The sequence below is a fragment of the Prionailurus viverrinus genome, chromosome A2 (genome assembly GCF_022837055.1).
Source record: "Prionailurus viverrinus isolate Anna chromosome A2, UM_Priviv_1.0, whole genome shotgun sequence".
Classification (NCBI taxonomy): domain Eukaryota; kingdom Metazoa; phylum Chordata; class Mammalia; order Carnivora; family Felidae; genus Prionailurus; species Prionailurus viverrinus.
In genome coordinates, this window is record NC_062562.1 from 169,433,772 (window position 1) to 169,659,401 (window position 225,630).

The following is a 225,630-nucleotide window of genomic DNA, read 5'->3' on the forward strand; positions in this document are numbered from 1 at the left end:
TTTTTTGTGTTTATAGACATAAATATTGAGAAAATTTGTTCACATAAACAAATCAAAAAAAAATGGGATGAATGAGTTGCTCGGTCAGTTAAGTGTCCAACTCTTGGTGTCAGCTCAGGTCATGATCTTGTAGTTTGTGGGTTTGAGCCCCTTGTTGGGCTCTGTGCTGACAGTTCAGAACCTGCTTGGGATTCTCTGTCTCTCTCTCTATCTCTCTGCTCCCCTCCTGCTCTCTCTCAAAATAATAAATAAACTTAAAAAATGAAAAAATTAATAGTAATGACACTATTCCTTGAACATATTTTAGTTAAATGCCAAAAGTCACATACTGATCTATCATCAATTTTTTTCTTTACATTTTATATCTATGTATTTTTTATTTTTATTTTTTTTAAGTTTATTTATTTTTGAGACAGAGAGAGACAGAGCATGAACAGGGGAGGGTCAGAGAAAGAGGGAGACACAGAATCGGAAGCAGGCTCCAGGCTCTGAGCTGTTAGCACAGAGCCCGACGCGGGCTCGAACTCACAGACCGCGAGATCATGACCTGAGCTGAAGTCGGACACTTAACCGACTGAGCCACCCAGGCGCCCCTCTATGTATTTTTCAAAAATCCATCCATGAAAAAGGAGCCAGGTGTTGGTTTCCTACAGGGGGAATGTTCTCATGGAGGAACCTAAGGCTAAGCTGGCCCACGTCATTTCTTGTTCTTTAATGGATTCTGCGGTGCCACGCTTGTCCTGTCAGGTCCAGGAACCTCATTCAGTGAATGCAAAGTCCTCTTCGGACCGCCCGGCTTGTTGCTGAGCATCGTCAATCAAATCAAGGCCCTGCCGTCCCTCTGGACCTTGCTGTCCACTCCCCTGAAGCTTTGATTTTGTCAGATCCGCACAGACCCAGAGCTCTCTCTACCCCCATCAATTCTTTTATTTTAATTTGTATCAGCTAATAAGTTGATAGGGCTTTCCTTCAATTTTTGTTGAAAGCAAAGACTTGCAACACCTGAAATTCAAAATACATTTTTATCCAGTCACTTGGAGTCATTCACTTTCTTAGTTTCTAGAAAGTTTGCCAAAAATCTTTGCCCACATACATTCAGTCGCTATTCATTACAGTGTATTGTTTACTCTTTCATTTTAAAGGCGTTTTTGTTGATATTATTTTTTAACATAAAAGCTTTTATCTCCTGATTTACATATTTTTCCGTTGGAGTTTCCTCATCCATACAATGGGGGCAGGGATGGTCTGAGTGAGTGAAGCTCTGGGAGGCCATTCCCACAATGCATGAACGGGCCTTTCCTCAACAGAATGAATCCCAGGTCTCCTCCAAACCCCATACAACTTCACTCTGTCTTCAACCCTGTCGTGTGACACAGCCTCTGAACCCTCCTCTCCACCAGCCCTGTCTGCGCCTCCGTGTCAAGACTATGCCCTGTTCAGCCCCACATCCTAAGTCTGGCACTTTGTTTGTTTGTTTGTTTGTTTGTTTAGTAAGCTCCACGCCCAACGTGGGGCTTGAACTCACAACCTCAAGACCAATAGTCCCATGTTCTGCCTGAGATAGCCAGGCTCCCCCTGGCACATTTTAGATGTTTGAAGAAAATGTTTTCTGAATAAATGAACGAATGAGGTGTGAGGGTGATCTCCCTTCCCACGTGGTAAGGTTCTGAGGCCCCATGGCAAGGCAATATAAACTAAGGCTGAAGCTGTTTGGGACGGAACATATAGGCTAAAATAATATTTCAATAAAGGACCAGCTGTAAAATTCAGGGTTGTTTTTTTTTTAATTTTGTATTGGGCAAATAACACAAATCGCATTGTTCAAATTCAAAGGAAACCACTCTTACCTGAGTATCCTTCCAGAAAATTTCTGGAAGAAAACACAAAATTCGTCACTTCATTATAATATTTATAACCAGGAAAATAAGCTAAACGAGAGGACATCACTGGCTAGGAGCTTGAACATGGGGCTGATGAGAAGGAGCATTTCACGGTTGTTCTGGGTGGAGCAGAGTGCAGGGCCAGCCCTCAGAGCTGGACGCCCTCCAGCCCCTGAGTCACTGACTCCAAGAAAGAGGGAGGGTTCGTGACTAATCAAGAGGCAGCTGCAGAAACATTTCCTTCCTTTTTGTGGTTTTATACTATAGCGTCTCTGAAAGTAAAAGTTGAACTTGGGAAATGTGGATGTGGATATTTGAACAACAATTAAAGAAAAAGCAGAAGTCATTGGAAGCTCAGGGCCCACCCTTGCCCTCTACCCGTGGGAACTGGGCCAACAGGCCCCACAGGACACCTGCCGGGCCTGGATTGAGTGACCCCTTAGGGGAGCCCTAGGGGTGGCAGGGGACAGCTGGCTGCCCCTATGCGTGCTGTGAAAGCTCCTGGGTGCACATACGAAAAGAAGTATGAACCCCACCTCATACCATTCACAGAAATTCACTCAAAGTGGATCAGAGACCCCCATTAAAGCTAAAACCATAAAATGTCTATAGAGGGCGCCTGCGTGGCTCTGTCCTTTGGCGTCCCACTCTGGATCTCAGCTCAGGTCTTGATCTCAGGGGCATGACTTCAAGCCCCACGTTGGGCTCCATGCTGGGCCTGAAGCACGTGCTGGGCCTGTTATTAAAAAACAACAAACAAAAACTAAAGTGTCTATATATGTCTTTCCTCTTCCTTCTCCTTCTAAACAATGTCCCTGGAACAATTTGCTCTTCGGGAGACCCTGACCATCACCAAACCTTTCCTTGCAAGCCTTCAGTGCTTTCTCCTTGCTTTAGGAAAAACACCAGGGTGCCCGGCCCTTGCCTGCCTCCTCAGCCTGGGCTGCGCCCCTTTCTGACTTGTCCGTTCCTGGGGACCCCGCAGGATCCCTCACTCAGTGCCTTCACCCCACCTGCCTGAACCCTCCCTTCCCCCTCACTGCCCATGGCTCACATGCCCTGCAGAGCTCAGCTAGTGTAATTTCCTCCTAGACACAGAACTCTGCCCACAGCACACAGCATACAGTAGGAGCTCACTGAATGCATGATAGAATGTGTGTCCACGGGGCTTGGCAGTGACCCTACTGAGGCCCCTTGTGGAGCTGAAAGAGAAGTCAGACACACCCGGTGTCCAATTCGCAGGAGGAAAGGTGTCATCATGAGCAGGGCCCACCCTTTTGAGTGTCCCCAGGATGTCATTCACATTTGGCTAAATGTACCAGCAACTTCTATTAAACATGTGGCCCCTGACCCCTTAGTCAGGAACCAATGTCCGTTCCTTTCTTTCTTTCCTTTTAATATTTACTTATTTATTCAGTGAGAGAGAGAGAGCATGAGCAGGGGTGGGGCAGAGAGAGAGGGAGAGAGAGAAGCTGAAGCAGTTTCCTCGCTGTCAGCGGGGCTCGATCTCAGGAACCGTGAGATCATGACCTGAGCCGACACCAAGAGTCGGACACTTAACTGACTGAGCCACGCAGGCGCCCGATACATTTAATCTTTTTTTTAATGTTTATTTTTGAGAGGGGGGAAGGCAGAGAGAGAGGGAGACACAGAATCCGAAGCAGGCTCCAGGCTCCACACTGACAGCACAGAGTGGGACACGGGGCTCGAACTCATAAACCTCCAGATCGTGACCTGGGCCTCACGCTCAACCAACTGAGCCACCCAGGCACCCCACATTTAACCTTAATAACAATGATCTAAAAGTAATTATTTTGCTGTATTTATTTATTTATTTATTTATTTATTTATTTTAATTTGCTCATTTTTGAGAGGGGGGGGAGAGAGCAGGCACACGCCTGCGCGTGTGCTCAGGCAGGGAAGGGGCAGAAAGAGGAGGGCAGACGCAGGGTCTGAGGCAGGCTCTGCGCTGACAGCAGACAGCCCAACAGCCCGGCATGGGGCTCAAACCCACGAACCGCAAGATCATGACCCGAGCCGAAGTCGGACAACCGACCGACTGAGCCACCCAGGCGCCCCCATTTTGCTGTCTTTACATTCAACTGTGCTGGCTTAGAAATCACCTCGGTCCTTTCCTCATCCTGAGAAGTCTGTAGAACATGCCGGTGGGATCTGCCTATATTCTGGCCACGCTGGCTTCATAAGCAGCCCTGAGGCCGCGGGTAAACCATTTTCTCTGAGAGCCTGGTTCTCCTCCCGCGGAAGGAGAGGTAGCGCTAAGATCGCTAGTGGCTCCTTCCAGCTCTCAACTTGTACAAGATGTGCAGAAACTAAGGAAACGGCACATCAAACCTCTAAAAGCCTCAGCGTGTTGCCGTGGCTACGGTGCCGCCGCCCGGTGGGACTGAGGCCCCTGAGGTGAGAAAAGGCGTCCGTCAGCCTGCTGTCCAAGGACTGGCCAGGTGACCGCTAGCGGATTCCCATGTCGTATTTCCTTTCTCACATGAAGACACACACTTGAAGGGCAATTTTGGTCACAGTGCATGCTTCCACTCACTTCCTCCACTCCACACAGCTCTGAAAGATGAGATTTAAAAGAGGAAACAAAAAATGCATAGCTGTGCCCCATGGAGCATATGTGGAACAGGATCCTGAGGACATGGGTTTGCAGTCAGCAGACAGGCAGGTGCGTCCACAGGGCAAAAGGGCTCTGCGTGCACCACAGGGAACAGAGACCAGGTCTGGGCTCACTGCCCACAGCCAAGGGCCACCTGGACCTGTTTGTCCAGGAAAAGACGCTGACGAGCTCAGAAAGCTGGTACCTATGGCACAGTTAATAGGGAGCCACGGGCCAAGACGTAAGCTTGGGACCAGCAGCCACAGCAAGTCCCCTCTCACTTGGATGCAGGAGCCGTTGTCTCAGATCTCAAATATCGCCAAGGAGTGGGGTCTCGGAATGTCCTTTAAGACCTGCTCCGGACCAGGGATTAGGAGGGCAAAGATTGGGGAGGGGGTAGGATGAGCTTAGTTGCCCCCCAAATAATCAATATTCTGTAGACCATCTTCTCTGGCCTCAGTGCATTTAAATTAGTAACCAACACCAAAAAGGTAAGGGAAAACATTCTTGGACACTTAAAAATGTCCCGAGAAACTCGTGGAATAGAGTAAGTGGAGATTAGAACACACTTGGATCTAAACGGCAGGGAAGGTACTTACCACACTTGGGAAGTGAAGCTACAGCAGGTGTCGCTCGCTTCACTGAATAAATATAAACCTTTTAAAAGAAATACTGAAAATAAGTTCGATGTTGACTCTAGGAGCTAGGAAAAGAGCAGCTCAGGAAACCTGAGGTAGATAGAAAGGAAGCAAGCAGATTCTGATACAAAAATGAGAAACAGTTGATGTAATAAACTAAAAAGTAGGGTCTTTACAAAACCAATAAAGTAAACTGACTTCTAGTAGGGTTCCATAATCAAGAAAAAATAGAGGATACAAATAAATAATATTAGGGGCGCATGGGTGGCTCATTCAATTAAGCGTCTGACTTCAGCTCGGGTCATGATCTCACAGTTTGTGGGTTCGAGCTCCGTGTCGGGCTCTTTGCTGACAGCTCGGATCCTGGAGCCTGCTTCGGGTTCCGTGTCTCCCTCTCTCTCTGCCCCTCTCCCACTCATGCTCTGTTTCTGTCTCTGAAAAATAAATACATGTTAAAAAAAATTTTAGTAAAAAAACCAAATAAACAATATTAGGAAATTAAAAGAAAATGCAGCGATGATATAATAGAAATATTAAATTCATAAGAAATATTTTTGCAATAAATTTGAAAGCATAAAGTAGATACTCTTCAAAACTGATTTGGTAAGAAATAAACACATAAACTAACACAAAATTTTGAAACAAATTTTAATCGAAATCTCCCTATTCAAAAGGTAATGGTTCAGAAAATTTTATAGGCAAGTTTCACCAGCTTTTCAAGAAACAGATGATCGCTATCTATACAAATTGTTTCCGAGAACAGAACAAAAGGAAAAAGACTCACCTCACAGGACCACAATCCCAAATAAACCATGTGCACGCAAGCCTTGCCTCAGGCCCTGCTTTCAGGGGAACCTAGGCTCAAACTTGGTTTGAGATGATGATCTTGGAAGATCTAAACGTACCCACACATGCACATCCACACGTGGGTATGCAGACACATACGCACACATGTGTGACATGCACACACAAACACGCAAGTGCACACACACAATACACACGTATGCAGACACACGTATGCACATGCACGTGGCATGCACATACAAACACGTGTGTGCACACACAATACACATGTGTATGCACATGTGACATGTACATACAAATGTGTGTGTGCGTGTGCACATATAATACACAGGCGTATGCACACACACGACGTAGATACAAATGTGTGTGCATGCGCACACGCATAGTACACATATGTATGCACACACATGCATGTGACAGGCACATGCAAACACACATGGGCACACACATAATACACATGTGTGTGCAGATACACGTGCATGGCATTCACATACAAACACGCATGCGCAAAACAATACACGTGTGCAGAAACACGTACACACACGCATGTGAAATGCACATACAAACACACATGGGCACACACATAATACACATGTGTGTAAAGATATGTGTGCGTGGCATGCACAAACACGCGTGTGCACACACAATACACATATGTATGCACATGTGTGGTACATACAAACACGTGTGTGCATGCGCACACACAGTACCACATGTGTATGCAGACACATGCAGACACATGCACATGACACACAAACACGCATGTGTGCACATACATAATACCACGTGTGTGCAGACATGTGTATACACGTGCATGTGGCATGCACATACAAACACACGTGTGTGCACACACCCACAGTATACACATATCGGTACCACACACGCACGCACACACACATCACTCACAACCACACACATATGTGCATACATGCTCACAATCACACAGAACATAAATACATGTGTGCATACACAAAACACACACACACATGCATCTGCACACGTGTGTACACATGTACATATATATACACAACACACATGGATATATGCACACACACGCACACGTGCTCAAGTAATAGACATACCTGCACACACAACACGCACATACACCCATGTGCCCATGTACTGCCAGTGTACACACAACACACGTGTGCCCACTCACATGTGCATGCACGCACACTTTTGCACACATACTCGCACACACACTCGCGCATGTGCTGGCAAACGTATACGTTTGGCCGCTTCCTCACTGGCCTGCATACCGCCTTATACATAGTGTGTGTGCACATAAACATCGCTGGCTGGAGAGCATTATCACAGCCTGGCCTTCCTTTTGTGTTTTGAGAAAGTCAACAAGATGCTGCATAGGTTTACATTCTCAAAGAAGAGGAGTCCACGAGTGTACAACAAAAAGTTCCCCAAAGCTATTTCCTACACTTGACCAGAGAGAACGAGCAGACTTTGCTAGCTCCTGTGGCCTGAGAGCTCTCCTTTGCCGGGTCCAGACCCTCACGTTCAGGGAGTGGAACCAAACAGAAATGCAGTCACTTGTGTCCGGGACGAAATGGCGACGGTCGAGGCACGTAAAGGAAATGAAACCTAAGCTTACAAGAGTTGACAGCCCTTCTCAGAAACCAGTAGAAGACATTACCAGTTCCCGAAGGCCAAGTGTGTCCACACCATCTCTGGGCTTCCTTGCCCCCTGACTGAGCTTCCCTGATACAAATAAGAAAGAAGGCCACCAGGCAACTGCCGAAAAAGCCAAATCAGTGGCCCATTTACCTCATCAAAACCCCCGTGTCCGTGAGCAACTTGAGACTCACTGCGCCCGGGGCCTTGAGGTCCCCAGCTTGCAGGTCGAAAGCCTGGCAAAAACTCTTCTCCCTGCCTTGTTTTATTCAGTACGCAGAGTTTGGTTGTCGACAAGGGTGTCCGCACGTTAGGGGCGGTGTGACGGACACTTCACCACACTGTCTCTGGGCAAGGTTTTGGAAGAACCGTTGCATAGAAAGCGACCCGAGAAGCTTCTGGTGTTATGTTTTCTTTAAGTTACGCGTAGAGTTGAGGCTCATAACTGAGAGTCGAAGCAGCCTGTGCAGAACTGGACAAGCAAAAGGGAACCTTGGCCAAAGCGGACAGGTGCCTTCATATTGAGTATTTGTAAGAAAGAGGAAAGAGAATTCAACACGAGAGAAGCCAGTCTCCATCACCCTGAGATGAGGTTACACAGGGGGCCGCAGTTTTGGTTTTTTTGTTTTGCTGTGGTTTCTTTTTGTTTTATTTTGTGTGCGTTTTAGTTAGAGAACCGCCATTAAAAGCTCTCTCATTATGGACGCAAACCCGATCCACAGCACGATAGGATTGACCCTCCCCGTTTCATCCAGCGGGGTGTAGGTTCTAGGTAAGTGTGTGTTCTTACAAGACGGGACACTGAGGCCAGCCTGCACGGTGTGGCCCTTGACCCCGTCATCACGTTCGAGGAAAGCCCGCGCTGGGACAGCTCTGGTGTGACCTGGCTGGTCTGCGGTGTCCTCAGGTGCCATCATTTAAAGCACAGTGAGCCAGGCTTCAGAAAACGTGCGTGGCGGGTGCTGGTGGAGAGCACCCGGGTGCATCAGAGGTTCCCTCTGGGAAGAGTCGTGGAGGGAGGGAGGGCGGCTCTTTGGACCTAGAAGCCCCTCGCACCCGCAGGCCGGGACCCTCAGGCAGAAGGTGCCGGACGCGGACACATCTGTGGCAGGGCTGAGAGCGGGCTCCCACAGGCCGCGTGTGACGCTCCCGGCCGACCGAGTGTTCCCCCACTCTGTGTGGGACCTTCCAGTCCCCAAGGCCTGACCAAACCGTCTTAAGAGACGTCGCATCATCTTTCACAAACATAACGCGGAGTGGGAGAAGCCGGACGTGCCCACACGCCCACCGCGAGCTGGGAACCGACTGAGCCGATCTGTAGGCTGGGCCTCGGGTGGAGCCGCCTCGCGGGTGTGGCCGCATGGCGGGGGAAGGGGGGGGGGGCCAGGGCGATGCCCGTCTTCGCTGCGGCGCGGCTCACACAGGACTCCGCTTGTGAACAGTCCAGGCAGGACGGCGAGGGTTTGCGCACGTTTCTGTACGTATTTTATACCACGATGAACAAAAGTGAGAGCAAACTGTGTTGGGCTGTGGAGGCCGCGAATCCTCAGCAAGGCTGGGGGCCGGGGAGGGGGGTTGCTGGAAGCGACCCCCGGAGGAAGGCAGGGCAGGCAGCGGCCCGCATACCACCCCCCTCCCCAGGCGTGTGGGGAAGGCGTTGGCGCTCTTGTCCTTGGACAGACCGGGAGGGACACCACACCAGGAACTCAGGAAAGTCAGGCCGGTGGGGGCCGTGCCTTGGGAGCGCGTGTGACAAGACAGCGTAAGGCTGTGGCAGGCCTAAAGGGGGTGGCACCCATGCAGGCAGCAACCCTGGGGGACAGAGTGGCTACAGTGACACGTGCTTGCTGCCTGTCACGCGCCGGCCTCCGTGCTTGGCGGGTCCGGCCTCCTTTTTTCCTCTACACCACCTTCCACACAAGTACTATGGCCGTGCCTACTTTGCAGATGGGAAACTGGAGGCACAGAGACCTCTCTGACTTGCCCTAGGTCACACAGGGCCAGGAGTGGGGTCTGAACGTGGGCAGTCTCTGAGCCATGTTCCCAACCACTGGGCCGCATTCCTTTCCAGACTCAAGATACTTCGAGTACAGAGAGCAGGGATTATCCAAAGAAATCCATAAAATTACAGAGCGGTCATAAATAAATGCATGCAAACACGAAAAAGTGACATTAACTCCTTCAGTGCTTCTCAGAGGGCAGGCAGGCTAGCGACAATTTTTTAAAAAATTTTAAATCTGGGAGTGCCTGTTTTTCCAACATCTCTGAAGGACTGTTTTGTCCAACATGGGACACTTGGCTGCCAGGCTCCCTTCCAGCCCCTGTGTCCGCCCCCCCCAACCCCCCCGCACCGGCCTGCACCGCCTGTGGTGAGGACCAGCGGTTATCTTACAGAGGAGTCCTGCGCGAGAAGGGTCTCTCTCGCTCTCAGACTGTCCTGGACAGTTTGACCATGAAGTGCCTCGGCCAGACCCCCTCACGTGGATCTTACGTGGCATGCGTGGGTCTCCGTCCGGTTCGGGCAGAGTCTCCCAAGCGTTCTATCTGGCCCTGCTCGCCACCCCCCACCCCGAAACTCCCTCCTGCGGGCGTCTCTGTTCCCCATACATGGTCTGTTGGCCTGCCTCTAATCTGTTGATTGCTCAAATCTACTGTTGAATTCCTTTAGTAAGTTTGCATTTCATTTATTATAAACTCCAGAATTTCTATTTAGTCCTTTTAATAATCTCTCTCTTTCCTGATACTCTTTATTATTCTCACACTTGCCTTGACTTCGTTTCTTTGAGCATATTTGTAAGCTGATTCAAGGTCTCTGTCCACTTAGGCTCAACATCTGGGCTTCCCGAGGGACGGTTTCCACGGACTGCTCTCCCCCAATACAGCCCATCCTTTACCACTGCTTTTACACGTCTTACGGCTTTCTGTTGAAAACCGGACATCTAAAATAATAGTGTGACAACTCTGTAAACGAGATCCCTCTCCTTCGACTTTGTCTGGCTTAGCAACTTTCTTGGGGTAATTTTCCGAAAGCTGCCTTGTCACGTGCTGCCTCTGAGGTCTCTGCTCAGCTGGCCGTGTAGCTCAGCTAAGCACTGGGGACAGATTTCCTCAGATGTGTAGGGACCGGGCCCTCTCCGTGCACAGCTCTGCAGATGCCCCCCCCCCCCCCCCGCCTCCTGGTGCCCCAGGGATGCCGGGTTCTTCAAAGCCCTCTGTGCACATCTCATTTCCTAGACTTCTCTTTCAACTGTTTCGCCGACCTGGTACACTGCCCCCAGCAGCCGCATGGTGCAGAGCTGCCACTGATGGGTTTTGATACGGGTTTCCCAGGAGCCAGACGGGCCAACTGGCTCCCTGACGATGTGGCTTTCAGGGGCAGCTCTTAACTCACTCTGCGTCCTCCCTGCTTGGCCGCAGTTCCCACTGCTATTGTAGCCCCCAGGCCGCTGCATGACTTTTCCTCATTATATTTCCCTTTTTAAAGTGATCTCCACACCCAGTGTGGGGTTCGAACTCACGACCTGAGATCAGGAGTCACACACGCCGCCGACTGAGCCAGCCGGGCACCCCTCATTATCTTTTCTAGGAGCTACTAATCATGTATGAGACACAGAGATTTATGTTTTTATGACTGGCCTCTTATTAAATACTTGCTGGTAAGTTTTCAGGTTATTTTCTTAGGTTTTGCAGGTAGACAATCTTGTATTTGAAAATGACTTCTGGGGGCACCTGGGGGGCTCAGTTGGTTAAGCGGCCGACTTCAGCTCAGGTCATGATCTCGCGGTCTGTGAGTTTGAGCCCCCGTCAGGCTCTGTGCTGACAGCTCAGAGCCTGGAGCCTGTTTCAGATTCTGTGTGTGTCTCCCTCTCTCTCTGACCCTCCCCTGTTCATGCTCTGTCTCTCTCTCAAAAATAATAAATAAATGTTTAAAAAAAAAAAAAAGAAAGAAAGAAAATGACTTCTGGGGCGCTTAGGTGGCTCAGTCGATTTGGGTGTCTGACTTTGGCTCAGGTTATGATCTCACGGTTTGTGAGTTCGAGCCCCGCGTCCGGCTGTGTGCTGACTGCTCAGAGCCTGGAGCCTGCTTTGGATTCTGTCTCCCTCTCTCTCTGCCTCTCCCATACTTGTGCTCTTTCTCTCAAAAATAAAGTGTTAAAAAAAAAAAGAAAAAACACTTCCTCCGTACAAAACGTAACCTCTCTTTTCATATCACATTGCCCAGGGTTTCCAGAATAACACCAAAAAAGGCAGACCTCCTGGCTCCTTCCCTACGTTTGTGCTCAACTGTTGCTCAGATGATCATACTGTTGGCTTTTTGTTGCAGTGTTTTTCTTTTCCACATTTGTCAGTACCTTTCTCTTTAGACTTTACCAAAAACCGTCAATAGGTGTTTGTCTTTAAGTGGAAACGTAAGACAAATTAATGTTAAGGTTGTGCCAGACTTTAGCCTTAGTTTATTCAGCATCTGGTTGTTCACAGTGCTAAGCAACGAGAAAAAGATTTAGGTGACACCCTTACGATCTGTGCCCTTGAGAGCTGACAGCGCAGCCAGGAAATGGTTTTCAATAAAGCAGAACCACGGGCGCCTGGGTGGCTCAGCGGTTAAGTGTCAGTCTTTTGAGTTCGGCTCCAGTCGTGATCTCACCTTCGTGTCGGGCTCTTCGTTGACAACATGGAGCCTGCTTGGGATTCTCTCTCTGCCCCTCTCCCGTCCTTTCTATCTCTCAAAAATACACTGTAAAAAAGATAAAGCAAAGCACTGCAGTGATGCTAAGTCTATGACTGGAAGCAGCACGGTGCTGAGAGGCCTTGTAACTGGGGGCGGGGGGTGTTGGTCCGGGACACCCGGGGAAATCCACTCCAAGCCAGGAAGTGAAGGGCAGTGGGAGTCAGCTAGGCCAGGGGCAGGGGAAGGGCAGGTTTGGGGTACTGATGGGAAGGAGGGTGGGAAGTCTGTGGAACCGAGAGGAAGCGTCAGGGGTGAGCGGCACTGTGGAAGGAAATACGGCTGGGAAGGCCTCAGGGCGTGGTATGCTGGGGGGGGGGGGGCTTTATTCCAAGAGCAAGGGAGAATGGTAGTGAGTTGGAGACGTGTTTTAAAAGACCGCCCGGCCTGTGGCATGGAGGGTGCAGGGGGAGGGGCCACAGCTCCAGCGCTGGGGGTGGCAGGCAGCACGGGCAGGGCCGTGGGCTCCTAGCAAAGCGGACGTCTTCTCGACTTGAACCGAAGGGCCTGGGGTCTGCACGTGGGAGGAAGGCAGAGGGACGGCCGAGGTCTCCACCTCAAGCTCCCGGACAGACACCGGCAGCCGGACAGAAACACCGCGGGCCCCTCAGTGCAGAGGGCTAACAAGGAGGCGCTGTGTTGGCGGGTGTTGAGCCCAGCAGCAGAGTCTGCGTTGCAGACATCAACGGGACACCAAGTTGTCGACGGCTGTCAAGCAGAATGCGGAGTAAACATTAAAAGAGGGACTGGGACTAAAACTTGCGTCCGTCTGCATTTACGGTCTGGCTGGAGAACCGGAGGGCCAGGCGTGTGGCCGCGGGCGCCCCGCGGCAGGGGGGGCTCCTCCGGGGCCCCCCCTCCTGCCTCAGCCAGCCTCTCGTCCGCTCTTCTCAGGACTCCGCTTACAAAGCACACAAAAAAGACCGTCGTTTTCTACTCGCGATGGCCTTTCAGATGAGTGTTTTCAAGACTCCGAGTCCAAGGCGGGCAGAGAAGAGCCAAGATGGGAACAAGAGACGAGTATCAACGACCTGATGTTCCTTTGAAAATGAAAGAACTCACAAATAGCATGTATAAAGAATCTACTTTTCAAGTTATTTGACCACACGTTAAAAATTTCATTTCAAAAGACAAAGGAAAAACAAATCACAAGTGAGCTAACGTAAGAGTTTATTGAATAAATACATGCACTGTCATGTAAAATTAGTTGATCAAAAAGGACATTCTCTAATAACAATTAAAAAAAGCCCTCTGCTGTTTTCCATCTGCAGTGGCGGACAGCCCGAGTATAAACGCGCATATACACTGGTCTCCACTGAGCTTCGGTTCCTGAAGAAAAAGGGCTGGCCTCCTGACGAACACTATCTCGTAGCACAGAACAGAGTTGCTGTTGAGTACAGCAACGATCTGGAACTTGGAAACACCGGCGTCACACTTCCGTACGCTAAGGCACAGGAGAAGCAACCCACATGGACAAACAGAACTCAAATCTGTGTAAGTTAATTTTCCTCCCGTCGATTCGGCCCAATACAGAGAAGCTAACGTTCCCTTTTCCTAGACGAATCGGTCATTAAGGAGCAGGGATGCCGATCTGGGGACCCTGGAGTGCGGAGTCCGGCCGTGAGCGGAATTCTCAGTCCTTCCCACGGAATACCAGAGCTTCCCACTGACCGCTCATTTGGCCATGAAGGACAGAATCACGCCTGGAAAGGTTTTTTTGTTTTACGTCCCCAGAATCGTCCCTTTCCTTCTAAAGAGAAGGAAGCCCGCTGCCAAGGTCCATCTCCAGGCTCCTCTGTCCCTGCGGCACAAGGCGGGTGTCATGCTGCCACTGGCTTTGTACTCTTCCTTGTACTTATTTTGCCTAATTGCTTAGAGCGCTGCATAAGGCGAATACATACCGCAAGGTGAGCACAAGGCAAAACCCAGATGTTCAGGATGTTGGTAAAAATCACTGGTATTGTAACTTCCAGTGAGCAGTCGTTCACTTTTTATAGATTATGCCAGAGGCCCTTCAACAGACTCAACGGAAAAAAAATCTTCAATAAATCTAATACCATGGACCGACGACTGGGTTTATTAAGTAATTACCTGCCTTTATCGCGCTGCTGAAACACCACCGCAGTTAAATGTTTTGTGGGCACCAATATATTCATCCACTTCCTCCTGTACATTAACATGGGAAATGGTTTATAATGAGGCTTTATAGTGAAGTTCCATCAAGTAGGAAGCAGGGAGATGACACTGGTCTTTATGATTACATGAACTGTGTTGTGAGGCTATAGGCTCCATTATATATAAACCTCCGGTTTAAAGTGTGAACTAAGAGAAGGGTAAGATCTGTTGGCAGGCAGAAGTACGCAAGGTAACAGCCAGCATCCACCACAGGCACTTTGGTGTGTTTGGTCACACGGGCCGCCCACGAGTCCGTGGAGCGATTCACGGTAAGATCCCCAGTTTCAACCACAAAGCTCGATTTCCCCAATGTCCTCACACATGATTTCAGAATGTTCTGATAGCTAAGGACTCAGTTGCACCATACAGCTTAACATACTGAAAACTCTTTCTGAGTCCGTGCGTGTTTCTCACAGGCGTGCACGGCTTAGACGCTGCCACGGAGCCTCAACCCCCAAGAGGTCTGGGACTCGAGGATGTAAAACGTGCTTTTAGTAATCTAAACAGAAAAACATATTCCCAAACAAAAACTGTATAACGATATCCCAATACTGAGGTCAGTCATGGCATAAAGTGAGGAAACCCCGGAAACGGTTAATTACAATCACCAGCCGCCGTGCTGGAACCCTGTGGCCCCAACAGTGGCCTCTGTGTTGGGCAAAAGGAAGCCAACGCCACCTCAGGGGTTCTGTCAACGTATGATGTCACACTGACGGGTGAATGAATGAGCTGTTGGTTTTTAAAACAACTTCCTCCTTACCCAGATCCACCCCACAAACTTTATGGTGACCACGTGAGCCTGTCTCTGTCTTCACAGGCTGGGAAAACACTGAAAACTAACAAACCTTATGACCGACTATTTCACAATAGCCTAACTGCTAACACTGAAAATTTGGGTTGTATTTTAGGAAGTGTAACTGTGTATCTGCGTACTATTTCATGAATACATTCTATCAAGCAATTAAGACATTTCATGTAAGAAACTTCAAGTTAGTGCACCATGACGACATGACATCCTCTTAGTATTATGTATTACTCAGTTACACATTTTTCCTTAGAAGCACTTCATCTGACTTCTCAAAAATACATATTTATATTTATAAAAGTGGTAATATTTTGAATATTTTCTTCATTCGTGATGGGCAGAACTATACTTATTTAATATTTAGTCTTTCAGCTTTTCTTTTTAAAAAGAAAATACCACAAAATTGGTCACTGAGAACTTTTCCTGCGAAGACAAAATGATTATGTGTCATAAGAATTTAGTAAGTCTTAGAAAAAAAATATATTTCCTTAATCCATTTTCTTCAGAGTTCAAACCAGCAGGTAGAGATTATAAAAAATAGTCTATTTACATGGCAGAGTGTACCTCAGCGATGTACAAAACAAGGCAACAGTAAAGCATATACATAGATCTGCTTCCTCATCGATACAACAGACATACAGCCTTACGTGACACAGTAACTAACTACTACCCTATTATATGCTAGAATAACTGGCAAATACTACAGGAAATTAAACATATAAAATTTAATGATAATATTGGCCAAATATGCCTAAAACGTCAACATGTTTTATAAAACTATTAAGATATGTATAACTAAATACATTGAAATTATAAAAACAACATTGGTACGTCTGTGGGAGGGTGCGCTGCGAGCGCACGAAGGTGGCTGGCACGCCGGCGGGGCTCCTCGTGCCCGGCAGGGACTACGTCACCACGTGTGGTCTCGTGCCATCTTCTGTGAGGTCGTACCTAGGGGTGCATGGGCACATGACAAGAGACATGTGGTCAACCGGGGAAAGTGTTGTGGAATAGACACACGGGGCTCGTCCGTGCTGGGACACTCACCACTGGGTCCAGCCCTTGGCCAGTTCTTCGGACGCCAGACCGACCAGCACCTGTGGGTTAAATGACACCTGTAACGGCGGGTGGAGCCCCGATCTCTCTGACCTCCTGCTGCCTCGGTATGGAACCCACGGTGTTATTTTGAGTCTCTCTCTGTCAATGTTTTTGACCCTGATGACCCCCCATGAATGATATGGCGGATCACATCCAAGAGCTCTGCCCTGTATCCAGGTCTCTCAAAGTTCGGTTATGAAGAAGGATCAGTGCTGGTAATTTACAGGGATATCGGCTCACACTCCATTAGTGCCAGCACAGTGGATCCGGATTATGTGTAAGCGGGACAGAATTCAAAACTCCTCTTCCCTAACTCACCCTCTGTGTACATTTAATGTTAAAGAATATATAATCTTATGCAAGAGTTACATGTGAATTCTGACAAAGACCAGAATAAATTCAGAGAAATAAAGGCACTAATTTGTTAGAAAAAGAATAGTTGGTTAGTGGAGGAGGCAGAACTGCAAGAGAGTATTTTCCTTCATGTTTTCTTTCAATGTGACTCAACATTTCTTTAATTAAAAAATTAATCTTTTCTTCAACTATATGTTCACAGCATTTGTGTGAGTAACATGCCAATAATAGGATTATGTAAAAACAATGAAAATAAAGTAATTTTCAAAATGTACTCATATTTTAGATGACATGGCCTTTCATGGTCCACTATTTTATAAATAAGCATTAATCAGAGAGGAAGTCCCCCCCTTTCCATTGATTTAAGTATGGTCTAAAACAATGCCCTTTGGGTAAGTGCTTAATGTTTATAAGATACAGGAACCGATCACGGTTATTTTTTAAACTTACTTTGCCAAGAAGCCCTTTGTCTTTGGACAGGAAGCCACCACTGTTCTTTACTGCTACATCCAGTGTCCTCCTCTGTACTTCTGGTAATGAAACGCTGAAATCAAAGCTGACACGGGAAAAAGAGGACCTCCCTTAAATTTCCCCATAATGCTGTTGTATTCTCATTATAACCAAAAAACAACCTTTCTGCTTACGAGACAGTTCTAAATGTTATGTTGTTTTTTATTATAAAATTGAGTTCTGTTCAATGTTTGGATCTGGCATTTCATGAAGACTCAAAAACAATTTTTGTTTCCCTTATTTTGCAAACGTAACCGAAGACTCTGGCCTCCTAAGTATGTGAAAGGCCGTATGTAAGTGATAAATTACCGAATTCTACCCCTGAAACCAACACTGCATTAATATTACTAATTACTAACATTTAGTAACATGTCAACTAAAATTTAACTAAAAATTAAAAAAAAAATCAAATAAAACAACACTAAGTATGCGAAAGAGGGAGCTACTGCCTGTGGCTCCCTCATGTATAGGGACGGGTGTTCTTTGAAGGTCTGCCCTGACTCTTCCTAGTAGTTACAATGGGGGACTGTGGATGTAGGTAGGACCCACTGGTTTTCTCATCCAGGCCAAAAGACTAAAGAGCAGTGATTACAAAGCCGGGGTGAGTGAAATAAAGAAAAGTAGTATGTGATACAGCTTCATGGAAGGGAAAAGATCCGCAGTGCACTTTTTAATGGCCGAAGTCAGATGCTACAAACAAAAATGCCTCCAGGGAACCAAGTCCTCAACGCTGGCTGGAGTTCAGCCACTGTGAGTCAGGGTCTCTGGCAAACCAGAGGGCAGAGGGCCTAAGGCCTGGGAGGGATGTGGCCGGAATGCGACCAGCCTTCAGGGAGCTTCAGCAGCTAGAATCCCAGACTTGCAGGGGGCGCGGGGGGGGCGTTTCCAAATCCCTAACTTTGGCTGCAACTAAGTGAGAACACTGTCAAAATGTGCTCACACCAGGGACTGGTGCACACCTCCTGTCAGTTTCTGTCTGTGATTTAAAAAGAGTTGCTGGCGTGAACATATGGGAAACAACCAGTCCATTTAAAGATAAATGTAAACAAAAGTGACAGATATTCTGACACCCTTTGACTTTATGATTTCCCAAAATGCTGTTGGTTTTTTTTAGCTGTAGACACTGTAACGTAAGGTAACGAGTTTGCAGACTGAAGCTCTTAAGGGTAGCGCAAGGCCCCCGGAGGTCCTCGAGGTGCTCTCTGGAGATCAGCACCGATGGCAGAGGCAGATATGACCTCTACTAAGACAGACCATTAAAGGGATCTCCGAAAATGTTAGACAATAATGCCACTCTTTTCACTTTTTCATTGTTTTGGAAACTAGTTGATTTTTTTCAGAAGAATGTTGTATTTTAAGATGTCATAGACTTATTGTGATTTAAAATAAACTTAAAATATACTTATTGTTGAATTCTTAGTTTTTACTTATAAGTCAGAAAAATCAATAGATACAACCGCCCAGAATGGAAGTTCCGCGAGGTCCACAATCACTAGTTTCCCTTCCACAGTGTGCACAGCCTGAACCTACTATGTTTAGCCACTTCTAGACCAAGTTCAAAATGTTCATTTATTTATGTTAACAAGTCCGTGTGTGCTAATCTGGAGTTTTTTCACTGATACTTCCCAACAATGTGTTGGTTTAAATGCATTAGTCATTCAAAGGTATTGATCAAGCCTTTTTTAATTTCTGAATTCGACAGCCTACCCATCTTGAGTGAGCACCATACCTCTGGTCAAACACGGGGTTCAGTGTTTTCTTTGACACGTGTGTTTTTCTCCTTCCTGACCTCCTCTTGTCTGGTAACAAATACATGCGGACATAGGGGTCAGAGCCATCTTCAGAGAAGGCAATGAGATTTCTTACGACACAAACCAGAGAACACTCGATATTAGAATCTAGGAAAATGACCGTTAGCATCACGTTCAAACTTCCTACTTTGATTTATATTTACTTACACCACTGAGAAGCAGAAAGGAGCAAGTGAGTTTCTGTCCTCACCCTGTGCTAGCCTGTTGACGAACGCAACTTTCACCTCCGTTTCTTGAGCCCAGAGTTTGGGGGACATCCTGATACTTGCTCTGCTTTGAAAATGGAAGCTGTTGTTTCTAATGTCCAGCTTCTCCCAGTGGGAAGGGATGTGGTTGGCCTCACACCAAGGGAAACCCCATCCTCAGTGCTGCCAGGCTGCTCCCCCAACTCTCTGCCCTTCGTTCACCTAAACCTTTCACCTCCTTTGTGCAACCCATGCTGCTCTTCTCCTCGGACACCTGGTCTGAGCCAAACAGAGTCTGGGAGTTAATTATATGCAACCACTTCAAATTATTCACTTACCGATCAACCTGAAAATCTAGTTAGGGGACTATTTGCTGAGAGTCCTCTACAACAGTAATTATCTCACAGCAAGAATGTATAAGGTGCTCAATAAATAGGTTCAGAACTGAAGTCTACATTTATATAATTTCCTATGTTTCTAACAGCCTTTTATTATTTTTTTTAAGTTTATTTATTTACTTTGGGAGACAGAGAGAGAGAGAGAAAGAGAGTGAGAGAGATAGAACCCACATTTTTGAGAGACAGAGCATGAGCAGGGGAGGGGCAGAGAGAGAGGGAGACACAGAATCCAAAGCAGGCTCCAGGCTTTGAGCTGTCAGCACAGAGCCCAACATGAGGCTTGAACTCACAAACTGTGAGATCATGACCTGAGCCGAAATCAAGAGTCAAATGCTCAACCCAAGAGTCAAATGCTGAGCACCCCAGGCGCCCCTCTAACAGCCTTTAATAAGATCCAAATACTTATGCCGTACATTTATATCCTAACTACTACTGAGAGAAGTCACACAGAAGGGAAATAATTAGTTGGCTCCATAGCATCATCACTAATCAAAGACAAATTAAAGCAATGCTGCCAGCTCATGTTACACTTACTAAATCAGTACGCTGCACAATAAACTTCCTGATGGGGGCAGGAGAAGATACACCTGTACCCTGGGTACCAATGCCAGCTGGCACGTTCCAGAAACAGTTTTGAAAGACTATTGGCAATACCTGTCACGATCCCATCAACCTTTTGAGATCCTCCGAATTACTGACATAAACTTACTCCTGGAAATTTAATCTCAAAGAGACACTTCGAGAAAAATATGTTCATTACCATGTTACATGTAACTTGGACAATCTAAACATCCAGCAGTATGGAATGTTGTATAAACTGCAGTAGAGCAGTTCAAGATGTAGTACAGGGGCACCGGGTGGCTGAGTGGGCTAAGCATCCGACTCTTGATTTCGGCTCGGGTCACGATCTCACGGTTCGTGGGTTCCAGGCCCACCTCAGGCTCTGTGCCGACAGCGTGAAGCCTGCTTGGGACTCCGTCTCCCTCTCTCTCTGTCCTTCCCCTGCTCTCCCTCTCTCTCTCTCTCTCAAAACAAATAAAAATAAACTTAAAAAAAGGAGTGGATTACAAAGCAACCAAAATGTTTATGAACAGAAACAATGTCAAGAACAAAAAAAGAATGCAGCACTGAATACTAAGTCTGTAGTATAACATCATTACTTTGTCCTTCAAAAATGAAATGGGTTCATCTGTTTAGTGATGTCAGAGCTAACATTCGCCTCTCATCTAAAGCCCACCTGGGGGTTCCGGGGGCCCAGCTCACCTGCAGGAGTGCACGACCACCACAAGCTTGTTTCTCTGCGAGCTGTGTCGGATGGTCAGCTGGATCTGCCCCAGGGGCGACTGCCCCAGTGTCGTCCCACTGGGGAAACAAAGCAAGAGGTTATAGCTCTCCTCAGAACTGAACGGGAGTGAGTCAACTGGCACAAAAACAATCAAATTACCCACGGACTTGAGCATAATCTGGACTTCTATTAATCAACCAGTCAAACTCTTATCTCAAATAAGGTTTCAACATAACTTAATTATCCAGAACTGACAGCTTTCCCAGTGAGGGCCCATGGTAAAAAGGAGACTCAGGAAATGTCCTCATTACAAACATCGATTCTGTGGCCTCTGCAAAGCAACGTCTAGCCTGTAAGGACCCAACTCTACGTGTGCTCCCTCAAAGCCCCACGTGCACTGCTTGCCCTGATTTTCCCGGCAGCCTCTCTCAGGAAGCTTCTCTCTCAGGGTTGAAGCACAGACTCCCAAGCCCGCCAACGGTTGCCCTGGTGCAATGTCCCTCAAGATCATCGCGGCTACTCCCCAAATTTAGCTCCTGAGAGAAGTGCTTTCTTATTTAAAGTTCTATCTCCTCCTAGAGCAAGAGAGGAAGGGACTGACTGCTTTCTTCTGAACGCTGAACCTGAGAAAGTACGAAGGAGAGAGCATGCTGAGTGTGGGTCACATGCGTGTGACTTCCTCAACCCCCAGGAGTGCATTTCATCTCTGCCTCCGCTTCCTATGCCTCGACACACCTCTCGGAACAACAAACAGCAAGAACAGCTTCAAAGGGCCACTTCGTTCCTTCCACTGATGGGAAGAGGTTAACGTCTGAAGCTTATGATAACTGCAAGCTGTCTTCCTCCTTCTCTGAAGAGCCCAGGAGCACAAGTATGAATCCAAAGACTAGACAACACATGACCGGTGGTAGTAAGGGGGTACTGAGCGAACAGGACTTGTTCTTCCAACACAGACACAACCACGGCACGAAGAGCGAGCATCAGCTCTAGGTCCCGCCTCCTGGTCTGAGGACAGGCACACAGGGGCTCAGACCCTCTTCTATTCACCCCGAACCCCACTGCTTCTTGGTCCCTAGTCAGGTCCTAGAAATGGCAGGTTTATTTTAAAAGGCCAACACTCAGTGAGCAAAAGGGCAGGGACACCTCAGGTTCTTTTGGCTAACTCAAGACGACGTTAGCACGAGACGTGTGCTCTGATTGGACAAGGACAAAGGAGGGGTCTGGTTACTTCTCTAGCTGCCGCAGCCTCTGTCGAAGCTCCTGGGTGGCGATGGGCAGGGATATGTCTGAGGCTATGCTTGGAGTGGGCTCCTTAACGGAGATATGGCTGGGGGAGCAGGTGGCACTGGTCTGGAGGCTGGAGGAGCTCCTGCCCAGGTCGCGTGGGCCTTGGGGGCTGGCCTCCACAGGCTGGGCCCCCTCTTCCACGCCAGGCTTATCGCTGCCCCCGACGACTGGTGTGCACGGGGCTGTGCTGCCATCACCGGAGCCCGGCGATGCGGACGCGTGAGATCTGACAGATATTTCTCTCCCTTCTTTGGAAACAGAGGGTCGCTTTACTTGAGCTGAGTGTTGGTGGTCTGGGGACCTTTCTGGCTTTTCAAGGTGGAGTATCTGCAAGTGGAAATAAACACAAAATTAAAATCAGTGACACTAGAATGGCCTGGTATATGAATGGCTTTAGATATATTCACTTGCCAATGTCTATTTAAAACTTGGCAAAAACATTATAAACAGTCTAGTCTATATGTCCAGCTACTCTGTTATTGGAGTGATGCCACATTATAGTAAGTAGAAAAAGGAGGGGCACCTGGGTGGCTCAGTAGGTTGAGCACCCAACTTCAGCTCAGGTCTTGACCTCACAGTTCATGAGTTCGAGCCTCGCATCTGGCTCTGTGCTGAGAGCTCGGACCCTGGAGCCTGCTTCAGATTCTGTGTCTCCCTCTCTCTCTCTGCCCCTCCCTACTTGTGCTCTTTCTCGCTCTCAAAAACAAATAAAAACTTAAGAAATAAAAAAAATGACTTAGTTCTCATTTTTAGAAAAAAAAGAAGAGAAAGGAAAGTTTAAGTAATCAAAATTATCGCTTCCATGATGTAAACATAATTTCTCTTCAGCCTCTTCCGTTTGCGTGCATGCTTGCACAGCTGTGGGGGTGATGTCATTGTTGGGCGAGCCTGAGTCGTGCGCCCCCAAGAAAGGATGAGAGGTGAGGGCCCCCTCCCCAGTGGGCTACTGCACACACCCAGCATGAATGCCGGAACGGCCTTCATGTCTTTCGGCTTGTGTGAGCACGTGAGCCCTTCACTTCGCTGGCTTTTCACAGCCAGTGGTAAGGTGTGCAACATTCCACTGAACAAGAGCCCACACCCCAAAACCCTGCACTCCAGGGTTGCTGCAACAGTGTCAAGTTTCCCTCCTTGTAAAAAATAAAGCTGCAACAAACATCTTTATGTTCACGGCCTCTTTGCATTCTGTCTTCTTACTGAAGGTCAGATCTCCAGAGAACGGGTTCCTGGCCCAAGGGGCTCTATGACCCCATGGTCTGCAGACACTGCAGTCCTTTCTGCAGAAACTGCCTATCTCCAGAGTTGGAACCAAGTGCAAAGAGATCATGAACACTGAACCCTCCACAGACCGAGGTTGCTTGGATTTTTTAAAAAGTGGGTTCTTCATTTTAATTTGCATTTTATTTTATTTTAAACCAATGTTTATTTATTGAGAGAGCATGCATGCACATGAGTGCGGGAGAGGCAGAGAGAGACGGAGAGAGAGGGTCCAGAGAAGGCTCCGTGCTGACAGCAGTGAGCCCAGCGTGGGGCTAGAACCCACGAACCGTGAGGTCATGACCTGAGCTGAAACCAAGAGTCGACTGAGCCACCCAGGCGCCCCTTAATTTGCATTTTAAAAATTAGTGAGTTTTAGCATTTTCCAATCCATTTGCCAGTTTTATTTTGAACATTTCCTTAGGCACTCACAAGAGTCATTGTCTATTTTGTACAAAAAGTCTGTTTGTAATTTCTACCATCTTGAAGAACTGTATTAAATTTTCTGTCCTGAATGACCTTTGAGAATTTAGCCTGGCCTGCTCAAGCAATCTGGAAATACCAGCTGGGGCAAATGTCTAAGTCCAAGCCTCAATTCTCTCTCCCCTGAGCGCCTATAGTTGTCAGCAGTGGTTTCCTCGATCCCAGACAAGTGCCTCCCTGGCCCCAGGCTCGCAGCTATACCGCAGTCATCCTCCACGAGGGCCCATGCCCTTCACTACACTCTGGAGCAGCACCCAGGAGTCAGCCAGTCCCCCCCCCCCCACCCCCGTCCACTCCTGTAATCGCTGCACGAAACTCCAGTACCCTGAGGGCGATCTTCATCTTCAGAGTGCTGTTTGGACCTGAATTACTGAGTTGAAATCGCTGGTTCATGGTCATGTCATTGCTGGTAAGCAGCTGACTGAGAGGGATCTTCAGGTGCCCCAGAGAACACTGATGCTGTTCATCTTTGACCTGCGGAACACACAGAACACATTTAGCTCTGAAGGGTCAAGACAGAAAATGTAAAGGGGCGCCTGGGGGGCTCAGTCAGTTGTGCGCCGACTTGGGCTCAGGTCATGATTTCCCGGTCTGTGGGTTCGAGTCCCATGTCGGGCTCTGTGCTGACAGCTCAGAGCCTGGAGCCTGCTTCCAATTCTGTGTCTGTCTGTCTGTCTGTCTGTCTGTCTGTCTCTCTCTCTCTCTCTGCCCCTCCCCACCAGGCTTCCATCTCTACCTCAAAAATAAACATTAAAAGAAAAAAATACAAAAAAATGGAGAAATGTCCAAAATCAAGTCTTTTTTTTTTTTTTTTTTAAACTAGGCTCCATGCCCAGAGCGGAGCCTAACATGGGGCTTGAACTCAACCCTGAGATCAAGACCTGAACTGAGATCAAGAGTTGGTTGCTTAACTGAGTGAGCCACCCAGGCTCCTCCAAAACCCAGTCTTTAAAAAACATCTCAGCCATCTCTTTCTAAGTAGTGTTCTCATAAATGACGGACACAGTAGAAAACCTCTTAGAGACACAGAATGCTACAGTAAGTGAGGTTCCAACGAATCTCTCATTTCCTCATCGCACAGCTACAATGAGCACAAAAAAAGCACTGTGGGGTCACTTGGGGGGCCCAGCCAGTTAAGCATCTGACTTCTTTAAAAAATTTTTTTAATGTTTATTAATGTTTATTATAGGACATTAAAAAGACATTAAAGGGATATTCTAAATAATGTTGTTCCAAGGAACTCAACAATTTAGATGAAATAGATGAATTTCTTAAAAAACATAAACATCAGGGGTGCCTGGGGGCCTCAATTGGTTAAGCGTCTGACTTCAGCTCAGGTCATATCATCACAGTTCATGGGTTCAAGCCCCACGTCAGTCTCTGCTGACAGCTCAGAGTCTGGAGCCTGCTTCAGATTCTGTGTCTCCCTCTCTCTCTGCTCCTCCCCTGCTCTCACTCTGTCTCTCTCTCAAAAAAATAAACAATTTTTTTTTTAAAGCATAAACATCAAAAATCATGAAGAAAAAAAGAGATACCCTAGATAAATCCGTATCTACGAATGGAATATAATTTGTATTTAAATGCCTTCTCATGAAGAAAAGTACAGGCCTAGATGGCTTCACTGGTGAATTCTTGAAGCATGTGAGGAGAAAGCCCAATTCTACACAAACTCTTCTAGAAAAATGCAAAGAAGGGAGGAACATTCCCCAACTCATTCTAGGAGGACAGCATTACCCTGAGAAAAAAAACAAACTTACAGATTAGGATCCTTCATGACTAAGATACAAAAACTCAACAAAATGTTAGCAAGTTACATTGAATACATAAAAAGGATACTACATCACGACCAAGCGGAATTTATCCCCAAACAAAGGTCTGTAAGGTTTAACATTTGACAATCAACAATATAGTCCACCATGTTTACAAACATGAACATCATCTCAATAGTTATAGAAATAGTTATTGAAAATAGTTACAGAAATAGTTACAGAAAAGCCTTTGAGAAAATTCAACATCCATTCATGACAAAAACACGCAGCAAACTAGCAGTTGGAGTAGAAGGAAGCTTCCTAGACAACAGGCCTAATGGTGAAACCTCAAGGCTTTCCCCTTGAGGTCAGAAGGGAGGGGAAGAGGTCCACTCGCTCCAGAGGCCGGAGGGCCCAGCAGGGCAAGAGGAGGCAGGAAAAGGAAGTGAAAGGCACCCAGATCAGACACACAGAGGTAGAAGTGACATAATTAGCAGACAAGATGACTACCAGGTAGAAGACAATCCTAAAGTATTCACAAAAAGCTATGAGAATAATCAAATACAATAATATAATATCCACATACAAAAATCATTTGCATTTCTAGATACTAGTAATCAAAAGTTGAAAACTGAAAGAAAATTATATATCAAAAAGTATGAAATACTTAGGGATAAATCTGACAAAGATGTATCAATTATGGTGATGAGTCCATAAACTGTACTCTTTAAATCTGGGCACCTCTTTGTACGTTGGTTATATTTCAACAAATCTATTAAAAAAATGCAAATAAAATACCTCGACTTCAAGGTCCTGGCGCTTGGGATTGTGAATGAAGAAGGTGAAGTTTTCTTCCCACACAGGTTCATTGGTTTTGTACCGAATCTGAAAGAAATAACCAAGTATCAGCTCTGTGGTATTTTCTGTGGAAAAGGGCTACCAAGACTGTGGTTATTCATTTATTGTGTTTGGAAGCTTAGGACTGTAATTAAATCCCAAGACACTTATTTGCTGAGCATGTGCTGTGTGTTAATTGTGAAAAGTGTTCAAAGATGGAGACAGTCCAAAGCTTTTAGAGTGTGTCAGGGAAATTGACGGTTATGAAATCCCAACCTCTGAGCCCATCCCGATGACAAGAGTTTATCTGCTTGGTTTGGGCTTTGTTCTACTATTTTCCCAGGGACCACATAATGCTAGAAGTCAGGAAGCTTCCTAAATTGTGAGCATTTTAAAGCGAACAATGGCCTGTAACTGTAAATAATCCCTGAAATATTTTCTTTTAAATTAGGAAAGTGAAACACATTACAACAACAGCAATGCCCTCTGAATGCCACAGAATTGTGTTTGTTGAATTTTAAGGACTGCTGGTTATCTTTCAAACAAAATATTTATAGAGCATTCAAAGAAAACTTAGAAATTTATACCATGTCATTTATCCATGAAATCAAGCAAAAGCATATTATGTCATTTTTAAAATTTATTTTTTGAGAGGGAGAGAGACAGTGGGGGAGAGGAGTGGGGAGGGGAGAAGGGGGAGGGGGAGAGAGAAAGAGAGACAAACTGAGCTACCCAGGCACCCCCCTTTTTTTTGTTGTTGATATTTTTAAACTGTTTAAACAATACATTCGTTACCCAATAAAGCAGCTCGTTATCTGGGAACTAACTGATTTGAGAAAACGAGAGGAAGATATGGAAATCAATGCCTCACGCCTGCACTAGCAGCCCGCTGACAGTCCCCACCTAAGACCAGTAACAGTGACATCATAGGAAACCGGTCAGCACCTCCTCACCTTGCTCTCCTGGGCCTTGTGTCCAACTGACATCTGGACAAGAGGGTTTGGATTGCTGTTTATTTTCTTCCCTGACTATCCAAAAACAAACAAACAAACAAAAAATAAGACAAAATAAGTAAACATACATCTTGAACTGGGGCTTACTAAAAATGAAATTAGTGGCTCATATGAATAGTCCTTTCTAATTAATTCTGACACTTCAGTTACAGGGACTATCTGGGAACAATTTAACTGGAAAATAATTGCTGAGCATATCCAAAGCCATAATTGGGTCTACCATGAAATAAATTAAGAAAATTCCTATTTGCATATGATTTTTAAATGCTAAGGCCTTTTATTTTTAAAGCAAGCTAGTTTGGAAAAATGCAAACTTCTAAATATCTTTAATGCTAATTCCAGCTCTCAAAACTCATGTTACTAGGATAAGAAAATGAGTAAGTGCAGCAAATGGAAACAAAAGCATGAGGAAGGACAAACATCTGGAACATACACTTCTGAATAGCCCCCTGGTGGGAATAATAAACACACTACAAAGTATCAGAGACATATCTTCACATTTTTAACTTCATACCTTCTGTGCAAACATGTAGCTATCAGATATCACTTCTTGCTTACCAGCTCCTAAGTAATTCTGACTGGAAGAATAAACATCAATCTAGAACTGCATTAAATTAAGCAGATACAAATATAATGAGAGAAACTCAGGAATAAGAAAACAAATGGTGAGAAGCATACCTGAGCAGACAGGTGAGAGAACACAGTGGGACACAACATACATGGGACATGAGGTTTATTTCTAACTTAGCCCCACAAGAAGATGCAGTTAAATATCTGTGTTAGTGGGAATTAATTAGGTCACAAAAATGTTTTGTTGTTGTTGTTGTTAAACAATTTTAGAGTCAATCCTTAACACTACAGCAATGGTAGAAATAGGTGTCAAATTCATAGGATTATCGGAATATTATTAGCCCAAACATACGGTGATAATCTATTTTCTGGTTCATCTTTTTGGTGTGAATAAATTCTGCAAAACGAAATAAACACCATTAAAAAAGAAAACATCCAAGGTTATAAACTACTGTGGCAGAGAATACGAACTCTTCGCCTAAATCCTTCCTTTACCACTGGAACCTGGAGTTCTAGGTGGGCACGAGTCCTCTGCACATGAAAATTCTATTTCCCAACTTCCCTTCAATTGGGTGTGGCCAGGACCGGGGCTGGCCTCCAGTGAGGGCGCCCCCGCTTTGTGGAGCCACTTTGGCTGGAGGTGCTGAGCCGCGGGGCCAAGGCCAGGGTTCTGCTACGCTGGAGGGAATGAAATCGTCCTCTGATATAGCAGCTGCTTTGATACAGAAATTGCTTCTTAGCTAGGGTAAGTCACTTCATCTCTGAAAAAGCAGCTGTTTCACTCCTAAAGTTACTGTGCCTTATCAATTTTGAGACCCAATTTTTCTTTTTTTACCTTTCTAACATCTCTTGAAAAATTTATGGACCTGTTTCAGGGCGGATCCCAATTGGGACACAGTTGTTCTTGCCTTAACCAATTTATGTTGCTTCTATCTTCCTTTTGTTGTGTGCATGACATAATAAAAATCTGTATTTATCCTGAGTCTAAGAATTCTTCCAGTAGACACAAACACGATCAAACCTTAATGCAGCTTTTCTTTCTTAGTGGCACCTAAAATAATGGTGTATTTTTAAACGAATGATGTTCCAGATTCTATGAAAGACGTTAAATCGTTAAGTCTTGTACCACAATGCAGTAGTCAAAATGCATCAGCCCAGTCAGATACACAGGTATAATGAAAGTATGGGTTTTTATCTTATCTTTTAACATTTTACTTTTTAATTTTTTATATGAATTTTAAGTAGGCACCACAACCAACGTGGGGCTTGAACTCACGACCCTGAGATCAAGAGTCGCACGCTCTACTGAGCCAGCCAGGCATCCCGAAAATGTGAGTTTAAGTTAGACTGTCTTGAATTAAGTTTCAGTGGCTTACAACTGATTGTTGAGACCTACATGTTTCATCTATTTGAACTTTGGTTTTCACGTCTAAATAATGGCCACAATGCCATTTCCAAGGCCTTGCCGTTACACTTAAATGAAATGGTAAAATAACAATTAAAATGTACACGTTATGCTAGCTACACTGAGCACTTTTTACATGCGTGATCTTATTTAATTTAGTCGATACTCCTAAAAAGATCCTATCACTTCCAGTCTATAAGTAGCAGAGGACCGGACATCTCACTACAGGTTATACTGAGGAGTTGGGCAAGGCTGCAGTTCAAACCCAAACAGTCTGACTTAGAGCATTCATTGCAACCGTTTCATCTCGATGGTCAATGATCCCCAGACATCAAAGAAATGGTGAGGAAAGACTTGATCTAATCCCTTCCAGTGTTACTGGAGCGGTTACTTCAACTACTGTGCTGACCACTACTGCAAAGGAGTAACTCACTGCTGGGTCACACCTCATGGCCTCAGTACAGGTGAGGACTTAATACATTTACAGCGGAAAGCAGACATTTTGTCAGTCTTCTTCACTCAAAATTTAACTTCTTTTTCTAGATGAAGCTGATTCAAAACCATTCCTTCGGACAGAATTGTCTTGAGACCATTATATTTAAATCCCCCCCCCCGCCCCAATATTTGATCCTAAAATGTTCGAAAGAATCGGAAAAAAAATAATAAAACACTGTAAGTCATAGAAAACTTTTAACAATTTGGCCAGAAAATACATGTTCATGTTGTTTTAGGGAGTGGAGCTTAGTTTTCAATATACCTCATTTAATGAAACTTAAAGCTTCTCAAAAGATCTGTCACCCAAACCCAGCAGCACCAAAAGCCATTAGGTCACCGACTCAGACGGCCCTAACTCAGCATATTGGAAGAGGTGATTTCTAAATGGATAGTCACAGTGCACAAGGAATACCTTGAAATCATAATCTAAAGATTGGTTATGTTTTTAAATAGACCTTCTATTTCACCATTTTCACCAATTCAAATCCAATTAAAATGCAGAGGATTTAAAAGTACCTTAGATACTGCTGCCTGAGGCCAACAAAACAGAAGTCTAATTTACCATATTGGTACTTTATAAAATTTATCTTCAAAGCTGACTTAATTTCTTCTAACTACTAATTCTTGGGTAAACAAAAAAGGATCCAACTAGACAATTAATTACTATATTAGTATGGGAGGCAGTTTGTCAATAAACCCATGTGAGTTAAAATATCATCTCTTTCAATATGTTTCAATTAAGTTTTCAAAGGGAAACTATTAGTTTACCTTTAAAGCTTTCTGAACTGCAGACTTCTTCAAGACATCAGGGTTAAATTCTAATGGGTTACTCTTTCAAGTCAGAAGAAAATGAATATACCAAGGGTTAATAAAACATGCAATGAGGAGTTTATGTAAGGTTAATAATGACACGAAAATTTATGAGAACAAACAAAAAAATCTTTAAATGAAAACCACCAACAAGAATGACACAGTAAAAATCATTTGTAGCACATACAATTCTTCTTTATGCCCAAGATTTTATCTTAGGATAAACCTTTAATCTATAAATATCAAAATACATTTCCTCTGATTACTGTGATCCTTTACGATTACTGTTCTTTCACTCCCACCCCTCTTGTCTTTGGGATTTGAAAAAATCCAGGAGTGACACTTTAAGAAAGGGTTCTGTTTACTATTCTTAACCTGAATAAACTCATGAAGACGTCACCCACGACAACACTAAAGGTTTTATCTGACGTACAAGTGGATGGGCTCAAGATGCCCACGTGGCTCTCAAGCCAAATCACACCCCATACGAGCAGCTGACCCTTCCCTTGCTTCTGAACTTTACCTTCGTGCAAAACCACAGCAGAAGTGGGCCTTTTCCACTTCACTGCCATTCTCTCCCGAGTATCGAAGGCAGGGGCTGAACACTTTGTTTCAAAAGTGTATCCTGGCTTTAAAGTTCTATTATTACGGGTTTTATGTCCTAGTTTCATTGACTTTTTTTTTTTTTTCCCCATATCATTACTTTCTTGCCTTCAAGAGGACAAGGCAGAGCTGTCTGTAAGCTCCTTCAAGGACTGACATTTAACGTGGAAGATTTTATCATTTTGGTTGTAATTAATTTCAAATGACAAACTGCTTTTTGTTATGTTTTTTATTAAACAGCAGACATCATGGTGAAGAAAGATGGACAGCCAGCTTCCCAGCCTCCGGTGGCCATGGCAGGCTGGGCCAGATGAGAAGACGGAACATCCAGCCAAAAGGAATTCATGTGACATAAAGGCCAGACCACTGAGGCGGCCTGTGGAGCTCTAAACACTGGACCCACCAGACGGGCCAGGTGAGGCTGGGAACCACCGCCCTGACATGTGAGGACCGCCAACCCTCAGGTGTCACGGAAACCTCTGCTGAAGCTCACTTTGGGTAGGTGTGATGCACATCTCATTCTAACATGCACAACGAAAGCAAAAGTGAGGAGAGAGGCCGTGGTGTGGGTGGCAGAGCTAGAGAAGCGTTGTGAGATCGTGGGGGGCTGCACAGGCTCGAAAGAGAGACGGGCCAGATCACATGGGGACACTGGGAGGGGGCCAGCGTCGGCCCGGACGTCACGGCACCTTCCAGCCTCGGGCTGCTCCCCACAACTGGAGGCAGTAATAACCTGCGGTGTAGCCACCCGGACTTTTTAAAGATTTGTATTTTTACGTAATCCGACACCCGATGTGTGACTCGAACTCACAACCTTGAGATCAAGACTCACACGCTCCACTGACTGAGCCAGCCAGGTACACCCCCTTTTTGTTTTTAAAGACCTTAAAGTAATGCCACCTGTACTTTTTACAAGTGAAATGGCACCTTGCATCATCACACCCAGTGATCTTGCTACTGTGTACCAAGTATCCAATTTTACGGATACCAAGGAGGCAACAGTGTGAACACTCATCTCAGATAAACCCCATGGACAGCTCTGTGAACTCACAAACCTGAAGTGGTAACAACCTCACTCTACACTAGCATGGGGTAGACAGGAGGGGTCACAAGGCAGAGTTCAAAGCCCAGCTCTGGTACTGACTAGCTGTGATCTTGGGTCTCTAACCTCTGTCCCTCACACTCTCTGTGCTGCCTCAGCTTCCTTATCTGAAAAGTGATGTGATGGGGAGATTAAACAGGGTGGACAGGGAGAGCCCTTGGAAGGTGTTCAGCAAATGCGTGTTACTATGTAAGTCCCAGGTTCCCAGGTTGGAAAGCTGGCCACTGGAAGCCAGAGAACACCCTCGGCGCTCCAGGGTCACATTCAGCTCCAAATCTGATCAAAACAGGAGGGCAAAGTGCCCACAGTCTATATCGTCAAGAGACTGTTTCCACACGGGAGAAAGTCCTGTAGTGCCAAAGGTGCCCAGATGGCGGTAATGCGTGCATGGGGCTGCAAATTAAGTATCCTGAGTAGGGAGAAGGTACAAGACCAACGGGGCTGGCCTTTACCAGAAATACCAACAGTCTCAGCCTTTGGGGGAAAATTGAGAAAGCAATGATTTAACCTGACGATGAAATCCAATTTTCTTTAAAAAAGAAAAAAGGCAATCAAATCTGGTCAAATTAATCTCATAAAACACTGTGCTGATGCCTATGATTGAATCACTAAGCAGCACTACTGTATGATTTTGATAATGTGGGAGGGAAGTTGGTTTTGATAAGCTAGCAATGTCTTAGCTCAAGATCATAAAGCAATTAAAAAATCCTGACACAAGGTCAGAAATATTTCCCTTTAAAGAAAGCAATTACAGAATGAGAAAAGGTAACTTAGAAAAACCACTGCAGACTAACAGAGTTTATGCAGGAGGGTCGCACTGTTGTCCACAGCAGCTTACAACCGTCACTAAGAAACACCCAAAATATAAAGTCGTTTCTAACTCGAGAGTTACAGAGAATGTTTGCCAACACGTACCAGTGACCTCATCTTGACTTTGAAAACACCTCAAGTAGCAACAAGCAAGGAGAGTGAGGAAGGAGACCATGGTTACCATTTCCTACCCACGTGACTCTCAACAGCTCACCTAACCCATCAGGGTCTCGATGTCCCTCATGGATAAAATGGGGCAAAATACCTATTCTTCAACTTTTGCCCCACCCTTCTTTGATAAGAATACACTGAAAGTGCACGTGGAAACAGAAATGAAATCTCTTCGAGAGCACAAGCATTACTACCACTGTTAGATTCAAGGGCTGAAGAACTTTATGAATCTGACTAAGTTATTGAATTAAATCAGCCTAGAAAGAGTAACTTTCTAGACTAATGACTAAGCCATCGGTGACTTTCTTTGACCCTAAAGCAAGTAAAAACAACTGTCTGCTACAAGCACCAAGAACAGTAGTACCAGGAATCAGGGCCCCAGAGCAAGACCCCAGGAAACAGACGTAAGAAGATCAAAGTCAGCTTCCCAAATAAGTGGGTTAGAAATGCTCAGTTACCCTCTCCTGGATATTCTTTCAGTTCCTTAAAAGAAGCTGAATCATAAACTCAATGTATTTTGTTCTCCCTTAGGAGCTCTGGTGAAAAAGAGGAGAAGGCACGTTTCCAGGGCAACAGGTGGACATCCGTCTTCACTGACCATCCCCACAGGTACAGCTGGCACTTCAAGGAAGGCCAAGTTCTGACACTTCTGTGTTTCCTCAGGAGGGAAAAGGAGATCTAAGGACGTTTTCTGGAAGCTTGCAAATAAACATTTACGTCTCACATTGAGATGAACCCTCAGAAAATCGGCTTTAATTATTATGGTTTCATTTTCCCCTCAGAAGAATTTTTATCTTTATTTTTTTAAGGGCCAGTAGCAGCTTAGGAATGTCAGGATTCTTCACGACTCACCAGATTTGTTCATCTCATCATCAGATGTAGTCACCAAAGTTGGTTACAGCGGTGTTACTTTTACAAAACAAGCACAAAAGAAACACACGCACAGTAACTGAAATCATGCAAGAAAATTAAAAAAGCATGCCACATCATTCCACCATTGAATAGATGGCATTAGAAGTTCCAGCCCACATTCTAGCAGTCTCCATTAAAACAAAAGGAAGAAAGAACACTGGAGAACTCACAAATAGTGCTCTATAGACTGAGGTAGTATTTTCACAAAACACTAGTCCCGACGCTCGCCTCTCTTTTAAGTAGCCACACCCAAAGTTTCCCTCGTAGATACTCTTAGGAGAGTGGAAACAGGAGGAGAAAGCAAAGAATGGTGGACCGCGGTCAGTGAACGCACAAGAAGCACTAATAAACAGGATTGCAAAAGGCAGAGTCAAAGCATCCCACAGAAACGCAGGAGAACTGGTGGGCAAACGCTGTCGTTTAACTTAAACACCCGAGAGGGCAGCGGTTTTGCAAAGATCCTTTGCCTCTGACAGACAGAGCATACTTCATGCACAGAGTGCCATTTTAATAAAAGGTTAATAAATTCATTTTTGCTTTTGTTTTGCTTACGTGGTATTACTCAAATTTCAATTTAATGACAAAATACACACTTCGAAAGAGGCCTAATTCTTTCTTGCCAATTCACTTAATACTATTCTCCGTATCCTAAAATATATAACAAATTCACTTCCATCAGGCATTATAAAAGACTGTAAAACAAACATTACTGTGATTAAAAACCAAAAAGTTCTACTGTATGAGAAATTCTGCAGGAAGGTTAAATAACAACAAAACAACTTTCCCCAAATTGAGATCGTTAACGGAAAAAGTCAGAGTTCGAATTGGAAGACTGGCCAAAAGGTTAAGTAACATTTTAAGAAAAATTAAGAATTTATGAAGTTAAAATTAGCCAAGAAACCTTCACTGAAAGAAAGAGTACAGTTGCATATAATTACACAGTGTTCAACTACATCTTCCCAGTATAAAAACAGATCAATTGCATTTTGTCAAAAACCTTAACTAAAACACAGGGATGCACAAAGTACGTTTACTTTGCTTTGAGCTTAGTGCAAGTGAAGTGCAATTTTCAGAGCTTGGAAGGCACTGGAGGAGAAGTGGGGTGTGCACTCCGTGGGCTTCCGCGGGGAGGTGAGACGAGGACAGTCTGACGTGAGACACTTGGATGCAAACTGTGAAGGGCAGTAAACACTCTGCTTTCTCGTCTGTCTCCACCACGTCGATGCCAACAAGGAGAGGACACAGGGAGACTACATGCAAATGCGCCGGGATGGATGAGCACTTATTACAGGCTTAGCAGGGAAACAGCCTGCAAACCTCAACAGAACTGCTCTGGTGTTTAACACAGTGAAAGAAGGCAGGAATGACCATCCGCTGGGTATGGGAACTGGCACTCAAAAAAAGTGATCAAAACAATGTAACATTTATATAATGATCACGTTACCCTAAATAGTGGATTTAAAGTACGGTGGTGGAGGATCCCGTGAGACTTCACGCGAACAGAACGGTGGGATTTTTCTTCCCCACAGCTGTGGTCATTACCTATAAAAGCTGCACTTCACAGTGTTTTCTAAGAGCAAACAGTTCTGATGCAAACGAGCAGGGGCTCTCCCTCCGGGCCGCGGGAGCCAAGCGGGACAGGGCACCAGGGGCTCCAGCCAGCGCCTGTCCTACCGGGCTGCCCACCGGCCGTCCTGCCACGCCACAGCCAGAGTGGACTCTGGGGCCGTGGACAGAGCTGCTTTGTTTTATTCCCATGCCAGAGAAGACAATGTCCATCCTTAGGGAACTCCATTTTAATAATTAGTGATTTTCTACGGAGTATCTTCTTCCCTAACTACCAGGCACATCCTTTTCTTATGTAATGGAGATTTCTTCATAAAGCATGTCAGAGTAAAGATAACTCTGAACATTCTGGACAATCAGTAAGATGCAGAAACATAAATTACACTCATGAAGCAAATACACACTGACCCCTCCCCTCTGCTGTTCTCCTGGGAGCAACAGTGGTGACACGGTGTGGCTCAACACAAGATCTACTGCCAGAAAACGGGCACCCAAGGGAGCTCCCATGGCATTACCTACCGGAAGGTTCCTTGCTGAATCCAAATACAAGATCAGCAACGAAGAGGAAAGACCATCATTGGCTTGGTCTTTGTCAGCCCTGATGTCTGTCAGCACCTACGAGGAAAGGACAAAAAGCCTCAGCAGGTGTGTTTCCAGAAGATTTTAGAGTACTTCTACCTGATTATGTCTGTAATGCTCAAGAAAATAAGAAAGGTGGTGAAATAAACCATCCAATATATGCAACACAGAGAGAATGAAAACACTAAATATATTTTAATGACAATCTACACAAATCAGGGGCGACTGGGTGAGCGGTCAGTTGAGCCTCTGACTTTGGCTCAGGTCATGATCTCACGGCTTGTGAGTTCGAGCCCCTCGTCGGGCTCTGTGCCGACAGCTCAGAGCCTGAAGCCTGTTTCAGATTCTGTGTCTACCTCTCTCTCTCTGCCCCTCCCCCACTCATGCTCTGTGTCTGTCTCAGAAACATAAAAAAATTAAAAAAAAATTACACAAATCAATTAAATAAAGCACAGGTGATCTGCGGCTCGCCAAACCCCCAAAGTATATCAAGCATGAAACGTGAAGGTCTCGTAAAGCAGGTGGGAAGGACCTATAAATCCTTCTTTTAAAACATTCCGGTACCTTTAATTTACCCCTGATGCAACTGTAGTGACTTAGAGCACAATAATCAAAATCACTGCCGTAATTTTTGTAAGCCAAGTAGCCATGCAGTCTAGAGATTCTAATCTCAGCTGTCAGGGGAAACACTCCATCACGGCACCTTATCGAGGTTTGAAGCATTTGGCATCAACGTGAGCCACTCCAGTTTCAAGTGCAGCTTTCCTCTTGGGACCTCGTCCAGGGTGAACCACTGAGGAGAGAATGTGAACATTCACAACAGCTCTCCTGAGTCAGACTTTCCAGTCAAGCAGTTTCCACAAGTGTTACGAGCCGCTCCCTGGGAGGCACCGACTGTTTCTGATTACTGCTGAAGGACGGAGTCCTGCCCGATCTCTAATGAGCTGACGACCCCAGAGAGCAGCCGCTGGAGCCTGGCCAGGGAGGGTGCTGAAGGCTTCACTAACATTACCTCACTGAACCCTAACAAAATCATGGTGGAGTAAACACTGTTTTCATCCCTAATGGACACACAAGGATTCCAACGTGCTCCAGTCCTGTCCAGCACCATAGGGCTTCTATGTATGGACCTGAATAGACTTTATGGGCCAAGAGATAATACAACATGGATACCAAACACTGAATTTCAGTATCAAAGAAATTCACGTTTGTTTTTATTCACCACTATATACTTCTCAATAAAAGAGTATTCAGCTGTTTCAGCTTAAAAATCACAAAGCAATTAATCAAAGCTAGTCCCCAAATACTCGGCGTTAAGGGGCTGCCACGAGTGCACAGGAAGGAGCATGTGTTACTTTGGAACAGTGGATCTCAACATCTGTTTGCTTCCTTATGTCCTGCTTGTCCCAATCACACCCATCTTTTAGAAGCCATCTCAAAATTTTCCTCGCTTTTAACGCTTTTTATTCTGATGGCAACGTCCTGCTTGAAAGCAGTGTCTGCTTGTGAGTTCCCACTGCGTTTGTAGGCGGCGCCCACGTGACAATTTCTCCTCGACCGCACAGCCCTAGCTGTTGTACCTCCAGCGCCTCGAGAGCCCACGTTTAGGAAGCTTCTCACAGGCCTCTGCCCTGACTCCCAGAGTGTCGTGCTTGTACTCGTGAATTTCTAACATATGCTGGGCTCTCGATACATACCATCTGACTGGGCCGTCAAACTTCTTTCTTTTCACTTTGCTAACACTGAAGGGCCTAAGTTCTCAGTGTCTGTGAAGTGACCGTTCGGTTCTCGGAACACAGTGGGGACGGGCAGCAGGTCTGTCACTGGCCGTGAAATGGAACAAGAACTCAGAGAAAACTTACTTCATCTAGAAGGCGCTCCTTTTCAACTTCAATAAGATCAATCATAAGACTATGGAAATAACAACACAACAACTTTAGAATATAGAAACATACTTCTTAACACTGAAATAACCTTAAACACTTGTCTACGAAAAAGTACACGGACATGCATCAAAATGCTAGAGTTTATCAACAGACAGACTTCGTTCGGAAGCTTCCTCAGGTTTGTCTCAAAACTACGAAGGGAAGTAAGGGACAAGCGGGGGGTGAGTCTCTGGGAGGTCAGGACCCTCAGTCTGGCCAAGCCAGGATGACAGTTGTAAAAATGTGGTCTTCCCTATAATGTAGCTATTTACAGAATATGAAAACGCCAAAAATGTGTGGAAATATTCAGCCTTCCTGTCCGACAAGCTCTCTTTTGGTGCTGCCGTCTGTCTCTACAGCCTTCCCATCCTCACTCCTCAGCTCTGGACCATCAAGTATCTGGAGCCCACAGAGGCCTCTGGCTCAGTCATCTCCCAGAGCCCCTCCTTCCCCTAAACACCCTGCTCTACGGCAAAGTGTGGCACTCCCCCCGGAAGCCAGAGATGACGAGGGTGGGAGAAGTCCGCTCCTATTTTCGCTCGTAGCTACCCCTCCTCCTGCCCCTACCCCAGGTCAGACCCTCACAGCTCTTTCCTGGTCGATCACCGTAGTCCCCAGTCTCAGTCCCCGCCACTCTAAGCCACACGGTGGCTCTACTAAAATGCAAAATTGATCTGTTTACTGCCCTGCTTACAATATTTCAGTCGCCCCTTGTTAAACCAGCTCAGGAATGAATTCTGAAGTCACAGAATACACAGGTCATTCTTGATGAGGCTAAGCCTGTCCAAGGTCATCTATACCCGTATCTTGTTGGCCACAAGAAATTCAGCTAAATAATAAAGATTAGGTTTAGATGTGTTTTTCTAAAAGCCCATTTCTTCAGCTGTACTGGTTGTTCAATTTAAGTATACAAATCAGTATTTATTTTTCCAATGTGTAGGGCACAGTGTAAATTACTATCCCCCCTGCTCCCTAAAAAACTCGACAAACTGAAAACGTTTAAAACCTCATTTCTACACCCTAGAGGGGAGCTGCCTGTGCGGCGTGAAAGCCGGAGAGCTGCACTGGCCTTTGGGGCCACGCTCTGATGTGGCTTATGAGCACTTAAATGGGGCCGAGTACAACCACTGAAGCGAATTTCAAATTTTGTTTAGTTTTAATCAATTAATTTAAATAGCTACACACAGCTAGTGGTTGCTGTGATGGTCGTAGATGTAGAATTTTCCTTCTTATACTTAAATGTGAGAGAAATAAAACATACCTTGAGAAGTCTAAAGTGAAACAAATGTTGTATCTAAGAGCCACTTAACAGTACACGTTACATACACATACACCTACTTTTCAAGGCTGCGGTAGTTTTAAGTGTGACTACTGGGAAGAGTGTTCTCCTCGCCTCAGGGTTTACCTTCCTAAGAAGTCATCCTTGTCCGGGTCTTCGTCAAAGAGCTCAATCTCTAATTCCTGTCCGGGATGTTCATAGACTAAAGCCTGAAAAAATAACGAGTGGTAGTTATCTTACATTTTTACTGACGTCGGCACCTGCTGAATATGAGGATTATGGTAAAGAGCACCACACTAGTTTTCTCTTATTAAGTGGTTAAGCACTTACATTTGCTCATTGTCAAACCACATATGCTTCTCCGTGGGAGATCATTTTGAAACATCTGCCCACATAGTCTACCGTGTTTCCAGTTACCTGGGATTAGTCTCACCGAGTCAAATTCCACCGCTCAGGAAGGAGGTCACAAGACAGCACCCACAAACAGAACAGGTTAGCACACCTTACTAGCCCTGAAGTGGCTGTGTTCAAGTCCTGTTCTTGGGATAACTACTAGTGACCCACGTACCACCACTCAGAGATTAAGCCATCTGGCAACAGCCTGGACCGGAAGGATGGGAAGCTGGTGACGTATAAGCCACACAACGGTTCCAAGAACAATTCTGCAAAAATGTATCACTCCTTTACTCAAATTGTACTTCATGACGCAGCAATAACACCTTGACGAGCTTCTTTGGAGAAAACTTGGTCAAGTGAAGAAAAATATATTCCTACGACATTGTTACAACAGCGGTTCTAATGCTGGAATGAATAGTCAAGATCTCTTTTGGGTAAAGAAGTGAATGGCAATCACAAATCGGGTCCATCTGTATTTACTAACATGTAGAGATGTCCAGATGTATTAAATGAGAATTTACAAAATGATACATAACTAATCTCGTATTTGTATGTTTCCATATGTTAACCACATAAAACATTTTTCCCATGAAAAATATTCTGCCAATTATGTATTGCGATGGTTTAACGTCATCAAGGTTTAAAATTTATGTGTCGTTTATGTGTTGGCATGACAACAATATTGTGAGGAAGGGACAGAAAGGGGCAATGCTTTTTAAAGATGGGGAATTAAAGCAAAAAGGATTTAAAGTATCCTCTACACCAACCACACTCCTGTGTTAACAGGAGCGGACTCAGAATTTGGAGAAGCCAGGCGACACCACTGGGCACATCTTACCTCGTATACCTCGTTCCACTTCGGACTGAGGTTCTCTTTGATGACTTTGCTTTGGAAGATCTGGTTGCCGACTCGAATAATCCCATAGGGGTCCGACTTTCCCTTGACGAGTCCCTTAAGGTAAGTATCTTTCCCCTGAAGGTCCTGAGCTTCGATAAAATGTATCCTTAGGACACCCTGAGAGAAAAGGAGAACCCGTGGACTGTTCACTGGTTCACGTGACAGGGAACAACGCTGTGCACACTCACCGTCCTAAAAACAGGACGGAAGGGAACGAAACAAAGACCCTCCTGTCGTGTGGCAAAGCAGAAAGTAAACGTGGAGCACGCAGGTGGCAGCGCTGAGGAAAAACCAAAGCAGCACCAGGTGACGGCACTGGAGTGGTACTATTTTCAGTCAGGAGACCAGACCAGGGAGAACGAGGTGGGAGTCGGTGGCCCCACGGTGACACTGTGCTCCAGGAGCCTGAGGAGCCCGAGTCACAGAGCCTTACGGGTCACCAACACAGCCCTATGGTTCGGTGCTACAGTAATTGGTAACCAACAGAGGATGTCTCAGACGTGATACTAAGCCCTTCATATGCAATGATTACTTCCAGTTTTAGAACAATCCTATGAAATACAGTCGGCCTTGGAACCACATAGGTTTGAACTGTGCAGATCCACTCAAACGTGTTTTTTTTTTTTTTTTTTGAGAGAGAAAGAGGGTGCAAGTGAGCAAGGGGCAGAGAGAAAGGGAGGGAGAGAGGGAGGGAGGGAGGGGAAGAGGGAGAGAGAGAAAAGAGGGGCTCGAGCTCACCCAAAGCGGGACTGGAACTCACAGACTGTGAGATCATGACCTCAGCCAAAATCAGATGCTTAACCAACTGAGCCACGAGGCACCCAGGATTTTTTTCACTAAATACAGTAAAATGCCATGAATGTATTTTCTTTTCCTTATAATTTTCTTAGTAACATTTTCTTTTCTCTAGCTTACTTCATTATAAGAAAACAGAATAAAACACATAGAACATATAAAATACGTGTTAAATGCTCATGTTATCAGTACGGTATCTGGTCAACAGCAGGCTGTTGGTGCAGTTCTGGGGGAGTCAGAAATCATGCCGACTTTCTGCACAGGGGTCGGTGACCACACCCATGCTGTTCAAGGGTCAGCTGTATGTCATTAAATGTAGTTTATAGAGAAGAAACTGAAACTTTGAAATACGCATTTACTCATAGACTTTAAACACAGTTTTCTTTTCCTAAAATGTTGTTTAATAGGTAAAATAAAAAATATCCATTCACACTTCTTTCAAGGCAAACAATGGTGGTAAAGTTAACATGGAGCAGCATTCTCCTCTCTTTAAACAACCTTTTTTTTTTTTTTGTAGAATTTTTTGAATGTTTATTTATTTTTGAGAGAGAGACAGAGAGAACGAGCAGGGGAGGGGCAGAGAGAGAGGGAGACACAGAATCCGAAGCAGGCTCCAGGCTTCGAGCTGTCAGCACAGAACTCAACATGGGGTTTGAACCCATGAACCATGAGACCATGACCTGAGCCAAAGTCGGATGCTTAACTGACTGAGCCACCCAGGCGCCCCTTAAACAAACGCTTTTAAAATCACTGGGCAATATTCCTGACCCCATCAGCTAGGAAGACATGCATTTTTACAGATAAATACACTTTTAAAAACCTAGAGAATTTTCTGTTTACATTTTCATGTGTGTAAAGTTTAGATAATCTGGCAACATGTTTAAGTAGTGCTGGCTTTTAAACCCAAGGTTAAGGAAGGCTGGCTTTGGGCGCGGCTTCAGTACTCACCGTGCTCAGAGAATAAAAAGTATAAGACGCAAAGGAGCATGAGGATTTCTACATGGAAAAGAATTCTTGCATTTTCAGAGATGAAAATCGTAAATGAAAGAAAAATGACATTTCTCATATGTAGTGTTCCATTAAACCTGAATGCCCATGTTATAACTAGTTTGGGCACCAATTAGCTGGGGTGTTGGTACTTTTAAAAAAATATAAGAAAGCTTATAGGTGTTTGAGGATTTGTGCACTGTTACAGAGATCCAGTTAACTACAAAAATGTAGTTAACAAACACCAGGGAAAGGCTGTCTCCTTCCACTTCAGGAAGAACACTGAACACAACACCTCCACTGAAAGAGGGCCAATTCCACACCTTCTGTTGAGTAAAATCAACTTGGGGCGCCTGGGCGGCTCAGTCAAGTGTCTGACTTTGGTTCAGGTCACGATCTCACAGTTCATGGGTTCGAGCCCCGCATCGGGCTCTGTGCTGACAGCTCGGAGCCTGGAGCCTGCTTCAGATTGTGTCTCCCTCTCTCTCTGCCCCTCCCCTGCTCATGTTCTGGGTCTCTCTCTCTCTCTCAAAAATAAGTAAACATTAAAAAAAAAAATCTGCTGTCCTGTGTGCATCAGTATCACACTCATTACAGACAGGAGTGCAGACAGACTACACGGATGGGGGTAAGGACCAAGCAGGAAAAGCTCTGTGAAAATTAATTAAAGGAAACCTTTAGAATGGGGTCGGAGGCCAGCACTGGGGGTGGGGCTCAGGCACCACCACTCCACTGTCCACTGCAGACCCGACGGGAAGAGATGCACCTTCCACGTGATACTATTTTGCCAGCCCGGCAGGAGGAAGGAAGGTCTCCTCCTCCCCTGGTGACAGCTCAGCTCACGAGCAGCCACCACACTTCGGGCTCCCAGTTCACCCCTCCCGGCTCCCCCTTTCCTCTGTGAAAGGGCCTCCTCTCCTCTGTTCTGCAGAATCACCTGTGGTTTTGCCACAGCTTAATTGTCCCAGACGGCAATTCTCTGCTGTTCCTGAAGAAACCCATTTTTGCTGGTAAAATAACTGGGGGTTTTATCTTTAAGATTAACAGTTCTCACTAACCTGTGAGGGCCTATCCACTCCAAGCACGTGTCTGACCATTAGAGGGAATTCTAGGTCCTTGACCGGCAAGTTCTCAGTCGTGGGATGAGGCTGCTTAGTCTACTCAAATGAAGGTGACTCCAATATCTGTGACCTAACTCTGTGCTAGGCACCATCCCCAATTTATAGATGAAGAAATGAGGTCCACACATGCCAAGTAATACACCCCAAGACCAAAGCTGCTATTAAGCCCGAGGGCTGTGCTCTGAGACCCAGGCCTGCCTTCCCATTTCATCCAGGGCAGTTGGTAACAGCAGCACTGCTTCTGCCACGTTAACTTATTCGAGGACTCGAGATGACCATATTCTCATCTCTGAGAGAAAACGTGTACCAGTCATTACACGAAGTTCCCATCGCGTACTACGCTCTTAGATTCTGTTATTACAAATAGTATATGCTTTCTGAGATGACAACTAAGTTGTCACAGCTGTCCTTTAGGACTTGCAGAATAGCATTTGCAGGATTAAATCCCTATAAGCACCGTGGATGTTCACGGCTGAGGATTAAGAATTGCCCTGAAGTTTCTGTGGTGTACCTTAGCCAATCCCTCAAGAACCGTGACAGGCCAAACTATCACATCCAGATCCATGTGGCAAGGTCACTGCTAAGAGAACCACAGCAAGTTACAACACCCAAATATGCGATAGGCCGTCCCATATCTGCACCTAAGTGCTAACAGGGGCGCAGGCATACTTACCTTTGGTATAGGAAACCGCAACTGTGCTATTTGAACTTCACTGACAAGAGGAACGGTGATCCGATTGGGAAGCACCAGGTAGTTTGATATTATATCCAGAATGATGGTATCTGACAGACCACTGTTAGGAGGGCAATAAAAAAGAACAAACCAACTATCAGGCACATCGATAGTAGGTCTTGCCTTTAATAGCAAAGGTAAGCACAAACATGACCTAATATCCCATTTACAGGGCTGGAGTTGTCGAATTTCTCCAAAACAGTATTTAAAACAAGCATTTTAAGGCAGTAGCTGTGATATGGCTATGGTGACCATTATGTGGGATGTATACGTGTATGTACACAAACACGCACACACACACACACGTGTGTGTGTGTGTGTGTGTGTGTGCGCATGTATAGTTGAGATATATAGTTGAGTAGAGCTGAAAACACAAGGTAATATATTCTGGCTACATTTCATAATATTCTAAATGTTTCATACATTCTATGTAACTTTATCATTGACCTAATACTAAGATACATTACATTTTTTTAGCATATCTCAAACATCCACAAAAGTGCAGAGAATACCATAACAAACATCCATCTACTCATTCCATGTTTCTAACATTAAATTTCTCTCTCATTATATGTCCGTAGTTCCCAATGAAGTAGAAGAATTTACAGTTTATTCTCTTCACACTGTACTTGGGTACTCACCACTGTAATAATTTTGAATTAACTACTGCCCAGAGAACTCAGTAATATGTATAAAGCTGTGGAGGATAAAGAAACAAATGTACTTTTGATATATTTTTGCCTACTCTTTGGGATAAATTTGAGAATTAAGCAGTATGTATGTGACAACATTTTTGAAAGCGCATGTAAATGAAGTTTCATTTCTATGGAAGAACGCCTTTAACCAGAACTGAAAAGTTTTTAAGAGAGTTTTACTTCTTGCCAGGACTTTTCAGGTGTTACATTAACATAAATGTGTAAAGTAACCATACATATAAAAATAACCACTGGGACAGAGTGGAAGTCACTGTTGTTCAGTGAGTAATAAAAACCGAACGTTCACTGCAAGCTGGGCATCCAAATACAACGACGAGGCACAGCGCTTACCTTACTTAGAACATTTCCATTCATGATGGAAAAAGGACTGAAAACCCACAACCCCACAGACAACGCGGACAACAACTCTCTGAAAAGGTCGGCTAATCAGACGTTAACACGCCACAGAGACTCAGAGGGTTTCAGGCGGCAGACACCGGCTACGTGTTTGCTACGCAGCGGTGTGAGGCGGTCCTCGGGGCTTGGACGCCGGAGCACTTCTTACTCCAGGCATCCCCCACCCCCTCCAAAATACTGGTTTTGTTTCTGCTGAAAAAAATCTGCTGAAGCAGAGACCCCTTTGATGACGACTTGCTTTCAAGAATCCCCTAGCTGCTATGGTGGCAGGCTGACCGCCTCACCACCCGCCCAGCTGTGCAGACTCCGGCCCAGCACCCAGGAAAGCAGCAGAAGGCCCACCCTGGTGCCTCACCCCTGCTCTCCTTTCTATCCCCCTGTGCACATGTCCAGGCTCCTCCAGAATTTCCCGAGCTGCGGTGCTGCTCCCGGCTGCCCCTCTGCTTGTCCCGGCTGCTGTCACGATCTTGTCACACTGGAAGGGCTTCCTATCGTGTCCAGTCCTGTTTGTCCTTTGGAACTGCTGCCTCTTTACCTCACTTTTGTTTCTATCCCCCTGTAGGGCTCTTTGTTGGAACATGTGGGGATAGTCAAAATTTAAGCTGAAGCGCAGCAATTCAAGCATTATGATCTTATGATAACTTTCGTTTTCATAATCAATGAATACAGCATGTAGAGGTTCATTTTATAATGCTCAAGGCGAGATTTCATTATATTAGGTTCAAAGTTACTATTTACTTTTATAACATAAAATACAAAATATTATATAAATACAAAATACAAATACAGAATGTTGTATATTATATAAATTTTACAGAATTATGTATATTATATATATTATATATGAATACACAATTTTACTTAAAAAGATGTTTTTATATATTCCTTTTATACCATAGCTTTTTTTTTTTTTTTTTTGAGAGAGAGCATGTGAAAGGAAGAGAGGGGCAAAGGGAGGGAGAGAGAGAATCTTAAGTAGGCTCCATGCCCAGCACGGCGCCCGATGTGGGGCTCAATACCACGATTCTGGGATACGACCTGAGCCAAAATCAAGAGTTGGACGCTCGTGTCCCATGGCTTTGTTTCTGAATGGTATTTCCCTCTATACTTCTAATATACATGAGTATATATTTTTAATGATAAATGTATTTCTCTAAATACTAAGTATGTATTTTGTGTGTCTCATGCATAAGATTCTATACATAAAATAGTTAAAGCTATTACTATATAAAGAGAACCTATCTACATATAAAATCATTAATTAGGAGTGCCTGGGTGGTTCAATCATTTTGAGTGTCCAACTCTTGATTTTGGCTCTGGTCATGATCCCAGGGTTGTGGGATCGGGACCCATGTCAGGCTCTACACTGAGCGTGCAGCCTACGCAGGATTCAATCTCCCTCTGCCCCTCTCCCACACGCATGCTCTCTGACCAAAAAAAAAAAAAAAAAAAAAAATCATTAAATAAAATGGAGTATATGTATATATGTATCTCAATGTATACAGACATGTGTGTGATATAGATCTCCCTTTTTATTAAGTATTTTTTTAATGTTTATTTTTGAGAGAGAGAGACAGACAGACAGACAGACAGACACCACGCACCAGCAGGGGAGGGGCAGAGAGAGAGGAAGACACAGAACCCTAAGCAGGCTCCAGGCTCTGAGCTGTTAGCACAGAGCGTGATACAGGACTTGAACTCACGAACCATGAGACCATGGCCTGAGCTGAAGTCAGATGCTCAACCAACTGAGCCATCCAGGCACCTCTTATTTTTTAGTAGGCTCTACCCCCAACATGGGGCTTGAACTCACAACCCCAAGATCAAGAATCATGCTCTACTGACTGAGCCAGTCAGGTGCGCCTGTATCTCTCTTTTAAATAAATGATTTGGGACTGACTTCCCCCAGCTGCAGGCTTGCCAAGGCAAAACACGCCCTCTGGCTCACCCTGTAAGGCAACTAATATGATGCTATTTACAGGGTAGCTGCTTTGGACAAGGCTGTGTTTATTTCAGCCCTCCCAAGATATACAAAGGAGAACACATTTTCCACACTAAATGGCAACAGTGATCTGTTGTTTTGCTGGCTGCCTAGCATCTGTCCGCCTGGATGAGAGGTCTGGGGCAGGTTCTTCCATTGCTTGCCCCCAGCCCCTCACCCTGGTCCTCTCTTCCTCCTTTGGGAGCAGGCAGAAGACCTGGTCATCAGAATCACAGGATCTGTCCAAGGATGGGTGGACAAACAGAAATCAGCCCTGGAACTCGTGCTGGAACCAGCGGAAGGTTCTTTTTAGACTGAAGTTGCTAAGCATGAAGAACAGAGGAGCTGCGACTTCATAGCAAGAGCCTGCCTGATAACAAACCCATGCAGAGAACAGCAGACTCAAGATTGGGACAGAGAGCACTTAGGGCATCATTTGGACACCAAAACCTGCCTGACTTCATCCACACAATGCTCCAGCCTGCCCAGCGACAGGGGCTGGGAATGGGCCACTGGAAGTGGAGCTCCACGACAGGAGTGTGGCTGTTCTGTTCATAGCTACACTCCAGCACTAACAACAGTGGCTGGCTCATGGCAGGCACTCAATACTTACTGGTTGGATACACGAACAAGTTGTCTTAAAAAACAGTATTTATTTACTCATTTGCTTTATTTTTTAAGGTTTATTTATTTAAGCAATCTCTATACCCAATGTGGGGCTCGAACTCACAACCCCGAGATCCACAGTCACATGTTTCTCTGACAGCCAGCCAGGCGCCCCCTACTCATTTATTTACTTTTTTATTTAAGACCACTTGAGTTGGCTTTGCTGCTTGCAAACAAGAATCCTAATGAATACTTCAAGAACTCTTAAAGTTGTCTGTTCTTTGCAAAGATCTTTTAAAGTAACAGTATTTTCTAGATCCATAAAACCACAGTACCTAAAAAAGATTTTTATTATTAGGACTCACTTTATTATTATTATTTTTTAATGTTTACTTATTTTTGAGAGAGAGCAGAGAGACAGAGACAGAGCACAAGCAACGGAGGGGCAGAGAGAGGGGGAGACACAGAATCCAAAGCAGCTCCAGGTTCCGAGCTGTCAGGACAGAGCCCGACGCAGGGCTCGAACTCACAAGCCGTGAGATCATGACCTGAGCCGATGTCAGACTCAACCGACTGAGCCACCCAGGTGCCCCACTATGCCTCACTTTATTAAAGTCCTAACTTTTCCCTGATAATGAAACAAAATAAAGTTCTTTCCAATTACCATTTTAGGGGCATAAACAAACACACAGGAATAGAAAAAAAAAATTTTAATTTCTGAGTTATTTTAGAAAAAAAAACATTAAAACGTTATCTACCAGGAACATATGTAACTGTAACCAATAAGTGATATAGTGCAACCCTAAAATACAAAAGTAAACAGCAAAGGCAGGATTCTAGAACCTTCTGCTTGGCAACAACTAACAGGTTTGCCACAAACAGTTGCCTTCCATTAGATAAGACAGATGGCTGTGACCCAATGAGGAAGCCTTCATTTCCCTCACAGCAGGAATGTGCCCTTCACAGTTTCATAAGCTTGTTTTAGGCAAATTCCCTCATGTTTATAAAAAATTTTTTTAATGTTTATTTCTGAGACAGAGAGAGACAGAGCATGAGTGGGGGAGGGGCAGAGAGAGAGGGAGACACAGAATCTGAAGTGGGTTCCAGGCTCTGAGCTGTCAGCGCAGAGCCAGATGTGGGGCTCGAACCCATGAACTGTGAGATCATGACCTGAGCTGAAGTTGGATGCTTAACCAACTGAGCCACCCAGGTGCCCCAAATTCCCTCATGTTTTAAATGTGAGACTGCTGGGGCGCCTGGGTGGCGCAGTCGGTTAAGCGTCCGACTTCAGCCAGGTCACGATCTCGCGGTCCGTGAGTTCGAGCCCCACGTCAGGCTCTGGGCTGATGGCTCAGAGCCTGGAGCCTGTTTCCGATTCTGTGTCTCCCTCTCTCTCTGCCCCTCCCCCGTTCATGCTCTGTCTCTCTCTGTCTCAAAAATAAATAAATGTTAAAAAAAAAAAAAAATTTAAATGTGAGACTGCTACAGAGTAACGAAGGACTCCCAGGGACACAAGGCAGAAACTCCAGGTTTCTCAGCTCTCACACCCAGACTCCTGGGTGATACTACATGTTCCCAGGCCAGTGCCTACACCTGCCTTCCGGGAGGGGATGCTGGAGGAACGGAAGGCAGCAGCACAGCCTGAAAACAACCCAGAAGGCTAGTTTTATAATATATACTCATTTTTGAAGTTTCCTTTATTTTTCTGGGAAAATAATAAAAACCGAATTTAAAAATTAACTTACAAGTTATTAAAAGGCTGCTACTTTTCTAAAACACCAACACTTGGGGACTTGGGGCAGCTGGCTGGCTCAGTTGGTAGAGCATGTGACTCTTAATCTCAGGGTCATGAGTTCAAGCTCCACTTTGGACATGGAGCCTACTTAAAAAAAAAAAAAAGTAAAAAAATAAAAAAAACAAACCCACCAAAGCTGGAAAGATGCCTCATGTGAGTAAAAAGTGAAATGAAGGGTGAGGGACCCAGTCTAACACTCTCACCCACTCGCCTTTCACTCAGTTGGTCCCCATGCCTCAGACGCAGGTCTCAGGAATCTGAGTCTCTTCACCTGAGTCACATGTGAGAGCTTGTGAAAAGGCTCAGAGTCTGCCTTGGACACAGGCCTTACCCGTTCTGTGCTATTCCCATGACACTAGAACTGCACGTTACATCATAAACAAGCTAACCATAGGCCATGACATCATACTTACTTTAATCCAGGGATATCGAGAAGATTAGTCAGTCCTGTCCAATTAATTTCTATCAGCTGTTTTAAAAAAGAAAGGGCAAAAATATTAAGTATCCAGATTATTTCCAATTATCAAATCATACAGGTGTCTTTATAAACAAAATGAGGTAGTATGTAATACTGTCCTATACCTTACCTTGCTTTTCGCTTGGGAAAAATCAAAGCCACTGTCCTTTATTGGTACCTGGAGAATCATCTCTTTTTTTGTTTTGCTTTTAGATAATATCAGTTTCCTCCAGTAAAATCAAATAATAATTTATATAACTTTCCTATTGATGAGCCCTTAGAGTATTTATAATTTCTCTTTTATTATAAGTTATGATTCAGTGAAAATCTTACATACGTGTTCTTATAGCATATGTAGACTAGCATGTAAAACGTGAAAGTTTTGGTCAAAGATATACACTCATTTTTAAAAAAATTTTAGTTTTTGGGGCGCCTGGGTGGCTCAGTCGGTTGAGCGTCCGACTTCGGCTCAGGTCACGATCTCACGGTCCGTGAGTTCGAGCCCCGCGTCAGGCTCTGGGCTGATGGCTCAGAGCCTGGAGCCTGCTTCTGATTCTGTGTCTCCCTCTCTCTCTGCCCCTCCCCCGTTCATGCTCTGTCTCTCTCTGTCTCAAAAATAAATAAATGTTAAAAAAAATTTTTTTTTAATTTAAATTTTATTTTAGTTTAAATTCCTTTATTTAAAAAAATTTTTAAGTTTATTTTGAGAAAGAGAGGGAGCACGAGCAGGGTAAGGGCAGAGAGAGAGAGAGAATCCCAAGCAGGATCTGTGTTGTCAGCGCAGAGCCCGATGTGGGGCTCAATCCCACGAGTCGTGAGATCATGACCTAAACTGAAATTAAGAATCAGATGCTTAACTGAGCCACCCAGGTGCCCCAAAGATCTTTATTTTTTAAAAATAATCTCCATAGCCAATGTGGGGCTTGAACTCACATCCCCCAAATCAAGAGTCGCACACCCCACTGACTGAGCCAGCCAGGTGCCCCCATATGTTCATTTTTTGTTGACAGATGCTACCCAGTTGCCCTAAAGAAAAAAATGCTGTACTGATTTAAATTCCCACCCAAAATGTATAAAATGTTCTTTTTTTTACCCTCATCAAAAACTGACAGTAAAAGTCAGTACACCTGGTAGTTAAAAAAATGGTACTTTATCACTGTTTCAATTTGCATTTTCCTGATATTAGCGGAACACGTTCTATCCATTCATTACTTGTATCTTATTTTGCTCATTTTTCTAGTGGGTATTTGGGTATTTACTTAGAATAATTCTTACATAGTTGGCTAAGATAAGATTCCATTCAGGGGCGCCTGGTAGTTCAGTTAAGCTTCTGACTTCAGCTCAGGTCATGATCTCACAGCTTGTGGGTTCGAGCCCCACGTCGGGCTCTGCGCTGACAGCTCAGAGCCTGGAGCCTGCTTTGGATTCTGTGTCGCCCCCTTTCTCTCTCTGCCCCTCTCCCTCTCATGCTTTCTCTCTCTCAAAAGTAAAATAAAAACATTTAAAAAAAAAGATTCTGGGGGCGCCTGGGTGGCTCAGTCGGTTAAGTGTCCGACTTTGGCTCAGGTCATGATCTCACGGTCCGTGAGTTCGAGCCCCGCGTCAGGCTCTGTGCTGACCTCTCGGAGCCTGGAGCCTGTTTTGGATTCTGTGTCTCCCTCTCTTTCTGACCCTCCTCCATTCATGCTCTGTCTCTGTCTGAAAAATAAATAAGCATTAAAATTAAAAAAAAAAAAAGATTCCGTTTAGTGGATATAGACAGGTTAAAAAAAAAAAAAGCTTGATTAGAAACACTGACTTGTGCTTTATATTTGTGGAAGAAATACTATAAGAAATGGCATGATCTCAATTACCCATATAGCTGCAGCAATAAAACTTCTCAAATCCCTTTGAGAAGTGGATAGTTATAAACAAGTATGAACCAGAAGAGTCAAAAGTTTGTTTCGGACAGACCAAAACTTAAAAAAATTTAAGAAGTACTGAAAAACTATTTTTCAGAGTAAGAGAAATGAAATACAAATTTATTGCAACTACCAATATAAACTCATGCTGGCGCCTCCCCCACCCATCCCCTCATACTGGGTGCCCATCCCCCACCGAAAGAACAGGTGCAGAAGCAAATGGCAGTGGGGCAATGGGCAGTGGCCAGCGCCCTGATCATGACCTCTAAACACATTTTCCAAGGGATTCTGAAGAAACAGCTGATTCCAGACTAATGAGCCTGGGGCATGTTGTTCAATCAGAAAGCTTGGGAAACATCCAAAGATTAATGGGTCCCCTGGAAGCGACATTAAAACTAGAGATTATAGAGGCGCCTGGGTGGCACAGTCAGTTGACATCAGACTTCCGTTCAGGTCATGATCTCGCAGTTTGTGGGTTCGAGTCCCACGCTGGGCCCTGTGTTGACAGCTTGGAGCCTGCTTGGGTTTCTGTGTCTCCCTCTCTCTCTCTCTGCCCCTCCCCCGCTCACGCTCTGTCTCTCTCTCAAAAACAAATAAACATTAAAAAATATTTAAAAAAAAACTAGAGATTATAAAACATCATGACCCCTTACTCTCATGACCCCTGTCAAAACGATGAGATGGGGGCACCTGGGTGGCTTAGTCGGCTAAGCGGCCGACTTCAGCTCAGGTCATGATCTTGCGGTCCGTGAGTTCGAGCCCCGCATCGGGCTCTGTGCTGCCAGCTCAGAGCCTGGAGCCTGTTTCAGATTCTGTGTCGCCCTCTCTCTCACCCTCCCCTGTTCATGCTCTGTCTCTCCCTGTCTCAAAAATAAATAAAACGTTAAAAAAAAACCCAAAAAAACATGAGATGCATTTAAAGGTTACTCCAGCTCAGAGAAACAAAACACCAGGGAGGCAGGAACAGGATTCACGAAGGGCAGGATTCAGCTGGGTTTGAGAAGGGATGTGAATGCAAGAGACAAGCCCCCAGAAAGGGGCCCTTTCAAGGGCCTGAAGGACGGGCTGTCATATCCTTGAACACAGGGGAGATAGGGACAGGAAGAGCCCAGAGCCACAGAGGGGGAAGAAATGAGAGAGGGGAGGGAGAACCTGTGTGTGAGAAAATGAGCCCGTGACTTGTGAGCGATGTGTAAAAATGAGTGTTATCAGAGGGGCGCCTGGGCGGCTCAGTCGGTTAAGCGTCCGACTTCAGCTCAGGTCATGATCTCGCGGTGAGTTCGAGCCCCACGTCGGGCTCTGTGCTGCCAGCTAAGAGCCTGGAGCCTGTTTCAGATTCTGTGTCTCTCTCTCTCTCTCTCTCTCTCTCTCTCTCTCTCTCTCTGCCCCTCCTCTGCTTGCACTCTGTCTCTCTAAAAAAAAAAATAAACATTAAAAAGAATTTTTTTTAAATGAGTGTACCAGAGAATAAGTGTGTAAGAGAATTAACGTCTGTGTGAGAACAAGTGTATGCGCGAACACGAGAGCATATGAGAATATGTGTATGTGTAAGAATGAGTGTGAGAGAACAAGTGCATGAGAATGAATGTACATGTGAGAGAACTCCCTCATGTGAGAGTGTGAACACGTGAGAACGCGTGTGTGAGAACAAGCATGAGAACGAGCACGTGTGAGAGTGAATGTACCCAAGAACGAGTGAGTGTGAGAACGTGTGTGTGAGAACGAGTGTGAGAAAGAGTAAGCATGTCTGAGAACATGTAAGAATGAGCATGAGAATGAGTGTGAAAATGAGTGCACATGAGACCAAGTGTAAGTGTGGGAATGTGAGAACAAACACATGTAAGAATGAACATACGTGAGAACAAGTGAGTGTGAACACACGTTTGAGGCCATGTGTAAGAATGAGCATGTGGCAAGAAGTGTACATGCGAACGAGTGTGCGTGTATGTGAGAACGAGTGCAAGGTAATGAGCATGTGAGAGGACGAGTGCGTGAGAACAAGTGTGGGCGTGAAGGCACGTGTGAGTGTGAGGGCTGAGAAGGCAGCCACGAGAGGGCCGGGACCCAGGTCGCGGCCCCCACCCCGCCCCGCCCAGCCCCTGCCCTGGGACGACTAAGCTGTCTGGGAGAAATTCAAGAGCCAGTGGGGACGGATTTCCCAATCACTCTCTCGGGCTGCTGTCACTCTTCTGGGAGAAACGGGATCAGTAACGTGGTTCCGGTTCCACTGGAACGACACAAACCCATCTGCTCATGTCGTGAAAACCACAGACACGCCTTTCTCCTCGCTGCTTTTCCAGAAATGCAAGGTCTGATGGACGCAGTAAAACATACAGTCAACTGATTTCACACTTACTATTGCCAGTGTTCTAGCTGCACTAAGTTGTACAGTACAGACCACGAATCATCTGGGAAGCCTGGTAAAATACAGACTGGTGCCTCCCGCCCCTCTCCAGAGTTTTGCAGTTAGTCAGTTTTCACTGACGGTCAAGTCAAGAATGTTCTCCTTATTTTGTTACTCCTGGGACTTCCAGATTCCCCGAGGTGATGCTCTTTCCAGGATGTCGAAAACCGCAAAGAGCATCACTGTTGAATGTGCCAGACAGCGGAGGTGACAGGGCCACCAGCCCTTCCTTTTGGGAGACTCCGAGAGTGGCTGAGGTACCACAGGGCAACTGAGAGGTTCCAGCTAGATCCTGACTGTTAAAGGCCAGTTCAGGTGAGCCAGCGTAAATCCAGACACGGGGCATCTGCAACCCACTGTGGGCAGAGCAGTGCCTGTGTGCCGCAGAGACTGGGGAAAGCGTCTCTTGCAGGGGTGAGGCCAGGGAGGAAGCAGCTGCTTCAGGAGACACAAACGCCACCTTCCACTGTAAGGAAGAGAAGCCACTGGGAGGAGGGACACACAGCTGAAGGCTCACCGCAGCTGGGGGGCGAGAAGAAAACACACGCTGTGTCTTGAGGAGCACAGGACACCATCCCAGGCCCTGACCATTAGACCCTGTACTGCTGGAGGTAGGTGTGAGCACTCACTCCTGCATAAGATCCAGCAAAGACGCGCATGAGAAGGCGAGATCACTTGAAAGAGGGCCAGCCCCAAGACTCAGGACAGATGAGGGCAATGGGGAGCTCCCTCATCCCAACTACTGGGGGTAGGGCTAGACTATCCAAAGCAACAAAAGGTATCGAAGCAGAGATCCAAGAAGACACTCGGAGAACACCCGCCAGGACAAATACCCTCAAAGCTCCCAAGTGACTTGATGTGTGCTCTCAGTCTGGGACCCTCTCCTGTCCGGTGGACTCCAGTGGGCATGTCTGGCCAGCCCTTCCTTTCCACACAGGGCTGCAGGAATTGGCTTCCAGGAGCCTGATTCATACACTGCAACGTTCCTCCTCCCAGCTGGGCCAGGGGTCTGTATCTGACCCAGACGGAACAGGAAAGGGGAGCCAGGAAGGGGAGCACCGCCTCTTGAGTATACTGGCAGCCTTGTTTCTGGCCTGTGGACGGGAGGACCCGAGGAAGGTGGTCTCAGAGGGGAGAGAGCATGGAGCAAAGGCCTAACAGGCACGGACGAGAGTCACAAAGGCTTTCAAGCTCTGCATTCCAGTAGGTTTTGAGAGAGAAATACACACTAATTTCACTTAAATGAAGGCTTTCCTTTTTCCCCCTCCTTTAAGGGATCTCAGTTGCTGGAGTTGTAGCTAACAGGACTCAAGTTCTTCTCACAATCACTGTAAAAGGAAGATGTTATTTCCATTTTTACAGATGGAGAAATACAATCTGTGGTTCAAAGACTCAGGAAGTATGTATGCTGTCTGCTAGCTGGGAGGACCCTCTTAGGATAAACGCATTCTCAGCACCCCCCAGATCATCTCCTAGATTTACTCTAGGCTAATCTGTACCCCAGGGAAAGAAAGAACTGAGGATACCAAAGGGACCCTATGCGCACGTGCCTGAGGAAATTACAACAACAGTCGTGTTAGTGTGAGTGGCCAGCTCCCAGGACACGTGTCAGGGGGAGACACTGGCTTGTTCCAGCCCTTACCAGAACCTTCACTTAAGTTATTGTGTTTACCAAACCTCGACTTCCGCGGTTAAGACCCACCCGAATGCTAAACCTGAATGTAGGAAAATATTTGATTTCGTAAAAATCTGAGGACTTCCTATGCACCAGGCACCTACTGGCATTTAATCTTGTGAGGCAGTAGTTCCCATGTTACAGATGGGGACACACCCACTGACGTTTCATCTCCACATTTCAGATGGGGAAACCTGGGCTTACAGAGGTGAAACAAACCATGCAAAGCACACGGTCAGAAGAGGAAGACCAGGTGTGGAAGACCAGGCCGGAGGACACCCAAGTCTGTCACTTAACCACACCGCCTTCACTGTGCTCCAAAAAAGTTGGTCACTTTAGAAACTTTTAGTTCTTTTTTTTAAGCAGGTAGCACACCAACAAAACTAAACAAATCAACAAGAACAAAAATGTGCAAAGGTTTCATAAGAGTCTCTGGCATTATACTTTTATATCATCTGCTTAGTCAATCCCCCCCCCAATCTTTCTAGCTGTATTTTTCCTTGGGGTGACAAGGAGTTACTTGGCAGCTAGCAGTGAGTTCTGTACTCATATTTTCCAGTTGAAAATAACTGAAAAAAAAAAAAAAAATCCCTTCTCTCCAAAGCATATGTTTGGAGACTTTACTTGCCATATAAGGAAATGAATGATTCTGAACTTTTCACAGACTCCTCCATTTCTGACACTAAGATTTTGTTTGGAAGTTATATTACAACGTTATTTTTAAAGTTAATAACCCTATGAAAGATCCAACCTAAGGAAGAGTATTGCTAAGTTTTGAGGGAGATTTAAAGATATGGATTTCATTGTTTTCTGAACTGAAAAAAGGTCTTTCTTTTAATTGTTAAAAATTTCCTGTAAATTAAAAATACTTTGCCATCTGCTAAAGATTAGTTTTTTTATATTCATTAATGAAGAAAGTTTCTTAAACATAAAGGCTTTTAAATAACTGGTATGTAGAAAAAGCCCCATGAATTGTAAATCTTTTATAGAGCTCTTCATGTCTTAAAATTTTAAGAAACTGAATTTTAAGAGATTCCTTAATGCCTTTTTAATTTCACTGCGTGTTGTGTAGTTAAAATACATTAAAAATAAGCCCATTATTTAAGCGATAAAAAGCAAATCAGAACAGCAATTTTAGCAGCAACTTAAAGACACTTAACTCTTGTGTTTTTACATACAGAAAAAATACCACTTGTAGTCTAGTCTAAATAAACCCGTATTTTAAAAACCCAACAATAATTTGCATTAAGTTATTGAAATAAAATTATAAAAATTAACGTTTCCATTTTAAACTATACATGATGTTAATGGTACCTCCAGAAAGGACTCACAAAGGTAACAAAAGTGGCATATCATGGAAAGATATTTGAGAAACAGATGAATGCACCCATCAGACATTTACTAAACTGTATGGAGACAGATGGGGCCGTGGCTTTGAAAGAGTTAACAAGAAGTGTGCCAGAATTCACAGGGCAGTCCGGCATCAAAGGAACACAGGGAAAGCTGACCACCTTTGTCTCTGGAAAGGACACACAGGGATGAAGACAGTGTTCTGGGAGAAGGAAAAGACAACAGGAGGCAGTGAGAGATAATGGGGTTGGTGCTATTTGGATTATGATTCTGCCCTGAGGCTGGAAACTGGGATGCTCACCAGGGGCAGTGCCAGCAAAGGAGGCTGGAGAGAGACCCCACCTCTACCATGAGGACTGTGAGGGAGAGATGCTCCCTAGTGGGTCAACCTGCACCCTGGGAAGATACCCCAGTGGTGAAGTCTACGGAAGACAGGGCCAAGACAGGAAGCCAGTCAGAGGCTGCAGGAATCCAGGTAAGGAGGAGCCTTATAGGTAAGGACCACCCAGGTGAGGGGGAGGAGCCTTAGCAGTCAAAGGGAGGGGAAGAGGGAGTCTTTTTTTAAATTAATTTATTTATCTCGAGAGAGAGAAAGAACACGAGCAGGGAAGGGCAGAGGGGGAGAGAGAAAATCCCAACCAGGCTCCAGGCTCAGTGCAGAGCCTGCTTTGGGTCCTCGGTCCCCACCTCCCAAAACTAAACAAACCTTTAAAAATAAATAAATAAATAAATAAATAAATAAATAAATAAATACATACTACATAAAAAGTCTATTTTCGAATTTTCTGTAACAAACACTATTTTATAATCAGGAAAAAAGCTATTAAGAGATGAAGCCCTCCATTGAGAGCATTTTAAAGAGGTATGAACACAGAATTCATATGTCAGAAAAGGGAAAAGAGAGTGAAGGACAGACTATTTCTCTGCTTTACAGAGTCTTGCCAATGAATAGGAAAAATGAAATCAGCATCGACTTACTGGTTTCCTAAGGAAGAAGATAGACAAGGCTCCCACTAAGGGCATGTCTCCAATCAACGGTTCCAGGATCACCCGCATTGTACCATGAATCTAAATTCAAATGGGAAACCAAAACATGTCACAGAAGACAATTCCACAGGCCATTTACTGACTCAAGAAGGAGGACACATGATCGTCTTAGTGACTTCTGAGCATTTGACTTCAGGTTTCTCTCAAGAATAACCTACAAATAAAAAACTTAAACTTCAAAGAAATTCTCAGTTAATAAAAACTTCACAATTTTATTTTTGAATACAGCATAGGGAATTTTGGAAGACTATGAAACTTTAAAAACCTTACCTGTATACTTTGCACACCAGCTCTACAAAAATATCGCTTGATCTCCAAATCAATCTCACAGTTTCCTACAAAACTAGTAAAGAAAAAGTTCTGTATTACTATCTCTTAATCACCACAGATCTGCAAGGTCTACAATCTGAGTAAATGAGAGCAAAGCAACCAAAACCAGCCTGTAGGCAAACCTGAGACCCATATCTGAGTCTTTAATGCCTGGAACTGCACATGTCCCTGCTAGCAGACTTGACACCTGCCACACTGATTATACACATCACTTCTCAAAGTGCAATTTCTGGATCAGTTTCTTGATGGAATGTAGTTTTCACTCGTTTTGTAAACAACTGTTTTTGTTTAAGATATTAAAAAAGTTTATATTTCACCACAAGTAAATTTTGGACCCATGCTCTCTCCAGTTGTGAGAAAACTAACAGCAGTGCTCCAAGGCTCTGTGACATCAAAGGTTAGAAATGATACATCCACGTGGGGGGCACTCAATGATCAAGTCATGGCAAACATTAATACAAAACAAAACCACCAAAACAACAGCATTAATAGAGCATAGCACTGAATGTCAGGCTTGCATCTATTCCTAATAGGAGCAGGTTTCCTGTGGGGTCACTATGATCTGACTCCCACCCTCAACTCCCAAAGTAGCACGTCACGCTCCTGCTCTTGCCTGAGAACGTCTGCAGGAAGTTTGAGAAATGCTGGAAGGACGGTGCCTAAGAACACAAAATACTAATGAAAAACATCTGGGATGAATTCTTCTAACATTTATGTCCTGGTGTTAAAACCAGCACCAATAGATTCTTCTCACTGAACAGGATTCTGGATCTAGCTGGTCCAATCACCTGTTAAAAAACCATCCTGAGGGACGCCTGGGTAGATCAGTTGGTGAAGCTGACTTCGGCTCAGGGCATGAGCTCATGCTCCGTGAGTTCGAGCCTCCAGTCGGGTTCTGTGCTGACAGCTCAGAGCCTGAAACTGCTTTGGATTCTCTGTGTCCCCCTCTCTTTCTGCCCCTCCCCTGCTGGAGCTCTGTCTCTCTCTCAAAAATAAATAAACATTAAAAAAAAAAATCTTGAAACTTTCCTCTTCTTCACCCTAAGATATAATCACTTCATTTCCTAGTATCTGTCAATTACTCCTTCCCCATATCTACTGCCAATAATCTAATCAAGGTCTCAGTCTGGAACACACAAAAAAGTGGAATGCAGATTTTTTTAAGAAACATAAATATCTGAGCAGCATAATCTGCATCTGTCGTCATGGCTGCTAAAACCATGAAAGCCATGGGGCGCCTGGGTGGCTCAGTCGGTTGAGCATCCGACTTCAGCTCAGGTCACGATCTCACGGTCCGTGAGTTCGATCCCCGCGTCGGGCTCTGGGCTGATGGCTCAGAGCCTGGAGTCTGCTTCCGATTCTGTGTCTCCCTCTCTCTCTGCCCCTCCCCCGTTCATGCTCTGTCTCAAATATAAATAAACGTAAAAAAAAAACCAAAAAAAAAAAAAAAACCATGAAAGCCAGACTACATCTTCACAACGGCATCCATTAACTGATTCCTTCAAATGTTTAATAAATGCGTACGAAATGCTCCTCAGTGCTGGAACAAGAGAACTTTGTTCTCAAAGTTTCCATCCTCATGAAGCTCATTATCAGCCTAGCGGACCGTCCCAGGGCACAGCTGAGCTGAAGACCCAGCGGGCCTTCCTCTTTTATTCTACAGATGACAACAAGGTTTGCAGTAGTGTCTGGTATTTTAAAGATGTAGGTTTTCCATCAGATCATTAGAGGCAGTCAATGCTCCTTTCTAAAGTAAAGGTAATTGTTACCAACACTCTACATTTATTATATTCATACACTTTAAAAACTCAATGACGACATTATAAAAGGATCCTCAGTCAAGGATCAAAAAAAACAAAAGTGTGAAGCGTGTCTGTCAGTCGACACGCTTCAGCAGCTGCCCCTTGCACAGTGTGTTACCAGGCCTCACAGGGACACAGGAAGCCATGAGCACATTCACGAAGAATGAGGACAAGAACTAAAGAAAACCACCTTTATCTGCCAGGTGTGGTGCCTGCCCTCAATTAACGGTTTTCCCATTTTTTATCGTAGGAAAAGACATAGAACGTAAAATGTCCCATCTTAACCATTTTCAAGGGCAGTTCAGAGACGTTAAACACCTTCATCTTGTGCAACCATCACCACCACCATCTCCAGGACTCTCTTCATCTTGACAAACCCAAACTCTGTCCCATTAAACAACCTACCGTCTTCCCCTCGCCCACACCCTGGTACACGCCCTTCTACTTCCTGTCTCTATGAATGTAATCACACTAAGTACCTCATGTAAGCGGAATCCTACAGTATTTGTCTTTTTGTGACAGGCTTATTTCACATGGCAGAATGTCCTGATGGTTCATCCACGTTGTAGCATGTGTCAGAATTTCCTTGTAAGTTTTTTCATTTTTGGCTTTAGATGGTATTAGATAATTAGCTATATACTAAAGTCACCTGTTGATCTTTGTTTTAAGTTTTTATTTTAACCACCTGGTGCTCAGCGTGAAGGATTTCCTTTTTTTTTTTTTTAAGCTGAATAATATTCCATTGCATGTACAGACCACATTTTCCTTATCTATTCACTCATCAACGAACATCTGGGTTGCTTCCACATTTTAGCTACTGCGAATAGTGCTGGTGTGAACGTGGGTGTACAAATACTCTTTGAAACCTTGTTTTCAATTTTTTTGGGGTATAGACCCAGAAGTGGAATTGCTGGGTCTTATGGTAATTTTATGTTTAATTTTTTGAGGAATAGCTATTCTGTTTCAACAGCAATTCACCATTTTCGTTCCCACCAACAGTGCACAAGCGGTCCCGTTTCTCCACATCCTCGCCAACACTTGCTGTCTTCTGTTGTTTGATAGCAGCCATCCTAATGGGTGTGAGGTAGTATCTCACGGTTTTGATTTGCATTTCCCTGATTATCAATGAGAGGAACATCTTTTCACGTGTTTATTGTCCATTTGTATATCTTCTTTGGAGAAATGTCTATTCAAGACCTCTGTCCACTTTTGAATTGGGTTGTTTTTGCTATTGTTGAATTTTAGAAGTTCTTTATATATTCTAGATCTTAATCCCTTATCAGATATGTGATTATACGGACGGCACTAATTCTACAGATTGCTTTTAGTGTTGATTTTTAATAATATTAAGTTTCCCAAATGAGGAACATGCGCTGCTTCCATTTACTTATGTTTTCTGTAATTTCTCACAGCAATGTTTTGTAGTTTTCTTTGTACAAGTCTTTTACCTTGTCAGGTTATTCCTAAGTATTCTTTTTGATTCTAGTGTAAATGAGATTTTTCTCTTGATTTTTTTGGATTGTGCATGGTTAGCGTATAGAATGTAACCGATTTGTGTGTGTGTGCAGACTTTATATTCTGCTACTTTGCTAAATTTGTTTACTAATTCTAAAGAGGTTTTTTTGTGAATCCTTAGGGTTTTCTACATGAAAGATCGTATCACCTGTGAACAGAGACAATTTTACTTCTTCCACTCCAACCTGGATGCCTTTTCTTTTTCTTCTTACCTAGTGGCTCTGGATAGGACTTCCAGTGCCACGAAGTGGTGAATGTGGACGCACCTGCTCCTGGTCTTGGAAGAAAAGCTTGGTCTTGCACCACTGAGGATGATGTTTGCTGTTGGGTTCTCACATATGCCTTTTATTACACTGAAGTGGTTTTCTTCTGTTCTCAGTTTGTTGAGTGTTTTTATTATGAAAGAATATGGAATTTTGTCAAATGCTTCTTCTACATCAACAGAGATGGTCATTCATTCTGTTAATGCGGTACTTGGTTCATTTTCATATGTTGAACCATCCTTGCACCCTGGAAATAAATTCCACTTGGTCACAGTGTATAATTCTTTTAATATGTTGGTGAATTCACTTTGCTGGTATTTTGTTGAAGGTTTTGACATCAACGTTCATAAAGGATATGGGTCTGTAGTTTTCTTGTAGTGTGTTCAATTTTTTAAAGTTTAACATACTTACAATTCGCAATTATCTAGGCTATTAGGAATTAAGATGCAGAAAATAAATAAATGTGGGTCTTTAACAGTTTAGTCAAAATCCACCGGGGGTGCCTGGGTGGCTCAGTCGGTTAAGCTTCCGACTTCGGCTCAGGTCATGATCTCAGGGTTTATGAGTTTGAGCCCCGCGTCGGGCTCTGTGTCGACAGCTCGGAGCCTGGATCCTGTTTCGGATTCTGTGTCTCCCTCTCTCTCTGCCCCTCCCCCGCTCACACTCTGTCTCTCCCTCAAAAATAAACAAACAAACAAACAAAATCCACCAAACAGCAGGTAAGAAGAGTGCTCATTATAGCCTCCACTTTATGGGTCTAGCTAAGTAACATTATATGTCATTAACTATGACACAAACAGAAACTTACCTAATTTGAAGGTCCAAAATAATTTGCCTTTTGTCCACATTTTCAGTGTACACCTTCACACCATTGATCCTGAGTGGCTGAAACAAGAGGCAGCTTGTTTTAAAATGCAGGCAGGGTGAAAAATAAACCCAAATGGCAGACAGATGAGAACAAGCTTAGCCCCACGCTACAGGAATTACAGTTCTGCTTTCACAGTGTACTCGATGTTTCACTTTGGGCAACTTATGTAGCTTCCGTTCTTCCCTGTCCTCATCTGTGAAGTATGGGTCCTAGCGGGATCTATCTAACGAGGTTACCAGAAATCAAAGGACGTAAGGAAATGCGCCTGGCACACAGTGAGTGCTTAGTCAAGCCCCACGGCCCCTTGTTTCTCCCAGTTTACTTTGATCCTTTCCCTCTACTCTGTCCTTACGTGGTTTGAAACGTAACTTCCTTTCTGTTTTTTCTTCATGTCTTATAATTTTTCATTTCTTAGGATTTTCACCACGATGGAGCTTTTGAGTAAATAAAAAATACTGGCTGTAGGTATAATTTTAACACCTATTACCTGAGACAGAGACAGAATCACATGACTGTAAAAAGAAAAGGCAGATTATAATAAATGTCATATTTCAAGGGCCCAGCTGTAACACCACTTCCAAACCTTCTTCCATTTTATCACATTGAGATCACTTCTAGGAAAGTTTCTTAATCTCCCATTTGGGCATCAAACACTCAAGCTGAAGAAATACTTTAAGAGTACTACGCTTACTGAAGCAGCTCAGGTGCCCTAACATCTCACCCCTCAACTGGCTACGGGATTAAACTCTAAGTCTTCCCTACACTTCCTACTATCTTGGGTTCCCGGCCTTTCCCCCAATGATACTGGCTCAAACATGTACAGACTGTTGAATTACAAAGAACATGGTTCAACCCGCTATGTTGATGAGTGAAAATGGGGTATAGGTGGCTTAGGATCCTTAGCTTAAATGTCCGCATCAGGTAAGATTCCCTTAGTTTAGAGGTCTGCGTTGGGTGATAATCTCACAATCAGATTTAAAGTGCGTGTAATAGAAAATGAACATAATTCTCCCTAAAACAAACTCAGCTGGGATCAGAATTCTAACTCTCCACAAACACAGGCGTATTATCTGACATCAGGGGACTGGAAACCAGGGCCTGCAAGTTAAATTTAGCCTTTGGCTAAGAAAGATTTTTACATTTTTAAAGGGTTATAAAAGAAGTTGGGGGGGCGGGGAGAATATGCCTCAATGGCCCTTTACAAAAAAGTGTGCGATCCCGATCCCTGCTTCAAGTTCACACGGCACTCGACCGTGTAATCGTACTTTCCTATCTGCTGTGATCCTTTCAGGTCAGAGAAGGTAAATACTGAAGGGAAGTGTTATAAAGGTGTCCTGTGCAGGCACGTGTGCGCTCGAACAACAGGACTGAGCAGACCCCAGGCTTGTAACCTATTTGGAGACCTCACAGCCAAGAGGAAAAACAGCCCAGCACAACAAAGTCGCCTGCAGTGGAGACCCCAGATGCTGAGTAACAGCAGGTAAGATGGAGAGTTCTCTGTAGGCAGAAAATCACTTCTGATGGAGCAAGGTGACTGACGGCCTGGGAGTACAGGATGGGGATGAGCCTGGGGGCACTGATAAACACAACGCAGCCACCAGGTCACCAGGTCAGACACTCCTTGGCCACATTTATCAAATCCCTGAGGGGCTGAAGCACAGACATCTGACCTGCAGCATACGGTGACACTGTGCTCTCTGGCTCTACTGTATGTGCTCCAAATGTGTGTACGCCGTGTGTGCGGGTGTGTGCGTGTGTGTGTATGTGTGTGTGTTTAAAAATATTACTGAATTCTTGGGGCGCCTGGGTGGCGCAGTCGGTTAAGCGTCCGACTTCAGCCAGGTCACGATCTCGCGGTCCGTGAGTTCGAGCCCCGCGTCAGGCTCTGGGCTGATGGCTCAGAGCCTGGAGCCTGTTTCCGATTCTGTGTCTCCCTCTCTCTCTGCCCCTCCCCCATTCATGCTCTGTCTCTCTCTGTCCCCCAAAAAATAAATAAACGTTGAAAAAAAAAATTTTTAAAAATATTACTGAATTCTGAATTTTCATTAGGCATATAAAACAATGTTACCTTGGGAAGTACAACAGGAAAGTTATATGTCAATTACACCTCAATTAAAAAAATGTTACATTGAACTGTTACTAATCATTGTAAACACTGACTTACAAAAATAAAAAGGAAGCCTGCCATGAGCAACGAATTTACCTGTTGTCTTGAGGCTTTCACCAGAAGTAATACTAGGAATTAGGAGTTTTTCTTTGTATGATTCCAGTAACAAAATTTTTCTTTCCCTGCATCAATATAATTAATGTGATTCTACAAGCCTGGTGTTGGGAGTCCTTAATCGTTGTTTTTAAAGATCTTGAGGGAGTAAACATGTTAAGCTTGTTGTCGATTATTAAACTTTTAGTATGAACTCATATATCAAACTCCCTTTCCAACTAGATAAATTGTGAAAAACTGTGCAAAGGTAATTCTGACAGAAGGATGTGAGGTAGAAAGAAACGCTGGAACTGAGAGAAACCAACCAAGGAAACCGAACTGGCCAAAGACCACAGTGGAAGAATGAGGGCAAGTGAGGGCCTCACAAAAGACAAGGGAGGGCATCCCATGGGAGGCAGACCTGGGAGGAGCTGCAGAGACACCCTTCCAGAACTTCCCCAGGTTGCTTTCTAGAGCAATTTTCTCTAGAAAATAATTGGAAGTAGCTTAATATACTTTTAAGAGTTTTCACAGCAACGTGGGGGCGCCTGGGTGGCCAAGTCGGTTAAGTGTTGGACTCTTGATCTCAGTTCAGGTCATGATCTCATGGTTTCTTGGGTTTGAGCCCTGCGTCGGGCTCTGCACTGATGTTGCAGAGACTGCTTGGGATTCTGTCTCTCCTCCTTCTCTGACCTTCCCCGGCTTGTGCTTGCCCTCACTTTCAAAATAAATAAACTTAAAAAAAATTTTTTTTTAAGTGTTCATAGCACAAGTAAGAATACTTAAGAAGAAACTGACCTGCTGACCCACATCAACTTTTGTGAAACTAAAGGTGCTGAGGTGGGTGTTTGCTCCTCGCACAGCTGGCTCTATGGTTTCTCGAAACAACTTCTCTATAAACTGGCAAATAAAAGGCCACATGTGTTTTACGGTCTGTAAAGAAGAAAGAATTCGTATCAAACAAGATGCTATAACACATAAATAATAATGTACTTAAGTCATCATGAAAAATTATACCCCTACAGTTTACCAGCATTTTTGAAAATTAAAAGGGGGTGTCTCCTTTTGGTATGCAAAATCAACATGATCTGAACTTCAAAAATGTACAACAATAAACTACTGACCAACTAATATGTCTCAGGAATTATTCTGGTTAAGCATTCCGTTTAAGCATACCAGCACATTTAAAGTTGCTAAAAAAAAAAAAAAAAAAATCAAAAAACCCTGTGGTTTCAACTTATTGCTAAAAACGTAAAACCGTATAGGGCTTAATAAAACATTAAAGAGTTTTCTTTAATGATGGACTAACTTTTGGTGCTATAAAAGAATCATTAATCTACATTAGTTTTTACTCTATAGTTCTAAGGATACATAAAATATAGGGATAAAGGAGATCTACTTCAAAGTATGTGATCTTTAAAAATAACTTTTAAAATGATTACTAATCTATTATTAAATTTCTTGAGAATTAGTTCCCTTTTCTTAATATTTTCAAAAATGTTGCCTGTAATTATTATGAAATAGACTCGAGCACTAGCTAATCAGGAAAGTAGACACAGGCCAAATACACAACTATGAATATATCACTAATTTTTTCATGTTAAAGACACAGTTTTCACTATTTAGGAATGTATCAGTTATGACTCAATTTTGGGGGGAGCGGAAGCCAACCAAGTCCAAATGAGCTCACACATCGTCAACATCCAAATTCCCAAAAAGGGAAAGATGGCCCCTCACCCTCTAATCCCACGGACAATCTGGTATTCGGTATATTCTACTCTTACCTTATTTAGCCATTCTGCTCTCTCAGTGTCTGGAAAATGAACCTAAGAGAAACACACACACACATGACTTATTGACTCCCAACTGTTTATAAAATGTCACACAGGCTACTGAACACTCTTATTGTTCGCCTACTGTTCACGTAATGCGTCTTTACAACGCCCTGCTCTGAAGCGCGCACAACGGCTTCTGAGGAGACACTGAAATGTGTGACACTCCAGCTCTTTACATCCCAACAACACTTTGAGGCAGAAAAGTCTAATGACCACCAAGGCTACAGTCCCTTCTTTGAATCTGTGAGGCCCCACGGAGAGTGCACTGGAGTCCGGAACATCAGGGAGCGATTCCATACGATCTCCTCTGTAAGACACGGGCTTCTCCCTGCCATCGCCGGCACTGCCATCAGTCCTCCAGACATCCAGACTCCCAGCCTTCGAGAACCCACCTCTCCCTCCTGCCTTCCTCTTTTGGCCCAAACCAGCCGGCAGATGCGTTTCCTCATTTGGCTCCTCTCACACTATCTCCCAAATGAATACTGATTACAGTCCTCCACGAGTAGGGCCTGTATACTGGAGAGAATGAGCACTTGCAGAGACAGAAATAAACCTATTTAGAAAAAAGGTGGAAAAGTATTTTCTTTGCCATTAAAATAAAACCCCCTTGCAAAGGAAGGCTAAAGCTGTTTTGGTAGGGAGTTCTCCTCTGAGAAATGCTATGTACTCACTCCCTCAAAGAAAGAACAGCATACAGACCATACTAACACTCTGAAAATGGTATTTTTGGCTTAGATGTACAATGGGCCACAGGCAGCTTTATAAGGGTGACTGAGATGTGGTCAGAGAAATATTCTGATTTCTGGAACTGCCACGCTCACTTTCCTAAAGAAGACAGGCGCAGCAGTCAGTGAAACACAAACCCCGTACCCCATGCTATGGCTGAGAGGAGCTGGTCAGGGAATGTTCTGGTTGTGGGTGACAGGGGGGAAGATTCCCAAGAACACGGTTCTCTGAGAACCAGCCCCACCTGTCGTGCCTGGCCCTGAGGAATACATCACTGAATGGGGCCCAGCAGCAACTGGGTCCTTTTTGGAGGCCATGGTCACTGCACTGTCCCCGCCACACTGTTCCACAGGAGAGGCCATGGCAGGTTCTCCCTGTTCCTCTGTGTCCACAGGCTGGGGCTGCCCACTCCTTCTCACCACAGATTCAATGTGCCTGGACCATGATGGTGGGCTAGAAGGAACTGAAACAACATTTTCTACATCAGTCAGCTTGAATTCATTCTGGGACCAAACCGAAGGGATGGCAACTTTCCAGAATTAAGAAAAAGGACGACGCTCAAGAAGAGAGATTTGGCAAAGAGAAGTGTTGGCAAAGGTTGCTTAAATCCAGACGACATGTTGCCTGGAGAGGCCTATCTGACCCGAGTGGAACTGTAGTACCAAAGGGACTATACTTTCCGCCAAGAACTAAGACATTTGGGGCTGGCTGGGGAGGGTTGCAAGGCTTGCTAGACTGGGACTAGGGAACACGTGTAACTCATCCGCAGGCTGTATTCTGCCATTTCTTCACATTATAGCAAAGTAGACCAGGAATGCAACAGGTGGCTGCCATTCCAGAGTACCAGGCCTTCAGGCAGGTCTTCAGCTGTGGTCCAACGTAGCAATTTCTTGTGAGGTTACCTTCCCTTCTGCCCTTCCCCGCTGAATCCAACCAGCCACACTGGTGACAGAAAGGACCGAAAAGCACGTGCCGAGCACCTATTTGGGGACAGCCAGAACTACTTCACTGTAGATGTGTTCCTCCTTCTATATTTCTAAGTAAACGACACCATCAACAACACCCTCCGCAGGCCTGCCTCTTCTAGAGATGCTGTGACTACCTCCGCCCGCTTCCCAGGGAGGCTTGGCCTGGTTTCCCAGCTAAACTGCGTGGGGCTACCAGAGCTAAGGACTCACACACAGGAGCCGCGTTTCAATTACCTCACTCGAGACCATAAACTCCTACACGTTTATCAAACAGCAGATCAAAGACTTGCCTCAAATCCTATTTTGCTTTCCAGAGACATCTGTTTCTATTTAGAAAATTACTGAAATTAGTGTAAGTTCTTTGGGCTGTACTTTCATGTAAAATGTTATGCGAAGTGTAAAACCTCAATGTAGTGTTGGAATTAGTTTAAAATTCTTTTATCATTCCACGCTCAATAGAAATAACGACTATCCACGACAAGATGATCCTTAGGACCACGCGGGCTTATAGGTGACAGTGAGACTGGGGGGATGATGCTACGATGTCAATGAGAGGGGCGTGCACAGGCGGTCCATGGCATCAGTTCTACGAAGCCTGAACCGCTGCTCTGCTTCATGAAGAAATATTCCCAATGTCAAGTGTCCTTTGAAAACATTACAGCAAGATGAATTTAATCTGCTACTTAAGCATTCCTTTTACCTGTTTTCACATCTTTTCTTTGCTCCCGAATTTTACGAAGTGACAACACAAACTGTTCATTTATACCTCATCTCCAGTAAATAACTGAAACTCCATCTGTGAAAACAAGGCCCTTATCTGTTGTGGTCTTAGGCTGTGATGCCGACAATCAGCACCCACAACACACGTTGGAGCGCCCACCCTACCGAGAACATGGCAGGCTCGTGACAGGCTGGCACCAGCACCTCTATGCACAGACGGCCCATGTTCCTCAGTAACCAAGACACAGACGTCAGGTCCTGCCAGACACACCTGGGCCAGATGGGCCGCAGCCTTTTTCCGTGAGCAGGTGGTAGGCAGCCAGTTCCTTTGTGCTAACTGGTAGAGAGTCCCCTTACAAAGCCTACAAATCTCAGAGAAACGGTTTCTCTGCAGTTTAGTGCAAAGGTTTTCCTACTACTCCTCAGGGGTAAAATGTGTTTATAGTGATTCTTACTTTTTTTTTTACGATTCCTTAGTTTCTTTGAAAAACTGAATTTGTGCTAAGTTCTGAAACCCCATAAACAGGTATCCTAAGTACAATGCCTCACACAGAGAAAGCTTCGGCTAATCTAGATTTTCTACCCACTTCAAAGATGAGGGCCTTGTCTGGGAGTCCACATGCACAAGGCTGAGTGCATGCAAATCTGCAGGCCACACTACCAGACTTTCAGAGTCCACAAAACGAAGAAGGTTAAGATCATAGAATGAGGTGGTCGATAAGAACAAGCTCCCTTCAAAGCCTTTCATATAAAAGGTTCAGAGGAGCAGGTGAAGGAAGGCAGGTGTTGAAGACCTCGTCCTTGGATGGCTGAGGTAACAAATCTCCCTCCAACTGGGTTTCTGGGAAATCTGTGAGGGCACCATCACTCTTCACTCAAACCCAAGTACACTCAAAGTAACTGCCAGGGCAGTATCATGTGCTGCTGTGTGTGTGGCAGGTTCTGTGCTAAGCTATCAACGTATGTTACCTGAGTTCATTCTTACAACAATCTACACACAGGGACCATTAACTTCCCCGATATACAGGATAGCTACTGACTGGGGATAAAAAAAACCAGATTTGTCTGCCCCTGCTCCTGACTACTTTATTACTAAAGGATGTTGAAAGTGCTATGAAGACAGTTAATCCACAGTCTACTAAATTCTCAGCAGGACATACTCCAATCAAAGAGTAAAGCCTAAACCTCAGATTATATGCCTTAAATTGTATGAAGTACTGGGGCACCTGGGTGGCTTAGTCGGGGGAGCATCTGACTCTTGATTTCAGCTCGGGTCACGATCTTGCAGTGTGTGGACCAAGCTCCCTCTCTCTCTCTGACCCATCCCAACTTGTGCATGCGTCTGCATGCGCCCTCTCTCAAAATAAACTTTAAAAAAACTGCATGAAGTACTAAGTCAGAAGTAGAAAATTTTGTGTTTAATAGTGACCTACTCATCTAGACTCTAGAGGTCAAATACAGTACAAGTCCTGAAACAGCTGACAGCAAAGTTCAACAAGCATGATAGCAATTCACAATAAAACACGATTACCAGACCCACTATTTCTAAAACTAAGAAGCGAGCAATTTAAAGACTGTTTCTATTTAATATTTGCATGAAAGGGCCACGACACTTAAGTAGTAATGATAAAATTTCATATATGTATATTTACCCTTGTGACCCAGCAATCCCATTTCTAAGCAGTTGATTAAATGGGATAAATGACTTCTGCAAAAAAAAAAAAAAAAGTTCCAAAATGAAAACATATGCCTTTTCTAACATTGTTTGATTTCTCTAAGTTCACTGGTATTTCTCAAATTAGGTCTGCCAATGTGCTAGCAAATTCCTATTCATTCTGTCACACTTAAAGCCAGAGTAATGCTATAAAGCTATTGTTTCTTTCTTGCAAACACACACCAGTCCCACAAATTGCCTACAGAATTTACATTTATGTAATACTAAAGCTTCTCTACTCACCATCATGCACCAGGACAGAAATACAGGTTGACTGGTGTGAATTCTGGTTTTGTTACTGCATTTCTGTCCCTGTGCTAGTCTTTAATATACTTGCACATGTATAGACTGTTCTTGTTGAAGAAGAGGCTGAATGAAGCAGCCGGTTTTTGAGCAGTTACTTCTGGCTCTGGCCTGAGCTAGGGATACGACACAGACTTAGACATATGTCTGTCCTTGGGAAGCTCACAGCTGGTGGAGTGGACTGGCGTGGAAAGGTGTGACCACCAGTCCGTGAGAGAAGATCTGGGGGCCAGGGGAGGATCTGATGCTGCCTGGAAGAGTCCACCAGAGATATGGGAAGAACACAGCATGTGACATGGGTTTGGAAAAATTACTTGGGGTTTGCTATGCAAAGAAGAGCCTAGTCTAAGCAAAAATAATGGCATACACAATTTACTCTGGCTGGATTTGAAGATGGACAGAATGGTAAATGCTGAAGCTGAAAAACCAGGTCAGGAACAGCCTGAAATATTTTCTATGCCATGCAAAGGAGTGTTGATTTTATTCTACAGGCAATGAATGGGTCAACACTGGAATGGTCAGGAGAGAAATGATGGAAGATTAGCATTCGAGGAAACACTTTTGCAGTGCCCACAACGTATTCTGGAATTATCAGAAACAGTAGGCAGAGAAACAGCCGCACAAATAAGCCCTCAATACCAGTGAGCTGGCTGGCGCTGAACGTCAAGCCGTCTCCTTGTAGTAGAGTCATCCCAAGGCATTCAATCGTTGAGGTTTTTAATTTACGAGGGATTATTTCAAAGTGCCAAAAAAAATATATCAAAATTGAAGGAAGTCTGTTACTAAATTTTAATTCTATTTACTAAGTCAAAATCTGCTTCTCACTAATACATATTCATAAACATTTGCTTATGTTCTACCAAACAGAATTTAAAGTAGCAAAAACATCGAAGATAAAAACTGGGATATATAGAGAAAATAGAAAACATATCCCTAAACCACAGAGGAACCCATGAACATGTATCATTTGGTTTCAAACCTTACCTTTGAACTTAAAAAAAAAAAAAAAAAAAGCACAAAAAAGCCCTTAAATCTCCTTTATATAAGTCCAATTAAAAAATAAGTTTTCAGGGGCGCCTGGGTGGTGCAGTCGGTTAAGCGTCCGACTTCAGCCAGGTCACGATCTCGCGGTCCGTGAGTTCGAGCTCCGCGTCAGGCTCTGGGCTGATGGCTTGGAGCCTGGAGCCTGTTTCTGATTCTGTGTCTCCCTCTCTCTCTGCCCCTCCCCCATTCATGCTCTGTCTCTGTCCCAAAAATAAAAATAAAATAAAATAAAATAAAAAAAACACGTTGAAAAAAAAAGTTTTCATATTTGTTATTTATATTGTCTCTACAAACTAGAAATAATCATTGTATGATTACTTAAGTTTTGATTATATTTAAAAGTTGACACTACCCAAGAAATCTTTTTAATCTTACCTTTAAAAAGAACAAAGGCATATTTTAGATTCTAATATAATGTTGATATTACCAAAGTTGTTTTGCTTAAAAAAAAATTAAACCAAATATACAAAGACAGAACATTAATTGTGTGCCGGGAACTCTACAGACAGCCACCGTGTCTAACCCTCACCACACTTAGAACAATGAGTGGCTCCATCTAACAGACCATGAAATAGACTCACAGAGGATGACTAATTTGTTCAAAAGCAGGGGAACAGGCCAGAGGGAAGAGACCCAGACTTGAAGGTTGGAAAGTCCTCCCTGTTACACAGGCTGAAGCATAAGGGATGCAGCTGGCTGGAGCACACCTGAAGTTTTCTAACCAAATCATTTTCCCCATTTTTGAACATTAAAAACATAATATGGGCTAATGCTTGAAGTTAAATAAAAGGACTGTCTTTTTTCTTCAAACAGCTCTCCCCTTGAAGACAACGTTAATACTTAGCACTTGTATGGGACTTTACTGCTCAATCCAATGCCCGTAGAGGACTGAGTACCTGCAACTCCACAAAAGTACACCAGCGTATGGGGAATCCTTTTAAATTCCACTTGCATTAGCAACACTGAAACATGAAGTATATGTGCTGTTCACTCCTTCCTTTATTAAAAAAACGTCTAGAATAAAAATCAATACCTAGGAAAGTATGAAGATACATATCTATTACACTGGAAACGTGACTGACTTAATATTTTTAAGTAAAATTCAAAAGATAAATGGGGGCACCTGGGTGGCTCACTTAAGCATCGACTCTTGATTTTAGCCTTCAAGATCTCAGTTTGTGAGCTCGAGCCTGTGTTGGGTTCTGCACAGAGCCTGCTTATGATTCTCTCTCTCCCTCTCTCTCTCTGCCCCTCCCCAATTAGTGCAAGTGCTCTCTCTCTCTAAATAAACATAAAAAAAAAAAAAAAGACAAATGAATAAAGTGATTTTGGAAACCAAATGTCATTAAACTTCAAATAGTAAACTGGCCAATTAAGTTCACCAAACTCATTTATTCACATTCTTTCTCATCCTAAGAAGGATTTGAGCTTCCTCATCTCTGCATAGTCCTTTAGGCACTATCTCAACAAACAAACAAAAACCAACAGCAAAAACACACCCAACATAAAAAAACTCACCAAATTCTTACTTGGGGCAGTGACTGGTTCCAGTCAAAGAATTCTTTCACTATTTGCGGGAAAGGGTAAAGGAGTTTAGTCCACCTGGTACAGCTGTTCAGAGTGCGCCTTTGGAACCTGGGGGAGGTCCCAACCAGCACAAACCCAAGCAAGGCCTACCTCACCAGCCACCCAGCACAATGGAGCAAGAACCACCACCCAGGGACAATCCAAAAACACCAACCTTCCTACACCACGCAATGAGTTCTATAGACGTCTACAAATTGAAAAAACCTAAGCAGGAGTTTTATTTTCTTATCTAAAATTAACATCTCAAAAACCAGGGACAAATGGGGCAAGACTAGAACAGAACCACAGGTTCTAAGAAAACATGAGACACCTATACTTTATCCGTTGTATCACAAGAGAAACTGTTTTCAGGAAACCTTTTAAAGCAATCAGCACATACCTTTGCCTGGAAGTACTACACCACAGGTTTGCTTAAACAGACTTGACCTGCGTTCAAAGAGTTCATGAGCTGGGGAGACACTAAAAATCTTCAAATGTTCACTATTGTTTTGTCTGCATACTGATTAATCTTAAAATCAATACAAATGGAAAGAATCTTGCAGCAAGTTAAAATTACCCAGAAAAAGTCTGGTTAGCACACAAATCAACCAAAGGGAGTCTAAGGTTCCAAGGTACAGAATGACTTGGATTTGGAAATGCTATCAACGAAGGCACAAGTATGGGACGCCAGTGCAAGAGAGAGTGTCAGAAACTGTCCTCACTCGGGGTGCCTGGGTGGCGCAGTCGGTTAAGCGTCCGACTTCAGCCAGGTCACGATCTCGCGGTCCGGGAGTTCGAGCCCCGCGTCGGGCTCTGGGCTGATGGCTCGGAGCCTGGAGCCTGTTTCCGATTCTGTGTCTCCCTCTCGCTCTGCCCCGCCCCTGTTCATGCTCTGTCTCTCTCTGTCCCAAAAATAAATAAAAAACGTTGAAAAAAAAATTAAAAAAAAAAAAAAAAGAAACTGTCTTCACTCTCTTGACCTTGGATCAAGTGGACATTTACAATTCCCTCTATGCACTGCTTCCCTATCCTGACAGACCCAGCCAATAACCTGTGTATGGCCTACTGAGATAAAGTAGAGAGGACCTGGAGAAAAGAAAACCACTACAATTTCTAAATACTATATAATTATGATGAGAAAAAAGGCATTAGAGACAGTACTGAATACTCACATTGGACAAAACTTCCAAATGAAAGGATTTCAAATATTTTCAACTTTAAGTCATCTATCTTGCAGGGTTCTTATTACCTCTTCTTGGTAAACATATCAGTGAGGAGTTCTGAGCATTCTGGCAGATTGGCTGCTGAACTTATCAGTGAGAAAATGACTTAAATGTAAATTGGTACCAACATAAATTTGTGCCTCCAATCTTTCTATAAACTTCTTTACCTATTTTCCAGAAGGGTTATCATAAAAGCTACCTCTCTATATTTCCTCACAACCCCCCAGGTTTTTTTTTTTATTTTTTTCAACGTTTTTTAATTTATTTTTGGGACAGAGAGAGAGCATGAACGGGGGAGGGGCAGAGAGAGAGGGAGACACAGAATCGGAAACAGGCTCCAGGCTCCGAGCCATCAGCCCAGAGCCTGACGCGGGGCTCGAACTCACGGACCGCGAGATCGTGACCTGGCTGAAGTCGGACGCTTAACCGACTGCGCCACTCAGGCGCCCCACAACCCCCCAGTTCTAATCTGCCCTCTCCCACCTTCCCCAGAGGCTCAGTATGCATGCAGATCAGAAAAATTAGAGCCAAGAAATCTTAATAGTTTTTTTCTGAGATACTGGGATTCTTTCTCCTAATAGCTGCTTCTACAAAGAAAGTATTCAAGGTTAAAAACAAGAGAGGGGAATGTTTCTCTCAGAACCTGTCAATCCTGTAATAAAATGTTAAGAGTAGGGTCAAATTTCTCATTTGGATGGTAAAAAGAAATTGCACAAAATACCTCGGTTTATCTATTTCTAGTCCACATAAAAAGTAGGCAGTCAAACTCATTCATGCAGTAAATCCACAGTTGTACTTTTCTCAGTGGTTTGTGTCAGCTTTAGGTGGACTTTAATTACTGTGGATTTGATACACCAAAAAGAATGCTACAGTACAAAGACATTAAAATACTGTAACTGAGCTGGAAAACCCACCTGTTTAAAGGCCTTTTTCTACCAAGAAACATTTTCAAAATTCTCTCCTAGGTGCTTTTTGCATTAGCGAGAAATTTCACTAGGGACTGTAAGGAGCACTAATATTCCTTCAGGGCTTACCTGAGACCACAGGTGGTGACTATGACCGCTCCTTTATATGCTCACCACAAATCTATCAGGGTATATTTGTCGCTTTCCTCTGTGGTCTCAAACTCCAACAGTTCGAAGTAAGAACTGTCTGCTGACCAAAGGAAGGCTGGCTGAAACTCCAATGGAGAGCCACAGCATGGACCAAACCTCAGCTCCATGGTTTTGAGACTCTTCTGGCTCAAGTAATGGCAGAGTACATGAATGACCACTACCTATTTTTGTAGACCAGGAAACATTAAAATAAAAACTAAAAAGCTAGGTTTATCCCAGCACATCTTCTATAATCAAGCTGTCTAAATTATTTGAAAACCAGTTCTTATTTCTAATTCACTAAAAGAATAAATACTTTGAATGAGTTTTACTATGAGGCCTTCTGTAATTTCATATAGTATATCTGCCATGTTGGATGTACTATTCATTCATCCACTTATTTCTGAAGGGAGGCTTTCAATTTCAGTGCATGCACATAATGACAGGAAAATTTAAGCCAGGACTAATATTCAATGGTAGAATCTAAACAGGAACACTTTGTTCCTTCTACCCAGGAGAACAATTAGATAGAAATCCCTTCATCAAAATACTAATGTCAAGAGATTTACTTAATGCCTTACAGGGAAGATGCAGGTCTACGGATATTTTCCAAAGATTTGAAACATATTTCAATAAAATTCCAAAGTCATTTAGACATTCTTTCTTCAACTGCTCAAGAAAAGTCATATAAATTATGTCATAATCTTGATTCAGACTTGAGGTTCTGGCATAAATTACATCAATTTTGCAAATTAAAATGAGTCCAAGAATAGGAAACATGTCTTCTCATCTCCTTCACTAAACATTTAAGACAATCTGGCTGCTTTTGGTTTTAAATTCACATCAAATGCTACTATTCAAATTTATCTGCTTATGTTTTGACTGAAATGGACCAGAAGATAGATATGTAATTGTAGCACTGAATTAATTGCACATGTTCTATATACCAAGTGGAATCAACCCAGCTTTGTTCTACTATTAAAGAAAAAAAGGGGGCACCTGGTGGCTCAGTCAGTTAAGCATCTGACTTCAGCTCAGGTCATGATCTCACAGTTCATGAGTTTGAGCCCGGCATCCAGCTCTGTGCTGACAGCTCAGAGCCTGGAGCCTGCTTCAGATTCTGTGTTTCCCTCTCTCTCTCTGCTCCTCCCCTGATCATTCTCTCTCTCTCTCTCTCTCTCTCTCTCTCTCTCTCTCTCTCTCTCTCTCTCTCTCTCTCTCAAATAAAAAGAAAAAAAAAAACCAACAATAATAAGAAACTATAGGAGTCTGTGAAGTCACAGTCCCCCTTAAGTACAGAACTGACAGGAATACCAAACATCTACACAAACTCAGAAGTCACTTCATGTTTGAAAATTAACTATAAATTTTTCATTTTCAAGAAACTGGTTTATATATTTCTAAGAGCTTAATTTTATTCTCTCACACAGACAGTATATATTTGAAGAGTTATGAGAATGAAGTCACATATCCCAAATCTACCCATTTTCTCTCTTTACTCCTTTATTAGTATGCAATGGAGAACAGTAATCAGGCACTTGGAAACATTAGGGTTTGTTTCCTAAATATAACAATTTATTTTTACTACATGTTTGAAACCAAGATCCTGATACATGCCTATTTGTCATTAACTGTGATCGTGTAATACAGAAATACCTAAAAAACCCCAACACCACCTCCCCACACACACGCCTTCAATTTGGTGTTACAGTGATATCCCAGGGAGAAATATCATGGCTTACTCTATTGTTCTTTCTTTTCTGTACAAGAGGCTTAATGACAGGGAATCTCAGGGAAAAAATTACAAACGTTTTTGTACATCTTTCTTTCTTTCTTTCTTTCTTTCTTTCTCTCTCTCTCTCTCTCTTTCTTTCTTTCAGAGCAAGTGCGCATCTGTGCATGCCAAGTCAGGGAGGATAACAGGAAGAGTAAGAGAGAGAATCTTAAGCAGCCTCCACGCCCAGCACAAAGCCTGATACAGGGCTCAAACTCAGAAACCGTGACCTCATGAGCTGAGCTGAAATCAGGAGTCAGATGCCTAACTGACTGAGCCACCCAGGCACCCCTCTTCCCATCTCGTGATCATATCCTGGACTCTCCCCAAGTCTCCCTAGAAAACCCACTAGTTTATTCACTATATGTGCATCACTACATACAGAAATGATAATTAGATCACTTGTTCATGCACTATATATATGTAACTATATACAGAAACAATAACTAGATCCTAAGATCACCTTCAAGAATTTCTCCTTTTGGAATATTACAGACGTTGTAAAAAGCGCCAAAAGGCCCTGTGTGCACTTCACCCAGTTTCCCCAATGGGTGTATTCTAAACAACTATAGTGCCCCCTCAAAACCAGGAAGTGGATACGGCTTCTACCATTTATCTATCAATCACCCATCACCTCTCTCATTTTCTATCATCTATGTACCACCTCTCTATAACACAGGTCAAAGTCGCAAAAACCACACACTACCTGACTCTATTTACATGGGCTGTCCAGAGCAGGCAAGTCCATAGAGAAAAAAACCGGATCAGTGGTTGCCTAGGGCTCGTGGGAGAGATGTGGAGGGATGGGTATGGAGTTGAAGAGAGGACAAAGTCATTCTAAAACTAGACACTGGTGATGGTTCTATAATACTGTGCTATACTGAAAAGCAATGAAATGTACATTTTAAGTGGCTGAATTGCGTGGTATATGAACCGTATCCCAAATATAGCTGTTACAAAAGAGAAACAAACATACCATTCCCTAAAATACATACTGTGCTACCATACTTCATTTATTTTACTCAGATATTTCCCAAAATAATATCAAAACCAAGTAAGTAACCCCAGAGGCCTAGAGATAAATTAGTAGCCTGAGAGCTCCGTGTTGGTGGATTAACCAACAAACAAGGACACGTTAGTGGTCTACTGGCCCTAAAGGGCACCTGCCCCAATCGCTGGTGAAGAAGGAGCATACAGGGGCATGCCATTATGGGGACCAAATTATTTCTGTATTTAAAAACTTGTATATATGTCAGAACTGAAATATTTGGTGAGGCCATAAAGATACATGAATTTTTACTAGAGGACCCAATGCTTGTATCTCCCCAGAAAACCCCATTCTTCCACTCCCTCACCCCCTCACTCCTTCACCCTTTCACTCCCTCACCTCTTCAGTCCTCCAGTCCCTCACTGCCTCACCCCTCCAGTCCCTCGCAAATTCTCTCCCTCACCCCTTCACCCCTTCAGATCCTCCCCTCTTCACCCCTCCAGGCCCTCACTCTTTTACTCCCATCCACTGGTCCTGATTCATTTTTTATTTTTAAGTGCTTGCAGGGACCTGGCCGATCAATCACTGTACTCCCTCACCACTTTGCAGGTGAAGGATCTGAGCCCCATCCAGTTGGTGCCGGTCAGCAGCCACAGAGCTGGGGTCCACAGAGGACCGGCCTCTGACTCCGACTCCACACCCAGAGCAGCACCAGGCAAGCCCCCCTGAAGCGGTGCCCCCACACTGTTCTGTGGGGCAGCCAGACTCCCCACCCTTCCCTACACAAAAATGAGGCTCTCGTGAAAGTTTTAAAATCCATTTTTCTCCTCTACTTATAATTAAAATCCCCAGTGTCTCCAGCCTGTTCTTCTCCTGAAGCTATAAAATGTAAAACAAATGAAAGAGTGTTCATGACTCATAAAAACATAAATTCACTAAATGGTCACATTTATCAGGTACTTCCCAAGTCACTGAATTGCCAGATGCCATTTCATAGGTGAAGTACGTGAAGCCCAAACTAGAATTTTTCTAGAGCGGTTTACGTCAAGCTCTACTGCTTAAAATTTTACAAATGGCCTCATTTGTAATTTAGCCAGCTAGGCGCTAATAGTAACAGGATTTTCATTTAAAAAGGTTCCATGTTGGGGCACCTGGCTGGCTCAGTCAGCAGAGCATGCGACTCCTGACCTCAGGGTCATGAGTTCAAACCCCACGTTGGTCATGGAGACTACTTAAAATAAAAATTTAAAAAGTGTCATTTAGTATCCAAAATATTCAAATAACTTACAAAACTCAACACCCCCAAAAACAAATAATTAATTTTAAAAATGGGCAGAAGACATGAATACATATTTTTCCAGAGAAAACATATAGATGACCAAAAGAACCACGAAAAGATGTTCAACATCACTCACCATCAGGGAAATACAAACCAAACCCACAATGAGATACCACCTCACCCCTGTCAGAACGGCTAAAATTAACAACACAAGAAACAACAGGTGTTGGTGAGGATGAGGAGAAAGGGAAACTGAGTTACACTGTTGGTGGGAATGCAAACTGGTGCAGCCACTCTGGGAAACAGTATGGAGGTTCCTCAAAAAGTTAAAAATAGAACTACCTACGACCCAGCAAGAGCATTACTGGGTATTTACCCAAAGGACACAAAATACTGATTCGAAGAGATGCACACCCCCCGATGTTTTTAGCAGCATTAGCAGCAATGGCCAAATTACTGAAAAAGCCCAAATGTCCACTGACTAATGCATGGATACAGATGTGGTATATACATGCATATATTACATATAGAGTACGAGGTATATATTTATAATATATGCACACATATACACAATGGAATACTAAGCCATTAAAAAAAGAATGGAATCTTGCCGTTTACAACGTGCATTATGTTACATACGCTATACGGTACTATGCTAGGTGAAATAAGTCAGTCAGAGAAAGACAAATACCATATAATTTCATTCATATGTGGAATTTAAGAAACAAACCAAATAAACGTAGGGGGGAAAAGAGAGAGGAAAACCAAGTAACAGACTCTTAACTCCAGAGAACAAATTGATGGTTACCAAAGGGAGACGGGGATTAAGGAGGTACGGGCTGTGATGTGCACTGCGCGTTGTACGAAAAGTGTTGAACCACTGAATTCCACACCTCATACTAATATTACGCTGTATGTTAATTAACAGGCATTTAAATAAAAACTCGGGGGAGAAACCCATAGACATTTAAAATATTTACCTAAGGATACATTTTGAAACAAAATTACACAAAACGTGACACCTAATCCCTTTCTGCCGAATCTATTTTCCCATCCCACTTCCAAATCACACTCAGCAACAGAAAATATTTTCCTTCGAAATTTTATAGGGCAATCAATATATGAGGAGTTCACAAATCTAGTTTTCCTTATAAATAACGTTAGCTTAAAGCTGAGGAGTACCTTGAAGCAGACCGATTCTGCTGAGAACAATTAGAAACATGCTCGTGCACACGTGCTCACACTCACACATGCATATACATGCCAGAAGATACTGGAAATCTGCCAAGGCATGAAGGCCCAGAGGGGCCAACTTGCAGGGTAGAAGGCACTACGGTGGGGAGCCGACCTTCTGAGACTGTCTTCCCCCCCAGGGATGTGGTACAAGAGGTTGAGAAAGGGGCTGAGAAGCAGGGAAGCCACAGAGTTAACGCAAACACTACAAGACCAGAGAGACAAGAATCGGGAGAGCTGGGTCGGCTGAGCAACAGACTCCAGGATCTGAGATCCTCAGGAGGGGGAAGTGAGCTTATCTGACAGTTTCACCCGTGAGGTAGCTGCCAAACTCTTAAGCTACTCAGGGCAAGAAGCTAGCCTCTAGCAGGCAAAAGAGCTTGGCAGGCTCCTCATACTGAGGAAGCAAAACCGGGACTCTGAGGGTGACCGAAGAGGGACTCAGTCAACACTGCGTGTCTTCGGGGCTAAGCCTGAAAGCGGATGAGAGCAGACTAGATGAGAGCGGTCCGCAACTTGCCCTCGGGCTAACCCAGAACCTTGTTAGATTAAGCTGATCTGTTCCCACACTGCCCTAACTTAGAGGGTAGGGGGAACCCTCTCTGGAGGACAGGAACAGCATTCAGAGCTGGGATATACTGTACACATTTACAACCAGTTCTGAGATTGCCAACTTTGGGATGTAAATATTTCCAAACGGCCAATTTCAGGCTAAGAAAACTCACTAAATGTGGAGTTGGGAAGTTAGTTATCGTGGAAATGCAAACCAACCCACAATGAGACACTTCACATCTACCAGGACGGCTATAATCAAAAAGACAAAAAGTAGCAAGTGTTTGTGGGGCGCCTAGCTGACTCAGTCAGTGGAGTCTGTGAATCTTATCTTGGGAGTCTTGAGTTCGAGCCCCATGTTGGGCATGGAGATTACTTAAAAGAAAAAAATATTTTGTTAGTGCCCACTGGTGACGGTTAAAAGCTGAATAAAGACTAAAAACAAAAACACAAGTGTTGGCAGGTATGTAAGAGGAACTGGAACTTCTCCGCCCTGTTGGTGACAATGTAAAATGTTCCCATTATTGTAGAATCGTTCGGCAGTTTCTCAAAAACATGAGCCCAGCAATTGCACTTCTTGGTACACACCCTCCCCCTGCAAACTGACAACAGGTATTCAAATAAAAATTTGTACAGAAATGTTCACAGTGCCATTCACAATAGCCAAGAGACAGAAAAAACCCCAACGTTCATCAATGGATAGGATGATAAACAAACAGATAAACAAATTGTGGTAGGTCCATATAATGGAATATTATTCCCCATAGAAAGAAACGACACACACTGCAGGGTAGAATCTTTAAAATATTATGCTAAGTGAAACAAGCCAGACACAAAAAGTCACATATTGTAGGATTCCATTTTTAGGAAATATTCAGAACAGGGAAATCAGAGACAGAAGCAGTGGCTGCACAGGTGGGGGGACAGTGATGTAAATGTTTTGGGATCAGACAGAAGTGATAGGTGCACAACACTGTGAAGGAACTAAATGACACCGAATTATACATTTTTTAAAAGTTAATTTTGTTATTTGAATTTTATTGCAATCAAAATAAAGATAGGAATTATCAAGCCAGGAAAAACAAGGAGGAACCTTAGATACATATTGCTGAAGTGAAAGAGGCCAATCTAAAAAGGCCACATACAATATAATCCCAACCATTTGGCATTCTGGAGAAAGCAAAACAACAATAAAAAGACCAGTAACCACCTGGGGGTTTGGGAGAGGGAGGGAAAAACAGAGGGATTTTTAAGGTACAGAAGTTTTTCGGGCAGTGACTCCTAATTTAAAGTATTGATTTTAGGTAAATGAATCAACAGTTTCAGTAACTGTAACAAATATGCCACACTAATATCCTGGCTCCCAAGTATCCGGACATAGGTAGTGTTGTCAGCTCAGTAATGTCGCCCCCCCCCCCCCCCCCCCCCGCAAAGAGATATATGACGCAATCCCTAGAACCTGTGAACGTTGCCTTATGTGGCAAAAAAAGGACTTTCAGATGTGACAAATTAGGGATCCTAAATCGGGAAGAGTAGCCTAGATAATCCAGGTGGGCCCTAACACAATCATAGCATCCTTCCAGACGGCAATGTGATGATGGAAACAGCTGCTGGCTTTGAAGGCAGAGAGGGGGCCAGGAGCTCAGGAATGCAGCCCTAGAAGCTGGGAGCACAGCCCTGCTGACCCTTTGTCTCAGCCCATAGGGACTTGTGGCTTCCAGGCTTGTGGAAGATAAATTTGTGTTGTTTTAAACCACCAAGTCTGCAGTTATTTGTTATCGTGATGCCAGTGCAGGCGGCAAGCAAAGATGGGCTGTAACCCTTTCCCTCCTGCTCTGTTCACTATGAAATTACTATCTATAGGTGCTTCCTTTTAAACTACTTCATATGCATAGCAAGATTCAGTCCTTTATTTCCCCCAGTGTGAAACAGCAAGCTGACTCAAGCTATTACATAAAATCAACACTTTGTATTAAGTACTGGATAGATTTCATGATCTTTATATACATGAAAAAATAACTAGAAATTATATTGTCATTTACGGTTTGGATTACATTTGGGCTTTTCCTTTTAAAAACCCAGTACTCAGGGGTACCTGAGTGGCTCAGTCAGTTAAGCGTCCAACTTCGGCTCAGGTCATGATCTTGGCAGTTTGTGGGTTCAAGCCCCGCATCTGGCTCCGTGCTGACAGCTCAGAGCCTGGAGCCTGCTTCAGATTCCGTGTCTCACTCTCTGCCCCTTGCCGGCTAGCACTCTGTCTCTCTCAAAAAATAAATAAACATTAAAAAATAATAACAAAGAAAAAAAAAACCAGTACTCAGGTAGTTACTTAGAAATTGTTAACAGATCTTATGTACTCACTGCTGGGCATTTAAATATTTATAGCACAAATGAAATACATTAACAAACTCAGTAGGCAATTCACTTCAAATATTTACAATGGCAACATGGGCATTATGTAACAATTTACAAGCTGAGTGTAGAAAGTCCTAAGAAGACAAGCAATTGGTAGTTCACTGTTCCAAAAATTCACTGGATTTACAGAGTAAACTGTATAGAAATGCATTCTGCAAGACGCTATAGTGGAATATAAAAAGCCTTGTCTTCCAAGTCCTATGCTACACACAAGTACACCACAAAGCAGATTTAATTAAATGCTTTAACAAATACGTAAGTAAAGTTCAGGAAGAAAACAGAAGATAAGAGTATTACTCTGATCAATAATTTTAGCAATTTGATGCTGGTATCTCAGAATATGAGCAGCATAAATGAAAACCAGTATACCACATACTCCAGTGCAGTATTTATGGGATGAAGCAAGTTGGACATTCTCTTGTCACATCACTGGATTTATCTTGTACAGTTCTACCTTATTTTGGGAAACCTAAAACATCACCCCCGAGATGCAAACAGAAGGAAACAACGCCACAGATAATACAGGTTAAACTATTAGCTTAATTAATAAACTAAATTAATAATTCTGGGTCACTCCTGACCCAGAATAGGAATGCATTTTCGAATCCCCACTTTGGTCACTAACCAGCACGGTTTCACCAGAGGAAGGAAGGGAGTGCTAGAATGAACAAAGATTCCAAGATGACACTTCAGAATGGAACTACAGTATACACTGCATCAGGGCAGCTGCGGACGGAGGGAAAATTAATCTTGTCCTCAGGATAGTATTTAAGGAAGCAGCAGCAAGGATGAGGGTTAATAACATAGGTTCCTGGGCTACCATTTTAGGGATATACAGAAGACAGAAATTATAAGTAGCACTTCTGACCGTGAATAATAACAAAGCATTAAGGTAGATAAACTCCTAGCAACAAAAACAACAAACCGCAGTGAAACAGAAACAAAGAGAAACTCCAGGTCCCCTCTGCCCTCTTCTAGCTGACGTGGGGGAGAAGGTGGTAAGGTGGGTAAGAGGCCCGGCAGCAGGAAACTGGCAGCAACACCAGGGCTTCTAAAAGGGAGCATTGGGGCGCCTGGGTGGCGCAGTCGGTTAAGCGTCCGACTTCAGCCAGGTCACGATCTCGCGGTCCGTGAGTTCGAGTCCCGCGTCAGGCTCTGGGCTGATGGCTCAGAGCCTGGAGCCTGTTTCCGATTCTGTGTCTCCCTCTCTCTCTGCCCCTCCCCCGTTCATGCTCTGTCTCTCTCTGTCCCAAAAATAAATAAACGTTGAAAAAAAAATTAAAAAAAAAATAAAAGGGAGCATCAATCACTCAGATCACTAACTCAAGGGCAAAGGCACTGCTGGCCGCCACTGCCCTGCCAGGGCCAGCATGGCCCTCGGTCTTTCCTCATTCCAGCCTCATAACCACATCATGGGTTTTTGTTTCATGGCTCATTTCAATGTGTATCTAATGATGAGGAAACTAAGGTTCTAAAAGGTGTGACTGACTTCCCCAAGTGCACAGAGTCGGGAGGGGACTGGACTCAGACGGGAACCCAGAGCTACCAGGTCCAGAGCCTGCTTCTCCAGTGTGCACCTAAGCCACAATGCCATCACAAGGGAGACCGGTGCCATGAGGGCAGCCCATTCATCTGCCAGTGGCACACACCAGTCAGTGACCGAGGGCTGCCTAACACTGGTCACATGGCTAATGACACAAAGTCAATGACAATCCAGCAAGTCTCAGCAATCTCCAAGGAGCCATCATGACACTGTACTACGTGAAACCACTAATCCAGTTTAAAATATTCCTCCTGTTAACAAACTTTACTATCCCAACACAGCACAGAGAAAAAAAGCTAGTGAAGCTGAGACACCCCCCCCCCCCCCCATGTCCGGAGAATGCTTTTTTTCTGAAGGTTATTCACATAAGAGGGGATCTGGATGAATCAACTGTGCATTTGAACATCAACATCATTCAAAAATAAACACTGCCCTCCAAAGTCAGACTTTTGTCTATAAAATTATCATGCTACTCTCATGAGTTCAAAAACAGTTCATATTCTGGAACATATCTGGTAAATAGCTCAAGCAAATAATGTTTCAGAACCTGAAAAGAGCAGAATATTAAATACATCTCAAATTCTAGTTTTATTTTCTCAGTATGTAATATCTAACAATCTTGAATCCAGAATTTATCAAATACCATCTAAATAAAACACAGCATCCCCGTAAAATAGGTAATATTGCAATAACCAAAGACGTATTTTGAATAATGACATGATGTCCACAATGTAATGCTCAATGAAGGAGGATACAACACATACATGTATATCCATATACATCAGAGATTCAGAAAATCATCAAGAAGTTAGTAACGGTCCTCACTAGTTTGCAGGATGCAGGTGACTTTTTCCTCCTTACTCTTCTCCAAAGTTTGAAATGTTCTACAGTGAGGATGCCTTCTTCTATTAGAAAGATTATATGTTTATGAGAAACAAAGAAAAACATAATTGTGTATTCATTAAAAGTGGGTAAGAGAGGCACCTGGGTGGCTCAGTCGGCTGAGTGTCCCAAGTCTTGATCTCTGCTCAGGTCATGATCTCACAATCCGTGGGTTCGAGCTCCACGTCAGGCTCTGTGCTGAGTGTGCAGCCTGCTTGGGATTCTCTCTTCCCCTCTCTCTGCCCCTCCCCTGCTTACATTCTCTCCATATCTCCCCCAAAATAAATAAACTTAAAAAAAAATAGGTAAGAGGAACTTCACTTAGTGATTGAGCAAACAAAAAGAACTTTGAGTTCAACTACAATGACAGTTTTGCAAATAATAAAAAGGAAAACACAGTGTGAACTGTCGGATTAGTATTTCCACACTTGCTATTTGCGTGGCTGTCACCAATTCCCACATGTAGTCACCAGGACAGCACTGCTCCTGACACACAGAGTGCACTCAATATGTGTGCTGTTACTTTGCTCAGATACTCTGGTCTGCACACCCTGCTGTAATCCATCAGGTGCTGAACTGTGGGTTGCAGAGGTGTCCACCCTGAGTGATCATAAAACTGCCTTTTGCAAAGCAGGCAAAGACAGCAGAGCATAAAATTGGAAGTACAAGCATAGCTAGTTCAACAAACCCTAAATAAAGTTTTAGTCCTCATCAATAAAATCTTTGATTTTATTAAAGACTCTAGATGTTACCTTAGTAAATGTACAAAATGTTCTAAGTGGCGTAATTTTAAAAAAAAATGAACATAACACCCCACCAACAGAAAGACCTGAGAAAGGTCTGCCTTTCCTTTTTCCATACAAACTTAAGAGTCAAGAAAACTTAAATCCTAAACCACATTTTCCTGAACAAATGATTTTTAGTATGGCTCATCACAAAGAGAAAAATTTGCAATAACAATCCCATTCAAGGTTGTAATTTTCCATCAACTACTATTATGGGTGATTTGGAATTATGAATGATATTTTTAATATTTTTTTCCTGGATTAAGGAAACAAGTACCTATTACTTTCACTTAAAAAAAAAAAAACTACAAATGCATACTATGACTAAAACTAGGATCACATATACACCTGTATTCTTACCAATGGGTATATTCTTGAGTTTCTAAGGCCTGTCTTACTCACGTTTGTTTCTAGCACCTTAGCAGGAGCCCTGGAACATAAATGTTGGTTGAAGTTAATAAATGAATCCATACAGGCTCTTTTCTAATCCCCAGGCATAAATCAAGCTGCTTCCTTAAAATGTAATCTCTAGGAAAAATTCACAAAAATAAATGGGTTTCCTTAAAAAAAACAGGACTTTTTTAACGCAAGAAAAATAAATGAAAAAGGTCAGTGACAGGGAGAAACAGCACAAGAAAACTCACAAAGAAAACATGTTTAATGGAAAAGTGATGGCACACGAAAGAAACCACTGATACTGTTTATGTAAGAACTGTGCCCCACCCAATCCAAAAGAACACAAGGTGACTCATTACTTAAGCACAATAAGACCGTTAGAGAGAATGGTCTGTTCAAGGAAGGTGGGCTGCACTTCCAGCTCCCTCCAGGTGAAGTGCTCAACAACCCAACAATAATCTTGGCTTGTTCTGGCAGCTGAAGCAAGAAGAGAATTCCACTCCACTGCACAAGAGCTTCCATTTTCTGATTTCACAAGCTTGATTCTGAATACATCACTATCTCCCCTTCCTCCAATGCCAAAACACTCTGAGTCTCAAGAGCAGTATTTATATCTATGCCTAGCACAGGCTCCCTGTGAACTGGGAGATCTGCCCTGAGAACGGGGGACCCCGGCTGGAGCACATCTACTCCTCACCCCTGACCCCATAGCAACTGATGAGCCTCTACTGCCTTCCATCACCTTCCCATATAGCTCCCTCCAGATGGGACAGTCCAGGTGGGCTCTGATGTTCCCACCACAGGATATGCCTGATTTCCCACTTGGGCGCTGTTATCTTGCTATTCCCACAGAATATAATGCCATGCCCTTCTATTCTTAAATGTCCATAAATATGTCTATACGCATGTCTATATGCACCACTAAGCATGGCACTGGGGCCATCACATCCTGCCTCCTATCTACCCAAAAGATAGCACACACATAAAGGCAAGATGACCTCTTATATTTCTGCATATAATAGGTCCTCAGATCTTTAAAAAAAATTTTTTTTAACTTTATTGATTTATTTTTGAGATAGAGACAGAGTGTGAGTGTGGAAGGGGCAGAGAGAGAGAGGGAGACAGAATCCGAAGCAGGCTTCAGGCTCTGAGCTGTCAGCATGGCCCGATGCGGGGCTCCAACTCACGAACTGTGAGATCATGACCTGAGCCAAAGTCAGATACCCAACCGACTGAGCCACCCAGGTGCCCCCAGATCTTTAAATGGATAAAAGGAAATTCACCTGAGGCAGCACTGTGTCATGGATCTAAAAAAGGTAATGATTTAGCAAAATATAATAAAACGCAAAAGACCACAAAAAAATACATTCTAAAATCATGCTATGATAAAATGAATCTAATATACAACAAACCATTCTATACCCTAAAAGTCTTAAACATACATAAGTATGTATCAATACCTTGAATCAAAGGAGTTTAGAATAACAGAAAACCACACATTTAAGCTATTTATATCTTTGAAAGATGACTTCTATGTCATTCAATCAGAATTTATTTAGACATTCTGGTACCAACGTTTACAGTAACATTAGGGTCAAGGTAGTAACATTTACCTCCCTAGTTATCATTCTTAAGCCTACACTGTTCATCAAATATTCTCTAAAAATGCCTCCAAATTTAAGTTGGAACAATAATTTTTACAGCTGCAACAGTTTTACACTATATTGCACACCTGAAACTGATGTAACACTGTATGTTAACTAGAGTGGAATTAAAAAAACTGAATAAAATGTAGAGTCACAACACAGTTTTTAGTCGGAATTCCACAAGCAAGGATGTATGCATGGCTTACTCTGTATTGTAACTAATTTTCTTTTTCACTTATTTTTAAAAGTTTATTTTTTTGAAAAAGTATGTGAACAGGGGAGTGTGGCAGAGGGAGAGAGAGAACCCCACAGGCTCTATACCGCCAGCAGTGTGAAAAATCTAAATTATTTAGATAAATAGAGGCTTGAACCCACAAACTGTGAGATCATGACCTGAGCTGAAGTCAGACACTCAACCGACTGAGCCATGCAGACACCCTTATTTTTTTTTACTTTAGAGAGAGACAGTGTGTGTACAAGAGAGAGCAGGGGAGGGACAAAGGGTGAATCTTAAGCAGACTCCACGCAACCCTGGGATCATGACATGAGCAGAAATCAAGAGTCAGATGCTTAACAGACTGAGCCACCCAGGTGCCCCTGATACTCTTTAATAGCACTACTGAGATATAATGCACACACCACGCTGATATAGGAAACAAAGGCAAATGAAAAATTAAATTTCCTTACTGACTACAGCCCATTGACAAGTCCTTGAAACAGGTAGAGTGACATTCCTCTAGGAATTCAATGATGACACTTTGCTAAGGGCACAAGGTTATCTTAGCGGACTCCCCAGGATCCTGTAAGCCTACTCTAACATACAAAAATTCCTTTGGAAACCTCTTTTATCACCACCTTCCCCACCCCCCCCAAGATACATGTTGGCAATCAGCCTCCAAGCTCATATGGCCCAATGATGTACATCTGAAGGGTTTCAAGACTGAGTTTTTACTAACAGTAATAAACAACCTTTTCCTAACAGCAGCTAGCCCCTCAAGGTCCTGAAAACCTGTTTCCAAAATACCTCAGAGACTATCCCTAACCCCCTCCCAACCTGATGGCATATACTTAGTCACTCTTCATAACCCCAGTGAAGCTCTTTCTGCCCACAGGTCCTGTCCCTGTGTTTTAAAAAAACAAAAACAATCCCCCCCCCCCACAAAAAAAAACTCCACCTTTTGCACCAAAGACATTTCAAGAATTCTTTCTTGGCCGTCAGCTCCAGACACCTTTCCCCACCACTCTAAAACCGCATCAATACCATTTGCTCATTTAAAGTATACAATTCGGGGGTGCCTAGGTGGTTCAGGGGGTGATCTCACAGTTGTGGGTTAGAGCCCCAAATTGGGCTCGCTGCGGTCACTGTGGAGCAGATTAGGATCCTCTGTCCTCCTCTCTCGCTTCCACTCTCTCAAAAATAAAAATATTCAAAGTGTACAATTCAATGGTTTTTAGCATATTCACAATGTCTGTGATATTATTCGAAGTTAAATGTTGTGACCAATGTAGAGATCATGAAAACCTCCAGAAAAGACAGGTTCACTAGGCCTAACAAGAACACTATAGTTTTTCAAAACTGGTTCTTTGCAGGAGATCTGTATTTTATAAACATACTTAACACAATGTTAATATACTCCATATATTTCTAATTCCTATATTTATTCCTAGTTCAGTCCTAGCTCTATATTCTCCCATCTCACAATGTAAAGTGAAACTAATATTAGTCTAAAACAGAAGTATTATTAAAACCAGAGCATACAAGTTGATGAATGCATATACCTTAAATTTAAATCCATTATTCAGTTTCAACTAAAGAGATATTATTGCTTTATGTGTGCCACACTTGGGGCATTCTGTTCCCACTTGATGAAGCATTTAGTCCACATACTCGGAGCAAAGCAGTGTGCACAGTCCTCCTCTGTGAACAGCAGTGCCAGTATAAATTAAAAAACCCAAAGCAGCATCGCATCCCCATCACAGCCATCAGGAGGGCTCTAACATCTTTTCAAAGCACATCATCACTCTAGGATCTAAGTGCTAAAGTTGCAACCACAGTTTAAAATAGCTCAACTGTTGTTCCTGAATTAGCTACATGGACTATTTTGTTACAAATCTTCACCAAATTTTATTAAAGTCAAGGATTAACACTGAGAATAAAAACAAATACTTGCCGTTCCTTCACATGAGACCAAAGTGTCTTCTTTTCTCTTGTTCATTTGATCCTTGGCCTGTATGTACTCAGCTCTGGCTAGAGATCAACTCTGGACTTCCCAGAACTATGGGAAGCTGACACGACAGCTCTCCCCTCAAAAAGCCTAACAAGGAAGCCCAGTGCTTTAAATCTCAAATACCAAAGTATGAAAGTAATAAAAGACCAAGTGTCAAAAGAGTTAAGTAGTACTGTATATGATAGATTTGGGTCTCTCTCTCTCTTTTTTTAATGCTTATTTACTTTTCACACACACACACGACACACAACAAAATGAGAATGGGCCAGGGGCAGAGAGAGCGGGACACACAGAATCCGAAGAAGGCTCCAGGCTCTGCACTGATATCAGTCCGCCCAATGTGCGGCTTGAACTCAGGCTGAGATGACTGAGCCCCCAGGCTTTCTATTTGCAGCCATACAATCAGCATGTACTGGCAGCTTACTGTAAAAGCAGGAAAGGGGCAGACTTCACCCTACCAAGTTCTACTATTTCAAATAAATACAAATAGCAGTGGAAAACTGTCTTTATTCAACTCTATAAAATCTCTTCAAGAATATTCTTTACCTGTGGTCTCATTTTATAGGACCCAACTAACACAGGGTAGACACACACCACCATGACAAAAGGCCAGTCTTTGATCCATCAACTCAAACTTTTTCCCTTTTTATGGGAAAAAAGTGAGTAACAATAACATGGCTTATATAAAAAGCTGTAGGACCAAAGTCTTACAGGATTATCACATGTTAATTGAGAGCCATTTTGCATATCCTTAATTACAAACGGTATATATTTTTTCTCTTTTACTCCATATCCAGTATAAATTGTTACTTTACACATAAAAATGGTCGGTGAATGTATCCACAAGTGAGGTTAGGAAGTGAGTACCACATTAGTTCATGTTTTCCTAGGATTCCACCCGGCTATGAATCACAGTTGTCAATGACACACCATGAAAACACGTACAGATAAATCCTATTCAAAGCAAGATACCGCTCCAAAGTTCAGAAGCCCAAGGACCAGAGTATGCACAGTAAAAGTATTACTAATATAGATATCATGACTTTCCTTAGACAAAGTTTCTTGTTGATCTGCTCCCTAGCTATAGCAGAAAAGCAGGCACACTTCCGGACAGTGTGATTCACTGGTTTTATTATGACAATAACGGAGGGGTATTACAATTTATTGTATTACAATATCTCTCTCAAACCCCAGACTCCTAATGCTTTTCTTGGATATGATCACCGTGAAATTTTACGTTAATCCAGAAATTTTCTAAGCAGCGCAGGCATGTTTGAGTGGGGGGGCGGGGGGGGGGGGGGGGAGGTGCACAAATACAAATTTGGAATAAACAAGTGAAAAGCTATGGAGAAAACGTAAATTCTATGAGATGAACATCGTGCTTCATCAGTTGGAGTCACAAAGGAAAAACCCAAGAAAAGAATCTCTGGCTAATCACCCTTTTATTCTGTTTAAAAAAAAAAAAAAAAAAAAAAAAGGAATTTGTCCTGTCCGTCAACATGGTATTTTTTCATTTGCTACGTGAAACTAGTGTGCATTTCACAAGGATTTTTACAGGCAAACTTGACATTAGCCATTCCTGTTCATTTCAGCCCGGATCATGCCGCCTTTCGGTACCGTCTCTACTCTGTGTTTTAGCTCCTTTGCGACCTCCTCTAGCTTGCTGTAACATCGACACAGATGCCGCTTACAAGCCCTGCGTTTCCAAAGTGCTTTCCAGGCCCGGTCACTGACTTCTCTGCCACACCTCCCGCGCCCTCCCCGCTCGCTTCCAGCTAAACGCAGCGATTCTGCTTCTCCAACCTACGATCGGACCACACAGGCGCCGAGTATCGACAGAACGTTCAACCCCAAAGGTCCCCGACTAGGGGGTTCTCGGTTTGTCATCCCCACGCAGTGTCCGTCGGGCTCCGGGCGGCCTGGGTCACACACCGCATGCCTGACTCCCCACGCGTCTTATGACTGGAAACAGCGCTCACTCTCCAAGCCCTTCTCTCCTCGCAAGGAAAGTGACCCTTCTGAATTTCACGGCGGGCCATATTCACGCCCAGTTTACACCGAGCCTCACGCGAACGTCATTTAAAAACAAGCACCGTCTCCTGCCGTCAGGACTGTGACAGCAACTCGCGGGTAACACCGAGTCAGGGCGTGACGATTAGAGGACACCCACTGCACTAGTTCCCTTGCCGCAGAAATAAGTTATGCGGACAAGTGCCGGACGTAAAAATAAAATAATCAATATCACGACTCCTGCTCTTAGCACTAAAGTTCCCCACCCCCCCTCCCAATTCACTTCGGAATCCAGTCCACCCTACGCGAGTCTGACGTTACCCGAGAAAAAACCGAAACACACTTTCAGTTATCTTAACAACAGCAGATCTTCCGGAGGGCCTTCCGGCTCCCCTGTGCCAGGAACGATCAAGAAATGACACTCTCCCCGGAGCAGGAAAAACCAACTTCTCCGGGAGCACGGGAGAGCCGCCGGGCTCCAGGCCGCGGCGCCGCCGCCCAGAGCGCGCACATTCCAGAGCTCGCCGAGGTTAGGGCCCGGCTCCCGCGGCGCAGCCACCTCAGGAAAGCACGCCACGCACTTCACCCGTGCAGCTCCGCGCGGGACTGGGGGCGCGGACCGGGACATGGGGCTGGGGAGGGACGCGGCCGGGCGGGGGCGGCGACAGTGGCGAGGACGCCTGACAGGTACCGGGGCGCGGGGAGCCGGGCGGCGGTCAGGCTCGGACCCGCGGAAACCGACGGCGGGGCGGACCAGTGGCCCCGGGCGGTGCGGAGCCGGGGTCCCGGCGGGCACCCGACCCCAGCCCGGGCGGGGAGCCGGCACTCACCCAGGCCGGCAGGTCGCAGGCGCGCACCCCCAGGCGCACGGCGCGCTCCTCGTCCTCCAGCAGCGCCAGCGCGCGGCACAGGCGGGTCGCCTTGAGGCCGCGGCTCCTCCGGCACCACACGAGCAGCCCGAGCGCCAGCAGCACCCAGCTGAAGCTCAGGCCCAGGTAGCCCAGCGCGTACACCGGCAGCAGCAGCGCGAAGCTGCGCGCCAGCTGCGCCAGCAGCCCCGCTACGTCCACGCTCAGCGCCGCGCCCGGGGACTCGGCCCGGGCAGCGCCCGCCTCGGGGCCGCGGTCCCCGGCGCCGCTCATCGCGCAGCGCTCGCGTCCCTACCCCGCCGCGGCGCCTCAGCCCGCGCACCAGCGCCCCTCTGAGGGGGCCGCGCCGCCGCTACCGCCCGCCCGCGCTTCCGCCCGCGGGCGGCGTACGACGCAAGCACGCAAGTTGGGCGGGGAGGCGGCCGGCCGCGGCCCTGGGTCACCACGCGGGGTGGGCGGGGGCTGATGGGTGACGTCATCATGCGGGCAAGACCTGAGGCTGGAGTGGGCGGGGTCAACGTGAACGTCACCGCGCGAGGTGGGCGTCACCGCGCGAGGTGGGCGTCACCGCGCGAGGTGGGCGTCACCGCGCGAGGTGGGCGTCACCGCGCGAGGTGGGCGTCACCGCGCGAGGTGGGCGTCACCGCGCGAGGTGGGCGTCACCGCGCGAGGTGGGCGTCACCGCGCGAGGTGGGCGTCACCGCGCGAGGTGGGCGCCACGGCGGCGGCCGGGCGAGGCCCTAGACCCGAGCCACGGACTCACGGTGGGTGGGCGGGGCCGGGCTGCTACCTCATCGCGGGGGCGGGCGGGCGCCGTAGGAGGCGGGAGTGGGTGGGGCTGGCACGGAAAACACTCTGGGCGTGCGGGGCGCCGCTGAGACGGCGGGGCGCGTCGTCACGTGGGTGGGTGGGTGGGGTGCCGCTGGGGCGGCAGGGCGCGGTCCTGCATCTAGGGCGCGTACCTACGCTGCGTGAGCGGGACCTCCCTGCTTACGCTTCCGCAAGGGCGGGTAGGTGCGTGACCGCGCGGGGAGGCGGTGGCCCGGACGGGCGCCCGGTGGCCGCGTGACCTTGGGGGGCATTCTCTGGAAGGCCTTTGTGGAACGAGAAGTGCACGTTCCAGCGTGTGTCTTACACTTGCCCACTTTCCGGAAGTTCCTGTTTAATACACTTGTAAGATGTTAAAAAAAGCCAAGCGCACTTCTGATCGTTGCCGTTCTGGTCGTGCCGGTAACGCCGCAGCGTGAGGATGCTTCTCTGGAAATCTCCCAGCTGTTCTAGAGCTGTGAAAAATGCAACAGGGGAGGTCTGGTTTTTGTGTATGTAAAATGAAGACTTTTGGCTTGAATATGTGCCCGAGGTGAATCCAAGCACCTGCACCCCCTTTTATTTTTTTTGAAGTTTAGTGATTTACTTTGAGAGAGCGCACGGGAGCAGAGGAAGGGCAGAGAGACAGGGAGAGAATCGCAAGCTGGCTGCACACTGTCAGCGCAGAGCCCGCCCCAGGGCTCCAGCTCTCAAACCTCGAGATCACTACCGGAGCGGAAATCCGGAGCCTGTTCCTGACGGACTGAACCCCACCCCTCTGCCCCCTAGCGCCTGGGCTCCTAAGTAGAATGCTTTGTAGTTTCCTTGAAAAATGTTGACCTCCTGCTCACTCCCTGCTTACTTACAGAGAGAGGGAGCGCGTGACAGGGGGAGAGGAGCAGAGGGAGAGGGAGAAAAATCTTAAGCAAGCTCCATGGTCAGCGCAAAGCGGGTCGGGGCCCAATCCCACGACCCTGGGATCATGACCTGAGTCCAAGAGTGGGACGCTTAACCAACTGAGCCACCCAGGCGCCCCCAGACTCCCTGCTTAAAGTACTAGTTTAGACCCCACTTGCCACTCCTGAGGAGAAACCACAGCCCTTGGTTACTTTATTTTCCAGTAAACTCAATCAGGGTAATTCCTAGTTAAGCGTTTTTGAGCATATGGAGTTCCAAGGAAATTTTAATTCCATTTATAACAACAAAGCTAGTTTTTTCTCTCTTCCTCTTCAAATCTTTGTGACTGGTGACCTTGATCATTTTCAGGAAGGGCAGGGACTTCACTGATGAGAAATAGAGCACACCTACATGTTTTTAAGCTTTTGATTCAATGTGTACCTCATGTGACAAGTTCTTCCCTGCCATATGGCAAGGGTTCTGGAATAATACCTTTGATAACTCTGTCGCTGCAGGGTCAAACCCTGGTGTCTTCAGGACAAAAACCTTGACAGACCTATTTGTGGTGCAGATAAGAGAGTAAAAGCCATAAAAGCAAAGAGGACTGCCAACCGAAGGCTAAACTGCCACCACAGCTCCGCTAGACACCCCAAATCAAAGATTTGCTGCCAACTGGAGCTTTTTGAGTGGGGGGAAGCATTTGCACGCATTCGTGGCTTTGCCGCAGTCTCATTAACAATTCAACTTTCAGTTCCATGAGGGCAACGACCATATTTACTATGTGTATCATTATATTTCCAGGCTAGCACAGTGCCTGGAAGAGCAGGTACTGAATGAATAAACAACACGGCTCTTCTCCCCTTATCTTCAGGTCCGAATGGAATTAGGTATGCGTGTGTGTGTGTGTGTGTGTGTGTGTGTGTGTGTGTGGCCATGGAGATACGTAAATATATCTCATTTCAGAAACATTGCTCTAGGGTCTGGAACAGTCAGCTTTGGGCAAGGGCACTAAATCAAGCAAGGGACAAAGTGGTTTTCCGTTTCTTGCCCTTCACCAAAATACATTGTTGTAAATATACAAAGTAACAAGTCTCCAACCTTTTCCTCTGCAACAGCTAAATGTTCTAATGCCACCTCTCCCTCAAGACTGTTATAAGCTTATGACAGGTAATTACATTGTTAACATAGTAAGGGGCTGAGCTTTTCTGTCCTATGGTCTTCCCTCTAAAAAGCTGTAGGACCATAAAGAATTGAGTGGACATTCGCAATAGATTATTTGACCTGAGCAGCTTAGGGATGTAAAATGCACTGAAGAGAAGTGTCCAGGCTGCACACCAATCAACCTCCCAGCCTCAGCTGCCTTCCTTCATGACCCCATTGAACTTCCGGCCACTTCCACACCAGCAAGGCAGAGCGCATCTCATTCTGTACGGAAGCTAATAACAGACCCAGCTCGGTTCTTAGGTTTTTGCTAGTATCTTTAACCCCCTCAGCTTCCTGGGATCTCTTCATGTTACCCGCTTCCTTACCTTCTGTGCTGATACTCCTCCAATGAAAGGCACTGCTTTCTCAGAGGAAACAAGAACCTCATTGTGACTGATTTGGTAAAAAACGGTAAAGTTCCAGCCTCTGCCCTCAACTTTTCCAGTTTCAGAGAAAAGTGCTGCCTCCTGTTTAAGTTCAATCCGTTCTGCTTTGTTTCACATCCCCTCCCACCTAGGTCTGGGCCTTATCAACTATCCTGTCCACCTGTTCTACCTCTTCCTGTCCTCGCTCCTTCCCTATCACCTCTGCATAAGTTTCACTGTAGAGGATGGGAGCACGTTTTGCCTCTCTTCCTTTCATACAGCTAACCGGGACTCTTTTTGCCCACACTCACCAAGACTCCTATTCCTGTCTCAGAGATGCTCCTTTGGTGACACAGCCACACGTTCTTTACTATCCGAGCCACCTGAGTACATTTCTGTGTCATGCAACCAGAAGAATCGGAAAGGGCTTGGTCCTTTCTTGCTTACCCAGATGATTATAGACCGGTAGCCCTTTAATCCTGCCCTCTTTAAAATTTCCACAGAGACTTACTCTCCCCACCACGGAGGAGGCAGTGGCAAGTAGCTTCTTCAGCCTGGTTATATTAGCAAATAGATGCATACATTGACGATAATGACAGTCAGCTTTCTTGCTGTTGGAGAAGATCTTACAAACATGGAAACGGAGAGGCCAGAAAGAACCTTGATGTGATGGATTGGACTCGGAGGAGGTATGAACTCATGTGTTTTGATACATATGTATAAAGAGGCCTAAAAATATTTTCTATTTTGGGCGCCTGGGTGGCTCAGTTGGTTAAGTGTCTGACTTCGGCTCAGGTCATGATCTCACAGTTCATGGGTTCGAGCCCCGCGTCGGGCTCTGTGCTGACAGCTCAGAGCCTGGAGCCTGCTTCGGATTCTGCATCTCCCTCTCTCTCTCCCCTCCCCTGCTTGTTCTCTCTCCCTCTCTCTCTCTTAAAAATAAATAAACGTTAAAAATTAAAAAAGTATATCTTCTATTTCTGTCTGCTGAGTGTCCAGAAGCAATGGTACCCCAGTACCAATAAGCACAAATAACTCCCACGTCTTGGCTTCTAAATACTATTCTCCAATAAAAGGAACCAGAGATCTCTGGAGAAATAGTTGACTTCAGGGCTGGAGCAGTGAAAATACAAGATAAGCCTGGAATATTTTGTTGTGCCAGGAGGTAAGAAAATGCTCAAAGAATCACGTAATGTCAAAGGACATGGGAGGCAACTTGAAGGGCTCTTGCTGACTAAGTCTGGGACTATCTGAGCAGCAGAATCAAGGATGACATTGGCAGATTACAAGCCAGGGAGTAAAATAGGAACCAATGAGCCCACACTGATGTAGATGAATGAGCGAGTGATGAATGCACAAAAAAATAAGCCACTGGAGTCAAAGAAATGGAAAATCCCCACTTAGCAGTCATTGTAGCATAAGAGTGAGTTATCAACGGAGGCTAAGGACGGTAGGTGAGGTTTGATAAGGAATAATGCTAGAATACTTTCTACAAGATACTTACCAATTTAAGGGAAAGAGGAGCACAGCAGCATTTCTGGGACATTTTGCCGGAGAGCTTGAGAAAGCTTGACCCGAGTATAGGGACTCGGGGGACAGATGCCATGTAGGGTCCCCATGTTCTTACTGAGAATTAATTATTCCAGATCGCAAGAGACTGAAGAGCCACAACAACCACATGCAACGTGTGTTCCTGTGTGGGATCTGGGCTTTGGGGACAATCTGTGGAACAAAGGGGTCTGTCGTTTGGACAGTAGAGTTGTATCCATGTTGACTTCCTGACTGGAGGGAGGGCTGTGGAGCGGAGGCTGTCCCTGTTTTGGGGAGACAAACACTGGAGTGTTTCGGAGTGATGAGTAATCATACCTGAAGTTCTTTGTCAAAGAATTCAGGACAAGTCTAATGATCACAGGTAAGTGTGTGTGTAGACAGGTAAATAACTGCTGGGTGACAGACAAGTGGAGCATGTGCTGGGTGGTTCGTGGTGGGAATCTGGGCAACGAATGGAGTGCTGTGTACTTGCATATTTTCTCTAAGTTTGAAATTAATTTGAAAGTCATTTTTTAAAGTCCGTGTTTCGATCAAATGGCCAATTCAAAATGCGGATTTGATTGAATTTCTTCTGCGCTTGGTTTCCTTTGCTCCTATTCATGACAAACAGAGCTTGCCACACTTGACCCTCCTTCTTGCCTCGCCTCCCGACCTAGGGTCTGCACTGCTGCTCATCCCTGCCATACCCGCTGTCACCTGTCTGTGCCTGTATACCTGCTGTTCTCTGAGTCCGGACTACCCTTCTCTCTCTGTCCATATGCAAAACTCCGGTTCATCTTTCAAAAAACAATTTGTATGTCTCCACCGCTGGGAAAAATTTTGTGATATTTCCCTCCTCGTGTTAATCCTGTCTGTACCTTATGCTCATGATTATGCTTTTCTGCTGTATACCGCTCAGCCCTTAGGAGCCTGGAGGCAGCTCTGTGCATGTGACGGGGAGCCCTGATATTCTTGGGGGAAGTCCAAATGAGGTGGTACATATTAGAACCCGCAACTGAAGCCATCTATCAAGTCACAAGCCCCATGTTGGTTTCTGTTGCTATTGAAGATGATATTTGCGTGGCCTCACTGGGTCCTCCGCTCAGGTCTCATGAGGTGAAACCAAGTGTTGGCTGAGCTGTGGCCTCCTCTGGAGACCTTCAGCTGAGACCCCTCCCAAGTTCATTCAGGGTGTTGGCAGATTTCAGTTCAGTGCAGCTGTAGGGCTCAAGTCCCTGATTTCTGCCAGCTGGCAGCCAGGAGTCACCTTCTGTGTCTCCCACTTGCCCCTCCTTCGACCCCTCCTAGTGTGGTAGTTTGCTTCTTCTTCCAGGACAGTAGGAGTGTTTCTCAGATGTATCACCTTCTTTGGAAGTCAGGCCCACTCACGAAAACCTCCCTTTTGACCAATTAGTCAACTGATCAGTAACCTGACCATAGGAGTAGATCCCATCACATTTACAGGTTCTGCTCACACTCAGGAAGAGAGAGAGTTAAACAAGAGCATAGATGCCAGGGACTGGAATCTGAGACCAGAGTTCTGCCTACCGCCATCTCTTCATTGATGCAAGTGCTCCAATTATGGCTTCATACGGTAGCAGATAATTTATAGATTTATGAAAGAAGGTTCTAATTTCGGTATCCCACCTATTTCCATCTGCCCTAAATGCTTATAATTTAGGTGCTAACATATAACAATAATAAACTTGTTAATCACTAACACTGTGGGCTTAGTTTGCCACAGGCGATGTTCTGGGTACTTTGCACAATTGCTCATGTAATCCTCACGACTGCTCTACAGAGTTAGGCACCTTATAATACCCATTTTACTGAAGAGCTAACTGAGGCATAGGTAGTAAAATAAACTGCCCAGGTTCACACAGCCAGTGAGAGGCTGATCAGACTTCTCACTAGCACATTAGCACATAAATTAACTCACAGGTAGGTTTTGTATCATACCCACATACACAGACGTTCCAGTGACACCAAATTCAGCTGACCTGGAAAACCAATGAGTTTGGGACAGGAAAGTTCTTGACTTCTGTAACAAAGTTGCTTATAACTGAAGAAATGTTTTGTTTTTATCATAACCTGGAATTACAAGTTGGTTTACAGTCTAGTGAGGGAGATGGACACATGTGTTCAAATTCTAGAAAAGTGGATGCAGTAGAACTGTAACAAACCATTTGGACCAAGTGTGAGCAGGGGAGGATCTGTGCAGGGTTGCTGCAGTGAAGGCTCCAGGGGGATTGAGGCAAAGCTGGCTGGGGAAAGGGGCAGAAAAGCAGCTTTGTGCAATGAGGCTTCACAGTATGCAGAGCCCCACAAAGCCCACTCCTGGCTTCCACTTATCTCCAGCCCACCTTCCCTTCAGCATTCTGGTCCTAATTTTAATGACTTACCATTGCCCAACAATGCTTTAAATCGTCACGTCATGCCATTCAAGGCCCCTCACCACCTGCCCATGTTCCCTTTCCAACCTCCTCTCTGACCATCTCACGCCACCCCATGCCCCCTGCCACCCTCACACGTACCTTTGCTAGAGACCTGGTCCGCTCCACACCGAGGCCACTCGCCACATGGGGCTTTGAGCACGTGAAATGTGGCTAGTCTGAACGGACGTGTGCTGTAAGTGTAAAATATACACTGGGTTTTGAAGACAGTGTAAGAAAAATGTAAAATAACATTTAAATACATATGATAAAATGATAGCATTTTGTATGTATTGGGTTAAATACATTATTAACTTTGATTTCACCTCTTTCTTTTGCTGGATAATGTTTTATGTGGCTCACATTCTATTTCTACTGGACAGCACTGTTACAGGTACCGTTTCTATATTTCCCGGAAGCCTTCAAAGCCTTCTTCTCTTTGTGCTTGTCCCCATATTTGTGTTCCCCTCAAGATGTTCTTTCCCAGCCTCTCTTCCTGGGAAGTTGTGCCCTTCCCAACCTCAGTCCTTTCTTCCAGACAGCCAGCTGTCAGCTCCTCGCTCACTGCCTTTTAGCAGTAGCTCTCATGGGTTCATATTATCTAACAACTGTTTGTTTGTCCTAGCAGTCACCAATCACCAGCTCCTAGAGGTCCAGAGAGTGTTTATGTAGCTTTCTATCCCTAGCCCTCTGTCACTTCCCAGGTCATCAAGTGAACTTAGGAAGGCATCTATTGAATGAACGCAATAAAAGAAAGATTATATGAAAGGTAACTGCTCGTCCAATGAGTTACGTAGAAAATGATTATTTTAGGAAGTCTGAGGAGAGAAAGACTGTTTTCGCTCCCGCTATAGCCCCTTATTCGGCAAATGCGGTGGGGAGAGCGTGAGAGAGGAGACAACATTTGACAAGCCTGTGAATATGGTGCATCTGGGGAGCTCTCGGTCATTCTGTTTGCTGATGAAGGAGGAAAGAGAGCCAAGGTGGAGATGGAAGCAGGGAGTGAGCTGCAAAGGGAGCTGCGGGGAAATAAGGGGCAGAGTCCACACAGGATTATCGTGAGTCTGGTTTCACTTGGGGGGTGACGGAGAAGGGCTTAAGGGCCACATCCAGGTTGGCCGTGCGGTGTGCACGACTTTGTCTAATGCTGTGGCTGTGACTTTATCCTGATGTTCAACAGAATCTGGAGCTGTTCCAGAATCAGCTGTGTTCTTGGCTTACAAAGAGTGACACAGTGGTTAAGAGAATGGACTTTGGCATCTGACTATCCACCAGCCTGGCTTTGTGAATTCAGTCAAGTCAGTTAACCTTTGTGGCCTTCAGTCTCCTCATCGGACAAACGGTAACATGCCTACCTCACGGGGATGCCACGAGAATTAAGTGAATGGTGAAATGGAAAGTTTTAGTTTGGTGCCTCACTCAGAGCAATTCCTAAATATATCATTGGTACCACTGAGACTGCCTTTCCCACCTTCCTTTTGTGTTATGTTCTTCCTAAGTGCTAATGAGTGAAAATGAAAAAGGTAGTAGTGATATGCCCAGACCAGAGTACAATTAAATAGAAAAGGCTTTTGGGATCTGTTATAAATTTCTCTAAGGCAAAAAGCCTGGTAAATGGCTGGAACAAAGTAGATAGATCCATAAAACTGTAAGCTGGTTCCTAACAGTATGTGGTTGAATAATATGACATCTGCTAAACAAATTTTGTATTTACGGGAAAGCATGATATCACAAGCACAGACTATTTTTTTTAAATTTTTTTTTCAACGTTTATTTATTTTTGGGACAGAGAGAGACAGAGCATGAACGGGGGAAGGGCAGAGAGAGAGGGAGACACAGAATCGGAAACAGGCTCCAGGCTCCGAGCCATCAGCCCAGAGCCCGACGTGGGGCTCGGAACTCACGGACCGCAAGATCGTGACCTGGCTGAAGTCGGACGCTTAACCGACTGCGCCACCCAGGCGCCCCACACAAGCACAGACTATTAATAACATGCTCACTGAGGTACTTCTTAACACATGATTTGAGAGCGTTGTGTGCATGAAAACATGAGTGGAATCTTTTCTTTCTTTTTTAAAAAATGTTTTATTTATTATTTCTGAGAGACAGAGACAGAGCATGAGCAGGGGAGGGGCAGAGAGGGAGGGAGACACAGAATCCAAACCAGGCTCCAGGCTCTGAGCTGTCAGCACAGAGCCCAATGTGGGGCTTGAACTCACAAACTGTGAGATGCCCCAACCTGTGAGATGTCAGGTGCCCCAAGTGGAATCCTTTCTTAGTTACATTTGCATACTAAACAAATCCAAAACAGTTTGTGAAAACACAGCTAAACATCAGTTATAACCTGCATCACTGGAATTGGACCATCCCTCTTCAGTCTTGAATGTTTAAGATCGGCTTTTATAGTAAGTTTCAAAGAAAATAAGTCTGATAAAATAAGTCTGAGATGAAGAATATTTGTCTTAATATTTCAGTTCTTGTCCCTTGTCTTTTATAAAAAATCATTCTTTCAACAATTACATTTTCAAATACTTTATGATTCCGAGTATCTAACAGGGTGTGTAGTATCAAATGATATATATGGGAAAATAATTTCTAAGGTGCAAAACCTTCATACACAGATGAAAAGCTCTTCTCTAATCTGTACATTTGCTAAGTCGAATTTCGGGGTGCTTAATTTTCTTGCTTTTAAGAGGTGGGACGTGAGATTGCTTCCTGATGCAGTTTCAGGACCCGAGAATACCGCCCTCCAGGCACCTGGTCGGTGGGCTCTGAGGATAAAAGACCCCGGAAGATTGAGTTTAGCCGGTTAAGCCGCAGTCGGCTCAGCAGCCATGCCTCAGTTTCCTCGTTGTAGCTCCGGATGTCCAGTGACCCGGCTCAGCTCCAGTCCTCCCAGCCTGGCCGGAGGGTCAGCCCAGTTTAGTTCCCGGGCCAAGGCCCGCGCCCCCTCACCCAACCGGACGCTCACCAGGCAGGGGACCCCGGCTTCGGCCCCTTAACGCATCACCGGGCGAGGCCCGGGTTGCAGGGGCGGGGGGTGGGGTCGGGAGTGGACGTCAGACGGGCCAGCGATCGCTCGGCCCTCTGCTGCTTCTGCCTGTCAGTTGCTAGGCGCCGGGGAGAGACAGGCGCTCCGGGAACGGCCGCGGGGCGTTCTGGGATAGCGGTGGCCCGGCGCTCTTCTGCTCGTGCCTGCCAAGGGCTAAGGGCCGGAAGAGCGCAAGCACGCTAGGAGCAGGCGCGCGGCATGCCGGGACAGCGGTCGTTCGGCGCTCGGTTGCTCGCGCCTGCCAGTTGCTAGGAGCCGGGGACGCCGGCCCCGCAGCCGCGGCCTGCGAGCGGCGATGGAGCCCGGGAAGGTGGGTGCGAGCGGGAGGCTCGCGGGGCAGGTCCCGGGGTCGCCCGTGGGCCCGGAGCGCACGGTTGTCGGCGTCCCGGCCTCCCTCCCGCCGCGGTCGCGTCGCGTGTTGGGTGTTGTAGGAGTTGGTCCAGGGCGGGCTGTGGCAGGGTGTGCGCGTCGTCGGGAGCCAGGTGGTGGCGTGGACGGATGGAAGTACAGAGCGGTGGACTCTTGAGTGATGGGACGGTGTTGCTCTGCGGGGGGTCACCCCCTCTTCCTCTGACCTGCGTCGCGCCCAGTTTCCGAGGGCGGGAATGCAGTGAAGTGGCTGGAGTTTGAATTCTGGCTTCTCGACTTCCTTGCATGATGTCTAGAAAATGACTTAACAGGTCTTATTTTGTAGTTCATAAAGTTGGGACATTAATAATAGCAACTTCATAGGTGTTTATGAGGAGCCAATGGGATTTTGTAATAAAAGTGCTTAGAAAGGTGCTTAAAACAGTGTTACTAACACTCGGTAAATTTTATTTTTCTCGTGTATTGATTCCTGAACAGTAAAAGATGAGGGTTTTAGTTTGCATGCATTTCCTACTTTTCCTTATTTCTCTTATTTTTGTTTTTTCCTTTATCATTTACTTCTGCAATGTTAACTAATATGCTTTAAAAAAATTTTTTTAATGTTTATCTTTATTTTTGAGACAGAGAGAGAGACAGCAAAAGCGGGGGAGAGGCAGAGAGAGAGGGAGACACAGAATCGGAAGCAGGCTCCAGGCTCTGAGCTGTCAGCACAGAGCCCGACGCAGGGCTCGAACTCGTCAGCTGGGAGATCATGACCTGAGCTGAAGTCGGAGACTCAACCGACTGAGCCACCCAGGCACCCCTTAACTAGTATTCTTTATATCTATTTTGTGTTATGTCAACTTTAGATAGTATCTTTTAACTTTCCATTGGTTAGGATTAGGAAGTTAGTATCCTATGCTACCCTCCATCTATTTTAAAGTCCACCAACTTCCTGACCCCTGTCATCTTCCATACCATTCTCTTATATTTTCATAAGTCATTCTTAACCTACATTCTCTGATTTGTTTGTAGGTTGATTTTGAAATAGAAAACCAATCCACACTGTAATACATGATTAATACATGAGTAGTGTTTACTGTAGAACTTAGTAATGTGAATGCACCAACAGAGAAAATGCAGTCGTGTGTCCCTCAACTCCTGCTGCTCAAGGAACTATGTTCCTGGCATCAGAGTCACTAGATCATATTTTCTTACTTTCAATTAATTGTACCACACGTAGTTTACTTCATATTTGGAGCATGTCTTTCTTAAATGGTTCTTTGGTTTTCCTGTAATTTGTATTTGCCTTCTCTTTGGCAAAAAAGAACATATCCCCTTTTTCTTAACCTTACCACTTACATATTTTAGCTTATTAATCAGTCATATTATCTGTTTAATAAAATCTGCTTTAAAAGATTCTTCTCAGAGTTCTCTGACTTCTGTTCTAATCATGGCTAATTTTTTTCTAGACCTTTTTAGAGCTATTGTCTGGGAATTTCTTTTATGTGTAATTCTGGGTTAGGTCTACTGTTTTTTTGGATCCAGTGTCATCAGCTTTCTTGAAATCCCCCTTTCTCCCCTGGAGTAAATCCTCAACTACCTTTTTAAATGAGAGTATGTAGGAAGAAAGTCTTTAGTATACTGATACGCTTGTTTGAGACTTTAGCCTAGCATAGAATTCTAGGATCAGAATTAATTTCCCTGGGACTTTGAAGGCATTCTGTTTTCACCTTCTAGCAACCAGTTTGGCTGAGGAGATATTTTTGTAAGTAACATTTTCTTTCTTTCCAAAAGATTTAGGATATTTGTGGTGTTCTGAGCATATATGGCAATGTGTTTATTGTGGGTCTTTTTTTCATTCATTATTTTTGACATTTGATTTTCCCTGTCAGAATGAAAACTCAGGTCTACCTTTACTTCTAGGACACTTTTTTCTTTCTTTCTTTTTTAATATTTTATTCATTTTTGAGAGAGAGAATGCGTGTGCTCACGTAAGGGAGGGGCAGAGAGCAAATCCCAAGCAGGCTCCTTGCTGTCAGTGCAGAGCCTGACACGGGGCTTGATATTACAAACCATGAGATGATGACCTGAGTTGAAATTGAGAGCCAGTTGCTTAACTGAGCTACCCAGGTGCCCCCAGGACATTTTTTTCTATTCTATATTTACTTCTTTCTGTTTTCTCCATTCTCTCTGGAACTCTGATTCAGCTGTTAGATGTTGAATTCGTGGCACATATTTCCCATCTCCTTGACTTTATGTTTTCTATATTCTGGTTTCTGCAACTTTAATGTTGACTCCATCTACTTAATTGTTAAATCTAATTTAATTAATTAATTAATTTTTAAAGCAAAGAACTTTTATTACTTGTTACAAGTAAAGGGATAGGGAGCATGGTCTCCCCTTGGGGCAAGTGCAGGAAGCTTTTTTAAATTTTTTAAAACTAAAAAAAAAAATAAAAAATTTAATTCCCATAGAGTTAACATACAGTGTTATATTAACTTCTAGTGTACAATATAGTGATTCAACAATTTCATAAATTACTGAATGCTCATTAAGACACGCACACTTCTTAATCCCTGTCACCTGTTTCACCCATCCCCCCCACCCCTCCCTCCTGCTATCAGTTTGTTCTCTGTAAGTTAGAGTGTTTCTTGATTTCTCTCTCTTTTTTCCCCTTTTGCTCATTTGTTTTGTTTCCTAAATTCCACATATGAGTGAAATTATATGGAATTTGTCTTTCCCTGACTGACTTATTTCACTTAGCATAATACTCTGTAGTTCCATTCATGTCCTTGCAAATGGCAAGATTATATTTTTTTTATGGCTGAGTAATATTCTATTGTATACGTATACATTTTTTCTTTTTAAACTTTTTTTAATGTTTATTTTTGACAGAGAGAGAGAGAGAGAGAGAGAGAGAGAACATGAGCAGGGGAGGAGCAGAGAGAGAGGGAGACACAGAATCCAAAGCAGGCTCCAGGCTCTGAGGTGTCAGCACAGAGCCCAATGTGGGGCTTGAACTCACAAACTGTGAGATCATGACCTGAGCCGAAGTCTTGACGCTCAACCTACTGAGCCACCCAGCAACCCCCCCGCCCCCGCCCATGTTCATCAATCAATAGACACTTGGGCTGTTTCCATAATTTGGCTATTTTAAATAATGCTGCTATGAACACTGGGGGGGGGGGGGCATGTATCCCTTTGATTTTTTTTTTTTTAATTAATATTTCTCTTTTTTTCTTTGGGTCATTTTCTTTATTTTTTTTTCTTACAAGATTTTATTTAAATTCAAGGTAGTTAGCATACAGTGCAGAATCGGTTTCAGGAGTAGAATTTAGTGATTCTCACTTACATATAACACCCAGTGCTCATCACAACAAGTGCCCTCCTTAATGCCCATCACCCATTTAGCACATCCCTCACCCACCTCCCTCCGTCAAACCTCAGTTTGTTCCCTAGAGTTAGAAGTCTTTTCTTTCAGGGTCGTTTTCTTTGTTTATTTTTCTTGATTCTTCTCTTTCTTATGTCATTTTTTCCTCAAATGCCTGATTGAGTTTTCATATTTTTGAATGAAGCACCAGATTAATTAAAGTTAAGTTTTTTGAATAGTAGGGGTTTGCTTTGCTCGTTCCCTCTGAGTCCTTTCCCAGAATTGTTTGTAAAACCCTTGTTCTTAACCAGTGAGTTAGGATTCCAGAGCATGGAGATTCCTCAGGCTCTTTACTTCCCCAAACATTTAATTGTCAGACATGTATTTCCCTATTAGATCTTTTCTCTCCGCTGGCTTTCTGTGATCTTGGATGACATAGTTCACCTAGTTGATCACATTTTGCATTGCTTTGGATTATTTTGGGGGTTTTCTAATACATATTTGTAAAATAAACATTTCAAAGTAGCAAAAGCAGCTACTGAATACCCATATTAGGTTCTCATTTGCAAGTTGGTCATTAACTTTTTAGGAAGTTAATCTCCTGGTTATTAGAACTTAGTCATGTGATTATTAGAGTGCTGAAGAATTAGCGTATTTTGTTCCATAAAGTCAAGGGAAGGATAAAGCCTTCATGAAGTGATTGGAATAAAATTGTACTGGACTTTTTGATGTTGTTTAATTTTTTTTTAATTTATTTATTTTGAGAGAGAACACAAGTGGGGAAGGGGCACAGAGAGAAAGAGAGGGAAAGAGAGAATCCCAAGCAGGCTCCACACCATCAGTGCAGAGCCCAATGTGGAGCTGGAACTTACAAACAGCGAGATCATGACCTGAGCTGAAGTCAGACACTTAACCGACTGAGCCACCCAGGCGTCCTGATGTTGTTTATTGTAACTTTACCATGTACCAAGCTCTTCTTCGGGTTTGTGTCAGTATGTTTATTTGCTGACATCATAGCTATCACTAACATTACAAGTTTTGTGTTCTTTATTTCTGCTAGGATCATACCAGGGTTCAGTATTGTGTAGTTATTCTTAGAAAAATAAAATTTAATGGCATGTTTGCTGACTACCCTGATAAGGGTAGTGACAGTTTTCAGTGACAGTTCTTTAAAAACACTTTAGTTTGCCTTGCTTCCAGTGTTTATGACTTTTATTTATTTCAGCGCCCAATGAAAATTCTAGAAATTTCTAAATTTTTCTGTTACATACCAAGTAATTGGTAATGTGTGAGTTTATTATTGTCATGAAATTTATTAATCATAGCTTGAAATGTGTAAACATATATATGTAGATATATATGTTTATATTTAGGTTATCCTTAGAAGAAAATAAATTTCTACTTTCTTTTAAATGTTGTTATGAATTAGGAATCTCCATGTTCCAGCCATTCACTTAATGGTAACTGCTGTTAACTGTTCAGACAGGTGTGGGGCAATTTCATTCTGTTTTTCGAAAGGCTGCATGTTCTAGGGCAAGTACACTGAGCTCTCTGAGAATGGTCCTCACTGACCCACTTACGAGGTTCTCCTGCATGAAGAGCCCTAACATTTAGCGGCTCCTGGCAGCCTAAGGCCACATCCCTGTGGTGGCCCAGCCCCCCGGGGCTGCTGTCTGGCAAAGCTCAGGGCGGTGGGAAGAATGGTCGTTTGCCAGCACTTGGATAGGCCTGCCTCCCCTTCTCGTACATTTGCAGTTGTGCACCCTTCCTCTGTCCCTTGGAGAGGTCCATGTGTGTCTGCAACCCAGGAGTGTTTCTCCCTAGGACCTGAGAGCCATCCTGGAAATGGAAGGATGAGGCCTCTGTGGGAAGGTGGGCTGCTGACTTGCACAGCTGCCTGCCTGCAGACACAGCCAGCCTGGCTGCATTTATGCAGACCACCCCTGGGTGACTTTCCCTGCCCTGGCTGCTCCTTTCAGTGCTCCCAGCTCCCCGCCCCCCCCCCCCCCCCCCCGTGGGAATGGAGCTTGGCAACCCCCTGCTGTCAGTGGTTTTTCTTTGACCCTCTCCCTACACTGCTGATCTGCAATCCACTCCAGAAGGAACTCAGTACATTTTGTGGTTATAGTATACTTTGGCTAGAATCTTAAAAGTGATTGCTTTGTATTTATTTCTAATTAGCATACTTATGAACTATTGTGAATGATTTTTCTATTTCCCTAATTTTCACACCAAGATTTTTGGTGGCTTATCCATGAATAACTATTTGTTTTTCATTTGTACTACATTAGCTTTGAATCTGAACCTTACAGGGGTGCCTGGGTGGCTCAGTCGGTTAAGCATCTGACTCTTGGTTTCAGCTCAGGTCACAATCTCACGATTCGTGGGTTTGAGCCCCATATCAGGCTCTACTCTGACCACACAGAGCCTGCCTGATATTCTCTCTCTCCCTCTGTCTCTGCCCCTCCTCTGCTCTCTCTCTCTCAAAATAAATAAACTTAAAAATAAAAAAAATTTAAAAAAATCTGGACCTTACAAAAATCTTACCTTTTTTTTTGTACCCTCAAAGCAGTGTTTCTCAAAGGGAAAATAAAATAATCTGGATAAATCTCTCTTGTTGTCTACAGAAAACATCCTTGAACAGTTTGCTTCGTGAGTTTCTTTCATTATTCAAGTATGTCTTGCACGTGGCAGGTGAACTGTATATGGGCCTATGGAGGAGTCATGTTGCTGTGTGCTCAGCCCCTGACAGGGGCAGCCTGCCAGACAGGGACACTTCAGGGGAAGCAGGGACACTTCAGGGGAAACTGCTCCATTGGCAGCTAGAAATGTTGGGCAGTGGGACTAGACATTGACACGGGGCACTGGGTGGCATGGGGAAAGGTGGGGAGTGTGTGTTACCTACTCTTATGAAGTACCCAGAAGAACACATACTATAATCGTTTATAGGTACATTTAGACTAGGGAGTAATTAAAAAAATTTTTTTTTAATGTTTATTTATTCTTGAGAGACAGAGAGAGAGAATGAGTGGGGAAGGGGCAGAGAGAGAGGGAGACACAGAATCTGAAGCAGGCTCCAGGCTCTGAGCTGTCAGCACAGAGCCCGACGCGGGGCTCGAACTCACGGACCGTGAGATCATGACCTGAGCCGAAGTCAGACGCTTATCCGACTGAGCCACCCAGGTGCCCCAGGAGTAATTTTTTTAAAAGTCTGTATTACTAATGCCTTTTCTTCTAGTAGGTAGTGATTTCTTGCACGTCAATGACTAATTGCCATTGACTTACATGGCCTAATAAAAAAGCAGCTCACTAGAGCGACAAAATTAGTTTTTTAAACTTTAAAAATTCTAACTTTATAATTTTCTTTTTAGAGAAGAACGAAAGATGATACTTGGAAAGCAGATGACCTCAGAAAACACCTCTGGGTAACATGTTTTAAAGATTTGGGTTGGGGTCCTTTTGGACCTTGGATGGTTTCTTGGACAGTTTTATTTGGTTTTCAACACAGCCTAACTTTGCTTATGTGTGGCTCATTTCAGAAGCATTCTCGATTCAGAGATAAAGCTGTACGGTTAATAGCTCTGGAACTGTGGAGGGAACGGGGTTGCCCAGCCCAGCGTCCCACCAGCTCCATCAGGTTTCTGTTAGGGTTCAGGGCGTGTGCCGTGTGTGTCTGTGCATGCACATGTTAGTGTGCACTGTGGGTGCGTATGTGTCTGTGTGGTTTCTCTGTGAGAGTGTGTGTGTGTGTGTGTGGTATGTTTGCATGTGTGTATTTGTGTGTGCACGTGTGTGTGTGTGTGTGTGTCTGTGTGGTGTGTGTGGAAGGGGCTTGGGCTGTGAAAATTAATTAAAGGAAAAGGGGGTCGGGAGGCCAGCACTGGGGGGGCTCAGGCACCACCACTCCACTGTCCACTGCAGACCCGACGGGAAGAGATGCACCTTCCACGTGATACTATTTTGCCAGCCCGGCAGGAGGAAGGAAGGTCTCCTCCTCCCCTGGCGACAGCTCAGCTCACGAGCAGCCACCACACTTCGGGCTCCCAGTTCACCCCTCCCGGCTCCCCCTCCCGGCTCCCCCTTTCCTCTGTGAAAGAGCCTCCTCTTCTCTGTTCTGCAGAATCACCTGTGGTTTTGCCACAGCTTAATTGTCCCAGACGGCAATTTTCTGCCATTCCTGAAGAAACCCATTTTTGCTGGTAAAATAACTGGGGGTTTTATCTTTAAGATTAATGGGTTGAGATCGAGACCTCCTGAGAGTTTTATCAGGGAGAGTGTCCTTGTTCTTTGAGTGGGACCCAGGCTGTTGCTGCCTCAGAGACTTTAAGACACAGCTACAGTATGCCTTTCTTTCTCTTTCTGTTCGGTATAGTATTTCAGATTTGACTTGCCAGCAAAAGTGAATGTCCCTTGTGAACGGGTGCCCGTTGCCAGTCGTAGAAATGCTCCATCGCGTTCCGCTTACTGTGGCCTCAGAGACACTTCTTCCAGTCCCGTCTTGCTGGGATGGAAAGCTGGGGAAGCTAGTGTGAAGACACCTCAATGAGCAGGACTCACATTCCGGATTCTGCTTTCTTTCTCTTGGTTTAGGCCGCACACTCAGGTAATCCCAAGGGAGATAAGAAGCACAGAGAAAAGAAGCTTTGTAAGGAGTCAGAAGTGGACTTCCCTGAAGACAAAGAGCAAAAGCATAGGGACCCAGACCGAGACACCAAGCACAGAGAGAGGCCTGCTGAGAGAGACGGTCACGCGTCCAGAGAGAACCCTCGTGGGGACAGAGACCGAGAAAAGCCAAGGGAAAGGAAAAAGGACTCCAGAGACCGGGACAGAGAAAGACACAAAGAGAAATACCGAGAGCAGGACGCAGAGAAGTCTCACAGTCGAGGAAAAGACAGGGACAAGGACAGAGAGCGCAGAGCGAGGAGGGAGGAGCTGAGGCAGACGGCCCAGCACAACCTGCTGGGCTGGCAGCTCCCGGAGCCGGCGGAGCGCAGGGCTCGGGCAGGTGCGTGTCTCTGCCGCAGGCGGCCCCGCCTCAAGCCCCCCGTTTGCTGTGTCTTGTCCGCATTTCTCCGTAAAAGAGCTTCCTCGGAGCGGTTGCTCACTCATCATTGTGTTTCCTCTCGTGCTTTTCTAGACGGCTGAGCTTGGGCCTTGAGGGCGTAGGCCTCTGGTGTGTGTGTGTCCTTTTCACTGTTTTCTTTTCGATATTTTAAAAACTCATTCAGTCAGTGAAAGGAGTAACACAGTTTCTCGTTTGCTAGAGTTTTACTCTTGAAACTCATTAGATCACCCAAGTAAAGCTGAGTCTACATTGTAAATAAACAAATATAGTGCTTTTTATTTATTTATTTTTAATTGATTAATTATTTTTTTAATGTTTATTTATTTTTGAGACAGAGAGAGACAGAGCATGAACAGGGGAGGGTCAGAGAGAGAGGGAGACACAGAATCTGAAGCAGGCTCCAGGCTCCGAGCTGTCAGTACAGAGCCCGACGCGGGGCTTGAACTCACGGACCGTGAGATCATGACCTGGCTGAAGTCGGACGCTTAACCGACTGAGCCACCCACGCACCCCAAAAATAATGCTTTTTGATAAAAATACCTCAAAAGTGTCAGTTTTATTGTAAGTAAGATTTAAATGTTTTTGTCTAAATTCCCAGGATTCTAAGGTGAAGGTGCATGCCCCCCGCCTTAAAATGGAAGTATTGTATTTTTTAAATTAAACTTGCTGACATAAACAAAAAGGAACATATTTATTACTATTTTTTAAAATCATGTTTTTTTTTTTTTTTAAGTTCATTTATCTATTTTGACAGACGGAGCATGTGCACACACGAGCAGGGCAGGGACAGAGAGAGAGAGAGAATCCTAAGCAGTCTCCGCGCTGTCAGCACAGAGGCTGAGGTGGGGTTCGATCTCACGAACCGTGAGATCACGACCTGAGCCAAAATCAACAGACAGACGCTCAACTGACTTAGCCACGCAGGCACCCCACAGAAAGGAATATATTTAAAGAACGTGTAGGAATTGTTAGAATCGTCAGGAAGGCTGGAGATCCTGGTTCCGAAAAGGATGGACACCCAGGCCCTTCATTCCTGTTCGTGTTGCACGCTGTCGCCTTCTGCCAGGCCACTTCAGGTGTCGGCACACGGCTCAGCAGCCATGCAGCTATCGAGGCGTGAGTGCATTTTTGTTGGGTGAGGTATACCTAGGGGTGTGCTTATGGGTTAGCGGGTTCACCACTCGGTAAGTTTAACAGCAACTATCCTATCCGTTGCTGCTTCTTAGTATTATTATATTGATGCTCTTGGTATTTATTTCTAATAAAATCTTTTTTGTTCTCGCATCACTCTTTTGTGGTTGCTACCTGACCTTATTTCTTCAAGGCATTATTGATACGAGTAATTATACGATTAGACTGTTTGACATTCCTTCCCCTTCCTTGGCGTTTCCGGGCCCTTCCCATCTCCTCTGAGCCTCCTCTTCTGGGAAGTGTGGCCTTGCTCTTTGGGCCACCTCATCTGCTCCCTCCCTCTGACTGCATCCTTTCTCATGATTTTATACACTTGTCATCTGTTCCTGATTTCCAAGTTTTGGTCCCCAGCTAGGTTTCTTCCTTGAGTTCTGGGCTTACACATCCTCGTGTCCTTTGACATCTGATGGATGTTGCAAACATAATGGGTCCTGACCTGAGCTTCTCAAATCCCCACAAACCCTACTTCCCCAAAGCCTTACCCATTGTAGTTGATGCAGCTGCACCCTTCCCTTCCTCAGGTTGGAAAACCCAGGAGTCACTCTGACCCCACTCTGTCCTGCAGGCTCCCATAACCCGGCCCCTCTCTGCATGCCGCACCTGTCTCCCTGAACCTGTTTGGATCTCTTGTATTCTAGGCTCCTAGAAAAGCTATCAGTGCTCCATAAGGACTTTCTTTCCATGTTCTCTGTTTAATTTTGTCCTCATCTTTTCAAATGTTGATTCTCTTAATTTTAAGCCTAATGACTGTTTTTGTTGTCTGTACAGATTCAAAAGTGAAACTCTAGTTTGACCAGCAGGGAGAGATCTCAAATTGTGGGTAGGGGTGGGTTCTCCTCACCACAGGGGCCTCCCCCATCCCCCATCCACTGTGCCCTCAGCAGTGGGCTCCAGGAGTTGTGGAGCTGGTGCAGTTCCCGTGGCATCCCTGAGGCAGGCATTTCTTTCTTTGCAGCCAAGCACTTGGTGATGGCCCAGCTTTTCTCCATGGACTGGGCTTTGCTTCTCTGAGTGCTACTGTCAGTGACCAGGAACTTAGATGGCATGTGTATTTGGGCTGGTGCCCCTCTTGAATTTCCAGCGGGGCTAGTCTCATATTTTCCAGGTTCCCTCCCTGGCAGTTGGCATTGTGATTTCCCTCTTTAGCCCATTTTAAGTTTAGATTCTAGAACTTTCCATTCTTTTAAAAAAATTTCTTACTTATTTTTGAGAGAGAGGGGGTGCATGTGTGTACAAGAAGGAGAGAAGCTGGGCGGGGGGGGGGGGGGGGAGAGAGAGAATCCCAAACAGGTTCTGTGCTTATCGCAGAGCCCAACGTGGGGCTTGATATCATGAACTGTGGGATCATGACCTGAGCTGAGACCAAGAATCAGACGCTCAACTGATTCAGCCACCCAGGCACCCCTAGAAATTTCCATTCTTGATACTGGAGGATGTGTTTCAACTGAAGAATCTGTTTTCGTAGGTGTTAATATGTAATAAATAATTAAGTAATATGTACAGTAGAGATTGCAACAAGATATTAGAAGATCATTTTGATGTGCAAAAGTTTGGAAATGTTGAAAATATGTTCCATTTCTGTAGGCAGCAAAGCAAGAGCGGAAGAGAAGGAGAGGAGAGACGAAGGCTCTGAATGGGGGGACGAAGAGAGGGAGAGGCGGTACCGAGAAAGAAAGGTAGGCCGCAAGCCCAGGAGCGGGTGCTCACGCAGGAGCGTTAGAAACAGCTTGGGAAAGTGTCGGAACAGGATTCAAGGTCTGAGGAAGTTTGCCTCCGCTTTTCCCTCACACGCACGTGTTGTTCTTCTGTTCCGAGAGAAGTACGAGGTGATTTTGGAAAATTTAGGAAATCCAAATAGTAAGAAGGAAATAAAAACAAAGTCCACCCAGAGACAATTATTGATAGTATTTAAGTATTTATCCTGATAGAGTAGGTCTATGTACGTATTTGTGTGCATATGGGTGTATACACACGTTTTCTTCACGTGGAGTTTTACTCTTATGAACTGTTTAAACGATACATTTGGAGCAGTTTTCTAAGTCCCGTTTCTCTATAATATTATTTTAATGGCTGCATAATATAACAGTCAATGGCATGGGTGTGTCATAGTTTTCTTGGCACATCTGCTCTTTTTGACGCTCAGGTTGCTTCTGGATGTTTTTTTATTATAAAGACATGCATGGGGTAAAGTCTTTCCGTTTATTCACAGTTATTTTCTTCTGATTAATTTCTGGAAACGAACTTGCTAGATGAGAGTAATGTAAACTTACTCCATCTGCTCTACATAAAAGCTGTGATTAGCTATATCGTCAGAGTGTAATTCCCCGTGTCCTAGGCAGCCGCTGGACACGATCATAATTTTTAATCTTTGCTAATTTGATCCAGAACAAGGGAGCACTTCTGAGCATTTTATGAAAGGGTTTCCTGCCCTCTTGTCAGTTATTCCCTGTGTGCATTTGCTTCCTTTCCTAACAGAGCATCTTATTCTGGGAGGACTTTAAAGATGAACTCCCTGCTAGTTACTTATGTTTCCACTTCTGTTTTGAATTTTTTTCATGGAATCTTTGTTTTTATAAGTAAGTTCAAAGTTGTGAGGTAGTCAAGTTTGTCTTTATAGTTTTGGTTGTTGATGTAATGCTTGGAGAGCCTTTTCCCCACCAGCATTATGTAAGTAGTGCCTGTGTTTTGTTTTGGGTCCTTATAATATTTTTTACCCCTTACGTTTTTAATCTCCATAGAATTGATCTTGGTGACGGGTGTGTGGTAGTAATCTAACTTTACGACCGAGGAGTTTGCCCATATGGTTTCTTTAGGAAGGTTGTCCTGGCAGAGTGAGCAAAGTGGGTGGGAGTCGGGTGAAGGGGAGGAGTCGGGGGGCCGCTGAGCAGCCATGGGGGGTGGTGGGAGGGGGACCACAGGGACAGAGCCCTCCGGCTGTAGAGTGAGCGGTGACAACCTGTTGGCCCTGGTGGGAGGAGAAGGGCATTTCTGTTTGGGGTCCTGGTGAGACATCTGATGATGATCCTAAAACTGTGAGCTCGAGCCGGAAATATGACCCACCCACAGCCTGTTCTGCAAATAGCCACGCGTCACCATGGGACAGTGTCACCCGTCGTGGTCTGGGGGTTACAGAGGTGACTAGACAGTGGTGCCCAGTTTTGAGAATCTCCCTGTGGGGGAGCAGACACGTGAACTGCCAGGGACAGGGGCTGGCGGGCACATGGTTCTCTGTTCACAGAAGTCACACATCTCACGGCAGGGAGCGTGGGTCGGTGGAGCGCAGGGTGCAGTCAGAGTTGGGGAGGAGGTGACAAGAATGACCAGGAGAGGCTGCAGAGGAGGGGGCACACCTGCCGCGCTGAGGGGTTTGCACGTGGGTTCCACTTCAGGGTGAAGGCCGGTGTGCTCCGTTGCCTCTAGACTGTGGCTGGTGCGGCCGACAGCAGGTATTTCCTTCCAGAAGCACATCTTCAGGGTCAGGATGGAGGAGTGAGCGGCAGCGCAGCTCCCCTGCCTTCATCACAGCAGGTACGAAGGCCAGCGGCCGTGTTCGTGTGCTGACGCAGTTTTCCGTGGGTCCCGTTCACAGCTGCAGTACGGTGACAGTCAGGACAATCCTGTTCAGTACTGGCTTTACAAAGAAGGAGGCGAGCGGAGACACAGGAGGCAGAAAGAAGCAGATCGAGAGCGGAGACATCGAGAAAAAAGCAGCGTGAGGGAAAAAAGAGACAAGCACTCAAGAGAAAAAAGTAACTCGTTCTCTGACAAGGAAGGGGAAGACAGACACAGAGAGAAGCGTCACAGGGAAGGCGCTCGTCTCGACGAAGAGAGGCACCCCGGTGACACGGGTAGAAAAGAGAGGTCGTCAAGAGAGGAGCTGACGAAAAGAGAGTCCAAGGTACCGTTTCTGACGCTTCGTAGCCTTTGTAGCCATCCCCAGGTCACCACTCTTAGAGAGGAGGTAGATCTCCGTGTGGCCAGATGATAAGACCTGTTGCTGAGAAGTAGTAACCTTGGTAAAGACGTGATTCAGTCTGTGCAGTGTGACCAACAGAGACTGCTGACCTACTAGGAAATAGGAAGTCACGTTTTCTGATTACATCGTGAATGTACTTTTAACATCTATTCAGAAATCTATCATAAAACTGAAATTTTGAAACATTAAAAAGACAGATTTTTAAATGGCAAGTAAGTGAATAATTTAGCAAAATGTTTGAATCGGAATTAATAGTATTAAGTTTACAAAACAAAGCCAACAGAACACAAAAATAAAAGCATTGCTTGCAAAGGGCCTGACGCTGCAGTTGCTTCATATTTTCCCATACTAATTGTATTTTTTGTTCTCGTGTGTACACTGTTTGCTGTGCTGTTTTCCCAGACGCTGAAGCAAAGCGATTTCATTCTCCTGCCTCTTGGCTGTGCTCCCTGTCAGGTGGAAGCAAAGTGAGGGGCAGGTGGTATGAGTCGCGGGGCCTCAGGCCTTCAGGGGCACAGACTGTGGTGGCTCAGCCAAAGCCTGGGACTCTGACTGACAGGTGCCCGGCCACGAAAGTGTGTCTGGTGGAGGAGTGCGTGTTAAGGATGTCCCAGAAAACCTTTGCAGTCGCTGCCTGGCCTCGTGGCCATCCCAGCTGGCTCTTTGCTGAGTGCGATAAATCAGCCCGGTGCCTGCACCAGGTGTTGGTACCTTCGCCAACACCTTCCCTCACAGCGGGACTGCACCCCTACCCTGTCACCTGCAGCCTCCACCCCTCATCAGAACACTGGTCATGTTTCTTAGCAGTCGTATGACAGGAGCAGTTTTGTTAACCATGTGTGTATGTGTGTATCTCAAGTCCCTGGACCTCCCTTGGATCAGCCTCACTGTGTGTTTACATTCATAGCCATGTACTCATGTCAACAAGCTGAGGGAGGCAGTAATTGAGAAGGGACCCTCACCGAGAGGTATTCATCCCTCTTGTGTTTTAAATCGCTTTCCCTAGGGGCACCTGGTGGCTCAGTTGGTTAAGCGTCCAGCTCTTGATTTTGGCTCAGGTCATGATGTCATGGTTCTTGAGTTCAAGCCCCATGTTGGGCTCTGTGCGGACAGTGGGGAGCCCGCTTGGGATTCTCTCTCTCTCCCTCTCTCTCTCTCTTCCTCTCCCGCTCACACTCTCTTTTTCTCTCAAAAATAAATAAATAAACTTTAAAAAACATTAAAAAAAATTCTTTCCCTAGATTAAAATCTTCTTAGTGTGTTTTTCTATTAATTTATTATGATCGTTCTTAAGCATACAGCAAAATCGACAAGTTTCCACCACCTAGATCCTACCACTAACATTGTATTGAACTTGCCTATTTTACGTTCCCTAGATCACATTTAGTTCCTAGAAACAACCGGTTTGCTTCCCCACAGAAATGCCTTTTTGAGACTTGTCACAATATACACATCTGGCCTAAGAAATGGCCCCGTGTTAATAAAACCACTGCCTTCAACAATGCTCTTTCCATAAGGATTAACGTAATAGCCCCAGGAGAGACTCTTTTGACAAACTTCTTTCTTTTCAATAATTTGTTCATATTTGTGGACTGGCCACTGTGTGATGGCCTTTGTTCTATGTGCTGAGAACCCAGCTGTGAACACAAATTTGTATTTTTGTGGTGTTTAAGTTTCATTGGGGGAGCCATACAATAAAGAAATAAATAAGTATACAGTACATTAGAAGCGATTAGCGAGCACTGTGTATTTGGCATTTCTCTTTGCCGTGACTTTCAGGCGCTCAAAATATGCTTTTTAACTTAGTTACTCTGTTAGCCTGGTGATTGATGTGATTTCTGCTGAGCTGACCATCAAGTACGAGGGCCAGCAGTACTAACTGTGTAACAGGTGTAAGCCAGGACCGTTCCCGGGGGTCGTGTTCTCCGCCATTCTCTCTCACTTTCTCTGTATGGTTTTTGGTCTGTTATTTTAACTGTGCGTGACTTTTATTGTGTGCCTCTTCCAGTTTCTCTTTTTTGTTTTTAAAGTAGGCTCCACACCCGAGGTAGGGCTTAAACTCACACCCTGAGATTAGGAGTCATGTGCTCAGGGCGCCTGGGGAGCTCAGTCTGTTGAGCTTCCGACTTCAGCTCAGGTCAGGATCTCACAGTTGGTGAGTTCGAGCCCCGCATTGGGCTCTCTGCTGTCAGCACAGAGCCTGCGTCGGATCCTCTGCCCCCTACTCCCTCCACCCCTCCCCTGGTCGCTCTTTCCCTCTCAAAAATCAATAAAACATTTTTAAGAAATTAAAAAAAAAAAAGGTTCTCTCCCTCTGCCCCTCTCCCCCACTCACGTGCTCTCTCTTTATAAAATTAAAATCTGAAAAGAAAAAACGAGTTGTGTGCTCTGCTGACTGAGCCAGCCAGGGGCCCCCATCCTCTAGTTGTTTTTGTTTTTTTAAAGTTTATTTTGAGAGAGAGAAAGAGAACACGAGCATGAGCAAGCAGGGGAGGAGGCAGGATGGGGGTGGGGAAGAGAGAGAGAGAGAGAGAGAGAGAGAGAGAGAGAGAGAATCCCAAGCAGGCTTTGCACTGTCAGCTCAGAGCCCGACTCAGGACTCGATCTCATGAATCACGAGATCATGACTTGAGCTGAAGTTAAGAGTTGGACGTTCAACCAACTGAACGACCCAGGCGCCCCACTCTTTCAGTTTTCAGGGACGAAGAAGGCATGGTTAAGAATAATAACTATAACAGAGTGTCTTCTAAAGGTAACTGAGCAATATTGACTTATCTACCAGAAGAATCCCGTGGCCCTAGCCCTCTATTAACCACTGCTGAACATGGACGTGCTCCTTTCTGCTTTTGGGGTAGTGACTTCAACAGGTCCTTGTGGGCATCTGTTGCTAGCCAGAACCCTCCTGACCAGCCCACACAGTTTGGGAACAAAGCACTGAGCTCATGGCTACCTTTTCTTTGTTTTCTTTTTATCTAGATAGCCATTAAATCATAATTTTTTCCTACCTAGAACTACTGATTTCATTTTCTCCCCATTCCAATGTATTTAGTAGACTGATGCCAGACTGTTCTTCCTGTTAAACATGTAATTATACTTTTCTCTAATTAATTTTGGAAGAATTTTTAAATACAGGAAGAAGTAAAAAAAAAATTTATTCATGAGCCCAGACTCAGAGATAATCAATTTAATAGTAAATATGTATATACTTACAATTCTTTTCCTATATGAAAGTGAACTTTATAAATAAACTTTATAAAAATGCAAAATTAGAGTCATGCTATTTTTTCTCTTCATTCTGGAAAATAAATTAAAAAAAATTTTTTTAATGTTTATTTTTTTTTTGAGAGAGAGACAGAGACAGAGCATGAGCGGGGGGGGGCGGGGGGCAGAGAGGGGGAGACGCAGAATCGGAAGCAGGCTCCAGGTGCCAAGCTGTCAGCACAGAGCCTGACGTGGGACTTGAACTCACGAACCGTGAGATCATGACCTGAACCAAAGTTGGACACTTACTGGACCGAACCACCCAGGTGCCCCTGGAAAGTGATTTTTAACAACTGGATACTTTTTTTTTAAATTTTTTTTTTCAACATTTATTTATTTTTTTGGGAGACAGACAGAGCATGAACAGGGGAGGGGCAGAGAGAGAGGGAGACACAGAATCGGAAACAGGCTCCAGGCTCTGAGCCATCAGCCCAAAGCCTGATGTGGGGCTCGAACTCACGGACCGCGAGATCGTGACCTGGCTGAAGTCGGACGCTGAACCGACTGCGCCACCCAGGCGCCCCTAACAACTGGATACTTAATGGCCATCTGGTATCCTTTCATATGGTCATAACCTTATTTATTAACAAGTAACCTAATATTGAACATTCAGGTTTTTTGATTTCATAAATATTCTGTGACGAACAGATTTAAAACCTTAATACATGTCTTTCTTTTCTACGAATAATTTCCCAGAAGTAGAATTTATAGGTCGAAGAAAGTATTTGAATATTTTTAACTATTTTTAAGGCTTTTAATACACGTTGTGTATTGCCCTCCAGATTGTCTTCCTTAGTGAGTGATTTAGTCCTGCCTTCCTTCTGCTCTGCACTCTTCAGGGATCAGTCCCCAGGTCTTGTAAGCTTTCCCTGCCCTAGGGAGGTACTCCCCTCGTCCCCTGGGGTCTTGTCACCAGCCAGCTCTCCCTCCAGACCCCCCACCCTGCAGGTCTTGCTTCCTGCCCGCGCTTATTCAACAGATGCCTCTCTCGTTTCAGTGACCTACCTGGATATGTTGGTTTGCAATCTGATGGTTTTAATTTTATTTTTATAGATTCTCTTAATTCAAGAGAAGATTGTTTACATTCTCTTTTTTGTAGGTAGATGGATCTCTGAAGTAGCCACATTATGTTTGAAAGTGTATAATTTTAAGCAGTGCAAGGGACCAGTCAGATTTATCTGAAAGTAATATGAAATTGATAAGTATAAATTTCTTTAACTTACTGAGGTAATGTATCATCACCTTTTAGTACACCTTTTCTTATCTTCCTTACATTAAGTATACAATTTACTGAAGCTAGCTGGTAAAAACATACTTTAAAAGAATAGAGATGCTTTTGTGGAATTTTGAGTCCATGCTTGTTTTAGAGAGTTCACTAATTACAGTTAATTTACTATGATCTATTAATGAATGTCATGGAATTTTCTGTTTCATAGGACAGTGAGCACAGAAATCGGGGTGCAAGTTCGAGGAGAGATCCGACCAGCAGCCAGGAAGGATCATGCGCTCTCTGGTGACTATTATGTGCACTGTGCTTCTTGAAGAATGCTTTAAAATGATTTTTTCTTACCGGTCCTGATTATAGCCAGTAAATGAAAGTGAAGTATGGGTATACTCATGTACTCCTGATACAGCCCCTCCAAATTATATCCTAGGTGCCCTGAAGGAGCTAGGAAGCTGGTTATAAATTATTAGTCTTATTTTGCTTTTTTAACATCTGCTCATACGAACTTGGAAAGTTAGCGCTGACTTTGGAGTGCGAGCGTGTGTGTGTGGGGGGGGGAGCCTCTGCCCTGTGGCACAGCCGGAGAGGGCGGGGCCGCTGCAGGCGGGCTCCTGGCACCCTTCCCTGCCAGCAGGTGCCCCCTGGCCAGTGTGTATAAGTCAGAGCACAAATCAAATATGCCTTCTTTGGCTTTGTAGCCTTGGTGAGGACCAGGGTGCAGGCACCAACCTGCTGGAGTGGCAGGCCTGCCCCCTCTTGGGACGTTGGGTAGTCCTCCAGAACCTTTTCTCCGCTGGTGAGGGTCTAAGGAGGGTACCTATTTTGTGTGGGTGTTGTGAAGGTTACGGATTAGAGTTTGTGTGTAAAGTCTCGTTTTTGTAAGCTCTAGAGTTTTTAAAAGTTTTTATTTAAATTCCAGCTTAACAAGCAGTGTTATATTTTATGTTAAATTCCAGTTAACATATAGCGTTATATTAGATTCGGTGTAGAACACAGTGACTCAGCACTTCTGTACATCACCCAGTGCTCATCACAAGTGCATCCTCGTCCCCAACACCTGTTCCCCCATCCTCCCACCCACCTCCCCTCTGGTGACCAGCAGTGCGTTCTCTGCTTTGTCTCCGTTTCCTGGTTTGTCTCTCTCTCTTTAGGAGAAAAGAATTTGTTTCTTAAATTGCACATGTGAGTGAAATCATGTGGTATTTGTTTTTCTCTGACTGACCTTGCTGACTCCCTAGCTCCATCCATGTTGTTGCAAATGGCAAGATTTCATTCTTTTTTATGCCCAAGTAATATTCCTGTGTGTGTGTGTGTGTGTGTGTGTGTGTGTGTGTGTGTGTATCACATCTTCCTTATCCATTCATCACTCGGTGGACACTCGGGCTGTTTCCATATCTAGGCTATTGTAGATAATGATGCTATAAACATCAGGGTGCATGTATCCCTTTGAATTAGCATTTTTATATTCTTTGGGTAAGAACCTAGTAGAGTCATTGCTGGCTCTTACGGTACTTGTGTATTTAGCTTTCTGAGGAACCTGCACCCTATTCTCCACAGTGGCTGCACCAATTCTCGTTCCCGCCAAGAGCGCACGAGGGTTCCTTTTGCTCCATGTCCTGCCAAAACTTGTCATTTCTTGTGTTGTTGATTTGAGCCGTTCTGACAGGTGTGAGGTGATAACTCATTGTAGTTTTGATTTGTATTTCCATGATAATCTGTGATGTTGAACATCTTGTCGTGTGTCTGTTGACCATCTGGGTCTTCTTTGGAGAAGTGCCCATTTTTTATTTGGATTATTCATTTTTCAGGTGTTGAGTTTTAGAAGTTCTCTCTATATTTTGGATACTAACCCTTCATCCGCTATGTCATTTGCAAATATCTTCTCCCATTCCATGGGCGGCCTTTTTAGTTTTATTGTTTCCTTCACTGTGCAGAAGCTTTTTATTTTGATGAAGATTACAGATTAGAGTTTGTGTGTATGCTCTTTTTGTATGTAAGCTCTAGATTTTAATTTGTTCTCTATGACAACCATATTTGATAATTCTTTTTTTTTTTATCATATTTGATAATTCTTTTTTTTAAAAGTACTTTGCCTAAATTTTGAAGTTTGAGCAAACCTAGCACTTAGTCCTGGGGGTGAAGGTTCCTAGACTTTGTATCGCAGACCTGCTGGGCTGCCTGGGGCTTCTGCTCAGTTCTCTGTTTCTTTAGACCACATGCTGTATTGTTTCTTTAGACCACATGCTGTATTGAATTGGTGAGTCTAGGTTCTGAAAGTGAAGAATCCATTTAAAATTCTGAAAGCCTTAATTTTAGGTCCTAGCTAACATATAGCATGTGATTAAAAAATAGAACTTATTTCGAGTTAAATCTTTCTTTTGGGAATAAAGATATGTTAAACGTAAAGTAATGTTTTTCATTGACTAATAAAATTACGGGAGTTTTCTAGAACTCTCATAAGGATATAGAGTCATACATAGAACTTTGTTAAAACACATAGTTTTTTCCCTCTGCTGAGGATATTTTCTTTCTAGGGTTGCTGCTAGAATAATGAAAATGTAGGAAGACCTTAGTATTCCTTGCTCTAATGAAGCAGGCTTTGGAAGTTTGCCAGTGTATAGCATTTCTTAGTCATATCAGATATTGCTAAGAGCCTTCATTGAAGTGTAAAATGTTTTAGGTTTCATGTCTTTGTTTAAAATTAATTTTGAATTTGGTCCTACTTTCTAGGTATGCAGAGAGTTTAGTAAGAAATAATGGAAAAGATAAAGACTCAAGAAAGAAGGTAAGACATTTATGTTTATTTTATTTTTAAGTTTATTTATTTTGAGAGCGAGAGAGTGTGAGCAGGGGAGGGGCAGAGAGAGAGAAGGAGAGAGAATCCTAAGCAGGTTCCGTGCTATTAGCACGGAACCTGACATGGGGCTTGAACCCACAAACCGTGAGATGATGACCTGAGCTGAAATCAAGAGTCAGACGTTTAACCGACTGAGCCCCCTAGGGGCCCTTATGTTGATTTTCTTAGGCGGCAAGATTAGCCAGAGTGTCTGTTTGTGATTCCCCTTGATAGCAGAGCCTGAGACAGGCCTTGCCAGCAGGGGAGTTTTTCCTGAGTGGGTATTCCAGGAGGACATAGTAGACATATTTAGGTTAAAAGACTCAAATAGATGGAGAGTAGAAAACTGGACAAGATAAAGCATCAGACGGCAAGTGTGTCATTGCTCCAGTGCCTGCCCTAGTGTCAGACAGAAGTGACTCGGAGACAGATATCGAAGGACCTGCGTGATGGTACAACAATTAGCTCACAGGAAGATGCCACAATTATAAGTGCACGTGCACCTAACAAAAGAGCCTTAAGATACAGAACTAAAGGGAGAAATAGAGAAGCTCTACGGTAGCAGAGCCTTTGGCGCCCCTGGTCACTAGCGGATAGAGCAGCAGTGTTTCACGCAGTACATTAGGCCACTTACAGGAAGGGACAAGCTCCTGGAGACATAAATCCCCGCGGCTGCCTCCGAAAGAGTTGGAAGTCAGGCGAGTGAGGGAATTGTGTCAGTATTAAAGTCTTCCCGCAGGGAAGCCTGGGCTCAGGCCTCGCCTGCGAGCTCTGTCTGCAAGCTCTGTCCTACATTTGGCATCAGCACCAGCACACCGCCCACGGCCCTGCCCTCCCGCCGCGGTCCCCGTGCTGGTGAGCGGTTCTCAGTCTTTGTGTTGCAGCCCCGCTTCATATTTCCCATCAGAGGAGTCTTCATGGAGATGATCGCTGCGAAGTGCCGGGCTCTGGGCTTTTAATTATCATCCAACCATTTTCTTAGTTTGCTGTTTTGTTATTATAGGTAATGTGGCAAGCAGATTTGGGTTATTATTTATGAAGAACAATTTTTTCTGTCACTTTCTTTGGTAGTTGTCTGAAACCCGTGACACTGAGATAATCATCTTTAACGTTTGTGCCAAATTTTTGTGTGTCGCTTTATTCCATGTACATACACGAGACACATGTACTTTTACATAAATTAGATCACACGGCATGTGTTGTTTTGACGTGGGTTTGTTTTATTCATTCAGTTTTGGGGGCTGGTTGGAGCACTCCCCACCTAAGGAAAAAAAAGTTAGCCTTACAGAGACTGCCTCCCCTGTATTCTTTTCTCTGTGTAATCTTTTACAGCCGCGTATGAATGTTTGTATTTGGTAACTGGGGACACCTTTTTTCCTCCGTGCACACACACCTCCACTCCCCTGCAACGTCTTGTTTTTCCTAGTGCATTGTGGAAACCGTTCAGTTCGAGGGGTGCAGACCTCCCTCACGCTTTTTGTGGGTAAATTCTTGAACTGGAGTTGTTGGATGATAATAATATAGATTTTTTTTTTTTACTGTTTTCCTTCTATCTCCCACTTCTTTTCATGAGCTCTAGATTGGCACTGTTCATTAGAGTTATAACGTGAGCCACATTTGTAGTTATAAATTTTGTAGTAGTCACATTAAAGAAGCAAAAAAAATTCATTTCAATAATATGTTATAACCAATATTTCTGAAATATCTTTTCAACATGTAATCAATATAAAAAATTATCAGTGAGATATTTTACATTCTTTTTTTTTTTTTTTGCCAGTGGTGCGAAATGTATGATTTTTTTTTTTTTTTCCTGAAAGATTCTTGAAGGTATTTGACAGCTTGTTTTGGCTTATGAATTGGGTCATATGTTTTGTAGCATCGATGCTGAGTGTATCTTCGTTGAATTCTTCAGCATTATGGAAAGCCTACAATATGCCAGAGTAATTTTCTGGACACACGGAGAAGTCCTTATTCTCTTCATGGTCATACACCATGCCGTCTCCAGTCTTATGCACTGAATCGTTGTGGGTAGTGATGTCTAGGACTTGTGCCTTCCTGGTGCCGTGACCACTACAGGATTGGAAGTCAGTTTCCTCACCATTGCAGGGTCACTGGCACTGGGAAGTAGGTCCGGTGGTTCAGATACCCACGGGGAGCAATGGGCCGGAAGCAGATGATTGTCTTCGGATGTATCATCAGACGTCAGTAGTAGCCCAATGCTGTGTCACACGCCTGCTTACCCCCCTCCCTTCGCCTCATCACGTGGGCATTTCACCATCTCACATCATCACAGGGAGGGGTGAATGCAGGACAGTAGGTATTTTGAGAGAGACACCAGTGTCACATAACTTTTATTACAGGATATCATTATAATTGTTCTGTTTTGTTATTAGTTATTGTTGCTAATCTTTTACTGTGCCTAATTTATAAATTAAACTTAAATTAAATCATAGGTGTTGTATGTATAGGAAAAAACGTGGCATGTGTACGGTTTGGGACCATCCACGGTTTTAGGCATCTATTGGGGGTCTTGGAATGCATCCCTGTGGCTGGGGGGGGGGGGGGGAACCACAATTAGTCCCCATTTCTCAGAGGGGAAAACCGAGGCACAGGATTACTTGCCCTCAGTGACCTTGTTTGTGCACCTCGGGGCCAGAACCCAGGTCTTCAGCCACTGAGGGCAGTGCCTTCATGGGGGACCAGGTGTATCAGTGGTTGGCCTGACCGGCTCTGCTATCTTCCACCAGAGCTGCCGAGAGGGCTCCGCAGTGTGGAAGCAGGCTCTGAGGCCAGGAAGTGCAGAAATTGCGGTAAGGAGAGTATGTCTTTTATATTTTGCCAAAGACATGCTTTTACGCATCATACTTTGCTTTCATAGTGCCTTTTTATTAGGGTAATCATTATTCCTTTTATTTATTTATTTATTTAATATTTATTTTGAGAGAGAGACATAGCATGAGCGGAGGAGGGGCAGAGAGAGACGGGTGACACAGAATCTGAAGCAGGCTTCAGGCTCCAAGCTATCAGCACACAGCCCGACGCGGAGCTCCAACCCACAAATCGTGAGATCGTGACCTGAGCTGACGTCGGATGTTTAACCGACTGAGCCACCCAGGCGCCCCATCATTATTCCTTTTAGACAGCAGAACATTGGTATGAAGGGAAGGAATAGATTTCAATGACATTTAATTTGCATCTGAGAGTCCTGGGTGGTGCCAAAGGCATCTTGTGTATAGGGCTGGAAGGAGGTGACTGGTTCACTGGGCAGGAGCTTGGATGCCGCGGCCTTCCTCTGTCAGGGAGAGGAGAAGGTTTTGCAAAGAGCATGGCAGGGAGGAGGTTCCAGCTAAGTGAACAGCCAGCCTTTTCGTCTTTGCTCTGTATTCAAATTCAAGAAGGTTGAGGAGGATTGAAGAAGCCAACTAAAAGATGAGATTCGTTATCGGTGAGACAGAGTCAAGGTAACAGATAATTTTCAGAAATATAAGGCAAACCAGGGAGATCAAGGAAATGGCACTATCCTCTTATAAGAGGAGGTCATTGAGAACTGAGCAGTTCTTTCCAGAACTGACCAGTCAGGCATCAGGCACTGTACTGTCCTAGACTCTGGGCCTAAAGTTCTTTCTTGTCCAGCAAGAAAGCGGGACGAAGGATTAAAATGTGAGAGATGGCTGATGTCTGGGAGGAGACAAGAGCCCCGATTAAGGTCCTTGCTCCGTTTTTATTAGGATCAAAAGGCTTACAAACATGTTGATGGGCGTGCACAAAGAGACAATAAATCTGGGAACATTAACTCATGGGCATGAGGAAAAGGGGGTTTTGAAGATATATGGTGTTAGAGGTTTGGGTCAATATAAACCAAAATCCTGGCCCAGCTCAGGTGGATGTTAACAGCAGACTTGAGGCATCATGTCTGTTTATCTTACCAGCCTAGGGAACAAGACAGAGCTTGCTACCTCAGGGTCAACAAGGCACCTTTCTTTTGCTAATCAGCTCCATTCTGGGCAGCTTCATCCTGCAGTGGCCTATAGCCCTATTTACCTGTTTACTTAATTTGGTCCTTCCTTCCTGTGAGAGCAGCTTTCTGCTATAGTACTAAATTGGGGGGTGAATCCGCCCTGCATACCTAATCTTATTTACTTCATATAGCTTTGTATTGGGGCCTTTGCCCTGCCCTCTCTATCCTGGGACCTCTGCCCTCTCTACCCTGGGGCTTTGGCCCTGCCTTCCCTATCCTGGGGCCTGGGCCCTGCCCCCTCTATTCTGGGGCTTTGGTCCCGCCCTCTCTCTCCTGGGGCTTTGGCCCTGCCCTCTCTATCCTGGGGCCTCTGCCCTCCGCCCTCCCCCAACCCCCCCCCCCCCCCATCCTGGGACTCCTGTACCTATTTACCTAATCCTGTTTACCCAAACTTGGGTGTGAGCATTCTATGGCTTTGTAATTCTTTATGCCTTGTGAACCCATCAGTGCAGGCTCAGGGAATTCCTAAGCTTATTCCCCACACTCTGCTTAATGCCACTGATGAAGGAGCAGTTGGGCTCTGCTGGTGGTACTTTTGTTGTCATCGTCTCTGGCTGGGTTTGAGCTCTGCAGAGAAGTGACACATCGGCCCTGCCGACCCCTGGAGGAGAGTCTGGCCCACTCTGGGAGTGTGTTGTTTGCTGGGACGTGTGCAGAGCCCCTGTGGGTGTGGTGTCAGGGGTCCTCGGGAGCTGAACGGGATTGGGCAGTGTGATGCCCGAGATGTGCTTAAAACTTCTGCACACATTTTTGTTTCTCTTATCAGTTAACAGGTGTCTTATCTGTTGGTGCAATAAATGTAATGTGTCATTCGCTGTAATATACAGTGACTTTATATGACAGTGTGCCCAAAGGACCTTTTTATGAGTAGTTTTTCCTATAAAGTATCAGCATAAAGTAACTTCCCAACCCCCAGGCAGTGAGGTGTCCTTAATAATCCCGTCAGTCCTGTGCACTTTGAGAAAGTCAGACCAGATATTATCCACTTTGAGGAGCAGCTAGAATCTGTGTGGTGTGAAGTGTTGGTTTTCTGGCACTGTTTACTGCACGGCACTTTATTGGGTTCTAGAAGGCGCCCGGCCACGTCACTGAATGCCTCCCGAACTCCATCTTCTCTTGGCTGGCCCTGTCGTCCTCCTCCAGGCTGTCCGTGCCGTCCTCCTCCTGGCTGGCCCTGCCGTCCTCCTCCTGGCTGGCCCTGCTGTCCTCCTCACACTCAGCACATCCAAGCCATGCTTCCCACCCTCCCCATGGACTCCCTCCCCCACCTCTGTGCCTCTTCTGGTTGAGGTGCCGGCATCCTCCCAGTTTTCACCCGTGAAAACCTGGGGATCATTTCTTTCCCACCGTCGTCCTGCCCCTCTGCACCCAAGCCCAGAGGGTCCCCTTTATTGGCGCGCTTGCTCCCCTGGGATCAGAGCTGGAGCGCTTCTAGGGAACGTTTGGTGTGGGGGCGCCCTCCAGCAAGGGTGGGGCTACCTAGGTGTGGACGTGGGTGTGCTGTGGTCACATTTCTCTCTCAGAGGGTCTCTGCGCTTGAGTGAACGGGAGGGCGTGCGGCAGGGAGGGTTTGCTGGGCTGAGGATGAGGGGTGGGGAAGGTGCCTTACCTGCGCCTGCGTGACACGGAGGTGCTGTGTTGCGGGTCGGTAGGATGTGGACAAGAGGAGGAATGGCTTCGGGGTGGGAAGGACGAGTTTTCTAAACACGTATTTCATTTTTGCTCCCCTCTTATCCTGGAAACCCGGAATATGTTTCTACTTGGTTTTCCTGGTATCCTCTTACTGTCCTGAAGATCCAGACCAGGGTGGCTTTAGGGTGATCTAAGCCCACCTCCTAAACCCCCAGAGCCCGACGGGGCACACCTCCCACTGTAGGACTTGGAGAATCCTCCTGGTGAGCCCCAGGCCTGGAGGGCAAAGCCACGAGGCAGGAGCGCTCTGGTTCTGCGGGGCCAGTGTTGGCATAGCCTGTCTGCCCTCCGTGAAGAGAACAGGGACGCTCTGAGAACGCCCTGTTACACATCTCGTCTCAGAAAGGACGAGTTCATTAACTTTTGTCTCTTTATGGTCATACTGGTTAGCGAGGTATTTCTTAAAGAATTTGCAGTTAGGTTATGTTAGTTTTATAAATGCATTTTAAAATTGGGGCACCTGGGTGGCTCAGTCGGTTCAGCGTCCGACTTCGGCTCAGGTCACGATCTCGCAGTTCGTGGGTTCGAGCCCCGCGTCGGGCTCTGTGCTGACGGCTCGGAGCCTGGAGCCTGCTTCGAATTCTGTGTCTCCTTCTCTCTCTGCCTCTCCACCATTTACGCTCTGTCTACCCTTTCTCTCAAAAATAAGTAAACATTAAAAAAAATTTAAATACATTTTAAAGTTAGCAACATTAAATGAATCTTAGAAAACATATTTTCCCAATCTATTTGCAAAATTCAAATTTGCTATTGAATTTTTTTGTTATGTGTTTGGTTTTTGCCTGCAGGAAATTGAAAAGGAAGACACTGATATAGAAAATGCTGGAACTGATGAATATACACCTTGTTTGGAAGATGATTTTGAAGTTTGTATAACAGTTAAAATTTTTCTCAGCTTAAAAATAATTTGTTCTTAAAATTTGCTTACGTACAGTAACTTAATGGCTTCATTTCTCTCTGCTACTTTTACTCCACCTGTGTTTCATTTAGGCTTGTTACCGATAACAGGTGCTGGCGCCTGTCAGTGCCACCAGGTGATGGGGTTGAGTGATTTTACAGCTTAACCCATTAAGTGCACTGCATCCAAACGTGTGTGTATGTTTGAATGAATGTACATGTGAGTGGAGTGTGTATATTTACTTACACACACTCTCACATTCTCAGCACAAAAACGTTCGCGTGCTTCTGTTGTTAAGAGCTGTCTGTGTATGTAAATCTATACAGTGCAGTTCATTTTTAGAGAATAAGGCAGCAGTCCATACAGATTTATAGCTCAATGGTGTTGAAATCAGTTAACTGTAAAAACCTTTCTTAGCCATAATGAGAATTTTGTCTGTTTTAAGTTCTAATTTGTATGTTTTGTTTCGTATGAGTGTTGTTTAAGGTCGGTTTGTCTTAAAGGTTCCAGGGTGTAATTATCGTTTGTAGGACTACGAAGATGACTTTGAGGTTTGTGATGGAGATGACGATGTCTCAAATGAACTGGAACCAAAAGAGAAAATCGAAGAGCTTCCTCTGGCTAGAAAAAAGGAGATACAAGAAATTCAGGAAGCCATTAATGCAGAAAACGAAAGGATTGGCGAGTTGTCCTGCAAACTGTCTCAGAAGCGAGGTCTGAAGGAGGGTGAGAGGGAGGCAGAGACAGGTGCGCATCCGTCTCAGGGGACAGTGGGTGCCCGAGCCTGCACGGTCCTTGTGGGTGGAATTCTTCTAATCTTAGGTGGCAGATGTGTGAGTGTCCCGTGCTCCCACGACACCGCCAGGCGACTGTAACGTGTGATAGGGACTGTCTTCGGGGAAAACAGCTGCACGCGGCCTCTGGTCAGCGCCTGCAGCCTGCGGGTGGCTGTGAGCCCGTGTCAGCCTGTGGGTGCTCAGGCAGGAACCGCCAGTCCTGGACGAGGCCCTGCTCCCCTTTCCCCGTCTGCAGCACGTGCGCTTGTTTTCTGAGGCCACTGTCTTTGACCTTCCACAAGGAAAGCGTGTCAGCAGGAGGCTCAGGGTGGGGGCAGCAGAGCCCAGGGCCAGCTCGGGGAGACGGGTTCAGGAATGTGGCCCTCCGAACCGGTCTCGAACACTCCTAAGTGAGCCCTTCTTTCTCGGATTTCCTGTGCAAAATTAGAAACGTGTCCAGCTCAAAAATTCGTGGTATCTCCACATGATAAATATTTTAAAAGTAGGAGTAAACATTTTAAAGTCACTGAAAGAGAGTAAGTAGTAATTAGTAATTAATACAACTAATTATGATAAGCAGTTAATATGATATAGTCATCCGAGCGAAAGTTAGGCAGAGTGCTTCTTAGGCTCCTGTTTTGCATCCTGCTGCAGAGGTAGCAAAACTGAGATGGCAAGTGCAGACGTATAGAATGTTCTCCCAAGTTTGTAGAGAAACCAGCGTCTCTGAAGCCGGGGAAGCTGTCCTGTGTGAAAGAAGTACTTCAGTTGTACAAAATAGCTTTTTTTGTTGTTTTTTTGTTTAGATGCAAACAGTTCCCCTTCCAGAGCCCCTGTTTGTGGAATTTTCATGGATTTTGCGACAGCCTCACGCCGACAGAAGAGTCGGACTCAGGCCCTTAAGCAAAAGTAGGTGTGTTGGGAATTTGTGAAGGGTATTAATGGAATTTTAATGTACTTCAACATAAAGAAAAATAGAGGCCTTCTTTCTTACTTTCACTGCGGACTTTAGGTACATTTTTAGATCGTGCTCCGCTTGTCCACGTTCAGACACCACGCTGCTAGCTAAGTGTGTGCACCTCTGTTTACTCCTGCGGCACCTGGGGGCTTTGCCCTAGGTTGGCTGCCACAGGGTCACAGTCGCGCATTCTCTGAACGCCACGGGCCCTTCTGCCTGTCCAGGGGCCGCTCCCACTCGAGGTCCATCACCTAGTGCATCAGTTCCTCGGATGAGGAAGCTGAGGAAGCTGGGACGGTTAAGGGTACGAAGGGTCGGTGACACGTACTGGGTGTGACTTTCCTTCCGTGCCTCAGGCACTGTGCTCCCTGTGCGGTAACTGCTTGGCTCCGCCCCTGCAGCCCCATTTTGTAGATGAGGAAAGTGAGGCTCCAGGTTGACATCTGGTGAGTGGTGGAGCTGAGTTTTGAACTCAGGACTACAAGACGTCACAGTCCAAGCTTATAATTACCGTACATTTACGAATCTGTACAATCAGAAATTTATGAAAGTCAGAGGAGGTAGGCTCAAGTCAAGGGTCTATCATATTAAATATGATTTAGGAGTAAATGTAAAAATTAAATATGTTTTTAAAAGCTGTTTAAAATCCATCATACTATCTAGCTCAGTACATAGCCTTAGTAGGTGCTCAGTAAACTTTCCTGAATGAACAAATAAATCATGAATAATAAGTTTTCACATCATTTTTGTTGTCCTCATATTTTGGACCTCCTATTGAGGTAAGTAAAACCAGTTTTTGCCACTATGGCTAGGGTTTGTTTTTCCTTTAATCTCATTCAAGTCTTGGATACTCCATCTGGTTTAAAATAATTTTTATAAATTCAGAAACAATCAGAACCACAGTGTTCTTATGTTTAGGCATATATATAAAGGTTGTATATACGTGTGTGTGTATATATATATGTGTGTGTGTGTGTGTGTGTGTGTGTATAAAGTTATATATATGTTTAGGCATCTATATAAAGGTAAGATAAAACTATATTTTACAAAGCAAGAAGATGAATATTTCCAAGTTCTGTATAGTGATTGTCACAGGCTCTAGAGTTAGGGGTGTGTCAGGGAGGGGCCCTAGTGGGTACAGGCTGCCCCTAGTTTTCGTGGTCCTGACATCAGGCAGCATGTCCTGGGACGTTACCATATCGTGATACCTCATGTGTACACATATCACATGCATTTTTTAAGCTCAGAAATTACACTAAATATGGGGGACTGGAGGCAATAATTTGGGAAGATGGTGACAGTGGTCAGAGAATAAGGTTATGCAAAGGTGGCAGTTACTGGCAAAGCCCAAAATGGGTGCACAAGGAAGAAAGGAGCAGATCTCCTTTGCAAGGTGCCCAGGTGGTGGGGGACCATTCACCACCTGCAGACTGAGCAGCACCTGTGTGGAAATCACAGAAAGGAAAGAAAGGAAACTGTGCCCAGGCCAAGCTCGTATTCCACTGGGGGTGAGCAGTGAAGACAGGGACTGGTCCTGGGCATGCCACGTTAGGGCGGCTGGAAGGAGGAGGCCAGAGGGAACCATGTGCCAGCAGTGTCTTGGCAGCCTCACCGGGCAGGAGGGGCGACGGGCCGGGTCATGTGATGCGTGGCCACGTCCTGTCTGGTCATCTCGGAAGAGTGGCCTAAAGGACAGCACACACCTGGCCAGCTGTGCTCTGGCCACAGCCCAGGTGACATCACAGAATGTAACCCTTCTGGTTGAGACATCAATTCATGGAGTAAAGTAATTGCTGTCCGTGAAATTTCTAGAGTGCACATATTGTAACTTTATTTTGTGTTCACTCAGGTGCACTGAATTAGAAGAATCAAAATTTGGTTCGTTCTGTTTTCGCACTGTTGATGCACATGACCGTGTTATTTTTAACAACTATTAAATACCTCAGACTCACACGCACACAAAAACTCGGTCTTTGACAGCTACCTGCATCTGATCATAAGGTTCCTTGCACTCTCTCTGTCCTTCCTTTTGCATACTATTCAATTTAACTTTCGTCTCGTTTCCAATTTTGAAGGGCACGCAGTACAAAACTGCTTCGGCTCATTGATTTGGATTTTTCACTCACTTTCTCTCTCTTGGACCTACCACCAGTAAATGAGTATGACATGTATATCAGAAACTTCGGGAGAAAAAACACCAAGCAGGTTAGTAGAAGACGTATTCACGGGGTGACGGAATGTAGGTGGCGCACACTAAGGTGTACTTGAGCTGCCCCGTGTCTCGTCTCCGAACGCTAAAGCTTGGGGGTAGTGTGTGGAGGGGGTGGACTTGAGGAAGAAGGGACCCTTTTGTCACGTGGCTCTCACTAACCCAGAGCCCATGCAGGCGTTCCCAGGGCTCCAGAGCAGGGGTGTATGGCCCACGTGGGACGGGGCACGCTCCCAGACTCACAGATGGTTTATTTAAAGTCCAGCAGAACGTTAAGTCTGTCGCGTTCCACCCGCCCTCCCACGCAGGTCTCCGGGTGCCAGGCCCCCGTCCCTGTCGGCCTTCCTCTCATTTACCTGTGGGTGCTTCATCGCCCGCGTCTATTCTCTAGGGGACTCCTTCCCTCAGGACTTACGCTGTACCTCTCTCTTATTCCAGAGCTCTCTACCCACACCGCACAACTAGTTACGGAGCCGTCTGACCTCCCAGCAAGGTTGTAAAGTGTCTGAAGTCAGGAATCACCTCTTAGGTTTTCGTTCTGTCCCCGATGGCGTCAGCAGTGAGCAGGTGCCTGTGTTAGGTTATCATTCTGTCCCCGATGGCGTCAGCAGTGAGCGGTGCTTGTGTTAGGTTCCTTCTGTCCCCGATGGCGTCAGCAGTGAGCGGTGCTTGTGTTAGGTTCCTTCTGTCCCCAGTGGTGTCAGCAGTGAGCGGTGCTTGTGTTAGGTTATCATTTTGTCCCTGATGGTATCAGCAGTGAGCGGTGCTTGTGTTAGGTTCCTTCTGTCCCCGATGGCGTCAGCAGTGAGCGAGTGCCTGTGTTAGGTTATCATTCTGTCTCCGATGGCATCAGCAGCGAGCGGGTGCTTGTGTTAGGTTATCATTCTGTCCCTGATGGCGTCAGCAGTGAGTGGGTGCCTGTGTTAGGTTATCCTTCTGTCCCCGATGGCGTCAGCAGAGAGCGGGTCTGGGGTGTGGTCGCCATCTGTCACAGGGTGGCGGGAAGAAGGTCACAGGGTGAAGCTCGGAAAGCTGGCTTCACAGATGGCTCCCTTAGGCCTGCAGTGGAGTATTTAGCTTCTTTGCTCATCGTCCTCGTCTCACAGCTATTAGGAACAAAATGATCTTTGCCGAAGCACGTACCTGTTGGAAACCCGAGTTGTGTTTGGTTTTGCAGAGCCAGTAGGTTCTAAGAGGATAGGATGTTGGTGTGCTAGGTGGCAGTACTTTCTTTTTGTTTTTTTTTAAGTTTACTTATTTCTTTTGAGAGAGAACATGCATGTGTGAGCAGGGGAGGGGCAGAGAGAGAGAGAGAGAGAGAGAGAGAGAGAGAGAGAGAGAGAGACACAGAATCCCAAGCAGGCTCCATGCTGTCGGCACAGAGCCCAGTTCAGGGCTCGATTGCAGGAACCTGAGATCATGACCCGACCTGAAATCAGGAGTCTGAGACTCAACCACCAGAAGAGCCCCCCAGGTACCCCCAGGGGGCACTGTTTCCAAACCAAAGCTAAATTGTTTTGCCCTGGATAAGGGAGTGTCTGTGTTGTGTGGACAGAGGTCCAAGCCCTTGGATTCCTGCTGGAAGACTTAAGTGGGGGGGGGACCTGTGCTCGAATAAAGACTAAGGACGGCGGGAGGGAAGCAGCCATCACGGAGCAGTTTCTTGAAAGGAAAGTTCACTCTCCAGGTGGGAGAGCCGTCAGCTTCCCCGCTGGAACCAGGCTGGAACCGCCCGGGTTGCCTTGGGTTTGGATGTTACTGGTCTCTCTGGGCTAGGAGGAGCTGGGAGGGGCTGGGGCTGCTGCGGGGTTGTCTCTGAGGGTCGTGCTTCCGACCCTTGGGGGAACTCCTTCCCCAGACTGGGAGGGGGGTCATCTGACCCTCCGAGGTTTGTGGGAAACTCGGGGCAGCCTTTCTCTGTCTGGGGAAGGCCTGTGCCCTCAGTGTGCATGCATCATGTCGAGTCTAGGGGTTCCCGGGGTGGGGTGGAGGAGGGCCGCGGGCTCTGGGTCTGTCAGCCCCAAGGCCTTGGAAGCCACGAGGTCAGGACCTTGAGCTCCAGGGTTTTAATGTGCAACTTTCGTGTCATCACTGTTCTTGCCTCCAGCTGGTGCCTCACCCTTCCCTCCTAGGACTGGGGACTCTGCATCCCTTCCAGCACCCTTCGCTGGTCTACCTGACAGTCTGGGGTGACTTTCTAAAACATTTGAGACCCAAGTGGTCTTTGCAAGATGGTTATTTATGTCTCGATACTTTTGGGAAAAGCAAGAAGACTCATTATTAACTTTACCATTTTTAATTTTTTTCCAGTAATGAGAAATTGCTCTGAAGTTGAGGTGTGGTGCTAATTCCAGCGTATCTTTTTGTTAAGGCATATGTTCAGTACAATGAAGATAATGTTGACAGAGACACCCAGACCGAAGAGGTAGAGACCAAGGGAGTGTGGAGCCAGCACCCGGCAGAGGGCACGGCCGTGTCAGGGGGTGAGCAAGCCTTTGCTCTTGACCGTTGAAAGGGCCGTGTCTTTACATTAATTTTGGTATTGTGTTCATGACCTTTCTTGTCCTTTCTTCTTAGACCTTTCTCTTGGGTTGGGTGGCTAGTGTGTGACAAGGGCAACACCCAGTATTCTCTACAAGCTTTAGGGAACCACTACCCTAAGTGCGGAGCTGGAGGCCCAGTCTGGGTCTTGACCAGGGTTTATAACACTTTTATTCCTCAACATCGGGAGAGTCCACATTCCAAACAAGCACTTGTAAATGGGCTTTGGAGCCCTTTCTGCTCTTAAGTTGGGGCCAGCCTGTCCTCATGTATTAGGTGCAGTCTGCAGGCGTGTCGCCTGGTACAGAGGGAAGGCCCAAAGGATACACGCCGTCCTGCTTGGTAACAGTTGCTTTCCCAGGACGTGACCCTGCGGCTGGGGCCCCAGCCGCCGCTTTCCTCAGGTGAGCTGTGTGGAGAGAAAAGAGGGGACCCGAACATGAGACTTACGTAATGATTGCATTGATGCCTTTATTCTCCTTGCTGCATTTCAGTAGGGTCCTGCGTACAGACTATCTGTAAAACAAGATGCAGTTGTGTTTGAAAAAACCGCGGTAGATCTAGAGAATGCAATGTAAAATTCTTCGACTTTTCCCTCCAGGACTCTTAGCATTCGTGTCTAACAACTCTTTGAACCCTAAGGCGTGTGAAACATGATGGTAGTCGGTTGGTTCAGCACAGCCTGGTCTCTTTAGGGAGTGGCAGTGGAGATCCCTGTGACACCGGTGCCCCGAAGGTCAACACGCCCAGGCTGTCCCGCTTCCTTCGGGCCGCTTGCCAGGTACGCGCTGCCCTGTGTCCATCGCACCCTGGCCCCCGCGGGCACGTGTCCCACACGTGCGTGTCAGCTGCTTACATTTTAAAATAAATACAGACTAAAAAACAGATAGTAATATTAATTTGTCAAACGAATAATATTAAATGGTCAAGGCATACACTAGGGTGTTTGAAATTAGTAAATTCATAACTTTTCAACTGATTGTGGAAATTTACAAAATATACACAAAGATGAAGGGAAGGGTCTGTTGAAGCCCATGTCTGTTGTTAGTTGTCACCTCATGGCTGGTGGTCTCATGGGAGCCCCTCCTCACCCCGCCCACCCCCAGCTGTTTCTACGCAGGCCACAGTCCCCACGCAGGGGACTCGCTTCAGGGCGAGGCTCTTACAATAGCAGTACTCCTCGGAAGCATCAGGAAGGAAGTCACTCCTATTTCCTCAGTTGTCTCCTGTGTCTGTGTCAGCAGCGAGTGTGGGTTTGGAGTAAGCCCGTGTCCATCTTCCATCTGAACGTACGGTAGTCACTCCCTCCCCGTGCTGTGTTACGGAGAGAGTCTTTGCTGTGGGAGATCGATCGTACTCCCCACGTAATTTTAAATTTTAGGGTGAGTTCACGGGGAGCTACGAGGAGAGCCGTTGTGAGCAGGGTGAAGCGGGGGGGTTGGGCTGGAGCAGGGGTGAGTGAGGACAGAGCGGGCCGGGTCAGGGGTCAGGGCCGGCCTGGCCCTGCCAGCTCTCCTTCCTTTTCTGCGGCTCGTCCTCCCCGCTGGTCCCGTCAGGTCTCCTGACTCTGCCATGTCTCTCTTTCCCATCATCACCCTACACGTGACCTGTTAGAGCTGTTCCGCTGACTTCCTGCTCAGCGTGTCCTCACGGGGCCCCGGGAGGTCAGCGTGCTGTGTGTACGACATTCTTTACACCCCTTTCTTAGACAAGACAACGGAGGTGGCCAGCCTTTTTCCTCCTGTTATTTTTAGCACGGTGTTTACTGTAAAAAATGACACCTAACAAATAATAACGGCTGTCCTGTGGAGTTCACATTAATGGAACTTTACCTGTTAGTTTCTGTTATGGCTCGGAAAGGGCAACCTAGTTTGAAGTTTCATTCTGTTCGTCTCCGTGACGTCTTGGAGTTAAACAGTTGTTTTCAGAGACGGAGGCACAACGTTATGATTTGTGTGTTTTGTTTTTTTCTCGTGAGAGTGAATACGTTCGAAGTGTTCACGAGAGACCGTTCACTGTCTCTGAAAGGTGATTGCGGTTTTGCTGGAAGAGGACCGTATGGCAGCGGAGCCCAGCTGGAGCCCCACAGCACAGGACAGCGCCCTGCGTATCAGTGACAGCGCCTCCCAGCTGAATACCAGCCTGCCGTTCCTCCAGAGTAAGGGGCTGACCTCCGCGCGCTTTTAAGTCTAATCCCCAGCGTTTCTGCTGGAATAACCGTCTTTACTGTGGCATCCCGTGTTAGCGTCATGGGAATTAGATTCGGCATCTGCGAACTCTGACGGGCAAGGTCGGTTTTCGTGTAAATGTGCGTTAGAGTCACATGGACGCCCGCCGGAGGCGATGGCGGGGGGGGGGGGGGGCGGGGGGAGGCATGGTGCCATAGTTAAAAGTGGAAGCTGAGGTTCTGTGTGTTTGTTTGAAATCGTATTTTTCAGTCCTGTTCCTGGGCTTCTCTTGGTTTCTTGGAGTGGGGGGGCCCTGGGGAGCTGCACGAGGGGGTGTTCAGTGAGCGCCCTCCGCTGGCCCCGGGGCACCACGTGCTGAGCAGAGGACGCCCGGCCGCAACGCACGTGGGACCATCTCAGTGACTTCAAACAAGCTGCATTTGCACGGCCACATTTCTGTTTCTTGAGCTGGTCACCTCTTTGCTTTGGTTCCGGCTGGTGAGGCGGTGGCCCCGCCCTGGTCCTGGTCTTTGTGAGGAGGGAGAGGAAGGCTATTCGTTTAGTTTATTAAATAGTTTGTTTATTGTGCCGTACTTACACAGAAATAGTGTGCCTCGTAGAAAGAATAAAAATGTATTCAGAGTTCTAGCTGACAGCAAATAAAACTCCATGTTTTACTCGGGGGGCCCAGCGGCCGGCCTCACCGGGTGCTCCCAGGCCTGGGGGAAGCCTGGGTGCCACTTGATCTGGATGTTTCTTCTGTCCTGCCTGCGGTTTAGACATTTCGATTCACGTTTGTTCCTTTGCATTTAACATTAACAAAAGTGGAATTATTAGTTAAAAAAACAACAACTCATGTTCTTTGGAGTTTTTTGTTTTTAAAAGGTAAGAGTTACTTTACTGGAAAAATAGTGAATCACTGTATCTACAGTGTTCAAAACATGCGTGTTCACACTCCCACACCCCTCCTCACCCCAGTAAATGGGAGTGAAAGATGTACTTTTTCTGGGAGCTGGGGAGTGACAGCAGCTTTACAAAAACAGAGGGAGCTTGGGTTATATACATGCATCTAGAACCCTTTGTGAGAGACCATGAGGCACGTTTGTTCTCACAGGACAGGGCCCCTTGGTGTGGTGCGAGTTGGCCATGTGAACAGTGTGGCGGTTTTTCTTGTTTGTTTTGTGTTCCAGTGGCATGGATTTTGAGACACCAGAAGGAAAATGGGATTAGATGACAGATGTCTGACAGAGTGAGGAGTTGTCTCACCTGTGAACCTGGGACTTGGTCACATCATGCCCCAGTCTGTTCCCCTCACTGATCCGGGCAGTGCTGTCCTCACTGTTCACACACCCGCCACAGAATGATGTGGCCAACACTGGCCTGCACTTTCTTTCATCTAAGTGGACGGAAGTCCTGCCCTCCAGTGGGGGGGGGGGGCAGGTCACACAGACAAAAGCTGGAGAAAAAGTGAATGTGACTCGTCACAGGGGGAAGGAAAACACAGCTGGGAGGAGAGGGAGTGTCCGGGCCGGCTGGTGTGAAATGGCCTTGCTGTGTGAAAGCCACACGCACCGAGAGTCTCAGCAAGGCCTGAAAGGGACCCACTGAGGTGACCTGACTCTAGGTCACCTCCGGGTGACGTGGTTCTCTGGGAGTAGCTAGTAGATAAAGTGTGGCCTGCACCGAACGTTAGTAAAACCTTGAGGCCCACTTGAGCCTTTTTCAGGAAGAGCTGTGGCCACTTGTTAAAACCCAGATTTCAGGCGCGGCAGCTTTGAGAGAATTATGTTTGTTTCTTCATTAAGGGGGAATTTATTTGAATATTTCTAAAAAAAGTGTTTATTTTGAGAGAGGGAGAAAGAGTCTAGTGCAGGAGCAGCAGAGGGCCAGAGAGAGAGAGAGAGTGAGAGAATCCCAAGCAGGCTTCACGCTCAGTGTGGAGCCGGATGTGGGGCTGGATCTTATGACTGTGGGTTTGTGACCTGAGCCGATATCAAGAGCTGGGAGCGTAAGCGACTGAGCCACCCTGGTGCCCCTATTTGAATATTTTTAAGTATGTTAATTGAACATGGATTCTGGAAGACACTAAAATGCAGAAGTACTTTTCTCATTTTTCCCCCCAGATCGGAAAGTGTCCTGCTTATGTGCCTCTCAGGTGCAGAGGCAGACAGTGGTATCTGTCCACGGGCCGCCTGGAGCAGCATTTGATCCCGCGCTGGATGGCAGATACGTGCTGTGTGTGTGGGATATCTGGCAGCCTTCAGGGCCGCAGAAGGTCCTGATATGTGAGTCAGAGGTACAGCTCCGGAAGTTGTAGGTTTGTATGAGAGGAGGGGCGGGGTGTCAGGGGGACAGCAACACAGGACTACAGGGATGTTCAAGGTCATTTCTTTCTCTCCCTGGCCATCCTTAGCTATGTGCAGGTGTGACGGGACACGTGCACGTGTCTGTTTTGACTCTAGAAACTCTTAAAGGATCAACTCAGACTGAAGAGATCCAGGGTTATCACGGCCTTCCATTGGGGATGAAGATGCTGGCCACCCTTGGCATGGCTCTGGGACCCCAAAAGTGTCCTGTTTTGGCTTGCACTGTTTGAGTTATGGATATTTTAGGGGTTTCTTAACGGGCTTAAGGTTTTTGGAGTCTTCAGTCTCCTGCCTCTCCCAGCCCCTCATCACCAGGGCTGTGGCTGAGCTCCACACGGGTACAGTGGGAGAGCCGCCCTTTTGCATTTTCCTGTTCATCTGCTCCTTGACCTCAGAGTCCTCAATTCTCACCAAGGCTGGCGGAAAGACTAACTTATAGGTGTCAGGTTTCGGGGCTCGAAAGGCAGGTTTTATAATATAGGTTATAAATAAAATGACGAAAGAGAGCTTTGCCATCCTGGGCCCGGCTACTTGGGTTGAATGGAGAGGGGTTGTGGTGCCCAGTTGTGTGCGAGGCCCCCGTGTCTGTGCCCCCCAGTCCTGCGAGGGTGGCTCATCCTCCCCGCTTTCTACCTGGCGCTGATGCGGACTCACGCCTGCTACTGTGCACCCCAGCTTCCAGGTGGAGGGTTCACGGGGGCAGCATGGGAAATGGAGAGGGCTGGTGCTTCTGTGACCGTGGCCTCATGTTTTCAGACTCCGGCTTTCTGTGTGTGTCATTCCAGGTCACGTGTTGCTGCTTTAGCCCTTTTAAAGCCTTTTTACTGTTTGCTGGAACAGTGCACGGCTCAGTCCTCGTGTGGGACCTACGAGAAGACTCCAGAATACATCACTATGTGAAGCTGGGTGACTGCTTCTGGACGTTCAGGACAGCAACGTTTTCTACTGGTCAGTGACACCCACCTGCCTGTCCGGTGTCTTCTAGAAAAGCCGTGACAGATTTTAGGAACATCTGTAGTTTGTTTGAATTTATTCATTCAGATTGCCCCAGGGGGTGGGGTCTGACCTACAAGCAAAAGAGGCATTTGGCAAATAGTAAAAACAAAAATCCACCTAGGCCCTGCTTAGCTGGTGGCCAACAAGATTAGAATGCTCTTTCATGTTAATTTCTGGATTCCAGTTCTCAATGAAATAACTTTTAGTTTTAAATTAGCTTAAGGCATGTTGGTATGTGTGTGTTCCATGGCTTAGTTAACCCCCCTAATGCTTGAAGTACATGGCAAGTTATTCACTTCTTGGGGGATGAAAGAATCCTGAACATCTGCATCTGCCAAGATCTTTAGGTTAACAGGAATCCTTCCTGCCGTGCCATTGCAGCCACAGCCAACCACCCCAGCCAACCACCACAACCACCCACCACAACAAACGACCACAGCCACTCACCACAACAGCCAACCATCACAACCGCCCACCACAACAACCAACTACCACCACCAACCATCACAACCAACCACCTCAACCATAACAGACAACCACCCACCACAACAACCATCACAACCAACCACCACAGCCAACCACCACAACCAACTACCATAACTACTCACCCCAACCACCACCCACAATAACCAACTACCACAACCAACCACCACAACCGCCCACCACAACAACCAACTACCACCAACAACCATCACAACCAACCACCTCAACCATCATAACAGACAACCACCCACCACAACAACCAACTATCACAACCAACCACCACAGCCAACCACCACAACCAACTACCACAACCACCACCACAACCACAACAACCAACTACTACAACCAACTACTACAACCACCCTCCACAACCACCCACAATAACCAAGTGCCACAACCAACCAGCACAGCAACCAATCACCACAACCACCACCATACTTGACCACCATAACCACCAAGCCTTGGTAGACACTCTGTGTTCTGGGGCTTCCTCAGTAGCCCCGGTGTCATTTTGCAGACATTGATTGCTTAATGCCTGTCTTGGCTTGCTTCCCCTCTGCTCAGGGGGAGCAGAAGCTTGTCCCCGGTCACACTAACTTCGTGGCAGGGCCTGCACTCAGACCCCATTGTCTTCAATGTGTCTTTCTTTCTGTTCCTGCCCTGTACTCCACCTGCACTTGGTTTCCCATCTCCCCTTTCCCACCAGCCACTAATCATTCTTCTGTCTCCATAGTTCTACTTTTTCCGGATGTCAAATAAATGGAATCATGCAAATGCGGATCCTTGAGTCTGGCTTCTTTCACTTAGCATCCTGCATGTATGGGTCGTGGTGCTGCTCTGTGCACCAGCAGCTCACTCCTCCGCTGCGTGTACCATGTTGTTGACTCGGCCACCGGGTGATGAGCATTTGGTTAATTCCAGTTGTTGGTGACTGTGAATAGAGCGTGCATCAAGGGGCCTGTACCACGCTGCTTGGACCATTTTGCAGTCCCAGCAAACTGTGAGCTCCAGGTGCCCACCGTGCTACCAGATTTTTAGCCATTCAGATGGGTGTGTAGTCGTGTCTCATTGTGGTTTTAATGTGCGTTTCCTGATGATATATGACAAATGGAAACTTTTCGTAGTCTTTTTTGCCACGGTGTGTCTTCTTCAGGGACGTGTCCTTTCAGGTGTTTCGTACATTTTTAACAGTGATTTGTTGCCTTCTTATTGTTGAGTTTTAAGAGTGTTTGTTTGTTTGTTTTTGGTTTTTTGGTTTTGTTTGGTTTGGGGTTTTTTTGGGGTAACCGTCCTTTATCAGGGGTGTCTTTGCTGGTATTTTTCCCAGGCTGTGGCTCGTCTTCTCATTTCTTACCAAGTGACCTTTAAACTTTCTGTTCCCAGTCTCCCTCCATGAGAGTTTAATACGACACATGCTGCATATCTGTTTACATAGTATACGCATAACTGTGTTTTATACCGTTTACTGGTTATTTTACCAGTAAAAGATGGGTTTATTCGGGAATGGCAGAGAGTTGCAGTCTAGGACAAGCATGCCACGGCAGAACCATGGGCAAGTCCAACAGAGGAGAGGCACGTTACTTTATGGAGAAGGAGGAAGTTGGGAGGGTCGTTTTGAAGGGAAGCCCGTTGGAGGAAAGCAGGGGTTCAGGGCGATGAGGGGTCTCACTGGCTGAGCTGTGGGAGTGGTGGGTTTCCTGTAGGAGCCGCAGTGCACACTTTCCCCTGGTGGGGCCCGTGCCTGGTGGTTCTGTCTGTGGAGGGTTCTGATGTTGGGTCTGTAACCAGTGGTTGTTCTGTGATTGACACTGAGTGGTGGGCTCCCCCTTCCAGCCTCCCCTCCTGGCCTCCCCAGTCCCTTTATTCATTTTCATAATGCATGCAAAATGTTGTTTGGTCCCCCGACAACCAATTTTTGCCTCTTTGGTGGCAATGTTGCTGCTGTTGAGAATGTTTGAGTTATAGGTACCTTGTGGGTTTGAGGCTGTTACAAAAGTTAGCTTTTAAAAACGTGCATGTTTTTGGGGCGCCTGGGTGGCTCAGTCGGTTAAGCGTCTGACTTTGGCTCAGGTCATGATCTCACTGTTTGTGGGGTCGAGCCCCGCGTCAGGCGCTGTGCAGACAGCTCAGAGCCTGGAGCCTGTTTCAGATTCTGTGTCTCCCTTCCCCTCCTCTGCTCATGCTCTCTGTCTCAATACTAAATAAACATTTTTTAAAAATGTGCATTTTTTCTAATTGTTCTCAATGTTACTAATTAACATTTGAATTGACCATGTTCTAAACACTGAACTATATGTTTTTTAAATTTTATTTTAACATCTATTCATCCCTGAGAGTGAGAGAGACAGAGCATGAGCAGGGGAGGGGCAGAGAGAGAGGGAGACACAGAATCTGAAGCAGGCTTCAGGCTCCGAGCTATCTACACAGAGCCGACGTGGGGCTCTAACTCACAGACGGTGAGATCATGACCTGACCAAAGTCAGACGCTTAACCGACTGAGCCACCCAGGTGCCCCCTGAACTATAGTTTTTAAACTATATGCAGGCAGGGCACCTGGAGTCTGTGTCTCCCTCTCTCTCTGTCCCTGCCCTCCTCTGTCTCTCTCTCTGTCAAAAATAAAAAAAAAAAAACAAACATTAAAAAAAAATTTTAACTATATACAGAGATGTTACTCTACTAAAACACCTCCTTCATTTTCTTTTGCCAGCTAAATATTGTCACTGGAACCAGCCAAGTTTCACTAAGCTCCCAGTGCTGGGAGAACCATGGAGCTTCTGACCCAGGCTGTGCATGCCACCCCCTCGCCCCAGCATGGCCCCTCCCAGTGTCATCCTCCTGCAGGCCCCTCCAATGTGTGCCTCTGCAGTGTGGCTCCCTAGTATACATCCTACCCAGTGCACAACCCCCTCCCAGTGTGGCCCCCTACTGTACAGCCCCCCAGTATGTGACCCTGCCAGTGTGCTCCTCTCCAGCATTTTCCCCATCCCCAGCTGGCATCTGTTTAGTGCACAGCCCCCTTCCAGTGTCGTCCCCCTAGTGCACAGCTCCCCCTAGCATGCGGTCCCCCCAGTGCATAGGCCACCCCCTTCCTCAAGCTCCGTGAACTGGAACCTTGTCCGTTCCTCACCAGTTTTTTTTCCAGGGTTCAGCCCCAGCTCCCATCTTATTTCTTGCTATTTTCTTCCTTTTTCTCCTTTTTTTAATATTTATTTTTTAGAGAGAGAGACAGAGACAGAGCATGAGCATGAGCAGGGGAGGGGCAGAGAGAGAGGGAGACACAGAACTTGAAGAGGGCTCCAGGCTCTGAGCTGTCAGCATAGAGCCCGACGTGGGACTTGAACTCGCGAACTGCTAGTTCATGCCTTGAGCTGAAGTCTGACGCTTAGCCGACCGAGCCACCCAGGTGCCCCGATTTCTTGCTATTTTCTCTCCATTTCTATACTGGGTTTCTGATTTCAGGTGTTTTTGTTCATTTGCTTGCTTACTTTAAGTACATTTCCAAAAGCTTTTTGAAGCGATGTGCTGCAACATGGACTGTTGAACTCTGGGCTTCTGTTCAGTGCTCGTTTGGGGGTGAGAGAATTTTCATCTGCTCAAATGCTTTGATTTGCACTTGTATTTTCTTCTTACAGCAGTTCTCAGTGGAGTTTGTCTTGATTTTTTTCTTACTCTTGCACATTCGGTAGATGGATATTCTAGGTCAAAGGAACTTCATTCCGTTAGTGTGTGAAGTGTCCTTTCTTTACTGGGTGGTGCGCTCTGGGTGGGGCCGGAGAGTGTCCCTGCTCCCTGTGCTGCTGTGGCTCATCCCTCCTGTGGGGCTTCACTTTCCACCCTGCCCGTCCCTGCGGCTGGGGCGTGGCCCCCCAGGCCCTGCCCGGGCAGTTAGATTTACTCTCTGCGGGAGCTTTTGTCTGGTTTCTGTCTGCCTTTGACTCCCTCTCAGTGTCTTAACCTCATGCCTGCCCTCCGCGCCTGTAGACCCGCAGAAATGCTGCGGCTGGTTGGAATCCGTCCCCCTCTCCCTCCTTACAGGTGTTTTGAGGTCTGTGATGCCTCATGGTAGTGCCAGAAGCAGGGCCCACACATCATCTTACTTGTGGTTTCGTGGTATTGGTGGAGGCTGTGACCCCACATAACATCTGTTGTACTTTTGTGACTTACTATTCACATGTGGTCCTGTGTGCTTTAAACCCTAGACGGCCTCCTGACTTCAGTAAACCACCGCGGTCCTGTTCAAGCCGTAGAACCCATCTCCACGTCTGTCTACAAAAAACAGAGTTTTGTGCTTTCCCCCTTTTCTACCCAAGAAGGTATGTGATCTTTCACCTCCACAAAACCCTTGCATCAAGTTACGAAATGTGGTTTCCTTGTTCACAAGCCATTTCTCTGTTTCTGTTTCCACTAGAAATGTCAGGTTTGTCGTTCCACGTTGCTTCCCTGGAGGAGAGTGGGGTTCTCAACGTTTGGGTGAGTAGGACGTGCCCAGGACGCATGCAGGGCAGCACCAACTGCGTGCACGGGCTCTCTGAGCCGCCAGTTTACGTGGGAGTCCGGGGGGTGCTACGTGCCTAGTGTCGGACGGCGACATGCCTGTCTAGGACGGGAAAACCGAGGGTCCGGCTGGATTGGCTGGGCGTCTCCGACAGGAGTTCGTGGGGGAGTACGAGGAGCAGCTGGGGACGCGGTCTTGGGGGCCGCACCGCTGGCCTGTGTGAGTGAGGAGAAGTGAAAACAGGTCAAAGAAAGGGATTCTCGACATTTAAATACCAGTTTTCAAGGCAGTGAGCAGTCTTGTCTGGAGCAGGTCCGTATTCGGCACCGAATGCCGCACGCTGTCTTGATTGGAGCGGCTCTGTGCTTAGGTTGCACCCTGGCGCCCGGACACTCATTTCCACGCTCTGTTTGCAGGTGGTGGTTGAACTACCGAAGGCAGATCTCGCAGGCTCACTAAGTGACTTAGGTAACTATGAAATACAAAAACTCATTTTAGTCAATGTTTTCTATAATGAGTGGAGATTAAAGAAAGGTACTGGCAACCACTTTGAAAAATAAGTACTTTGCTGCCTGAAAAAGGAACGTTAGCGTTCTGTATCGCACGACCTTGTCGGCCAGCGGATCAGCCCCTTGGTGTGATTAAGCCATAGTGCTTGCAGCTGATGATGTTCTCATTTCTGTCTCCGCCTGTGTCGTTCTGCTCTGTTCTCTGTGCCCCTTCCGTTCACTCAGGAGTCTCAGTCCTTGAGTGCACATTCAGGCCGTGTTCCCTTTGGTTTTGACATGTCAGTTCCTCGGTATGACTCCCCAGGGGCTCTCGGAGCCCAGCGTGGGTGGAGGGCTCGTCCTGGTGCCTGGGGAGCCGCAGCATTTACTGAGCCAGCCTTGGGCTCGCTGCGCAGGAGAACCAGATGAAAGGTCCCCCAGGAGTCCCAGGCAAGGCTGTACTGGGGCCTGTGCTCCAAAAAGGAGGTGTGTGAACGAAGGGCCCTTAGGCTGGCTCCCCAGGAGGGGCTGGCAAGAACTTCAAAGAAACTTTGGTGGGAAAAGGGTGCTGTCTGAACAGGCGGGAAGGGAGAGGGGCGGGCGGGGTTGTGTATGGGGGCTTGTGCACTTACAGGTCATGCTTAGAGCTTCTTCCTACACCATGTATCTAATTAGCATGTTAAACCCCACCCCTGGGTGTGGCTTTTAGTATCATAATGAGGGGAGAGTCCTGAAAGGTCATCGCTGGGGTCCATCTTGGCTCAGACTGGTTTGGTCTGGTTCTCACAGCTGAACTTCCTTTTTTTGTGCTGGAGGGTTAGCATGGAGTCTGAACTGGAGCAGACTGGTCAAAAACCGGGCCTTGGGGGCTTGTTTGGAGCTTGTGGCTTCTGGCATCTGGCTTAGTTTCTGGTGGCAAGCAGCACCTGTAAGCAGGAGTCCTGGTCCCTGGTCTGGCTCAGAGGAGTCCTGGTCCCTGGTCTGGCTCAGAAGTGGGCTCATCGGTAGCAGTTTGCTGTTTTCGATGCTGTGGCGTCTGGTTTTCAGTTCCAGCGAGGCTCGGGGACCAGGGGACAGTGGAGCCTCGTGCTCCTGGACGCTCTCTTCACATCATTAGCTCCCCCGCCTGCTTCCCAGTGGCCAACCCCCTTCACCCTCTCTGTCAGGGGTCTGACCCTCATCTTCTTCCCACTGTCCTGTGTCAGTGCAGCTGGTGCTGCAGGCTTCCTGGTCAGTGTCACAGGCGGTCCTTGGAAGTTACCGCGGGCTCTGGCTTCCTTAAGAACAAGGCAGAATCACTTCACTGATTTCACTGGTAAACGTTTTGAGACAGAGTAAACGTTTCTCTCAGTGTTTTCTTATAGCAGCCTCTCTGCTTATTACGAAACCATTATACTGAGCCTGTGTGAGACCTTTGGGTGGTTCACAGAGTCTCGGAACGTTAGAGCGGGACAGCGTCTGGGAGGTGGTCATCCCTTTTTAGCATGGATTCACGGTGGGGCCGGACCCCTGGCTGGGCTCACCCAGGCCTCTGCCCTGACCCAACAGCGCTGCAGCCTGGGGAGCACAGCTTCAGGCTGTCTGTGTTGCTCACTTGTGCTATGACCAGGGCCTTTTTTAGGAATTTTGGAGGGTAGTAAGGATTAGAGAGTCTCCGCCCATAGTTCGTTCATAATCTTTCTGTGGAGACAAAATCGTCTGGAATAAAAATACTTCATAGGAATATGGAAGTCACACCAAAGTTATTGCAGTACAGTGTGTATTTCATTGCTAAATGTTGCTATAGAAAGACTCCCTCTGTCTGTAGGACCCTAACCCAAACCCTGACCACGTTTCAACTTTGCTTTTAGGAAAAGAGGGGATGACCTTCCTGGAAAGGCTCTGGCCATAGATGTCCGTATGCTTGGGGTGGCTCCCAGCTCTTCTGTGTGCATGACAGTAGTGGCTGGTTGGAGAACTCAGATCATGGTTAGCACTAAGCCTTTGCCATCTTTCCTTCGTCCGTCGATGAAAGTTCTCTGAACAGGCTCGGTCCTGTCTTGGGTGCCAGGGAAGCAAGGGGACAGGCCACTGGCTCTGCCCCAGGGAGTGTAGCCTCCTGGGGAGGCTGGCATGCAAACCACAGCGGTCGCTGATGTGACTGCTAGATCAGAAGTGCTCCTCAGGGGCCGAGCACCCAGGTCAGGGACGTCTTCCCAGGGGAGGTCACATTTGGGCTGAGACTCTCAGGCCTGGAGTTCTTGTAAGAGGACAACGTGCTGGAGAAAATGGAGGTCATTTTCAAGTCTGTGACAGCAACATGAACATTCTAGCAGCAGAGTTGGAAATGTGGCAGAACCCATCGTACGTAATTACAGTCGCCCTTTTTGTTGTAAGTTGAACTTATCTGTATAGTTAGGGCTTATACACTCCCTAGGTTCTAGGCAGTACCTTGCCCAGAATTTGGGTTTCAATATGCATCAGGTTTTAGTTACCTCCTTTGCAATAATTACAAAAGAGGGGGAGGATATTGGAAACAGGTGGAGGCAACGCCAGTGAATGGCTGAGGGGTCCGAGTTGTGGCCATAAGTGCTTTGGGAGTCCGGGGAAGTTCTGGTGCAGGGAAGGGGGTGTGGACACTGAAGAGCGGGTGCCCCTGTGCATCCCGCAGCAGAGAGGTGGCCTTCAGGTGTGCCGTGCATTTGTGCTGGGTGCTCCTGAGGAGCGTGAGACCACCAGTGGGCATTTGCAGCTAAGTATTGCTGTTGGGAACTTCAGGGTTTTTTGGTTTTGCTTTTGTTTTGCTTAGTGTCCTGCCATTGTTTTATGCTATCAAATCTAAAAATGTAAAGGCTTCCTGATTGGTTCCACCAGCCCTTTTCTCATAAGGCAGTACAGGAGCCTCGGCTGCATTATGGAGGGAATACTCTTCATGGGCCCACGTTTTGATGTTAACTTCCTAACACAGATATTTAAGCAATGAAAAATGATTCGAGGCAGCTGTAATTGGATTTTGGTTTAACTTGTATTAAGAGGTACATTTATTTATGGTTTTCCTATCTTTAGGTTTAATACCTGGAGGGAGGATAAAATTGGTGCACAGCGCCACGATTCAGCTGAGCGACAGGTAAGACCGTGTCACCTTGAGTTAGAACACTGCCTTTGTCTCACGAAAACCTCTTCTGCAGAAGGAAATAACATTAGGGAGTTGCAAATAAAGTAAATGCATGGTCAGGGTTTGCATTGAAAAATACAACTTTTCACATAGTATTTTTGCTAAATAGTTTATTTGCTAATTCGTTTAATATTAATGAGTCAGTGTAATAAACACAGTTACCAGGTATAGAGCTAACATTTTTTTTCTTTGATTACAATAATTTCTATCTTAGGGGAGCCTGGGTGGCTCAGTTGGTTAAGCATTTGAGTCTTGATTTCGGCCCAGGTCATGAGCTCACGGTCATGAGATCAAGCCCTGAGTCAGACTGTGCACTGACAGTGCAGAGCCTGCTTGGGATTCCCTTTCCCTTCCTCTCTACCCTTCCTCCAAACTCACTCTCTCTTTCTCTCTCTCAAAACAAATCATCTTTAAAAAGAATAATAATTTCTATCTTATAAGTCGGTACTATTTGACTGTTTTTCATCCAGTTTTAATACAACTCTGAAGTTAAATAGGTAAGTTTCAGGAACCAGAAACACCAATATGAAATTTTTTTTTGAGAAATGTTGATTTCTGCTTTTACTGCTATAACTTAATGTGACATAAAAATTCTTATTCAGTAGACAAATATTATTTGTGGTATTTCTATATTCCACGTTGATTTGTTTCCCAGGCCTCTTTTTTCTTGTCAATTACTGCAGTTGGAGGCTATCAGCATATGACTTACCCTTGAAAATTTTTTTATATTAGCCTGATTCTTCATCATCAGCCAGACACCTCTGGGTTGTGTTAATAAATTTGTATACACTCTGAGATTGCAGATCGCCTTTAGTTGGTTTGAATATAATTATTACAGGGAATCAGTTACATTTAAAAAAGTCTCCTAGTACCTTGTAGAACCAACCCCAGGTTCTTGATTGGTTCTGGGCTTGTCTCAGGCCCTTGGCCCCTCCCTGAACCTCCCCAGTTGTTGGGGAGGGGTCCGCTGAGATGGAAGGATGACCATGAGCTTGCTCGATCAGAGGGAGAGGGTGTGTGGGAGGCCCAGAGGCATGAGCACCAGACACGTTTAGGAAACTGCCGGTAGGTTGCTGCTGGGGGAAATGTGGAGATGGGGACGAGTCCCTGGCCAGGCCTCAGAGTGTTTGCTGTGCTGAAGGGTCGAGACTGTTCTCTTGCAGGAGGTAGGGAGCCGGTACAGGATTTTAAGGCAGCGAGTAAGTAGCCTGTCCTATTCGTGATCTGGCACGATCGACTTGGCAGCAGTGTGAGATCGGACAGAGGAAGGGAGACTGGAGGTGGGGAGATTGTCAGGAGGCTGTGGCAGGGTTGATAACAAAGATGAGAGTGTGAAGCAGGGTGGCCATTGTGCATACGGAAGGGCTGATTTCTGTTAAAGGGGTAGAACTGAAGAAACCTGGTGACTGACAGGTTCAAGGAACTGCCTCTCGCCAGGTGTCTGTCTCAGCGGCTGGGTGTCACACACCAGATGAAGGAAGGGGGCAGGATCTGGTCACCGCCTACGGCGGGCTGGGCTCGTGGTGTTTGTGGAGGTGACCGGGAGGTAGCCAGCTCCACCGCAGCGATCTCGGTTAGAGGCACGGACTTGGGAGTCCTTGGCTGACAGGTGACGTTTGCAGTCCTGGATGTGGGCGTGGGAGAGAGTGGCCAGAGTCCTGACTTCTGACTCTGGCGACATGGTAGGAGGAGGGGCCATGGGTCCTTTCCTGTTACAGACACGTATGCTGTACAGAGGTAAACTAACAATAAACTAAAGAGAGTTTTTCCAAAGAAGAGGAGGACAGTGCCAGGACAGGAATGGAGCTTGGAGTAAGTGTGCAAGATTCTGTGTGGTGTGGAGGCCGAGGTATCAGGTGAGGCTGTCGTAGGCCTCTTGGCTGTGCGGGGCTCAAGCCAGTGATGCATCAGGCTTGCCTGAGGCTGGCAAGCTGGAATTGAGAGCCCTGTGCAGGACTCTGGAACTCACGGCCCCTTCGGTGAGAGAGAAACTCAGCCCAGGGGAGACAGGGACCATGGAAGACCTAGAACCCCAAGCTCTGGGTCTGGACTGGGGTCCCCAACTGAGAAGCAGCGTCAGAGTCTCAGACCAGTGGCTCAGCATCAAGGCCCTGGGACAGCTGCCTGGTGGGCGGTGTCAGAAGGTGGAGGAGGAGGGACTGTCCCCTGACACTGAGAAGGCGCCTTGAGACTAGGAAACAAAGCAGGCGACTCCATCGAGTTTACACAGCATTTTATCCAGGGTAACTTAACTAAGAGGGTGGATTGAGCCAGGGACAACCCAGAGCTGCACAGCTATTCTCTGCGAGGTTCAGACCTGAGTCCACAGCTTATGTAGAGTGAGGGATGTGCGGAAAGGCATAGTGGTGAGGTCAGGGGGTTCGCGTGCATCTCGGAGAGTTCGTACGCACCTAATTGCAAGCTAACCTTTAATTCGATCTCCTGGTGCCATCTGTGCACCAGGGAGGGGAGACCCTATGTCATCTTTAACAAATCTGTGGATAGCCAAAGCAAGCCTCCCCCAATCCTGGCCTTAGTGGTCATTTCTGAGGTACGTATCTTCATCTCCGAGGGGCCCAGAACATGTAGCCCCGAGAGAGGATGAGCACAAGATGGAGTCAGTGTCGTCAGCACTTCCCCCTGCAGGGGGGATGCTTCCATAGGCTGGGCTTCCGGGGCTCTCAGAGGATGCAGTTCACAGAGAAAAATTACAAAAACTGTAAGCACGAAGAAAGATCTACCATGGCCTAACAAATAGGGTTAGCACAACAAGAACTTGAGATGATGGTACGATCTAAAAGGCATTTCTAGAAAGAAACTATCATCTCTGAAATTTAAGAGTCAGTGAACGGTTAGGTGGATGAGACCGAGCTGAAGAAAGAATCAGCGAACGAGGGACCAGAGCTGGAGAAGTTGTCTAGCGCCTAGGGAACATACGAAGAAACGGAGAAAGAGCAGTCAAGAATTGCAGAGGAAGCGTGGGATCACCTGTTCCTCTGCGGGCACGTGGCGAGGACTGAATGCGTTGAGTGGCATCATCCCTGCCACCTCAGTTCATCTGTTCATCTTTCCGTTTCTTTCCAGCCTTTCCCATAAAGGCTATGAATTCTGGGGGGCCACACAAACCCTCAGTGTGAAGTTTCTTCCTTCAGATCCTGGTCACTTCATTGTTGGCACAGACATGGTAAGTAATAGTTTAAATCTTATCTGTAACTCATTCTCCTTTCCTGGCTGCCTGTTAACGTATTGTTTGCTTTGATTGTGATGCTGTTTTAATTGTTTCAAGAATAACCGTTTTATCCAGACTCGTACCTAATCCACTTTAGTCACCATTGGTCTTCTTATCACCAGGGTCTTATAAGTCATGGCACCAGACAGGACTTGAGAGTATCTCCCAAACTGTACAAACCCCAGCAATGTGGGATGAGACCAGTCAGAGTGCATGTGATGGATTTTTCACCATTTGGAGAACCAATATTCTTGGTAAGAAAGTCAGTTGTTAAAGTACCACTTCCGTTTGGGTGGCAAAGCACCGGCGGTGACCTCGGGGAATGTCACTCTGGTACCAGTGGGCCGCGTGGGAGAAGGTCCCCTCCGTGCCATCAGAGCGGCTCATTCCACATGGCTGTTGAATGGATCTTAAAAGTCTTTATCTTCACATAGTTTGGGGCTTACAGAAAAGTTACAAGAAGCTGCCCACCAGTCACACGTTTCCCTCCGTGGCTCCACCCTCTCTCTCCCAGTTGCGTGTGGGTGTACGCACTTCTCTGTATGAGAGGAAGTTGCACAGATGGTGCTTCATCCCTAAGTAGTGCGGTGTGGGTTTCTGAAGAACAGGGTCATTCTCCTGCAGCCGCAGTCCAGTCCTGACCGCCAGGAAGCTAGCACTGGCGCAGTCCTGTCTTCTGATGGACAAGGCTCTTCCACGTTCCACGGCCATCCCGATCATGTCCTGCTGTGTAAGCAAAATAACACCCAGGTTGCGAATCTCATTCGGTTTGGGGACAGTTCCTCAGTCTCTCCTACCCTTGACATTTTTGAAGTCTTGGAATTCTCCCCAGTTTGAGTCTGTGTGACGTTTCCTCACGATTAGATTCAGCGTTGCTCTGACCTGTGTCTCCCGGCTCCCTCCGCGGTGGAGTCACCACTTTCCCTGTCTGGTTACCGAGTATCTGTGGGGAGATAAAGGGACACTACGTCAGCACCCCACGTACGGCCCCTCCGATCCCCCCGCTGGCCCTGGCATCCCTCGGCGAGGCTTGCCTGCATCTGCTATTGGGGCGATTGGCAGATGGTGATTTTCTAGGCCTTTCCCTTGTCTCCTGCTCAGGTGTGCTTGTGTGTATTTATTATGTGCGTGTGGACACGTGGCTGTTCACTCTCTTCATTGGGTTACATCCCTCACTGTACTGCCTTATTGATTCCGCTGTTCAGACTGTCCTAGGGATGTGCCTCAGGCTGGTATTGTGTTTTCTGACATCATTCTGTGAGCCGTTCTTTGCTTCCTGGTACAGCAAACTCAGAATCAGCCTTTTTTCCAAGAGGTCCTGGCTCCAGTCAGGAGAAAAATACCTACCAACCAGAACCTGGGCAGGAAGAAGCGCTCCTTGGACAGGACACAACATCGCTACACGCTCGGATCTTTGTCTGTTTATCATAAACACGTGCTTGTCCCTCATCTTTAAAGCCAGGGCTTTAAAGCCCTGGGCTCCCTCTACCCCCCGACAGTGGGGGACCTGGCTCCTCCGACCCGTGTTGTATGTTTATGTGCTCAACCCTAGGGTACACAGAACATTTTGTGGTTGCTAACTCATGCCTCTGCTCTTTTTGAGGAAGGATGTGAAGGATTAAATACATTGAGTAGAAAGGAATTAAGCTTCTCTTCCTAAGCTTAAAATTTGGTTTTTTACTAAATCAGCCAAGTTTCATTTTATAAAAACTTCAATCCAAGGAGAATATATCACTTATTGGTTCAAATTTATGTACTTTTTTTAAAAAGGCGGTTCTTTATTTCTCTGGAGCCAATCTGAATGGCCTGTGGGCGAATTAGCAACGCTCAACTTTGTTAAAGATAAACACTGGTTTATATGTTCACTGAATTCATCATTAGCCATTTGGGGAAGGGGAAGGGTTCAAGGTGTATCAGGGTCTCCAGGGTGGATGCTCACCTTTGTAGTTTACGAGGACAGAGCTAATGCTCTGAGTGTCCCTCGCTGCTGAGGTTGAGGGAACAAGAAAAAAGGACCGTGATGGGCAGTGTCCTTCCCTGTCCCCAGGCTGGCTGTTCCGACGGAAGCATCAGGCTGCATCAGCTGACCAGCGAGCGCCCTCTCCTGCAGTGGGACGGTGGCACTGATGGCCATGCTATCACGGGCCTGCGCTGGTCCTTGACCAGACCTGCCGTGTTTCTGGCCCAGGATGACACTTCCTGCATTTATATTTGGGACCTCCTGGAAAGCGATTTGGGTCCTGTGGCCAAACAGCTGATCTCTCCGGACAAGTAAGTCTGATGAAACCGCCGTGCCCTCACAGGTAGTTGTTTTCGGAAGCATCCTTGCTGGTCTTTCGTACTTAATTTATGCGTAAGGTTGCTGAGCTTTAAAATGTGGCTATTTATGTTTAAATAGTTTTTATATTTACATCTTTAAGTGATATTTTGAGAACCACTTTATTTTATTTATTTATTTATTTATTTATTTTTATTTTTGGGACAGAGAGAGACAGAGCATGAACGGGGGAGGGGCAGAGAGAGAGGGAGACACAGAATCGGAAACAGGCTCCAGGCTCTGAGCCATCAGCCCAGAGCCTGACGCGGGGCTCGAACTCACGGACCGCGAGATCGTGACCTGGCTGAAGTCGGACGCTTAACCGACTGCGCCACCCAGGCGCCCCGAGAACCACTTTAAAATGTGTTATTTCATGTTTCGTCCAGAATAGTCTGTGGATTAAAGAATTCACACTATACTATTTTCCCATGATATCATTGTCTAAATAAAACAAACTTTTTGTGAGCTCCTTAGTTACATTCATTTATTGGTCTTATAAATTCAGTACACGTCTGAGCCACATAGCGTCTACCTTCTAGTTTCGGAGAAGGGTTACCACATGGGAATCAATAATTGACGTAAGTTCACATCGGTGTCAGTTGCTGCCATGGACTGTGGTCACAGTCAGACCGGCCCCCGCCTGTCTCTGCTCTGATTAACATGAAAACAAGCCCGGTCAGATCCGTTGTTGTTTCGTTTAATCGAAAGTTGAGAATGTATAAAGTGATCACTGTGAAAGGCTCTCTCTTGACTCTGCTTTGTCTCTACACCTGTTTTCATTCTTGAGATTTTATTTTTCTCCTCAGTAAACTCTCCTGCTATGAAATGAAGGCTGCCAATGACGGGGGGAGGGCAGGGCCGCTCGGCCGCATCCCACGTCCTTTTGTAGAGGAGAGGGGGGAGCAAGCAGTGATGAAAACCGGGACACGGTTTGACCGAACGTTGGGGCGCACCACTGAGACCAGAAAAAATTAAGAACCTCATTTACTTAGTTCAAGTACTAGGTACACTTACGTTATTCTAATTGCTAAGCAAAGACATCATTAAAATCCGGACTGTGATCCACACATAAACACGTAACACGCACACACACTCACGTAGTGCGACAAGTGCTTACGAGCACCTACTGTGCGCCTAGCAGCACTGCCAGCACCAGGGGGCGGTGGTGAACCAGCCGGAGGGCTCGCCTCCTGACTTGGGGCGAGGTGGGTAGTAAACACACTGAAGTCAACTCGCAGCTCCCACGACCGGTGGGGGGGGGGGGGGGGGGGCGGGGGTCTCGGGGCCGGGGACGGTGGGGGCCAGCCAGAGCGCCGGGGTCTCAGGAGAGGGCAGCGAGTGGGCCTGCGCAGAGCCAGGGAGCTGCTGAGGTGGAGCGGGAGAGAGGCTTCGGAGAGGGTGGAGTGTCCTTCCCGAGGCCCGTCCCGTCCCTGGTTGGCAGCAGCGTTTAGTTAGAGGAGTGGTATTCACAGAAAGGGCTCAGCGTCTCTTTGGTGTAGAGAACAGAACAAGAAGAAAATAACCATGTAAACCGTTAAACCGCCTCACAAACCCGAAGAGCGTTTTCCCTGGACAGCGACCGTGCTGACTGGTGTTCCCGCATCTACCCGGGCGGTTGTCATGCGGGTCTGGTTCAGCGGTGCCCGTGGCGCGCGCCTTCGTGTTTGTCCTGCTCTTGTTTCCAAGTTTGTGGCAGTTAAGTGTCCCCTGTATTTTGCGCTGGTGGTCGCACGCCAGCGTTGAAGTACCAGGTAGCGCTAAGTGACCGCTGCGGGTTTTCATGGCTCGCTCACCTGCCCCAAGCTTCTTCAGAGCGTGGCCTGCAGGCAGGTGTAGACTGGCCCGCCCCACAGAGGCTCAGTCAGGTCTCTGTCGGGGTGTGGGGACAAGTTGACAGAGGATTAGTGGGCAGCAGACCCTTGGGGCCACAATGGGTGCTACCTGCGGCCGCCGGCACCCACCTCGAGGGGCTCACTGCTCCCATCCTGTGCCAGTCGTGGATCCCACTGAACGTGGCCCCCGGGTGTGCTGGTGGCCCTGGTCATTACGAGGAGATGGGAGGGGCAGGAGCATTGAGGTAGGTGTGAGGTGGGACGGTCTCGTCTCTCTTGCTGAGTAAAGCTGGGACGAAAGTGTGACAGAGGCATTCCCAGGATGCTGGGGACCCTGACCAAATTAGGCACAGTCAGGCCATGTCAGGGGTCGGGGAGGCCCCTGGAGGTGACACCACTCAGCCAGGTGTCAAAGGATAAGAGGAAGATGGGCAGAGAGAGTGTCCAGGTGCCTCGTGGGAACTGGGGTCTGGGTGGCCTTGAGTAGGCCTGGGATGCACGTTGTTATCAGCAGACTGTGAGGGGAGAGGTTAGAGACAGGCCCCCGTCAGAGAAGCCAGTGGTGACGGGACGGGAGGCGAGGTCAGGGCTGCTGGGCCGGCTCCAGGTCTCTCGCTGGGCACCCGAAGCCTGCTGGCACCCCCCGTCTCCAGGAGGACCAAGCTGGCTGGGTGGTCTGGCGCCCAGGACATTGACCTGGCCTGGGTACTCAGGTGTCCCAAGGCAGTGCTTCCTGATCAGTGATCCTCGCGAACACAGAAATATATTTTCTAAGTGCTTTCCCCAGAATTTTATACGTTTATTTCTGGTCTAACTGTTCTTTCATGTGACTATGACTGAAATTTTTAGAATTTCCCTTCCTTTTTACTCCTCCCTTGGAGGATAGATGCTTTGGGAGACTCACAGTCACACGGTATGTGCCTCTCGCTTTCAGGCTGGTGGCCATGACGATCGTGGGTGAGGCAGAGAAGGCCAGCGGCGGCTTCCTGGCCCTGGTGCTGGCCAGGGCCTCCGGCAGCGTGGACGTCCAGTTCCTGAAGAGGGTGTGGGCGGCCCCCGCGGGAGACGAGCTCGGGAGGCTGCGGCTGCTCTTGCGGGAAGCCCTGTAGGAGGGGGCGCGGTAAGATGGCGGGCGCAGGCCGCCTGGTGACCGAGCGTGAAAGGTGTAGCTCCGTCCGCGGGCATGTGCGTTGATGTAGATAGAAGACGGGTATTCTGTATGTAACTTACGCTACGAGAATGTCACCTCACGTTCCCGGGAAATAAATCGCTATTTTTGAATGGAAACAACAAACATTTGAGTGCACACTGAACTTGAGAGGAAACAGTCATGGCAGTCATGCTCTTCTCTGAGTATATTTCCACTTATTTTTGGAACAGGTTTAAAATATTGGCACAGTTATATTTAAACAGTCCCCCATGACCATGTATTTTAGTGAACAGTTTTCTCCGTCATGCAGAAAAGGACATACACGGGGTGTAGATTAGAAGGAGCGCCTTTATTGAAATCACGTCTACCAGTCACGTCTTCTTAAAACCTCCTTGGGCTTCGTTGGCATTATTTGACACATTCTGCGTTATGCTTTAGTGTTTAAAATGTCTCTGTATAAAAATAACACAAGTAAATAAATTCTCTCTTGAATGTGGCACTCCGTTATAACAGGGATATAAAGGCGGGAGAAATCTGGGCTGAGATCTGGGAAAGCCGAGGACGGCCTTTGCCAACGGCCACCGTTACCGGCCCCGTGACGGGTGCGGATGGGCAGCGAGGGCCCAGGCCGGGGTTCAGTCCCTCTGGCCACACGTGACTTCTGCCTAGCCAGCCACGGGAAAGTCTCACTGCAGAACTGGAGCATCGTTCACAGGGAGGGGTTCCGGGAGGCCACCTGCCCGTGTCACCCGAAGCCCTGGGATAGTCATTTGTCACCTGTGTGTAAGCGTGTGCGTGTCTGGCTTGTTTGGTGGGTGTGCTCTGCCTCCTTCGCTGGCCCGGGAGCTCTGTGGACAGAGACGCGTGCGTCTGCTCACCATCATCTCCCAGAGCTGCGTGCCTGCCCTGTACTGCCGGTCGGCGCTCAGCCAACGGTGGAGGAAGGGAGGAAGGGAGGCCCGGTGGTCGAGAGATGGCAGGGAGCTCTCGCTAATGCAGAGCGGGGTCCTACCAGAATGCCATGTTTCATGGCTGGATATGGAGATTTTAATTCTGGAAACAGGCTCGTCCCCCTGTCCCCTCGTCTACCCGTCCCCATCCGCAAATCCTGATTTGTGAAATTTGACCTAATCTGGAACTGAGAGGAGTCTAGCTACTCCTCCAGCAATAACCAGTAACCTCCAGCCACCTCCAGAATAAGATGGCATGAGGTTAGCAGTCATACCAGCTCTTCTAGGTTCCACTAGAGGCTCAGGAAGACAGAAAGGACAAAGCACTGTCCCACTGATGAGGAACTTCTAGGTGTGAGATTGTTGGACGCCGCTGAAAAGCACCATGACACCTAGGGATCGAGCGCCTCCCATTGGAGGCTGTGGTTGGACGCAAGACTGTGTCTGCCCCTTCCCATCCCCCCTGAAGGCTGCTTCTCCCTTCGGTGGATGCTGCTCTCGGCTTATACAGACATAGCCCCCCCACCCCCTCCCAGCCCGTGCCCACCCTCCATCGGCACCTCCTTCCTCCCCTCCACCTCAAGACCCCAACGCCAGGAAATCCCAGGAGGGAGATGAATGGCAAAATGTAATTTTGCCAAAATTCTCATCGAGGACACGTGGAGATTAGAAGAGTCCTTACTGGAAAAGCCGGTTTTGTGGGGTTTCACTCTTTGTTCAGAGTGTCCAAGAGACATTAAGGAAGAGGAGACCCCGTCTGAGTCCAGCGGGTCTGCAGTAGGAAGAGTCTGCTTTGGGCTGGAGGCGTGCACAGCCCATCTACACAGTCACATGTAGTAAGCTCCTTCTCTCGAAGGAGAAGGTCCCACTGAACCCTGCTTGTTGGCGTGCACAGCCCGTCACAGTGTCTAGAAGATGAAGGTCTCACTGAGCCCTACTTGTTGGCGTGCACAGCCCATCACAGTGTCTACAAGGAGAAGGTCCCACTGAACCCTGCTTGTTGGCACCCGCAGAGTCTGGACATGACTGCTCTTTGAAGGATGAGCAGACCAAGAGTGAAGAACGCAGTGCCGGGAAATAGATAGCACAGCGAATGAGAGAATATTATGCTGAGGACCCAGAAAGGGAGCAGACCTCCAGAGACAATGGGGCAGAGGAAGAAAAATAGGCAGCAAACCACAGCCAAAGGGTAGGCTGTAAGGACAGATGGCTTCCATGAGAAGGAATAGAAGCCACAGGAGAAAACAGATTTAACAATAAATGCGAGAGAAAATGTGTAAAATAAGAATTAAAATCCACACTGAAGGTGATGAGTGTCTATTTTCTGTAAGGAGTGATGGGTCAGTGATGTGCTCGACGAGTTTCTCAGGATGCAGAGGGACAAACTGATGAGATATTGGAAGACCCGAGTGCAAGCTAGGAATTACAGGTCTTTTTAAGGAGAATAATTGGAAAAGAAGTAACAATAAACAATGGTAGGAAAACTTTCTGTGTTGATAAAAGGCCTAAATACGCATGTTGGAAGGCTCACTGAGAGGTGATCCATAGGCAGGAACAGGGTCAACATAAAGCATCAGTGTGCTTTCAGAGCCCAGGAAATGGATTTTATTTCTCCTCTTTTTTCCTCCTCCTTACTTAATTGAGCATTTTTTATGATTCTGTTTTATGTCTATCGACTTATCACTTACAGGTCTTTTATTTAAAAAAAACCTTTTTTTAACATTTATTTTTGAGAGACAGAGACAGAGCATGAGCAGGAGAGGAACAGAGAAAGGGAGACACAGAATCTGAAGCAGGCCCCAGGCCCTGAGCTGTCCGTACAGAGCCCGACGCGGTCTGTAAGCTCAAACTTACAGGCTGTGAGATCATGACCTGAGCTAAAGTCGGATGCTTCAAACGGCTGAGCCACCAGGCACCCCATCTAGTGATTGCCCTGGGGCTTACTACATGTGTCTTTATTGAGCCAGCATGGGTCTCTGATATCACACCTCTCTGTGGGTGGTGTAGGAAGCTTAGCTCCTTCCTCTCATCCTGGATGTGTCTGCCATAGATTTTTCTTCATACGTGCTGTAAACACTCAGTGTGTTGTTATTTTTGCTTTTGACAGTTGTCTTTTCAAGCAATCCCACCTCTCAAGAATGAGTTTCATCTCACCCTCCTTTATCCTGTGCTTCCCTTTTCTTTCTGTTGATCCAAGTTGCTGTCTGGTATTCTCTTGTGCCTGAGGACCTTCCTGTAACATTCTTGAAGAGTAGCTATGGTGGCAATGAATCCCTAAGAATTTTGTTTGTCTAAGAAAGTCTTTATTTCTCCTCCACTTTTGAATGCATCTTTACTGGGTGTAGCATTCTAAGGCCAGAGTTTTCCTTCAGCATGTCAAAGATGTCCCTCCATCATCAGCCAGATTTCTGACCAGAACGTGCCTAGATTTTCATCTTTGTCCCTGTGTGTGTAATATGTCTCTTCTCTGGCTGCTTCTAGGATTTTCTCTTTGACCTTTACGAACAATATGAATACGATATGTGGGTTTCTTGTCTATCCACCCCTACTTTTTAAAAAACTTTGTCCTGCTTGGTGTTCTCTGAACTTCTTAGATCTTATCATTAATTTAAAAATATTCCCGGGGCGCCTGGGTGGCGCAGTCGGTTAAGCGTCCGACTTCAGCCAAGTCACGATCTCGCGGTCCGTGAGTTTGATCCCCGCGTCAGGCTCTGGGCTGATGGCTCAGAGCCTGGAGCCTGTTTCCGATTCTGTGTCTCCCTCTCTCTCTGCCCCTCCCCCGTTCATGCTCTGTCTCTCTCTGTCCCAAAAATAAATAAACGTTGAAAAAAAAATAAAATAAAAATAAAAATATTCTCAGCCATTATTTCCTGAAATATTTCTTTTCGCATGTTCTCTTCTCTCCTCAGATTCCAGTAATGTATGCATTAGACCGTTTGATACTGTCTTAACAGCTCCTGGATAATCTGTTCTGCCTTTTTTTCTTTCTTCTTCTTCTTCTTCTTCTTCTTCTTCTTCTTCTTCTTATTCGTCTTCGTCTTCGTCTCCGTCTCCGTCTCCGTCTCCTTCTCCTTCTTCTTTTCCCTCTTTCTGTTTCAGTTTGGGTAATTTCTCCTGATCTATTTTCAAGTTCACTGTTTCCTTGGCTGTGTTGAGTCTAAGGATGAGCCCACTGAAGGCATTCTTTTTCTGTTACTATGTTTTTCTCCTCTGGCTTTCACATTTAGTTAGTTTTTTTTGTAGTTATCATCTCTTTGCCAAAATTATCCATCTGACCTGTGTGTTGTCCACCTTTTCCATTATAACCTTTAATGTGTTACTCATTGTTATTTTAAGTTCTCTGTGATCTAGTCAGCTAGTTCCAGCATCAATGCCATATCCTGATGGTGGTTTCATCTTTTGGGAGTATGTTGGGTGTTTTCTTTTTTTTTTTTGTTTTGTTTTGTTTTGTTGTTGTTGTTGTTGTTGTTGAAAGCTGCTTATCTGATACAGGACAGTGGAGACTAAGGCCTGGAGATGGCTGTGCCTTCTCTTCTGGCAGGCCTTTCATGTGGGGCTTGGGTCACTCTAATCAGGGCTTGGGATTTGCTGTTGCTCTAGAGTTTCCCTGTTGATCCTGTGGGTTTTGGGGGGGGGTGCTCATTTGTCAGGGTTTCTTCAGTGTCTCTGTGCTCAGCTTTGGGGCTCCCTCTGCACTTTTCCTTAGAGAGGTTGTTACCCAGTAGGTGGCTTGTTGCTTAATGCTCATTGGCCTGTTGGGGGTGGACTTTTGGGTTTCTGTTCTGATGGAGCCTGATCTCAGCAGGTCTTGGGGGTGATCCTGCCGCTTTCCTGGCCAAGTCCCAAGCTTAGCACCTGTTCTTGCCCCCGTCCCCACCAGGGGCCCTGGTTTTTATCTTTCCCTCATAGCTACACCCCCAGTCATCACCGGTGTTGTGAGGGTGAAGCGTGCATCCTGCCAGGTTAAGGCTTGTTCTGTAGGAAGACAGGGTGAAGGTCCCGGCCCAGGGGGAGCTCTGCACCAGGATGATTCTCTCAGAGCCGTGCTTCTGACGGTGCCTGGGCAGGGGTCCAGGAGAGAAGCCAGGAGAGGCCACCCCCTGCCACAGGTCCCTGACCCATCTCCTGACCTCTCTTGGCCCAGGGGTCTCCCCAGTCCACTGCTGGACCCGGGAATGTGTGCACTCGCCAGTGTCTCTGTGTGTGCCAAGGCCACATGTCACCCATCCTCGTGGCTTGTTGGTGCTGCTTAGAGCTCTCTGGAGCAGGAGTGCGCTTACTCATGGACGCTGTCACACTGGGATTCGCAGAAGACACGTGAGCTGTGAGAGGGTGGCCGTATGGGGCAGCAAACATTCGGCCATCCCTCCATTCCTGTGCCCCCCAACTTAGAATTCCCAAACCACACACACCTGCAAGAGGCAGTGCAGGCAAGAGCTCTCTTCGAAGAAGTGTTACTTACAAAAGCCGCCAGAATCCAGTCTTTTGAGGGTGAGATCCAGGGGGATAATCGATCACTTTTATGTTTTGAAAGATCTTCTTCTGTTTTGAGAAGCACTCATGTGGAATACTGAAGACACGCAGAGTTAGGTAAAATCTTTTCTACGGGGAAGCCCTATCCTCCAGTTCTTAGACTTTCTGACCACACTGGGACATTGACCTGACTCAGCAGATGCTCCCGGAGGCCTCCACACATGGGTGGGCAGACGGTGAACGGTGACCACGCAGAGCCGCCCCCCATTCGGCAGGGGCTGGTCCTCGAGAGGTGAGCCAGCCCCACGGTCTGAGCACACCTCGCAGCGAGGTCCTGCACCGCTCAAAACAGACCCGCTGCCCTTTTGTCCAGCCATGGCGGGCCAGTCCTCTCTAAGCCTGACGACTGTTTTGCTTGTGAAGCAAAAAGCTGCGGGTCTCTGAGGACTGTCTGCAGGAGGGGTGATTGTGTGGGTGCCGCTGGGAGGGACCTGCAGTCTTCCCTTGCAGCTGTGATGAGGTGTGAGGTGTGGCTTGGGGGTGTGCAGGCGTCCTGCCCTGCAGGGCCTGACATCTGTGCGTGTTTAGGGGAAATGAGCCATGAGAACAGGAAGACAACCCCCAAGTAAAATGACCCCTAGACAATAGAAAGCTGCCATCAGAGAAAGAATTTGGAATTCTGATCGCTCAGCTTCAAGCTGTAATCACTGCCTTTATAAATCTGTGAAAACAGAAGTCTCCCTAGAGTATTGGAATGTACTACCTGGTCATCACAGTCAAGGCTTTTACTTAAAAGCCACCTTTTTTTTTTTTTTTAATAAAACCTTTGCTCATTATCTTATACGCTCAATTCCCAAGCTGAATAATAGGAATTATTGTTATTATAGGAATAAAGAATACTGTCTAACTAATACTTGTTGACATTTTAGGGAACTAAAAAATAACCCCCTTTTCTTCCCTGCTGATTTTGGACTCGGGTGAAAACAGATCAGACATGTGGCTTTTGACTGTGGCCCGTGGGCCTGCTGGCACTTGTGCCCAGAAGTGGACAGATGGGTGTCCTGCTGGGAGCAGCGTCCCCCCAGGCAGCACACAGCAGAGAGAGCAGCCATGTATGCGCTCACTCACAGGTGCACCTGAAATGGGGAGAGGAGGGCGTGGCCAGGGCCGAGAACCACTGTCTCTCTGACTCTCATTTGTTTTTTATCTATTATCAATTATCTATTGTTTTATCATCTATCGATTAATCATCTATCAATATATTATCTATCCATATTTTATCTGCTCAAAGGTAAGGAGAGAGTGGACACCAGAGGTCACATTTTAAAGACAAAATGTGCGATGCAAGGTACTGGTTGGTCTCAGAGAATCCCTGCGGCTGGCGGCCACAAACCACAGCCTCCAGCGCGGCCATGGCTCTGCTCCTGCCGCTTTTCCAGAAGCTCCAGGCACAGGGCCGTCTGGCAGGTGTGGCTGTCCTGGGCCAGGCTCCTGGGAGCCCCCGAGTCCCCGGACCCTCTCGCCCGAGTGCTCCTGTGGCCGGGCTGGCAGCCTGCTCCCCGAGGCCCAGCTCAGCAGGGCTGTTGTGAACGGAGTAACACTGAACCAACCCGAACCTCCAAAGCCATCTCTGTTATTTGATTTATGGTGGTTGGAATAAAGGAATTCTCTCAAATATGATGGCGTCTTCTGAAAACTATACAAGGATATCATATTGAAAGGTTCTTGCTCAGGTTGTTACTTGGACAAAAGTATAACCTATTTTGCATCAAGTTTCTACTAAGAGTTTTGGTACTTTACAATTCTTTTAAAAATTAAGTTTATTTCCGGAATTATAAAAAGTAGTATTTGCATCTTGAAGCTAAATGAGAACTACACTAAAAATATAAATGAGAATAAAAGTGTGTTCTCTTCGCATTACTGCATTTAGTCCAGTGTCTTTAGATCTGTATTGTCAGGACATGGGCAGCGAATCTGTTCATGACACGGAAGTTCAGCTTCCCTGCCCTGCGTCTGTCCTCGCTGCAGGTGCGTCCCCTGGCCAGCCTCTTGTGTGAGGCTCCACCTACTCCTTGCCCCCCCCCCCCCTGGGCAGCCCTCTCCCTTGGAGAGAGTTAATAGTCACAGTCCCAGACTTTAGCCTCTGCTACGAAGCTGTAATCATCAAGGCAGTGTGGTACTGGCACAAAGACCACAGGCCAATAGAATAGAATCGAGAACCCAGAATTGGACCCACAAACATATGGCCGACTAATCTTTGACAAAGCAGGAAACAGTATCCAATGGAAAAAAGACAGTCTCTTTAACGAATGGTGTTGAGAAAACTGGACAGTGACATGCTGAAGAATGAAACTAGACCACTTTCTTACACTGTACACAAAAATTAACTCAAAATGGACAAAACCTAAATGTGAGACAGGAAACCATCAAAATCCTAGAGGAGAAAGCAGGCCAAAACTTCTTTGACCTCAGCTGCAGCGACTTTTTACTTGACATGTCTCTGGAGGCAAGGGAAACAAAAGCAAAAATGAACTATTGGGACCTCATGAAGGTGAAAAGCTTCTGCACTGCAGAGGAAAAAATCAACAAAACTAAAAGGCAACTGACGGAATGGGAGAAGATATTTGCAAACGACATATCAGATAAAGGGTTAGTATCCAAAATCTACAAAGAACTTATCAAACTCAACACCCAAAAAACAAATAATCCAGTGAAGAAATGGGCAAAAGACATGAATAGACACTTTTCCAAAGAAGACATCCAGGTGGTTAACAGACACATGAAAAAATGCTCAACATCACTCATCATCAGGGAAATACAAATCAAAACCACACTCAGATATCACCTCACGCCAGTCAGAGTGGCTAAAATGAACAAAACAGGAGACTATAGATGCTGGAGAGGATGTGGAGAAACGGGAACCCTCTTGCACTGTTGGTGGGAATGCAAACTGGTGCAGCCGCTCTGGAAAACAGTGTGGAGGTTCCTCAAAAAATTAAAAATAGACCTACCCTATGACCCAGCAATAGCACTGCGAGGAATTTACCCAAGGGATGCAGGAGTGCCGATGCATAGGGGCACTTGTACCCCAATGTTTATAGCAGAACTTTCAACAATAGCCAAATTATGGAAATAGCCTAAATGTCCATCAACTGATGAATGGATAAAGAAGATGTGATTTATATATACAATGGAATACTACTTGGCAATGAGAATGAAATCCTGCCATTTGCAGCAATGTGGATGGAACTGGAAGGTATTATGCTGAGTGAAATAAGTCCAACAGAGAAAGACAGATACATGTTTTCACTCATATGTGGAACTTGAGAAACTTAACAGAAGACCATGGGGGAAAGGAAGAGGGAGAACAGGTACAAACAGAGAAGGAGGGAGGCAAACCATAAGAGACTCTTAAATACAAAGAATAAACTGAGGGCTGATGGGGGATGGGGAGTTGGAGGGGAGGAGGGTGGGTGATGGGCATTGAGGAGGGCACTTGTTGGGATGAGCACTAGATGTTGTATGTAAGCGATGAATCATGGGAATCTGTTCCCGAAATCAAGGGCACACTGTATACGCTGTATGTTAGCTAACCTGACAATAAATTACATTTTTAAGAAAAAATAGGTGTTGCTGACACCCTACGTGCGTTCCCATGGGACACTAAGTTCCTCTAGATCGGCTGGTGTTTGGGGTGATTGTAGAAGGCAGAGGTGAGGAAGGAAAGTAAGACTGAAAATGCTCCAAAGATGCTGGGTTTTTAAATATATAATCACTTGAGATGCACCAAGGAGGCATATTGAAATGTTGCTTCTCCTATCTTGTTAAGAAGGAGGACGTCAGATACATCAGGGCAGCGTTACTTGGGTCTTGGTGAAGCAGACAAGATTTGTCCTGGAACGGAACCCCTCCACGTACCTGCCTGTGCTGTGCGCCTATAGTCCTGCACCCACTGCTTCTGGAGGGGGCTCCTGTGTCTGCCTTCGTGCTGCTTCTCCAGAGTGTGGACGGGCAGCAAGGGTCCATGCGCCCGGTCTGGGCTGTGCCTTTGCAGAACAGGTCTCCCCGCCTGCGGAGTGCCCTCCTGGGTGGGGAGCGGGCCGGTTCCTTCTCCCTCTCTGTCTCCTTCGTGAGCCCCAGTGCCCCCTGGCTTCCTCAGCTGCTTCCTCCTTCCACAGTCGTTCCTGAAAACCTTGGCCTCCTCTGCCTGCGTCATTCAGGTGCGAAGTGATTTCGCTGGGATGTTGGTCAGCACCGGACCGTTCCTCTGTGTGTTGTGCAGCTCCGTATGTTTCCATGACAGATTTGGTGGACAGTTAAGTGGCTCTTGTCCACGTCAGCTGCTCAGTGGTTGAAATGTGGTCTTTGTGTTACGAGAATTTGTCACGCCAGCCCTTTTCATTTTGAAAATTTTGTGACATATTCTGAGATATTTGGAAATTTCTACTCTCTTTAGTTTTATTGCCTGGCACATGATGGGTGGCCAACTGCATACACAGTAACTTTTTATTTTACTGCATCAGACAGAAGATGTGAAACTACTTAAAATTGTAACAGGGATTGAAATTGGAATGGCAATTATACAGATACAAAGTATCTGTAGCAAAGTATCCAAGCACCCAACAGGCCTACAGATAGTGGTCCTGGGAGCGTGTGGGTTTGCACCTGCCCAGCCAGAAATAACACGTCCCTGCTTGACTTCTGTTGGCATTGATTACGAGGTACATCTTGATTCCAGAAACAACAAAGCTGTGGGTCAGATGCGAGCATACACCTGTTCTATCTTTAGTATCACCTGACTGTCTTATTCTGACACCCTGGCTTCCAGCCGCTTTGCTGATTGGAGATCCAAAACGTAGTTAATCTTTCTTCCCCGCGTCGGCTATTTTCTGGCATTGAGACTCTTGGCCAGAGGCCTGTTCTGTGCCTTGGCTAGCTGCTGGCATCCGCGGGGACGCTGGCCCGGGGCTGCTGCTGCACAGGACCCGGATGTCCCCCCCTTGTCTTCCGGACTTGCCCTGCACCCTGCGGCATCTTGGTTACACATATCCAGGCAGCTCTGCATACTCAGCGGTGGGTTTAAATGCATTGAAACCAACCCGAAAACCTCTTGTATAAGCGTTTACAGATAAAGTTCTTTCTGTGACACTCGCTCAGAATTTAGTTCTTGCCACCATTCGGCCAGTTCCAGCCCCTGCCTCTGGCTCATTGGCACGCTTGTTGGACGCCTGTTCGCACCTGCCTGCTGGCTGCTATACGGAGCGGAGCGCACCCTCAGCACCGTGCCCGCATTCAGTAAGTGCAATATCAGAGAGAAAGTGGAGCCAAGGGACGTGTCAGAGACTCACAGACCACTTTGCTGCAAAGACTGAACACCATAAATCCAGAGAAGAGCAATGAGGTGATCTCGAGTTTTCTTCTGACTCTAGGATGATTTAGATCACTCACGAGATAAGCATCTGGTCGGCCCGGAGGAGTGGGGCACGTGCTGTGTGCTCTGTAGCGTCAGAGGAGCTGATGAAGCCTGTGCCTCCGGAAGAGTCCTACTGGGCTCCTCCACACAAGACTGTGTATTTACAGACCATAAGCCGGTTTGGGGCCGTGGCTCAAAGTGAGTTGCTCTGCTCTGCGCTGAGGCCTGTGGAGAAGAAGGCTTTGTTCTGAGTGAGGCCCGTTACAAGTGGCCTTTCCCCGGGCCTTCTGTTTGGCCCCAGAATGTGGCTCGTAGCCTCCCCATTTCATCCTGGAGGGACATGTGGACTCAGATGCCACATGCCCACCCGGACAGGACCACCGGGCTCTCTCACACACACCGCTGGCCAGAACTGTGCAGACCCGTCACCCAGTTTATGCAGATGTGACAGACGGCCAGCCTCCTCAGAGCCAGAGCCGCTTGGTGCTTTTCCAGGCTGGGATCCTGTCAGCAGGGTCCTCACGAGCGCTGCTGGTGAGGGGGTTCCTCAGGCATCACCCCACTGATAACCCAGGGGACCTGCGCCAATTCAGATCTGGATGGTGTCCTGCCATTCGCGAGACCTTAGACCTGGGGGCAATTCTGTGAACAGCCTGGGAGGCTGGCAGGAAGAGTGAAGCTTAGAGAGACAGACGAGAAACATCCACAGGGAAGTCAAACATCCACGGGGAAGTCGGGCCTCTGGCAGGGCCGTTTGTGTTTATTTTGCTCCCAATTCTATGCAAAGTAGCTGGCTTTGAATTGCTTGCAGTTTTATTAGTCGAATCTCTATAAAGACCTCCTAATAATGGTGGTCATTAAAGCCTAACCCTGCTTAAGTGTGGGAAGGAGATGAACCAGCCGTTTCCACCAGCCAGAAATCAGTGCTTGGTTGGTATCTCTGTTTTTTGTCATATTTTCTTCTGTTTAACCAACATCGCTGTTCGGCTGTTTTGCCATAAACTGTCCATTGAATGGGTCTTTCTTCCCTGCAGTTTGCAGAGGCCCCAACCGTTACATAGTTGTGGGTGCTGGAGGGCTGTAGTCACAATCCCAAAGGCTCCACACGTGATTTCCGCACGGAAGGTGCTTGATGAGAACGGTGCTCCAGGGGCCTTGGCTGAATTAGCACGTGTTTATTAAAGCCCCTTCTCCTCATTCTCCTCCTCAGTGCTGTATCTGTCTTGTAGCAACAAACTGCGGAGTCCAAACATGGAGAAGGATGCGGTCTGGTGTCTTTTAAAATGTTCTTTTATTTTGTCTGCCCAATGCCAGATAATTGAATGACTGAAGCTTTACCTTGTTAGTTTTTTTTTGTAACCTATCACGGATAGAGCCTCTTTTGTTCTGAATTAGTCATGATTTAGTTCTATGCAAATGATCTTGGCTTTGTGAATGGACGTGATTCTAAACCTTCTTTAAATATGTGTTTGGGGGGCGCCTGGGTGGCGCAGTCGGTTAAGCGTCCGACTTCAGCCAGGTCACGATCTCGCGGTCCGTGAGTTCGAGCCCCGCGTCGGGCTCTGGGTTGATGGCTCGGAGCCTGGAGCCTGTTTCCGATTCTGTGTCTCCCTCTCTCTGCCCCTCCCCCGTTCATGCTCTGTCTCTCTCTGTCCCAAAAATAAATAAACGTTGAAAAAAAAAATTAAAAAAAAATTATTAAAAAAATAAATATGTGTTTGGGATTTCAAATCCATTTCTTCCACACTGTTGATGCGGTGCATTCATTTCCAGCTCTGCCCCACTCCATGATATTGTGTCGGAGGATGGAGAACCTCGCCAGCATTTACTGTGTTACTGGAAAAGGAAAACTCCCACTGTTGGGAGAAGCCATGGGAGATGGATGTGGAGAATTCATCTGCAGAAATGAAGGTTTGGGGAAGAAGGGGAGCTGCTGCCCTCCAGCCTGCTGGTCCCCGGAGTCACTTTCTTTCTTGATTCCGGCCCGTTCCTTGTCTCCACTGCCTTGGAGACATGTTGGTGCATTTGGCATCTAGTCTGGTGAATATGATGAGTTCCCAAGTGTGGAATTAATGTTTTCCTTCCGGTCATGGGCCTTTAAACCACAAGGCTCATATTCTTGGAAGACTAACAGAAGACAAACTCTGAAAGCGGTTTCAAAATGGCCTAAAAATGTCCCAGTGCTGTGTTCTCAAGTGTGGAATTAATGTTTTCCTTCAGGTGATGGGCCTTTAAACCACAAGGCTCATATTCTTGGAAGACTAATAAAACACAGACTCTGAAAGCAGTTTCAAAATGGCCTAAAAATGTCCCAGTGCTAAGTAGTGAAAACAGGTCACTTAAAGGAAATCACCTTGTGGTTCTGTGGCTCCATCTGGCCATGAGCCCCCAGCTTGGAAGATGCCTGAGGCAGGGTCACCATCCAGTGACTTTAAATCCCCAACCGTTTTTTTCCAGTGTGATCTCAATCACAGTTTCATCTCTGAATCAGTCCAGGCCCTCGGTTTCCTCCAGCTGGGACCTGCCCAGGACAGCTAACCTGCAGTGGGGACTGGCCCAGGTCAGTAATCTGCAGTGGGGACCTTCCCAGGTCAGCTAATCTGGGTGGGGACCTGCCCAGGTCAGTAATCTGCAGTGGGGACCTGCCCAGGTCAGCTAATCTGCAGTGGGGACCTGCCCAGGTCAGCTAATCTGCAGTGGGGATCTGCCCAGGTCAGCTAATCTGCAGTGGGGACCTGCCCAGGTCAGCTAATCTCAGTGGGGACCGGCCCAGTTCAGCTAATCTGCAGTGGGGACCTGCCCAGGTCAGCTAATCTGCAGTGGGGACCTGCCCAGGTCAGCTAATCTGCAGTGGGGATCTGCCCAGGTCAGCTAATCTGCAGTGGGGATCTGCCCAGGTCAGCTAATCTGCAGTGGGGACCTGCCCAGGTCAGCTAATCTGCAGTGGGGACCTGCCCAGTTCAGCTAATCTGGGTGGGGCCCTGCCCAGGTCAGCTAATCTGCAGTGGGGACCTGCCCAGGTCAGCTAATCTGCAGTGGGGACCTGCCCAGTTCAGCTAATCTCAGTGGGGACCTGCCCAGGTCAGCTAATCTGCAGTGGGGACCTGCCCAGGTCAGTAATCTGCAGTGGGGACCTGCCCAGGTCAGTAATCTGCAGTGGGGACCTGCCCAGGTCAGTAATCTGCAGTGGGGACCTGCCCAGGTCAGCGAATCTGCAGTGGGGACCTGCCCAGGTCAGTAATCTGCAGTGGGGACCTGCCCAGGTCAGTAATCTGCAGTGGGGACCTGCCCAGGTCAGTAATCTGCAGTGGGGACCTGCCCAGGTCAGTAATCTGCAGTGGGGACCGGCCCAGGTCAGTAATCTGCAGTGGGGACCTGCCCAGGTCAGTAATCTGCAGTGGGGACCGGCCCAGGTCAGCTAATCTGCAGTTGGGACCGGCCCAGGTCAGCTAATCTGCAGTGGGGACCTGCCCAGGTCAGCTAATCTCAGTGAGGAAGGGGTGAAGATCTGTACTTTATCTCCTCCCTCTTCTTCTTCCCTGGCTCTGGTTCTTCCAGGACCCAGGTTGGGAAACACGTGGGAAGTTCTGTTCACCAAGATGTGCTCTTTCAGGTCCATTGCCTGTCGGATGCCCTCTTGTCACAGGAAGTGGGCTCATTCTGTCTCTGTCCCTGTCTCCCCTTCATGAACCCTCCTGGGCAGTGTCCCCTGAGCTGGCCACACACCCTCAACCCTCCCTTCTCCAGGCGGTCAGCCCGCCCAGCAGAGGCCTTCCACGGAAGCTCTGGGTCACCTACAGTGGGCCTGGGGGAGGGCTTGGCTGGTGGCAAGTCACTGGGTCACCCTGGTCCCTTTCCTCCTCCATTAGCCTGAAAGCAGCTAGAAAAAGCCTAAACAGGTGTTGGGCATGAGCACTGGGGGTTGTATGTAAGTGATGAATCACTAGGTTCTACTCCTGAAACCGATACTATACGATGTGACAACAGTCCTGATTATAAAGACAGATGTTAATGGACTTGCTTGCTAGATGCCTTCTGGTAACTTCCCAGCGCATGAGGGCTAAGACCCGCTTCTCCTGCCGTGACCTGTCCTGCGCTGTGGTCCTGTATGTCTCCAGGCTAACCACACGCCTCCCACAGGCCTCACTCCTGGTACAAGGATTTCCCCCTTAGAGTAGAAGGGGTGCAGGGGAGGGACAGCCCGGCAAGGCGATGTGTGGTCTGCAGGCTGGTCCCAGGTCCGGGCTCTTCTGGTTCCTCCCAGCTGGGGAACAGCTGTCCTGCAGATGCTCAGGGCGAGGGTCCAGGGCTGTCTCTGTAGGACTGAGAGATTTCAGATGAGAATTTTGTCTTTGCTCCTTTATGAGTGCTGGACCCTTGTCTCTGGCCTCTCTGCACAGCGCTGCTGGGACCTCTCCTTCCCACCTGTGGGCCGTTTTAACGGGCCTTACCGACCCTCTTTATCTCTGTGCTTTAATCTGGTCGTGTAGTCCTTTACTGACTTGGCAGATCCCTTTGTATTTCCATGGCTAGTTTCTGGACTTTTTGTGTGTCCAGCTGTTGCTTTTAACGGAAACGCTCATGCTTCTCTGTGGTTATGTTATCCTGGGGCACAGTTCATCCATTCTCTCTCCAGCCAGAAACATCTCAGAAAAACAGGACCATTTCCCTCTTTTTCTTCACACTATATTCAAAGAATCATCCAACCCTATTTGATTAGGCTCAAGTGTGAAGGCTGGAGAAGAGAGGTTTTTTTCCCTATAAACTCTAAGCTTTTGCTCCAAACCACACAGAAAAGGCCTAAATTATACGTTTAACAGTGTTACCCCGGATGCCGTAGTCCTGACCTAGGCTTGTATGTCCTGCAGCCCGGTGTGGCTCCATCACACAGGCACGTGAGTGGCTCTCCTCCATTCACGTCTGCAGCTAAACCACAAAAGCAGAGCTTAGCCCCCAAGTGTGGTGCATGCATAATTGATGGGCCTTAAACTAAATGGCAGGCCGGCTTTGTCCTAACAAACCAAGCAATTTCTCCAGGAACAGGTTTGTTTATGACAGACTGAGATCCACTGGAATCGATGAAAGGGAACCGTGGGCCAGGACCCGTGAGGCTCGCGCTGGAATTCAGCTCCAGCAGCATGTCAGGGCCAAGTCAGAGTCCTTTCCTTGCAGAATCTTGTCATCACGGGCGCTCTGAGCCCTCATGGAGGCCGCATTATGTCAGGTCCCCGCTGCGAGTTGGCCAAGGGAACAGGTGTGGCCTGCCCACAGCAAGACCTGAGCAGTCATCCACTGAGCCACGGTGCCCACGGCCACTCCAGAGCCAGCCCTGCTCCAGGGAGCAGACAGTTGTGCACATGCATGTGTGCGTGTGCACGCATGTGAAGTTCTGGGGTTTTCCAAAGTCCTTTGTCTCCTGCCCATGGACAGATGCTCCAGTGTGACCACTAAACTCTAGTTTTTCTGAGCAAGATTCTCCTAGATAATCTGCCATTGAGGACATTCGCCATCTAGACAGCTTTGGGGGAAAGCGACTGACCTTCTCTTCCAGGGTTCAACTGCTTTTCTCGTGTTTGAGCCCTGCTTGGTTCTGGTGACTTTCACGTTTCCTTTTGTGTAGATTTACAGAAGTAGGCGTTGGTGTGCAGCTGTGTGTGCATCGAGGCCGACTGTTGGGAAGGGCCCAGAGTTTGAGGTTCATTATGGAGCCTGACGAGAGCTTCTCACCAGGTGACCCACCGCATTTCTTTCTGACGTCAGTGGACAACTGCTTCTCCTAATGTGAGACGCATCCGTTTCTACGTGGGAAACGGCACCTGGGGTTTAGTGACATCGCTAGTTTCGGCCTATTTTCTGTCTTGTTCCAACATCCCGTTTTTCTGAATGTGAAGGGCACGAGATGGCATTGAGCCAGCACAGGAGTAAGAGTGCGGTCTGCAGTCGGGCACAGCAGGGCCGCAGCCACGCTCTGCCCGAGTCTGGTGGGCAGCGTGGACAAGGCTTGAGCCTCCCCTGCTCCGTGTCGCTGTCTGTGACCGCGATCCCTCGAGGAATCGGGTGATGAGCCACGTCCCTCACGGAATGCAGGTCAAATGAGACAGCCCGTGAAGTGTTGAGCACACGATAATCACGAACTGAATAAATGTGAGGCTCGTTGCGCGTCATTTCCGAAGAAGGGTTAGACACATGATTAACCCTGGCTACATATGGTCACTCAACTTGAAAAAAATAAAGGAGCAAATCTGTTCGTGTGTTCTGCTCACGGTCATGCATAAGAAATGTACTTATTAGTCAAAAGGAATCCCGAGTTTTAGTGTTTCCATGGAAACAGAACAACAAACACTGACCCAGAAATAGGAGGAAAGTCAGAAATAAAATTGTCCTTTAAAGGCATCTCTGACTGCCTCGTGCAGGGGCAGGGAGCAAATGCCACCCTCCCCGGGAGGCCGCCCGCCCACCTGGGCGGCGCGCCTGCCCTCCTCGCTCACCTTCCACCTGCAGTGTCCATCTCCTTGCACACCTGGATCAGCACCTGGCACGTAACAGGCGCTCAGTCAATGAGTGAACGGAGCTGAGGAGGCTCGGCTGTTGGCCTGTGACACTGGTCCTTCGCCAGCCCACCGGATATGCTCCGACTTTCCTGCTGGTACCCTGTCACCAAACATTAGAACAGCAAAATGTAAGGAAAAATTAGAAGTGAGAAGTTACGTTCTTTCAGTGTGACACAGGGGGACATTTTGTAACTCAACCTCTCTTGGCCCTCTGGAAGCATCTTGGTATTTAGTGTAAGGATAAGGAATCCAGATTTTCCCCTAAGTTAAAATGATAAAACACACCACTTTAGGGTTAAAAATGTAGCTGTTTTTCCTGAGAGGAAAGCTTGAATTTCTAGATCACTTCTGTATGGGATTCCTAAAGAAATCACTCTGTGAAAGTTCACCGTTTAAGTTTTAGCACATTTGCATGGTTCCCGCAGGACAGGACGGTGGGCTAAAGAGAGGCATTGGTTCGGTGATGATGGTGTAGATCCTCAAGGGACACCAAGTAGAGGTGGCCGCGTGCCGACACCTGCCCGCCTTCCAGCTGCTGCCCAGGTGTCCCTGCGTCCGGCGTCCCTAGCGATGCGGTGGTCCTGTTGTGAGCATTCTGTGTGCGAAGAGGTCGGGGCCAGGGACATGGAGCCTCCCAGAGACGCCCTGAGCAGATTCCTGCCGCTAACTGCCCATCTCCCGCCGGAAGCACAGGCATCTTGGGGGAGGGCTGGCGCCTGACCGGGCCGATGTCCAGCAGAGCAGGTGTGTGAGGGCAGCCCCTTTGCCGTTCCCTTCACACCTGCGGCGGAGGCGCCTGTCCTCTGCAGGCACGGGGCCGCGGCCGCGGGAATTGGTGTCAGGATCGCTTCCTGGGGCTTGTGACTGCGCGTCCTGGCTCTCAGTAACCCCACTCGGCACCGCGTGCCATTCCTTCATGCTCTGGCACCTTTCCCTCGCGCTCGTAACCAGGTCTGGTGTCGACAACACAGGGCAGATGCGAGAATGGTCTGGGGCTTCCTTTTTCTTCCCTTTTCTGTCTTGTTCTGGTTTTATTTCCTCCAGTCATTTGGGAAGCGTGTGCTGATGGAAAGATAGTGTGATCTAAGATGAGGAGGCCTGCGGTGGACCCTCATGTGGGGGTGAACCACCCTGGATAGTTGGGATATAATTTGAGTCTGAGCTTTGGACACTCTCCAGAGGTCTGCGGGCTGATTAATGTTATGTTCATAACTAAAGAATGATTACGTTTCTTCGGTGTTTTTAAATGAATGACATTTCCAAATGACATCTGCCACCAATATTACATGGAACCACCTCTGTGGCCAGGCAGGGTGTGGCGGCCCCTCCCGCCCAGGCTGACGTGGCTCACAGTCGCCGCTGTGGGGGTAATGGGTGTAATGGAAGGGGCCGCCTTCTTGCAAGTGCCCTCCCTCCACCGGGCGCACCGTGCTGTTGGCGTGCCATGGGTGCCACCTTCCCGTGTGAAGCTTGGGGAGGAAGGAGCTGTGTATCCTAGCCCATCTCCCAGGTGCTTTCATTTTTGGAAGGCATTTTTCTCTGTGTAAAATTCTAGATGGAGATTTTTTTTCTTTTAGCACTTTACAGCTGTTACTCTGCCGTCTTCTGATTTCCACTGTTTCTAATAAGAAGCAATTGCTCATCCCGATCATTGTTTCCCTCCCTATATTATGTCTTTTTTTCTCTGGCTAACTGTAAGATTTTGTTATTCCTTGCCTTTTATTTTAGCAGTTTGACTATGATATGAGCAGGTGTTTTATTTTTTATTGACTTACTCTTGCCTGGTTTCCTTGATCTTGGCATTGGTACATGTGCTCAAATTTGGAAATATTTTGGATGTTATTTTGACAGTGATTCTTTGCTTGTCCAAAATTACGTTCCTAAACCTGTGTTCTTCCTTATAAAATCCATTTTTAGCAGGCACCCTGGTAAGTCAGTTTACCAGAACCACGCCCACCCAAATCTGAATCTGAGTGGGTTCCTCGTCCCCCATCCCCCATCCCCCAGGTGAAGTCCTTCAGCGGGAACCCTGTCAGGTCAGTCACCCCTGATGCTTCCTCTTTTCCTGCCAGCCTGCCTGCTTCTTGGCTGTAAACTCCCACCTGCCCGTGACCACACTGTGTTCAGCCCGATCTCTTTCCCTTATTGCAAAATCCCACTGATGTGGGCCCTACATCTACCGTGATGGCCCTGAATACAGTCTGCCTCACCATCTGTAACAAGGGAATCGAATGTTCTTACCTTTCCAACAAAGTCTTCCAATGTTTTTACGTGCATCATCCCCTCTCTCTCCCTTCCAATCTCTCTCCCTCTCCTCTCTCTGTCTCTGTCTCTGTCTCCCTGTTGCTTTCTCTGTCTCTCTTTCTGGGACTCTAACTGCACATCTGTGGATCACGTGATATTTTCCATAGTCATTTGAGTTCTGTTCGTTTTTCAATACATTTCCTCTGTGTGTTTCAACTGGTATGATTTATATTGGCCTGTTTTCAAGTTCACAAATACTGTGTTTTGATGTTGTGTATCTGTGTTTAAACAGATGTTGATCCTGGTCGATAAAGTTTTGATTTTAGATATTTTTCATGTCTAGAATATTCTTTTCTTAAGTTTCTAAATCTCCTACTCTTTCCTGTAGAAACTTTAACACATTTATCATAGTTATTTTAAAGCCCTTTTTACTAATTGGAACTCTGGGTCATTGGTGGGTCTCCTATTGACTTATTCTCCTTAGCTAGAAGTCACCTTTGCCTGTTTCTTTAGCAACTTTTGGTCATACACCGAGTGCAGTGAGTGATGTTGTAGACTCTGGCTTCTAACTTTCCCTGAAGAGCGTGGAACTGTGTTCTGGGACAGTTGAGTCACTGGTGGATCATGAACTTGTGAGGCATGGTTTCACAGGACAGACCTGTGTTATTTTTCTTGTAGTTCTGGAACAAATCCCTTAGCACTGGCTTGTAATCTTTACCTCTAAGGCCTAGTTCCTCTGGGGTTTCCACGGAACATGTGTATTAAGCCTTTGAACTTGGTGAGATCTGTGCTCCAGACTCCCTGTGGTTTGCAGCTGTGAGAAGGGGCACAGGACAGAGGGCACCTCCCAGCTGAGCCAAACCCACTGCTGACACGAAGTATGAACAAATCAGCTGATCATTTTATGCCACTTACTTGTGCTATGACGCACTTTGCAGTGATAGATAACTGACACGCTGTGGGTGAATATATTTCAACACATTCTAATATGCTAATTTGAGTATCTTTTTTTAAATGTTTATTTATTCATTTTTAGGGGGTGGGGAGGGGCAGAGAGAGAGAAAGAGGGAGAGAGAGAATCCCAAGCAGTCTCTGTGCTGTCAGCATAGCCCCGAAGCAGAGCTTGAACTCACGAACCTCGAGATCATGACCTGACCTGAGTTGAAATCAAGAGTCAGACACTTAACTGACTGAGCCCCCCAGGTGCCCCTAATTTGAATATATTAATGCTTTTAAAGTCATGATGTGTCCACTAATTCCGTGCATGTCATAGTTTACTTAGCAGTGACTGTTCTTTCTTACTTAGTATACAAAATAGCCATACGTTTTCAAGCAATGGCTTCTTAGATTCCGTGAAATACGGTGAGTTTGGTAAATTCTGGGTTAAAGATAGTTAAAGAGCTTATTATGCCACAGGACTCCTCGGAGATTTTAGTAGGTTAATGTGAAGTGTGAATTTCCCAAAGGCAATAGAGTAATAAGGTGACAAAAATAATAGATAAATGATATGTACACATGCACATATAATACTATATGTAAATAAGAAATTAAAAGTAATATAATAAATGAAAATTCCTCAACCCCCAGGTCCATCTCCCATCACTTCTACTTCATTTAATGCACTAACCTTTCAGGGATGGTAATATTTTGAGGACCCTGGTTCAGGCAATTGGGATCTCACATCCATTTTCTTGCATCAGACCAGTCAATTACACTGGTTTCCTCATTTATGGCCTCAAATACCAGAGACCATATTCCAAAGATAGTGGTGTAGAGAAAAGAAATGAAATTTGGAATGGGAAGGTAATGACTTGTTTAGAACAAAAGCCACAATGTACAAATCTGAAAGAGAAAATGCAAAAGTTGGTAATTTCGTTGTTAAATATTTTTAAATGTGTTCCCTCCGGCTGACACTAATTGAAGCTTCTTTATTAAAAATGGCACGCAGACCCTTAAGTATCTCGAGTTCATCACAGGTCTTGTCGGTTGGTGACAGGCATAAGCTCACGTTCACAGTGGGAGGAAATTAAAGTTAGCTGCTGGAAGAGGAATCCCAAAGTGAAGGCATTTATATCCTAGATTAATGAGAATTTAACAACATAATATTAAAAAACGATGTTCCTGGTTAACTTCTCCATGGCCCACAAATTGTATTTCTAATTTCTAATTTATTCAGTAGTATTTTTGTAAGCATTGAAGACTCTTCTGATAATGGAAAGTAAATTATATTAAAAATTAAGAATATTAGCATAGGAAGGCACTGTCATAGTCATGTGGTGAATCTCTTCAACAAAATCCCTAACTGGCTTTCCCTGAACCCTCCATGATGAGAAACCCACCATTTCATTATACAACCAGCCTTCTTTACTCAGTTGAGTTTTTTTCTTTATAATTGCAACTTATTTTTAAAATGGTTTACTATCTGTTTTTCTGTTATAAAAATAATTCATGTTCATGAGCTATGGAAGGTTTAGAATGGCCGAAAGAAAATGCAGCCTGGAGACTGACTCCCTGACAATGTTGTCATTCACAGTTTGGTGTGCGGTTTACAGCTGGCTGTGTTTCCTACACGAACTGTGTGTACTGATTTGTTTTTATACCCTTATGCTACAATCTAAACTTTGATATGGGCTGGCTCTAAACTTTCCCTTTAACAGCTCCACACATCTTTTTTTTTTTTAATATGAAATTTATTGTCAAATTGGTTTCCATACAACACCCAGTACTCATCCCAAAAGGTGCCCTCCTCAATACCCCTCACCCACCCTCCCCTCCCTCCCACCCCCCACCAACCCTTAGTTTGTTCTCAGTTTTTAAGAGTCTCTCATGTTTTTGCTCCCTCCCTCTCTAATCTTTTTTTTTTTTTTTTTTTCCTTTCCCTCCTCCATGGTCTTCTGGTAAGTTTCTCAGGATCCACATAAGAGTGAAAACATATGGAATCTGTCCTTCTCTGTATGACTTATTTCACTTAGCATCACACTCTCCAGTTCCATCCACGTTGCTACAAAAGGCCATATTTCATTCTTTCTCATGGCCATGTAGTATTCCATTGTGTATATAAACCACAATTTCTTTATCCATTCATCAGTTGATGGACATTTAGGCTCTTGCCATAATTTAGCTATTGTTGAAAGTGTTGCTATAAACATTGGGGTACAAGTGCCCCTATGCATCGGCACTCCTGTATCCCTTGGGTAAATTCCTCGCAGTGCTATTGCTGGTCATAGGGTAGATCTATTTTTAATTTTTTGAGGAACCTCCAAACTGTTTTCCAGAGCGGCTGCACCCAGTTTTCATTCCCACCAACAGTGCAAGAGGGTTCCCGTTTCTCCACATCCTCTCCAGCATCTATAGTCTCCTGTTTTGTTCATTTTAGCCACTCTGACTGGCGTGAGGTGATATCTGAGTGTGGTTTTGATTTGTATTTCCCTGATGAGGAGTGACGTTGAGCATCTTTTCATGTGCCTGTTGGCCATCTGGATGTCTTCTTTAGAGAAGTGTCTATTCATGTCTTCTGCCCATTTCTTCACTGGATTATTTGGTTTTCAGGTGTGGAGTTTGGTGAGCTCTTTATAGATTTTGGACACTAGCCCTTCGTCTGATATATCATTTGCAAATATCTTTTCCCGTTCCATTGATTGCCTTTTAGTTTTGTTGATTGTTTCCTTTGCAGTACAGAAACTTTTTATCTTCATGAGGTCCCAATAGTTCATTTTTGCTTTTAATTCCCTTGCCTTTGGGGATGTGTCAAGTAAGAAATTGCTGTGGCTGAGGTCAGAGAGGTCTTTTCCTGCTTTCTCCTCTAGGGTTTTGATGGTTTCCTGTCTCACATTCAGGTCCTTTATCCATTTTGAGTTTATTTTTGTGAATGGTGTAAAAGTGGTCTAGTTTCATTCTTCAGCATGTTGCTGTCCAGTTCTTCCAGCACCATTTGTTAAAGAGACTGTCTTTTTTCCATTGGATATTCTTTCCTGCTTTGTCAAAGATTAGTTGGCCATACTTTTGTGGTCTAGTTCTGAGGTTTCTCTTCTATTCCATTGGTCTATGTGTCTCTTTTTGTGCCAATACCATGCTGTCTTGATGATTACAGCTTTGTAGTAGAGGCTAAAGTCTGGGATTGTGACGCCTCCCGCTTTGGTCTTCTTTAATATTACTTTGGTTATTCGGGGTCTTTTGTGGTTCCATACAAATTTTAGGATTGCTTGTTCTAGCTTCGAGAAGAATGGTGGTGCAGTTTTGATTGGGATTGCATTGAATGTGTAGATAGCTTTCGGTAGTAGTGACATTTTAACAATATTTATGCTTCCAATCCATAAGCATGGAATATTTTATATTTTCTTCAATTTCCTTCATAAGTTTTCTATAGTGTTCAGCATACAGATCTTTTACCTCTTTGGTTAGGTTTCTTCCTAGGTATTTTATGCTTCTTGGTGCAATTGTGAATGGGATCAGATTCTTTATTTGTCTTTCTGTGCACACATCTGATGGTGCTATAGGCTGAGTGTTTGTGTCCTCCCGAAACCCAAATGCCCAAGGTGATGGAGTTGGGAGGTGGGGCCTTTGAGCAGGGATCAGGTCATGAGAGTGGAGCTCTCGTGATGGAATTAGAGAGCCCACTTGCCCCCAGACACTTCTAGAACCCAGGAAGCAGGTTCTCAGCAGACACCCAATCCACCAGCGCCTTGATCTTGGCCTTCCCACCTCAGATCTGTGGGAAATGCGTTTCTGTTGTTCGCAAGCCCCTCCACTCTGGTGTTCTGTCCCTGCCACCGAGCCCACCGAGGGGTTCTCTGGGAGTGCACGTTCTCTGGTAGCCAAGTGTGTGACCTGAGACCGCTGGGGCTTTGCTCTGTGTGTGGAGCCCAACACAGAGCTGTCTGCTGACGCTACTTCTGGCCATTGGGGAAAAAGAAGTTTATTTGGGGAATAAGACCATTTTTCCTGGCTTCTGGTTTACTCTCTGTCACACATGATTGCCACAGCAATAACTCCTTCCCTTGGTGAGTTTATGCCTGCCTGACCCCACTGCCCTGGGCCTCCCTGGCCGGCGTTCCTGTTTATTCCCAACCTCCTGGAGGCCTGGCTGCCCGCCATGCACCCACTTCCACTGGGGTTCACCTCTGCCATCTCCCCGTGCATCAGGAGACCCCACAAAGGCCGGCCCCCCAAAGCTGTGTGGCCTGGTGGCAAGGCAAGGGACAGACCGCCCTCCCCCAATTCGCCCCACGTCCAGTCACTAGACCCGAAACAGCTCTTCTGAATGTGTCTTGAATGGTTCTGGCAACTTCCACTTTGTGCAACTTCCTCCAAGTTGCCTGTGAAATCGCCTATAACTTCTGCGTGGCTGGTAGTTTTGTGGAGACTGGAGAGGACGCTGAGAGTATGGGTGCAGTGTCAGGATCAAGTCGGGAGGGACTGCTGTCATTGGTGTGTGACAACATCTTGTCTTCTGCATCTTTCTTGCTCCCCCCATTCTGTTCCTGATGTTCCCTCAGCAGCAAAGGGAGCCTCCTGTTGGCAAAGGGAGCCTCCCGGAGAGAGCGCGCAGGGCCAAGGGGAGAGGGCTGCTTGCCCAAATGTCTGAGGAGCTGCTGTGGGCCACCCAGCACCTATGTCCTCGGCTCTGGTCTGTAGGACAGCGAGAGGCACTGGCACAGTTAACGGTGAGTCAGCCGCGGGGAATGTGGAGGGTGTGTTGAAGAGACGTTGCCTGGAAATGGCCTTTTCTCTAAATTTCTCTCCTCAAACCCTTGGCTCGTGTGTATAATTTGTTTATAAAATGCAATGCCTGATTGAATGGGTCAGATTTTGTTTAATGGGTCAGATTCCCAGCAGGGACACTTGGCACCCTCCACTGGGGCATTTGAGAAGGGGTCACTTCTGAGTGCGGAGACCCTGGTGTGAGGGCACGGGCGGCCTGAGGCCATCTGGCTGGGACTCAACACCCCACCTCCCTTTTCCTGCCCCGAATGTAGCCGCGGGCAAGGGCCGGGCGCTCCCACTGGCCACCCCAGGCAGACAGCGGGGATGTGGGCGGGGGGAGGTGCAGGCGGGCCTGGAGGGACAGATGGGGATGTGGGTGAGGTAACTTACACCTGCCTTTCTCCGTGCCATCTTCATATTCCTGTAAGTTGAGGCAAGTTCCTTGTAGAATAAGCCACATGAAATCATAGAGACCATACTTTCCATTCCCCCCCAAATTAGGCTCTTTCTGCAAGTATCTTCAGTCTTGTGTGTAGGATGCGTGCATCTCCGTGGCTCCAAGTGGCAGAAGAACGGCCACGGCGAGGGGCTGGACGTGGGGTTCTTGAGCTGCAGCACAGTAGACGTGCAGATGGGGGCTAGTCAGGAGAGGGGGGAGAAGACCCCCCGAGAGGAGGAACTGGACACATTTTTCCGTCAGGAGTTGGTCTCCAGGACGGGGCAACACCTGCTCCTTGGGCTCACAGGCCAGTCAGAGCAAGAGGGGAGAAGGGCTCCGACCCTCCTTGACCCTCCTTGGCCCCTCGTGCTGCTCCAGCACACCCTCAGACCCACGCGAGAGCCGTGCAGGTTGGTGGACGGGTTGGGAAGTGGGTCAGAAAGGGGGGGTCCGGGGGTGCAGTTGAGAGGGCAGATGTGCTGGCAGGAGGCTCTTACCCCCAGGGCACGGGCCCGTCGTCTGACTGAGGAGAGAGGGGGCCCGTGTGCCGACGGCACGGCCATTCCGGGAGATGGGCCTACGGGGGCTCTGACTCGGGGTGTCTGCTGATTTCCAGGCTGGTCTACAGCCCCCAGGGTCCTGTCCCTGCCTGCTTAGCTGGGAAGAGAGCACAACGGACTCTCAGTCAGCAGCGTCTGGAAATGAGCATAGCTGCGGTACTGTTGTTTAATCCAAGTACCTTGTGTGTTGTTTTCTGTCTTTTTCTTCTTCTTCAAACCGGAAGAGTTTCTCAGTCTTTCATGTATTTGTTCTTCCAGGTGAACATTAGATTTATTTTGTTTCAGGAGAAGAGTGGAACTTTGTCCTTTGGAATCATGTTAAGGTAGTAGATTTATGAGGTTCTATTTGACATCTTTTAAAAAATTGTTTTTAATATTTTTTCTAAGAGAGAGAGAGAGAGCACGAGCAGGAGAGGACAGAGAGACAGAGAGGGAGACACAGAATCCGAAGCAGGCTCCAGGCTCCCACGTGTCAGCGCAGAGCCCGACATGGGGCTTGAACCCATGAACCGCGAGATCACGACCTGAGCCGAAGTTGGACGCCCAACCAGCTGAGCCCCCCAGGCGCCTCTCTATTTGACATCTTCAACATACAGAGTCTGCCCAACCGTGAACGTCATGTTTCTTTTTTTGTGGCGCTCAGTTAAGTCGCATCATTTTTTACCAACTTGTTCACAGCCAGAAAGACCAAGGCAGAAATTGAGGACGAGTGTGGTGGGCGTGGGCTGAGCTCGGACGATGCCCCAGAACCAGGGTGGCTGTACATGCAGGCCCTCACTAGGCCCCATGACTTTCAGTGTTGGAAACGCACTCAGAGGGCAGAGGTGGAGGAAGTCAGGCTGCCCAGGCACCCCCGTTTTAACCATTTCTAAGGGCACAGTTCAGCGGCAGCGGCATTAAGTGCATTCACACTGTTGTGCAACCATCACCACCACCATCACCATCACCAGAACTTTCCATGTTCCCAAACGGAGGCTCTGTCCCCATTAGACACTAGTTCCCCCTCCCCCTCCCCAGCGCCCCCCCCCCCCCCCCTCTGCTCTCTGTCTCTATGGATCTGGCGGCTCCTGGGACCTCAGATAAATGGAATCACACAGTATTTGTTTTTTTTTTGTGACTGGATCATTTCACCTGGTATAATGTTCTCGGTTCATCCATGTTGTAGCAGGTGTAAGCACTTGCTTCTGTCTCAGGGCTAAATACTATTCCTTCACATACGTGCATATCACATCTATCTGTTCATCTGTCGATGGATACGTTGGCTGCTTCCACGTGTCAGCCATTGCGAACGATGCTGTGTGGATGGGAGTGTACAGATAACTCTTTGAGATCCCACTTTCAGTTCTTTTGGGTATAGACCGGCCACATGGTAATTCTAAGTTTAATTTCTGAGAAGCGGCCGTGCCATTTCCTACGGTAACTGCTGTTTTACATTCCCACCAACGATACTCCAGGGCCCCAGTGTCCACATTTTCACCGGTACTTACATTTTCTGGCTTTCTCCGGATGAGCCATCCTAGTGGGTGTGAGGTCGTACCTCACTGTGATTTTGATTTGTGTTTCTCTAGTGACTACTGACGTTGAGTATCTTTCCCTGACTATTGGCTGCCTTTATATCTTATTTGGAAAAATGTCTGTTTAAGTCCTTTTCCCATTTTTGAACTGTGTTGTTGGCTTTTTGAATTGTAGGAGTTCCTTATATATTACGATTGAGGGCTTATTTTTTGATCCAATAATTCTTAATAGTTTTGGGCACCATATCACCAGTTCTACCGTTATTTCGGGTCAGTCACTGGCAAGGTTAAAGCATGTCCCTTGATGACTTAACCCGTGTTTCTAGATTCATTAACTTGAGTTCATCTTTTAAAATGACAGCAATGTTATTTTTCTTTTTATAACAGAAGGTTAAAAAAACTTTCATGAAATCTCCGGCTTTAGTGTTTCCAGAGCCAAGTGCTACCCTGCAGTAAAATGTTCGAGCACAGTGAGAGATCCCTGCATATGTGAGGGCACCTGGGGGGCTCAGTCAGTTAAGCGACCCAGGTCATGATCTCAGGGTTTTTAGACTGAGCCCCATGTCGGCTGAGCGCGGAGCCTGCTTAATTAATCCTCTTCCTCCCTCTCTCTCTGTCCCTCCCCGAGTTGCACACATGCGTTCTCTCTCACACAAATTAAAAATAAATTTTAAAAAATTAAAAAGAGAGAAATCCATGGATATACAGAGGTTCCTTTTCAAAGGCTGGACCCCATGTGATGGCGGAGTGGAAGTGTTATAGTGGTAACATTGTATCATTTATCAGTGGATACATCTTATAAACATTTGCTGGAAGCCAGGAGAAACCCAGAGTAAGGAGGAGAGATATTCGCCAAAGCAACAGCTGTGTGCTGAAGCGTGAAACAGTGTCAGCAGAGGGACTGATGTTTGGACCTGCTTTCCCGGCAGTGGGCTGGCAAAGAAAGCCAGAGGGCAGGGGGAGCGGAGGAGGTCCCTGCCCTGAAATCCGTAGGAAAACCACGGGCCCCGCCACGCCTCACCTGGGGCTTCCACATCCCAGGGAATGGATGTTTGCAAAGATGCACATTTACTGCCCTGTTTCAGAAAGCCTTTCGACCTGCTGTAACAAAAGTCAACATGGACAGTTTTCCGTGCGATTTCCCAAGAGACGGATGGAACATTCCCTGGGCGGCCAGCACGCAGAGGACCTGCTCTCCCATTCACAGCCGAGGCTCACCCAGCACTGGTTTCCTGCCACAGCTCTTCCAGGGGGTCTCGCTTCGCCCCCTCCATCGAGGCTGCCGTGTGCAGGCGTGAATCACGCAGTCTGACTCCTGCTCTTACAGCCCTTCCCAATAGCTTATTAAACGTACCTTCTCAAACCCCTCCAGGATCTAGGCACAGGAGGAGCTCTAGATGGGGATTCAGAAACACCCCTGTCAAGCCTCGTTTGGTTCTTGAAGATTCTGAAAGGCTCATTTTTGCAAGGACAGTTCTGTGATGATTTTCCTCCCTGTGACCAACTCTGCGGTTCTTATAGACCAAACTTCGCATTATTTTCACAGATGCTGCTGGATGACAGACAACAAGAAGGACATTCATAATTAGTCCAATCATCTCTAACCTTCTTGGCCGAGCACTGCCTGCGGTGACCCCACAGAGGCCTGTGAAAATTCAGACGGAAACCATAGCAAGTATTTTGCCAAGACCTTCCTTGCAGAGTCCTTATCTCCGTTCTAAGAGAAAGCACAGACTTGAGAAAGACACCCACGTGGGGAACAAATGAGCCCGAAGAGGGCACACGCGTGGTCTCCGGGGAGTCCACACCCTCCCGCACCTGTGTACCCAGAACACAGATTCGGGCCCATTCCCCAGCCTCTGGTGAGGACAGAGTGGGCTCGCCAAGGAGGACAGGGCTGTGGATGGCACCCTTGAAGCTGACGGCGGTGCTGACCTTTGTAAGACAGATTCAAAGGGGGTCATTCCTATAGGGACGGGGGGCCCGTTGGACCTGGCCACTCAATATATTACTACTCTTTCATTAGGCAAGGGTGTATCGATGACCACAGTGTGCCAGGTGCTGTTAGGCCCCGCAGACACAGGACGGACACCTGTGGAGAAGGAACCAAATGTTCTACCGGATGACGTTGCCGCTCTGTCTGGGTCGTCTGGCCACAGGCCGCAGAAGCATTAGCCCAGTTTCCCAGCAGGTGGCCAAGGTTTCCAGATAATTCTGCATCACTGCATGGAGCCTCAGACCGTGATGCCCAAGCCTGGACCATCTACTTTCCGGACTTTATAATCATAAGGATAAGACACACTTCGGAGAAGTGCAGAAAGGGCCACCATGAGAGCTGGGAAGCCAGTGTAGAGCATGGGGTCACAAAAGGCCTGTGGTGGGCTATCTCAGGATGCAGGAGATGCCTCCTGGAGGCGGGACCTTCTGAGCAGGCTCAGGATGAGGGCGGGTGGGTGGAGCATGAAGGGTGAGGGAATGTGAAGGAACCGTGAGATTTGGGGCCGTGAGAGGTGGGCAGGGGCAGATGGAGGGGGGGTGCTGTGTGCAGGGCTGAGGACCTGGGGCCACCCCACTGGGGACAGGAGCCTTGGGGGAGAGTTAATAGTGAGGCTGTTAATTTCACTGGAATTTCACAGGCTTTTTCTAGAGGTGAAGGCAAGAGAGGCCTACCCTGTCCCGGAGGAAAGCACTGAGGAAGAGACCGTGATGCTTGTTCTGGGGAGTAATTCTCCTGGGAAAGCTGCAGACTGACATCCATACCCCGTCCTCAGTGCCCCCCAGACCAACATGGGGTGATACTCAGACTGCTTGCCAAGATTATCTGACAATATTTAATGCCCCAGTGGAACTGGTGGTACTGGCTGTGCCCTGGAGTCTGGGGTCCAGTGGAGAAGTCACGGGGCCACGTTGAGAGGACAGGCTGGCTCCGTGTTGCCCAACCTAGGTGGCCTTCCTGGTATGTATCTGAGGCTCTGCTCCCCCACTGCTCTCTGGACCCAAAGGATGACCCCAGGACAGTCTCCAGCGTCACACCGGTGAGCCCTCTACTCAGACTAAGTCCACACGTGGATATTTGGATTGGCCAACTGGCTTATGAGGTTTCTGCAAGAAAGTTCTTTAGAAAGTTTGGCAGATCTAAGGGTGAATATAGCCTCTTCACCAAAACCCTTTCCCAAACCATCAACTCTAGATTTTGTGGAGGTATTAAAAAAGATACTGTGGATTCCTGACCACAGAATGTTAGCTTAAGGGTGTTTAGAGGTTTGGTCTAACTTGCTGATTTTTCTGGTGAAGAGACTGAGGCCAGACTGTGGGCAACTCTGAGTGCATGGCCCCATTGGTACTGGAGGCCACCCCAGGAACCGGGCCCACCATACTAGCTGCCCTGAATGTAGGCTAATTTCTGGTCCCAAAGTTCTGAACCAAGGTATTGACGGCCTTCTTGTTTATACTAATGAAAAATCGGGAAGAATGTAAGGGTCCCCCAGTATGGAGGGAGTGAAGTGAATTCAGGTGTGATCTTTCTAGGGGCAGGAGGCAGGCACTGAAGTCCACACAGCTCTTCTAGGATGAAAACCCTTTTGTCTGTCTTGTCATAGACATATCCTTAGTGCCTAACACAGGGTCTGGTACTTGAGAGACGTTACTAAATATTTACTTCCGATAATGCTGGCAGAAGAGTCTGCATGCAGAATCTTTTCAAGAACCCAAAGCTTCAAGTGGCAAAAGTCAACAAGGCTGACTTGGCATTGGGCCAGAGTTCCCCATAGGTTGTATGGCCCCACCCCCCAAACTATCGCCACTGCACTCCTGGGAGGAGCCAAGAGAGGATGGAGGGGAGAGGAAGGGGCCTCGGAGGCAGAGGTCCTCAGGGGGAAAGCTTGTTCTCTCATTTGAACTTGTCCTTTTAGCATTTGAGCGGCCCCCAGGCCGTACAACTGATTCGCACACTGTAGAGAACACGGGGCTCAGTCAGCTGCAGGGGTCAGATGTCCAGGTGTCCCCAGGGATTCAGGGTGCTGAAGTACACACTGTGCCTTCGGCTACAGTCAGTGTCTTCTCAGTACCGCCCCCACGCCCCACCAGGAGCCACAGGCTCATTGCTCAGCGTGACCAGCCGTGTTTCCCTCTCCACACCCTCTCTGGACTGCCTGGGCATCTTCTGTGTGTTTTCCTCCATAGGGTAGCTCTCTTGATGGCAATGCAATTGCATCAAGATGCTAATGTTGGAGGTAGAAGGTGTGAGCGGAGCGGTCAGCCCCAAAGAGAAGACAGGTTTGTTAGAAAAGTATAAAGGGCTGGCCCCACGGGGACCCGTCCCTGAAGTCCAAGGCAGAAAGCAGCTCTTGCCAGATGCAGAAGGGTTCTTGGTTCCCTGTGATTGTCCTGCTCTGTCCTGTTCATTAAGGCAGAGCTCAGACTTCACGTGTCTCCTAAATGAAGCTGGGATTTTAATCACTGAGGGAATGTGTCCACACGGATGCCCAGGCAGCTGAAACTTTAATGTGCTCCTTTAATAAAAAATTAATGTTACGAGTTTAATTAAGTGTTCATAATGAATATGCAATTAGAAAATCTCTCGGAGCATTTGGGGACCCATTGCTCAAAATTTCATGCTCTGGTACATTCAGCTCTCCCTCTGAGAGATGTGAAGCAAGTTATTCAGACTTTGGGCCCATGTCTAACATTTTTCTATTTGTCAGCCAACTGCTCCAGTGGTTTCAGAAATGACATCTTGCTATTTATTAAACAAATATTTATTGAATTTTCTCAAGAAGAAATATAATTATACTTGAATTATGGTCTTTCTTAAGTGGTTTAAGTAGGCTTAATTAAGCTCAGTAGATGACAGCTCAAAACTCTTTGACAGCTACTAATATTCTAAGGAATTATTTGGATTGTGATTGGGGAAAGCGATTTTACCTTTGGTGCAAAAGGCAATTTAGAAATGTACATATTGGTTTTTGCAGAGGGGAGGACAAGAGGAACATCCATCATCTATCCATCATCCATCATCCACCAATCAGTCATCCGTCATCCATCCACCCATCATCCGTCATCTATCCATCCATCATCCATCATCTATTCATCCATCATTCATCATCCACCAATCAATCATCCAGCCATCCAGCCATCCATCATTCCCTCCCATCTATTCATTCCCTCTTTTCCCCCTCTTTCTCACCTAAGCTCCAGAGCTAAATTTTCTATTGTTTGTTGATGATTTCACTAAATGTTTTAAAGGCTCTCAAAGTCAACATGCCCAGGCAGAATCCATTATTTTCTTTGGTAATGGATTCTTGCTCTGAAATTCCTAGTCTCATTGAATGACACCACTGTCCACTTAGCCGTCCAAATTCAAGGGTAAGGAATCATTTTGGACTACTTCTGCTTATCATCCACACAAGTCCTGTTGATTCCACCTGTTATACTCCTTTGACTCCGTCTCCTCATCTCCACCGACTCATTTGGAGCCCTCCTCGTTGGTCCTACAGATTCCCAGAGCAACATTAGATTACGTTACTTTCCTTGCTTAAAATCTCCAGTGGTTCTCAGCACAAAATCCAGTGTGAGACAAGTGGCTTCATGAACTGATCCTGTGTATATTTATAGCTTTATTTTTCACTGTCTGCCACATGCATCCTGTGATCCATTCAGTCAACATTTGACAATATTTTCTGAGCCTCTGCTATGAGTGAGGTTGCTCTACAATGAACAGGAGTGAGTAAGACAATCCCTGCCCTCAAAGGTGTTGTAGCCGAGACCTCAAAGGTGGAACTATCTGTGGATCCCTTGAAGATTTGTGTGGCGTGGTCACCTGGAATGCTCCTGGGACCCCCCTCCTGCTTCTGCCATCTGGACAGCTCCTTCTTGTGTTCTAACACTGTCTCAAGTTGTCCTGTTTGGAACCGTCCCTCTCGTACTTGCGGTTCCTCTGGGCTCCTGCAGCCTGATGCACGTTCACGTTCCATAGCACATACATCATGAGTACTGACTTTGTAAGTGTATGCTTATTATATTATGTTGATAGGCTTCCCACGGACGGGAGTTTGGTGGCCCTCTGAGAATTAACCCGAAGGCTGTCTTAGTGTGGATCAGAGTGGAGACGTGTAAAGTGACCTTATAGACAAAATGTCCCAGGCAAGATTTATGTGTAACTTGATTAAAGGTTAATATAACCAAAGAAAGGGCTCATCTGTCAAAAGGGGAAAGACAGGGATTTGTTAGCCAAGAAAACCGTGTAAAGGAAGGAGCCCAAAGTGACAGTGCTGCCCATGGAGAGGAGCTGAGATCACTCAGCTGGAAGCCTGGGTCTTGGACCCAATATGTCCCTGGAGAAGGTTGGGCTCTCCTGGCACCTGCCATCCTGGTTACCTTCAGATTCCTGGTTTAGGTCCTTGGCTGCAGATTCCCAGTCTCATCTCACACTGCCTTTCCATGGATTAGCCTAGAGAATGATGCATCGCAGGCTCCGTTCCACTCTGACTGTCAATTAATTCAGTGGCAATCTGGTTTGTGTATATGTCTCTCGTGAATCTGATTTGGCAACTTTGTTTTTCTAAGGCTTATTTATGTATTTTGAGAGAGAGCCACCGCACGGGGGCACAGAAGCATGCGCGTGGTGGGGGGGAGGGGGGGAGGGAGTGAGAGAATCCCAGGGAGACTTCACGCTGTCAGCGCAGAGCCCGCAGGGGGTGGGGGTGGGGATTGAACTCACAAATGATGAGATCATGACCTGAGCCCAAATCAAGAGCCAGACGCTTAACGGACTGAGCCTCCTGGGCGCCCCTGACTTGGCGACTTTGTGAGGAGGGTAAACTTGGACTGTGAGTTCCAATCAGAAACTCTGCTTTTGGGAGCTGCCATCCCATGTGCTCCCCGCCTGTATCCACGTGCCGGATCCTCAGGGTCTTCTCTGTGTTTAGGACGTTGTCCTGCAGAGAGAGGGATCAGGCAGACGGCCGTCGTTTCACTCCCACTCCAGGCTCTCCCAAGGCTTACCCAGTGCTTAAATCTCCTGCGTGTATTTACAACATCACCTGTACCCTGTGCCGGACTCCCTCTGCCCCGGACCCTCCGCTGGTGGCCCCATCAGGCGTCTCCCATGTAAGTCTGTGGTACGAGGCCTGCCAGAGGCCTGCGTGTGGAAGGGCATTCATATTTCCTTGACCAACAGGAGGTATTTGTTTCCACATACGTCCCTTAAGTTCTCAAGGAAAACTGCTTGTTGTCTGAAATTCTTTCGAAATATAAATGTGAAGTAAAACCCTTTTCCTTGACCTGAAACCTCAGAGCAGGTAAGCTAGCTGACACTGGGGCAGCAGGTCATGTGTGGAAACTGTCTTCTGTGTGCGTAAGGCCCTACTCTGTCTCATTCATGTGGAAATACCGATGGGTCTCTGGACGCGTGTGCTCACCCACGGCGTGAGGTGTGATGGTGTCGGCCTTGGAGGGGTTTGTGACCTTCTTTAGCCCCCACTTCCCACGTGGGGCTGAGGGAGGACTTGGGGAGATGATGGCTGGGGTAATGTTCTCACCGACACATAGAGGACCACATGCACTGGCTTCCTTACATGATGCCAGAAAACCGAAGAATGGCAAATTCTAGTCTAGCCATCTCCCCACGGTGCTGTTCATGACCACTGCGGTCTGATGCAGTCCTGAGCTGGGCTTGCTGATACAGTTTTCCAGTGACTTCGTGTGATTGGATGGTACTCACGAGACATTCCTCCCTCTACCTGGCCGTCCCATGGGTCACATTTTCAAAGAGTCCCCTGGAGAACACAGTCCCTGGGAAGGTTGCAGCTTGTCGATCTTAGATGTCTTGCCTAGATTCCTGTTAGTTTTGATTCCTGATTTTCCCTTCGTATTATTCATCCTTCAGTCCTCTGTCCTGATGGTCAGGGTCCACGATTTCAGGTTCCCTCCATTCTCCAAAGTCTGTCCTGATGGTCAGGGTCCACGATTTCAGGTCCCCTCCATTCTCCAAAGTGGTGTGAATTGTATTTGTTTAGCAGTTGTTACCTGTGTAGACACACCATCATGGAGGGGACTTGAGTCCCTCCTGCAGCCAGAGCTGAAAGGTGGGATTCCCACTGTCTGTTTGGCCAGTGACTTGTCCATGCTGGATGCCCTCTGGGAGGGGCTGTGCAGGTTCGGCGTCGGTAGCAATGTCTGTGCACGTGACATCTTGCTGTGCTGAGACTTTTCAGACAGAGCTCCCTGGAGAAGGTTGGTTTTAGAGACGGATCAAATAATGTTGGAAGAGCCAGTGAGCATGCAGCAGCCCTGTTTCCAAAGCCGCGTCAGCCGTAGGCCCGTAGGCATGGCACTGGCTGCCCGCATGCCATGAATGCACACAATAGTCATTCCTGTCCCAAAGAGAAGGTGGCATGGGCCCCACTCTGACCCCTGTTGAGGATGGGTGGGATGTGCTCCTGCCAGGCCAGGAACATCCATGGAAATCGCTGGGAATCCCACCCCCCGGCGGGCGAGGGCGGTGGGGAGGGGGGGCCCTGGGAACCCTTTTTGTGTTAGGAGAGACTTCCATGTGAGGCTGCTACTCGGATGCTCCCAAACAAAAACAGAGCCCCAAAGGGGACGCAGGTACATGCATGCACAGACCGTGCTTTGGCGTGGCAGGGGCAGTTTCTCATGGGCGCACACTGCCCTGCAGTGTCCGGGGTCTGGGTGGCTCCCCCTCCTCGCCTGCAGTGCTCCTGCGGGTCCTCCCCTGGGTCTCACCTGGGAAATCGGGACAAGTCATACTTGCTTTGAGACAGGGCGTCAGGGAGGGAGACCTAGGACCTTGCAAGCCTCCCATCTATGGTTGCAAGCAGTTTTCAGAGAAGAGCCTCTGGACGTGTCAGTGTTTCCTGCTCACTGGAGCTGGGGACGGAGGAGGGCTGCGTGCCCCGTCCCCACTCCCAGCAAGCTGGTGGCAGGGACCACGGGGAAGTAAGCAAATCTCTTCAGGAAGAGCCAGATATCCAGCCAGGTCGTCTCGTGCTTGGGTAGCTTTTCTGCCTGGTCATTGTGGCAAAGGTTGATGAATGGAGTTGGAAGAGTTGATTGCTTGGTGAATATGTTTTAAAATGGATTTTAATTGTTGGTGTTTTTTTTTTTTTTTTCTGCTTTTGCCTGAAAGGTCTTTTCTAGCAAAGGTCATAACTTTAGAAGTCTGAAGCAAAATCAGCACAACGGGAAGTTCCCTGCAGTAAACAAGCATGGCGGGGGAGCGAGGGGTGTGGGGTCCGGATGCGGACACCGCCTTCTGCCACACTGTGTTTGAGGGTGGGTGGTCCTCCGGGCTGTTTCCCAGAATTCCTAGAGTCCAGTGGAGTGACACTGAAGACGGGAAGTGAGTTAGCTAGAACGGTTTCTTTGTTTTGCACTAAAATGGCCTCCGCTGCTGGTGCTAAGGTGTGCTCTTGTGTTGCTGGAACCTGGAAAACCACCTACAAAGCGCAGTGGGAGCTTTGTCCGCACTTGGCCTCCATGCAGGTCGTACACATTTGAGTGTCACATCCTCACATGGCACACGTCTGTGGCTGCACCGTCCACGGGCAGAGAGTTCCCTCGTTGCCTCTGCATGCCAGTGCAGATGGCCCGTCTGTGTCCCGCCCCAATGGATGCGGCTCTTGTCCCCTGCCCCTCCTCCATGCCGACCCCCCCCCCCCCCCTCAGGTATGTCCATCAGACCATCAGCACTTCCCACACAGTTTTCCTTCTTGAGAGTTCGGAATGCACGCAGGCTACACTTTTTCAGCATCCTTAGGTGTCTGCAGAGAGGATCTTCGGGCTTCCTGGTCTGTGATGTTGGTGGAGCTGGAACACGATGGTCATTGTGCAGCCTGTGTGATAATGAAGTCTGTAAATAAGGTAAACGCCAATTAGCAGGGGACTGGTTAGGCCAAGCCTCAGCAAGCCCTGTGTAAATCGCCAGATAGGCAGGACCCCAGCCACGTATGGTCCCTGCTTTGACTCCTTGTTTTCTTGTTTGCCTGTGTTTTACAACCATTAAAAAATGTAAAAACTATCCTCAGCTTCCAGAGGAATGGTCCTTGAACTAGATTTTGCTCGAGGACCTGCTAGGTTAAACTGTGCTATAGCCATACAATATGACCCTATGTTGTCATTAGAGCAGTTTTATGTGACAGCATTAAATGAGATGGCAAATATTGATGCCATGTATTTAAATGAAAAAACATCAATGCATGTCACAAAACATGGAAAATACAATTTCCGATTTTTTAAAAAAATGTTTGTTTTGAGAGAAAGAGAGAGAGAGCGTGAGGAGGGAGGGGGAAAGGCAGAGAGAAGGGGAGAGAGAATCCCCAGCAGGCTCCATGAGCCTGACTCGGGGCTTGATCTCACCAATGGTGAGATCGTGATCAGAGCAGAAATCGAGAATCCAATGTTTGACTGATTGAGCCACCCAGGTGCCCCCGATTTCGATTTTTCAAGAAGAACCCCTCCTTAAAAACGTTTGTGTACACGGGTGCCTGGGTGGCTCAGTAGGTTGAGCGACCGACTTTGGCTCAGGTCACGATCTCATGGTTTGTGAGTTCGAGCCCCGTGTCGGGCTCTGTGCTGACAGCTCGGAGCCTGGAGCCTGCTTCGGATTCTGTGTCTCCCTCTCTCTCTGCCCCTCCCCCACTCATGCTCTGTTTCTCTATGTCTCAGAAATAAATAAACATTAAAAAAAATTTGTGTACAAATATGCAACAACAACAACAAAAGACTGAACAGAAACCCAATCTTAACACCACCTCTGGATTGAGGCACTGCAGCCCAGCAGGGGTCACTAATGTGCGAGGGGACACCTGCACTGCAGAAGCCACCATGGAATGAAACATCAGCTGGCTTGTCTCTGTCTGCTCGGCCGCCCTAACAGAACACAACAGACGGGGTGGCTTGTAAACGACAGACACTTACTGCTCACAGTTCCGTAGGCTGGAAGTTTGGGCTCTGGTGAAGGCCCCCTCTGGGTTGCAGACAGCTGCCTTCCTGCTGTGTCCTTACATTGTGGGAAGAGGGCTAGCTAGCTCTTGGGGTTCCTTTGATGGGGGCGCTGATCTCATTTAGGGTCCCCTCCCCCCATAACCTTGCACCTCCCAAAGGCCCCACCTCCTAACACGGTCACCTTGGGATGAGGGTTTCCACGTATGCATCTGGGGGAGACACATTCAGTCCATGCGTACCCCTCCATGTTAATACTTATTGTCTCTAGTTCTGGGCCCCAGAGCAGAAAGTCTGCGTTTTGGTTCCTCTGAGCCTTTGAGAAAGACTCTAAAGGATGTTGACTTAGATCCGAGGCACCACGGAAATTTCCTGTGGAAGTCGTTAGAGGTTTGTGATTCGAATTTAAACATGGTGTTACCTCATCAAAATAAATTCAGTATTGACCAACGGTTTCAATATAGAAAGTGAAGCCAAAAAACCACTAGAGGAAAACATTTTTTTGGTATGTGGTAAAATCATTTCTAAGAATGACAGAAACCGTGAAGCTCATAAAAGAGAAGATTAATAAATACATCGGCTGATGAAAATAGAAAACCGTAGAACAAAATGCCGTAAATAACATCAAAAGACAAAGTATGAGATGAAAAATATTTGCAACACATCAGACAAAAGTGTATTCTCCTTAAATGTAAAGAAAGCTCAGATCTATAAGATGGACAATGCACTCGAAAATCAGCAGAGACTTAGAAAAGACAGTTCAGGCAGGGAAATACTGATGGCCAGTCAGCACGGCCAAATTCACAACTTCACTACTAATTCAAGGACTGTTTCTCAAGAGCAGTAACACCGTTTCCCTCCATCTGATTGGCAAAAGTGCTAGAGCCTCACACAACCCAGTGCTGGCAGGTGTGCTCTCAAGTACACCAGCGGAGGGGGTACAAAACTCCAGCTCTTTGAAGGTCATTTTGACGTGGTTTGTCAGAATTTAAAAGGCATTGTTGCTTCAAGGAGCAGTTTCCCTGCTGAATTGTTTTCTGTGGCCTCAGAGCCGTGCACAAATACATACACACACCTCTGTTTGCGGTAGCGTTTTGTGCGACAGCAATTCAGGTGTCTGTCGGTAGGGGGCCAGTTCCGGGAGGTTTTATTATGACCAAGACACGGAGCATGGCGTAGCCATTAGGAACAAGCTCCAAAAATGTTAGGTGAAAGCCAGCAGGTTGGTTTGCAGTAGTATGACATGACCTTGTGAATTTAAAACATTAACGCCTTCCTGTGGTCAACAGAGGTGACCTTTGCTGCGGGCGTGAGGAGCCCTTGTTCTTTTGGCTTCTGCCTCCTTTTTGTATGCGTGGATTCTACAGTTTAAAAAATGACCTTCTGTTATTGAAGGATTTGGATGTCCAGACAAAATTGAAAGTAAATACAAGACCCCCCCACAATCCGCCCAAAACAAACACCTCTCAGTGGATCAGAGACTTGGGATGACCCTGAGGCTGGTGCTCCTGGAATCTAACACCAGCTGCTAGGGGAAACTGAACAAACACAAGGAAGCCAAGGAAGCCAGGCTCTCTTTGGCCCAGAGCGAAGCTTCCCTTTAATGATCTAGAAATTTTTATATTAATGTCAAACATGGATAGTATATTGAACCGTTATCTGTAATAAAATGAGCCATTAATAGTTTATAGTAGGGAGTACGTCTACCAAGCTCCAACTTACCCTAAAAGAATTTAACCTCAAGTTGATATAAAATTGCTGAACCAATAGTCCTGTGAATTAGAATTCTAGGAGCTCTTGTGCTCTGTGATGAGTGTATGTGTGCATGTGAGTATATGTGCATGTTTTGGGGATGGTGGTGGAATAGTATCGAGGTGGGAATTTAGAAAATGTGTTCAATGTGGGACTGAGATAAGAAGTGTACTGAAATATTGAAGGAAATTAACCCAATAGCCAAGAGGTGCTGTGAGTGTGTGTGTGTGTGTGTGTGTGTGTGTGTGTGTGCGTGCGTGTTTTCTCCCAGCAAGGAGGATTCAGAGGAGAGGTCCTATCAGTATTTTTAAGCAGGGCATTTAAGAGAATAGTTGTAGTACCCAAGGTAACACTCATTAACAAACCTCAAACATCAGCTGACAGCGTGGTGAGAGTACCTCCCGCTTGGTGCATCATAGGTGGTGGGGCCTGTCCATGTGGTGACTCGAGCTCCAGGTGTCTTCCACTTTCGAAACTGCATTTCGACATAGGACTTCCAAGGAAAGGAGAGGGCAGAGCAGGGATGCAGGCCACTCCCACCCACAGCCACTGACCAGGGCTGGTCACGTGGCTCCAGGCCACTTCCAAGAAGTCTAGAACACAGCGCACCTGTGAGCAAATCTTACCCAAATGTCTGTGGCATCTGGGTTTGTGCTCTCAGGGCTTGAATTCTGAGGAAACGCAGACAGCTAAAGACCTAAGACTGTGTTTTCTTTCTTTTTTAAATTTAAATTCAAGTTAGTTAACATATAGTACAGTAATGGTTTCAGGAGTGGAATTTAGTGATTCATCACTTACTTAGTCACAAGTGCCTTCCTCAATGCCCATCACGCATTTGGCCCATCCCCACCCCGCTCCCTTCCTCAACCCTGTTTGTTCTCTGTATTTAAGAGTCTCTTTTGGGGTCACCTGAGTGGCTCAATGAGTTAAGTGTCTGACTCTTGATTTTGGCTCAGGTCATGATCTCATGGTTGAGACTGAGCCTTGCGTCAGGCTCCATCATGAGTGTGGAGCCTGCTTGGGATTCTCTCTCTCTTCTCTCTCTCTCTGCCACTCCCCTGCTCATGCTCTCTCTCTCTTTTTTCTCTCTCTCTCAAGAAATAAAGATTTCAAAAATGCATAGGGTTTGTCTCTCTCTCTCTGTTTTTATCTTATTTTTCCTTCTCTTCCCCTATGTTCATCTGTTTTGTTTCTTAAGTTCCACATATGAGTGAAATCATATGATATTTGTCTTTCTCTGACTGACTAATCCGATTAGGGTAATACACTCTAATTCCATCCACATTACTGCAAATGGCAAGATTTCATTCTTTTCAATTGCCAATTCCATTGTATATATATATACACCACATCTTCTTTATCTATTCATCAGTCTATGGACATTTAGGCTTTTTCCACAATATGGCTATTGTTGATAGCACTGTTAGAAACAATGGGGTGTGTATGTCCCTTCGAATCAGCATTTTGTACTCTTTGGATAAGTACCTAGTAGTGTAATTGCTGGTTTATAGGGTAGTTCTATGCATAGGGTCTCTTATGGTTTGTCTCTCTCTCTTTGTTTTTTTTTGAAGAACTTTTTGAGGACCCTCTATACTGTTTTCCAGAGTGGTTGCACCAGTTTGCATTCCTACCAACAGTGCAAAAAGGGTACCCCTTTATCTGCATCCTTGCCAAAGTCTGTTGTTTTCTGAGTTGTTAATTTGAGCCATTCTGACCAGTGTGAGGTGGTATCTCATTGTGGTTTTGAATTGCATTTCCCTGATGATGAGTGTTGTTGAGCATCTTTTCATGTGTCTGTTGGCCATCTGGATGTCTTCTTTGGAAAAGTGTCTGTTCGTGTCCTCTGCCCATTTCTTCAGTGGATTATTTGTTTTTGGGGTGTTGAGTTTGTTAAGTTCTTTATAGATTTTGAATCTAACCCTTTATCAGATATGTCATTTGCAAATATCTTCTCCCATTCTGTCAGTTGCCTTTTAGTTTTGCTGACCGTTTCCTTCACTGTGCAGAAGTTGTTTATCTTGATGAGGTCCCAATAGTTCATTTTTGCTTTTGTTTCTCTTGCCTTTGGAGACATGTCTAGCAAGATATGTCTTGCTGCAGCTGAGGTCAAAGAGGTTGCTGCCTGTGTTCTCCTCTAGGATTTTGATGGTTTCCTGTCTCACATTTAGGTCTTTCATCCATTTTGAGTTTATTTTTGTGTATGGTGTAAGAAAGTGGTCCAGGTTCATTTTTTTGGATGTCACGGTCCAGTTTTCCCAGCATCACTTGCTGAAGAGACTGTCTTTATTCCATTGGATATTCTTTCCTGCTTTGTGAAAGATTAGTTGACCATACGTTTGTGGGTCCATTTTTGGTTCTCTATTCTGTTCCATTGATCTGAGTGTCTGTTTTTGTGCCAGTAACATACTGTCTTGATGACTACAGCTTTGTGACGCCCCCAGCTTTGGTTTTCTTTTTTGAGATTGCTTTGGCTATTCGGGGTCTTTTCTGGTTTTATGCAAATTTTAGGATTGTTTGTTATAGCTCTGTGAAGAATGCTGGAGGTATTTTGATAGGGATTACATTAAATGTATAGATTTATTTGGGTAGTATAGACATTTTAACAATATTTGTTCTTCCATTCCATGAGCATGGAATGTTTTTCCATTTCTTTGTGTCTTCTTGACTTTCTTTAATAACCTTTCTATAGTTTTCAGTATACAGAACTTTTACCTCTTTGGTTAGGTTTATTCCTAGGTATCTTATGGTTTTTGGTACAATTGTAAATGGGACTGATTCCTTGACTTCTCTTTCTGATGCTTCATTATTGTTGTATAGAAATGTAACAGATTTTTGTACATTGATTTTATACCCTGAAACTTTGCTGAAACAAGGGATCACTTCCAGCAGTTTTTTGGTGCAGTCCTTTGGGTTTTCCATGTGGAGTCTCATGTCAAAGACCCGAGACTATGTTTTCTATGACAGTTGAAAACAGTCACATTTTACAAATTCCTGATTTATTACCTGTGACTCCTCGTTTGTCTTTAGAAAATACTGTCAAGAGTTTTTACTTATGATTTCTCTAAAACACACTATTCATCCTCTTTTTATTTTTTTATTTTATTCATCCTTTTTTAAAAAGTAGTTTCCGGGGCGCCTGGGTGGCGCAGTCGGTTAAGCGTCCGACTTCAGCCAGGTCACGATCTCGCGGTCCGTGAGTTCGAGCCCTGCGTCAGGCTCTGGGCTGATGGCTCAGAGCCTGAAGCCTGTTTCCGATTCTGTGTCTCCCTCTCTCTCTTCCCCTCGCCCGTTCATGCTCTGTCTCTCTCTGTCCCAAAAATAAATAAACGTTGAAAAAAAAAATTAAAAAAAAAAAAAAGTAGTTTCCAACGTATTTACCAAACCTGGAGTCACTTTAAATATTCCCATCGACCTGTTGCATTTCACTTAGTGAGCAGAAAGCTAACGGCTCTCTCCGACTGGGGAAGAGCCCAGAGACCTGGGCACCAGCACTCCTGAACACCATGATCCTTGGCTTCGTTGGGGCTGGACCAGCTATGATTATCTGCCGTTCTAGTGGCCCTCCTGCATTACAGAGAGAGCCCTGGGGCAGGGCAGCACTTGTGCTTTGATCTAGGCTCCCCCCAAACTCAGGAAGTGGCTTTTGGCAGGTTGCTTAACCTCCCAGGTCAGTCCTGTGATGTAAAAAATATCAGGAGAACAGGTGCCCTTGTTTCCAATTGCTTTTGAGCATCTCTGCTGGGACAGGCTGGGAAACGTCAGGTTCATGGCTCATGGGCTGCTGGACTATGCATGCCTCTGTCACCAGAACTAACAGGTCCCTCTTCTTTACTGGGATTCTGCATTCCATTTTATTGAACAAAATATCCCACTAGTGTGAAAAACACTGGGGGGGGGGTGGGTATTAAGAGCCCACCAAGCTCTGAGCCTCTGATTCAGAAGCACACTATTCTTTTAGTTGATGGTGTCTCTTCTTCCTGGTTTTGGCTGCCCAGCTTCTGACTTTTCCTAGCACTTCATGGGTCTCCTAGATGGACAGGTAGGTGGGGGCAGTGGCCCAAAGGACAATACAGGTAATCCTCTGGTGACCATGGTGAGGGGTTGGACGGAAGGAAGATGACGAAATTATTTGCAAAAATAAAGGCTTTGGGATATGAACGGATGTTCTAGCATGTGCCCCTGCTGCCTGCCTATCTGGAGAAGGAGAGCCGCCCAGCCCCGTGTACAGAGCACAGCAGGAAGCCTGGTGCATGACTGCTGGAGAAGCAGTCAGAAGGCTCCAACTGTCTCCCCATCCCTAGCCACTAGTCTGCCATGTATCCTAAGAGTTACATAATTAATCTCCTTGGCTCTTGGGACAAGGGGGCACTGCTGAGAGGGATGGTGGCCTCCCCATACACTCTCACAGCATCCAACCCTGGAACATGTGTCAGAGTGGCTGGGCAATTGAGGCTGGTGGACGGTTAGGATGGGACCAGCAAATTATGATGGAAATCCTGACAGTGAGATGAGGGCAGGGATCCCTGCTCTGGGGATGTGGAGGGTGGGATGGTACAGGTGGGGCTGGGGGCTGGGGGGGTGGGCTGGCATCACAGTCCTGGAGCCAATGGGAGGCATATGGCAAAGATGCCCATCAGAGGGCTTCTTGATTATCTTGTTATGCAGGTGTGGAAGCCTGGGAAGCCTGTGTCCTGGTAAGGATAGCAGGATAGCCCAGGGCCTCGTGGAAAAGGGAAGAGCTGTTTCCAGGGATTCGGGTCCTCAGCATGAAGTGCGAGCATAAGATGAAAGTCTAACCCCAGTGATTCCTTCCTTCCTTCCTTCCTTTTCTTCTTTCTTTCTTTCCTTGCTTCCTTGCTTCCTTGCTTCCTTCCTTCCTTCCTTCTTCCCTCCCTCCCTCCCTCCTTTTCCTTCCTTCCTTCCTCCCTTCCTTCCTCCCTCCCTCCCTCCCTCCCCTTCCTTCCTCCCTCCCTCCCTCCCTCCTTCCCTCCCTCCCTCCCTCCCTCTTTTCTTTTCTTTTCTTTTCTCTTTCTTTCTTTCTTTCTTTCTTTCTTTCTTTCTTTCTTTCCTTCTTTCCCTTCCTTCCTTCCTTCCTTCTCCTACTTCTCCTCCTTCTTCTTGTTTTAAGCCGACTTCATCCCCAGCTGGGAGCCCAATGCAGGGCTTGAACTCAAGACCCTGAGATCAAGACCTGAGCTGAGATCAAGACTCAGGCTCTCAACTGACTGACCTGGGTGCCCTTGATTTCTTCCTTCTCAACTGCAGTCAGTGAACCACGAGTGGGTTAATTTGTGTACTGCTTTCTCAGTGTCTTCAAAAATGAAAATTGCTTGTCTGTCAGTCCTGTGATGGAGTCTGCGGATTTGAAAGAGGAGCCGCTGAAATCAGCTGTTGGCTGGCGCCTGGCTCTGCGCTGCGGCTTCCAGGGAGCTGGCCAAGCACTCGCTGTAGAAAAGTGTGGGGAGACCGGGCCGCTGGGCCCCCTCCTCCACGGCGGAGCAGGTCCTGACCCATTGTCCTCCCCTCATACATCTCAGCGCCTTCCCCAGCGCCACCGCCCTGCGACCTCTCCACGGTTGCCACCACCAAGGTCAGCTTGAGAGGTCGGAGAGAAACATAGTCTCGAGTCTGTGCTGCTCATTGTGACCAGTCTTCAGTGGGCCCAGCCTCTTACTGCTCAGTCTTCAGAAATCAGGCAAACTCAGAAAATGTCAAATCTCTACATGTTGATGGTGAGGATGTGTCACAAGTGTGATGCATTAGATGCCTCAGGACATTTGCTCCCTTCATTTGAAAGGTTAGGCTTCATATGAAAATAATAAAGAAGTCCCCAAAGGCCAGGAATCTTTTTTAGAAAAAGCATTTGACCAAACGTTCTCTCATGATAAGAACGATCAATGAATGAGGTATAGACGGAATTCGACTGCTAAAGCCCTAACGTCACACTCAGGGTGGGCACCTAGACCAAGAACGGGCAAGGTGCCTGCACTCACTGCCCCATTCCACACAGTGCTGGGTGTCCAAGCAGAGCCCACAGGCGCGGCAAAGAAAAAAGAGGCATCCAAACCGGAAAAGAAGTAGGTTGTCCCTGTCTGTGGATGACGTGATTCTGTATGTGGAAGACCCTGAAGACCCCACAAGACGCTATTGGAAGTAACACATGAGTTTAGTAAAGTGGCAGGACACCAAAGTCAGTTGCATTTCTGTATACTAACAGAGAACCACCTGACAAGGAAATTAAGAAAACAATCTCATTTACAATAGCATCCAAAAGAATGAAATACTCAGGAACTAATGTTTTTGTAGAAATAGAAAAAAAATCCTAAAATTTATATGGATCCAGAAAAGACCCAGAATATCCAAAAACAATCTTAAGAAAGAAGAACAAAGCTGGGAGCATTACACATCCAGATTTTGAGATACACTGCACGGCCTGTGGTGAGGGACAGGGCCTAACTGAACGAGCTTACAAGCTACGTGGGAAACGGCCTGTGCTTGGAAGGAAGCTAGCTATCCCCGTGCTCACGTCACCCGTGTGTGCAATGTAGCAGCCACGCTATTTTCTAGATGCTCCAAATCCTCCTGATGCTCAACTCGGGAACTGCTAATCTTCTGGATTCCAGGAGTTTATGTGTTTGTGAGCTATTACCTCTTGCAAGGATGAGGCACAGAATCATGTGTTGATCCTTTAGAGCTGAGCCAGCATTGAAGGGAGAGATTCTGAGGACACTTTGTTCTTCAGGCCACCCACAGTTTGATGTTGGGCAAAGGAAAGTCACATTCCTCCTCGTGGGAGGCTGATAAGACCTCTGGAATGCCCTGAGAGAGGCCTGCTGTCCGCTGGCCTCCCCACGGGCCTCCTGCATCCAGACGGCTTGTCACACTCCTGAGGCGGCATCTCTGAGCTCCTCCAGGCTTGTGCATCAAAACTGCCATTTTGACTTAATTATAGATGGCATCCATCTTAGGAAGTGAAGGAGAACATTCACCCCCAATTCCTGCAGGGGGGCCAGCAAGGGACCCAGAAGACATGACTTGGCGAACCAGAACGCCACGGATATCAGCTCCCTGCTCCCCAGGGCTGGGGGCTGCGGACAGACCGGTGGACAGGGATCTCGTCCAAATCCTGGTCATGGCCTCGGGTGTGACAGGGCCCTGCTGAAACCACAAATCCTATAAAAATTTCCCTCATACACTCTGTCTCTTGATGAGAAGATTCAGAACAGGGCTCCAGCCACTGCCCCTTCAGTTTGGGTGTCCATGGTGTCTGAAGGGCCAGCTGGCTGTCATCAGAAGCCATAGCCCTGGGAGACCCCTGACAAGGTGGGTGGAGGGTGACAAGGCACAGTCCAAACTCACCCTCTTCAGGAGGTATGGTGGGTGTGTGTTCTGAAGCACAATTTGGGTCCTAGTTATTTACTTGGACTTGTGGGTGTTGTCTTGTGAATCTAGGGTGGAACTTCTGATAGAGAGAGAGTCTTGAGTTTGCTACACTTATAGTTGTGGATTGAAAGTGTTCCCCACATGTCCTTTGATCTCTGGTTGGCGTAGCACTTGAAACCATCAGGCAGACCTTCCTGCAAAAATTTTCTTCCTCTGCATCTGAACCTCAGAAGGAGGTGGCCCTCCAGAGTCACTGTCCCCCACATCTGCCCGCACCCAGCCCCGCGGGGCTCTCGTAAACCTTGTGCTTGCCCTCGAGGAGCTGAGAGCCCCTGAGGGAGGTGAAGAGAATGAATCGACACCCGGCAGCCGAGGACTCTTAAAGACATTGAGGTGTCAGGCCCCGAGAAGAGTGAGGGTGACAGAAAAATATGCACACGTGAGGCAGGGCTGGAGTTAAGCTTGAGGCCGGTTCTTCCTGGGTCAGGGGACAGGGAAGGACGGCAGCATGGTGCCCCTCCAAGGGCCCAGGGTCCAGTCTGCTGGAGTCCAGGACCCCAGTGTGTACGGCTCCGGTGCGGATTGCGGCCCCTCGGGGTTCTTGGGGCAGGTTACGGGGGTGGGAATGCTGTGTGAGGGGTCCCGCCGGGGGCTCCTCAGTGACGTCTGCCCTGGAGTGGAAGACAGGGAACATGTCTGGCCAGCAGGGCTGTGTCCCTGCAGAGAGCTTAGGGCATGCACATGAATGCCACGCTGGCGGCAGGCTCAGGAGGGCCATAGGGTGGGGAGGATGATGTGCGACAGGCAGACGTGCAATGCCTTTGGTCCTGTAGTTCTGGGTTGGATTCTTAAAAATGAGGCATCTGAAGAGTGAAAGCGTCAACAAACAGGCGGGCGGTGCTTATCGACCACACGGAGGGGCGGACTCTTCCTGTGACTCTGTCATTGGCACTCAGGGGTGGATGTGGGCCGGGATGCCTCAGCGCCCTCCTGCTCAGGACGCCTGCACAGCCTCACCTGTTCTGGGGTCTGAAGCAAGTGTTGAACCCTCGGGCTGGGGTGTGTGCTCTTTCAGAAGGTGTAGCCTTGTTCAACGACAAAAGCAAGTCCATACAAAGTTGAATCTTACTATGTATTTATTTAATGCTCTTTCGGAGTTGAGGTAGGTAGGTGGTTACTTACCAATTCTTCCATGATTCCTGCATCTTTCCCCCAGCCCCGGGAGTTATCAAGGCAACACGAGCCCTTTGTCACAGCAGAAGAGCCCTGTTGTCATGTGTCCCCTGAAGGTGGCACCAGGCTGACCCCATTCTAACCTTGGGCATATGGCTTTGGGTAAAAGAGGAGGGATTTCAGGGGGACAAGCCACGTGTAGGTGCCTAGAGGTGTCATAATGGGGTAGACAGAGTGGGACAGGTGGAGAGACCAGCCTGGCCACTGCAGTGAGAAAGGGGTGCACCTGGGCCTGATGGGGTGGACCCTTCAAAGTGAAGGAGGGTCTAAATAAAGCCCGTGGAAGCAGGATGCCCCAGACGGCTGGCCTGCCCTGTGGCCACGGAGAGGGGGGCCTCCTCCCTGGGCTCATCTCAAGAGCAAACAAACAGGGTGGGCTGGCTAGGGTCTAAGCTTCCCTCCAGGTCAAAAGTGCCGATCATGAAGGGCTGACAATGAGTCCACGACCCCAAAAGGGTGAAAGGCCATCTTTCTCCCAAATCTCCCTTTTTACATTTCTCATCTAGGGAGGCAGGCTTCTAGGGCTGAAGCCACGGGGTTGCTCGCGTTCTGTGTGAAATCTGTTAGACTCTGGCCCCCTCTGCCCCCTGGCCCGAGAATGCTCACGATCTCACCTCTGCCTGCCATCGGGGGAGCTGGGGTTTCTTCTCTAGAGACAATAAAACCCCAGGAGGAGGTATCTATATGTTGGAAATAGGTAGGCAAATATCAAAGGCTCTGACATGAGGCAGAGAGACTGAAATAAACCAACTAAAAATGATCCCAGGGAAAGCAAAGATAAACACAAGAACAGATGTGTTCTTCAAAAGTTTGAGAGTGTGCTAATAAATAAGAACATGATGCCACACACAGAAAATAATCCGGGAATGGAGAGGGCTCCTGGAAATCAGAGACATGATTTACAAAATGAAAGATCCAGTGGAAGTACTGGGAGGTAACGTAAGGAAACGTCTTGGAAAGTAGAGCGAGATGACAGGACACCTGACAATATCTAACTAGTAGGAATTTGGAAAACGATGGAAAAGAGGAAGGGAGAAATATCAAGGAAATGTAAGAAAAGTTTCCCAGAGTTAAAGGATGCAAGTCTCCGGATTAACTGGGCCGTCCAAGTGAATGCAAAAAAAAAAAAAAAAGCCCCAAACCAAAAACCAAATCAAACAAACAAGAAAACTCAAAGCTAGGCAGACATCTAGCATCACTAGGTTTCCAAGCACCAAGAGTCAGGAGAAGACCCTAGAGAGTCCCAGGGGGTGGAGGGCAGAGGGATCGATGGAGGGAGATGAGATTCAGGTTGGTAGTGATTCTCAGCGGCCACAGCGGCACAGGCGTCACTTGGGAGAAGGCTTTGCTAGTTCTAGAAGGAATGGTTTCAACCTGAAACAAAGGCAGGTCACCAATGAGATGTAATAGTAGTCGCTTCACATAATCATAATCTCAGGTAATTTTTTTTTCTGATGTACTCTTTTTCAGAAAGCTACATGAGGATGTAACCCAAGAAAACAAGGTAGAAAAAATCAAGAGAAAAGACTGGGGCCCCAGGAACTAGCTGACCCTTGAAGAAAGGCCTGACAGCAAATCAGGTCCCTGGGATGACGAGTGGGTAGATGGGGGCGCCCTGGGGAGGGTGGGGATCTGGGAGAGGGAGAGGAGAAAAGTCTCTCCAGATGATCTGACTGCTCAGTGTAGTCGAGTTTGTAGAGAAAATTAAGAATACACAGGCATGGACAGAGCAGGAGAAGGGGAAGCAGTGTAGAAGCTATACAGCGATGGAAAATTAATCATAATGCTATGCTCAGCTTTACAATGAGCTTTACATTGTTAGAGCGTCAATGCTGATTGTGCTAATTAAAATCAGGATTTAATTGTCGGCAGTGGAAGGAAAGTTAGGAGGTCTATGAAAGCCAAATCTTTTCATTTAAACAGAAGTCAGTATTTACAATCGATCAGTGGGAAGTCCCATTTTTAAGACTGTCCTCCGGAGTGTCAAGTACCAGAAAACCTGGGATGAAGCTTGAGAGTGTCTGCTTTGGGAACCGGTAGAGGAGATGTGATCCGCACCATTTGATATTTCTGATCGTGTGTGTACTTTGCATCGATTGCCATGACCCGGTCATCCTGATACTGTTGTTATTTTGTTTTGAGTTCTGCCCCCTGGAGGCTGTGGCAGCCCTCCGCTCTTGGCACCTAACTGAGCCTGTGTCTCCCAGGTGGTGCAGCTGGCCTTTCACCAAACATCTCTTTCCCCACCCCCACCTGCCAAGAGGAGGCCTCACCTGGCTGTGAGCCTGTGGCCTGGGCTCCGTGGCGGGCACAGCTGAGCTCCTGTGTCTTCTGGGAGGAAAGCAGGGGCGGGGGGGGGGGGGTGGTGACAGGTCATTGTGCTGGCATGGTCAGGTGCCCCTGCCTCCCAGCAGAGCCCTTTGACCCCAGTACCTGCTTCTCAGGTGAAGCTACACTTTGACCCCATGCCCGCTCAGGCGACTGTGCTCTCGCTCTCTACTATAAACCCATTCTCTTACTCACAGGGAGATGGCCAGGACAGCCACCTCTGGGTTCAGCGCCCTGCTCTGCCACTTGCTGCCTGGGCACTTCGGGTGAGTTGCCTGTCCTCTCTGAGCCTTGGTGTCTCTGCCTGTAACATGGGGTAATAATAGCACGTGCAGTACAGACTGTGGGGTGATGAGTGTATTTCCTGTTATGTAGATGCCCTCGGCGAGTGTCACTGTTGACGTCACAGTTCTTGTGGAGCACCGTGAACAGTGGACGGTGTACACGTGGCCCCTCGTCCCACGGAGCCTACAGTCTCCGGGCCTCACCCTGTACGGGGCCAGTGAGGAGCAATGCACCTGGTATTAATGGTCTGGTATTGGTGCGCTTATCCATGTAACTGATCCAGATGGAGGCCTTCCATTTGCAAGGCTCTGTTGGATCACTGACTCCAGAGAGGGGGTGGGCGGTGAGCTGGGGTGGGAGCCCCGTGGCTGGGAGGAGGCCAGTGTGGACGTGCAAACCCTGCTCGCTGCTTCCCCATCGCTTCTGCTCGGTGGTCTTCCACGGGCCATCCTGACGCCCTGCCGGCAGCTAACCCTCTTCCCACATCAGACTTTCATCTTGGTTTGGGATGGAAAATTGTCTCATGCCGTTCTAATTATTCTTCATGCGATGATTTGTAATGTAAGCAGAGAGCTTTGGACCATCTAGGCTCTTTTTGCAGCTCAAGAAAGCTGTTCTCTCTTAAGAAGCCTGCTCTTGAATAAGAAGCCTGGGGTTTTAAGATGCAACATCTGAGAGGAGATTTTAAAAAGTGATTTAGAACCCTAGTTGGCTTTGGTTCTAAGCTTTATGCAAGCTCCCCATCCCCCAACCCTCAGCTAGCAAATCCCATGGCTCATTTGGTTGCTGTGGGGAAACAGGGAATTTTTAAGGGAAAATAAGTTCTCTCATTTTATCATCTCTCCCCATAGTGAACCTTTGCATTCTGGTAAAGAATCTTTGCTTTTCCTAGCTACTTCCTTGTCCAAGATTATGAGAAACATGTCTCTGTTCTGAACTCCCCCATCCTGGAATAATAAAGAAGTCCCCAAAGGCCAGGAATATTTTTTAGAAAAAGCATTTGACCAAACATTCTTTCATGAGAAGAATGATCAATGAACAAGGTATAGAAGACACCCAGATTATGGCTCTTGGAGGTATGCCTTGTTTCTGGGTGAAGTTCACGCTCTCCTCCCCTGGTCGGTGGACTGTGACCTAGCCTGTAGGAGGCAGGAGCACGTGAGAAGGCAGGGTTCTCATACCGAGTGCATGAGAAACACTGGGACAGCTTGTCAGTGATGTAGACTCCTATCTGTGTCCCTCCATGTGAGGCAGTCAGTCTAGGATGGGTCCCAGGAACCTAGGTGATTCTTATCTTCAACAAATACCAATACGTCTGGTGATGACTGGCCAACTCCAACAGAGCTTGTCACTTATGGAGTTTGTAGACAGCAGAGTCCCAGAAGTTGAGACCTGGAGCTAGATGTCGATGGTAGCCAACATCGGAGATGAGGTGGGGTGGTCCGTCAGGCGGCAGAGCAGGAAGAGCGACCCGGCAGGAAGGGAAGCAGAGACGATGGGGTCAGAGTGTGACAGTTCTAGACTTGCCTGCCGATCCCCCTAGCTGCTGTGGGGCTCCCGAGCTCTCCTCAACACCAGATGACACGTGAGCTCCTGTCACACAAGGTCGGTGGCTGTTGAAGCTCTTTCTGCCCTAATCTCCTTGTGCTTTCAATAAATTCATTAATCAGACCCCAAGTAGGTGTTTATCGCCTGCCACTAAGGTATCTCCTACCTCATAAATGGATGGATTCTTCTCCATTGGGTCCAGTCGATCAGTTAGGAATGCTTTGGCTCCAAGTGACAGAATATGATAAGTAAAGTCCTTTCAGTTTACTTACCTGGGCAGGTGTACTTATTCCCTATGGAAAGAGATCTGGGAGAAGGTGGCTGCGGGTCCCGGCCTGGCGATTTGCTGATGCCCGGGGCCGAATCCATGCAAGGTTGTCACATTTCCCCCATGATCACAAGTGACTGCTCGGGTCCTCACATCTGTGTTGTAGGCAGGAAGACACAAGGAAAAGGTGTTTTATAAACTGGGTCGACATCTCCCATTAGCGACGTGAAGTCGAGGAAATTATTCTCAGTGGTGTGGGTGGGGCCTCTCTAATCACTAGAAAGACCTTAAAGCAAACACCAAGGTTTCCCTAAAGAAGATCTCCCTCAGGACTGTGGAACAGATATCTTGCCTTAGTGTCCAGTCTGCTGGCCTGGCCTGTGGGTTTTGGGCTTTTTGGCCCCATAATTGCATGAGCTGATTCCTTGAGATACCGCCCCCCCCCCCGCCCCACCCCATAGACAGTAAACACGGCAGGTAAGTAAACTGAAAGGGTTACGTCTGTTGGTTGATTTGTGTTTTCTGCAGCTATGACCAGAGGATTCACATTTCAGACGGTTTCCAGATGATTTAAACAGCCCAAAGCTGGACCTCTGTGGTGCTACGTCTATCTGCAGAGAGGAAATCTGAAGACTCGGCTTCAGGCTGAGCCACCTCCACCCCTCCAGCCTTGGCATCCTGTGTTCAAGTTGTGATGGACCCAGCCCTGAGCCAAATGACACGCCTCCCGTGCTGTAGACATGACTTTGGCCCTGCAGAAGCAAGGCAGACACCTTTTCGGAAAAAGTGCCCTCTGTGGACCCAGAGAAGCCAGCCCTGTGAGAGGGGGGCGGAGTTTCTGATGTCAACTTTATGAAATGAGTTGTTCCGGAAAATGTTCTGCTACGTCGGTGTTGAGTGATCTCATAACTGTCAATGCAGGCCAAAACCCACCTTAGCAAATTGTTTTATAATTAGTTAATTCTGTGTGATCAACAAATGATTTATAATCCTTAGAATAGGGCACACTAATCCAAAAATCAACACCGAAAACCCTAGGAAAAGGACTCAAACAATCCTCGAACAGAATAGAAGTCGCCTACTTCTGGGGCCCGGCTTTCCTGAGATAGGAAGCAAGGCCTGAACCCCAGCCCAGCCGCCCCAACCAGCAGACCTAATGCCTCTCGTCCGCCCTCGGCCTGCTGAGCGGACAGGAAGGGAGCCGTGCTCTGCAGTGAGTCCTCAGGCTGGTGGGCGGGCAAGCCTCCCTGTGTCTAGAGCTCCGTGGTGAACAAGGGGTTAATTTGGCAGTCCCTCAGGACCCTCCATGGTAGAGTCAATGCAGGTCCCTTTCTATTCTTGGAAGACAGTTTTCTTGCTACTATACCCCTGATGATGTTATTGTGGACGTACTAAAATTTATGGTGATAAGTTGGCAAGTGGTTTTTGGCCTGAAAACCTAACTCAAAGTGAAAAGTAAATTAGGGAAAGATATTTACTTTTAGATAACAGAACCTGAGCAGGCCTCCTCAATTTGTCCTCTGAAATTTTCATTACAGTTCTGCTTAGAAAGTCATGTCTGTGTCAGTAGGTGGAGTTCGGCACAGGCAGGTTGGGCTCACCAATCTGGAGTCCTGGCCGTCAGCCCGACTCTTCCTTGGGTAGGATCGTATGGGTCTCTTGCTCTAGAAACCATCTGCGGCCTTCTCCCTTATTTACCACAGAAACTCTTCTGACTGTCCTGCCAAATACGCACCTCTGCCGGCCTGTCACCTTCTGAAGCTCAGTAGAAGGAGACAGAGCAGAGCCTGTCAGGGTGTTGCTGGGCCCAATGTTTGGAGGGTCCATTTACTCACAGACTCTGCTGGAGCACGGATTCCTACCTTTGTTTCCCCAAATGGGCTTCTGGGCATTTCTGGGCATTCATGGTCTCTGAAACTGTGCCCCCAAACCCCTACCTACATGTCGTTTTTCTGGGGATGCCGTGTACAGTAAAACCTTGGGTTGTGTGCAAAGTTCGTTCTGGAAACATGCTTGTGATCCAAAGCACTTGTATATCAAAGCAAATTGCCCCCTAAGAAGTAATGGAAACTCAGATGATTTGTTCCAACCCCCAAAATATTCATATAAAAATAATTACAATATTATGGTAAATACAAATCAATAAAGAAAATACAAAATGTAAAGAAAAATAAACAAATTAACCTGCACTTACGTTTGAAAGCCTTCGTGGCTGCTGTGAGGGAGACCAGAGAGAGGAGGGTTACTGTGTAGGACGACTTTCACTATCACTAACAGATGTTGACTACAGTACAGTGTTGATAAACTCTTGTCAGAGACTACATTTAATGTAACTGGCAATGAGGCAGCAGAAGAAAGGGTCTATATCTGCAGGCGGCCTGACCTAGAATGAAGCAGAGGACTGTCCATAGGTGCTTGGCAGTGACAAAAAATATAGTAGTGCCAGTTGTGGGCACCTTCCAGTGTTCTGAACAATCACTGATTTCTGCCAAACACCGTGGCCTGAGACTGAGCAAGCAAGCATGGGAGACGATCACCCACAACCGCCCAGAGAGAGAGAGAGAGAGAGCCATTGGCTTAATTGTGATCATGTGACGTTTGGCATCATGTACGACTCGTATTGCAAGACATCACTTGTTTATCAAGTTAAAATTTATTCGAAATGTCTGCTCGTCTTGTGGAACACTCGAGAACAAGATGCTCGCAATCCAATAGGTTATGGCTGGCTTGCCTTCATCGGGGATTTCGGTTTCTTACAAAGGCAGGTACTGCGAGAAATGTCTTCGCCCATGACCTTGGAAAGGAAGCATGAATCAGAAGGATGCTGACCCTTTCTGAGTTGGGGCAAGGGTGAATGGGAAGGCCAGACAGAGGGAGGTGTAAATTCATGAGGAAAACATACGGAAGCATCAGAAAAATCCTCTCCCTTCTTCCTCAGGATTTAACCATTTTCTATTTTCTCCAAACTTAGGGAAAAATATTTTCTACTCGAATCTTCAAATGTTTCGTTTGCTTCAAATCTTTACATGTATAATTAGTTCAAAAAATATTAATGGAGTGTCTCCTGTGTGTCAGGTGCTCTTACAAATTCCAGGGCAAAGAAAAAGTCCTGCTCTCATGGAACTTGTATTTTGGGTGGGTTGACCAACCAAACACAATTATTTTATGAGTAAACCAAGTAATGAATAAGAGTTGTTTTTTTTTTTTTTTAATGAAGAAGCCAGACATTCTTTCTCTCTCCTTCCTCTCTTCTTTCCTTATTTGTTTATTTTTCATTCCCCTTTTCCTCTTTTTCTTTTAGAAATGGGCTTTAGACCTATAAACTGAACTCTGGGCAAGAACCTTCCTTTATAAAGAAAGCTTGAAAAAGCATTGTCCAGCTCTAGTTTTTCACCCAAGTTGTGGAGTTTTTGAATTGTCTCGAAGCGTGACTTTGCTGGCAGGAACTCGAGTCCTGGGAGGGGACTGTGCTGTCCCGGGGAAGGAACAGGCCGGGGAGAAGGCCTGGGAACCCAGCGGTCTTGGTGGTGCCTCAGCCACTCATGAGCCACATTTGCTTCTAGAATGATCTGGAGAGAACCACATCCTCAAGATCTGCTCCTTGTTTGGTTGTAAGGGGTCTTTGAGGAAAACGCAAACCAAGGCAGACAAACCTTGCACTGGAGATGCCCCAACAGGGCTGCGTTTCCCCGAGAACAGTTTATTTTTTGATTTACAGGCCTGTAGAGACCGCTACCTTTTCCCAGGAGGCCAGGATGGGTGCCGGCCCCCGGCACTGGTGTGTGCCCTCAGTGTCCGCTCTCCCGTTGCAAAGCCTGGAGTGTTCACAGGGGTGGAGCCGAGCCCCAGCCCCTCGGTGGGGACTGAACACTTCTCTCTGTCCTCTGTCACTGTGTTCACACGCGGGTTGGTAAGCCGTGTCGTGTCCTCTAGCAGCGCGTTGGAGGGGCCCTTGGACACAGCAGCTAACATCGGAGCCGCCAGACTCCGGGGGCACTCTGACCTCTAAGTGCTGTTCTCTGCTTTCTGGTAAAGAGGCACACGGAGCCCAAACCATCCCCTCTCACGCTCTGAAGTGACGGCTGAGGAGCTAGATTTACATTATTTTTTCAACAAAGATTAATAATCGTTAGATGCTTAAGTAGAGAAACAAAGCAGCAATTAATTAAGTCTCCACTCAGAAATGTTTTCCCAGGCTTTCCCATCGTGAGACGTTGGCTGCAGCCTCTTGTTGTCGGAAGATGAAGTGGGTCAAGCGAGGCATGAAGCCAAGCCCAGCCTGGTGTGCCAGTGTCCCTCCCCGGGTTGGGGTGCACCGCCCTCCTATGTCACTGTCATCAGCGCTCCAGGCTCCGATCAGCTTTACGGGGAATGGGAGGGAGCCCTCCCCCTGAAAAATAGAGAGGCCAGTATGCCTGCCGGACGGAAGGGGGCTATGCTCAGAAGTCCCCCTGGGAAGCCTTTTGGATGCCCGAGCTGAGGAGGACTGGGAGTTGGTGTCACCAAAACCCCCAGTTTGTGCCTGTGGGAAACGAGGCGCCAGGGCACCCGTTGTGGGAAACTTCCCTCAGAGGCTCAGGGGCCAGAGCCACTTCAATGAGCGTGTGTCCCTGGCTCCCTGGTGCTCAGGATGGACCAACTCTGGGGCCCTTCAGATCTAGGAGCCAGGAGGCCCCACGTCACAGCAGTGGCACGCCGTCAGGTGCACAAAAACACTGATGAAAGGCTTTTTTCTCAAAGGACCCACCGTCCTCCCTGCCTCCACCCGCTGTCCTCCCTGCCTCCACCCGCCGTCCTCCCTGCTTCCATTGTCCTCCCTGCTTCCACCCACCGTCCTCCCTGCCTCCACCCGCCATCCTCCCTGCCTCCACCCGCCGTCCTCCCGGCCTCCACCCGCCGCCCTCCTGGCTTCCACTCACCATCCTCCCTGTTTCCACCCCCCGTCCTCCCTGCTTCCATTGTCCTCCCTGCTTCTACCCACCGTCCTCCTTGCCTCCACCCGCTGTCCTCCCTGCCTCCACCCACCACCCTCCCTGCGTCCACCTGCCATCCTCCCTGTTTCCACCCCCCGCCCTCCTGGCTTCCACCCACCATCCTCCCTGCTTCCATTGTCCTTCCTGCTTCCACCCACCGTCCTCCCTGCCTCCACCCGCCGTCCTCCCGGCCTCCACCCCCCGTCCTCCCTGCTTCCACCCATCTTCCTCCCGGCCTCCACCCGCCGTCCTCCCTGCTTCTACCCACTTCTGTAGAAGTTTTTCTTTTTTTTAATTAGATGAAAGGTTCAGGTATTTTAGAGGAGTATTTGAAGTTTAATCACTACTATCAGACATACTTTTTATATAGTCTTGATCTGAATTATCACAAAATCCAGTTGTGGAGATCTGAATTGTACTAAGAAGATTTACTCATAAGAAAATACATTTGGGGTGCCTAGCTGGCTCAGGCAGTTGAGCATCTGACTCTTGATTTTGGCTCAGGTCATGGCCCCAGGATCGTGGGGTCAAGGCCCACACTGGGCTCCACACTGAGTGCGGAGCCTGCTTGAGATTCTCTCTCTCTCTCCCTTTGCCCCTTCCCTGCTCATGCACACATGTGCATGGGCTCGCGCTCTCTCTCTTTCAAAGAAAAAGAAAATAAGATATACAATTTATTTGGCACTTTGATCTTTTTCAAAATTAATATACTCATATCATTAATTAAAGAAGCTTTCCTCTTCATTTAAAGCCATGAACATAAAATATTACACGAAAGTTAATGTAAAACATAAATAAAGAGCCAAGGTAAATACTTTTTTTTTATTACCCAAGTCGGTCGAGAGCTTGTCCTTTCCTTCCCCAGTGGTCCTTCACTCTGCGTGGCTCATGAAGAGGAGTAAACCTCACGTTCTGTGCGGGGAGGAAGGGAGCGTCCTGAAGCCAGGCGGAGTCCTACAAGCAAGGCCAGTTCTTGGCAGGTGCTTGTTCTAGGAGACGACACCAAAGATGAATCGCCACAAGAGTAATCGTGCAGTTGTGTGTTAAAGCCAAAGCCTGAAATTAAGCTCTTGGTCGGGAATAACTTCATAAGAAGCAAATTATTTTGATCAAAATGGTAAGATTTCATTTCCACTTAAAAGTGTGATGGTGGCTATAACTTATCGAGTGTGTGTTTTGAATAGTAAATTGTTCTAAGTGTTTTATATTCATCATCTCTCATTGTCCAAGCCACACCTCAGGCAGGGTAGGCGGTGCTATAGTCTAGAGGAGCTAAATTCGTTGCAACATTGCCCCATTGCGAATGGCAGTGTACTTTACGTGATAAGGACGTGCCTGTAACCCAGACTTTCACTATAATGTCTTATTTATTTTTGAGAGAGAGGCAGAGCACGAGCAGGGGAGGGGCAGAGAGAGAGGGAGACACAGAATCCGAAGCAGGATCCAGGCTCCGAGCTGTCAGTACAGAGCCCAATGCAGGGCTCGAACCCACGAACTGTGTGATCATGACCTGAGCTGAAGTCGGCTGCCCAGGCGCCCCTGTAACCCAGACTTTTGGAAGTTTTGTTTCCATTGTGTCTGTTGTATTTTCTCCTTCTCATCACAATATCAGTGCCCAGGTACCTCCACCCCTTCCTAGACCCGTTCTTGTGCCCCTGATTTGTACACTGAATGTGGATGGCACCTGCTGCAGCCTGTCCTGATTTGTCTCCTACCAGCCATCTCCCCTGACTGGGAAGCAGGTGCCTTGGAGGCAGGTGCTCTGTTCTGTCCACTTCCGAGTTCCCAGTGTCCTAAGAACACTGTCTGGTAAATACGAGACATTTTATACATGTTAGCTAAACGCAAAGAAGCATGAGTTTCTGAACTTGAATTAACAGTGCCTCCAGGAATAGCCACCTTAATATTTTGTGTATTTGTTTCTGGTGTTTTTAATGTGTTTTATATGAATGAAGGATTCTATATACAATTTAAGTGCTTTTTTTTTAATTTAACTTCCTAAGCATTATTTTTTATTCATTAAAAGTTCACAGACATCCTTGGTCACATGATATCCCAGTAAATGGGCACATTGGGTTTAGCCCTTTCTCCTAGTTCCAGTCTGTGGGCACAGTTCCTGCCATTGCCATGTGTGCATTTTGTACATAAACATGTGCTTCAAACTGGGTTAATTTGCTTAGGATAGAGTTTTGAAAATTTTTTTTAACGTTTATTCATTTTTTTTTGAGAGAGAGAGAAAGAGAGACAGAGCGTGAGTGGGGAAGGGGCAGAGAGAGAGGGAGACACAGAATCCGAAGCAGCTCCAGGCTCTGAGCTGTCGGCACAGGGCTTGAACTCAGAACTTGTCGACACGGGGCTTGAACTCAGAAACTGCGAGATCATGACCCGAGGTTGGATGCTTAACCAACAGAGCCACCCAGGTGCCCCTAGATTCTTAAGAAATAAAACTATTTGGTCGAAGTTTACAACATTTGTAAAGTTATTGCTGTATTTACTGAAATGCTTTCTTGAAATTTTGGACCAATTTTGTCCTATTGGTAGCATTCTATGTTGAATATTACTTATTTATTTTTAGAAATTATTGTAAGTATTGGGAAATAAAAATTCATCACTTTACTTCCTTGTGAGGTTGAACAATTTTCACATATTTATTAGGCATTTTTCTTTATACTTTGTCGCTTGGCTTCTTATTCATGGTGTCTGAGCAGTTTGCTTATGGACTGGACCTTAAGAATACTCACTCCTTTTCAGTTCCCACAAATATTTTTCTATATTATTATTTGCCTTTTAATTTAGTGTATTGGTTTTTTTATATGCAGAACTTTATTTATTTTTTTTTTAATTTTTTTTTCAACGTTTATTTATTTTTGGGACAGAGAGAGACAGAGCATGAACGGGGGAGGGGCAGAGAGAGAGGGAGACACAGAATCGGAAACAGGCTCCAGGCTCTGAGCCATCAGCCCAGAGCCCGACGCGGGGCTCGAACTCGCGGACCGCGAGATCGTGACCTGGCTAAAGTCGGACGCTTAACCGACTGCGCCACCCAGGCGCCCCTATATGCAGGACTTTAAAATGTGGTAAAATGTAAGAACTTTTGTGTGATAAAATGCAGCGATTTTCTCTGACATTAGAAAGAACTTTCTCAACCAATGATAGAGAAATTTACCTGTATCTTCTTTTGATCTTTTTTGGTTTTGATTTTTAGTGTATTAACCCCTTATCCATCTGAGATTCATATTCGTGTGTAATGCGGAGCACTATACATGCTTATTTTTTCTTTTTTGGTTTTAATTTTTTTTTTCTCAATGTTTTTTTATTTATTTTTGGGACAGAGAGAGACAGAGCATGAACGGGGGAGGGGCAGAGAGAGAGGGAGACGCAGAATCGGAAACAGGCTGCAGGCTCCGAGCCATCAGCCCAGAGCCTGACGCGGGGCTCGAACTCACGGACCGCGAGATCGTGACCTGGCTGAAGTCGGACGCTTAACCGACTGCGCCACCGAGGCGCCCCTCTTTTTTGGTTTTAAAAGTGAACTCTGGTTTTGTTTTCCTCGAGAGGAACATCGACGGCCCCCTGTTTAGGCGAGGCACCGTCAGCGCCTGGCTGGTGGGGTGCACATGAGCACCCGTGGACCTCCTCCCCCGCCGGGACCCCAGGGGCAGCGCTGTTCGTTTCCCTCCACACATGTATGCTCTGGACTTGCACCTCCTGGGGGCTGGCGGGGCCTGGATTTGCCATTTACGGCAACAGGCAGCAGCAGAGCTGAGCCGCCCGGTCAGGGGGACATCTTCGAGGACCCGAGGGCGGACTCCAGCCGGCTCCACGCCACCTGCGGGTCCCTGGTCCAGCCCGAGCTCTAGCTGCTCTTCCCCAGGGGTGGCTGGAGGGAAGCCCGATGCTCAGTGTGGCTGCGAAATAGGCGCCTTA

The 225,630-nt window shown here is 46.5% G+C and overlaps 2 protein-coding genes across 7 annotated transcripts; one reads left to right on the forward strand and one right to left on the reverse strand.

Moving 5' to 3' along the window:
- Nucleotides 1-13,444: 13,444 nt before the first annotated feature.
- ESYT2 (extended synaptotagmin 2) lies at nucleotides 13,445-96,145 on the reverse strand. 3 transcript variants are annotated; one of them, XM_047830839.1, is made up of 23 exons: nucleotides 95,755-96,143; nucleotides 67,785-67,826; nucleotides 66,799-66,933; nucleotides 63,741-63,817; nucleotides 59,293-59,365; nucleotides 58,954-59,043; nucleotides 50,602-50,657; nucleotides 44,635-44,755; nucleotides 40,999-41,175; nucleotides 39,891-39,973; nucleotides 38,423-38,471; nucleotides 37,264-37,353; nucleotides 36,501-36,596; nucleotides 30,776-30,838; nucleotides 27,478-27,552; nucleotides 26,486-26,572; nucleotides 24,264-24,413; nucleotides 22,141-22,526; nucleotides 20,891-20,989; nucleotides 18,963-19,094; nucleotides 17,174-17,279; nucleotides 16,319-16,368; nucleotides 13,445-16,222 (listed from the first exon to the last, which is right to left on the reverse strand). In XM_047830839.1, exons 1-23 carry the CDS (start codon nucleotides 96,064-96,066, stop codon nucleotides 16,177-16,179), a joined length of 2,595 nt encoding a protein of 864 aa, XP_047686795.1. In that variant the 5' UTR covers nucleotides 96,067-96,143; the 3' UTR covers nucleotides 13,445-16,176. The 3 variants fall into 3 exon arrangements, 2 of the variants coding, with proteins under 2 accessions (XP_047686795.1, XP_047686804.1); XM_047830848.1 differs by lacking the exon at nucleotides 30,776-30,838; XR_007146435.1 differs by lacking the exon at nucleotides 13,445-16,222 and having other exon boundaries at nucleotides 16,333-16,368; nucleotides 18,963-19,032; nucleotides 95,755-96,145.
- Nucleotides 96,146-106,291: 10,146 nt separating this feature from the next.
- Nucleotides 106,292-192,539, forward strand: DYNC2I1 (dynein 2 intermediate chain 1). 4 transcript variants are annotated; one of them, XR_007150162.1, is made up of 27 exons: nucleotides 106,292-106,389; nucleotides 113,172-113,225; nucleotides 114,391-114,805; nucleotides 117,641-117,732; nucleotides 119,646-119,954; nucleotides 124,730-124,806; nucleotides 127,249-127,303; nucleotides 130,102-130,164; nucleotides 133,853-133,930; nucleotides 134,493-134,709; nucleotides 135,545-135,647; nucleotides 137,772-137,901; nucleotides 140,277-140,388; nucleotides 141,142-141,227; nucleotides 142,475-142,604; nucleotides 144,738-144,910; nucleotides 145,766-145,928; nucleotides 150,659-150,772; nucleotides 150,868-150,929; nucleotides 151,371-151,422; nucleotides 154,488-154,548; nucleotides 157,681-157,780; nucleotides 157,948-158,079; nucleotides 159,873-160,096; nucleotides 175,734-176,520; nucleotides 188,254-188,418; nucleotides 192,518-192,539. XR_007150162.1 is itself a non-coding variant. In XM_047848806.1 (25 exons), exons 1-25 carry the CDS (start codon nucleotides 106,375-106,377, stop codon nucleotides 163,081-163,083), a joined length of 3,192 nt encoding a protein of 1,063 aa, XP_047704762.1. In that variant the 5' UTR covers nucleotides 106,293-106,374; the 3' UTR covers nucleotides 163,084-163,268. The 4 variants fall into 4 exon arrangements, 3 of the variants coding, with proteins under 3 accessions (XP_047704762.1, XP_047704763.1, XP_047704764.1); XM_047848806.1 differs by lacking the exons at nucleotides 175,734-176,520; nucleotides 188,254-188,418; nucleotides 192,518-192,539 and adding an exon at nucleotides 162,909-163,268 and having other exon boundaries at nucleotides 106,293-106,389; XM_047848807.1 differs by lacking the exons at nucleotides 175,734-176,520; nucleotides 188,254-188,418; nucleotides 192,518-192,539 and adding an exon at nucleotides 162,909-163,268 and having other exon boundaries at nucleotides 106,293-106,389; nucleotides 134,493-134,676.
- Nucleotides 192,540-225,630: the final 33,091 nt, after the last annotated feature.

Bases quoted from the DNA above. Each gene is read 5' to 3' on its own strand.
- ESYT2 (XM_047830839.1), bottom strand. From the start codon at position 96,066: ATGAGCGGCGCCGGGGACCGCGGCCCCGAGGCGGGCGCTGCCCGGGCC. The intron at 67,827-95,754 runs GTGAGTGCCGGC...TGTTTCTCTTAG, and splicing joins CCTGCGACCTGCCGGCCTGG to GTTCATTTTCCAGACACTGA. The intron at 66,934-67,784 runs GTAAGAGTAGAA...TCTTCTTTACAG, and splicing joins GAGCAGAATGGCTAAATAAG to ACCGTAAAACACATGTGGCC.
- DYNC2I1 (XM_047848806.1), top strand. The intron at 137,902-140,276 runs GTTAGTAGAAGA...CTTTTTGTTAAG, and splicing joins GGAGAAAAAACACCAAGCAG to GCATATGTTCAGTACAATGA. The intron at 160,097-162,908 runs GTAAGTCTGATG...TCTCGCTTTCAG, and splicing joins CAGCTGATCTCTCCGGACAA to GCTGGTGGCCATGACGATCG.